This window comes from Astatotilapia calliptera, chromosome 11 (assembly GCF_964374335.1).
Source record: "Astatotilapia calliptera chromosome 11, fAstCal68.1, whole genome shotgun sequence".
NCBI lineage: Eukaryota > Metazoa > Chordata > Actinopteri > Cichliformes > Cichlidae > Astatotilapia > Astatotilapia calliptera.
This window is the reverse complement of record NC_137432.1, coordinates 30,497,391-30,740,760: the sequence shown is the minus strand read 5'-3', so window position 1 is coordinate 30,740,760 and position 243,370 is coordinate 30,497,391. Positions and strand designations below refer to the sequence as shown.

Below are 243,370 nucleotides of genomic sequence, written 5' to 3'. Positions count from 1 at the left end.
TTTGATGATGGACCACAGGTTCTCAATGGGGTTCAGATCAGGTGAACAAGGAGGCCATGTCATTAGTTTTTCTTCTTTTATACCCTTTCTTGCCAGCCACGCTGTGGAGTACTTGGACGCGTGTGATGGAGCATTGTCCTGCATGAAAATCATGTTTTTCTTGAAGGATGCAGACTTCTTCCTGTACCACTGCTTGAAGAAGGTGTCTTCCAGAAACTGGCAGTAGGACTGGGAGTTGAGCTTGACTCCATCCTCAACCCGAAAAGGCCCCACAAGCTCATCTTTGATGATTCCAGCCCAAACCAGTACTCCACCTCCACCTTGCTGGCGTCTGAGTCGGACTGGAGCTCTCTGCCCTTTACCAATCCAGCCACGGGCCCATCCATCTGGCCCATCAAGACTCACTCTCATTTCATCAGTCCATAAAACCTTAGAAAAACCAGTCTTGAGATATTTCTTGGCCCAGTCTTGACGTTTCAGCTTGTGTGTCTTGTTCAGTGGTGGTCGTCTTTCAGCCTTTCTTACCTTGGCCATGTCTCTGAGTATTGCACACCTTGTGCTTTTGCGCACTCCAGTGATGTTGCAGCTCTGAAATATGGCCAAACTGGTGGCAAGTGGCATCTTGGCAGCTGCACGCTTGACTTTTCTCAGTTCATGGGCAATTATTTGGCGCCTTGGTTTTTCCACACGCTTCTTGCGACCCTGTTGACTATTTTGAATGAAACGCTTGATTGTTCGATGATCACGCTTCAGAAGCTTTGCAATTTTGAGACTGCTGCATCCCTCTGCAAGATATCTCACTATTTTTGACTTTTCTGAGCCTGTCAAGTCCTTCTTTTGACCCATTTTGCCAAAGGAAAGGACGTTGCCTAATAATTATGCACACCTGATATAGGGTGTTGATGTCATTAGACCACACCCCTTCTCATTACAGAGATGCACATCACCTAATATGCTTAATTGGTGGTAGGCTTTCGAGCCTATACAGCTTGGAGTAAGACAACATGCATGAAGAGGATGATGTGGACAAAATACTCATTTGCCTAATAATTCTGCACTCCCTATATATAACTGTATACAACTTTCAACCAATCTGACGATTCTTTAAAAAAATAACTAAATAAAGAAATCAACACATAAGTCCACTAGATTAAGTTCAATTCCCTAATGAATCTACAAGGACACTTTCACATCAATTGATCACATCAATAACTGGCTTAAATACCAGTGGTCTTTTACTTAAATTTTAAAGAATAATACATGTCATTAGGAAATATGATTATAGAAAAAAAAAACCAAATAATTATAAATTTATTAATAAATTATGAATATTATCGCTTCTATCAAACTTTCCCTGCAAGATCATTGTCACTCTTGTGGTGGTAATCACTAGTGTAGAAAGTCTGCATTTTACTTTAGTTTTTATCAATTCAGTTTTGTTTTATTTATATAGTGTCAAATCGCAACAACAGTCGCATTATGACTTTTTTTTAGTGTAAGGTTAAGGAATAGGGTTGATCTTAGTCCTAGTTACCTTCTCCATGGAGTGTACTGCTCCTGCTCCTCCTTCTAATGATGGTTATCATACTGCATTCACATTTTCTTGTAGACTTTCAAGGGGATATTCAGTTCAATTTTATTTATTTAGTAAGTGTCGCAGTCTGGCTGAGAAGCTGACTATGTGGAGTGAGGAGGTGGACCCAAGTGCAGACACACAAAGAGACAAAACTTGACGTAATAAAACAACAGCCATTCAATAAGGCTGGCAAAAATAATACAAAGGCAAAGGGAGAAAACTAAAACCAAAACTAGTTGAATTTAGGCTAAACATATAAAACCATGGAACATGAACATTAACAAGAACATAAAAACCTGACATGAAGTCCTAGCATAAAATCAAAACCCTAGAAACATGGCATGACGTGGAAACAAGGCAGGATAACAGACAACTGGACGAGAAATGAATGGAAACACACAGACTAAATGCACAAAGGAGGTGATCAGGGGAAGTGGAAACACACGGGGAAGCAGCTGATATGAATCAACATAATGATGCTACAGAGGAAGTAAAAATAAACACAATGAACATGGAACACCAGACCTCTTCAAAATAAAACAGGAAACATAACCGGACGCAGACATGACACAAGCTTGACAACATGGAACACGCAGACATGAAACACGTGACAGACTGAGACAAGTGGACTTAACATGACGAAGTGACAAGGAACACGCGCACTATAAATACACACAGAAAAAAAAGGGAACTGGAGAGGCGACATAGACATAACCAAGCACAAACAGAATATGATGGCTGCTGAAAATCAACCATGAAAGAATTGAGACACAAGGGACACAAAATGTAAACAAGAGGAGAAGATGGGAGACAATGACATTACTGAAACACATGAAGGGTGCGGGAGACATAAACACAAGGGGAGAAGACACAAGGGGAGTCTAATAGATAATAAACTATAACTGGGTAGCCTAGACAAAATAGATGCGCTAAAAATAACTACATGAACTAAAACATAAACCATAAACATTCAAATATATTAAAACTCAAAACGCTGGGTCAAATGACACAAAGTTTTCTTTTTTTAATGTCAGCGTTTGTTGATCAGGTGCTTTGATACAGGACTCTCGCTAGCTTTTTCCCAGTAAATGTTTTAATGATGATCACAGGAAGAGTCCTGCTGTTTTGGACGCTGGAAACATGTTTGCTTTCACTCTTCCTGAGCTCACTGTCTCGGTAACAGCTTGGCCTCTTTGCTCTTCGCGGTGTGTCAACAATTTTCCTCCTGTTGCTGTTGTTTGTAGTCTGGAACCGATTCAGAGGAAATTTGAATTGATTTGTGGAGAGAGGTCGTGCTCTGAAGCAGGTAAAGCAGTGAAAAACATAACAAACTCCCAAAGATATTAGAGCTTATAAGAATTCAGAAGCTGAGGATAAGTGTTTCAAACAAGTACAATGGGGTGATTGTGTGAAAAGTTAATGTCTGGAGATACAAAAATGAAATGTTAGAGACAAAACAGTTTGGGTGAGAAGTAGGGGGCACTGCTAGGCAGCAGAAACTTGCCAGAATTAGGGGAAGGATCGATGCATATACAGAAAGGTCTAGAGGCAAACCAACTGCAGAGCGTAGCATCTTGGATAACAGCTGATCTTTTAGCACAACAATCAGTGACCAGACTATTTATTTGTTTCAATATGATTATGTCAAAAGATCAAATGCCCTGTAATAATAACTTTATTTATTTATGTAGCTCTTTTCAAAACAGTTCATGCTCTGTTCATGCCAGCCACAATGTTCTGCATAAGTTCATCCAAGGCATTGTCTGTCTCGTCTGCATACAGTGACGTATGGATAAAGTGAAACAAAAAATGAAAAAAACTTTAAAAGTAACTTATAACAACCCCAAACAGCACATTTAAGTACTTGACTTATGATGCAAAGATATTCACACATAATTACGTGATGTTCCACATTAAAACTTTCACAATTATTTTTTTCACTAGCTGGGACCACATCCTCATGGCAGATGATGTGAGCATGAATTGAGGCTGCGCTTTGGAAGCCTTGATGTATAAGCCTTCATACAATGTTGTTAGATACAACATTGAAAAGGTAAAGTTGCATGGGCAAGTTGAGGTGTCACTACCATTTCAAGGAACACATAATAACACATAGTTTAATTCATGAAAGTTGTAAACACAAATATGTAGTATAAGCACACTTAAATGCAAATGAACTGATATATCTGGCAAAAATGATCAGGAAGGCTGGCTCTGTGGTTGGCATGAAGCAGGACACTGTTGGGACAGTGGCAGAGAAAAGGACACTAAAGAAACTGCTGGACATTATGGACAATGCTGGGCATCCTCTCCACATGGCCATAAACAACCAGAGGAGTCTGTTCAGTGATAGGTTGCTTTTCCCAAAGACAAGAACCAGCAGACTTAAAAACTCCTTTGTCCCACACACCATCAAACTGTTTAACTCCTCTCTTGAGGGCATAGGGAGGGGAAACAGGACAAAGGGGGCTGGACAACTAAGCTGTAGTGCCTTTTCACTGTGCAATACTTTTTGTTAATATCCAACGGTGCAATAGACTCACAATACTTGAAATGTGCAATTCCCTTGTATTCTTATCCTATTTATTCTATTTATCCCTTTTGTATACTCTGTATTTATATATATCTCTGTATTTATATATGTGTACATATGATATATTTCTGCTCACATTCTGTAACTTCTGTCGGTGCTGTGCTATTGGAAACCGAATTTCCCGGAGGAACCCACCCGAGGGATCTAATCTAATCTAATCTAATCTAATCTAATCTAATCTAATCTCTATTGCAGTTACTCAAGACGGTGTCTAAATGAACAGAATGAACCTTTTTATCTGAAAGTGTATTGCAGTGTGATTAGAAATCAAATGAAATGACAACATGATCTGTGGTTAACAGGGTTGCCAGCATGATCCAGCAGTTCCTTCCTGTATTTACAAATGGTAGACGAAAAGTTACAATGAACAGTTTCCAGAAACTTTTCATCTTTGCCTGGAGTCCTGCAAGGGAGCAACAAATGTGAAGAGGAGGAAGCCACCACCTTCCAGTGCAAACGGTGACTCTGACTTGAGTCCATCAGAGTCAAAATCTCAAACTTCTGTGCTGCTCCATGATCTGCTACTGCTGTAAAAAAAAACAAAAAAACAACAACATTCCATTAAAGTGAATGGAAATGCTCTACTTTATGCATGTGGGTGCTAAGTTCTGTGCTTGCAGGTTGTTGAATTTGTTCTCAAGCTATTTAATTGTGCATGTGAGGTTAAATATTTTCCTTGGATTGTATTTTTTTTCCTCACATGCAAAAAAATAATAATTTGATAGTTTTCTCAATATTTGCAAACACAGTTGATCCCTACAGTTGATCCCAAAGCTTGCAGTTTCTCGGACTGTGCAATTAACATTAAGTCAAAGAAGTCCAAGAAGCTGGGAAAGAAAAGCGTCTGGACTTCTCTAAGTTTCTTGAAGACGTTTCACCTCTCATCCGAGAAGCTTCTTCAGTTCTAAGAGCACAAGATGTGAAAAAGGGGGTGGGTCACACACACACAAACACACACACATACCTTGGGGGACACTCCTGGCTTGAAAACCTAACAAAACATTTTCCAAAACTTTAAATCAGAGGATTTGGAGTTGAAAGAGATTTCCACCTTACCTCTCGCGTTCTGCCTGGCTGCCATGTTCCTCATTTGAGGGAGCAGTCCCTCATCTTTTTCCTCAGACTGACTCATAGGACAGTTGATACCTTTACAAAAAAACCAAACCCAACATGCTCCATTATTATCAGGACTTGCTCATAACAGGGTTGTTAAATAATTTAAGGAGATTCATAATGAAGTAATGTTTAAATGACATAGTCACACAACAGCCTGTTCTTCCAGCTTCAGCAGGAGATGCAGGATTCACACATCTCGTACCAACTGACAAATGAATTTTTTTTTCCGTTATAAGACAGTTCAATAAACATGCATGAACACATGACAAAACACATACATTAACTCTTAAATATGAAAGTGCTATTACATAATCACACATTTGTGCACTGCTTTTTATTAATTGTTTTCTTCTTGAACACCTTGTATTTGTTTTGTTACGCCTATGTGCCTTCAGTAATGAATAAACTCAGTAAACTGATCATCAGGGAATACAGTGAGTGGCGTTTGATGTGCTAAGCTAGTGTGAGTGTGTGTTTCCTGGACCACAATGAGATCATACCTGGCTTTAGGACTTTTTAGGAGAATACAGGAATTAATCTGACATTCTCTTTTTCATTTCATCACTTCCACTTTCCCACACTGTAAACCTCAATGCTGTAGTCCAGTCATCTTTCTGCCCACCTTCTTCAAACCAATTACCAGAGGTGGGACCAAGTCATTGTTTTGCAAGTCTCAAGTAAGTCTCAAGTCTTTATCCTCAAGTCTCAAGTCAAGTCTCAAGTAATGTCAGGCAAGTCAGAGTCGAGTCTCAAGTCACTGGTGTAAAAGTCCGAGTCAAGTCACAAGTCTGAAACTTTGAATTTCAAGTCCTTTCGAGTCTTTAAAAAACCCCCGAAAAAAAGCATGTTGCAGTTATGCTAAATGTAAATATTAGACCATGTAATTTTTTAATCTGTGTTTTTCTCAACACATGACAAAATAGTGAACTTAGAAAATATACACAAATTGTGAAATTGCACCTCTTTAAAATGCAGCTCAATTAAACCTAGCTCCAAGAATAATTTTCACAGTTCTGAGATAAGCTGCATGTTATTCTTGGATGCGGTTGTAGGACAGGCTTTAAAATCGCATGACAAAAATATCATACATATTAAAAAAAACTGAATCACCAACGTAGCCTGGAAAACATTTGCTAGTTAGATGAAGTCAGCTATCTCATCGTAGCATATTTATATGCATATTTATAATCATACGGTTCTTGGAGTGAGTGCATACACTCATGAAGTTTAGTAACTTCCGGTCACTGCAACAAGCCCAGGTACAGTTTACCGACGGATGGGTACAGGACCTTGAAATGCACCGTGTAGAACGAAAGACCATCGTACGTATCATAAGTTTACCAGTCTCACAAATCGTCGTCATAAATACACATTCGTTAACCGTTTATTAATAGGACCTTTGAGCTCAACGGTAATTAATTAGTAGTGGAAATAATTGCTGGTACCTGAAGGAAACGGTTTCCAGGGCCTAATCCGTGGATCGACTTCCTTCGAGGCGTGGACGTCTATCAGCAGAGAATGTACCTTCACCTATCAGCAGAGAATGTCCCTTAGTCTGTAACACAGTCAAATATATTCTCAAGTAATATTCAAGCATGCCATTCAGCGTGTTAGTACGAGCAGCTCGGGAGCAGCTTGGGAGAACAAGAAAACAGAGACTGCTTTAGATTGTCTTCCCAAAGTGACTCAACTTTATTCACAAGTACAACAGTTTATATAGAGGGTAAAATTCATGAGACAGCAGATTTATCAGTTTAAACCAGTACAGACCAAGATAAGGCAGCGTCTTCCTGCCCTTGGGTGAAGAAGCATCCTTTGTGTAGTGTATCAGTTCAGCTACAATTGTGATTATCTCAGCGACATATTTTCAAGGCACAAAACGAAGAGTTCTTTCATTAGTGAAATCTGAAACAAACCATTTGGCCTTCAACAGGCGTCTAAAAGATTAAGAAACTAATGTAGCTGAGGGAGTGATCTCTGTGGTATTTCAACCTTGTACCAGCCTGTGATTCTCACACATCAATTCTTGGGTCAAAGAGAAAAATAACTAAAACAAAGGGGCCTTATTGAATGACAGAGTTTTCCTGTATAATGTCACTATAAAACAATATCCAGTAAATGCTCCCATGGTACTAAAATACCTAACAGTACCCATCACAGAAATGTAGCAGTGACAACAATACTGTATGCTGTAATCGTACTGGGCAATTAGTGATACAAAAAACCTGTTTTATCCTGTGAATAAAAGTATATGTTTTTGTCAATGTACCATAATAACAGAAGCGAAACGCAATATTGTGTCAGGACAATTCACTATTCATGCACAATAAACAAAGGAGCATAGCGCGACAATTTCTGTTCAGCTTGTAACCTATATCACCAATTATGTTATGAAAATGACGTATTAACTACTAAAAGACACTGACCTTCGTGTAAATGCTTGGAGCAGACTAACCTGTGAGCTGGAGTGTTCTGGGATGTTATATTTGATCTTTGAATGGCTGCAATCCAGACCATCCGTCGCGTCTTTGTTACTTCGGAAACATGGCTCGAACAATTTCTCTTCAACGACGTAATCCGATAACAACCGATCTCTTTACCCGTCGGCTTCCCGTGGCTGTCATGCGACCGGCTATTGCAGTTAATAATACAACAGCTTCTTGACATTTTTGTGTTTCTTTTTATCGCTGTGTGACTGATTTCAATTGAAAGCCTGCGTGCGCTAGTACCGCTTGCCACGAGTTCCCAGAATCCTTTGCGGTTCTACCCGTGAATGACGTCACATTTTCAATCTCTATATAATATGCATGTTAAGTTTTATATTTGGGGTGAAATATCAAGTCTTTTCAAGTAAACCGGTTCAAGTCCAATTCAAGTCCCAAGTCATTGGTGTAAAAGTCCAAGTCAAGTCACAAGTCTTACAACATTTTTTCAAGTCAAGTCTAAAGTCATAAAATTAATGACTCGAGTCTGACTCGAGTCCAAGTCATGTGACTCGAGTCCACACCTCTGCCAATTACCCTCCACGCACCATACTTTAAAATCACACCGCTCATCTTTGATTTTCCCTTGCAGAAACCTATGTGCAACCCACCTCATGCAAGTCACTTCATCCAAGCCTCCATCTTATTTTCACCACCACCAGAGGGTACCAGAGGGACCTGCCTCGATTAACGAGCCAAAGAATTTCATTATGGGTAAATGTGGCTACACTGTTTATCTGTACATGACAATAAAACTTGAAACTTGATTCCTATCACCGCTGAGATTTCACTCTGTGATGAGCCATCGGAGTCTGATCAATTCTTTATTTAATTCCTTCTAATAATCTGGCTTTACTGAACTGCCAGCTGCTGGAATCAATATTATTTGCCAGTCAAAGTCGTCATTGTTGCGACTGTTTGAATACAGTTTGAATTAATACGTTTCATTCCACCATCATCTGATTAAGATAGACAACTATGACTGAGATATATATATGATTGCAAATAATCGTGATGCTCAAAAGAGGGAGGTGAAAAGAGAGCAGAATAAGTACAGTGCCAGGCCTTTGGGACTGAGCCGTTGTTACTGACTTTGCCAAGTGCAAGACCTGAAAGATGATGTTCTGATGGGTGAGTAGTTTGTGTTGTTGCTCAGTATTTCATACTCTATTTCAACATTTTATAGTTGTTAAAAGCTGAATTCGTGTAAACTTAGTCATCTAATCAATTTCGGCATCAACGAGAACGACTGGGCTTTGTATCAAAAGATATTCTGATAAAGCTTTACCCCAAAAATTCTGTTACAGCTTTACAAAAATACGTATTTATATGTTCATACATACTAATTATGATTGGCAGCGAAGGCAGCTTGATCATTGTCACTCTTGTGGTGGTAATCACCAGCATAGACTGTTTGCATTTTAACTTTAGCTTTTACCAGTTCAATTTTGTTTTATTTATAAAAAACAAAATTGAACTGATAAATTCAATATATATTTAATGTGTATATATATATATATATATACAGTGGGGCAAAAAAGTATTTAGTCAGCCACCGATTGTGCAAGTTCCCCCACTTAAAATGATGACAGAGGTCAGTAATTTGCACCAGAGGTACACTTCAACTGTGAGAGACAGAATGTGAAAAAAAAAAATCCATGAATCCACATGGTAGGATTTTTAAAGAATTTATTCGTAAATCAGGGTGGAAAATAAGTATTTGGTCAATAACAAAAATACAACTCAATACTTTGTAACATAACCTTTGTTGGCAATAACAGAGGTCAAACATTTACTATAGGTCTTTACCAGGTTTGCACACACAGTAGCTGGTATTTTGGCCCATTCCTCCATACAGATCTTCTCGAGAGCAGTGATGTTTTGGGGCTGTCGCCGAGCAACACGGACTTTAAACTCCCGCCACAGATTTTCTATGGGGTTGAGGTCTGGAGACTGGCTAGGCCACTCCAGGACTTTCAAATGCTTCTTACGGAGCCACTCCTTTGTTGCCCGGGCGGTGTGTTTTGGATCATTGTCATGTTGGAAGACCCAGCCTCGTTTCATCTTCAAAGTTCTCACTGATGGAAGGAGGTCTTGGCTCAAAATCTCACGATACATGGCCCCATTCATTCTGTCCTTAACTCGGATCAGTCGTCCTGTCCCCTTGGCAGAAAAACAGCCCCATAGCATGATGTTTCCACCCCCATGCTTCACAGTAGGTATGGTGTTCTTGGGATGCAACTCAGTATTCTTCTTCCTCCAAACACGACGAGTTGAGTTTATACCAAAAAGTTCTACTTTGGTTTCATCTGACCACATGACATTCTCCCAATCCTCTGCTGTATCATCCATGTGCTCTCTGGCAAACTTCAGACGGGCCTGGACATGCACTGGCTTCAGCAGCGGAACACGTCTGGCACTGCGGGATTTGATTCCCTGCCGTTGTAGTGTGTTATTGATGGTGACCTTTGTTACTTTGGTCCCAGCTCTCTGCAGGTCATTCACCAGGTCCCCCCGTGTGGTTCTGGGATCTTTGCTCACCGTTCTCATGATCATTTTGACCCCACGGGATGAGATCTAGCGTGGAGCCCCAGATCGAGGGAGATTATCAGTGGTCTTGTATGTCTTCCATTTTCTGATGATTGCTCCCACAGTTGATTTTTTCACACCAAGCTGCTTGCCTATTGTAGATTCACTCTTCCCAGTCTGGTGCAGGTCTACAATACTTTTCCTGGTGTCCTTCGAAAGCTCTTTGGTCTTGGCCATGGCAGAGTTTGGAGTCTGACTGTTTGAGGCTGTGGACAGGTGTCTTTTATACAGATATTGAGTTCAAACAGGTGCCATCCATACAGGTAACGAGTGGGGGACAGAAAAGCTTCTTACAGAAGACGTTACAGGTCTGTGAGAGCCAGAGATTTTCCTTGTTTGAGGTGACCAAATACTTATTTTCCACCCTAATTTACGAATAAATTCTTTACAAATCCTACCATGTGAATTCATGGATTTTTTTTTCACATTCTGTCTCTCACAGTTGAAGTGTATCTCTGGTGCAAATTACTGACCTCTGTCATCATTTTAAGTGGGGGAACTTGCACAATCGGTGGCTGACTAAATACTTTTTTGCCCCACTGTATATATATATACAGAGGATCGCAAGTTCGATTCCTGCCTGGGGCGTCTGTATCCAGTAAGGGTCCTAAGGCTAGACCCCCTATGCTAAGCAAGCCTACCGCAGACATGAGCGAGACAGATAAATATGAAGGCATGCCGGCTCGGACGTCGCCCGGATCAACAAGGTCCGCGTCAGGTGTTGAGGAACCAGGGCACCCTGACGAAAAGTGGGCTACTGGAACAAGAAGGCATCGGTGGGCAAGAGACGAAAACAGGGCGTTGTTGGAATGCTACTACGCAAGTAACCCCGGCGGAAGGGGCTACATGAATAGGATGAGGGACCTATGGATTCTTCGATACCCAACATCCACAATGACGGCGAAACAACTAGTAGCTCAATGTTCCAACATTCAAAAGAAGGGACTGCTCTCACAGCTAGAGATTGACGAGGTACAACACAAATGCTACGGCAAGGAGGAGTCAGGACACCAGGTCAGGGGGGAGATATCATCACCCCCACCCGAGATTGGGTACACAGCCCCAAGTGCGATAGGAGAAGGATCGTTGAGTGCGAAAGGAACTGACCTGAAAAATAGGATCATGGCCAAGCTTGAAACCTTGATCCCCCGTAGCCGGTTACCAAGATTACGTGAAGTACGTACGTGAAGAAGGTCTGCTAGATGATGTTAATGCAGCACTACGGGCAATACCTACAACCACGATTACCGACACTAACAAGCTGATCTACAATACGGCAGCAGTGATCAGTGAGATGCTTGGCTACAAGTTGAACAGCCACAAGGTGCAGTACCCCCCATGGAGAAGGAGGCTAGAGGGCAAGATCAAAGTAGCACGGAGGGAGGTTAGCCAACTAACGGAGTTGCAGAAAGGTGCGACAAATGAGGTGCCTAAGAAATACAGCAAGCTGTCCATACCTGAGGCCTTGGAAACTGCCAAGCAAAGACTCACAGCCTTGGCCAGCCGCTTGAGGAGGTACACCAGAGAGATAGAAGGCAGGAGAATAAACCAGCTGTTCTCCACAGAACCAGCAAAGGTGTACTCTCAGTGGCAAGGGAACAATAAGAGAACAGCACCACCAAGGCTGGAGATGGAGCAATACTGGAAGAGCATATGGGAGAAGGACGCAACCCATAACGGCAATGCTCAGTGGCTAGGGGATCTGAGGGCAGACCACAGCGACCTCCCTGAACAGGATCCAGTAACCATCACAGTGGCAGATATCCAAGAAAGGGTCTCCAGTATGAAGAGTTGGACAGCACCAGGGCCCGACATGGTTCACGCCTACTGGCTGAAGAAGCTGACTGCACTCCACGAGCGTCTGGCAGCACAAATGAACCAGCTGCTAGTTAACGAGAGACACCCGGAATGGCTAACCGAAGGCCGGACGGTCCTGATCCCCAAGGACCCCAAGAAGGGACCGGTCCCCTCCAACTACCGACCAATAACCTGCCTCAGTACTACATGGAAGCTCCTGTCAGGCATCATATCGGCTAAGATGAACAGGCACATGGGTCAATACATGAGCGGGACACAGAAAGGAATTGGCAAGAATACCAGAGGCGCAAAACACCAGCTACTGGTAGACAGAACAATCAGCCGAGACTGCAAGACCAGACTGACCAACCTGTGCACTGCCTGGATTGATTACAAGAAGGCCTATGACTCAATGCCCCACAGCTGGATACTGGAATGCCTAGAATTGTACAAGATCAATGGGACCCTAAGAGCCTTCATCAGGAACTCAATGGGGATGTGGCGTACAACACTAGAGGCCAACTCCAAGCCCATAGCACAAGTCACCATCAAGTGCGGGATCTACCAAGGAGATGCTCTGTCCCCACTGCTGTTCTGCATAGGCCTGAACCCCCTCAGTGAGATCATTAACAAGACTGGCTATGGATACCGACTACGGAACGGAGCAGTTGTCAGCCACCTCCTGTACATGGATGACATCAAGCTGTATGCCAAGAGTGAACGAGACATCGATTCACTGATCCACACTACCAGGCTATACAGCAATGACATTGGAATGTCGTTCGGACTGGAGAAGTGTAGTCGGATGGTAACAAAGAGAGGGAAGGTAGTCAGAACTGAGGGGATTGAACTACCAGAAGGCAACATTGCAGACATAGAGGACAGTTACAAGTACCTGGGGATCCCGCAGGCAAATGGGAACCATGAAGAGGCCGCTAGAAAAGCTGCAACCACCAAGTACCTGCAGAGGGTCAGGCAAGTCCTGAGGAGTCAGCTGAATGGTAAGAACAAGATCCGGGCCATCAACACGTACGCCCTGCCCGTGATCAGGTACCCTGCTGGGGTAATAGGCTGGCCAAAGGAGGAGATAGAAGCCACTGACATAAAGACAAGAAAGCTCCTTACCATGCATGGAGGGTTTCACCCCAAGTCCAGCACCCTGAGGCTGTACGCTAAGCGGAAGGAAGGGGGCCGGGGACTGGTGAGTGTCAGCACCACAGTCCAGGATGAGACAACGAACATCCAAGAATACATTGGGAAGATGGCCCCAACTGACAGAGTGCTCAGTGAATACCTCAGGCAGCAGAAACCCAAGAAAGAGGAGGGAGACGAGGAACCATCATGGAAGGACAGGCCCCTGCACGGTATGTACCACCGGCAGATAGAGGAGGTGGCTGATATCCAGAAATCCTACCAGTGGCTGGACAAAGCTGGACTGAAAGACAGCACAGAGGCACTAATCATGGCAGCACAAGAACAAGTTCTGAGCACAAGATCCATAGAGGCTGGGGTCTATCACACCAGGCAAGACCTCAGGTGTAGGCTGTGTAAAGATGCCCCAGAGACAATCCAGCACATAACAGCAGGGTGCAAGATGCTAGCAGGCAAGGCATACATGGAACGCCATAACCAAGTGGCCGGCATAGTGTACAGGAACATCTGTGCCGAGTATAACCTGGAAGTCCCGAGGTCAAAATGGGAGATGCCCCCAAGGGTGGTGGAGAATGACCGAGCTAAGATCCTGTGGGACTTCCAGATACAGACAGACAAAATGGTGGTGGCTAACCAACCGGACATAGTGGTGGTAGACAAACAGAAGAAGACGGCCGTAGTGATTGATGTAGCGGTTCCGAATGACAGCAATATCAGGAAGAAGGAACACGAGAAGCTGGAGAAATACCAAGGGCTCAGAGAAGAGCTCGAGAGGATGTGGAGGGTGAAGGTAACGGTGGTCCCCGTGGTAATCGGAGCACTAGGTGCGGTGACTCCCAAGCTAGGCGAGTGGCTCCAGCAGATCCCGGGAACAACATCGGAGATCTCTGTCCAGAAGAGCGCAGTCCTGGGAACAGCTAAGATACTGCGCAGGACCCTCAAGCTCCCAGGCCTCTGGTAGAGGACCCGAGCTTGAAGGATAAACCGCCCGCAGGGGCGTGCTGGGTGTAAAAGTATATATATATATATATATACACACACACACACATATGTGTGGGCAGATTATGATACAGCTGACAGTTTTGGAGATAGTAATTGTCATTAATGAGAACGATTTATGTGTAAAGAATAAAAATTTAAAACAAGTGCTTATAAACTGTTAACACACGACCTATTGAACCTGCCAGATTGTTTCATGTTGTAACCTTTTAAACTTACAGAGTTCTGCAAGAAAGTGAAACTGAAATCGCGACCGCATTTGCCAGTTCCTGTCATCTCACCACAAAGACATGTTCTGCAAGAACAGAATATGCTGAAGAAGTCACGTACTGCTTGAAAAAGATACTGTATAACCAGTCAAGTGTTTGCCTTATATGGGATTATTTTGAAGCTTCTGGAAACGTATGTGACCCCCTCTGCTTATTCTTTATTCTTAATTCTTTAATGTTACAAAAATGAGGAATTGTATCCTGGTTGCTTTGACATTTCACCTTCTGGTGGTCACAGTAGTAGAGATTAACGGTGATGTTACTTCTTACTTTTTTTATTTCTGTTTTGTATAATCTGAATTATATGTCACATAGAAACCATATTTATTTGTGTAAGACTGCCAGTGTAACATGTAAAATGCTTTTTTTTAAAGACTGACAGAAAACTTCTGATGGAACAAAAAAAAGTAATACTTTTGCAAGCTGCATGAGTAGAAAGTATTCACAGTTTTACTTTTATAAACTTCACTGTGTTTAGATTTCATTCAAAACAATTCCCTTCAGTGTGCATTCAGTGTCCCTTAAGGATGTTGTAAATCCACGATTTTAAAAATTAAGAGTAGCATCATCTGTTGAGGTGCGTTTGGCAGTAGGGATAATGGTGACATCTGACCTTGGATAACAATGCAAATGTCTAAATACTTTTAGAAGTTACTGTTTACATTTGAGAAGTCTTCATACTATGATTTTGTAAGTATGAAGAAAGTACCAGATCTGGACACCTGCCATTTTATCAGCGATGTTCCACAAAAGCTTTGTGGTACATCCTGACCCCTAATCTTTCAGTTTACTTTACTGGAATAACAACAAATAAATGTAAACCTAACCCACACTATTGTTGCAGTGCTGTTGTTATTGTATTTTACTGGATGTATAAAAAATGTATTATTATTAAAACATTCATTCAAATCTTTTATTATTTGTAGAGAAAATATTGCTATTTTTCTTGTTATGCAGTCAGTATCTGACTATTTTCAGTACACATTTGGAGATATAATTTCATTTCCAAAGGGATGTTCCAGAGTGAAAAAAGCTTACAAACACTTTGCTGTTTATGTGGGTACAAAGAATTTATTTGGCCAAGGAGAAGACAAGGACATATTTCACCACATATGTATATGTATTATTTGAGCTGAAACTATATGAGAAGTACAGTAATCAGTTGATACTGAAACACATAAATGTTAAGATATTGTAAAAATTCTTTGTGAATGCATGTCATCATATTCTAAATTATTAACTAATACGAATTACAACCAACCAACTACCTGATCATGTTTGGCTGGCTGATTTTGGATTTTTAGTTGACATAACGCGCTGAACACGAGCCTTCAGGGGCTAAATGCTGTGGTAAGCCAACTGTATTCACACATCAAACTGCTACTTTTCCAAAGACACCTCTCACAAACGCAGCCCAATACCACACATTTCCCATCACTGCAGGAAATAATGACCAGTTTTCCACAAACCAATATCAGTACACAAATGAGGAGGTATGTAGCAGACATCTCTTCTCTGGCTGAGGAGATCATGTTTTTTTCCTCTCCTTTGTCCGTGGACCCTGATGACACCGAGCATCGCAGTCGGAATACTCGTTGTTTATCCTGGTTGTTGGTTTAAAATTGAAAACACATCCATTTTTGTTTTTGATATCTGACTCAAAATAAAATAACATATTGTAGTTTTTTGAGGACTTTTGATGGTCAATTAAAAAACTAATAAACGAGTGATGTACGGATTTATATGGGCCATAATGTTTTGTACTTTTGAATAAGTTGACTCTTAATGTTATTTTCCTGTTCACGTGTTTTGAATTCAGATGTTTATTTTTTCTTCATTTTATGTGTTCTTCAAATACATGATTTTGGTGAAAACGTTTAATAATAAATCGATCATAATAAAAATTTGTGTTTGAAAAAAGGAAAAAAAATATTGTAAAATCTTTCATTTGCATTTAATGTTAATGGTTCAAAATATTTCAGGCTGAATGGTCGACCCCCACACATCTCACCTTCCCAATCTGGCCCTCTTTGCAAAAAGTTTGGACACCCCTGGTGTAGAAATACAGAAATAGCAGTTACATTTATGCTACAAATGGAAATATGAAGAAAAACAAAAAAGCTAATGAAACAAATAAGACATGGTAACAGGCTTGCTGTCAAATTATTATAACGTATTTCTAACAGTTTCTTCTAATCATTACAGATAAGCCCATTGACGGTAAATACTGTGCTTTCGATTCTCTCACAAATGAGGAAGAACATAAAAAACGAAAATGATCTGGATAACAAGTTGACACCATCACGTCAAGCTGACATAATTAAACACATGGAAGTCATGAAAGCTGAGGAAAACTGTGGAAAATATAAACTCCTGAAGATTACATGAAGTCTTCATTGGAAATAAAACAATGAGCAAGATTCTGTTTTGATTGTGTCAAATTGAAGCGCTTCCATGCAGTTCTTATTTGTCTCATAAACGTGGACCCAACACAGACTGTTACTTACTATGTGGTCCTTTGCTCTTTCCCCCAATGCCATATAGTTCACTACTGTAGACTAAAAGCTAAAATGTTATTTAAGGGGGGGGTTAAATAGCCTATACTCTGGGACTACTTTGTGGTTTTGTGCATAAGTTTAAGCAGACATGTTGCAATCATTTGTTTTTCTAGATACATATTTACAGTCACTAAAACTAGTTTACATATAAATGTTAAATGTTCAAATGAAATAAATCCCAATAAAATAACTCACAAGCTAATAATATAACAAACAGTGTAATTAACCTGACGCTTCACTGAATTTATAAGCACCTTTTTGTCCTTTAATTGCATGTCTTGCATGCATTTAAAGGACAGAAAAGATAGCTTTAAAAGGACAGAAACTTAAACCAAAGGTAACAGAAGTAAATAGAAGCAAAGTATAAGTAAATTCATATATTTCTTTATTAATTCCATTAAAGTTCACATGCCACTGACCAGCCTGCGGGTTTACATCGTTACTAGTGGTAAGAGCCCATGCATATGTAAGAGTGACACTAATAAGCTCCAGTATACAGGCACTCAAATGACACTAGCACACACCGAGGTTACTTGTTCTTAAGTTTAACACTATGCATTACTTTACAAAAGGTTTTTGGTAAAATGGAATGTTTCAGTGACATTTTGTACAATAATGTGTGTAAAAATACATATGAAGAAATGCCATTAATATAAGATTTTAAAAGGTGGTGGGTGTCCCTCTGTTTCGTGCTGTCCTCTTCAAATGCTCATGGTGACCTGGATAAACTACGGAGACAAAGATAATATGTTACTCTACAACTCTTACACAGTTCTCCAGCAATTCTTTTCTTTACTACATCACATTTTTATTAGGATGTGTAATAACTTTAATAATGTATCCAATTGTTTCAGTTTTCCAGGCAACTGTTTCTATTTGGTTAAGGCATGTTTGCAGCTTCCTGCTGCCACTGTAAGAAACAAGAAATCAATCAATTCATATTTGGTGTTAGTATCTTGCCCAAGGATATTTGGCATGCAGACTAGGGGAAGCCAGGAAATGAACCACCAACCCTCCGATCAGTAGATGACCTGCTCTACCACCTGAGCTACAGCTACCCCGTAGTCTTTGTAGTCTTTAGGAGATTTTTTTTTCTGTAGCAAATAAAACACTGTTGCTTACAGGTTTTCTTTATAACCTTAAAATGTGCCAAGATGTCTATATATTTCTAAAACATACTAAATATAAAGACAATCAGCATCACAAATCTGTAGAAAGGATGTCAAGACATCTCAGAAACAGGCACTGACATCCTGTTTTGGAACCAGATTATGCAGAACAGTTCTGTGGGATCGACACACGGTACTGAGGTCCCACGTCCAGCCCAGCCCCTCGAACCAAACTAGGAGCTAAACCCATCTGTAGTGAAGAAATAGCTGATATGTTGCTAAAACAACACAGCAAGAAGTTATTAATAATTTCCATTCAAGAAGGAAAGGCTGAGTGTATAACAAGTGTCAATAACAGTACAGTCAGGATTGTGGCAAGAGGGAATTCACATGGAATATTATTTCCAAGCACAGGGTGGCAGTGTTCATTTCCAACATACTTTAGTCTCACTTGTTCAACTTTAATGCAACTTCCAACTCGAGTGTTTCGGCTGGCAAACTAAAGTTCTGTGATGTCATCAAAACACAGTTTTACATTGTTTGAAAAAAATAGTTATCAGATTTTTGTAATTATTTCAAGTGTTTTTAAGTAATCTGTCTGAATAAAAGCTGTATTATGGTTAAAAAAAAAAGCATATTTAGGTTTAATGAACATATTTACTATATAATGAACATCTTATTCCTTAAACAGTGACCAAAGCCTTTATCTGAAATTAGTCTCGAGTCTCGGAGTCTTCATTTCTAATTCTCTTTGTATAATTGGGTACAACAGTTCATGAGTCTTGTTTCCAACCCAGGAGCTCTGTTTTTGTAAGAGGGCTTGTTTTTTGTCTGCCTTTCAAACTAACAGCATCACATCTGTTAATACAAACTCTACACAAATTTCAAATTAAATACCTTCCAGCATTTGGTGACAAAATTATAAACTGTGTTTATTTTGACACAAGAAAACACGGCATTAAAACAAACTCTTCAGACAAAGAAGAAACACGTCAGCTGTAAAAAACTTACATCGTCATACTGAAATGAGGCGTTGCCAGTTTGGGTTGTGTCCCTCCTTCGAAATTGATCTGAAAAACAAAGACACATTAAAAAAAAAGCCACATGAGTTTTATTACACAATTTATTTCTTTTGCTTTTCTGTCATTGTGGGTATTCTTTTCTTTTATTGTTTTAACAAAGCTGTATGACTATCTATAAAAACCTCATGAAAGAACATAATTTTATGTTGTCCTCTTAATCCTGTTTACAACTTAAATACACGTAAAAAAAAGGATCAAGCAATATTCAAGGAGCCTAAGAAAGGTCCTCTGTCAAGAATATTTACTGCTATGTCCAGTTTAATGCATTTCTTGACCGACTCACCGGTGAGGGCGCGGAGCCTCACAGCGCAGCTCACAAACTCATCAAAGGGGATTCTGCCGTTCAGACTGTAGCGCTTCATGATGCAGTTCATAGCCTGAGGGCTCAGACTGTAACCTGAATGAACACACATACATTATCTAATGGTCATAGCACTTGGCTAACATCTACTTTATTGCCACTCTAAAACCCAAGGCAGTCTGTGCATGTATAGTCCATATACACAGAAATATGCGGGACAAAGTTCAAAGTCCTTTTCCCTTAGAGACCTTCTAGGCAGTCTCTACTGTCCAGAGAAGGGTCAGTATGAACTTTTGGAGAATTTTGCACTAAAATATTTTAACTTTAGATAACATCCTTTCTATTTGATGTATAAGGTTTAGAAAAACTTTGACATGTATTTTTACATCGAACAAGGATGCTGGATTCTATCCCTCATCACAGCTAAACTGACTTGTACATATACAGCACCTCTTTGGGATTGGTAAGAAAAGTGGGAATAACTCAAGCAAGCAAAACATGCTGCAATGCTCCAGTGGACACCTGACTGTTGTCAAAGTCATAACTTAATTTTAATTTTCTCTTACCCATGGAGTTGATGGCCTGCTGCAACTCACGGCCCTCTATTGTCCCACTCTGGTCCCGGTCAAAGGATGCGAAGGTCCCCCTCCAGCCATTCAGAGCCTGCCACAGGTCCTTGAACTCATTAAAGCCCATAGTGCAGGACAGATCCCTCTGAGATAGCAGAGTCAGTCAAGGACCCTTAATACATCACCCAAGTTATGGTTTCCTTTCCTTCCTATAGCGCACTGTGTCACATAGTGTTTTTCCATTAGCAACTGTCATCATATCAGTTAATCCACTAAACATGTCTTTTGGATGATTAGCTGAAGGATACGTCCAACATATTGATCATCAGTCTGCATGTCTCAAGGCTAAAGGCTGTGGAAAGAAACAAAGCTCATAAAGATACAACTGATAACTATGTTTGGATTCATCTGGGCAAATGTACAAATAACATTAACTGTGTAATAAGGAGATCACCGTTATTAACAGGTATGACAGACCGATACAAACACTGATTTTAATCTGTATACAAGGTGGTTTAAAGATTGAACAAAAACAAACACTAACTGCTCTCATATGTAACCACAGTTGTGAAGTCACGCAGAAAGAAATGTGAACGAACGTTGACTAACTACAACAAACCACGTTCTCTTAACCCAACACCTGTCCCCCCATGTTTCCTGTCTGCATCAACTGTCACATACAAAAAGACTTCAAAAGCAGAACTATTATGGGCTGTTCTGTGTTTTTAAAGCTATCTCATTGAATTCATTAACAGTGCAAAACAGTTCTCGAGGTCTCGAGGCACTGAATACAATACCAGTGAAACTGGTTAGCACTTAAACTGCTGCTTGCCAACAAGAGAGTTCCCCTTAATGCTAAATGATTTTTAGAGCAAAGGTTTTTATAACTATGACCAAAAGTCACACCACAGTACTATTTAACAAGAGGTACAGATATAATTTAGATATAAAATGAAATGACCAAAATCAGTATTGTGTTTGAGGTGCTTTTTAAATTCTAAACAGCCTTTGCTCTTACGTTGGTATGAGCCAGAGATGCCAGATTGCGTGAGGCAGCGCTGCAGCTCATCTGCTGAGATCTGTCCATCCTGTCGGGGTTTATGAAAACACGGCAAAGTGGGATACACAACACGGTTAAGTAACTATCAGCTACTTTACAAAGGTTTAAAGAAGCATGAATGGTCATTACATCAACAGTTCATCAGGTCCAAAATCAGTGAAGTGATTTGAGACTTTGACTTTTGTCTCTTACCTGACCAGCAACAGCTGAAAAATAACCATAGAGAGGATCTTGTTGCTGAAAGTTAGAACGAAAGAAATCAAAATCAGCGAGATTTAGCTGATTCTTCATATTATTCTGTATTTGTAGATATACTTGAGTTCCATAGAACTCAATGTCCTGCTATGAAAATAACAAACTATACTTTATACAAACTTTATTATAAAAAAATCTCAATATAAATAAACATATTATTTTTGAATTTCTTAAATGCTTTTAAATGAAAACCTTTAAATGAAAATAGATGATTTAGATATTTCACAAAAACAACAGGATCTTGAAGGATATCAATATAATATACTAATAATAGTATACTATACTCGTGTATAATAATACACATATAATAGACATTATCTGTCTGTTCATGGGGGCTTTTTTACCACCCAACTCCTCCTAAACACTTATTTATTTTAAGTTATTAGTTACGGAACCAAATATGACACTTTTTAGCCTTTAGCATTTAGGTTATATATAAAGGGCTTTATCAATTAGTATGACATCATCATGTTGCCTAACAATGGACTAAAATGTTTTTAGCAAAGGAATTTTAGCATAAAGGCAGGTGTGGCTCAGGTGAAGTGGATGGTCTAACGATCGGAAGGTTGTAGGATTGTTCCTGGCTCCTCTAGTCCATGTGTTGAAAAATCTTGGGGTAATACCCCGAAATGCCCTCAATCCATTGTAGTGTGACTGTGTTAGATAAAAGCGCAATATGAATGTGTGTCTGTCAACCAACAGTTCAATCATCTAATTACTTCAGCTGTAAAAGTGACACACACTAACAATAGTTAGGTTATGTAGGTTACCAACCTCCAGTTTCAGTCATTTTAAATCAGCAGGCAAAATCAATCATGACTGGGTGAAAAACTTTCTATCAGGTCTCCTGAGAGAAACTAAAATGTAACCACAGGATTTATAAACCAAAACCCATCTTGCTGATCATTTCACAATCCTGTTTGCCACTTAAAAGGCTTGAAATGATTCAGTGTATTTTCTAATTTGCGTGGCTGCTTTCTGAGGCCTCATTGAAGAAGATGTGCCATCCTTCTCCAACACCATTATTTCTGTCATTAATGGACACTGTAATTTAAATAACAGATATATAGATAAATAAAAGCTGCACAACACATCTGGATACAATCATTACAAGAGACTGTCAAATGTTTGAAGTCCAAATTTGTTATATAATTAGTATAATTATTAGCATAAATCTAACTGCTTTAGACTACACTGTGAACAAACTGCTATCTGCTCTGATGAGGTGTGGCAGCTTCAGATGTGCTATGGTTAGGATTTTAGAAACAATTAGGTTAGAAATATGATCCACTATGAGCTTATTAAATCCTACTTGATGCTACTTAAAGTAAAATGTGATAATATAAGAATCATGGGTATTTGTGTGATTAAAATTGTTCCCTCACAACAAGAAGATCCTGAGTTTGACTCCACCACCTGGTGAGGGGCTTTCTGTGTGGGGTTTACATGTTCTCCCCGTGTTTGCATGGTTTCTTTCCGACTTCCTCCCCACAACCCAAAGACATCCAGTTAGTGGGGTTAAGTCAAATGGTTAATATAAATTTGCTAATAGGTGTGAATGTGAGTGCGAATGCCCTGCATCAGGCTGCCGACCTGTCCGGGTAGTAGCCCGCCTCTCGCCTTTGGTACCTGGGATAGGCCCCAGCCCCCCGCGACCCTCATAAGGATAAGCGGAAGAGAATAGATGGCTGTGTGTTTGCAACACAAATGCCTACATCATCTTATACTCTGAGTACCTTTTAAGTAAAAACACCACTTTTGCTCGATTGCGGAATGCATCCTTTATACAGTCATTAGTTAGTACGAATCTAAAACACACAAATACTGCTCGAGTTTCATTTTAAAGCCGAAAAATTCTTTAAGATACTTTGAAACCAAATATATTGTCAAAATGTTTGCATGTTATTTCAAATGGAAACCTGTATGTAACGGATCTAAACGCGGAATTTCTGTCAGACCGTCCAACTTCCGGACTGGTTGGAAAAGACGCCCATCCCGGGACGAAGGTCGGCTGATGGCTGTAAAACCGTTTCATCACAATTTAACGGTTTCTTACCATTCCTGGAAATCCACCGGGGCCAGCGCCGTATCCGGGAAAAGCCATCTTATTCCTGTTACAAAACGAAATAAACATAAGAATAGTAACGACTCAGAGCAAAACAAATCTAGCGACTGAGGGCGTGTCTGGTGATGTACGCAGGAAAACACCGAGAAGTGAGGTTATAAAGTGCCGTGAAGTACAATGACGCACAGATCTAAATGTGAACTTACCTGATATAAAAAGTACGACCTCAGAGAAGAAACAGACAACTGTGAAGCCTCAGAGGGGCAATGTCCACTTTCCTCAGTGCGAGCCACCACATTAAGTTCTGATTGGAAGGGAGAGGACATGTGACCTCTAATTGACCAATATGATCAAGAGGGCTGGCTGTAAAAGTGAAACCACTCTGCAGTAAATTAATGGATTAAAAATGTACATCATAAATATCAGTCAATACTTCAGTTTTAAAGTGGTTAACCACCACAGTCGAATTATTTCTAATCATAATTTTTACGGTAAAAGCCTTTAGTGACATTTTACTATCTATGAGCTGCTGTACAAAGCTTTTACGTACATACGTGTGATAACAAGATCATATTGCACATTTTATAATGCAAAGTGTCGTGATCTTTGTATTATTTCTGGTTATGTTGTTATTATTCTCTTTCTTCTTTTGTCTGTTTTTGAATATTGATTGCTGGGTTTTCGTTGTTATTCACACTTCCTGTTTTGCCAGTGGTTTTCTCTATGTGACTGACTCCTATGTTCGTCTCTGTCTGCAACTCTTTGTATGTGTTAGTTTCATTCTGGACCCTCATTCAGTTCACATATTGTTTCATTTTAAAGCTTAAATCGTCATGTGGTTTTTTGTGTTATTATTAATCCCATGTTTTGTTCCCACCCTCCCTAAGGGTTTTCTCGTTTCTCTTTTTTTGTCTCCTCTGGTCTCGTGCTCATGACCCAGAATCAATCATTGAGGTCTGTTCACCAAAATCTCGATTACTTAAATGCATCTCGAGGACAGAGGAGCAGGAAGAGATATTAAACGGGAAAAATGGGAATGAGAGAAATTAAGTTTAGTTTATCCCCCTGCCCTCCTAGTGTGTTTGCTTTCTTTGTTTTCTGGATTTATCTTTTAGCTTAGTTGACATGATTTGTTTTTGTCTGTTTGTTTTGCAGTACTTTGTTCATGAGATTGAAGTGTTTGCATCAGTAAGTATCCTCAAGACCAAAAAATGAATCAGGAGAAATGTATTGATAGAAAAAGTTGTCAGTGGTTTATAAAGTATAAAGCTACCATGATAATGCCCTGGAGATTTTAAATTCCACTTTAAATTGCTTAAGACATACAGAATGGTTTGTTTGTTTTTTTTACTTATAGTTTTTCTGTGATAAATCCTTATAATCTTTCCTTATGTTGGCCCTTCCTTAAAGATAACCACTTAAGTAAAAATAAATTCTCAGATGTTACTATTTAAAAAATGACTGGATTTGCCAAAAAGAAATAATTTTATTGCTGAAAGCTAGGTACAAAACTAAGAAGTTGATTTTATTTATTTATTTATTTATTTATGTTTTGTGATTAAAATACAGGACAGATCCTTTAATGTAAGACATTACATCAGAGGCAGAAACAAACAGCCCAATCAGCTTCTTCTCTCAAGTGGCTCATACAGTCATTTCCTCTGCTTCCACCTCCAGTCCAGAGAAAACCCAATCAGAGGCTCCATCGTTTGTTTAGGAGACAGAAAGGCAATCTGTTTCACCGCTTTAACCACACGCGTCAGTGGACGGTGCTGAAGTTGGCGCTGGGATGTACAGACTTAGTCATGAATGCTGGAATTGGTCACCCAGACCTTCTCTGTGTCTTCATCCTCAGCACTCAGGGAGCCTTGTTTCTGTCATGGTGAGCCACCGAGAAGAAGAGGAGGAGGGTGAAGAAACAGGAGAACTTCCAGCTGTATGTTGCTATAATACAGGTAGGTCTGAGATGTCAGGTTTTTGCAGCTGTAAATGCAGAAGGACAGGTTAAAAAATGGGAAACATAACAAAAAGTAGGCACTAAAAATGCATAAAAAGCATATCTAATTATTAAATGACATCATACAGAACCTTACTCATTGAGAGCAAATCTACATGGAACGTATGACAAACATAACATTTTTTTAAAGAAAAAAAAGAAAATGCATGTGTGTTCAGTTGATCACAATGTCATTTAAAAAACTGAACGATATCACACATACTATCTGGCCTAGACTAATAAAAAGGATGTGCTGTTGTATTTAGTTATATTAACTGATAATAAAATAATAGAAATATCAATAAGGATCCAAGTCATCATTGTGGATAAAATGAAAGTGTAGGTTGATTTCCCAAGAGGAGAGCTAAACAAGTACACATGCTCAATTTTTTCTCTCCTTAGCTGCCACATTGTGTAACAAAAGTCACATTCAAATCCAAGTATCTCTTATTGCTGAAGAATGAGTTTGCAAAGACTTACTGTTGGTAGCATGACTGCTTTCACCACTGGAGTAAATGGTATAAATTACAAATCTTAACAAATCTAATCCTATTTAATGTTGTTTTTTTTGTTTGTGAAACCCCACACTCCCTGCTATTTCTGTATATTTGTTGTGTGTGTATGTGTGCGTGGGAATGTGTACCAGTATACTGCTGACTGCTGACCACGGTTTTAGTCCAAACCCAGCAGGTCTAATCAGCAGGTGGAGGAAACAGATGGTTCAGACATATGATTCAGCCATGACGTGTAACTCTAAGCCACCCTCTGCATTAATAAGCCATGTATATTTTGGTTGTTGTTTAGTGTAATGTATAGCTCGACCTCAGCCACTGATTGGTCAAGTTAACTTTGTATCTCACATATCTTTCTTCAGGATGTGGTGACATTATCAGTCAGTCTGCTGATGGTCAGTGGTCCATCTATGAGCCTCAGGTCCACTCAGGGATTCCCAACAGCACAGGGCTGTGTCAGCATGACGCGGGTGCTCCTTTGCAGCAAATAACAGTGGTTGAAGCTGAGCAAGGAGATGTATTCCAGCATTTCATGGGTTGTCAGTGCTGTGGAGGTCCAGGGATGGAAACCCAGAGATGTGTTTATAGACAGAGGGAACAAGCTGTTTTGGGTCACTGCTCATCAGGATCTCCATTTATCTACTGTGGAGGTGAGATTACACCTAGTTTCTAGGGTCTTTTCCTTAATGATATCCTTTCCCTTTACCTTAGCAATTGTGATATTCAATGTACTGAACTAAGATGTTCCATCGGAGTGTTTAAAGCTGAGATTACTGTTGTCATTCAGCCAACACACACATATATTTATGCAGGCATCCATTTGAGACATATCAAAATGTTCTTGTATTTGATTTAAGCAGTGAGGAGGAACGTGATCATTGGAGTGGAGGTTGTAGAGGAGGTTGCAGTTGAAGACACTCTGGAAGTAATGTAAGTATTTAAGAATTATTATATCATATACCAAAATCATTACAGCAAATAAAGTAACTGTTTAAACATTATTTTGCACAACTAACACTTGTACACCTCATAACCTTTTTTTGTCGAACACATAAATACACCGCAGTTCATACAAACATACTACATATGGTTGAAAAAGTTTGTTGCTTGTGTATCTCTTCCCAGAACAGAGGATATTTATGCAGATGATCTGCTGGATCCAGATACATCACAAGAAAACCAGCCGTACCCCACATGAAGTGCCTTTCAGTGTTTCTCAGTTTCACTGTACGCTCTGTAAATAAAATTTAATTCACAGTCAGACGACAAATTTAAATGAAATGCATTTGTATGTATTATGAAGACGCAGGGCTGAAAAGCTTACCTGGTGTTAACATGTCTCCAAAGCTTAGGGAGTCAATGCCACTCTTCTAAGAAATGCCATCATTTGGTGTTATACGATGATAGTAAAAAATCCAATAGAAGATGTCCCATAGGTGTTTGATTTGGGTTAAAATTTCATCACTTTTCACCACTCACATCATATGACCGAAGTAATTCTTATGTTTATTAAACTGTACAGTGACAGAGTGACACCTCACACCCAATTAAAGTCCTACAAAGCACTAACCTGTTACAACGATCACCAATGGGACAGAAATATTATATCATACCGAAATGAGCACTTGGAGAACAATTTTCCATCAGTGTGAATTGAGTATACTCAAGGGGACAAGAAGAATCAAACTATGCTGCACAGTTCTAAAATCCACTGCGTTATGACTGTATGGTTTAGAGTTATGTATTTATCAGATATGTTTGTATTCTACATGAGTCCTTGTCTTTGATACTTATGTATACAAATAAAAAAGTTACAACTAATTTCTGAATTGCTATTATTTTTTATAATATAATATAATATAATATAATATAATATAATATAATATAATATAATATAATATAATATAGCAACTATTGGACTTCAACTACCAGCATGCATCGCTATTGTTCTTCCGTCATCACTGCGCGCAGGATGTTCCGCTCTCCAGTACAGTGAACGATCCTTGTGATGATTTCAAGGGAAAATCTTTGTTCATTTTGATATAAAAACCCATCATGTCGGATTCATTACCGCCGCTAACTCTCCAGGACCGCATGGAGCGTCTTCAGGAGCTGACGGAATTTACTGAAAAGTGCAAAAAACAGATAAACGACATATTTGAAACGCTGGGATGGTCGCTAGACTACAAGAACTCCAACCAGGTAGCTAGCGTTTGTTTGGCTAATGTTAGCATTTATTGTTCAGTCAAAACAGCAGAAAACCTTCTCGGAATGTTTTGTTTTCCGTAGCAGCAATAGAGCAGCATCAGATTTAAGCGTTTAACTAAGTTTGAGTCCAGAGAGATTTGCTTAAGTGACTATAATGGAGTTTTTCTCTGCTGCCTAAGCTAAGCTAAGTTTGGGGCGTTTTCAGTGAGTTTCTAATATTTTTTTTTCTGAAGTCACTCAAGCTTGGTGGTAGATTTGCTGGTTGCTCTCGCCCAATTGGCACTTTTATTTGCTGTAATGTGGTTCTATTTTGGCTTTTTTAGTGGTCTACGTCTGATGTAATAAAAAAAACTATAATTAATATGTCATGTGTCTTCTAATAGTGTTTTTATGCTTGCATCTTATAATATTTACCGGATTTTTTTAAGGCCGCTTTTCTTTTCCTGAGTTTTTTGTTATTTATTTCTTTAATGTGCTCTTCTCAAAAGTTTCAACGAGGATGCTTTTGAAGCTACACTTTGGTTTAAATGTCTTTGTTTACATGAAATAGTACAAGTTTTCCTTCTTTTGATTACCACATATACATTTGTATCTTCTTGGCGATCATTTTCTGGTACTGAAGATTCAAAATAGTGACATTTCAAGTCATAATTCCCGCTCTGAGCAGCATTTGTCAATGACTGAAAGGAAAAACTCCCTTTAAACTTTACATTAGGAACAGCATTCAATAGAACTTGGCAAGGAAAGAAGGACATACAAAAACAACGGCAAAACGCAAAGGGAGAGAGCAGACAAAAGTTAATGACATCTAAATCCAATTTTTACAAAGACATTTAATTCTCAGCTTGAATTAGACCTATTTTAACGAGTTTTGCTATGGGGTTAATTTGTGGTGCTAGTTGTTACATCATAGGAAAATATGCTTATTATTAGCTTTCATACATATTTACACAATTCAGATTGTATTGAATTCTGGCCATGAGGTTGTTTAGTCCTTATAAAACAGTTTTAATAAACACTGCAGAATAAAACCTTTCAGAAGGTACCGTATTTCCCGGACTACAAAGCGCACCTGAATATTAGCCGCACAAGCTAAAATCAGGGGAAAATCCTGTTTTCTACATACATTAGCCGCACCTGACCAAAAGCCGCAGGTGTTTCAATGTTGACTTATCATATGTAAAAGAATATGCACAAAGGGAATTGTCAGGAAAGAGATGGCTGTTTGGAGACACACCCCTTTTATTAATATTTTGAAAAACAAGTTATGGGTACATATTTGCATAACTTTTTAGGTATATGTACAAGTAGCGGTAATTACAAGTAGGACACATGTACTGTGCTTCATAAATGAGTAACAAATGTAGTACATAACAATAACCTACAGCACACCAGAAAAATAGATTCAGACTACCTTTTAGGCTCAGGTGCAGTGACACGGCTTTAACAAGAAGAAAAGTCAGTCATTCACCACCATCTTTCTCTTCTTCCTGCACACTAAAACCACCAAAGTACTCTTCTCCAGTGTCGGATACGAACAGGCTCAGGATGGCTTCGTCATCCACTCTCAGCTTCTTTCCTTCGTTGTCACTTTCAAAACCAAAGAAATCCTCGTTGTCAGTGTCAGAGTCGAACACCCTCAGAAGGGCCGTGGCGGTGTCCTCCTCTCCATCATGCAGCAGTCCAGCCCTTTGAAATCCGTTGGTGATCGTGGATGTTTTCACAATTTTCCACGCTGTCAGGTTCCACCGGTGGAGTTGAGCATAACTTGCTTTTCACAAGTTTATCGCCGCTCATCATCCACGCCTCCCGCTGAACACATAGCGCTACTTTGAAGTTTGTTTTTCGCGCTACTTGTACGGCACTATGTTGCGTGGCGGATGGACATGTGACCAACATACCACTCTTGAACCCCGATACTGTGTGTCTGATCACATGCCCTTCCGCCAGGCAACGTAGTGCCGTACAACAGCGGAACAAACAAAACAAATCGTCTTACGATATGACAAAAATCATGGACAATCCATAGAAAAGCCGCACCTGACTAAAAGCCGCAGGGTTCAAAGCTGGTGCAAAAAGTAGCGGCTTATAGCCCGACAATTACGGTAATTGTGTTACAGCAATGGTATATTAATAATGCTTCTGTGTAATTCATACCTGATGTTAATTTAAATTCATTATTTGCTAATGTAATATGCTTGCATTCTCAGGAACCAATGGAGCAGTGTCCCTATGACCCTCACCACAGGGTCCCGGTCAGGACCATGGAGAAGCACAAAGCCTCCTGCAAGCTAAAAAAGATGGGCTACTCTGCCGAGGAGCAGGTAACACAGTTAGTTACAGATTAATGTGTTGGTGCTGGAATCTGCTGCTGTAACCTGGCAATTGGACCAGAGACAGCAGGGCAAAAGCAGTAAAGTAGACTACAAAAGCTTCTTGTTATTGTGCAACAGACTACTGAAAACCTCCTAACCTCCAGTGTTAATGTAAAGTTGTGTTTAATAATTGAAAGAGCTGTAAAGCTTATCACTACTTTGCAGGCGGAGATGTACGACCCCTCCGTGAGCTATGAGAACACCAGCGTCAGAAACTTTACAATGGGTAAGTCATCACAGAGGACTTTCTCTGGAAATTATCACCTTTCTTTAGTATAACCAAAGTTCACCCTAGTGAGATTAGATCTTTTTAGAAGACCACCTGTTTTCTTTTGAAGTTTTGCAACTTGTGTTGCTAAAAGAAGGAAGAGACAATTCATTTTTGAAAAAAATGAAATAAAACAATCTCAACAAGAAACACTCAATTTAGTTTTCTTCGTTCTTTTTAAATGTACTTTAAAAAGTTTGTAGTGCAGTAAAAAAGATGTATATTGTTATGTGCCCTGTTGAAAGCCATTTTTATCTAGTTAATTATATAAATCATTTTGAATATTACTGTTTTTTTTATTTCTTGGAAAAAGAACATATGTCTCCTTCATTTCATTGTTTACTAAATGTTCTTTGAACGTTAAGTAATAATGCTTTTGTCTTGGCGCGTAGTGGAACTCATTTGTAGTAGAAAGGAAGGTAAGGATGGAATTTTTCGGTCAGGAATGTTTTAGTAATGTTTTTTCTGTTCTCATTCATCATGCAGACAAAACCACCCAGCATCAGGTGATCCTACAGGCGAGATCTGCTGCACCAATGATGAGGATGGAAGGAGTCTTCTGGCAAGGTAGCGGCTCATTTTATTCTGTGCGTTATTTTTCTAAGTACAACACACCAACGTACATTTACTAGAAGCAAAGGTACAAAGTTAACTCTGTCATCGCCAACTCATCATTGGCGATGACTCAACCCCGCCACCAGACCTACATTCAGAATCCAGACCTGTTGTTAGATGTTGGAAAAAGAAAAAAGTTTGTTTTTTTCCCCCCTTTGACATGGTCAGATAGAATGGTTAGGATTAGGGTCATGCCTCTCCAGTGATAAACATGCTTTACAGGGTTATTCTTGAATATTCAGATGTTTAATTTTATACACCAAGAAAAATGCCATTAGTTTTAAAGTCCTCACTAAACTCATTGTAAATTCATTGTTCACTTTTTTGGCTCTCACCCTCACCAAATAGTAACTAGTAATTAGTACTAGTAATTAGTAAAAGAGGAGCTTTTACAATATCAATTTAGGATCGGCACGTCTTTTCTAGTTTTGCTCCTAACATCCATGTGTTGTTTGTTCTGTTTGCAGCGATTGGGGTGAGTATTAGAGGAGATGGGCTCTAGAGAGGTCTGCCACTGGTTTCATGCCTCATATCCTTTACTGTCATATCCTTTCAAACCACAGGGGTTTGGGTGCGGGAAGCTTATCAGTCACATCTGCATCCTTGAACATACAAATACTTTTCCCTTTATGTGATGGGGAAAGTCCATACATGTAGACTCATCAGTCATATTTAGACTGAATGTTTAAAATACTTATGTAGTTTCTGCTTTCTGTCAAATCTTCATCTAAAAGTATTCCAGTAGAAGGCCACAGTTCCTTACTGATGCTAAGTTATCAGTCATTGATGTTAGGTAATAACTAGGGACTAAACTTTAAAGTAACTTCTGTCTTTGTTCCTCACCCTAACATTAGAGCTAACAGGTGAATTTCCTCTTATTAGTGCAGCTAGCAAAACAACCAATTACTGTTTATTCCTTGATTTTAACATAAAACTCATTGTTACAGCCGGGGGCAGCACAAACGTGACCCCCTTAAACCGATTTTTAGTTAAGTCCCCATGTTTTCCCCTCAGTTATTGGTCCTGTTACTAGTTAGCTAACATAAACTAATGTAAGTCTATTGACTGCAGCCAACCGACCCAATAATGTCATGCTCTGTGCTGGCACAAGATGGCGCTAAACATAAAAAAACCCCCAAAAAACTTTAAGCACTTATTTCCTGTCAGTGTTAAATCTATGTCACTTTTTGAGAACAGGGTCCATGGTGTAAATTCGCCTTTTATGATTTTCTACTTTAACACTTAAAACCAAATTACTTTTATGTAGAATCCAATTTTGGCTGAATACAGAGCTACTTTGAGAAGTGATCTTAGGAATAATTAACCATTTGACTTGCGTTATGTGGACGTGTTTTTGGTTTTTTTAACCTCATTAATGTCTTAAGAGCAAACAGGTTATTGGCGACTCATCTGGGGTTAGAGTTGGGTTTCCTGCAGAGAAAATTAGAAATTTAGAGAAACCAGAAAGATTGAATTTTTTGTTTTTCAGGATTCCAAACAAGCAAAACTTTAACTTATCCCAAACCTCTGACTCTGAGTGATCAGGTGGTTGTTTTGAGGTTGAAGTCCAGGATTTGAAATTAGATAAATTAACTAAAATCTTGTCAGTTTAGTTTGTGTTTTCTCACTTAGCTTGTAAAATTTGTCTGATCCTTTATCAGGTCAGTACTCCGGTGAGCCAGTCGACGTGCCTCAGAACCACAAGCGAGCCGTGTGTGATCTCACTGTTGCCGACCGATTGGCTCTGTACAATCATGTGGTCGGCGTCATCAATGAACAGAAGGAAGCATCGTCCTCCAACGACGATCTCTACGTAGATTTGGTGTCCAAACTCCAAAAAGGTGAGATTTAACTAAGTTTAACTCTACACTTAGAGTTGCTGTAATTTTAGTGAAGGAAAACCTTTTTTGGCTTTCTCTGGTGCAGTCCACATAAAAATTGTGTGTGTTTTTGTTCAGGTGAAGAACAAAATGAACCAAAGACTAAACTGGAGCTGATGGCAGAAATGAGGGACTACAAGAGGCGGCGTCAGTCCTACAGAGCCAAAAATGTTCACATCACCAAGAAATCCTACACTGAGGTAGATGAGTTGATAAAGAACAATAAGTGTTGTCCTGATTCTAATCATTTACTTCATTTATATATAATCCATGATGAAGGTGAAATAACTTTTTCTTTAAATTATGAAGGGTGTTGTGAATCACAAGAACCGCTTTTCCCATCTTTAGTTGGAAATGTCAAAAGTAACAGTACTTTAAAATGGTGAAAACGAAAGACAGCACAGTATAAATGACCAGTGGATTTGGTGAGCCTGATTTGGAAATCCAGTTACTGGAGCTATTATTGTGCTCTTGAGTTTCAACATATAGTGTTCATGAAGCTGGACACGCTTTTTTAAAATTTATATCATTTGACTTCCACAAAGCAGCAAAAGAACGGACTGTCTGATAAATTGTTGAGTAGTTCTTTTCCTCAGAAAACTCTCAGCCTCTGCTCCACTATCAGTTTTTCTGCTACATCACCCTACCCAACTCCAATTTGGACAGTTTCTCAAAAGGCCCAGAGACAAAACAGGCTTTATCTTGATGGACAAGAGGGCGAAGAATTCAGTTTCGATTCTACTGAGCAAGATGCTGGTCATCTGACTGTTGACTGACTGCCCAGATCTCAACAATACGTGTGTCTGTTTCACACAGGCAGAGAATTTTCGGTGGGAGCAGTATAGTTTTGAAAGACATGTTAGCTTATTCTGTTGGGCAGGGTAAACATTTATGGGAAGCAAGGCAAAGTTTGTTTTATAAGTAGTTTTCTTGTCTTCCTTCTCTCACCATAACCGGTCGCGGCAGATGAGATCTTGTTTAATGTGGCATTAATAGACACGTTTATTGAAACTCGGGATTTTAACTGCTTTCAGTGTGTTTTTCAATATAATATCTGCACTGATTTTCCAGAGTCTTGGCTCTAATATATTCCCTTCACACTGTAGCAATAACAAGACTGGAAGAAATAAAACGAAACATTTTTGAACATTAAAAACTAAACTGAAATAAGAGAGTCAACTGGAAACTACAGATTTTTATTTTTAATTTTTTAAGTCAAAATGAAATAAAAAAAGAAACTAATTAGAAAATGCTAAACTATGATAACTCTGACTGGAATACTAAATAAACTCTGCCTGGGAATCTCCGAACTGAAAATCTGATGCTAAGCTCAGCGTGTCGGTCCTCCTGTTTGAACCAAGGTTAGGAAACAGTAATGTGGTCTCTATGATCGCCCTGCAGGTGATCAGAGAGGTGATCAACGTCCATTCTGAGGAACTTGCCAGACAGTGGAAAGAGGAGGAAGATGAAGAGGAGTCGATGAGAGTGGAACAGTCTTCCCACGGGTACACGAAGCACTCCTCATGATCACTTTTATGCTTCATTGACGATTAAGATATTGCATCAGAGGAGTTTATAGGTTAAAGACAATTTTTTTTAAAATTGTTTTGTTTTTCAGGCGGCAGGTGGATGAAAGACGCTCACCATCCTCAGAGTCTCACCACTCCCACAGTAAACGCCACCGCAGCTGGGAGCGAAGCCACGAAAGGGAGAGCAAGAAGAAGAAGAGTAGGAGGGACAGGTGAGAAAGGACTTATCTAAGGGTTGTGGATGTGTATGGGAAGTTCTATCTTCTGTTCTAGCTCTTGTATACCACACACCAATTACAGAAACAACCACATGACATAATTTGCATCATCTTCACAGCTTAACCCTTTAAAGCCGGTCGGAGCGGGCACGCTCCATTTTGCGTAACTATTTTTAAATCCCGGTAGCTCTGCAACCACGTAAGCTAGCGCAATAATTTTTTTTGCATATGAAACCGGAGGAGTTGTACTTACATCTGATGCCATCAGCTTGTCCTAGGTCATAGTTTCCTTCCACATACAGCTTTGCAAAAACTGCATAAAAAGCACTTGCAGCAACAAAAACATAAAATTCCAGAAACACGCTTTGCCGATCAGATCAGCTGTTTGTAACACTTCCTACGTCCATCAGCGCGAACTATCACATGACCGCATGACCTGCCCGAAACCGGAACTGACGTCATTTTGCGGAAATGTAGTTTTTTACCATTGTGGCCTTATGAGCCTATACTTGTGTTTTTAAAAGTTATGTTTGACTTTATGACTTTCTGTGACGTTTCTGGGATGCTGAGGACTCATATTGCACTGCTGGAAATATTTTATTTTGATGCATATGCTGCTTTTTTGCAAATTTGCACTATAATATATTTTTTCGTTTTTCCTGCAGTATATGAAAATTGGTGTATCTCAAAAATAAAACTATGAAGACACTTAAAATAAATTTCCTTTGGTGGGAAACTAGTTTGTGCAACATTTTTGTATTTACAGTTTTGAGGGATAAGCCTCTTAAATTTCTCTAACTAGAAATATATGTCAAAAAATCAAAAACGATTTTCAATTTTTTTGTAGTTTATTGCACTTTTTTGCAATTTATGTAATTACTATGCACTTAATGCATGCATATTATTAAAATTTGGGCTATAATGGTTGTATTGATGTATAGCAACTTGAAATGCTCCCAAAAATGGCTCCACAGCATGTAAAAATATACTATAAGCTCTGGCGGACTTGGTTCTATGGTAGGTCTTAAAGGGTTAATGATTGAAAATATCTTGTTTTGTAACACCAAAATGTATTTTGCATACTGCAGAGTTAACTTGGACTTTTTGGATCTTCACAGGGATTCCCATTCCCCAGATGACCACCACCACCACCACGATAAAAAGAAGAAAAAGAAGAAGAAGAAAGATGAGAGAGACAGGGAGAAGGAGAAGTGAGAGTGCTGAATCTGCAGTGACTGAAGTCGACTCTGAAGTCGCAGTGTTCACAAGGCGAGACTAAAAATAGGTTTACACACTGATGCATTTTGTAAAGATTTAAACGCAATAAAGTCTTTAAACTGAACATTCACTGGTTGAGTTTTATTTTGCTTCACTGACACCATTTTCAATCAGCACTTTGGCGTTTTACAACACAGCCACATCTTACCTCCCTCTGCATGATTGGCTGGGTTTTTTTTTTTTTCTTTTTTAATGATAACTTGGAATCTCAGACAGGAGTGTCTTAACTGTCCTACTTTCACCATAAGTTCAAAGGTTATTTTTTGGCCTTTAGTCTTTGCTGTAAGTTTGGGTGTGTTTACCTGGAAAGTCATTAAGAAAATGGAGTAAAGGGGGTTTGTGCGGTCTGTTTATAAAAAAAACAAAAAACACTGCAAGTAAATGTAGGGTGATCATTTTACAGATATTTAAATTAATAGTCTGATAAAGAGTTCAGACTTTCAGGAAGAACATAAAAACTAAATCTGACTGTTCACTGAAGAATAGTTGCAAAACTATGCACCTGTGATTCTTGTTCCTAGGTTGAAGAATATAAAAATGACCAATTTATATAACAAATTATTATTATCATTATCATTAATTGTCTCTATAGTCACACAATCTATTTGTGTTGGCATAAATGACATCATTGTTTGAAATTGCAACACAGCAAAACATTCGGTCTTTTGATTTAAGAAATCTTGTTCTGAGGGTAAAATGTGTTCCTCACTAAACTAATTTGAAAAAGTTTCGCTGAAGCTTGAAAAATCGTTAAATGATAGTTTATTTTGAATGCATTTTTTATTTAGCTCATGAGAGGAAATACAAGGCATGATTATGGGTGCAAATTGTGGTCTAGATGATTACAATCCTCAAAACAGTTTTTTTTTTAATCAGATGTTAAAACTGTTTTGCAACTCCAGACAGCAGCACATGGAAATGTGATCTAGACATTAATGTGAAGACACAAAACCCCAAAATCTATTCATCTTCCTTCTGTCCTGGTTTTTCTCTGCTCATGCTGGATTCTGGATCTGGTATTTCTCACCCTTTTGAGAAGCACAGATAGAGGACGAGAAGAACAAAAAAAGTCTAACAGGATCCCGTCCGTGCCTGGGAACCTGACGGATCCTGGAGAGACGAGAGTACAGGGGAACCGTTGGGGTGATAATAGTGTAAGGGAAACTCCTCAGGGAACGTAAAATCTGGCTGTTTTTGTTCTCATCCATATATCCCCAAAGAATCCTTTAGCAGGTCTGGTCTAGAGGGAATCACTGTGCAGCACCATGGGGGCCTCCTGTGATAAGGTAAGATGAGATTATCATCATATGTGGATTTGGCCCTGCACATTTTGAGGGAACTGTTAAATGTTGCTTATGGTAAAATAATCAGGGGAAGGTTTTAGTTTATCCTTAGTCCACTGGACAGTCTATAAAGTGCCTCTCAGGCTGTTAGCAGGACCTTAAAATGTTGATATAGGCCTTAAAAATTTCAATATAATTAATTTAACTTCCATATTAAAAATGCAGATCTTCTCTTTTTGTTTGTGTTAGCGTCTAAATCTGCAAAATCTGCAGACAGAATTTATCTAAAAAACTTTTTTGTTGTTGTTTACTGCAGTATAACTTGTGGTAATTTATTTTCATTTTTAAAGTCATTTTGGTGCAATACATCATAAACTAATTCTGTATTCAGCTGTTCAGTAAGTCATCTGTGTGGGAGTCATTTTGCTGAGCAGACATTTCTGATGAATGTTTGTGGGTAATTTTTAGGTTCTGGGGAAGCTTTTTAATTCACAGAGCAGGCTTTGTTTAGATTCTTTGCTGACTTTGGATTTTTCTCTAGAATTCACAACAAAGCCAAAGGGAAATTTGTACATGGTGTAATGTTTGGCCATGTGACCAAATAGATTTTGCACACATTGGGAATGTTGGAGCAGCCTTTGTTTCTTTATAGCAATCCACAAATATGAACAAAAAAGTTAAATATGAAATGTGAGAGTATTCACTACCTCACTGCCCCAGAGGTCCAACAGGGCAGAGTTAATTGGGTTTGAATTTGCTTGTATGGTCTGTTACAGCTGTTCTCTTGGGTTGTTTAAATTCATGCACAAACTAGCCTCTAATAAAGGTTAACAAGGCAACATTTGTCTAGCAGAAATGTGGCAAATGTTCTTGTTAAATTATTGGATAATGAGCTCTTTTTGCTACTTTATTCAGGGCAATATTATATGAATAAATTGTTACTTGAATAAAGAAACAATATAAGAGTGAGGGATTCTTTAACACCAGAGAAGCTGAGCTCATTTGACCTTTTCAAGGTTTGAATCTTCCCAAAATTCTTTTTCAAAAGGTTTGATCTGAGGTTTCGGAAATGATTACAAAAATGTGGTTGTGGTCATTTTTATCCTCCTTTTATCCAGTTCAGTGACCTTGTGTTAAAATCTAATACACAGCCTTCCAGGTACAGAGCAGGTTTTTCCTGTGCTGGTCTGCAGCCTCACAGTGAGGCTTCAGGAATGTCAGATGAGTCTGAGAAGTGCTCAGCAGTCTTCCTCCTGACAAAGAAACCTCAGTCTGTTTAATTCTCAGGCAAACAGCATTCTCCTTTGTTGGTATAGCCCACCCAAACACTTCTCTGATCATATTTGATGCATCAAGTTCTGCTCTGAGGTCAGGAGGTTCATCAGTGAAAGCGGTTGCTTCACTTCTGATGTTTTTGATACTTGTCATTGGTTGTCCAACAAGTGACAGTGTAAGATCTATGACTGTGAGTTAGAACTTAAAGTAAACTTTTAAATTAAAAAAAAAAAGACTTTAAATACAAAATCACTTGTGCAAAAAATTTCTTATGCCAGTGCAGCTCTGCTAAAACTGGTTAACATGGTTATTAGTTTTAGTTATTCAAATTTCTGTTGAAAGGTTATTAAGCTGAAGCCAATGATGGTCCTTTTAGGAAGTCCTTCAAAAAGAGCATTTCAGGAATGCAGCCTAGAGGTGATTGAATGAAAAACCACTGTGAGTCAGGAAAGGCTTCACAGATAACCTGCCTATTATTCATTCAATCAGACTGACCGTGTGGGTTAAATCAATATTTGCACATAGCGTTTACAGTGCTGGAAAAAATAACATGGAAATAAACAAAGGCCTTTAGAATTAAGGAGTTTTGTTTTTCTATTAAAAATTTGTTTGGCTAATACAAAAACTGCCATAGGATTGTATTCTGTCAGTATCCTACCAGTAGTTTACTATGCTACCTCCAGAGGGCAGTATAACACCTGTCACTGGTCTAAGCAGAGCCATAAAACCTGACAGTAATCAGTCACCTGAGCTGAGGCAACAAGACTGAAGACTGGAATTAGAGCTGAATTATGCTGAATTTCTGTTGATCAATATACTTAACACTCCCTTTAGGCTGTTTATGCAGCTCATGATTACTTTAAACTTTTTCTTTTTCTGAAATAAAATAAAGTTGGTTGGATCCTATATAAAAGTTTACAATGTAAAAACACTTTACATGATGCACTGAGTAAATGGAAGAAAGAATCTGACTTATCAAGTCTCCTGGAACTAAAAAGCCCCTATAAAGCGGTCAAAATACTCCCAGTGTAAAAAAACGAGGTCAAACAAGTCTTTGCTAAGTCAAAGTGGTGCAAAACTACATCAGCATGATTGCAATCTTTTTTTTTTTTTTTTTAAACCTTGTTTGTTTACAGTTTCACTTCACAGAGAAAGAAGCACTGCTGCAGTCCCTGTAGAATAATTAGTTTGTGTTTAGCCTGTGAAATATGATGGATCACGAGATGGATGAGCTACCTCACAGACAGCTAATTGATACCCTTTTTGTGCATAACATTAAAAAAAAATACCAACAAGGGACTCAAATCTAAAAACATGAGGTTCAGCATGGGCACTCTTCAAAGTAGAATAGTTTGCAACAGTCTTTGTGTAGTTAGGGCTTGTCTACGATTTAAAACGGGGACCTATCCCTCAAAGGATAGACCAATGAGCACCTGCAATGACAGAAATGCAGAAGTCAAGCAGACGAGTGTTTCTTGCAGTTGTCAGTGGGGGGATCCGGTGCTTTCTCTGTGAATTTCACATTCCCATGGCAGAAGGCCAGGTGCTTGCTCAGATGTTGATTTACACATCTGTTGCTGCCACTGACGTCGCACGCGCTTACGTCATTGTCATCAGACACTCTCACACACAAATCACGGTTTAGTAACGCAGTAATGCAGCGTGCTTACGGGAAAGTAAGAGTAATCTAATTACTTTTTGTAGTAATCAGATTACAATAACACGTTACTGCCCATCTCTGGTGGTCATTAAATGCACTTAACTGTTTGTGAATACAGGAGCCCCACCCACCTGCCGTTCAAATTCTTAGTGTGCAAGAAGCAGCCAATCAAAAGTTAGTTGGTTTAATTATTTAATTAAACCTAATTTAATTTAATTAATTTAATTTAATTAATAGAGTCAAATGGAGGGATTTATTTAAATACAGCTGACAGCACTTGTAGTAGGAACAGTGGGTCAGAAAACAAACTCATCCAGCAGTGACATCTTAGTTTACAGTTTAATATTCATTCAGGTTGTGTGAAATGGTGAATTGTGTTGCATGAGTCTATCTGCTGTATTTGATGTGTCCCCTGCAGGCGTCGCTCCTCTCGGGGCTGCTCGTGTTCATGCTGTTTGCCGTCTCTTCTCACTGCCAGGAGGAATTTTCTGGATACCACTCAGGTCAGGGCTTCCTCATGCTGACACTGATTTAACTTTAACCTCAGGTGAAACAATAGCTGTTTAGCCTTGTTTTACTAAAGAACAACAGGTGACAGATAACACAATTATAGAATCCAGCTGAGGAATATTGTAAACTGGTTTCTTCTAGGTAACTAATCGACAGTTAATTATGATAAACACTGCTTAATTACTTTTAAAAAAGTACCTTCACAACTCATTAGTAACTTTCTTGTTTAATATCATAGTCAAGTAAAGGCTTATGTGGAGAAAAAAAGTAACAACTTTAAATGAATTGCATTGTTAGGCGAGCACAAAATTTATCACATATTCATTACAAACTCATATTTATTCAATTATTACCACAAATTATTGTTTGTTTCTTTGTTTTTTCAACAAAAAACCCTTCCGATTGTAACTTCACTTTATTCATAAACTTTAATGCACTGACTCAAATCACAGTTTTGCAAGAGAGGAGAGGTGTTTTTGGAAGTTGTTGATCTGTATGTACAGTATGATGCAACTTTTATCCTCCCACATTTGCTGTAAGTTAAGGGCTCATCAGGGAATTGAACCCGGGATCGTGCACACTCAAAACAGGAATCATACCCCTAAAACGAGTCACATTTCCCCATGTGTCTCATACTGAATTCTTACCTCATGTATTTTGCATGTCTATTCAGGTGAGGAACACACCTATGAAGAGTCTTCTGCAGTTGACCACTATGACAACTTAGCTGCTCCTCAGCCAGGTGAGATCAGTAACACAGTTAGTGTAAACTGTACCAGAGGACACTCTCTGACTGTTTGAAGTCCTCGGGGCTCCAGACCAGGACTGCTGACTGTAACAATGCACCACAAAGTCCAAACAAAACTAAACGTCTTAATATTTCCTTAGAATATCCACCAGAGCCGACTCATAGCTATGATGTGGACCAGATATTCGAGGAGGAGGATTATGACACTTATGGCCCAATCCCCACCCAAATCACCATGATCACTGAGGACACCTTTCCCTACATCACCACCACTGAGTCCCACTATGCCAAAGAGGACACTGAGATCGTGCAGGTGGGACAGCCGTGTGCTGGGAGTGTCAGGGGTAGCTCAACAACAATATTAAACTGCAGCAGGAAGAAATGCAGAGAGAGCTTTAAAAAACAACAAGCCTCTTTCAGTCTCTCTTTGTTCCAAGCCCCTCAACAATTTCATATCTGCTAAACATAACTAGGAACTGAGTTTTAGTTTCATATACCATTCATAAAAACCTGACCTCTCTCACGCATAAAAATCTTCCTATTAAAGGGCATTCAGCCCATTGTTAAGGGTCATTCAGTCCCTGTACAGCCAAGTGAAAGCTTGGTCTGCATTGTTGGCAATAAGTCGGATTTATTCCTTATGGGTAGGGATGGGTACCGGTATTGGTTCTGACATAAACGGTAGTAACCAGACCGAAAAGCAGCGCACATTTCGGTGCTTTATTTCGGTGCTTTTTTTCCCCTGAGCTGTGATACACTTTAGATTCTAGCCAATCATTTTATGTTTCTGAGGATAGTAAGCGGGTCCCGGTACGCACGTTCTTTTAGAGCAGAGCTAGATTAAAAATGCCCAAGGAGGACCGGTCAAATGTATGGCTGTACTTCACAGCAAAATATGCAAACTCAGCAGCCTGCAACAAGTGCTTTAAGCTGATACTGTGATACTGTCAAAGGAGGTAACACCTCAAATCCGATGAAACACCTGGCGACGCATAGCGTTTTTTTTAAAAGCCGAGAAATGCGCCGTATTTGATAGCTTGCTGCGAGACCTCACTCCGTGCACATCTACTGCGGGTGGGTTGCCAGTTATCGGACCCGGAGCAACATCCCCCAAAAACCCGAAGAATAGAGTCCTGGCCCCTAGCCCTGCCAGTGTAGCAGAAATGATGACGGATGATGATGGCAGCAGCAGCCGTTCTTCTCTGCGTGAGTAGCTTAATGTTGTTCGTGTGTAATTTACGTTGAGTAGGCTCACCACGTTATTACATTAATGCATGTAAGGTGAACTAGCAAACATCATCATAGCTACATGTGGCTGTCTTCTTGTTTGATGGCAGATACTCCCTTCACCCTGGCCAAAAAGGCTAAAATGACCAAAGAAAAAGTGGAAAACAGTTAAACATGAGAGGTTTTTGGACAAAGTTTGTGTTTTTTCCATTGTTTAAGCACTGCTTCCAGCCAAGAGTGATACCATATATGCCCCATAGCTGCAGAAAAGGCTAACTTTGTTATCTTTTTACAAAAAAACAGCTGAACATGAGAGGTTTTTGGACAAAGTTGGTGTTCTCCATTCTTTAAGCACCGGTTTGAGTACCGTTTAAGCACCGGCACCGTTTCAAAAGTACCGGTTTGGCACCGGTATCGGATAAAACCTAAACGATACCCATCCCTACTTATGGGTTTTGGACTTTGGCAAGTGGCAGAAGGTTTGGACTTTGGTGGTTTCAGGATCTCATCTATGCTTTTTTGCAGATGATGTGGTTCTGTTGGCTCCCTCAGGTGGGAGCCTCCAGCTTTAAGTGAGGTGATTGGCAGATGAATGTCCGCATTTCCAGGTCTGAGGTCATGGTTCTCAGCTAGAATCGGGTGGAGTGTCCACTTCAGGTCACAGGCGGGTGGCTGCCCCCTGGAGGCACTTAAGTATTATTACCGGCAGTCTTCTGTAATGGGCTAGATTTTCTACAATTTTTGTTTAGTGATGCTGAAAGCAAACTGCCTGCCAGAACTATCGGTCAGTAATTGCTCCAAAGTAAGGGCGCATCCAGGATTTGAACCTACAAGAATCATAACCCTACACCATCAAGCCTCTTCTGCAACTTGTGGTTCTTCATGATGAAAATGACATACTTGTTCCAGAGCATAGCTAATCTGAAGCACTGCACAAGGCCAATAAGCGATTAAAAAAAAAGATTGTTACGAGTAATATAAAATTAGTATTATTGAATATTCCTCACCAATAATGAGATTCAAAATTAATTTAATGTGTCCATTTTAGTTTAAGTCAAGCAAATCTTACTATGAGGTTGATTTGGTAACTGTTTCTTTAAAACAAGGAAAATGGAATCAGGAATGTCTACAAAACCATGTCTATGCGGGTGCAGGGCATTGGGTGTAGTGAAGCTAAATTTGAAGGACACCATAGGTGTGATAATATTTGTTAATGTTGTGTTTTAGGTGCCATATGAGCCTGACACTGGCTCCTCAGAAGAGTCAGGGGGCGATGCAGAGCTTGGGCAGGTGGGGCCAACAGAGTGTGACTGTGAGCCCGGAGAGCCTGGATTTGCTGGCTTCACAGGACCGAAGGTACAGCCACATTGCATCACATCACTGGCTAAATGCAGTCAATGGCCCCTTTGTTTCATTCTTACACTGCATGGCCTGATCCAAAACTAGGGTCAAATGTAGGTTTGTTTATGTTGTAGTTTTTGTTTTCCACAGTCTGATTCCTTTTCTCTTTCTCTCAGGGATCCAGAGGCCTGCAGGGTAAAACCGGTAAACCAGGGTCTCAAGGGAGAGAGGTAAAAGTCTTAAACATGAATAATGGATGTTTGTTTATGACAAGAATGCCTGATTAAAGTGATACTAAAGCAGCAGCTGCATATTCAAGTAGTTTAATTACTGGTTATTTATCCGTTTTGTGTTTTAGGGCTATAAAGGGACCAAAGGTGTTCAGGGAAGGAGAGGAGATACTGGACCAGTGGTGAGTAAATCATGCTACAGCAGTCACAGTTGATACTACCATGCAAAATAGCTTGTATTTACATTTGTAGCTCCCATAACACTGTGAAAGTAATGACAGCATTGGTGTTGTAACATAGAGTGAAAGTAAAAACTAAAGAAAAAATAAAATGAAACTGAAAATACTGAGTTTTAACGACCATAAAAGCCAGTCAGCTAAACAGAAAGTAAAAGAGGTATAAGCAGTGAAGGAAAGTTTGTTAAAAACCTGAAGCCAAACTGAAAGTGAAAGCTCTTCATTTGAAACTTAATTAAATTTAAAGTAATTTGGGTAATTTAAGTAATTAAAGACTAAAGCAGAAAAAAAATCTTGTCTATGACAGGAAAAGGGAAAAAAGTGTTTTCTGCTGTTTTAGTGTTATTTTACACAACACCTCGAGGTGCCCCAACTAAAGCAGGATTAAGATATAATCAGTCATTCCAATAATTTCATTATTTTTATTTTTTAAATTGATTTCACCATATATCAAAAATTCACTGTTTATAACTTTCAGCTGTTGCAATTTTTAAGACTATGAAACTGCTTTGTTGTGTAAGGAGAGTGAGTGTTGTGTATAAGCTTTGGAAATGTTTTTGCCCTTGTCTGTTGTAACCTTTGACCTCATTTTGCAGGGTGACCATGGTCCTGAGGGAGATGAAGGAGCTTCTGGTTTTTCTGGAGCCACAGTGAGTTAACCAGTCCATCCTGAAGTGAAAGTTAACTGGCTACGTTTACATTTTATTGTGACTATTAAAAGATATAAGTGCAGAGTGTGAGCTGTTAAGTTTCATTTAAAACCTTTTAAAGTAATAACTGAAATTTTTTTTTCACCAAAGAGTTAAGCTCCGTAAAGCTGCAGCTCCATCTGTGAGGATTTTTAAAACTTTCCTAAGCTTATTCATTGAATCTGTCAGGGAGAAACTGGACTTCCAGGAGAGCCAGGTGAGCCTGGAGATGTGGGTCTAAAGGTAAACACACACAAACACACACACACACACACACACACACGCACACTCTATCCCTCCCACCCCTCTCGCCTCAGTCATGTGGTTGGAGGGATGTTGATAGATGCATCACTGTTGAGTTAATGCACTGATTACAGTATACATTTAGTATTTCCACAATGTCATACCTGACATAATGTTTTCACAGTGTCAGGTATTTATCTACAAGTTACAGCATCTCTTCCCTTTGGAGCATTATTTTTTTCTGTGCATTATTTACAATATTTTTGTTTGTTTAAATGTCTTCTATGCTCCTGTCAATAAATAAGCAAAATATTTGCATAATGATAGACAGACAATACCTAAGCAGACTGCAATACCTGCAACAGCTACATTTAGAGAACTATATGAAGTGTAATTATCAATTGCATCAACCCCATCAGTAAGTTTAAAATTCACTGAAGTGACATGTAATATAATAATAATTTAAAGAAAGCTCATTTGACCTGAAATTATGTGATTTTATGCTGAAAGAATTACAGTTCAGGGCTTCATAATATTAGTTTGTGGTAGACGTCATAATTATTAGATCTATCTATTGCTGTTTATATGATTTATTATAAATATATAATTAATTTAAAAACATTATGGTTTTAAATTACAGATTTACATTGAACCATTGTATTTTTATACTGTTTTGCATTTGTTTAGCCCAGCAGTTATTATGTGTTATTAGCAGCTCAAGTAGCCAATAATTGCAGTGCCTCTTCTTGTTGACAGGGTGACATGGGATTGGAGGGACCCCGTGGAGGAGTCGGACCTCCTGGTGAGACTGTAAGGAACACAGCTACCTCTCAGCCTCTCTGTGGTGGAAAATTTAACATCTAAGCTAAACTTCAATAAGCTGAATAAGAACAGGTTTTTAGTGAAACATTTGCTTCAGCTCAACTAAATCAGACTAATTCTGATAAAAGTGAAAGTAAGGAAGTCGTGACTTCACACTATTTTTAAACTGGCAGATGTTATTTAGTCTACACTGAATCAATGGGTTTCCGTGTTGGAAAAAAAAAACAGTGCAAAAGTTACACAGAAAAGCTTTAATAATTGGATTTCAACTGTTGTAGATGCTATGTAAGCATAGCAAGCAAATTATGCAGGCACATTTTTAAAAAAAAGATTAAATTAGATTAATTTAAGGTATTTCACTGACATGCACTGACACATTCAGGAAATGAAACTGAAACCACCTCCCACTGCAGACTGAGACAACAGAGGTTGTGTCATTATCCTGGAAATCACCCAGAGTATCAACAAACAAATGACACATTTAAATAGCAGATTGGGGTTTGGGGGATTTTTCTGGCAGTTCCTGATAATAAACTTTATGACCCCTAACTGCAGTTACACACACACACACACACACACACACACACACACACACACACACACACACACACACACACACACACACACACACACACACACACACACACATTTATTCATGCACAAAAACAACCCATTCAATCCACACATGCTAAGAAAACAAACCATAGATGTTCAAAGTTATCTGTAATAATGAGAAATGGCACAGGAAAATAATATTGAACACGCTGACTGAAATGTATGTAATACTTCGTAAAGAAGCCTTTGTCGGTGACAAGATGTCTCCTGTGTGGAGAAACTAGTCACAAGCATTACTCAGGTGTGATTTTGGCCCTCTCCATTACATAGTTTTCAAATTCAGATGTTCTGTGAGTTCCTTCTATGAACTCTGAGCTTTAGTTCTTTACATAGATTTTCCATTGGGTTCAGGTCAGGTCTGAGCCATTCTAGCAGCTTTATTTTCTCTCTCTGACACCAACTGAGTTTCCTTGCCTGTGTGTTTGGGATCACTGTCTTGCTGAAATTTTCCACCCTTGTTCCATCCTGGTATATTTGAAACCATGAAATTCCCACCTCCAAACTTCAATGTTGCTCTGGTGTTTTAGGGTGATATGCAGTGCCTTTTGACTTCCAAACATTATGTGTATTATGAGATCCAAAGAGCCACTCCGTACTGGCTGAAGAATTGTAAAATATTATTACTACCATAGTTAAATAATATAGTTCCCTGCTCATGTATGAAAGGAGTTATTATCACTTTATCACAGCCCATCTCACATGATGGCCAAGATGATTACTTCATCTGTTATGATGCTTGTCGCTACCCGATCTGTACCACGCACGCGAGAATCTTTCGTCACTTCCTCTCTTTGCCAACATTGTGACAGTTAATGTATTTCAATGACATGGTTAGCGCCAAGTAAGCTCCTAGTATTTCTGGACATATTTCCTTTTCGACTGCCCGGGACATTTAAACAATGGATACCTCCGTATAGAAGCCTATTGTGTCTAAAAATAAACATTTGTAATGAGTCACGTGAAGATTCATTAGCCAAATTAAGTGTTTACTGACAATTGTCAGTGATAGCGGACATCATCGTCACAATTCCAATCAATCCTCTCCACATAGACAAACATAAACACACTCGACTATTACTAAATCAAATTTAACACGCATACACAACGAAACAGAAGAAGAAGAGAACATCTGCACGTAGGCGGTAAGATCGGGTAGACCGGATCTGTACGGTCTGACTTTTGAACATGTGAGTAAGGATTGGGGAGGCCTGATCCGTAACTTTTTTTTTTTTTGGTCTACATTGTATTGAAATGTTTCATTATTGCAAACATTTTAACAGATACTTATTATTGTTAACATCTTAACAGATACGCTGACCCGTAACTATAATAAAATGCTTCGAGTGGAAGTAGATGCCTTTCGCACATGCGTGGTACGGATCGGGTTTCCGGTACGGATCGGGTAGTGACATGGTAAATCACTGAAGAGTTTTTGCCTGCAAAAGAATCCTGCTCTTGTGAACACAACAATTTCTTTCAAACCTCTAGAGTCGTTCTTCATATTAGGCACAAAGTTTCACTTTGACTCAGGAAAGAACATAAATTTTGATGTTCAAATTAGGACAAAAAAATAAATGAATAAATGACACAATTAACTAAAATTATAAAGTGATGATGCAATTTTTAACGAATGGATGAGACAGCATTTTCCAGTTAATGTTTCAGTGCCACAATTCACCATAAATCACCACATTTTACCTTTGGCTAGACCCTGGATTGGGGAGATTAATATTATAGACATGGATTATATATTATAGACCCTAGAACTTGATGAGCTGATGGAGCCACACAACTGGAAAAGGTGGTAATTGAGTTTTTTGGTTATTTCAGGGTCGTCGTGGTGATGCTGGGCCTGCTGGAGGAAGAGGGACTAAAGGTATCAAGGTAAAAGAAAAAAAAAGAGTGATAACTATGTCCTCATGATAATTACACGACTGGAATACAACAACGCAGCTGTGTTTTATGTTCAGTAACATTTTGATGAGGCAAATGCTGAAATTATTTTATTAATCATTTATTAGTATCAGTATTTATAAACTCAAATATTAGTGGTTCTTTTCAATTTTTATCTTTATTTATTTATTTGGCCAAGTCAATAGGCCCATAAAGACATGGAAATAAACTGATTTTTATTGTTTTGTTTTTTTCTTAATAAATTATTGAATAAAATACTGGTTTAACAAGTAATAACAGTAACAATCAGTACTTGTTACTAAAGTGTATACAGTGTGTATATGATTTTTTTTTATTTTAAGTTTCTGTATTTTATGAATTTATTTACACTGAATAATATAATAAAGTTTTTAACCATGTGTTTTGAATGCTCTGGTTTGTTTATTAGTTTTTGGCACTTTGGATGGATGTGTTTTTTCTTTTTTAGGGCGCTCCTGGTGACAAAGGCAGACAAGGTCCTCAGGGAAGAGACGGACCAAAGGTATATAAGTATCACATACTTAAATTCTTCAAAAAAGAAAATGTTTGGTGATTTCCCCTGGCACACAACTGAAGGTGGTTTAAAATGTCTATGATCAAAAACTGACAGTTTCTTTGCTTAAAAGAAAATAATTATTTTTATTCTTCTGCATTATGTCTAGCTGTTTATTGCACAATTTTTTGATAACCAGCAGTGCCGGTTCAAGTCACAGCTGTCTTGGTGTCGATCTAAACATGTTTGTTCTTCGTCAACAGGGTCAAACAGGAGCACCTGGGTTTCCAGGTGATGTTGGCGAGAGAGGCTACACTGTAAGACACATCATTACTGGTCATGGAAACTACCAAAGCATCTTAACATTTACTCTATGTGTCATCATTTGATTTGAATTTTAATCTCATTTGACTTCCATAACCTTTCCTTTCTTGGCAATTTTTTTTAAAATCAAAAAACCGATTCAAAACATTGTATCAAAGGTTTTTAAGACATCTGATGATGCAGTTTCTCTGGTGTATTAATATATATCTGGGACTCTATTCAATTATGCATTAGTTATGTTATGCAATAGACAAAATATCTTCTAATATCTCGGCATGCTTGTTTTAATCAGCATAAAAGTGTATTAATAACTTCTCTGTCTGTGCAGTCCCAAGTTTGCTCAATCTGAGACGCACAGTAGTTAGTTTTACCTCTATTAGCAAATGAGCAGGAGGAAATTTCATTAGCTGTGAGCTGTGAATTTGATTAAATCTACACGAAAGGCAGAACGTACAACTTTTTTTTCCTAAGTCCTCCAAACACGCTTTTCAAACTGTCCCATTACACAGAACAGAGTCACAGATATAATTCCATAAACCTTTCCTGGGTTGAGGAGATTCACGTTTCTTTTTTCTTCGGGTTTCCATTACAACAAATACTGACGCATACTATAGCGGTACACATGTGACTCTGTCAAGGGTTGCCTTGTGGTTTAATCTTCCTTTATTTAATTGTGTTCCATCTACGTAGCAACAGATGATATCACTCAGACTCCTCCTTTTAAAGTGACACAAGCTCCTAAGCTTCAGGCTCTAGTACAAAGCGGCTTATTTAGTGTTTTCATTTCTAAAATTTCCCGAATTCACTGTTTTATATAATTTTCTTCTTCACGTCATATTTGAACTCATTTCTCTTTTTTCTCCTTTGATTTAAAAAAATCTGAGAACAATATTTCTTGTTTATCCTCCTCAGGGTTATCCTGGACAGCAAGGCCCAATCGGAAAGAGCGGTCCGAAGGTACACAAATAAACTGAGGCACTTTTATTCTGCTCAAATCTTTTTTTTCATGCCCAAGTGTCTGTATTTAAGTTCACCCAGTCATCCTTTCAGTTTCCAGATTATGGCCTTCATGATTCAGCCTGGGAAGAAAACTTTTGCATTTTATGAGTCTGAGAGTCACTCTGGCTCCTGGCCACATTTCACAGGAATCTCACATAAATATTATTACTGCCCGGGTACTTCTTTTGTTTTTCCAGTTTGGATATCTCATTTCTGCCCTTTTGCGAGACCCACATCACAAACTAATGAATCAGCCATAAAAATAGCAAAACTGTCTAAAGCCAAGGCACACTGTTAAGAGCTGGTAAAACTCCCTACAAATAAGCTAAAATAAAGGGAATGATGTAAATATGGGCAATTAAAGAATTTAGTATTAATGTAACACACAAACATATGCAGTGTTAGTTGACTCTAAGTACACACTTTATTAAGCTGAATAAATGACAAAAACACTTTTGTATAACAGTATACATCACTGGCTCTCAAACTTTTTCTAACCTATTTCAGCCTAGAAGCCAAAATAAGTTATAGCAACACACAATAAAAAAACAAAAAGAATAAAAATGGTTGAAGTTGAATTTTACTTAAATGTGCCAGCACAAGCACATGTATGTTTCCTTGCCTTCCCCCCCAAATATTGTATTGTAATTTATTCATTTGTTTAACTTTATATTTTTCACCTGTTTGCTGGCACCTCACCAGTGGTCCTACTGAGACTTCAGAGTAGTAGTCAGAAAAACTTCATGTTGACTGAAGGCTTTCAAAAGCCTCCTTCACGAAAACCTTTTAAATAAATGATTAACAAGAAACAGAAACATTTTTATCGTATTAAAAATAAAATTAAAATAAAATTAACCACAACAAGAATAAAACAAGATGATTTGTAGGAGATCTTAATAATCTTTTTGCTCAGTTTTATCAGAAAATCAAAAAAAAAACAAGATTTCTATCTTAATGCATGCTCAATCATCCAGGTAAGTAAATCTCCAAAAAGTTGATTCTGTTCATCTGGACGTAACGTTTTCAGTGGGAGAAACGTTTCGTCATTCATGCAGGTAAACAGCATATTTGCATAATGACTGAAACCAGCCCACTGAAGGAACAATGGCCTGGGAGGTCAGTTCCTTCATCATGATTATGCAAATTCTCATGACCATTGATCAACAACCACTGATCAAAGCCCATTGATCAATGGCCATGAGTACCATTCACAGAGAGTTGGGGAATGGCTGCAATCACAGCATTGTACGATGGCGAAAGATGTACCCTTAGGCCCCCTCCTCGATTCAGAGATGGTCTTTCCCTTTTCACGTAAATGGCCTCCTTGACTCAAACCAGCATTCCTCCCTGTCCAGGATGTGTACATCCTCATCATTGAAAGAGTGTCCACTGGCCTGTAGGTGTAAATGACAAAAGTCCAGCTGGGATAACCACATTTACTCAGGGCCTTCTTGATGTGATGATGTGATGTTCTTCTGCTTCCCTGGCTGCTGTGTCTGTGGGGATGGTGTTCGCTCTGTGTTGTAGTGTCCTGATGACACCCAGTTTATACTCCAGTGGATGATGAGAGTCGAACCTTAAATACTGATCCGTATGCGTAGGTTTATGGTACACATCAGCTTTTAGCTGTCCCCCATTACAGATGGAAATCTCACAGTCTAACAAGGCTAACCTGCCACTTTTCATATCCAGATGAACAGAATCAACTTTTGGAGATCTCTATCAATGGAAATCACTGACTGAAAAATGTGTGTGTATATTAAAAATTCTATCATATTGAGAAAAGTGTGGAAATATATAAGAAAATTTGGGAAAATACATAATAAAAGAAGAGGATGCACAGTTTCCAGTAACAAAATTCCAAATATTTAATGTGTGTCAGCTGTTAACTAAGTGGATCATGTGACAAGTTGGGTTATTAGGCAACACGGAGCCAGAAAATGTGCTATATAAAGCAATTACACTAATTAACTAAAGATGACACACACACACACGAGATGAAAGGATGAAGATACCTAAAAATCTGTTTAACGAGTAGAAATCAGGAGTGTGCTTAGCTTATCTTAGCATACAGACTGGAAATGGAGGGAAAAGAACTTGTGTGGTTTAGACAGCAAAACCACCTACTTACTAAATAAGAAACTCTTTGGCAACCCTTAGTTTTCACAATATTTTTTTATTGCAACAAACTAAACTTATGACAGACGATCATGTTTGTCAATCAGTCACAAGCAGAAAAAGATCATTTCTTCCTGTGCTTCATATGACCTTTGTAATCTAAATGTGACACTGAAAAACGGGAAATATATTTGATCTGATATAACTGATGATAAGAAGATTCAATAAATCAATGTAGATTCTCATTGGTGGCAGGCAAAATCCCCATAAGCTGTTTTTCTCTCAGTAGGAAAGAAAGTAATTTTCTTGTGAGTCATTTCTAGCTCTTATAACTTTAGGTCTCCCTGAAACTTTAAGTTCAGAGAGGAAAAAAAATACCATATATTACACTTATTGCTATAGGGTTTTAAAAAAGTATATGTTTACCTTTACCTTTTCTGTCTATATGTAAGTGAGCTATAGAAGCCAAAAAGAAAGTAGAAAAATGAAAAGTTTCAGTGATGTAATCAAAGTAAAGTAGAAACTAGAAGCACTGGATTAAATCACTGTATTAGCTGTTTTGGCAGAGAATCAAAAACACAGAGTAGTTTCTGAACTTTCCCAAAGAGTTCTCTATTACTTTGATCTCAGCCATCTGACTTTTTGTTGAATATTTTTACACTTACAGAGATGTTTACTGAAAAGTTTCTGTACAAAATTCTCACTAAAATACTGAGTCAAACTGAGAAATGCATGAACACCGGTGTCTAATAAGAGTGCCAGTATAACAAAACTGAGGCTAAGGTTCTTTGAAGAGCTGTAGTTGAAGGGTAGTAAGTAAAAGTGAAAGTAAAGAGTAAAAGTGAGTACAGGAGTTATCTTAATTTGACTTGGTTCCCAGAAAATCTATTTAACCTGTTTAACCAGTTCACAAACATTTAACAGTGTGCTGCTGCCAAAGTTATTTATAATGTGTAATGTAATGAACAACCCAAGTTTTTGTTTAACTAGTTTCACACACAGCAGCACGTCAGTGTGATTCACTGACAGGAACAAACAACTCAAAACTTCATTAATCGGTTTTCTCTTAGGATTTCCTGAAGCTGAAGCGGTTCTGATCATTATATGATTATCAGTTGATTCACTGAGTCGTTAAAAAGTAGATTAGCTAGTTACATTTTCTGGAGCCCGTTATTCTTACCACTCCTTTTTATTTTACTTTTTTCCTGAGTCATTTTACCTAATTTCTTTCTGATTGCATCTTGATCCTTGAATCCTAATCCTATCCTAAGATAAAGTGTAGAAGTAGATCAAAGATACATCTTTTACTCTTTGGGAACATTTTTGTAGCGTTTTGACTCACACATAGTTTCCTTGAAGTCTGTGTGTGAACAGAATGGGAATAAAACTGTGTTCAGACTGTTCAGATTCAATTAAGTTTGTTGCTCACAAAGTTTTTAAAAGCACATTATGTAATATTATTGCTGTTCATACACTTTGTGCTTTCAGTGATTTTTTTTATTTTATTGTGTGATGCAGGGAGTGCAGAATTATTAGGAAAGTTGTATTTTTGAGGAATAATTTTATTATTGAACAACAACCATGTTCTCAATGAACCCAAAAAACTCATTAATATCAAAGCTGAATGTTTTTGGAAGTAGTTTTTAGTTTGTTTTTAGTTTTAGCTATTTTAGGGGGATATCTGTGTGTGCAGGTGACTATTACTGTGCATAATTATTAGGCAACTTAACAAAAAACAAATATATACCCATTTCAATTATTTATTTTTACCAGTGAAACCAATATAACATCTCCACATTCACAAATATACATTTCTGACATTCAAAAACAAAACAAAAACAAATCAGCGACCAATATAGCCACCTTTCTTTGCAAGGACACTCAAAAGCCTGCCATCCATGGATTCTGTCAGTGTTTTGATCTGTTCACCATCAACATTGCGTGCAGCAGCAACCACAGCCTCCCAGACACTGTTCAGAGAGGTGTACTGTTTTCTCTCCTTGTAAATCTCACATTTGATGATGGACCACAGGTTCTCAATGGGGTTCAGATCAGGTGAACAAGGAGGCCATGTCATTAGTTTTTCTTCTTTTATACCCTTTCTTGCCAGCCACGCTGTGGAGTACTTGGACGCGTGTGATGGAGCATTGTCCTGCATGAAAATCATGTTTTTCTGAAGGATGCAGACTTCTTCCTGTACCACTGCTTGAAGAAGGTGTCCTCCAGAAACTGGCAGTAGGACTGGGAGTTGAGCTTGACTCCATCCTCAACCCGAACAGGCCCCACAAGCTCATCTTTGATGATACCAGCCCAAGCCAGTACTCCACCTCCACCTTGCTGGCGTCTGAGTCGGACTGGAGCTCTCTGCCCTTTACCAATCCAGCCACGGGCCCATCCATCTGGCCCATCAAGACTCACTCTCATTTCATCAGTCCATAAAACCTTAGAAAAACCAGTCTTGAGATATTTCTTGGCCCAGTCTTGACGTTTCAGCTTGTGTGTCTTGTTCAGTGGTGGTTGTCTTTCAGCCTTTCTTACCTTGGCCATGTCTCTGAGTATTGCACACCTTGTGCTTTTGCGCACTCCAGTGATGTTGCAGCTCTGAAATATGGCCAAACTGGTGGCAAGTGGCATCTTGGCAGCTGCACGCTTGACTTTTCTCAGTTCATGGGCAGTTATTTTGCGCCTTGGTTTTTCCACACGCTTCTTGCGACCCTGTTGACTATTTTGAATGAAACGCTTGATTGTTCGATGATCACGCTTCAGAAGCTTTGCAATTTTGTGACTGCTGCATCCCTCTGCAAGATATCTCACTATTTTTGACTTTTCTGAGCCTGTCAAGTCCTTCTTTTGACCCATTTTGCCAAAGGAAAGGACGTTGCCTAATAATTATGCACACCTGATATAGGGTGTTGATGTCATTAGACCACACCCCTTCTCATTACAGAGATGCACATCACCTAATATGCTTAATTGGTAGTAGGCTTTCGAGCCTATACAGCTTGGAGTAAGACAACATGCATGAAGAGGATGATGTGGACAAAATACTCATTTGCCTAATAATTCTGCACTCCCTGTATGTGCATCTTCACCAGTAGTGTTTCTTTGTTTTTCTTCTATGCTTCTTCTTATAAATAGTATAGTATAAAAAGTGCTATATAAGAACCAGTCCATTTCACATTTATCATCCTTTCAATATGCCTTTTGAGTTTTGTAGTTTTAGCAGTCATTAAAACTTTTCATTTTGGATGACGTTTTGCAATATATTCAAAAAAGTTATAGACAATCTTTGCTTTTTGTCTGATTATATCCTTCTCTCCTTCGGTCTCTTTCAGGGGACTAAAGGTTACAGTGGCTTGCCAGGACGAGGTGGTGACCCTGGAGAAGATGTGAGTAGATTAGAAGTAAAAGAAAAACTGTGCACCTGTTTCTATGTCTACAACCATTGACTCCTACCTTTTGTTTTCACAGGGTCCTATAGGAGTCCCAGGGTTTATGGGAGAACCGGGGCCATTTGGTGCCAAGGTAACCACAGGCAGAACAAGGCTTTGTTGTAAACATCCAGTTCATGTTTCTAAGAAATTGCATGAATCTCAGTAGTCATTTCATTTCAAAACACTTCTCATTTTGTCTGTGCCCCACTGTTTGGAGTAGACATCATAGTTATAAGTTAGTCTTTACTTCCTGGTATTTTCTGAGTCAGTGTCTCTTTGTTTTATACTAATTGCATAAATAGCAGAATTTTTTGTGAGTCATAAAACGAGTCTGGACTATTCAGTGTTGTCTAACTTACAAAACATGTTGCAGGGTCTCTGATTATTCCTCAAAATGACTCATGACATGACTCATTTTCCTGATGAAGTACTACGCAATTTCGTGAAAAACTAAACACATGTCAACAGATTTTAGAGCTACCTTTAGCACAAATAACCAGAATTAATGGTTTTCTGTATGACTAGAAGTCTCTCATATCGTTGTGTTTATGTACAGCATTCTTAAGGTCCACATCATTTCAGTCAGTTTCAAGTCCGGACTTTGACTGCACCATTGCAGCACCTCAATTCTTTTCTTTTTCGTTCATTGTGTTGTAGAGTTACTGCTGTGCTAGGCAGCATTGTCCTGTTTCATGATTGACATTTGACCAAGCTTTAGCTGCCAGACAGATGGTCTCACATGGTTGGGATTGAGGGTCTCCCAGACTACACAAGACAACAGACACCCAGGTTAAGTTTATTCTCTACCTCTCTTATGTCTCTCCCCCACCTGCAGAGCAATAAATTAATGACTAACCTCGCATTATGGATGGATTATCTCAGTTTTTCTCTTGACTGAAGTTTGGTCCGTTTACATCATCCTGCCATGCAATTGCATTTGTCCCTAACAATCAGGATCCCTCACTATTGAGTGGAAAAAAGTTAGCGTTCATCCTCCAGCTTCACTGTGTTTATATTATGCTAACATAGCTGTGTCGCTAGTGTCATAGCACATCATTATATACCAGCTAGCCCAACTTCAGCAACCCTACAAACATCACTGCTGTTTAGTATTTTGTCTTCATTTATGTTGGACGTGATAGCAGAGGTGTACGTCTTAATTTTTTTTTCAGAAATCTCTAAGTCAGAACATGGTATATTATATTTAGACGGAAACTAGCAAGCTAACTTCTAACGCTGTTGAATTTAATAAATTCTGTTTTCATGGATGCCTGGATGTTAAACTTAATTGTTACACCTTGTAAAGCAGCCACACGGATCATATTATTACAGATGAAAGAATTTAGACAGTTTTTCAACTCTCAGTGATGCCGCAGTGATCGTTTGACTTAGGGACCTGCGGCAGAGTTTGGGCACAGACACGGCTAATGATGTCAGACTTAAAGACCGGATAAACTGGTCCACAGGGCAAGTACCGTTGTGGGGATGGACTCTCTTGAGGTGGTTTCAGAGAGGCGGCTGTACAAGACAAGGACAATGCTGGACAGTACCGCCCATACACTCCATGAAATCTTGGCCAGTAACAAGAGAGACACGGAGATTACCCCAATGCACTACTGAACGATGCAGGAAATCATTCCTGCCTGTGCATCTCTGTACAACTCATCCATGTAAAGCACAAGTACACACTGCAATAATTGTACACCCATTGTACATTCTCTACAAAAAACAAAACAAAGTACAGTGTGATAAGATGGGCACCTAAATGTCAACCATATATGTTTAATTTGTGTAATATACTGGAATATTTATAATTAGGGCTATTTATATCTATTAGAGTCATTTTGTTGTATTTTACGACTTTCATATATGGTATTATTTATTTAGTTTATTTTATAAGAACAATAACTAATGTATTCTGGTTCTGACTCTAGAATACTTTGGCATACACAGGAAATCATGTTCAATTCAATAATTTTGAAGTGCCCAGGCTCGAAAACAAGCTCAAATCATCACCCCTTTTTTTTTTTCTTATTGGACTGTCGTCAACTTTGACAGTTTGCTGAGGACTTTAGGATCTCAGATGTAGCTCTTGGGTTTTTTGCAGTTTCTTTGAGCACTGCATGGTATTGTGTTAATGCACACCTAAATGCTCCAGAAAAAATTTATGCTTTTTATAAATGTTCACACTTGCTGATGATCAGCTAATCAAGTGGATTTGATTTGGATTTCCGTAGTTAATTCCTATGGAAGCAGTAAATGTGTACCTTTTTTCAAAGGACTGTAAAATTCCAGTGAAAACCTTCTTTTTTTTTCTTTTTTTTTTTTACTGTAGTTCTGCAATACTGTGGCCTTAACAGCAACACACAGCTGTAGCATATACCCTGGACCACCAATGTTTCTTTCACCATATGACTCCTTTTGTAAAAGTCATTGGAAAAATAGATCCTAAAGCCACCTAGTGTACCAGGAATTAGCCCCACTATACACTGAATGGTGCTTAAATGTCAGGACAGGTTGTTGTTAACATGATACTGAAATGTGAACTGTGGAAGTTACAGTCATAAAACTTTATAGGTTATTGTCATCCAGACACAAACTGGGCTCTAGTGTCTATTTTGTGTTTTCTTCCTTTAACCTGTTATTACCTGCTCTTCCTTGGCAGGGGAGTAAAGGCGATGGTGGCATCAGAGGACCTCAAGGCAGAGTGGGCGCTGGGGTGAGTGAGTGGCGTCACAGTTATAATACAATGTGGGAAAGACAAATTGCAAAATTTAGATACCCATAACCACTTAAATGTCTTGAAACACCAATCATGAAAAACACATAAATTTTCAATTGATCACACTTAGGAAAGCCCAGTCAATTAACTCAAAAACTCACTTTCAGTTTTTCCTTTTTTCTCCCACAGTCCATTTCCGTGTTTGGTTCTTTTCCTTATTTACAAACATACAACAGCTCTTGTGACAATTCCCACAATAAATCACGCCCATTCCAGTTCTTCTTTTGTTCCCTTAAACTGGAGGATTTTCCCATGAGCAAAAGAGTTACTTTTGCACATGTGTTTTACTTACAGGCCAGTCCAGTCTTTCTAGTCCAGTGATCTCAGGTCCCTGCCTGTCACAAGTGGTTCTCAGACTTTTTCTGGAATGCCCCGCTGCAGGAGCTGAAATACAGTTTATTCCCAATGCCCCACAATTTTTTATCAATCATTAAATGTAAGAAAGGATCCAAAATGTACGCTATATGGACAAAAAAGACCACCTCTGAATTCAGGTATTTTTAGCCCCATTTCCACAAGGTGCACAAAATGTAGCACCAAGCCATGCAGTAATGGTTAAAAAAGAAGCCATTTTGCGAAAATCTTACCTTCTTGATATTCAGTGATAAATTTTAAGTGTTGTTATTGCTTAAGAACGGCAGCAATTCAGACATGGAGTGGAAGATCACTGTTCAAATTACAGAGCAGGGTTTCTGAATACTGAGGTGCATTGTGCGATAAATTAAAGTAAGAGTTCCAAACCCCCTCTGGCTTAAACAGTAGCACAAAAACTGAGCTTCATGATACGGACTTCGATGGCCAAGCAGTTCCTGTACATCTATTATGCAGCTGCCCCAGTGCTTTTGTTCATGTAATGTTAGTGAAATACAACAGGTAAGAATTATAAGAACATTGGCAATATTGTCTTAAGAACAACTTATTATTTTTAGAATGTCATGTTGCCAGTGCCAAAGTTTTCATTTGGGAAGGTGGGTGACAATCACTTAACAGAGGTGATGACTTATGACACCAGCTGTCATTCACCTACAGTCCAGTCTCGAGATCCCTCCCCAGGTGTTTCAACCGCAACTCGTACCTTGTCTGGGTGACCTCAAGAGCTCAAACTATGAGCTCTTGAGCTCGATGATGGAGTTGGGCAACATCTTACAAAGATTTCACACTTTCACACAACTCAGTGACCGAATGACCCAATGCTTTTTTCACTCCTTGACTCATGTGACATCTCAGATGATTATTAATGTGTCAACAACCCTGAATACCACTTCCAGTTCCCACTGGAGGTTAATACTGCATACTGTGTTAATTCTAACCCGCTCCTGAATAACTTGGAAGTCGGGTTAGAATTGTGGAACAAAGTTCCCAATTGAAAAGATGGAGCATACCAACATGGCAGCACTGAATGTAAACAATAGTAAAACTGCAAACTTTTATTCTGTACTCCAACTCTTGTGTATTTTTCACTCATTAAATAAGTCCTATGCAGAGCAGTGATCAGGTTCTATCCACAAATGTGTTTTTTTAAGCATAAAGAATAAATATTATGCTTTATTTCTAGTGATACCTGAATGGCTCTAGCTTGCTGACAGTCAAAAGAAATTCTGTTTTTCTTGGAGCGCTCTAACTCTGGAGTGATGCCACTCCCGACTTCCAAGATATCTGGAATCTGGAATGCAGCATAAATCCCTGGAACTTTAAAACAGCCTCTTGGATGAGAGGAGAAACATCTTCACAAACCTAAAAAAGTCCACTTGGTTTCTTTTTAGGCACTCGAGACTACCATGTCCTGGATGACTAAGAACCTACACTGACAATCAGTAAACTAAATACATATAACCTTTCATCAAAAACAAAACACAAATCTTCATAGCCAGTTTGTAAAAGTAGTTTTCCCAATAACAGAAACAAATTACTGAGAAAGAACCCTATGACCACCTGGGTTATCTGGTCTGAGAAGCCAAAAAGTTACACATGGGTTTAAATTGAGTAATAGGGACAGACCCTTTGGTTATCGCGACATCTGCTGCTTCGTTGTTATTCATTGTCTTACCACTCTTTGGCCAGTCCCATGTAAATGTCAAACTAATGTTGTGTGAAATCTATGGTCTCTGTAGGCTTAGGGGAACTTTAGCAGTTGCATTTAGCCTTTATATGCCAGTGTTTTTTTTTCTTTTTAATTTTCTGGGAGATACCAAAGGGAAGTGAAACATATTGCTAGACATAAACAAATTCATATCTGTTTTTATCCATGAAGATAATATGAATAATAGGGCTGCATTTTATTTAAGAAATAGAAATTGAAAGCAGAAAACGTCAAACAGTTACAGATGAATGCGGTGAGATTATTTATAATCCTGGGAAATATCAAACCTAACAAATTATTTACAAAAATATATTGAATCTGAGTACATTCAAGCTATTTACTGGATGCACAGAATAGATACTTAGCAGTGGACTGATTTTTTTTTTTTTTTTTTTTTTTTTTTAATTCTTTCTCAGTTCAGCTGATCTAAGTTATGGAAACTGTCCATAGATCAGTGAATTGCAAGTCAGGGAAAATCCAGAAGTGGAAGTGAAGATAGCGGTTTTCATTAAAACATAACACTGTACAACTTTTAGCAGCTGTTCTACTGAATAAGTAAAGAATTTTCCCAAAGCTCAAATCAGCAGATTATTTTGGCATGAATCCAGTCAATGAAACCCATGTGACCTTAACAGTGAAACTATGAAAAGAGGATATCGCTAATAGTAAAAAAAAACAAATAACAAACACACTGTTAGTTTGGATTATAGCTAATAGATCCAACAGGCAAACTTAATGTATTTTTATGTGTCTCTAATATACTTTAATCCAGAGTTACATATCTGGAACATCTGGAGAAGAGGTTGACAGAGAGATGAGAAGCTCAGTAAACTGGTGACTGACCATACAGTGCTTTTACATTTTTTCATTACAGTGGATTCTATCAGTTAAATCCTGAGTAATTATTTCAAAGTTGGTGTTCAGAGAACTTTTCAAAACCAAACATTGCTTTAAGCGCAGCATACCTGATATATACTTTGGCATATAGAAATGTAAGTGGTTGATGGATTTCCTTCAAATTCAGAGAAAACAACAAGTAACCCCAGCATAGACCCTTGTGGCACTCCACAAGATATTTATTCAGAGAAATTCAGATTTTTTCCCCCATTACTTGTTTTAGTCTTGACATGAATGTGATTTCAAAATGACTGAGTCAGTTTCAGTAAGACTGTTGATTATTCTGATGAAAGTCTTTTGACTGATTATTGTAATGTAAATAATATCGTTAAGTGACCAATTGTTTGATTTTCATATCTCATCATCGTCTATTCAAAGTTACCGTATAGGCAATAGCTTAAGATTTCTTTAGCTGTTTTTAATATAATTGTAAAAACAGCAGAAATGAAAGATAAAATATTTGCTCAGCGCAAGCCTATTTAATTTTCAGTTGGTTTTTTTATTTGTTCAACAGGGAGCCCAAGGAGAACAAGGAGATGCTGGAATGCCAGGAAAACCAGGAGCAAAGGGCCTCCAAGGCCCAAAAGTGTGTGCACGCAATACTCTGTGTTCAACATCTTCAAGGATTTCTCTCTTCTATCTTTCAGTCTTTTAAGAAATATTAAACATTGCATTGTTTTTGCTGCACCAAAAACCTCCTTACACTTGATTTTGTCAGCAAATTACCACAGTTGCCAGTAGTTTGTTTTGAAGACACCAACCTGTCTGCAAACACTTGCCAACTACTCAAAAGAGCAGTAGTGAAACTTGAAAAAAGTGCCACCAAAAGTCAGCAAATAGTGAGTTTTTGCAGACAGTTCTGTGTCTTCCACGCAGTCTCCTAGTGACCAAAACAATGGGTGGTTACCAGGCGGTTTTGCAGTCAGGATTACTGTATTAGCAACTTGTAATAAACTAATAAAAGCAGTTATAGTTTAAATATTAACTTAAGTATTGTGCTAATCATTCTATTTGTGTTAGTTTAGTGTTTAGTCATTCTTCCAAATGTCTTCCACACATTTTGATAATTTTCAGAACTGACCAACAGACCTTTAATATCAAGATATATTATTTAGTTGTGTGTTTAATTGATTTTTTTTTAACAGGGGCCAAAAGGTGAGACGGGACCTGATGGGGAGAAGGTGAGTTCTTTAACTATACAGTCAAACTGCATTACAAAAGTAAAATAAAATAAAGGTATAGCGACTGTAACTTGTGACCTTTTGTATGCCTAAAAGACCAGACACACTTTCACTTGTAAACAAAACAAAACATAACACATTAGCTACCAGAGAGTGCTGACTCAAAATTCAAATTCAGTTCAGGCTTTGATGAAAACTCTGAGTCAGTGAAAACAGACAAACAATCTTTTGTCAGTTGTATGGTCAGAATAAGTAGCTAGTTAAATACTTTCCTATTTACAATCGCTTTCATGTGTCTGTGTGTGGACGGAGGTGCGGTTTGAATAGCTAAGTTGGGGAGTTCCCTTGTCTGTGTTGTCAGAGTTTTGTTGTGTTTGACATGAACTTTGTTGGGTATTATTTAGTGTCAAGGCTCAGGGGCTGCTAGTGTTTGTGTGTGTGCTTAAGGCTTAAGGCTTTCTTTTATCTCATGGGTGTAGCGGTCTCTCATTTATGTTGGAGTAGAATAAACGGAGGAAAAAACTACCATAGCAGTAAAACCACATGTCTTAATATTGTTGAGATCTAATTCAAAATGAAAGTTGGAAGGTTGTCGCTCCACTCGTAAATTTGGCTGAAAGTTAAAAATACTTTTCCTTTTCAACACATCTGCAAACTACTCAGTCCCCCACCAGATTAACACCCTCTTCCTATGAGGCAGCAACTATAGCACCACCATGATGTCCTCAGAGTAGAGCTGCTGCTCCTCCAGATTAAAAGGAGCCAGTTGAGGTGGTTCGGGCATCTGACTAGGATGCCTCCTGGGTGAGGTCTTCTGGGCATGTCCCACCGGGAGGATGCCCCGAGGCAGACCAAGGACACGCTGGAGAGATTATATCTCTCGGCTGGCCTGGGAACGCCTTGGTGTTCCCTCAGATAAGCTGGAGGAGGTGGCTGGGGAGAGGGAGGTCTGGGCTTCTCTGCTTAACTGCTGACATCTTGTGATGGTTGTAGAAACATGATCAAAATTTCTTAGTTGGCACTTTTTATTTCTTTATTTAATATTTGGTATTAAGTTGGCAGCAGCATAAAGAAGGTCGGGGAAGGGGGGCACAGACGTATCAGCATGGGGCCTATCAGTCCATCTTAATCATTTTTATCCTTCATGTTACCAGCATATTAAACATAAACAGAATACAGACTAAAGAGTAATTTACTGCAAGAAGCAAAAATAATAGCAAACTAATGCTATCATTTTTCTGTAAAGCAAATTTACCTACAGGTATAAATAAAGTAACCTTGAACCTTGATGTCCAAGATCTGTCCTGAGACCTCCTCCAGGACATGCCTTCAGAGACATCCAGTAGGCTTCCTGCCCTAACCACTTCAGCTGGCTTCTTTTGATGTGAAGGAATACCAGCTGTACTTTGAGTTCCTCCCGAATGGCCAAGCTCAGAACCCTCACTCTGAGCATGAGCATAAACATGCTTTGGACAAAGTTGTGCTGCAGTCTTATTCTTTCAGTTACTACACTGAGGTGGTGGCTCAGATGAGGGTGGAGATGTAGAATGAGCCATAAACTGAAAGCTTCACTTTCAACCCCAGCTCTCTCTTCACCACAGCAGAACAGTGCAGTATCTGTGTTACAGCAGATGCCTCACCAATCAGTCTCCCAGTCTCTTGCTCTTTTCTTCCCTCACTCATGAAGCAGATACATAAACTCTTTGGGCAGCAACTTATCCTTAAACCCAGACAAATTTCACTCCACACTTTTCTTGTGGAGAACCATGGCCTCAGACTTGGAGATGATAATTCTCAATGTTTTATAGTCAGATGCAAACCACCCCAGTGCAAGCTGAAGGTTACCACCTGCAGAAAGCAGAGATGATATCCTGACACCACTGAACTGGGTCTATAAAACATTAGTATTTTTAGAAAGTACTACTCAAAATAGAAAATAATGGTGTCACATCATTTGGAACAAATTGACTGAAGTCTTAAAAAAATGGGAACAACAGGAAAAAAGTTATTCTGCAGGAGTCTGCGAGGACCCCTGTCAGTAGGATGTGGGTAAAGACATTGTTTCTGAAAATGTCTCCTGACCTGATTAAACGCAGAAGGGAATTACCCACCATTGAGTGGTGTTTTGTTATTCCTGCTTGTCCTGTTAGTTCTGTTATTGGTGACTCAAGAAATAAAGCACCTGCTGCTGGTTATATTTTATATCCTCTGCCAATCATAACTTCCTCTTTCATCATAATTACTTTCCCCTGCAGGGTGCAGCAGGGAAGAAGGGCATGAAAGGCGAGAAAGGACAGAAGGTGATTTTACCTGTTTACAGTTAGATAAAGAAACATCTTCCTACAAACCGTACTCTCCATTTCATTTCCTCTTTCCACCCCCGCTGGGATTTACTCACTGAGTTTGTTCCTTTTTCGTTTTACCTTTCAGGGAAGCGTAGGAGACCGTGGAGACAGAGGACAGGTGCATACTTGATTTACATTTCTTGTTTTTACTCTAATGTCATAGAAATACATGCACATGATGCAGCGTGAGTTTCTGAATCCATAAAAAAACCATTTCATGCCTTTCCTTATTATACTGATTCCAAGTTGTTATCGGTTTTAGTAGAATATCCTACATATATCAGGCAAAAATCAGAACACATTACTCCATATGTAAAAGAAATATATAAATAATTTAAAACCATGAACATTAAACAGGGCTAATCGGTCTGGATAGCCTTCAGAGTTTTAAGGTCATCCTAAAGGAGTTGCATGTCATTGAACTCAGGTCAGGCCAGTCATTTCTTTCCCACACTAACATCAGAAAACCCACTTTTTAGGGAACAGGCTTTATACACAAGGGTATTGTCATGTTAAAGCTGAAAAAGGCAAAGTTATACAGGGACTGGTGTGGAGTACTGCACCAATAAGCTTAGAAGGAGATAAAGTTAATACTGAGTACAACTGAGTTAAGTTTGTTGGTTCAGTCATCCACAACAGCCCCAGTTAGTCACATGGCCCTTTGGGAAAACTGACAGTCCAGCCCTGCTCCAGTATTGTCCTTTGCTTCAGTGCAGCATGAAGTTTGTTCTAAACTATGAAACAACAACTTTCAGAATAAACATACAAACAGGCATCCAGTGTAACATTGTTTCAAAAGACATTCTGATGCTGCAGCTTTATCACTTGTCTCAAAGCAGAGGTATCTACATTAGCATCTGTTCTTCGTAGCTGGCAGAACTGTTTATGATTTCTCCACACTGTCTGCCAGGTTAACAGCTGACAGTTGACCCGAAGCTTATGTTATTATGATGGGATTTCAAGACAAAACATTCAAATTTTTTTATCATCATCACACATTTTCAAAATCCCTTCACTTCACTTCCCCGTTGCCCATGCTGTAATCTGTGTAAACATATAATTTGCAAAAACTCAGACAACTAACTAAAAATTAGTCATACTAATTACGCTTTTTGGGGTATAAACAGTAATCTGTTGTAGTGTAAAAGTACTCACATGCCTCTTTCTTCTTCATTTGAAACATCTTCTTTTGACAGCGTGGGCCTAAGGGAGCTGTTGGTCCCATTGGGGCTCCAGGCCCGGTTGGACCTCCTGGCATCCCAGGGGTCAGAGGACAACGTGGTCCAGCCGGGGACCCAGGTCTTAAGGGTCGAGCTGGACCTAAAGGAGTGCAAGGTCCATCTGTGAGTAACATCTGCATGGGAGAATGCATGGATTTTTGAATTAACCAAATTGAACATTGAAACAATATTCATTTGTAACCATTGTGAACACCAGTTCATCAGTGTTAATACTTGAAGGTTCATGTTTGCTGTTTTTCACCACTAAATAAATAAAATAAATTGTCCAAAATAAAGACAATGTTGGATAACACCTCCCACCCACTCCATGACATGCTGGTCTGTCTTGTTAATGTTGTTTATAATGGAGCACTGTAACAAAAAAATAATTTCCCCCAGGGATCAATAAAGTATTCTGATTCTGATTAAACTGAAAAATCCCTGTTTTCAACTTAAGTTAAACTTGAAACACACTCAGTGTGTTCTAAATAATATCTACTGCTTTATTTAAAAGAGGAACTAAAAGTATCGCTGAAACTTATTTCCCTGACGTCATTTCCTTCCTGGTTCCATTATTTTCACTTCAGTTAGTCATTTTGAAAAGTCCAAATGTTATATGAAAATATTATTGGCTTATATTATTTTAGCTTTTATACATCTCACAAACAGAAGGCTGATAATATCACAGAAAAAATTACTGTTGGATAAATCACAATAACGTGTCTTCTTAAGAGCTGGGCCTCAGTCTACTAAAATCATTAATAATTAGAATGAATTCCCATTATTAATTAATGTGCACAATATTTTCGTGACTAACTTATCATTCATTTTGTATCTTAGACGTCAGAGAAACTTCCAACACCTCTAGTGATCAGCATCAGATGTCTGATTTTGTCTGAACCTGACCAGTTTATTATTTCGTTCACACTTAAAGAGTAAGATGATAGCTTCTTACTGTAACGCTGGAGTTTTGCAGCATTGATGCAGAGAATTTGAATTGTTTGTTGTCCTGCAGGGTCCTGGGCTTACTGATGAGCAGGTCTTGCAGCTCTGCAGAGGTGTTGTTACAGCTCAGATCTCTCAGTATGCTTCCTCCATCAGAGCCAAGTGCTCTCAGGGCTGTCCCATCAACAACCGGACACTCATTGGGCCCCCAGGAGCTCAAGGGCCACCAGGGCCACCAGGCAAAGCTGCAAGTCCCTCTTCAGTCTTTTTATTATTTATTATTTATTTGTCATTTTAATAGCTGCTGTGAGATAAACTAGGGATGTGATATAAACTCTTGGATGTCCTGCCCTTATACCTATTAGTATATTAATATAATTTCTGCCTTCATCTACCAGGGTAAAGTAGGAAAACCCGGAGCAAAAGGAGCCAGAGGTGTTCAAGGTGACAGAGGACTGGAGGGACAAAAGGGAACACCCGGCGACAGAGGCAAGAGTTTCCTACTCCCTTGACCAATTAAATACCTATGTTATTTTTTTATATTTATGCTTTTTATTGAAGGTTTTAGAGTTTAAGAACTGTTGAAAGGTTAAGATGGACATATAAGGGCACATAGTGGGGAAAAAGTTGGATAGCTAAAGAACGGCACTAGTGTAAATTAAACAATTTAAAATCATTTAGAATAGTATTCTTGCCATGGTTTTTACTCACAGTGTCAGTATTTCATCAAAAGGGAAAAAAACGTTTGAAAACATAGTTGTGCAGCTTTGTGAGTTGCATCTTTTATCTTTTTTAAAAGGTCGAAAGGGACCCAAAGGCGTTGTAGGAGATCCGGGTATAGGGCTGCCAGGACTCAACGGACCACAGGGACTCAGAGGTAGGACACTGGTCGCATCCACACTGTCAAACATCCTGTAAACATTACTTCAGGACTGGGTTTTTTTTGTTTTTTATCTTGAATTAGATAACAGTGAAAGATAACAGTGTATCTGTAATAAACAAGTAGTAAAGCCTGAATTTTTTTAAAATAAAAAATAAAAAACATACCAATTTATTTATTTAGTCCGTAATTAGCCAAAAACTCAGTACTGTCTTGATATAGCGTAATGAATGTTTGCACCATGTTTTCTTTTTTCAAATTTTGCTTTTTACAGGTTCACCAGGTAACCCGGCAGAACCAAAAGATGGCATGGAGGGTCCCCGTGGGGCTCGTGGCTTCCCTGGTCCCGTGGGTCCACCCGGCATGGTTGGATTTGCAGGTGTACCGGGATTTTGCGAGGCACGAGACTGCAGCATTTATGCACCAGTGATGCGCAAAGAGCAGGGTCTGGTGAAAGGGCCAGTGAGTTAAAAAATCTGAAACTAAACATAAGATATTATGGTGCTTATAGGAATAACTTGGTGTTAACAATGAAATATTTTACATACAATATTGTGACAATAGTCTGTCAAAAGCTGTGATATAAATGTCAGTGGATAAAGTGTAGTGTCATGATGCACTTGACTTGTGCAGAAATCTCATGCCTCTAGTCAACATCTGATACCACACAGGGATTATATTTCATACGTGTTCAAACTCTGCAGCAGTTTTTACTGCTGTGTATGTTGTGATTTTAGAAAATGATAAATTATCCCAAGCTGATTCCTTATTTCTTCATTTTAGTTTTTTAATTTCTCTGGTACCCAAAGAATAAATAGATAAATCTATGTAAATATTTTGTAAAGACTCTAAAGTACATGTGCTGCGCTCTGAAACAAATAAACAGATGTTTCTTTAGTCAGTCTGAGTCTTCAGTTTTTCTGACTGGGTGCATTTTTATTTTATTTTACTTTTTGCAAAGTTTTTGCAGTCAATGACCCCAGAAATGGCCTGGTTTCAATTTCCTGGATCTTCCACGACGTCATAAACATCTTTTTTTCAGTGATTCAAAAAAAAATGAAAAAGAAAAATAGCATATTACACTCTTATTATCAGGTTTTTTTCACTGGATTTCTTTCAAGTATATGAAAAGTACACTTATGGTAATGTGTGGCTTAAAAATACACATTTACTAAATTCAAATTCAAATTCAAATTCGAATTTTATTTGTCACGTACACAGTCATACACAGTACGATATGCAGTGAAATGCTTGGACAACTGCTCGTGACCTAAAGAAAACAAAAAAGGAAAAGGCTATGAATAAGATAGGAAATAAATATGAAAAATTAAAAAGGGTAAATTTAACTAGGAAGGAATAAAATATAAATTAAGGTTAAAAATGAAATAACTGTACAACACAAATTAGAATGAAGGGTAAATTTAACTGGGAAGGAATAAGATAAAATATATAAATTAAAGTTGAAAATAAAATAACTGTACAACAAAATACACAATATAGAACTATATAAGAATGTATGAAGAAATCTAAATATAAATAAATATATACACAATAACAGCAGCTGTACAAGTATTAACCGGAAATGAAGAATATAGTGACCAGTGTTGTGCAAAAAAACAAAGTCCAGAAAGTCCAGTGTGTGTGTAAGAACCATATGTGTGGGTCAGTACTGTGTGGTGGTGTGATTGAGAGACCGTATCGCCTGCGGGAAGAAGCTCCTCCTCAGTCTCTCTGTGTTGGTCTTCAGGGAGCGGAATCGCTTTCCTGACCTCAACAGAGAGAACAGTCTGATGTTGGGATGGCTGAGGTCCTTCACGATCTTCCTGGCCTTGGTCCAGCACCGCCTGCTGTAGATTGAGTGCAGGTCAGGGAGCTCGGAGCGGATGGTGCGCTCAGCTGACCGCACAGTCCTCTGTAGAGCTCGTCTGTCCTGCATGGTGCTGTTCCCGAACCAGGTTAAGATGTTTCCCGCCAGGATGCTCTCTATGGTGCACGAGTAAAAGTTCCTGAGCACCTTGGAGGGCAGTTGGAAGTCTCTCAAGCGTCTGAGGTGGTAGAGACGCTGTCGGGCCTTTTTCACCACGGTGTTGATGTGACAGGACCATGACAGGTCCTGCGTGATGTGAACTCCGAGGTATTTGAAGCTGTCCACTCTCTCCACTGGGCACTCGTTGATGACGGGGGTCTGGTAGTTCCTCTCCTGCTTAGTGCTGAAGTCCACTATCAGCTCCTTTGTCTTACTGACGTTTAGAAGGAGGTTGTTCCTCTGGCACCAGTTCTCCAGATTCCTAATCTCCTTCAGGTAGGCCGTCTCGTTGTTATCAGAGATCAGGCCCACCACGACGGTGTCGTCAGCAAACTTGATGATGGTGGTGGAGCTGGTAGTGGCCACACAGTCATATGTGTACAAAGAGTACAGCAGGGGGCTCAGAACACACCCCTGGGGGGCTCCAGTGCTGAGAGTGGTGGAGGCTGAGACATGTCCGCTGTGTGACCTAAGCAATGTTATAGTTTCAAACTAACATTTCAACAAAATAAAATGGCAGAATGAGTAGTACAGGACAATTTTGTGCACAACAAAAACCCAACTTAAAAACTATGATTATCAGTGACATGGACTTTTTGTATAAAACCACATCTGTTACCTCTTCATTAAGAAAGCACTCAGCACACACGATAATTGTGTTTTGTTTTGTTTTATTTCATAGCTGTGCAATAATATTATACTACCAGCATGGACAGCACTGATGCATTGATTAACATATGATAGCAGCAACACAAGAAGGAAAGCACATAAGTACCCTACACCCTACTGCATGAAATGACACATGACTGTAAAAATATGGAATTTTACATTCTAATGTTTGGTGCTTCAATAGATCATATTACAACAGTGTGGTTAAAACAAACAAACAAACAAACAAATAAATAAACACCTATTCGGCAGTAGGATTTTCAAACACAGCAATTTTTTTTAATTTTTTTTTTATTACCGGTAATTCTATTTGGCTCAGTTTTTGTTTTTTGTTTTTGATTATTTCACATTTTTTTCCAGTCTCTAATGAAGTCTCTAATAAAAACAATAATACTAAAAGTCCCCCACCCCATATCTCTCTCTCACACACAGACACACAAACACACACAACAAACAAACAAAAGCACCACTTAATTGGCTGCATAGTTTTTAAATACTCAGCTGTTACGTTTGATATGTCCTTTTTGTATTTCAGTGGGACAGCTTTTTAGTGCTTTTATTGGAATGTTTCTATTATTAACTTAATGCCCAATTTTAATGAAATAATCATTTTCAAAAGATAAGAGATAATCGGGAAGCAAAAAAGAGCATGATTGTTTGTTAATTAAAACAAATGTATTGATTTTATTTTATTTAATCAAAAGCTAATGATATGATTAAGAAACTGATTAAAAAAATCACAATTAAAACACGTTGTATTGAAAGTACATGGACTGTCTTGATGATAAAAAAAATTAGAGAAAATCTAAAGTTTGTGTGTTTTTTCACATTTTTTTAATGCATTTTTTAATGGGCAGAAAGAGTTTAAAGTTGATGCCTTATATATAATGTAGCAGATGTGTAGGACAATTTATTACATATTCATCTGGTCCAAATGAAAACACTGTTAATATTTTATTTTTTAATACTTTACACTTTAAGTTGGTAATAAAATGTAAAATAGTTTCCCTAGTTGGAGTGGAAGTGTCGAATATTTGTAAAACACATGAGAGGTCAATAAAAAAAACAAAAGAAAATTATGTATTCCAGAAAGAAGACACATCTGGGTTTAATCTGGCTATTTTATGGCAACTGGCAAATGGTGCATCTGCCAAACATGGATAAAAGGCACAGAGTGGTCCTAACGTTGGTCACAGCTAGTGTTGGGTCAGATGTAGCCTGGTATTAAACTTACTCCACCAGTACCAGTACAGTACCATTAATCAAGGCCAAAGTGCCTGTAGAGAAAACTGCAGATATGGGCCACATTTGGGCGAAACAGTTATTGTAGGGAGGAGAGAAATGGAGTGGAAAACATTGGTAAAGAAATACTGGCAGTTTATCTCATTTCCACTCCATCTATACAGAGAATGGCTTTGATTCTGCTTTACTAGTTGTAGCTGTCATTTAAATGTAGTAAAACCGTTACAGTTACTATTCAAATACATATTGTAAACATTCATAGCTGCCATTGCACTAAGAGTTCTGGAGGAAGAGCTGTACATGAGAACTGTGTGTTTAGGGAATGTTACTCCTTCCACTGCTGGTGTTGTCCTTCAGCTATTTAACTATGTGCCACATAACTGTATTTATGTCATCTTTTAATAAGATGAGCCACACATAAATTTGGCATTTTGCAGAATAAGAATGGATCACAACATAAATAAAATTCTATAATCTATGAGTATTGTCTTGAATATTGACTGATTCTTTATTAAATCTCAGCTAAAAAGAGTTTACTTTAGCCTGTCAAAAAAGCTGTAAATACCTTATTGTTAGCCACTTAAAATGAATAAAAGCAGCAGATATTTTTTTGTAAAAAAAGAAATGTCAATTTCCCATTATGAAATTAAAAATAAAAGTTTTTAAAAACGCCTAATCTCAGTTTCCCAAGGCACCAATCACATAGTTTAAATAGCTTATTTTGTCATAACTTGAAATGTTTATATGGAGCATATTTATTCAAAAATGAAATGGTTTAAAGAAAGTAGCTTATTTATTAGCAGCTCAGTTAATGTCAGTAAGTGGTTTCAAAACAGATATTACCTGAATATTTGCTTTGTTACTTTGGATAGTGTCAGTGGTAATTGTTTTGACCAGTTTAGATTAGTTTAGTTAGTTTTGAGCAGTTTGTTTAGAGATGCTTGAAAATGTATGAAACACTAAAACAAGCTGTGTTCTGTGCTTGGTTTAGTCCTACAGTAGTAAAATACAGCTTTGAGGTCGCTGGTGCAATTCAAGTAAACCAAACAAACATAAGATGCTCTTTTCTGCTTCGACAATCTCTGACCTTCTTTCAAGTGCATTCAGGGTATTCTTTTAAATAAATAAATAATAAATTTGTCAGCACTTCACTGTATTTTTGTTTCCTGAGATTATAACAGTAAAGTGACAAGTGGGACCTGTTTATAGTTTCAGTTTGTTAAAATTAGTACCTGGATTTTTACCATCACTGGTTTGTAAACATCAAATTGGCATGTACACATTTTTTAAACCTCTTCCAGTCCTATGACACAACAGAAACCTTCTTCCCTTCATAATACACTAGTCACAATTTCTGAAAGGTTTCTGTGAGCAGCTTTGTTCAGTGAACTCTGGGAGTTGTATTTACCAAGTGTAGCAGCTAAGTACACCTCTGTACTGTAGTTTAGTGTGTTTCAAATAAATTGAATGTTTATCTTCATCAATAAATTTGTCATTTAAATAGCAGCAGGTCATGTCCATACACATTCAGTGTCAATAAATAAATGGTAGCAGCAAATTGTCTCATTAATAAGGAAAATGTTACACTTTTTAAATATTTTGTCATCATTTAACACTAAACTTAAAAATCTTACCAAAAGGGGCAAGGAGACAAAAGCGAAAAAATTGACTGGTGATCATTATTATTTTGGCTTGTGGAAGAAATCCATGAAATTTTTAAAAGGGTCTTTCTTGGTAAATACACCCCTGAGAGAAACACGACTCAAAAAAAAAAAAAAAGTGAGGTTTTTAGGTTGTAGGATATATTCCAATGCTCTCTAAATCACTTTCATTTTGTCATTTAACAGTAAAGGATGGAAACCGATGTGCCTGAAGAATGATAAAGTGTTTCAGTGCTGTAAGAAGAAGTGTAAATATAATATTTTTGAGCTTATAGCTGTATAAAGTATGAAAGTATAAAATTGCCTTCATGGTAAACACTGTCTGCACGGCACTGCATGGCGAGACAGTGCAAACTGATTCAAGCTGACAGGAAGCAAAAGCATAGCTGTTCCCTTAGCAGAAATACCTTCCACCCCTGATATTAAAAGCATCTTTTCTTTCTGGCAAAAGCAGACGACTCAGGAGATCATCTGCTTCACAATCCATCCAGCTGTCAGTAGTGCCAATCCAACGGTGCCTGCAGCAGAAAGAAAATTGGTTAGCAGGTTAGATTTTCATGCTTATAATAAACCACTATTCAGATAGGTGCTAATATAGCATTCACTAGTTTTAATGTGTGCATCCTTTGTCTCTATTGTGGAATTAAATATTTTTCAGCTTACTGAATAGATGCCATAACACAAAGTTTTGGATTCTCCATTGATTTGATTAAATGACTTGTACTGTGTGCTAATAAGCTGAGCACTGTTTGCAAGCAAACGGGAACATTTCCACCCTTATAACAAGATTGTTACCTGGGACATTCGTGTCTGGTTAGTAGCATTGCACTCCTATGTAAATATGTGTCATGTTAGACACATGATGGAGAGTTTAAAGAGTATTTTAAGACTGCCTCATTCTACTAGACCATCTACTTTAGTCCTGTATTGAACATGTGCTGTTCAACATCTTCAACAGCTGCTGATGTTTTGATATTGCTTGTGTTTTAACATCAATAACATCAAAACATTGCAGAAAACAAATAATTTTACTGTCACTCAGAAGACTGTGAGACTGTGATTCATGTCATGCACGGGAGTGGTTTTTTTTAATCCTTTTTTTGTTCACTGAAAAAAATCATGGCCTACTTTGACTACACCAATTCAAAATTGTATCATCTTCTTGAAGAGAGAAATAAAAATAAGCTTAAACATTGTTTGGAGAGTGGAATCTAGGTCTATGTTTATGTATCTCAAAAATGGAGTTTAAAAACACAGTCAAAAATTTGTCTGTCATTGTATAAAACAAGACTTACTCTGATGCCTACACGACCCATTAAAATCCTTAGGAACAGTCTGGGAGCAGGGCTGGCTCTGGTAGTGGATGCACTCCTCTTTAACAATACCAGAGCGCTGTAACAGATAAAGTGAAAATAAACCTGAAGAGTTCTTTCTTTATTGTGTTGACATGACTTTAAATGGATACTTTTGACTGCCATGCCTTTGGGTCACCACAGCACAGAGATCTATATATTTATATCTGGCACAGATTTGACACCAGATTCACCTCCTATGCTCCCATGTACCTGTGCATGGGACCAGCACTGGATATGTATCTCCTCTCAGCGTTGCTTTCCTCTAATCATTACAGGGTCAAAGTTATACATACAGCCCCACTAAAATTTGTTTAAACATCTCTAAACATCTCTCAAATGGCACCTCAAGCAGATGCTGTTGGTAGCCATCAGCAATCTGTTTATCTGGACATAGTGTTTTCAGAAGAGACCTGAGAGATGTTTCTCATCTAAGTCTCATCTAACTGCAGTTTTCCCTAACAGTACATTTGCATAATGGCCAAACCAGAGTTTCATGATTGTTAATATGTAAACTGCCATGACTACTTCTCAGTGGCCATAAGCACCAGTCATAGAGAGCTAAGGAATGGCTGCAATCACAATAATGCAAAATGGTGAAAGATGTACTATTAGGCTCCCTCCTCAGTTCATTTCCTTAAAGATTTATGGTCAGATGATGGCCACAGTGACAAAAGGTATGCTTGTAGAGGTAAAGGTGAGGCTTCCAAACCTAAGAGCTCTGTAACAACTGTAAAGCATGATGGTGGTAGCATCATGTTTTCATGGTACTGCTTTGCTGCCAGTGGTTCTTGTACACCCACAAAGTGAAGGCAGAAGTCATTTTGGTTGTCCATGTAGACAGATACAAGTTTTAGTTGAGCCTGAAGGTGCTAATTTTGGAGCACACACTTCTCTTGGTTGGCACCAAGAAAGAACCTTGAACATCTTAATCAATTTCCTCCTATTTGAGCATGACTGTTTGGGTATTCTTCCAGACCTTGGCAAAGTCATGATACATCCCAATAACTTGTAATTATGTACAGTTGTCTGAATTGACTTATGGAGTCTGTACTTAGTTAGAAATGACTCCAAGAAACCATGCTTTCAAACAAACCCCTTTTTAGGGGTTTTAACTGCATCATACATGACTTTACATAATGTTTTTCCCTCTAGAAAGGGCCTAAGTTAAAACAAATATGGTAAATGGTAAATGGCCTGTATTTATATAGCGCTTTTTACTAGTCCCTAAGGACCCCAAAGCGCTTTACATATCCAGTCATCCACCCATTCACACACACATTCACACACTGGTGATGGCAAGCTACAGTGTAGCCACAGCCACCCTGGGGCGCACTGACAGAGGCGAGTGGATAACGTACCATATGACAAACTGTGGTAACATTTAGATCCACGCATTCATCCATGACAATTGTTCCACCTTCAATTTTCTGGCATGGATGTACACAGCTTTTTTTCACACGTTTGGAGTGGGCAAAGGTCTGCAGAAAGGAACAAACCCAAAAGCAGAGTTAGTAGGTTGTTTTGGGGGTTTTATACCAGTTGCTCGCTTTAGAATTGTATTCTTGGGCTCTAAAGTGGCTTTACATGGCTTAATGTTCAAAAGAGTTCTTATTTCTTTTATATTGGACTCATTGATCCTCTGAAATAAGCTTGTTGACTGTACATTCTTGTCATAGTTGAAAAACTGCTTTCAACAATTGAAGTATCTCTAACCATGCCTTTTTAATTACTAGCCGACTTCAGCTGATGTGTGAAAGAACAGAACCAGGAGTTGACACTTTATTAGATTTTTGTAACACAAATTTTTGTGTGAACTTGCAGGAATATTTATACCTTGCCATTAACACTCCAGGTGTTCTCACAGTTTTGGTCAAACTCCAGTGCTTTACTTTGGCAGCAGGAGTAAGGAATGTTTTTCTGCATCACCTCTGAGCTGCTTATGGCCGACCCCACAGCAGCAACTTAATAAAAAAAAGAAGAAAAGAAATGCATTAGACTATGAACACTTCTGTGATTCACCGGTTTTGGTTTCATCTTCTTATCATTAATCAAAGACCTGGACAGTGATTGTTAATCTCTCTCCATTTCACCCATTATTAATCTCTAGGATATACAATATGTTTGTATCTTTATTTTTATTTAAACATTCTGACAATAGTAATGAACCCCAAAGCACAAATAAAAACATTAGCTTCGCATGTACACGACATAAAATCCAGCGCACATCAAAGAACAACCTGTTATATGGGACGTGTCTCTTGTTTTGTTTCTGATACTTCCACGTGTAATAGTGGTAGTAAAAAGAAATTACGTGACTCAAAGATGGGAATTTCCTACTTCAATGACATACTCTTTATTTCGCCATACGCACTGGAAAGCACCTCAGGGGAAAGGAAGGGGAATCCCTGGATGCTTGCGCTTTCGTTGCAGTGACCGAAAAATTAATCAGATGATTAAAAAAACAACATTACGTATTCAAAATGGTAAGAACTTTCTTGCAGAATACAATTACAAAAATACGTGTCAGCTATAGCCTAACGGGCTATTCTCGCAAACAAGGCATATAAACGGTAATGCATAACGTTGAATAAGCTTTCAGGGCAAGTGTTGTGCTATTTCTTCATGCAGTATTTACACTACAAAACATTTCAAACCATAAGTTATGAACAAAAAACACTTCAATTTTGCCAACTCTCAGAAAATAATACAAAACTCGATTCAAACTCCCATCGATTGATTTATCGCTGCCATTTTACACGAAAGACAAACGTGTGTTCGATCTATATAGGGTCTTTAAGTCTGCTGATGCTAAAATGACTTTCACAAACTTTCTCTACTTTTTCTCCGGTGAAGCGAAACATAAGATTTGGAGACATAGGATGTTGTTTACTTGGTTATGCTAATCGAAATCGAAGTTGTTGTTATGCCGATGTTGCAAAATCATCTGAATAAAAAGTCGCTTTATTAAAAAAATGATATTACATACCGGTACCTCACCGCAACGTACTGAGAGCTTGGGTTGGCTTAAACGTACAGTAAAATGCATTACAAGACCATTTCTAATATACTTACATAGCAGGACGATAAGAACAGCGTTCATTGTTTTTAGCTTTACACTAAGTGAGAGTAGCAGTTGAATGAGACCTCGCGCTCATCCGCCCCGCCCCTTCCCTTCCCCACTTCCTTCTCACTACAACCCCATTTAAGGCTGAGGGCACAGTTCTCCTCACTCTCGATTTCTAAACATTCAGTCAACAAGATGATATCTGCAGATTTCCTTGGCTGTCTTCTGCTCTTCTCGCAGGGTGAGTGTCTTTTCAGTTTACTTTAGTCGAACGTTATATTATTAGAGTTTGTACATTCGAATAGCTGTATGGTATAGTTTGTAACCAAGAGCTGCATGTTTATATGTATTGAAAGAAAAATAAATACGTGTACTGAGAAACATCTTATTCTTGTATTCCTCAGGCGTGTGCCTCGCTGTGGGTGCAGCTGTCAAGGAGGACACACCAGAAGTCGTGGTCCTTTCGGGTGAAGACTCTATCCTTCCGTGCAAAGCGAAATTCAAGCCCGGAGTCCAGTACCTTGCAGTGAGATGGTACAAGGTAAAAATAAATTAAATAACCAAATAAATACAAATACAATTTATTTTTATTGTCATGCTGCACATTTAAGAAGAAAAAAACATGTCAGGCTCTCCTTGGCAGATTACTGCAAAGTAATATCACTTTCGTTTCTTTCGAAAGTCAAAATATTTGTAGTCAATCACATAATGAAAAGGTTATAACAATGAAAACACAAAGTACAGCACGACAACTGGGTAACATTATGAGTATGCTGCAGTAATAACAAGAGCAGCCGTACTTACAACTTAATTCTTTAGTCTATAAAGTCTAATTAGGAATGTTAAAGTAGAATTACCTGCGACTCAAAATGTACTTTTTCTTCTATTTCAGTAATGTTAAAAGTAGTAGGGGTAAAGTAAAAAGCAGCAGTGAAAGTAACAGTAAAGGTTTATTCATTTATTTCTTATACTGTCATAAAGATTATTGCTGGTCACAAGACACTGCTCAGCCGTGGTGTATAAAGGTCAGAATGGCAGTATAAACATGTCTGGTGATTATTTTAATCCTTGTTTTTATGAACTGGTTAAATATTTAGGCTTTTGCTTAAAACTACAAGGTTCAACTCAAATATGGGGTGTGCAGTAACTGTGGTTAATGGGTTAAAAGTTAAAAAGAAGAAGTGCTATTTATAGTAGTGGCATTTTTTTCCATTAACAGAAGTGATAATGACACTGACATCAGGCGTGTTTGGTTTGGCTGTCTAGTCTCAGATCCTGTTTGGTCATTCATCAGGCACATGACTCTAACACTGGACTGATGCTTTTTCAGGTTTCAGAGAGCCCATCGTCTGCTCGTAATGGCCTTTTGACCAGAGACCTCCCAGATGGTACGACGAGATGGTACGATGGCGTGGAGAGAGATGTGGCGCTGGTCAACGAGACCCACGACATCCTCCTGGCCGACACAACGTGCAGTGACGCCGGCGTGTACATGTGTCACCTGGCAGCACCTGTGGGAGAGCAAAACCAGGACGGCTACGTTCACCTGGTGCTGGCAGGTAAACGTTTGTCCCAGTTGTCTCTGGGTTCTTTAGGTGCTCATGCAAATTCAACATACAGGTTTCCCAAACTTTCCCAAGTTCCCTGAGGCATCCGTGACTGAAATTTGACTCAGGGAGAACTTCCAAACTTGAATCAACTGTTATATTTTGAGCATCAGCTTTACAAAACTATCACTCTTTGGCCCAAGGCATAGAGTGTGGGAATCATCTGTCAAGCACATGATTTGGAAAACATCAAGAGCATTAGATTTCCATCAAAAGCTGGTTCAGAAGAAGCTTATTTTGGAAAAGCTTTTAAAGGCTTTTACGGTGGCTAATGCTGATGTTCAGCTTTTACCATGTTCTATATTTTAGCAAAGAAAGACAAAGAAAAACTCATTGGTAAAGTCTGAGCAGATTTATTGGGATACCAAACAAGAGGGGATGTTTCCTTAGATATCTACAGCAAAGTGCACCTCGAGTTTTCTGATATGAAAGTTTGAAAAATGTACAAAATCCAGCCACACAGGAGTTTCCTGTATGCAGAATAGCCTGACTAGGTTCACAACCTGAGCTAGCACAGTGTGGTACAGTTCAAGTGAGTTCAAACTTGAGTAACTTTAATTTGTGTTTTCATTTTCAGATTGTCCAGCTGCTCCCACAGAAAGTCTGGAGAGAGATGATTACTTGATTCTTTTCGCCTCCGTAGTGATAATGATAGCACTTCTGCTGTCTTTCATAAGCTACGTAAGTAATGGAGGATAATTATATATAAACACACTAATATTTAAACAGATTTTCCACAAGAGATTTCTATTATGTGCATCCACTTAGAACCCAACTTACCTAATAATCATTTTGTTGTACTACCAAAAGATTGTAATGATCATCTTTAAACATACTCAAACAATATGCATATGCTGGTCATTCTTAATCTAAATGTATTTCCCATATCTCCACCACAGGTTTGTTTGACGAATGGATTGAGAGAAAGAAACAAACAACAACAGCAAGAACAAATAACAAAAGAAGATTTTTTCCTGAACAAACCAGTGGAACCAAAAGACTTGAAGTTGATCTACACTTTGGGTCCAAAACCATCCACAAAAACTATACTCTGTGTGTAAAGATGAGGACTAACGTTGGCCAATAGAATAAGTACACTCTGCCCTGACATGTGGAAACTGATGGAAATCGGAAGATTATGCGACAACCTTTCAAAAATCATCAGAAAAGTCAGATATAGAGCTGGATCTCCACAGATGCCAAGATGCTGGAGAAACTGGTGATCTGGTTCAAAGAGCAGGTCCAGTAATCAGACGTCGGTTGGTCAGTCTGTGGGTTAAATATAAAAGAGCCACTGGTTAAGACAGAAAGACAGTGAGTTTGCATGAGCAGTCAGTCAAAGATTCACATTTATTTTGTAAAAACCTGAATTTTTCAGGTGATATTACTTTAATTGCGCCCCATAGCTAAAAGTTTTATTAAGAAAATGACGTTTTTCTGCAGGCAGACAAACACAAACATATAAAAACTGTACTGTCAAGTCAGGCAAACAGTGACTGTGCAGGATGGAGCCAAGAAGGTTCACAGTTGCGTTGTTTGTGCACATGTAGTCATGTAGTGGAAGATGTGTGAGTATCAGGAGTAAAAGGCACTGATGTTATTCATGAGACTGAAATGTCCCACCGTAGTAAGAGGATCTGTATTTTTATGTGTTTGTCAAGAATTCTAATGTTTACACAGAGGATGGATGCATTCCTACAAGTTTAAAGTGTCCACACTGAAAATTACTTTAAACTACCTGCTTTAATTGAGCCATGACAGAAACTACCATTCTGGATTCTGTTAATTGTTTTATGTTCTCATATTTTCTTGTTTTCTTTCTTTAAAGCAGACCTTTTAATAAGCTATTGTTATATAAGTGATTTTCTGGATTAAATCTATATTATTGACTTATTAATGTTGTAACTTGAAAAAAAATTATGTTCAGAGAATTATTCTCAGGAAGTACCACATCTGTAAATGACCTTCAAGAACAACAACACCAAAAAAAGGAGACTTTTGTCACTTGAAATGTTAAAAAACAAAGTGACCTTCTAAAGAAGAAGTGAAACATGATGACATATAGGAACACCCGTGATCTATTTGCATTTAGCGTGACATTTGTTTTGGGGAAAGTCCTAAGAGCGGGTCAGTGTAGTCTGGATTTATTTCTATCGGTCCACTTCTTATTTTTTATGTCCACATTTAGGTCTTCGCCTGTTCGTTCCAACGTGTTTGGTAACAGACATAAAAGTTCTTTTGTTGCTGCTCCACAGCAACATGTATATTGCCTAAATCTTCAACAGAAAAAGAATATATATATATATATATATATATATATATATATATATATATATATATATATATATATATATATATGTATATATATATATATATATATATGTATATATATATATATATATATATATGTATATATATATATATATATATATGTATATATATATATATATATATATATGTATATATATATATATATATATATATGTATATATATATATATATATGTATATATATATATATATATATATGTATATATATATATATATATATATATATATGTATATATATATATATATATATGTATATATATATATATATATATATATATGTATATATATATATATATATATATATATATATGTATATATATATATATATATATATATATATATATATGTATATATATATATATATATATATATGTATATATATATATATATATATATATGTATATATATATATATATATATATATATGTATATATATATATATATATATATGTATATATATATATATGTATATATATATATATGTATATATATATATATGTATATATATGTATATATATATATATATGTATATATATGTATATATATATATATATGTATATATATGTATATATATATATATGTATATATATGTATATATATATATATGTATATATATGTATATATATATATATGTATATATATGTATATATATGTATATATATATATATATATATATGTATATATATGTATATATATATATATGTATATATATATATATATATGTATATATATATATATATACTTTCTTATACTGAAAACAAAAGGAGACAGAAATGGGAACACTGATATTCTGCATTCAGTCAGCGTAACATGAGAAAATTATTGCTTTATTTTCTGTATCTCAATTAATGATTCATGGATACTTTTTTGATTCAATGATACACATAAGAAATACATTGGTATTTCTTATGTGTATGTGCTTCTCCTAATGTGTGTTGTTGATAGTTTAAAAATGCATAAAAAAACACTATATGGACACATCTGCAGTACCAGTGATCTCCCAAATACTGCCTGTATATTAAATAAATACATTTTTGAGTTTGGATCTGTGTCTCTGCAGCTTTTTGGGGTCTGTTCATCAACTAAAGTGCAGCACATTAGTGTCTAACAATTTATGTCTGATGGTGCAGAAACCGACTTTGGAAGTCAGAAATTACTCAGAAGCTTCTACCTCTCCTGGACAGACTCTGGGCATTCCTTGTTGCTTTCCAAACTCTGACATAAAATATAAGAGGTCATTAATAACTTGTGGGATCAGTTGTTCGATCTCCAGTTCCTTGAGTCTCCGTGCTAAAGTGTTGTTGGGCAACATGCTTGGTTTGGGATTGGTGTATGGAGTTTGTAGTGTAAAAGTGTTCTCAGAGTAGAAAACCACTCTACCAGTCAGTGCCAGTAAATTTACTACAAACTGAACTAGGTGATAATAGGAGTAGTTAGAAAAGCTAATCTATGAGTTATTACACTAACACTTCTAAGATGACAGCTGTTAAACTGCATCTTGGGCACCTGACAAACCTTCCTAACTTGAAAGTGTAGTTAGACAAGTTACATCATCATCATCATCAACTTTATTTATAAAGCACTTTAAAACAACCACAGCTGACACAAAGTGCTGTACATTGGAACTGTAAAATAAAATTACATGAGATATAAATAAAAAACAAATAAAAGAAGAGTGAAATCATTCATTAAATAACTACTTCAATTAAAAGAGAAACTAAGTCTCACTGAGGTTAAAAGCCAAGGAATAAAAGTGGGTTTTAAGATGTGATTTAAAAGTGGACAGTGAAGGGGCCTCTCTAACATGCATGGGCAAATTATTCCATAATTTTGGAGCCACAATAGAGAAGGCCCTGTCCCCTCTGAGCTTCCTCCTGGATCTCGGTACCTCCAGGAGCAGCTGGTCAGCTGACCTGAGAGACCGACAGAGTATGTGGGGATGAAGAAGCTCAGAGAGGTAAGGCGGGGCAAGACTGTGAAGGCATTTAAAAACAAACATAAGAATTTTAAAATTACCTCTAAAAGACACAGGCAGCCAGTGCAGAGAGGCCAGCACGGGGGTTATATGCTCTCTTTTTTCATATTCTGTATAGTTTTTCATATTTATATCCTGTTCATATCCTGTACATAGCTTGTACTCACTACAGCCTGTACATACTTATAGTTATAGAATATTCACAACATACTTCATACCGTGTACATTATAACATACCATAATAGACCCATTTCTGTAATATACTCACATATCTATATTATTGCTAATATATATAGTAATATATCTATATCACTAAAGCACTTCTGGATGGATGCAAACTGCATTTCGTTGCCCTGTACCTGTGCATGTGCAATGACAATAAAGTTGAATTCTAATTCTAATTCTTTTTCGAGTTCCTGTTAGGAGTCGTGCAGCCGCATTTTGAACCAGCTGCAGACGTGAGAGCAATGACTGACTGACCCCCACATTAAGTGAGTTACAGTAGTCCAGGCGGGAAGAAATAAAAGCATGGATCACTGTTTCAAGGTGCTGCCTCGAAAGAAAAGATTTTACTCTTGCCAGTCGCCTTAAATGATAAAAACTGGACTTCACCACTGCTCCGATTTGGTTGTCCAATTTAAAATCACTGTCCAACTTAAAACCAAGGTCAGTAACAACAGATTTAAAATAGACTTCCAGGGATCCTAAAACAACAGAGGAGGACTCACAGGGACCACTGGGTCCAAACACCAACACTTCTGTTTTCTTTTCATTAAAATTTAAAAAGTTTAGAGCCAACCAAGCTTTAATGTCATCTAGACATGTCAAGAGAGGTTTTATGGTGATGCCATCCTTGTGTTTTAGTGGCAAATAAATTTGGCAGTCATCGGCATAACAATGAAATGATATCCCATGCCTTCTACGGATAGAACCCAGAGGCAGTAGATACAGTGAAAAGAGCAGTGGCCCTAAAATTGAGCCCTGTGGGACGCTGCATGACAGAGGAGCAGAAGACGCTAATAAATGAAGTGAAGAGCTGGGCAGCATGGCACTGCTTCCTCTCAACAGGACGATGCTGGAGTCCAGTCCTTTCCAGTCACCTTTCTCACTCACTATGTATTAATAGACCTCTCTGCATTGAATCATATCTGTTATTAACCTCTGTCTCTCTTCAGCATGTCTTTTATCGTGTCTTCCTTCTCTCACACCAACCGGTCGCAGCAGATGGCTGCCCCTCCCTGAGCCTGGTTCTGTCGGAGGTTTCTTCCTGTTAAAAGGGAGTTTTTCCTTCCCACTGTCGCCAAAGTGCTTGCTCATAGGGGGTCATATGATTTTCTCTGTATCTATGAAGCGCCTTGAGGCGACTTTTGTTGTGATTTGGCGCTATATAAATAAAATTGAATTGAATTGAATTGGAGGTGAACCACCTCTGTCAGCTTGTCCTGGGAAAATGCCAAGTGTTAGCTGGAACAGGCTCATGTGAACCGGATAAGCATTTAAAAAGTGGATAGATAGATAAATGGCTGCATCTGAAGTGAAGGGAGGGCTGACACAATGGTTAAGGAAGCTTTATATAGATGAATACATACAATTCACTGTATATTATGGAATTAAGTTGCCGCTGGATGAATGCTAAGCTTCTAAATATATTTTATGTGTCATAATGGAAGCAGGGCAATCCCTCAACCTGAAGAGTATTGTATCAAGCTCTGTGAGTGTTCAGGGAGAGTAGTATTCTATTTTAGTATAATATTTGTTTTCATAAAACTGTGGAACTCCCTAAAGTCTTAATTGATTTCAGGAAATTTCGCGGAAAAGTGTTGCACCTGATGGGAAGGCACCTGAACTCATAATACGGGAATACGACTTGGGTTTTCTTTAATGTTGAATGAGCAGGAAGTCAGACTTGTTCCTTGACCCTAAATAACTCAACTACGAGGTTAACCAAGTTTCTTCCGCCGTCTTCACACTTCACCGTGTTTGAGTGGTTGGGACTTTTTCAAAGCAGCACTTCTTGTAAAACTCAGACCTCGCGCCTTTTTACAGCTCGATGCACAATATATGTTGGATATTTTCACATTCTAAGGAACACCGGTTTCAAATTAAACTGCAGTAACTACTGTAATGTGAGACTACAGCATGTGGGTGTGTAGAGCTGTTCAACTAAGGGAAGTAGGGAAATCGGTTGCAAATACTGTTGTAAATACAGAGTACACCACTGATATCTACAAATACACCTGTTCCTATAGCGTAGTTCTGCGGAACTGTACTTGTACTTTGTACAGTACAGTTCAGTAGAACTACGCTATGAACCAAAGGAACTCATTCTGTCGTTCGTATAAGACTAACTTGGCCTGTTAAAAACGTGCAATTTGAAGGTACTGCTCCATCCGGTTGTCGTGGCCGAGTGGTTAAGGCGATGGACTAGAAATCCATTGGGGTCTCCCCGCGCAGGTTCGAATCCTGCCGACAACGAATCTTTTTGGCTTATTTATTTATTTATTTTTAAAATGCAATTTGCAATTCTACATTCTCGGGTTTTCAAAGGACGGGACTATTTTATTGTTGACAAATTAGCCTACATTAGTTTAAAAACGGTTGTTCTAATGTTATAAGCAACGAAAGAACAACTAACAGTACATCCTGTCACATTTTCAAAATAAATTTATTAATAAAATAAGCGTTCTAATTAAACTTAATGAAACATCACAATATATTAAAGAGTTACAAAACAGAACAAAATCATGACTGAGATTTATAAACATTTAAAAACAACACAGATGACCAAAGTGCTGTACAACTAAATGAAATAAAACACAGCAAGAAAAATACAAATAGCTCTAATAAATACAAATAGCTCTATTTATAAATATCCCATTATAAATAAACATCCCAATATATAATAGAAGTTGCGCGCCCATGTTGTCAAATGTAATTATTTGATAGTTACCTGTAAGATATCAGTATACTTTAACCTGAAAAAAGGTTAGACAAAGTGTGTGTTCCTGTATGGGGTTTTTTGGGGGTCTCACTGCTATCTTGAGTATTTCTTTCTTCTACTGATTTTCATTCGCAATCTCTCTAGAGAACAATGACCCCACTTCTCCAGACCCTATTTTATCAGGTCCCTACTCTCACTATCGATAACACTGTTGTCTACAAACATCATAGTCCAGGAGATTCATGCCTGACCTACATATGTCAGGTAGACACAAACATCTGCAAACAAGCAGAGGCTCTGGGGCAAATCCCTAATGTAATACCTAATGTCAAGTATAAATTAAAGCTTTCTTTGAGCATGAGTCGATTTAGACTTTTATTTTGAAGACTCCGCAGTTCGGCTTCCGCTATGTTCCGCTGTTGCTTAGCAACGATAAACGCTCTCATGGTTTCGGCCGCTAGCTTGTGCTGATTAGCTGGGGTGGGGGTACAGCATTCTGTGGGAGGAACTCTTTACGATGGATGATGAAGATTTGGACGAGTTGCTGGATGAAGTCGAGAAAAAGTTTTGTCGCAACGTTTCAATCGCGTCCTCAGCGGCTCGCACCAACTCAAATGTGGCTGGAAAAGACGAGAAAGACAAAGACGGACAGAAAAAGCACGGGTAAACAAAGCTAACTTGGCTAGCACATGTCAGGTATAAGTTAGCTGAGCATTACTTCAGCTTCCATGCATTGCTACAATTTAATAAACTTAATGATCAGTTCAGTTTATATTCAATGACTTCAGCGTTTTCAAATTATACTAGAAACTGCCGAAATATGCAGAATATGGGTTATTGTAGATACAGAGGTTTGCTCTTAAAAACAGTCATTAATATCTGTCACCAGCACCTGCTACAACCCCAAGACACTAATCCATGTATTTGTTTCTGATTTAGTGCCACAAAGCCTAAACGGTCAGTGAACAGTGTCACTGAGGATATTGACGCCCTGCTGGAGGAATTACAGGAGGAAGACTGCAGTCCTTTCCCTCAGCCAAAGGTAAGATTGACTTGAACCCGTTCTGAATTCTGGAAAGAGAACTGTGAATTACAAGAAGTGAATTACACCTTAAAACATTTTTTAAGTCTTGCATATGATTGAGGGGCACACTGCTGTCATATACTTTAAGTTTTTAACTGATGCTGAGCTGGCACTGCTTGTATCTGAAATTGTTAGGAAGACTTAATCTTGCGTTGTGGTCCCATAATCTTATTTTGCACTGCTGTATCATGTCTGAAGTGATGAAGTGGATGAATGAAATGCAGAGTTGTTCTTTCTTCTTTGTCAGGCTCAGGATCCTCATAAAATCTTACCAAGAGCTGGTGTTGGCCCTCAGGCTGGCATGCCCCAGAGATTTTATCAAGCCTTAGCAATAAGCATATTTATTCAACTAGTTTCACTTCACATGTTTGTTTTCGTGTAGGACCACAGAGTAAGTTCAAAATGTCAAGATTTATTTATCTCAATATCTGCATTCAGGTTAAGCACTTACACAAAGGTAGTTATTACCCTCATAAGTCAACCCGGCATTTGTCAGCAGTGCCTGATAGGAATATGTGTGGTTTAGTGCTTTAGTCAGTAAGCCTTGGAAGGCCCTATATACATTCACCAGCCATTTCATTAGGTATACACCAGTCAAGTGGTTGTTAATGCAAATCCAATCTAAATAGCCAATCACACGGCATACAGTCAATGCATTTAAGCATGCTGATGGTCTAGACAAGCTCCTTAAGTTCAAGCAGAGAATCAGAAGAAAGATGATTTTAGTGATTTTTGAATGTGGCATAGTCATTGGTGACATGGTCTGGGTCTAGCTGGTCTACGTATATCATAAAACGCTGATCTGCTAGGATTTTCTTACACAACCATCTTTGCAGAGAATTTTCTGGAAAAGAGAAAATATCCAGAGAGCAGCAGTTTTCGGGGTCAAAATGCCTTGACCCAGAGAGGTAAGAGGATTAAGGCTGTGGGCTGAATGGAAGGCAACAGTTACTCAAAAAACCACTTGTGTGAGACCAGGAATGCAGATGAACATCTCTAAATGCACAAAACATCAAAGTTTGAAGCAGATGAGCTACAGCTGCAGAAGAGCACACCAGGTGCCACTTTTCTGTGGTCACTGCTTTTTAGGAAACTGATTGGTCAGCAAAAAGTGATTTTTATACGTGTTGATTTGCAGCACAAGTTACCATCGCAGTGTATTCTTATAAGAAGTGAACCGCTTTTTAGGGTAAAACTTTAAGTTACTTTGATAAATCTCTAATGTTGCTTGAAAGTACGGTACTCTGATTGTTCATGAGCCACAGTTTGAGAACCACAGTCTTACAGTGCCCAATGAATGAAGCAGGTAGTAGCCTTAACTTGGATAATTGAGCTGATAGACAGGTATACTGAGGGGAAAAAACAGAAAATTATTGTTTGAAACTATTCTCAAAGGAGTTGCATTAGCTAATCGTGTTAATTTTGCAGAAAGTGAGGGAAAATATATAATAAAAGTAGAGGATACACAGTTTCCAGTAACAAAATTCCAAATATTTAATGTGTGTCAGCTATTAACTAAATGGATGATGTGACAAGTTGACTTATTAGGCAAGACCAAGCCAAAAAATGTGCTATATGAAACAATTACACTAATTAAATAAATTGCTGCCACAAAGAACCCCAAACACACACACACACACACACACACACACACACACACACACACAGGAAATATCTGTTCCTAATACACTGTAGTTCCCTGCGAATGCAATTTGTTGAATTTTTTCCTCTGTTTTGCTTTTGTGCCTTAGAAATTGTTCAGTTCAGCATCAATTTAACAGAAAAGCTATGATCAACCAATTTGACCAATAAAAAGAAAGTTAGTGACCAGCAGGTAAACACATCGGAGCATTTCAAGCTGGAGAACCAGATACTCAAAGGATTTTTTTTTTCAAGTGGGGGCAAAATCTATTAATTTAGGTACGGCTCAAATTCTTATGTCCAAATTATTTTTCAGATCCTCTAAATAACACATGACTCAGCCGCTCTGGTCCTCTGACAGAGGGAAACTCGGTCTCTCTGACCCACAACACTAAAACTGGCTGTGACCAGCTACGTTTGGTACAAAGAGGATGCAGCTCAGGCACCAGGAGCGGGTTCTAAGAAGAGGCAGGTGGAAGAATACGATTATGTGAAACACTTAAAGTGCCGATATCTAGGTTCAGCTTCTGCCTTCACAGTCAGACATTATTATGATGCACCTGTCTCATCTCCAAGTCTTTACCTGCATTATGAATAAACAGTAAGAGCCATAAACATACACCTGGGTTTTCAAATGTCCTCTTTGTGACAGCTCTACTTGATTATAACTACACATACACAAGAGGGATGGGGAGGAGCAGGTGGCGATAAATGTAGGTTTTATTTGGTTGAATTCTATTCACAGTTTAAGAAAGAAATAACTCTTTTTTTCTTTTCTTTTTTTAACCTTTCATTTTAGGCTGAGCAGTTTCCTAAAGGGCCACATGTGGAAAAGAGGCTTCCATCTCAGTCAGGAGGAAGAAAGTAAGTCTTTTAGTTTATTCAAAATTAAAAACAAACAAACAACAAAAACATGCAGGCATGCAATAATCACAGGATGCAAGGAAGTTAAACTGCATTTGTCTCCGAGTTAGCATTTCTACATGTGCCATAAGTTTGGATATTTACTAAATCCGTGTATGAAGGATAGTTAACCAAGATAAAAGTCAGTAACATATTATGTGGAAGCGTATCAGTGGCCAGATAAAAGTCTTTATATTAAATATAAAAGCAACAACCAGGTTGTGTGTTTGTTCAGGCTGTGCATCCAGTTTATGCAGGATTTTGATTTTCTTGCTCTTTCTGTTTGTCTGGACACAATTTGCACTGCGTGTTCTGCATCCAGGTGCTGTCCTGTTTTTATTGGCGGGAGCTCTGTCGCAAATGGTGTCGGAACAGCCGCATCCAAGAGGTGTGAAAAAGTAATTTCATACTGAGAGCGTCTGTCAGGTCTCGTCTGGTCCTGGTTTATAAAGATGTAGAACTCTAGGATCCACAACATACTTTTTATTAGTTTAAATAAATTACACCACGGTGCATTTTCAAATGATTATAGACCAATGAGTGATTACCTATAGTGTGTATTCATTGCCTATTGCAAATAATAACTGACTGTATACCAATAGATCATGTGACCAGCTGAGGTGTATATCCTGCGACTTTCGGGTGCTGATGTTTGATGACTGTGAGTGGGATTCAACCTGTGATTACCTGTTCCTCAGGTGAGTCTGCAGGCTCGATGCCATGTTTTTCTCATCTTGACAAGAAAATGCGTGATTAAAGAAGTTTTAAAGAGGAACACGAGTAGCAGATTTAAATTGCTCCTTATGTATGGCGCTAGTGGTCACCTTTTGTGTTTTACATATGGTGTGTCTATGGGAATGTATTTAAGGTAGACACACGAACACCTCACTGGCTTCAAGCGCAAGCTTAGCCTCTACAGACTGTATATGCAGTTTAGTGTGCTCTGCTAGTACTTGTTAAAAACTTTGGTTTTTGGTCAGCCTATAACCTTCAAGTGATTGATCGGGATAATTTACGAGCCCAGCAGTGATTATTTTTAAATATTTGAACTCTATCTGCAACTTTTCATTGAAACTTTCGTAGTTTTTTACAGGAATTATGATGACTTAGAATAGTAGGATGTGCAGCTGCATAAGGCTTGTTGCTAAAGTTGATGATGAAAATGTTTTGATTACTTTTTACATAATTCTAGTTTTCAGTCACGTTTAAGTCTATTAGAACATTTTAGAATATCTGTCACATATAAATGAAACACTAGAGGTGAGATAAACACGAGTAAAGCCATCAGAAAAAGTATAATAAAATGACCCCACTCTGGCATTTTAGTCTCTAGAATAGCTTGGTCTCTTGAGACTCAAGCTATTCTGTTTTATCACTTTTCAGATAAAACAGATTTTTTTCTGCTTCATTTTTCCTCTTGAACACATAAAAACAAAATACAAAAACTTGCAAGGAAAAGGATATATTTGTCTATAAATTTGCCATACATATTTTTAAACCTGCTACCGGTTTTATCTTGTGACCCCCCTCCCCCAACGCGCACACACACACACACACACACACACACACACACACACACACACACACACACACACACACACACTTATTGTCGTCCTTATTGGGGATCCTAGGTTACAAACCAGTACCAGTGGGGCTGTACAGAAGTGAATTTGCACAGCATTTCATTGTTCTCACCACTTTTTCGACTTATGTGGCATCAATTTGATGATCCATAACACACACACACTGAGATCCCCTGTGTGAGTTTCAACTGTATTCACCCCACCTTCCCCGCAAAGCCAGGGAGCAGTGATAAAGTAGTCTGTTACACATAAGTGCAGATCAGTTGTTGTGGACTTTAGCTGTTTGATGTGCGCGTACTGAGTTGTGCGCCTTGTTCTGACAGGTAACAGTGTGAAACTGAATGAGGCCACTTTATTAATGCAGCAGAGGAACAAAAAAAAACAAACTCTGAACATGACATCATCATCTGGAATGAGGCTTTACTGGCCAATCAAGTATGAGCAAACACATTTGTACCCAAATAACATAAAAAAAAGAATGAGTCATGAAATCCTATTTTACAGTATTAAAAGCCTCTGTGCTGCCTTTTATTATTTTATAAGGAATTTCCTGGATGTTTATCTTAATACCAACCTTGTTAAGTGTGAGACTCCAAATTATCCACAACTCTTACTCACATATAATGTCAGGAAGGCTGGATTTTTTTGGGGATATTGAATGAATGTTCTAATTATTATAGTCTACTCACATTGTAAGTATGTAAGTGAATTATAAAAGTCTTTCATTGCTCTATTACAGAACCCTTTCAGTATCTCAGTATTTCAGTCTTAGTGCATGGAATGGCTACATCGACCAAAACAGTGTTTTTCACTTGTTCCCATATTTGGGACAGTGAACTTGTTGGTGTCATTACCTTTACCACATAAAGCACCTTAAGGTGACCGTTTTTGAATTGGCGCAATATAAAAACGAATCACATGGCATAAAAATTGAATTTAAATGTTTATGCGTTTTAAGAAAATTATATTATTATTTTTTCTCAAGATTTATTGGGTTTTTGTGCTTGACCAGACGGGGGCAGTAATGTTCTGTGGAGCTACTTTTAAATGTATATGTTTTTGTTTTTTTTCCTTCTAGACGAGCTGAACTCTGAGTAAAGTAGAACAGGGCACATTGTAAAACATGGTCAGCCCTCATTAATCCACCCACAGTCCTAATGACTGATAAGAGCAGTTATCTTTCCCCAATGGAAACAACTCAGCATCTGCAGATCTTTGTGACTAGAATATAAACAACCACACTATCCTACTCCCACACCCTTGTTAAGCCTCTCCAGAAAACTATAAACTAAGCAGACTGCTGGTACAAGCTTACAGACTGAGTATCACAGTTATATAAATGTGAGCATATTAGGTTTTCTTTCTGTAAACTTTCTCTTGACAGAATTCACATAATGTCTTAGTTATCTGTGAGTCGTGCTACTTGTCAGACAAGCACCAGTCTGTTTTTACTCTTGTTGCTTGTGTTTACATCCCAGTTCATAGATTTCTTTCTGTTGCTCAGAAAATATATGAAAACAAAGTTCATGAGGACATAAATAATTAGTAATATGTGATATTGTGAATGCAGTTTGAACTACACAAACAGGTTCATCCTCATGCTTTTATCTACTTATGATGATGTGATGGCAGCACGGTGGTTAGCACTGTTGCCGCACAGCAAGAAGGTCCTGAGTTCAATTCCACCATCAGGCCGGGGTCTTTCTGTGTGGAGTTTGCATGTTCTCCCCGTGTTTGCGTGGGTTCTCTCCGGGTACTCCGGCTTCCTCCCACCGTCCAAAGACATGCAGCTTGTAGGGATAGGTTAATTGGATAATCCAAATTGTCACTAGGTGTGAATGTGCGAGTGAATGTGAGTGCGAATGGTTGTCTGTCCCTGTGTGTTGGCCCTGCGACAGACTGGCAACCTGTCCAGGGTGTACCCCGCCTCTCGCCCTATGACAGCTGGGATAGGCTCCAGCGCCCCCCGCGACCCTGAAAAGGATAAGCGGAAGCGAATGGATGGATGGATGATGATGTGAGAAATGAGCTTTCCATAATTTTAATACTAAAGCAGTAGAATACCATTCAGATAACAGCACACAGGTGACGTCCATTAATGTTACAACGGGTAATGGTGTCATTTTGTCCGCACGTGCAGCTACAGGAGGGGCAAAGGTTGACTTCTGGTGACGCTGTCACTCGTTATAGCGGCGGTTCTTAGACTATGGCGGGTCACACTAATGGGCCACGGATAATCAGGTGAAAAGTATGAAGTGAGACTAAGGTGTCTGACCATTATTTAAGTAAAGTAAGTATTTGAGTAAAAGTTTGAGAGCTACTGTAAAGGCAAATAAATAAATAAATAAAGGAACTGAGGGTTTAACTGAACACTGAGGCTGATTAACGTCTGTGTCGAATGTATGGAGAGCCTACAGTGTGGATGATGTCGTTGCCAGCATTTGTATCTGCACATGGTGTGACTGCATTGTTCTACTGTTTGCAGGTGACTTTCTCTTTTCAAGTTGATCGATTCTCTTCCATTTCAATAGCTGGAAATACGTAGGTGTAAACTGATTGATTGATAATACTTTATTCATCCTGAGGGAAATTGGGTTAGGGCTGATGGTGCTAAGACACTGATTCATGATTGTTTCTACATTTCTTTTAATATTATTGGAGATTTGATTGAAGTCAAATTTGTTAGTAGATTAGCTGATGGTGAAATTCTGGTCCAGTACCATCCTTACAAAATTGCCTTAATTCCTCAAAAACGGAATTGATTTGCATCAGTTGGCAATGTGATCTTAAAGCATTCCATCTGATCCTTTCCGAATAAGGGAAACTCAATCTAGACATATTCTCACTTTGACAATGGAAACAAAATAACCTCATTAATGAAGAAAAATTGCTCCCCCATGTACCAGATGTCTATGGACATTATTTTGTGGATTAAGTCTCTTTTAAAAATAAATCTGAATTGAGTTGAAAAGAGAAAGGTTGGCATTTCAGGCCTTTACACTAACACGAATTCAACCTAATTTCAGCCAGTCATCCATATCCCACTGAGCAATTTTCTGTTGATTATGGGTCTGAAAGGGTGTGTAAATGGTACAGAGCTGTCGAGATTAAAATCATGTTCATTGTGGTTCAGAGGTGAAAGTTTAGTAGATGTCTAGATCACACATAAAGCTACTTTCAGGTGCTCCTTATTCACAATGGGTCACCACAGCAGTTATCTCCACACGCTTAATCTGGCAGATTTTTGCAGCAGATGCCCTTCCTGACACAGCTGCCCAAGAGATTGGTGTTTCATATGAGGGGTCTTTCACCTGTTAGGCAAATATGTAACTACAGTTTTAAATCCAGTCTTTGTCCAAAGCAAAGCATGTTTCCCATGGGGTTACGCCTATACTGCATGGTGAGCTTATTTGCATGGAAGTCTGGGAATTAAAAACTTGTGGTTCCCACAATAGTAAGCATGATGTGGCTGTGGTTAGATCTGCTGCCTTGTAGTCTTGAAGACTGCAGAGAAAATGTTTCCTTCAATTTTTTTTTTGATAAAAAGGCTTTTGTTTAGATGCCCATCAAAGTTGTCTTCTACATCTTTTCACCTAACTTCTGCTAAGTAGAAGGGAGATATTCTCAATCTCGTGACATAAAATATAAAGTTGTAATAGAGGAGCTGTTTGGTGCTTGGGTCTATATAGTTTCCTTCTGAAAGACAACACAGATATGCATGTAGGATAGATCGATCGATAGGTAGGTGGGTAGGTGGTGATTTATGAGTAATATCGGAATTAATATATAAGTACATACACAAAAGATCTAATACATCTAAATGAGTTGTTGTTAGTGTGCGGGTAAAACACCAGAAATCCTCTGATTATGAAAGGTTTCCAGAGTATATAGAAACAGTGAAGCTGGCTCTGTGAAGCTTAAGACGGTCTTAAAGTGTTTTTCACTGGAAAGTGCAGGAAACCTAAATGTATGTGTCCAGAAGGCTTTTAGTGCTTGGAAAGACATTATGAGATGTTAAGAAGGCTGTAAATGTGTCAAGTTTTCACACCAGGATATACCCAAAGATATACGTCCACACCAATGGCATGTCAGCACTTAGCAATGTTTTTACTCCACAAGTGTGCAATTTACTTTTAGTGTGATTTTAGGTTCAGAGCACTTTGAAGCACTCAGGAGCACTCAGGATGATGAGTTTGCCCTTCATGTCATCACGTCAGTGTTATCCTCAATAAAGCTTCAGTCCGTTAGGAGTAGAGTTTCGACCTTTCAGCTACAAAAGGTGAAGTTTAAAAAAAAAATTAATAGAAACATCACATCGGAGGCATGTACATATGCACTTCATAGCCTCTAAATGTAAATGTAGGGAAAACATATTCACATGCAAATTTACTTTTTTTTTTTTACAGACCTGGTGACAGATTAAAATAAAAGTTATGCTATAATCTATTCAAACACATTTTACTGGAGGGTTAAGCTACCGAGCTGTAATTTAATTTCACACTTGATCTGTGTTGAACGAATTAAATTCATTGTTTTTGTCTGAATAGTACATTAAGTAGTTTACCCATAATTTGTTAATGAGGAATATCGTGTTTTCTGTCCTCAGTGGTCTGAGTAGGTGATTTTCCTTTCACACTAATTTGACATTTGCCTGGTCATGTGTAGCTTATGCATCCATTACTACCCACACGGTTGTTGTTTCTTCTTAATTAAGAGGCTTACACCAGGACATTAACAGTGATAGAAGTGCATGTCTGCTGTGCCTATAATTTTAAAAGCAAAAGGGAGTGGCACAGTATGCAAATTTAGAATTGTTTGCATAATTTTCTACTCATAAATTATTATGGGGTGACCTGCATGACGCAGATTTTATTTCAAGCATAAAGCAGAAGTTAAAAAAACATCAACCTCAAACAGCACAAAGCTAGAGGAAAATACATGTTAAGTACACTTGAGCGTAATGTTAATGACTGTCTGTATTCATTTGTCACGCAGAAGCATGCATTTTTATTTAGCGAAGATCAGGGTACTGTTATAGATGAATCTAGGTCAGTGGGTCAGGATTATTCATATTGGACTATTACCGGTGTAAACTTTAAATATGTTTGATTTTACGTTTTCATGTCTAAATCAAATGTTTCATATTTAATTACAGTGTTTAACGCAGTGCTTAACACATATATTCGACCACCTGTCATAAAAACAAAGAAATACAAAAAATTCAGAAATCGGTCAAAGACTTGTTTAAACCTAAAAATGACATTTGCATTTATAAGCAAATAACAAACCAAATTCGTGTTTTTCTACCCAAATTAGAGCCGGCACTTTGGACCTCTCAGAAATATATCAACCCAGACATTTAACAACTAAAACTAACAAAGAACTGTAATTTAGCATCTTCATCAAAAAGTAATCATCCATGCATCCATCTATTCAAAAAATAATGATAATGTGCTTTACTATTTTCGGAAACATGAAAAGGTTTGATTAAAGAGTTTGTGGGCACTGGTGGTTGTTAATCACTGTATATTTAAAAGATAAAAAATAAGTCATTATATAGTTATTTCCGATGAATGACTTTGATTCCTTTATCTAGCCCATTCAATTTCATGATGTTATTCTATGTAAGGATATTAAAATTCACATTTTTTCTCTCCTCATGCTAAAGCCAGGACTTTAACTCAGTGTTTCCTAAGTTGCAGAGTTTCAGTACTGACGGATGTAAGATCCGCTGATGTAAAAGTGAAAAGACCTGGGGCCCGTTCTTCTTACGTCGCTTACTACATCCAAGATCAAATGACACATCCAAGACCAAATCATCGCGCTAACCGTGAGCTCGCTAATCCGGTTCTCCAAACACACCTGCTGTTGACGATTAGTACAGCTGGATGAAGTAATGTGAGATCACTGGGTGTCGTAAAAGGGGCTACGCATCGATAGTAGAAACATTGATTGGCAACCCTCTGATTGGTCGGCGAAAATGTCGAAGGAGCGCGCTCGGTATTTTTCGGCAGCAGAGCAAGAACTCTTGAGTGAGGGATTTCAGGAGTTTCAGAGTTTAATTAAAACGCAAGGGAACACTGCAAAGGCTGCAAAAGCAAGGAGAGAGGGCTGGCAGAAAGTTGCTGACAAATTAAACTCGTAAGTAATTTAATAATAACAATAATAATGGAGTGGATTGATATAGCGCTTTTCAAGGCACCCAAAGCGCTTTACAATGCCACTATTCAATCACTCTCACATTCACACACTGGTGGAGGCAGCTACGGTTGTAGCCACAGCTGCCCTGGGGCAGACTGACAGAAGCCAGGCTGCCATATTGCGCCATCGGCCCCTCTGGCCAACACCAGTAGGCGGTAGGGTAGATTTATCATATCACACCATATTATCCAATATTATATTACATTATATTATATTATAATATGTTATATTATATCCCCTTTCACATTAGAGCCACAACAGGACCCACTAGAACATGGGAACAAGTAAAAGTGAAATATAAGAATATTCTACAGAATGGTAATATTTATCACTTATATTGCTTTTAGTCTCTTGGAAAGAGACCCTGAAATAATCTGTTTGTTTATAACAGCAACCAAGAAAAGGGCAGAGCAAAAAAAAAGACAGGTGGTGGTCCTGCACCCCCTCGTCAACAAGTTGGTTAGGTAAATAATACCCTCACAGGAATATCGATATCTCTCTATGAGCACACTGTCGCGCTGAGCTAAAGGATCCTGTCTGTCCCGCAATATACGCTGAATTCTGAGGACTCTCCTTATCAATCTTGCACCTTCCGCAATGGGTGGCTCGCGTAAACGGACAGGATATGACTGCGACAGACTTCCCAAATCCACCTTCGCTTTTATAGCCGTGGTCTCTCATCTTGATTACATGAAGTAATTTGCAATTACTACTCTGAAATATGACTTACATCTATAATAATCACATACATGTAATAGAATGTTAATAGTACATTTCCCTTTTTTAGGAAATGACCTGTATGTATCTGTGTGACATCAATAAAAGGATCAAGTGCTGCATTATCTTTAGTTACACTGATGTTATTTATTTATGGTGAAACAGTGGTGGAATATCGCTGTTGCTTTCGTATGAATGAAGCGGACATACCTGCGTGGCCGCGATCTAATCCTGTTTACATAAAGTAAACCTGCTCCCGAGCAGGTTTACGCTTACTGTTGCTATGACAGCAAGTCCCGGATGAGCTTCGGGGAACCGAACGATCCAAGATCACGCGAAATCGTCAACAATCAAATCCAGCTAACTTACTTAGCGAGGTACGAAGAACGGGCCCCTACTTTAACCCAAACTGACACAGTATAGGTTGGTATTATTGTTTGTGTTTTTGGAAAGGTTACTATATGGATGATATTTGTCATGGAGGATACATCATTGTAACAGTGTATACATGATTGAAAACAAAGAAGTAGAAGTGTACTTTAACTTCTATCTACTTTTAATTAATTACTGGAATGCTGCAGCCTTTCTGTTTATTAATAATAATGGATTGGATTTATATAGCGCTTTTCGAGACCCTCAAAGCGCTTTACAATACCACTATTCATTCACTCTCACATTCACACACTGGTGGAGGCAGCTACAGTTGTAGCCACAGCTGCCCTGGGGCAGACTGACAGAAGCGAGGCTGCCATATCGCGCCATCGGCCCTTCTGGCCAACACCAGTAGGGTAAAGTGTCTTGCCCAGGGACACAACGACCAGGACAGAGAGCCCAGGGATCGAACCGGCGACCTTCCGGTTACAGATGCGATTCCCAACCCCCTGAGCCACGGTCGCCCTATTGTCATCCATCATGTTCATTCTTATAAGGAAATAATTTTCCATGTTTAGTGGCTGCTTCCAGCATGAGCAAAAGTCATGTCAGACTGGTTTCTTGAAACATAACAAAGAGCTCTGGTGATGCATTAAAACGGACGGTTGTATCAACTCTGAAGAAATTATATGATGGCATTGTGTCAAACTCAAAGGATTGTTTCCAACATCCTGTGGATTCCATGACTGCACAAATTGAGGTTGCTTTGTGAGCAAACTGAGGTACTGAGTGTACCCATCTACCAGTTACAGAGCAACACTGACATCAGTTTAAAGTGGTGTTTGTGTCCAAAGAACATTTTTTTTTAAATTACAAACTGTCTCTAAAGCTGCTAGATTTTCCCCTTGGTGAAGTCTGTCAGAGGCTGTGTGATGAAAACACTGCCTGAGCTGCTGGAAACACAGAAATGGAACCAGTCGGCCAGTGTGTTTCATATGATAAAGATTCCTTTATTGTCGCTATACTTTGGCATCATAGCTTAAAAGTTCCTTAAGGGCAAGAATCCTTTTTTTCTCTCACTTTCATCTGTGCATGTCAGATATTTTGTCCTTCCAGCAGACTGTCTGCAGGGCTGCAGCTGGAAGGGTAAGGTCTTATCCCTGTAACGATTAAAGTTCACTGTCTGTCTTTCTCTGCCGGCAGGAACAACATGCCGGAACGTCAGAAGCTTGGAACCAAGCTGAAGAAGAGGAGAGGCTTGCGGGCGTACGCCTGCCAGTGCAGCTGGATCTCCACGTTAGAGCCGACAGACCTCAGGGACCAACCTCAGCTCAGATGGGTCTGTGGCAAACACCAAGACTGATTTTCCCTAACCCCTAACCCTCAGTGCTAGAAAGACTGTTCAAGTAGTACAAAAGAACCCTCCAAAATTTCTGAAAATGTAGGAGTTTTTAAAAAAAAAAATTTAAATATTGTATAAATGGTAAATGGACTGATTCTTATATAGCGCTTTTCTACTCTCCCGGAGTACTCAAAGTGCTCTATACAACATGCCTCATTCACCCATTCTCACAAGCACTTTATCTATACATAGTGCTTTCTAAGTACATTCACACATTCATACTCCGATGGATGCATCGGAGAGCAAGTTAGGGTTAGTATCTTGCCCAAGGATACTTGACATGCAGACTGGAGGAGCCAGGGATCGAACCACCAACCTTCCGATCAGTAGGTGACCTGCTCTGCCTCCTACAGCCACCCAGGACAACAGGACAAAACTGCAAACGTGAACACATTTCTTTCTCACTCTTAACTGAAGTCTTTCATTGAACTACCTAATAAACAAATTGGTATTCTCTCTGGCCAGACACGTGGCAGCACATCTGCTATAATTTTGTTTGTATTTAACAAAATAAAAATGCAGACATAAGTGTACACATTAGTTTTTGACTGCCAGTGAAAACTGTTTTCTTTACAAATAACTTTTGCTGAGCTAACACAGCCAATCCCTCAGCATGTTTGTGCTCTCTGCTCATATTACCGTCATATTAAATCATTTTTGGGCTTTTTAAAGAAATTCTTTTAACATTGCACTCAACAACAAACAAATCCTCCCTAACAAAAAAGTAACTTCAAGGGCCAAATTGCATCATATCTCTTCACATCAATATATGAGCCACAAGTAGGGGTGACATGGGCTGCAAGTGGCCCCCCAGGCCGTGAGTTTGAGACTCCTGCTTTACACAGAGGGGCCCAGACTAGATTAGAATCCAGGTCCTTCTTTTCTCCAAATGTGTAGCTGTAAAATGATTGAAATTATCAATAAAATGAAAATTTTGATTGATAATTGATCTATGAAATGTATCTTTGTATTTAAAGAGTTTGTTAACTTCTAGTTTGACAGCTGGCATCAAAATTTACACCCAAGCGCAGAGTTTCGCTGTTTTTAAAAACAGTAATGTCAACATAATAATGTTTCTTTTTTTAAAAAATGTCAGATGGCCTTAAAAGGCTTTGACTGCCAGAAGGCAGAGGAGTTCAAAATGAAAGTTCTGCAGTAAAAGGAGGAAAAACATCTGCAGCACAACAGAGCAAATGGCACTTGTGATGTAACGGCTGTATTTATTTTTTGACCTGCTTGGTTGTTTTCTAATTCCCAGTGAATTAGAAAATCTGAGATAAACTCTGTAGCTCTGTTGCTCAGCTGCTGCGTTTTTTGGGGGGGATTACTTATTGGAACATTTTCAGAAAACATCTTCTTCCTTTATTTCTCCCAATTTCTGAGTTGTGCTCATCTGAATGTAAACATGTTTAGCATTAACCTCTTTTCAGAGTTATCACAACTCATTTGAGTGTGTGGATATAAAATCCAGAGGAAATTGGGATATGAAGCAAAAACAATTACAAAGAATATTAGGCATCTGAAAATGATGGGGACTAGGGACTACCAAATGAAGCGCCGAGTCAAGGTAAGTATTTACTTCCTGTCGACTCCTCTTTAGCTGCTAAATCCTCCACAGGCTGGGCTCACAGGCTTTTTTTTTCTTGCAGAGAGCTTCTGCTTGCAATCAAAGGCAACCGTAGGAGTTCTCAACAATGAGGCCAAAACCTGATAAAAACTTGCAAAACCAGGTGATGCTGCAGATTCAGCTCATAATTCTCTGTGGTATAATTTCCAAAGTGACTTTATACATGTTGGATGTTAATATTTGATTCTGGTAGGCCACAACAGATCCTTGCATTTTAGTGTGTAATAATTATGACATTATATCTGCTGTTAATCTTTACAGTTAATTAAATTATGGCATCGCTGTTTTTTCACCAGCAGTGAATTTTGCAAACTGCAAAGACAACACTTGTCACCTCCTCCTCTCAGCTGAGAGTAGCTGCATGTAAACTGTGACTTTAGAGCTGCTCTGTTGGACAAACAGTGTAATGGCACCATTTCCAAATCATCCCATGGGTCTTTTTATGCATTATGTTGTCCATAAAAAAACTGCAAAGAAAAAAAAAAGTTTGCATGTTGATAAATGTCCGGAAACATTTCCTGATGCCCGTTTGTCTTTCTGACAGCAGCATCTGGCTCCACACCAGTGTATTTGCTGTAATAAGCAAATGCATATTACAAGCTATTCAGTAATAGCAGTGTGTAAAAAGTGGGGTTAAGTATTAAAAACTTTTTAAATGTTAAAAGAAATGCTGTGTGAATGTGTGTGCACTCAAAGCGCTTTGACTGGAAAAGTGGTAAAACTGTTAGCAAAGGTTATTTAAATCAAGAAAAGTAAGCCAGAGAAACATGTAAGAATGAAGATATTGATGAGTTAAGACTCATCAATATCTTCATTCTATCTTTAAGATCTGACTGTAATTAGTTTTGTATTGCATCAAACGTGTGTTGCTTAGATGTTTTCTTTTAACATGCTCTATTCTTTCACCTGCAACGTTGGGGGTGTTAAACCATGTGAGGGTAAGAAAGTTGATTTACCCGTTTTAACAATTGTCAATATTAAGACTTATTGGGGTTTTTTAAGTTTTACAATTGTTTCTAAGGATCTGTATTTCTTGTGGATGTTCATCAAGAAAATACAAATTTGGTAGGTCAGTGATGATTTTGTGCATGTTGATCTTGAACGTAACCTGAGGGCTGCACTGCAAAGCAAGTGCAACATAGCCAAGCTCTCTTTACTTAAGCTGACTTGACAAAACCTAAAACCTTAGTGAAGATAAAGGGGTATCACAGTGGCGGTGGTTATCGCCTTTCTCCGTTAACCCAGGCATTAAAATGTGTAACGAACCTGAAACGTCTTACAGCAAATCGCAACACTGCTGTGACAAAAAAGAGAGAAACATTCATTCATTCCCAGCATCACAACAAAGCTTTAGAGCACGGCTTCACTGAGTCGTTTTTATAAAATGTGGAAAGACATGTTGATAAATACAGAACATATTTCCTGAGCAAACAATCTGTTCAACACTTAACGCATAATGTAAATTAAATGCTGAGTGAAAATATGACACCTCGAGATGGTTTTACACTGAAACTCTGACCTTAACCACTAATCTTAAAACTCAAAGTCCAACACAAATCATACCTGAACCATCATTGCAACCCTGAAAATGCAGAGTCACACCTGAATTTACTCCTAATAAGCTCCTAATCCTGCTTTATAGTGAAGACTTCAAATCAAAATGATAAAACAAATTAAAATTCTTTAAAAAAAAAACATATAACAATACAATAAGTATTTCTGTATTTTGTGCATAATATTAACCACTTAGACTTTTCTTAGTCTAAAATGAAAACCATCTCCGTCTTACAGCAGAACTTTATTTAAATGTAAATGTTCTCTGTTATATATCGTTTTTTAATCAGGACTTAAGCCAAGTCTTAGTCAATTTGGAGATTGTACACATCTTTTTTTCTTCTATCAACGTGACATTAATGCTGTAACGTTTTCCACAATACTGTTTCATATTATATAAATGAGTAACTGAACTAAAGCAGCAAAGAGCCCTGCTATGAAACAGCGTATTAGCTATCTCAGCTCGTCTCGTTTCGAGGAGGCTGCGTTTCCTCCATGTTGTGACTTGAAAATCTGCAGTTTTCTGCACCGTCGAGCTTCAGTAATGGCTTTTGAAGTGACGACAGTTTGATGCCTCCGAGATCATTTTTATGCAGCGCTTTAAAGTCGAGTCACAGTTTAATGAGATTAAGCTGTTTAGCTGTAAACACAGATAAAGCCACATGGAGTCACATCAGTGGTGTACTTAGTGAGCAAATGGGAGCAAGGTGAGTTTTCCTGACATGCGCTGAGAGTTGCTAACACGGTCGATTAAAAATCTCATAAATCAATTACTGATGATCTAAAAAAAAAATTAGATTTTGGTTCACAAAACCTGGTGATGGTTTGAAGTAAACAGTAGATCATCGGGTTTATTTAAAAAATTGCACCCACTGCAAAAGTATATTATTCTTTATTCATAGAAACCCTAATCTTATCTCAGATTAAAGCTTTAAATCTGGACCTATTTAGCAAATTCTTACTGCCAACAAATCCAGTAAAACAAAACACATCAACATTGGTTTTTCAGCATTGTGCCTTTTGCTTCCCCCTAAAGAAGCCAGCTCATTAAAACACTAAAATAGCTACACTATAGATTACAGCCACAGCTTCTCTAAAAGAAAACAAATCGTGCATTTCTCGGGGACTGGTCTCATGCACATTGGGTGCCTTGCAGGATGGTGTGGGTGAAAATGAGCCGAAGCTACTTTGTGTATGTTTTAGTAGTAATAAAGGTTGAGTGGGTACATTCAGTGTTGGTTTGGTTAAATGCAAGAACAATTTACAGTGTTCTGAAAAAGTTTTCTGCTCTCCTTCCTAAGTTATATTTCTTTATATTTTCCTATGAGTGGGTGCATGGATTTATTGAAACTATGGAAATATAGTTTATAGGCCAAGAAAAAGATTGTATAAATTTTAATGTGCTTGAAAGGTAAGCAGAGGCTTCAGTTTTCAGACCCCTCTTCTATGGAACCAGCTTCCAGTTTGGATTCAGGAGACAGACATCATTTGTCATATAATTGTTGGGTTTTTCTCAGTATGTATTTGTAGGGTCTACCTTACGATATAAAGCGGCTCGAGGCGACTGTTGCTGTGATTTGGTGCTGTACAAATAAAATTGAATTGAATAGAATTTAATTTAATTGCAAGTCAGTAATTAATATCATCACCTTTATTCTTCAACACAGCCGGTCTTATGTAAACGTTCTTGTAACAGCTGTCCAGGCTTCTTGAAGAACACTGAAAACTCTTCTTTGGATGTTGGCTGCCGTTTGTTGTGTTCTCTGTCAAGACAATCCCACACTGCATCAATAATATTAAGGTCGGGGCTTTGTGTGTTTTTCTATCCAGTTATGCTTTTATTGCATTGACTTTGTGTTTATTATCTCTGAAAAATTAAGCTGTTGCTTAATAAAAAAAAACACCCCAAAACATTCCTCCTAAAAAGATGGAGGTACGTGGGCTGGACTGAAAATGAGTGAAAAAGCAGCCATTTCCCCCCCAAAAATTTGAAAGACCTTCACAAAAACTTGAGAATTATGTCTCAAGACCACTTTGAAAAGTATGAAAGCAAAATGTGAAGAAATGCAGGGTAACTCTAGACTTTTGCACAGTACCCTAGTTGAATACTGCATTTTATAACATGCCTTTAGTGTTACATTAAAAAAAAAAAAAAAAGAGATAAAAGTTCATTCTTTTTCCTCCTCATATTGTTTTCCATGAAGTCCAATATACACGAAAGCTCAAATCAGCATGTACATATATATAAGGTGTTGAATAACACCATATATTATGGTGCCATCATGCCGCACAGCAAATATCAGGGTAGAGCGCATATCGGTGGTTATATAATACGAGTCATACATAAATAATCGTGGAGACTTTTGCAGGAAGATTTTGTGTTTTTCAGTAAACAACTAGACCGCCTCACATCTGCCACAGGTGGATGAGTGGTGGATAAATGTTCTTCAGTCTTCTCCAGCGCTCCATAATCACACATATTGTGTTTAATACCGGCAAAATCATTGCTGAGTTGTTCATAATGACAGTTTTTGCTTTCTTCCTTTAAATAATGATTTGATCATGACTCAAACATGAGTCCTCCTGAGCAGTGATGGGTAAGACAACGCCGCGTTACCCATTGCTACACCTGCGTCCATTGTTTTCTCTTGTATGTAAGTGTTCACACCAGCAGTGTATTGATGTGCATCATCTCATCAGGAGATGTCCTATTTCCAAGCATTAACATTCATTAGTAGGGATGGGTACCGGTGTCCGGTGCCATGATGGCACCGGTTCTGACATAAACGGTAGTAACCAGACCGAAAAGCAGCGCACATTTCGGTGCTTTATTTCGGTGCTTTTTTTTCCTGAGCTGTGATACACTTTAGATTCTAGCCAATCATTTTACGTTTCCGAGGATAGTAGGCAGGGCCAGGTACGTACGTTCTTTTATGCAGAGCTACAGATTAAAAATGGCCAAGGCGAAGTGGTCAAAAGTCTGGCTGTACTTCACAGCAAAATATGCAAACTCAGCAGCCTGCAACAAGTGCTTTAAGGTGATACTGTCAAAGGAGGTAACACCTGAAATCCGATGAAACACCTGGCGACGCATAGAGTTTTTTTTAAAAGCCCAGAAATGCGCCGTATTTGATAGCTTGCTGCGAGACCTCACACCGAGCACATCTACTGTGCGTGGGTTGCCTGTTATCGGACCCGGAGTTAGCAATATCCCCCAAAAACCCCGAAGAGGAGAGTCCTGGCCCCTAGCCCTGCCAGTGTAGCAGAAATGATGATGGCAGCAGCAGCCGTTCTTCTCTGCGTGAGTAGCTTAATGTTGTTCATGTGTAATTTACGTACCACGTTATTACATTAATGCATGTGAGGTGAACTAGCAAACACCATCATAGCTACATGCGGCTGTCTTCTTGTTTGATGGCAGATGCTCCCTTCACCCTGGCCAAAAAGGCTAAAATGACTAAAGAAAAAGAGGGAAACAGCTAAACATGAGAGGTTTTTGGACAAAGTTTGTGTTTTTTCCATTGTTTAAGCACTGCTTCCAGCTAAGAGTGATACCATATATGCCCCATAGCTGCAGAAAAGGCTAACTTTGTTATCTTTTTACAAAAAACCAGCTGACCATGAGAGGTTTTAGGACCAATTTTGTGTTCTCCATTCTTTAAGCACCGGTTTGAGCACCGGCACCGTTTCAAAAGTACCGATTTGGCACCGGTATCGGATAAAACCTAAACGATACCCATCCCTATTCATTAGCATGCGCTGCAGCTTTCAGCCCATGTCGGGCACTTTGCTTTGCTGTCAGTGAATCATTTTTCCTAGCTGAGATGTCAGTGAAATAGCTGCTGTGATTGCAAAGTCATCAGACAAAATAAGAAGTGATCACAGCAAAAGCTTTCCACTCAAAAATACAAAACCAATATTTTCAGAATTATTTTCTGTGGATTATTTTAAAAGGCTTCACTTTGGAGTGTAAAAAGCTTCTTTGAGCGAATGAAGAGTGAAAGTTTACTGTGACGTGATGCAACACAGACGCAACCAAACCCTGTAATTTTTCTTGAGCATGACAAACTTCTAAAAGCAAAGCAAGGACTGACGTGAAAACTTAGAAGGTTGTAAAGCTGCTGGATACTAAAAGACTGATAATGTACAACTGATTAGTCTGATGACTGTGATTAAATATCTTTACACGAGATCTTTGTTGTGGTTTATGCAATTAGAGCATGTTATGATCTTTCCACTCCTCAGAATAGCACTCTATCTGCCTCTTCATGCATCCAATCTGCAGTATGATCTGTTTCTTGTGAGTGAGACGATGGAACATCGGGTCCGTAGGCAGAAACAACTTGTTTGGTAGTTGAAGTTGTCACACAGTTAATCGCCAAAATGTTTCCAGTTGGTTAGTATCTTATTTTTCCATCCACACTTTGAAAAGATCACTGCATGCACTCTGAGCACAGATGTTGTGGTCCTACATTATTGCACATAGTTGGGCATTGAGGAGCTGTGGATAGAATTTGTGCCTGACAAGAACATAAGACATGTACTAGGCCATGAAATTGCAAGGTGTCTTAACTGACTGTGACACATTGGTTTGGGGCTCTGAATTTTGAAGCCTCAGCATTGCTGTTTTGGCTGCCACCAGAAATGAGTGCAAAGTTATCAGCTAAGGCCAAATCGAAACACAACACAAATCGAAATTGAAGCAATGAACCAAGGGAATTTGGTTGGTGCTAAATTTTCTCAAAGTAGGTATTTCTTTCAGAGGAGGAGATCCAGAGGGGATTCGTTCTTCAGGGAGCTGGCTGACAAATGGTTGACGCACCAAGAAGAGTCTAACAGAAGAGAGTAAGTTCACCCAGCAAAGCATGAACAAGACGCTAAACTGAAGTTGTACGAGTTGGTGAAGAGTGGGTGACTGAGACGGACCTTAAATAGACAGGTGGGTAATGAGCCGAGCGAGTGCAAAAGCCAGAGATCTAGTGGGAATCTGCAGGAAGAGCTCATGGGAGCAGTAAAACCCGCTGACTCACAACCCCACACAAACACTATCTTCTGGGAGAAAGAGAAAAATAAAAGTACAGAAAAAAATGAAGTAGGCCAACCAGTCGGCAACAAAAATAGCATTTGTCAGATTATTCCTTTTAAAAAAAACTGCTGAAGAGTTCCAATGTGATATATAACACATATAACACGCAGCTCTCTATGCTGGTATACCTGTCAGTCAAAAGGCCACACGCTTACGCGTCAGCCTTAATAGTGTCCATATGGATGGATTTAACAGAAAAACACCCACTATATAGTTGCAGTGAGGGGAGAAACTAACCATAGATACCTGGCTGTAAACATGGTTTTTAATGCTGTTAACTTGGGCTCGACTCAACCTTAAGCCATCATGGACTTGACTTGCAAACAAGAGCAATAAGACAGGATTGAGATACCTGCAACAGAGTCCTTCATGGTTTTACAAAGGCCTGTAGAAAGTAACAGAAAGGAGATCACTTTTATTTTGGAGTATTTCACAGTTCTTATATGGATCCCACCTCCACCAGACTAAAAAAGTTAAATAAGCTGGAAGAGTTCTTCACAAGCAGGAAGGGAAATGGAGCAAATCCCCCCTAAACTAAGGAATCACTGCATGTAAGATGGCATCAAATACAGAATACCATCTGAGACAGAGTTGGCTGGAAACTAAAATTGCCCCTTTTCTCATTCAAAATATTTTATCAAATAAGGACTTAAATCAATATCACAGAAGTAAATAAATAGTTTTATTTATTTGTGTAATGCATCATTCTTTTGTCAGAGGAACAATCACATCAGTAGACAACTGAAAAACACTTGTTCTTTGCTTTCTTGCACGCTGTCACTCAGTATTGCCAAACTTCTTTGTTTGTGAACCAATGTTGGTAAAGCAGTCTTCCTCACACCACAGTTTGTGAAGAAATTCTGCACACTGTTTATTGTCTTTGCTTATTGGCAGAAAGCATTAGGACCTGCTGGGATCCTTTTGACGCTCAGCCGGGGGCAGTTATCCGGCTCGTCTGATATATTGTCCAACAATTATCGTATCTGAGGAAAACCCAGGCTCTCCTGCTGCGAGTGTGAAACAACAGCTTTGGGACAGAGGCCATTCACATCTCTGTGGTGTGATAGACTCAGCAGTGACAGCTAATGTGAAACAGGCTGCTCTTTGTTGAAAGCATGTGGCTGCTGGTTTTGTAATATGTTAAATGTGTTTAGCGATGTGTGACTGTTTTACTGACTCATGAAACTCAGTGTTCAGTCGCCGCTGCTGAGTAAAATTTATAAGCTTAAAAAATGAAAAGAATCTCAGCAGGTGACGTCAGATATACACCCAAGACTATTTGTTTCCCGCAGCTTCCCGCTGTCCAATCAATACATTTTATCAGATGCCCTTTTAATGATTCCTGGAGTCAGGATTTACACAACCCCATCTCCAGTAGCCTTGGGTGCCTTTCTTCTAAATAAACAATTGGATATGCAAAGGAGGATTCCTGAGTACTGCTCCACAAAATATCAACAGGGAGGTGCAAAAAACCTTTAAAGCCACTCAGGCTGAAAATTGCCAATTAAAAGAGGGAAGAAAGGAAGCCATGCAGCACATCAAAGAGATGTTGGCCAGAAAGTTCACAATGTGCAGCAGCCTGCGTGAATGTGAACTGAAAACAGAAAAACAGCGAGATGGTATCATTGTACAAAGAGGAGTGTGACGCTGACCACATTGCTGGAGGTGGATGGAAAGAAAAAAGTTGCTGGACAACCAGCAGGAGGGCCAGTTCAGAGGCTGATAATCCCATTTAGCGATTGCCAGGAGGAGGTAAAAAGTGGCAGTGAAATACTGGACATGGACACGTGGGATTATTATAAAAGTTCAAAAAAGACAAAACCTTGATCCAGCGAAATCCAGGACACCACAGAAGAGCCTGAGTGGGGGTGACAGAAAGAGAAAAGAAAAGAAATGCTCGCATAGAAACTATAAGAAACATGACCAGGATAAAGAAAGTCAGGAAAAGAAATAACCTAAAGGAAAGCAGCTGAGAAAAAGAAAGAATGGAAGAAGGTCGAGAAACAACTGACAAAAGTCAAAGTAAGCAGTAAAGGAATGAAAAGAAACAGCTGAAAAAACAAGAAAGAGAGGCAAATAAGGCAAAAAGGGCAGGGGGAGAAAGGGAAGACAAAGAGTGGCATCTGGATTTGAAAGCATGCGATGTCTACAGAAAGCTGCTGATTCAGCTCAGGCTGAACAGGGGGTTTCTCTTCCTTTTCCTTTCTCCATTCTCCCAGCTTCATCTTCCCCTCTGTAACTTTAATGCACTGCCACCTCTGTCTTTCCTCACTTTCTGTCAGCAACATCTTGTTTGATAAAAAACACATTTTATCATATCTAAAGCACTGACAGACTATTTTAGTGGCTTACTAAATGAGGATTCAGACATGATAACCTGAAGTATTTGAACTAACTCTCACTGATTATTTTGTTAGAGCAAACAGTTCCTGCAGCTCTGTATGCAAGCACGCACGTCTTTACTGTCCTGTACAGACTCTGGTTTGGACTCCCTTGTTTCTCAAGGAGTGACGGGAGAAATGGAAGGTCGAAATGTGACTCAGATTCTCTGCTGTGAGACAGTCGGAGGAACAGAATGACAGCACTGCTGCTGAGGAGGAGGAGGAGGAGAAACGGCAAACAACAGCCGGAGAGATGAAGCTTTGAGCATGGTGGGATTGATGAGGTTTCAGCTGCTGTCCTGGAGAAAATTGAGGACAAATATAAGCTGCACTCAGGGCTTGAATATTTGATCATTTAACTAGAAACGCCCAGCATCCCAAACATAACATCTGTTTTTGGTTCGTTTTCCTTCTGGCAGCTTCATTTAATCACATTATCAAAATAAACTTTTGCTCTGTTGCTCTGATAAAGGGGGAAGTATTCCCTCAGTACACCACGCTTTATTTACAAAATTCAAAATCTGTTAATCGCTCTCAACTATTTTGCATTCGTTAGTCTGATAGAGACAACCGGAAGCACAGCTTAAAGGCTGGAGGAGGGCAAACATCCCAAAAGTTGTCTTGAAAATATTCTTCTGAGACTCTTGGTAATTTCCTGTGCTTCCTTGTTACGCACTGTTGGCATTTTTATGACTTCCAATTCTTTTATCTGTATGGTATTTTATAATAAAGGCAGCTACAACAGGGCGTCTGTTGATGACAGCTGCTTTGTACTGTTTGGAAAAAATGCTGGGTCTTCAGTTCATTAAGCCTCTGTGGCCATCTGAAGGCAGCAAACAATAGATGTGCTGTCAGAGTGCCTCGATATGAAGCACGACCGTCCACTGCGTTTGTCTTCAAACACTTTTTTGGGCCTCCTTGAGATGACTGTTACCATACACGCATTAGACCAGTGGCTCGAAATCCTTTTTGTTATGCTGGAGACTTTGAGTTTTGTTCTTCTTTTGCCGCCCCACACAGAACCTGGTTCCTCCAAGTGCTTACCCACAGGAGATCGATTGTTGTGGTTTTCTCACTAACACTGTAGGGTCTTTACCTCACAACATCAGCCACCTTGTTGTGAACTGGCACTATACAAATACAAGTGATTTGCTGGGATGCAAAACTTACTGTACGTTCATCTTCAAATATCTAAAATTACTGTTTTCTATTGAATCAGTTTAACAAGCGAATATCAGGTGATTCAAATTTATTCCTGTGTGCTGTTTTATCTTTTAATTGTATGCATGTAGATGCCATCTGCTGTAAAGCCTGAAACCAATAAGGAGAGTCTTGATATTTAAGGATGCCTCTGGCTGCGTTGGCCTAAAATATCAAATTAAAAGTTAAAGAAGCTGTGCTGTGTTAGCTGTGCCAGGGATATCAAGAGGACCAAGAGGTTCTTCAGGCTGTAGAAAGCTGCATATGGAATCAAGCAAATTAGTGCTTTGAATATCAGCTCAGTTAGATATTTGTTTATTGCTTATTTTTGTCTGGGGATCGAGTACAAAAACAGCTCATATGGAGCCCATGCCAGCATCTGAACAGGGACTCAAACCAGCAACCTTTAGGCTACTAGTCAGCTGCACAGGCCTCTGTACTTGATTATCTGCTTCTTGCATCTGTTTGTTTAACGGATTAAGCTAGAACAGACCCTGCTGTTTTGTTTCTATCTAAACTTTACTTTTGATTGAGGCTCGCTTCCTCCAGACCAGCAGGTGGCGGTGTAGTTTTCATGAAGAAAAGAAGCAGTAGAATAAAAAGCAGAGGGAACTAAACAGGAAGTGGTGGATGAGCAGCAGCACCCATGCCTGCAGGAGCTGTTGGGAGAGATGGAAGATGCAGAGTTTGAGGATATTTTAGATGACTGGTTTATCGAGTCACTGAAAACGTGAGTAAGCTTTTTACTTTGTTTGAAACGTCAAATTTATATTTTTATTACTACTTGCTAACCAACATTACCAGCTTTGCAAAGCAAACTCTTAATTTTAGGCATTTTACCCTCCAGCAGCTTTCGATTGTTAATAAACACCACAACAAAACATTATTTAAATATATTTATGTTTATATTTAATTTATTTAAATTCGGCTTAAGGATATCTCTCCTAAAATTTAAATAAGCTCCAAATTGTCACATTGTATTAGTTCATCTCTACACTTATTACTCGTGGTTTAAGAGGTGTTATATGCGTGATTCATTTTCAAAATAAATTTAGTGAATTCGAGTTTTATAATCTAGACGAATTATATGATATGATGGCTCCACTGTAGGAATCAAGTTGTAGGTAAAAAGAAAAATGTTCGCGTTGATTCTGTAGACAGAAAATATTACATATCATAAATTGTGAATGAAGTCTGGTGTCGCGGTTAAAAGGCCTATATTTTAAACAATATGATTCTGTATCCCATGTATTGTCATTGTACATGTTCAACGACATGCTGGGTGCTCCACAGGGACTAAATAGTTAGACAACAGGAATAAATACCAAACAGCACTACATACAAAGGAGAAGGCGCACAAAATGGACATTTGCAAGGAGACACCAAACAACTTGGAATAAACATCAGGAATGCAGCTGTAGGGCTGTTTTTGAAAGGTTTGCAAAACTAAGGCAGAGTGAATTTATATTTTTCTGAATTCCTTAAAAAAATTAAATTTTACAGAGTCACTATAACAAACATAAGGCGGGCTCACCTTCACTTTTGACTGTAGCGCTCAAAACCACGTCACGTCAAAATTGAGTTTCACTGTATTTTATGTTAAACTCTATACAGAAATTCACAAACCTTTTTCCTTCAGGTACAAAGACCTTCATGTGTATCAGCTTGAACATCCCACCCAGGTCCTCGAGTGGACGTCAGGGAATAGTAAGTTGATCTAATAATTTAAAATATGATGATGTGGCTTGAAGATATGGAAGCCCGTTTCCGCCACTAAAAAAAAAAAAAAAAAAAAAAGCTAGTATCCATATTATCTCGAAATTTCGAGAAATATAACTCGAAATTTCGAGTTACTTTTCTCAAAATTTCGAGTTAGCTCTGCCAATCAAAAATATACGTGAATGAGGTCGCTTTCTTGTTACCCGGAAGCATATGGCGCAGGACCGCGCACGCAAAAACGGATCCCAACAAATTAAAGTATGTTTGCTGATAGTAACACCATGTGATTCAGCTAATAACACAGGGATTTCATCATTTGTGAAGCCAGGCTGAAAACACTCAGCAATCTGTGCATTCACGACTGGATGTAATACCGGTAGCTTAGCTGTAGCATTTGTAGCTGAGGGCTTCAGCTTCCGGGTAACATGGAAATGACGTCATTCACGTAGATTACTGATTGGCAGCGCTAACTCGAAATTTCGAGTTGCTTTTCTCAAAATTTTGAGTTAATATGTCGAAATTTCGAGATAATAACTCGAAATTTCGAGAAAATAACTCGAAATTTTGAGTTATGGATCCTTTTTTTTTTTTTCTGATTTTGCTGTTATAGAAGACAGCTTTTCAGCTCTTTCTTCATTAGCCAAATCATTTGTATTAATCATTTTTTTTGGTGTTTGTAGGCGTCTGTGTCGCAGGCTATAGTCAGTCCAAAAATGAAATTTTAGAACTTCGCTTGCCGCTGAAACTTCTTGCTGATGAAAATAAGGTAAAAATCAGAACATTAGTCCAAACTTTGAGTTTATTTTTCTCTAGGAGGCGTTTCAGATGTTACTCTGAACTTTTCCTGTTTGCTTTTGTGTTCAGAGTCTCTGCGCAGAACGGGATTTTAAAGTTTCCCATGGTGGTTTCACAGATGGTCCGGTTCGCTGCCTCACACACATCCCTGGAACAAGGTGAGTTCAGACCAGTGCTGGATAAATTACCCTTATAAGTAACATGTTACATTAAAGGTACGGCCAGTCTTTTTTGAGGTTATTTAATAGAAACAACTTCCAACAGAGTGTTTTGCAGCTTGTGGAGACCGCCATGTTCCTCCCCTGTATTTGTAGTAGCAGCCACTAAGGACTTCACTTCTGACTAAAACTGCTTTATGCATGTGACAAAGGCAGAGGAGAAGAGAAGTCATAGGCATTCCTACGGTGCAGTGGAGCGACACTAAAATTCGTACCTGCACCTTCATACTCAAGATATGTTTGATCACTTGAGAAAAGGTCAACTTGACAAAAGAAATGAAAACGGGAAGGAAAGAGACACACGACTTAATTAAAAATAATCCTCTTCCTCCTCACCTCAAGCCTCATCTCCTGAACTGAAGTCTGGGCTTTAACACAACAACAACAGCTGGTTATAAGTTAATATATTAGCGGGAAAAACAGCAGTGCAACCAACAGTTAAGTATATCCTCAACTTCTCTCCTCAGTTTAGCTGTCATCAATCAGAAGTGAGCTTCTGACTTATTGGCCTGTACTGGACTAAGAAGCATCCACATCCATTTCCTCTGGAGGAGACTGTAAAACTTGTAACTGGTGAATGTTTATCAGCCAGCATTGACAGCTGAGGTAAACAGAGGACTGACAGCCTTCCTAACAGAGGCAAAAACTCTTCTGCAGAGCCAGTCCAAACATGGCGTACAGTCTGTATCCAACGTTTTTGATCTCTCTGCTGACTAAAACATGTCTGTTCTACAGCGGCTACCATAGGTAGGATTATACACTTTTAACAACTATATAATTTGGAGGGTTAAGGAAACAACTCAGTTGACTACAGTCTACAATTTACTTCCATTATAAAGTAATCTGTGAGATTACAGCCTTATCTGCTGAGAAAATTAACTCCTTAACAATAATAAATACAACATTTCCCAAGCTCACGGCTGTATCCCAAGAAATCGGGGAGAGACAGAAACTTTGCAGATCCTTCAGGCTTTTATTCAGGAGCAGAAAAATGTAACATTTGAACAGTTGTTGATTAATTCTTTGAAAAGTACTTACCTGCTTATTTAAACTGCAAACCAGGCAGTAATTGGAGTACTGTTACTTTGTTTCATCAAACACTGGTTGTGACCCACTTCAGGGAGAGAAACTTGCTTCACTCTTTCCAAGGTTTTCTAATCCACACGATGCCTTTTCCTGCACCAAACTTTGGTTTCAAAGCTTCTTTTTGGGGAATAATGAATGAAAAGAGGTCTTCTTCAAAAAAGGCACACTGAAAAGCACCCAGCAAGGCTGGAGCACAGAAATTATTTTATTCGGGTACTCTTTATATTTTCTACAGTTCAGTTTATTATTCTTACCTATCACGTATTTAACACATTAACAGATTTATAAAAGTACAGAAGGTCAGTCAAGAGCAATTCAGAGTATTGATGAACTGTTTAAAGGTTTTAAGCCTAAATGCTAAACGTACAATTCTTCAGTTGTCTAAAAATCATCATAATTGTATTAAACTTGTTTAGACTAAGAAATTACTTACAAAAACCTTTACTAGATGAGCTGATAATGACAATAATTAACTTTTAACAAATCATTGCACCAGAAGATATATCGTGCCTCACGGTGCGATGCACAGTGTGGAGGGTCTGTGTTTTGTAGTTGTTATAGGTGGTGTGAGTCAGTGCTTGTGTAGATCTTTAGATCTGATGGTAAATGTGAGGGGACGATATAATCAGTAGCTTCGCAGCCTTTTAATTAACGTTCTGTTATTTCGGCAGGTGTGCTGTGACCAACGACGGGCTGAGCTCCGACCTGCAGGTGTGGGACCTTGGAGGAGAAGAGAGCGGTGAGTGTGATTTCCCTAAAATTTCAAAGTACAAAAGTTAGGCACTTGCCTAAAAAAATTTATATAAGAGAAAAATAATGACAAAGAGAAATTTTGTAAGACAGGTCAGATAACCAACAATAAACCAGAACAAAGCATAAAAAAACATGAAATTAAAACCAAGAAAAAGAATAGGAATCTGATAAAATTAAACTTAACAGCAGTCCAGTAAAATTAATTAAGACCAAGAACTAATTATGAATAAAATCTCACTTAAAACCTACAGAGTAGAATTTACTATCAGTCAAAAACTTGCAAATCATCGCTGTGATTAACGGTGATTTTCAGTGATATGAATTTAAAGTGACATGATCTCAGTACAAAAAGCACCAGATTTTCTGGGCATTATGAGCTGAATGTATTCATCTAAATGCAAAAAGGTTCTCACTTCTGATAGTGTTTCACAGAGTGCAATAAAAAATATTCAAGGCCTTTTTAAATGTAACTCTTATCTACAGAAGCTGTTTTGAGACGACTCACTGAATGGATGAACCTTTTTTATTCAAGGTTAATGACTTAACTAGTAAAAATCACTGAATCATAACAGACTAGATCATAAAAGAAACTTTTCCTGTTGAATTCAATATTTATTTATACAATTCTTTTTTATTTTTTTGGGGGGGGGGGGGAGATTTTGCTGAAATAGATTGAAGTTAAAATTGTTTCTGTTGTAGCCCAAAGAAGACAAATATAGGAGGGAACCTAACCTGAGAGAAGAGTATTTGTATCATATCGTGCACATTTCCTGTGTTGAATTGTTCACCAATAATAATTGAGAGAAATCAGAAAGGTGGTCAGACGTTGACTGCCCAACCACTATTACAGGGTTCAAATTGATTCCTGACACCTGATACTTCGCGTGTCTGACTGTCTTAATTTAAATGAAAGTGACGTTTAGACATAGACATCTCCACCAATTAATGCAAGTTAAAAAAGATTTTTGACAAGATTAGAGCAGTGAAGCCTGGTCTTGTGGGGTTTCACTTCACGTACGCTTTCAATTTCTGACCTTTAACCGTGTTTAATATGAGAGTTTGCTATTGTAATAGCATATATAGGAAGAAAATACAGAAGGGAATAATAGGTCCCCTTTCCTGGTTTACAGCAAACAAGGTAAAGGGAATAATTATAAAATGTGGTGAGGCACTTCTGACAGTGTGACTGGTTTTCTTTTCCTTGTCATCCATGACAGATGTGATCAGGAGAACAGGAAGTATTAAAGGGAAAAGGAGTGCTTCAGAGAGAGGCAGCAGGATCGCAGCTCGACCCTCGTCAGCACCACAAGTTCTTCACGGAGCTCAGATCAGCGACGTCCAGCTGACTGAACTCGCATCAGGAGAGACTCTCTATAAACTGGGTAACCCCACATTTACAGTTATCAGTTTATGTTCACGCTCGCCTGTGAGCATGGAGACTATAAGATTGGTTTAGTTTGTGTCTTATTTAAGTAGAGGTGAAAACTTAAGTCGAAGTGGTGCTTTATGCAGTTTTGTGAGACTGTTCATCTCACTGTTGTGAGATGTCGAAATTTGAGAAATGTCATAAATGCTTAAAAAAAATTGGAACAAAAAAAATTGGGAGACATAGTCTTACTCTTTCTCAAGAAAATATAATCTAGATTCAGATTTCCATCAGCATCGAGACTAATCATGAATGGCAGCGTGAAAGAATTAAAGTGACTTTGTGTGGTTTGTTTTATGCTCAAAATCTAACTGTATTCTTACTTTTGGTAAACTGGTTGTCTCTCCTACTAATACTATAGTAATGTAAATCATATTTGTAGTAAAGTTTTTATAATGAAAAGATAAACTGTTCTTTAAGTATAGTTTTTCTTAAAACCGTGTAATTATTGAGCTTACAGTTGGACTGGGATACAATCACTGTTTGTGAAGGACATCTAAGATTTAGTGTCACATGAAGATGAAAAAAAAAAACTGCATGTGTTCCTGAGGAGAGCGAGGACAAAAGCTTTCTGTGCAGCCAGGAGATGTTTTCCTGCTATTCTTTTGTGGCTCGCTTAAGTAAGTTTGATCTAGAAAGAAAGGCTGAGCTGTGTTATGATGCAGTATTATGTTGTAGGCCACCCACTGTAACCCCTAGGAAGATCTGTAACTTTCCATTTCTTTTCCCTGCTTTATTTTATTTATTTTTCCACACAAAAATAGTTTGCTGAAGCTCTGAGTGGAGGTGAGACTGTGGCTTTAAGGCCTGGAAGTAATACAAGTAAAGTGAGCAAACAATAAATATCATTGTTCCATGGTTCCCAAAAATTAAAAAAATAGTTGGCATCAAAGAGAGCGTCCATCCATCCACCTGTCTGCTCCTGCAGTAGAGCATCAGAAGTCCATCCCAGCTTTCGGAGGGAGATAGGCAGAGTGCATGCTGGGCAGGTTGCCAGTCTATCACAGAAAGAGGACCTTTCATACTCATCTATGGCCAATTTAGAATCACCAGTCACCCTAACATGTATGTCTTGGACTGTGGGATGAAGCTGCAGTATGTGGAGAGGCAGAGAGAACATGCAAAGGCCAGTGGATTCAAACCCAGGACCTCGTCACTGTGAGGCTACAAGGCGTGGAACAGTTCACAAAACAGAAATTCTTTTTATCGTTTAAATTTGTTTCCTTAAACTTGTGCCAAGTACATAAATAGTTATTCTCCGTCACATCTTAACTAAAGGAATATTTTTCTCTATGCTAAAATACAATGATTCTGGCATCTTTAAGACATGTTGTGTATGATCAGAACATAAAGACTGAAATGACTGAAGTTTATACGCTACTGAACAGGGCCGATTTCTTTTTCTTTTTTTTTCTTTCCCCATGAACCATTTGATCTATAGATGCTCCAAAGTAGTAACCACTGCTTCGCTGCACGCTGCATATTATCAAATGTTAGTAGTTTCCTCACCACAGTCCTTTCTCTGCTTGTTTCTGATCATTATGCACAGCCAGTGCACCAAAACAAGGCCAACAAACGACCAGCCTGATGTTTTTGTTTCTGAGCACTTTGCCTGTAATTGTTGCAGCAGGAGGGCCATTAAATGCTCTTTCAGCTGGGGGTTTCCTCAGCTGTTCAGTTTCAAAACACTGATGTTCTAGTCATAAAACCATCTCTGCAGCAGACTGCAGTATGTAATCTCTCTGTAATGTGTGTTTTGAGACATTTTGCGTTGTTTTGTCCCAACAGAGACCGACTCAGCAGATCCTCTGAGTTCCTTACAGTTCGTGAGTGACACGGTTTTCCTCGCCGGCTGCTGTAACGGGAGTGTTTACGTTGCCGATACTCGGACGTCTGCTCCTCCTCAGCTTTCACATTCACCATCTTCAGCCGAGTCTGTCATCTGGTGGACGGATGCTGCTGCAGGTCCACATCCGTCCAGCCGCAGGGTCATCAGAGTCTCCTCGTCTGGACAGGCGGTGGTTTCAGACTTGAGAAATCTGGGAGGGGCGGGGTGTCAGGCTCAGCTAGACGTCCAAACACCAGGCCGCTGCAGCCAGGTCAAAGTGTCGTGGGCTCCAACACTGGATGACTGTATCTCAGTGTCAGGTCAGTTTATACAAACAGTTTTTTTTTCAGATGTTGATGTTTTCTGTAAATGATCACACTGAAAAACCCTGTTTTATCTGCACACTGATTAACTAAATAATACTAAGTAATCTGTCACACTTGCACAGATGTATATTATATGATGTTTCTGTACTAATCTCGGAATCTGCAGAAACTTCAATCTTTAGGAAAACTACATTGGCTTAGCTCAGCTAAACAGTGATGAGCAGCATACTTGGCTCTGTTCAAACTGACACAAATTTAATTAGTGAGCTTTAGATTTGATAAATTTGATAAATTAAAAAAATGACAACTTACAATTTAATTTCTTGACATCCTATTAATCAGGGTGTTTTTCATTGCTGTGAGAAGTCTCACCTTGGGCTGCTGAATCAGCTTCTCCTTTTCTTATTTTTTTTTGTTCACCCCTCAGCTGTAAAAGGCTGATGGGGTATTTGTGGTTGTTGTTGTGGTTGTTGTTACCTTTTATCTCAAAAAGATTTGAAAGAGTAGTAAAACTGCTAACTTATCATCCTCAGAGGAATGGCTAATTTGAAGAGTCAGGCTTCAGAGTTCATAATAGCACAGAAAAGGTTACAAATGATCTTCTTATGGTCTCTGACAGTGGACTCATCTCTGTGCTTGCCCTGTTAGAACCTGAGTGCAGCATTTGATACTGTTGACCATAATATTTTGTTACAGCGATAGAGTTCCACAGGGTTCCGTGCTAGGACCAATTCTTTTTTTGCATTATACATGCTTCCTTTAGGCAGTGTCACTAGAAGGTATAGCATACATTTTCACTGCTATGCAGATGACACACAACATTATAGAACACACCAATTAGTTAAACTGTAGGATTGTCTTAAAGACATAAAGACCTGGATGACATCTAATTTTCTGCTCTTTAATTCAGAAAAAAACTGAGGTTATTGTAATATAGTATCTAACCTGACACTTACTCTAGATTGCATTACCTTGGCCTGCAGTACCTTGGCCTGCAGTAACACTGAAGAAGCTTGGAGTTGTTTTCGACCAGGCTATGTCCTTCAACACACATATTAAACAAATAAATAGAACTGCTTTCTTCTATTTGCACAATATCTCTAAAATTAGAAATATTCTGTCTCAGAGTGATGTTATGAAACTAGTTACTTATTACTTCTAGGCTGGACTACTGTAATTTGTTATCAGGATGCCTGGGCTTACTCGTGGTTCCTAGGGTAGAATGGGAGGCAGAGCCTTCAGCTTTCAGGACCCTCTTCTGTGGAACCAGCTCAGAGTTTGGATTTACTTTTAAGAGAAGGACCGATATGAAGAACTCTGGTTAGAGTAGTGGTGCTGTGACAAAGACCTGGATTAAGCTGCAGAAAATAGATAGCTGTCCAATTGTTTTGTGGAATGAGTTTAATTTGGACCTCTGGCTAGATGTAATTTGATGTTAACATTATAAAGACCCAACAGTAACCCTGCGAAGCTGTGATGTCAAATACCCATCTTACAATTCAGCTGATGTTGATATTCATTATGCGCTCTTCTTTTAGTGGGGCTAAATAGAAGAGCGTCAAGTTTGAGGAACGGGCTTAGGGCAAAGAATTCAATTAAAATGTAAATACATCTTGCAGACTGAACTGACTAACTTAAAACAAAAGATGAAGAAAACTCTAATTTTGTACTTTTTTTTTCCCTTTTTCTTTTAATGAACAGCTTTGGCTGATTTTTCTGCAAGTATTCGTAGAGAAGGAACCTTTTTGATATTAAAGAGACCGTGTGACCTTTACTGTAATGCCACCTTCAGGACAAACTTGACATTTTCAGCCTCACTTGTGGGGAAAATGAATCACCGTAGCCTTTCAAGGCCACTAGTTGGCCTTTGTAATATTAAAAGTACTATAGTGATGGGTGGAAATAAACCAGGCGTGTACACTGGCTCGTGCAGAAAATAATAGGGGGGGAAAAAAAGTGTCATGCTTCAAAGAACAGAAAATAACCAACATGTGTCACAATGTGTTGTGTAGGATAACATAGCCTTACCTCATTTAAGAAAGAAACAGCCAAAGCAGCATCTATTTCTAGACTGTTGCTGCTAATGTAAACATTGTCTGATATGAGGAAGTTCGATTTCAATGAGATCTCCCTTGTGAATTGCTCATTTAATGTTTGGATAAAGATTTTTAAAATTGTCTGTTACGGTTCTCAGTCATCTAGGTCATCGTAGTCTAAGGAGCTTGGAAAGTGAAGCGTGTGGACTTCTTTAAGTTTTCTTGAAGACGTTTCACCTCACATCCGAGAAGCTTCTTCAGTTCTAAGCACAAATGGTGGAGAGTCCCAGATTTTAAGCCTTATGGGAGTGTCCGCAAGAGGGTAACGGACCCCCTATTGATCCTCTATCTAATCACTTTAGCCAAGGTGTGAAAATGGGTGTGGGTCACAATCAGCCAAGGTTTCGGGTGGACCCATAGTGATACCTTGGCCATGTGAAATCATGTGATTTCAAATGGTTAAATGGCCCAGGTTGTGAGTGGGCGTTAAGGCGTCTGGGCAGGGATCTCAAAACTGGATTATAGATGGAAGACTGTGTCGTAAACCCCCGCCTCTGTTCAAAGATGGTCACTCACAGTGGACATAAATGGCTTCGTTCACTCCTTTCAAACCATCGGTCTTCTCTGTCCAAAATGTGAAGATTGGCGTCCTCGAAAGAGTGACCTTTAGATGCAGATGGACCGCCGAGTCTTGCCCGTGGAGGTGGCTCTTCTATGCTGTGCCATGCGTTTATGAAGTGGCTGTTCAGTCTCTGCAATGTAGAGTTCTGAGCTTTCCTCTCTGTACAGTGCAGCGAGGAAAACTCAGACCTCATTATTTGCATCACGTCACAGTGGAGCCCCCAGCATGACTCAGGATTGAGTTACGGTTCTGTGTAGGTGCATGGAGGTGCATGTGCGTACAGTCTTCCATGTGCGTAGGTTAGATGCTGACTGGTTGAAATGATTTAAACAGTCATATAAAAGAAGACACGGAGGAAGTGAAGTGTTTTACAAACATGGCCTCTGAAATTACTAACAGAAACATCCAAAGATTGAAAGGATGTACTGGCAGATTTAATTACTCATAAATTTCAATCAGGGTAGCGTTATTGAATTCTTCCAGCAGCAAAGCGCCGTGAAATGTTTTCATCACTGAGCATCAACGAGAGAATGAGAAATCTGTCATCACTCTTTTGTAAAGGCTTCTGCTTGTGAAGGTCTTGTTTTCATACTTTTGGAGACGTTGCCACAGTGACCTCAGTCTTATAACAAATTAATTATGGGCCTTTTTAGCATTTCTGATCCTGCATGAGAGCCAGTGACATGAATATTGGTTTACAGCTCTCTTTAAAAATACAAATTAAATCTGTGAATCTGACGTGCAGCACAGTCTTGCAGACTATATGATTACCAATAGAAAAACATTTCATTAGGTAAGCGACTGCAGTAGAGGCCTTCATTTGTGTGCTAATTGTAATTATCAACTCTGTTTATAGCAATCAGATGTAAGTATAGTAATTTGTCACAAAAAGGCAAAAAGACAAGATGATCAAGGGGCTTAAAGTCTACAGTCAACATGTGGGTGTCTGCAGAAATGAAATTTCAGTTTGTTAACAGACTAATGCTACCATTTCAAAGTAAGTGGATAAGTTAGTTATCAGTTTCTTGACTTCATAGTTGTTGAATGATTTGAACTTTTAGCACAATATTATCCTAACGAATATAAATGTGGGTCAGAAAGAAGCCTTTTAAAGTTTCTGCCTTCGTCCTCATCAGGTTTCAGTGGCGTTGTTCAGATCTACAACACCCGTCTCTGGGGGGCGGAGCCGCAGGAGGCTCGACCGCTGTTTGAGCATCGCGGTCACGCAGTTTCATCACAGCAGACTGATGACAGTGTTCCCACCTTCGTCACCTCCCACATCTGGCACCCCGAGCGGCCGCGGACGCTTCTGTCTGCAGCCTCGGATGGCTCCGTCCACGTCTGGGACTGGGTGGACCCGGATCGACAGGGTGGGAGCCCAACACCATGAACAAAGTGAAGGATCGCCTGGGACGAGTAAGATGATAGAGCCATGTTATAAATTACTGAGGCACTGCTCCACAAACTGATGTGTCTCAGTAAAAAGGATCAATCGCCTTTTTATGATCAAACTGGAATATGGTTAAAGAAACAATTTAGAAGGAAAACAAACTGATGGAAATGTGGAACTTGTTTCATGAGAATCAAACTGATCTTTGCCTTTAAATTACAGAAAAATTGCTGGAATGAATTCACAGCTGTTGGCGGTGACTGCTCTCATTTAGGAACAAATTAAAGCAGATGACTGTCGGGTTCGATTACACAACATATTTGTACTGCAGTTTTTATAAGGTGATAAATGTTTGTACCTCGGATGGCTGGGCCAGAACTACAAAACATGAATTATGTTTTCATTAACTGTGTTGATGCTGTAAAAGTGGCATTTTGTTTACTTCTCAGTGCAAACGTGACCAACAATCTGCTGTTTAGAGTCTGTCTTTTGGCCTTGCTTTAACCCTGGTACTGAGCAGCAGGACCCCTGCTTTTAAGCACTTAGAGCCCAGCACATGAGTACCACGGGCCACCGATAGCTCTCGAGATGGACGACTGAAACAGTTGAAAGCTTTCTCCATAGATGTCTAAAGGTTGGCACTGACTCAGGACCACATCCAGATTTGGATGGCTATTTTTAAACCACTTTTCCACTTAATTAGCTCTTGCAAATAAACAAAGATCATGGAAAAAAAACTGCAAACCTCGTCCTCATTTTGGTTAGACGATTTTACAGTCTGATTATTTCAGATTTTAGTGAACTGACACTTGAAACGCGAGGTGGAGACCATTTCCTCTGTTCAAGTTTCACTTCTGTCTTGCATTTTGTTTAGTCTCTCTAAATGACATTTATCTCAGCTACAACTTTCTGCATTTGCTGGAAAATACTGAGACTACATGGGGGGAAAAAATAAAAAATTAGGAAAGTGCATCTCCCTTTTTATAAAGAGTTCCAAAATCTGAAAACATCTGTGAGACGCCACATCTGCGACGCAGCGATGTAGCAATAACAGTGAGTGTGAACTGTTGAGCACAGATGAGGATCCTGAGGCCAGATTTTAGTTGAGTGAAGTAACTGCAGCTCAAGTCAGGAGAGTTTTTCAGAGTTACTCCTGACTCATGTTTGTTTTCATTTGCAGAAAAATCGCAATTTCCTGTTCAGAATCAAGGCCAACCTTTTTAATTAATACATTTTGTTAAAATTATAATATCATTACAGCAGGACAAATGCTCTTTAAACCTTTACACAGGAGGCCTTTCAGTATTTACCGAATATGAATGTGATGAAGGTAATATATAAAGGCAGAAACAACTATTTGACTAGAAGTATCAGACAAATTGAGGTTACAGTTGCTGAACTATAAATTAGTTTCTAAATTTAGATGAATTCCTAAAACCTTTTTCCTCCTGACTGCTCTAAAACCCACATACCTGCTGAGCTCTCATCATTTGTTCCCCACTGAACCGAGTCCACTGTCTTTGTCTCTTTGTCCACAGAGTCAGTGGCCAAGGTGCCAAATTACAAAAGATCTGGACTGAGAATCAGTGGCAACAGGAAGTTTTTGGTTCAAATGCTTATCAATATGTACAGAGGTGGTCAGGAGAGTAAGTGTCTGCAGCTATCTGTAAAACACAGTTAAGGCTCTGTCGTGACTCGGGTCTGCTTTTTAGCCACTGTAAATATTGATGGAATTAAAACACCAGATTCTAATGCACCATCAAATAAAATCAATTTTTTGGCATGAAAATGACCCCAAACACACTGCTAGTGCAGTAAAAGCATAACTGGATAGAGAACACAGCGGATTCACGTCCTCAGCATTATTGAAGCAGTGTGGGAAAAGAAAAAAAGGCAGCTAACATCTACAGAAGAGCTGGCCCAGGGAGATTCAGATACTATTCATTTCAAAAGCCTGCTGAGAGAAAATGCACAAATATTTTTCCAGATCGTTGGAAAACGTTTTCTCTTGCAGCGTTACAAACAGATTAATGAGAAAACCTCAGAGTAATCAACATGCCCTGAGCCAATAGTCATGGGAGTCAGTCTTTTTTAAGAACTTCTGACTTTAGAAATTTGCCTAAAGATACCTTTTGAGCATTAGATTATTTTTATGACTATAGATTATTTATCTAAGGCAACGATCCTAGAAAATGTTCCCCATCTGAGTCCTCAGAGCCCCAATTCCCTGATGCTCTCCCACAGGCAATAAAATGATTTTTCCCCTTTCCTTTTCCTTCTTTTCACCAGTGAACATCAAAGAAATGGATACAAAAGCAGGCAAAACTTAATTTCATACTTTACTGCCTTCTTTCTTGCCCGTTGAACGCATCATTAGACTCCCCTCGGACACTAACGTCACCAAATAATGAAAAATTGCAGCTCTGCCCCGAAGCGAACTCCACTTTCCTCCTAAACCTTCGTGCCTTCCATCAGTGCACTACTCGCCTCAGTCCCAGGTGAACAAAAATCCTGTTTTTAAAAACGCTACCACTCTTTCTGTTCAATCTTAAGCATTAGTCAAACTATTTTTTTTGTCCAGCTAGTTTCTTTGCCCTTTACAACAACTTAGAAACTCCCTCTTACCCAACAGATGGCTCATTCAAAGACAGCCGGCATCAAAATAAACCACGGAGCTGGCAGATGATTCATTAAGGATTCATCTCCACTTTGCTTTCTGCCTCCAAAGTTGTACCATACACTTGTCTCTTCTGGTATCTTAGTGCCCCTGCTAAAGGTTTCATTTCATGACTTTCTCTACTCGACAACGTGTGAGAGTAAAGCGTTTGTCTCTCTCTGTAAGCGGCAGATCTCAGTGTCTCTGCTGCTTGACATCCGAATTCTTGTTAATACTTTTCCCAGCAGCTCTTGAGCATATCGCAGTTTCATAACCCAGAGGCATGCTCTTTTTTTAAACTTCTATCACTCCTCTGATAATAACAGCACTACCCACCCGAGGCTTTGGAGTGTGAAGACTCACAATTAACGCTGAGGGACTGATAGCAACAGGCTGAAGAGAAGCTGCAATTTCATCTATTTGATATTGCTGGGACTTTTTTTTTTTTTTTTAATTCTCCATTGATGTATCTACTGAATATATGACAGTCCTAATTGATCATTTGTCATTCATCAAGAAAAAAAACAAACAAATTCTTGTTTCAGCTTTTAAAATATGGTAATTGCTTCTGGATCAAGATGTCATCTTGAGAGCTGGGATGTGCGATTGGTGTTTTTCTGACATTTGAAGTGAGTAATTCACTTATTTGTCACAAATATGGAATAGCTTTATCAAAATCGAAGTGACTCATTTCTTGCAGCCCTAAAATTATTCTCAAATGGTGCTTGAAGGATATGTCAGGAGATTTAAAGCTTTCCCTTTAACAAACTCCAAATGCCTTATAAATATAAATATAGTTGTAGATGCCTTGGCCGAACTAAATCTCTTAAAATTACAGGTATAAACAGAATAACACATAACGAAAATTTTGTCAGAAGATTTGAGAAATGCAGTTCTGAAATTCTAAGTGAATGAATCTGCATTACAGCCATGTTCATCCTTGTTTCCAAGGATACAATGAATAAATAATGCTGCACAGATGCTCTAAAAACTGTTCATTTTCATTTCTTTCATGTTTAAAAAACAAAACAAAACAAAAAAAACTAATACATTGGGCAATAATATTATACTGAGATAATAATATACTGAATAACACTGGTAGCAACAGCTACTCTGATTCTATGGCTTAGTTCACCTGCGTGTGGTATTTATGCTGGCTATTCATCATATAGCTGTTCATTATATAGCACCAAACTATACAACAACAGCTGCCTCAGGGCACTAAAAAAAACCCTGAAAATCAAACTATCCTCTTAGAGCAAGCACTTGGCAACAGTGGGAAGGAAAAACCCCGTTTAACTGGAAGAAACCTCCGGCAGAATCAGGCCCAGAGAGGAGCAGCCGTCTGCTGCAACCAGTTGAGGGTGAAGCTAGGAAGACAGGACAAGACAAAAACACAATTAAGCGCACAGTGGCGTGTGAACACACAGAGAGCAAACGAGTGCATCATGGGAAACCCTCAGCAGCCTAAGCCTATTGCAGTGGAGCTAAGGGTTGTAAACTAGATGCTTTATCAAAAAGGACATTTTTATGGCTAATCTTAAAAGCAGAGCTACAGACGGGGCCTGAAAGCTAAACGTTCTGCATCCAGTTTTACTTTTTCTATGTTGGTATATTTCATGTAAATCCATCCATTTTCTTACCTGCTTATCGAATTCAAGGTCACAGGTGGCTTGAGCCAATCCCACCTGAGAACACAGGTCTACGTTAGACAGGCTGCCCACTCATCACAGAGCTAACATGATCAACATCATCCAACCCTAGTTAACCTAACATGCATGTCTTTGGACTGTGTGGAGAGCTCGATTGTCTAAAGTGATCCATGCAGCCATAGGGAGAACATGCAATTTGTAAAATGATGATAATAGTAATAATAAAATGATCATTATCCCAAATATTCCGAATGTAATGCTCCAGTTTGGTGACAAGTGTGATTAATGTTTGAGATTTCTGCTCAAAACATGGATATCTACTATAAAAGCCCATTTACCCCAGACTCGTGTTTTTTTTTCCCCCCAATAAAAACCCAAACACAGCCAGCTGACACACAACAGATGCACACGCTTGGGATATGAAGTATTTCTTAAGTAAAGAGTGAATTTATTCTAGTCCAGCAGATGCTGAGGATCTGTGGGGAGAAAGCTGGAGACTCAAAAATAACAGCGTGGAAGAGAGACGAGCACAGACATAGGAAAATATAAATATATAAGAGTAGAAACAGACCAGCCGTAAGACTGAGCACGCTCTGTTCAACCATTTAATTAAAGCTGAACATGTTTGTTTGGCGGCAGCCCACTGAAAGCTTCTCTTCATTACATCATCAGACAACTCAGTTTTTCTGAAAACACAGAGGTTAAAAAGGTACACAAAAGGTTCAACAAGGTGTTGTAGGTATATTTGCTTCTATTGCTTCATATAGTTACATTTTCATTCAAGGCTTCCTCGGAGAAAACGTGTTTATTGAACCTTCTGACAAAAATAGGAGTTTGAATTTGCTACGGCCAACGTTTTTCTAGATCACACTGATGTAGAAGCCTTGAAACCCCTTGAAAATTTGGGTATCAAATATGATAAACTTGATGTTACAGGATTAATAACAGATCACAGATTTTTTTTCCCCCATTTACATACACTCACCAGCCACTTTATTAGGTACATGTTGCTGAAGTGGACTGCCTTAATTCTTCAACAAAGGTGCTGGAAACATTACTCAGAGATGTTGGTCCATATTGAAAAAAATAGCGCCACGCAGTTGCTGCGGATTTGTTAGCTGCACATCCATGATGTGTAGCTCTCATTCCACTGCATCCCAAAAGTGCTCTATTGAGTACAATGAACTCATTGTCATGTTTAAGACACCAGTTTGAGATGATGTGAGCTTTGCGACATGGTGCACAAGATATGGTCATACCTTGTGTGCCTAATGGTCAACAGCAATACTCAGGCAGGCTGTGGTGGTTAAATACTGAACTTTGACCATTGCATCTGAATGTCACAGCAGGAACTGAAACTTATGAGACCAGGCAATCTGCCACCGTCCAGTTTTGCTAAGCTTGTAGATTCAGTTTCCTGTTCTTAGCTGAGAGAAGTGACACCCCAACTGATTGTTCTGCTGCCAAAGTGCTTCAGGGTTTGACATGTTGTGCTTTCAGAGGTGCTCTTCTGCATACCTGTTAGTTCAATACCCTCTGACATCAACAGAACTGCTGTTTACTGGGACCATTAATCCCAGAGATGGCTGTGTGGGGAAAAAAATCCCAGCAGTTTGTGAAACAGCCTCACCATTTACAGAGTCACGTAAACATGTAGTAATGCTACAAAGTTTTTCCAAAAGGTTACATACATTTATTATTGTCCTGACAGCAAGATTTAATGAAGAGACAAAAACAATGTATGTAGGAAAAACTAACCAGTTTTCTGAGTGACCTTAAACTTAATTTGAAATTTTTGTACCCTTCAGCCGTTGCTCTCTTGCACTGATCTGCTGACCGGGCTGCTGGGAATGAAGTGTCAGGGATGGGCCCTCAGTGTCCACCCACTCAGAAACTGCCACTAAGAAAACATCAAAATGAGGGGTGCTGTCATGGCCTTCATTTTGTCAATTACAATTTAGACAAATGAAAATAGTGACCTCCCACACAGCCTCTTTGCATTTCCATAAATGGAACCAAGTTTACATTCACTGAGTCTACAAGCTCGTTGTTTCCATGACTTCCTTGTTCTATACACCTGTCAGCCAGATGTGTTTCAGACAGTCTCTCTGAATGACAGTTTTGACTACATGGGTACCACAGAGAGTCTCTCTTTCAGTCAAAATAAACCCCGGTTTCTATTAATGGCAAAAAAAAGTATAATGAAAACTTCTGAAAGAAATTTTGACTCTTGACTCTGTGTTTGTGTTTGTGAAGGCTAAACTATACAGGCAGACGGTGAGGAGGCTTTTGAAAGGACCCGGGAGACGGTAATTATACTGACTGACAGAAGAGTGTGCCGTGAGCCTGAACTCTCTCATGGCCTAATGACACCACAGCCATTATAACATCTTCACCAAGAGATCCCAATGAGTCACGCCTATTCTCTGACACTGGAACATCGCAACGCCTGTGTGCGAAATTGAGCTTAAATGGAAATCTGCCTACATTTAAGAGGACACTTGTGGCCCCCTGAGAATGACTGACAACTGGCAATTTAGATTTAATGGACCATAAAGCTGCTACCTACCTGTGTTTAGACCTCATGTCACTGTTGAACATAATCTGAATGATTTCAGCTGTTAGTTTATTCCCCTGACAAAGGCCCAGAAAAATAAACCAGCACAATTTAAACAATTTTAATCATTTTCCTGCAACAAGAATGTGTTTCGAGTAATGTGAGCAAAATCTCATCTTAATTAAATCTGTAATTATCTCATTAAAGGATAAACAATTTGCTGTCCCGCCAGTCAGCAAACACTATGATGATATTTTACACCAAAGACAGTGTATACCCGCTGCAATTAAAAAAAAATATTTATTCAAATACGCCTGCAGCCAGCAGAGAACTCTACATTAAGTACAGGGGCCTTCACGGAAGTGCACACATTTTGGACTGAGACCTGACTAAACAGCATCTTCAATACACATGTTCTTTATAGCCTAGGACAGCTAATCAAAAGGCATCCAGAAAGACCATAAAGCTGCAGGTGCAAAACAGGAAGTTCTCACAGGACTCTATTCTTGAGCTGTCGAAGAAATGGCCGGAGATATGAATCTAGAATGCTTTTAGTTGACCACGAACTCCTCTTCATACCAAAGGCTACGATGTTCCCAGGTCCTGTGGCTGCAACAACCCAAATCTTCACCCCTCTGGTACCATGCTTGTCAATTAGCATGAAGCATTTGTCTTGATATGCTGTGTTTAGTTTTTGCATAATGATGAAACATCTGTCCAAAGCAGATCTCTAGTCAGACCAAGTCTTGTCTTTGCACCACTTCCAAGCACTTTGCAACTTGTTCTGTAATGTGCGCTTTTCGCTTATTTTTGTATACATTTCTCTTGTTTCGACATATCCCTCTTGATTGTGTACATTTATTCCTGCTGTACAGTGACAATAAAGGGCTATCCTATCTTCTATTCTGTTATATCAATTTAGTGGTCTGCCATGTTATATTAGGGTTCCAACTTTTTTCACAGCAATGCTTTCAAACAAGCTGTACTTGTTTACGGAGCCCCCCAGGGGACATGGGAGAAAAAAAAAATTACGGAGGAAAAAAAAAAAATTAGGGAGGAAAAAAAAAATTAAGACGGACTTTTGCGAGATCTCGCAATAAGTATTGCGAGCGCTCGCAAAAGTATTGCGAGATCTCGCAAAAGTTTTAGCCGCATTCTTCGGAGGCCGCCAGCTCGAAGCCGACCGGGAGGTCGAGGCACGATGTGCCGGGAAAGCGGTGTTCCTCCCGGCTGTAGTAGGTCTCGACCTCCCGTTAGCTTCGAGCTAGTGGGTGTCAGATCTCCAAAAACTTCGGAGCTCTTTTGCAAATATGTGATGTCTTGTAAACCGAGCAGGTATCTGACGTTTACACAACTGCATTCACGCCTCAAAATATCTTAAAAAAGTGTATTTTGTGACCCAGAAAGAGTAATATTACAACTAAGTAGCTGCCGCCATTGTTGGAGTTTTGCGAGCGCTCGCAATACTTTTTGCGAGCGCTCGCAAAAGTCCGTCTTAATTTTTTTTTTCCTCCCTAATTTTTTTTTTTCTCCTCCCTAATTTTTTTTTCTCCCATGTCCCCTGGGGGGCTCCGTACTTGTTCAATCTTTATCTAATTGTATTATCATAAAAGTCTGAGCTATAGCTCTTGGGATTTTTTTTGCAGTTCCTCAGAGCATTGCATGGTCTGACTTTGGTCCAATCCTTAACAGACACCTGAACGAAACCAGCAAACCATGAAAACTTCTGGTTTTATAGAAGTGATCACACTTGCTGATCAAGTATACTTGCTTAGCAGGTTAGCTGATACTTATCTCTTTCAAAAGGCGTTAAAAGAGTCCTGTTAAAACCTTTTTTTCTCCCCTCCACCACAGGACTGTATAGCTCAGAAAGAAAGATAAAGGAGAACTACTTCAACGGTGCCACATGGTGCCAGCAAGTTTCTGTGACCGTGCCAAGTTTTACTTTTTTTCCTTTTCTTAACATGAAAGTCATGTTTAGCTAGTGTTATAATACACTGACAGAGATCAGTGTGCACTGCAGAATAATTAGCAAGTGCACCGTGAACTAAAAAGTACTTCACATTCAGCTCCATATGATAATTTTTACAGAATAGTTCAACCGCTCAGCCTTACCAGGACACAGAGAAAGCCTTTAACACAGTCAAAACCATAACAAAAGAACATTTTCTGTGTCGGTGTGAATCCGGCCCGTCTGTGAATGAGCTCCTGATTGGACTCTGTTCTGCAGAGTGTGCCGTGGAGAGCTAAGCCGTGTGGGTAATAAGTGGTTATCAAACAGCCATTATACTAGAAGTAATTTCAGCCCAGCGTCATCAAGCTTTAATATGAAAATGCTGCTTAAAGAAATCACAGCCAACCACCAGTAACGACTCATTAATCACCCATCAGCCTCAGTGTTCTCCAACAAGGATGATCTCCATTTAAAATAACATTCACAACGATTTTTTTTTCTTAAAAAACAAACAAACCCAAAAACGTTTGTTGGCAGGAGTGGGCGCCAATTTACATTCAAATTTTAGATGAATGTTGTGTTTTATTCAATGGAGAGTTAAACATTACTTTAAATTCCAGTTTTCTATTCATATTTATTTTTCTTGGCGAGGTAAAAGTCTTTCAGTTTTGCTTCTCCACTTGACCTTTGCAAAGTTTCAACTCATACCTCAGAAAAAAACAAAATGAAATGCAATGACCTCAGTGTGGAGTACAGAAAAAGGACAATCTTAAAACTTTTAAACAAACGCAAATCAATAGTCATCAAATAGTTAAGATCGCCAATCTATTGATGCGTGCTTCTGAATATGAAATATTCTTCACTTCTCATATCTACTGCTTCCTCCAGCCGGCACCAATAAAGGGCCAGTACGTCTTTTTCAACCACATTTGCTGAACAGTCATCACGAATGTTAAGCAGGATGGTGCACACGATAACGTTAGGCGGAGCTTCCCAGAGGACTGGAGACTGCAACGGCTTTATATTGATGTTAATGATTTCTGACAGGCCTGAATTTATTGAAAGTCCTTCAGACTTTAAACCAAACTTCATGATAAATTACCACTTGTTCTGGTTTTATATTACATCTATAAAGAAACAGAAACTCTTCTATTTAATATTTGATTGTTATGAACTGAGCATCTCTGGTGGGACATTGTGATGATCATTTAGTTAAAGTACCAATAAAAAGAAAAAAGACGCTCAGATGAGCTTAGAGCATTTCATTTCCAATTTTCATTCGAGCTGCAGTTCTGGTTTTCAATTTCAAAAACTGTGTCAACATTTAATTAAATCATTTCCAAGCCAATTTAATTTAAGGCCTCGCACTAGAGACATCTGTACAGCTCTGGGAACATGTCTACTCTAACAGAAGGTCTTATTTATAAAACTGATGATCAATATTGACTTGAGTAGAACCCATGTACAAGTTACTTAGAAAACCTTATTTTGAAATGGAAACGATCTTATCTCCTAGAAAAGTCATCTTCGCACTCTTGCAGTTTCCACTGCGAGACTGAAAGCTTTATGAACAATGTGATAGGAATGATAAACCACATAGAAATGAGCAGAAAAAGGTCTGTCTTCCCATTTTTTTTATTCATGGACTCCACTAGAGTAGTTCTGCGTGACTTACAAGTCAAAATAATCCCTGTATAGGTCAAACAAGGACTCAGTTCCCCCAGTTTGTGAAACAAGTTGCTTAACAAACTTTCTTCTGATTGGCTGTCCCTGAGAAGAGCATGTGAGCGGGGTTTGTTTTGCTCAAAACTCAAGCTGTATGCCTGAGATGGCAGCAACTCAATGCATTTATGCATGTAGACATGGTGAAAGCATCAGTCAGAGTGGGGTAAAAAAAAGCAATTTAAATGACTGAGTGAGGCATGGTTGTTGGAGCTAGACTAGCTGATCTGAGTATATTTAGAAACTGCTCACATACTGGAATTTTTCCCCCCATACAACCATCTCTACAGTTTTCAGGTAATGGACCAAAACGCAGAAAATATCCAGTTTTTCAAATGTGAGAGGAGAATGGTCAGACTGTTTTGAGTGGAGGAAGGAAGAAAAAAAAAAAAGCTTCATCCTGTTTAAAGGGGTTTTTCCTTCCCACTGTTGCCAAGGCCTCAAAGGGTTTTAGATTGTTAGTTTTCCATTTAACTTTGTAGACTCCTCACTCTGCAGTAGGTGCCTTGAGATTACTGTTGTTGTGAATTGGCGCTACACAAATGAAACTGAAATCACCAGATTCATTTATTCAACATGTTTTGCATCAAGAGTTCAGGCTGCTGGTGTTTGTGTAGTGGTCTGGTGGACCCTTCACTATCACACTTTGAGCCCTTCAAAATAAATTTTTTTTATATATATATATATATATATGGAAAAGTAGGTCTCCTTATATATATTTTTAATACAAAACTTTATGAAGACTTCCACCATGAGGCGGCAGTATTTTACCAAAACGTATCCACCTCAACCAACATTAACTTCTTCGGTGTACTTGTGAAGTTTTCGTGTTGCCATCTTGAAACTAATTCCTAAACTTCTGACTAATCTGATGTTTCTGTGTTCAAGATTTCAGAAAGTGTCTCATTTGTGCTTTTCTACTTATCAAAATAGGTCAGCTAATCTTTGCTGCCATTGTATTCATGTTGAGCTAACACTAGCTTCAGTAAGGTTGCTATGCCTCATGTTAGACTCATTGGATGCTATACTAAAAATGTACATTTAAACGTGCAAGAGGTGACTGGCAGAAAAATGAGTATTGGGGTGTGCGTGTGTCTGCGTGTGTGTGTGTCTGGGGTTGGGTCATAACTCATTATTTGTACATCAAGTTAGAGCTTGAGCTAAATAATTTGCTGCCTAGCTTCAATTACCTCGACCATCACCGTGATCTTGTCTTTCTGAATCTTTGCTTTACTGTTTTGGTCCCTAATTATGCATAAAACCTCATTTGTGCCGGGAAGGGAAACAAGAAACACAGATCACAGCTCTGTAAGATTTCTGGCCCAAGTTTGTGTTTTTTTTATTTAATGCTCAGCATCATTCCCAATAAACACAAGCATACTGTTTGGAAGGATTAATGTAGGAATATTTTTGTAAATGAGGTCTTTGAAGATTTAATTCCTCAGAGGTATTTAAATTAAATACTGTAATCATGCTGCTCATGCTGCCATTTTACCCAAAGCTTCAAATTCTCCCTTTGTGGCGCTTTGTTTAGTTAACAGTTACACAGATATTAAAGTGTAGCACCATTTTAATTCATTTGAGGAATACTGAGTAAGCAAAAAGCAGGAAAAGCAGACAAAACTACAGTGTTTCAGCGATTATTGTCAAATAACAGAAACAAAAATCCTCAAAATGGCCATAAAAAAAACAAATCACACTATCACTATGAATAAAGTCAATATGATGATTTCTTTCATCATCTCAAGCTGCGTCCATAAACAGGCAAGATACCTGCAAATTAGTGCTCAGTAACAAACTAATCAAATGCAATTATTTCCCCTCTCAAAACTGATGCACAGACTTATTGGATGGTATGGAATCACACAGCAGACCATATCATTTGTCTGACAATCCATTAAAAATGCTCCAAATGGCACAAACAGCATGAAAACAGTGTAGAGGTCCAGTTCAGTTACTCCAATTAGCAGAGGTGACGCCAGCAGTGATTGGCTACAGTCCAGAAACCTGCCAATCAAAGCAGCCACACTGCGAACTCCACTGTCCAGGTGTATGAGTAAGAAAATATCAGCTCCCTATACAGTGGTTACGAAGGGAGGAAACTATCATTACAGGCCTAATATGCATTGGACCTGGCTTTTTTTATGCCCCAAGGTTGGTCATTTTAACCAGGAAGTCTCTGGGGATGGATTTGCTTTTGGAGTCAGCCTCGAGCAGCCACTGAGTGCAGTTTTTGGCTCTTTTGCTTTTGCTCCATTTTTCAGTTTTAGGGGGTTTTCACTTGGTCAGATCAGACCCATCTCTGAAGCCTTCATTTTGATTTCAACAACATGCCTGTGAACTTATCTTCCGCAGCTGTGATGCTATCACTGTACAAGATTTTTAAGGTGCTATAATGTCTCAGAATATCATCATCTACAATGACCCTTAAGAAAGGAAAACAAATTGGATATTTGCTGCAGAGGTGCAAAAAAGGAGGGCAGATAATGATGAAGCAAATTTCCAGATGCATTATTTATTATAACCACTGTGTTCAAAAATGGCAAGGTTGAGAAATGCGTCCAGTTTCAGACTCCATCCAGTGTTAAGTGAATCGTTACTGGCAGAGCCCGGGGCCTCAGTCTGACCTGGAGTTATATCACCCAGCACCGGTGTAACACAGGATTGATATCTCTTTAAAAATAACCATCATGATTACTGCTATTACACTCCATTATCAGCTTACTAATAGCAACTGCTTGCTTTGATTACTTGTCACTCACAGGGACGCTGCAGACAGTGCAGTCTTTAAGGCAGACCTAGGCTCAGTGTAAGGTGATCAACTCTCTCATGACTTTCATCTGGAGAGAAATAAATATCACACCGCGAGGGATCATCCGAGGGTGCAGTGTTTGTCTCGTAGATGAGGTGAGAGGAAGAGAGAGAAACCAGACACTCATGTCTGCCTTCAGTCTGATACTCATCCATCACCTCTTCTTTAAATAATCCTACTCACACAATGTTAAATTAGCTCTTTCTCTTCAGAACTTTCAAAAATAAAAAGCACCTTTATGGCCTCATGCAGCTCTCCTCACTGTTAGAGGAGTTTGTAAAACAATATTTCTATTTTGTGGAAAGTTTCTACTCCACCACATCTCTGTAGTGCATCCCAGCTGTCCGAAAGTTTTAGATACTTCATGTACAAAGACATGCTTAAAAAAACCCAAAACATAGTGTTGGTTATCATTGTATATATGGTACTAAAAACGGTGTGCTAATGCACCTGCTATCATTTGATAGCTACAGCAACCAGGAAACATGGGCAACACACGGGCACAGCCGGGCCTACTGTATTTATATGATCACTTTTAAAAGATGGCTCTGAAGCAAGAAGGTGTTTTCTTCTTTAATACCTCGACTCCTCGGTCCTCATGCCAATCAATTTCTTTACCACCACTAGCTGTCCAGTTTCCTCAGATTCTTTAAGTTCACACGACACATCATGCTGCAGCAAATTAGCCAATAATTGCCAATCAAGCCTTGTTTTCCCACTCATGCTTATGCTTTCAGAGTAATGAAATGATAAAAAAAATTACTGTTTGTATTAGGGATGTATAAATATTGGTAAGATATTAATGTTCCCTTTCTGTTCCTTATTTTATTTTATTTTAAATCAGAGTCTGGGCTCATATAGAGTTTAAAATGCTTTAGATGTGACTTGGAGAGTGTCAGGAAAAAAAGAAAGAAAAAAGTCACAAGTAATAGAGTGGACCACTTGGGCGGGGTTCTTGATTTTCATATACTTTGTACATTAATGCTGTCATTTCAGAAACCTGTTTAGTCTCTGGACACTAAATAGTTAAAAAAAAAAAAATCAGAATCCCGTCACAAGTGCAGCTCATATGAAATCTTAGATAAATATCAAATATGCCCCTATAACCTCCTTGTGCCATTTCTTTTATGCATGGTGGACATTCTAAAATCTTCCTGTGTCTGTATTTATGGTTTTAAATCATTTTTAATGCAAAGCAGGAGTTCTGGCACAATTTTTCCAGGACTTTATGTCACACTTGGATTGGTTTAGAAGAGAGACACTGCATGAAACTGTAGCTGGCACTGAAAGCTACCAGCTGTTAATCTACACAGAGATAAAATAGCAGGAAGGTAATAGGAGATAGTATTTAGATAACCTGGCTACAAACCAATTGCAAAAAAAAAAATCTCTGACAGCAGCAGGTTTGTTCATATCCTGTGTGAACCATAGTTCCCTACAAAACAATATATTACAGAAAATTACAATAAAATCTGTCTATAAGCCAAAATTGTTTAAAACACATGAAACTGTGTAGTAGCCACTGACAAATTCAGAGCATGAAACTGCCATTTAAAAAAATGTTGCAATGGCACATAAAAAAAAGAAGAAATGACAGGTGGCACTTAAGAAAATGTTAAACCCCATCCTGTCCATTTGAAACTTTTCTTCATCCACACAAAACAGCCCCCTTACCTTAGGCCAGGTTAATGCTGCTTTCACATGAGCAAGCTAATCCATGAAGGAGAATCCATGGCAGGTGTCATTTAACTGCAGTAATTGTTTACCTGGCGCCAGGCCTGGTGACGTAGAGCTTTGTTGAACAGGTGAGTGGACTGAGGCTTCTGCCAGCTCTGCTTTGCGATCACACTCCACGATGTGACCTTAAAATCCACCTTTTCAATGCTGCCGCTGTCGATTTCTGCATTTTATTGCGTTAAATCTGTCGTGTAGTATATCATATACTGTCTATAGTCAAGCCGTCTACAGCCCCCTGTGGTGGCCCGTGTAAACGCAAGTGAAACGAACGTTGCATTCAATGCAGCACGTAAATTGGGGAACGAGTAGCAGAGCGTTTTTGATCATTTACATCACAGTTTTTTTTTTATGACTTTTAACTTGTAATGTAACTTTCTTCAGAGGCTGAACTGCATGAAATGAATCAAGAAAAATGTGAAATTTAAAAAATCTTTCACTTTTTCCACATCAGTGTAATCTGCTTTTGTAAATTACAGATGCACGGCAGGCTCAGCGCTTTGATTCAGACAGCTGCAAAAGTGACAGTTGTTCAAACTTCTGCCTCAGAAAAAATGAGCAGTTTGGACAACCACTCTGACATGATCCATTAATAATGACTTGCTGCAGAGTGCTCTCCAGGTGCAAAGTACAGTCCAAAATTATGCCCTCTTTCTCTGTAATTTTCACTCTTTGCAAAGGCATCCAATGGACCATAATGGACACTTTGGCAGACAGGCTCTGGCACCCCTGCTGCATGAGCATTAGATTCCTTTTGATCCTCAGTTTAATCATGTTTTAGATGAGATATGAATATGACCATGTTTGATTCTAAAAATATCTTGTGTCTCATCCTTGGCTCTACCTTTCACATAGTGCATGTCATTTCTATACAGAGGTCCAGTTGCCATTTAATATAATAATGTTGGTTCTGATAAAATAATTATTTTTTGCTACATTATATATCTTACGGTGCATAGTTTACATAAAGAATGTATTGGTGTAGTATTTTTGAGTGTGCACATCAGTAAAAATCATTGTCATGGTGATTAAAGTTGGGCAGGTTCCTTTTTCAGAAACAGTCAGAGCATTTTCTGTCACCTTTTGCTGTTTCATTTTCATTTTTGTATGTAAAGTGTGCTTGATGCACAAACATGCTTTTCATGCAGGGCTTTGTGAAAATTTAAATACTGGAATACCTTCAATTTTGTTTAGTGCAGTTCTAGCAACACTGAGTTCTTATAATTTTCACATTATGCACATTTTATTTTACTGTAGTGAGTACTTTATTCTAAGAAATCAACAACTAAATTATACTTAAATCTATTAAATGTGAATTATTAACTTTTTTATTTTTAAATAATGTAAATAGTATTACTTAAACACAGATAAGGTTTATCATTTTTAAAAACCTAAACTCTTAAGGGTATTTAATAGGAATGTAATCCAAAAAAGAGCATTATACTCATGAGTATACAAAACTGAAATCAGGGGACTAATGCTTGAAAACATGCTCACTTATTCCTGATATTGTGGCAGTTGCATATTGTCAGCAGATTAAATGTGCAACCCTTTCTTTTTTCGGACAGCAGGGAAGAGAGTATAAATTAATATTATGGGAGTTAATGTCCGGCTCATGTGTCCTAAAAACAACACCTTTGATAAACAGTTTTATTACTTTCTCACGTCATATGACACACAAATATTGTAGCCACTACAAAGAATGTTTCAGTAATGCTGTCTAACAGCAGCTAACAGAGGCTAACAGCAGCTAACAGAGGCTAACAGCAGCTAACAGAGGCTAACAGCAGCTAACAGCAGCAAAAACTGCAGCAATTAAAGACAGAAAATTTCAGAATATTCTCAACAACTCACCTCAGTACCGCTGCAATCGAGCACATGTTAGCGTCACTGACTCATTGACTCGTACTGAACTCTTTTCTCAGTTTTACAGCCTCCTTCAGAGTAAAAAGAAAAGGACACCGACTTAGGTAAACAGAGTGATAGCTTACACTCAATACAGATAAACATCAGCCAGAGTTGTGTATCCTACAGAAGCCACCATAACTAGACTTATGCTCAAATTGGGAGGAGTAAGAAAACAGTACTCAGTTGATTGTAATCTGCAACTTACATCTAGTGATGATATTTTACACACTACTTTTGACTTTTTTCTGCTGATCAAACTTTTTCATATAGATAAAACATGTTTCTTTGAGTAATCTCATCCTGTGCTTTACTTTTCAGCTGTGTGCCATCTCCATTAACATATTACACATCCAGCAGTGGCAGTGCTGAAAACATCTGATAACTTTGACTGTATTTAATAAATATTAAACACCTGAACTCCTTGTTATGGTACTTCTGAGATTTGCTTTGATAAAGAAGTTGTGTTTGACAGATATTTTAACATATCATAATTTATTCATTATTCCTTCACACACTTACATCTCCTATAGCATAATGGGATTAAAGACTTTTTTAACTGTATGAAGCCTGCAAACTACGTTCCTTTAAAATTTAACATAAAGCTGCTGATTGGCTCCTGCTGTGGCTTTAGTTTATATGAAGACTGTAAAACAGACAACCCTAATAAGAAAGCTTTGAAAAGGATATTCTACATGTTCAATATTTGAAATATCATCAGTATATCCATGCCTTTTTTAATCACTTATCTAATATGGGTAACAGAGTGCTGGTGCCTATCACAGCCAATTTAGGAAGAGAGGTGAGGTACACCCTGGACAATCACAGTCACATCACTGGGCTAACACAGAGGGAGAAATAATCAGTCCCACACTAAAATAATATCAGATATATAGGTCTTTACAGTGTACAGGGAATTTAAAATGCCTGTTGTGAAATAGCATTGCATAAATAAAAATGAACTGAAACTAGCTGGCAAGACAACTCTTTAATTTACACTCAGAAGAGCAATGGAAACTGTGGAAAGCTACAGTTTTGGCTGAATAATCTGCTGACTGACTCCTGCCCCACTGTTTTCACATGATCCTTTCATAGTTTGTAAAGGCAGTCGACAGAAGCAGTGAGAGCGATGGATGGCCCGTGAGGATAAATCGGATCAGTAATTTTAAATGCTTTATCTAACTGGAACCAAATTTGGACTAAGTGTACAAACTGAGGCCACAAATAAGAACTGTGCTATAATTAAACATTAAAAAACTAAAAAGTCTGCATACAAATCGCTAAAACTAAAGGACGGAAACATGTCAGGCATTGTTAGATCATTATAACTTATAAACAGCTTGTTGTTACTGTCACAATTTGTGAGAGGACTCCTGAAATCAGGAATCTCGGCAAGTTACACTTAAAAGCCACTGCCAACTGTGATTTAGACGTCGAACAATCAATCTTTACTTTTAAGCACAGGCCACCTCCAGAGCTGAGAGATGAAGTCTGTGCAAAGTGACAACAACTGCAGTTCCTCTATCGGCCACTAGAGGAAAGCCCCAAAAGGGAGTCTATCATAATAGGCTCTTATGTTAAAATGTCCAACTGTACAGCATTAAAAGGTTAAGCAAAAAGTCAAATGTGTTTTGACTTCTATGGATTACAACTCTGCCTGGGGTGATTACTTTTCACAGCTCATTCAGTGGGTAATTGCATCAGGGGTGTGGACCGACAGGCATCCAAACAGACATCTGGAGTCAATCAGCTTCTGCTAGGCTTCATCCACGACCGTCAGTCATTAAACTGTATGATGTGTGTGCTGCTGGGAGCCTTTCAGTGCAATTTTGAATGTATTATCTGACTTATACTACAGCACACTGTATAGTAAACACCATCCAGGATCTAGTGAGTTAAAAACTAGCATTTTATTAGTCTGTCAGCTACTCAGCTGATTAAACTCTGCTGCACTGATGCAATTTGTGAATGCAGCTTGTCAACCGAGGCAGTGGCCAAATATGGTGTCCAAAGCCAGTAGGTGACATCACAATGGCTGTGGCCATTTTTATGTTACCCATGCTTTTAAATTAGACTAAAAGTAACAAGAGTGTCCACACGTTACCGGTTTGTTTCCAGTACTGACCCACAGAAATATATTTATTTTTAGATTACCGCATGACATTTGTACTAAACACTATAGTTATAAGGCATTTTACATACATATTGATGTAATATTTCTACAGTATCTACTGAATAATCTATAAATTTAACATCAAATTTCATCTGACTACGTTAAAGTATTATAGTGTAATTAAAATTTCATACCAATTTACTTAGTCTATAGTGTTTATATGTTGGTATAAGAGCTAATTTATAGGGGTTAACACAATGAAGCTACTTTGGGTGCTCCTTTATACACAAGGTGTCGCCACGGTGACTCCAGATGTTTTGTTTGGCAGATTTTTTTTAACCCCTTCCTGACAAAACCACTAATGGAAAAAGCGTGTAAAAATTAATAAATACGAGTCATAGAATATGAGATAAATGTGTCTTCAGCTCTTTTTTCTGACTTCTTTTGGGCACTTTTACTGTGCCCTTTAGTCTCCAGGAGTGTATAGGGTGTTTGATTTCTCCGTGCAGCTTTTGATCTTAATCAGGAACTCAGTTAACCACAGTACACTTAGTTCGAGCTGTTTACGTTTCTTTGGTTTTCCTGTTTGTCATGGCTGTGAAGACAAGCTTTTATTTCTTACTGCTGGGATTTTCATACCAAGTTTTCTTTAATAACTACATAACTAAAAAAAAAAAAAAAAAGGACACACTCAACAGTAACACACTTTTAAAGATGAAATCAACCTCAGTTGCATTTGTTAGTGCAAAAATCACGTTTAATAATCATGAAATCTATTTTCACAAGATGACCCTCTTATTTTTTCCCAGAAAGAGGCCAAATAAAGACAACACAGGACAATATTTGAATTTTAACCATTACATCATTTATATAAGAGATACTAAAGCAATTCTTAAAGAATTAGTATGAAGATGATATGCCGGGTTACATTCTGATTTAAGCCCTTTTTAGAGAATTAAGATTACCCGCAAAACTAGGAAATAAAACCAACAATGAAATCAAACAGCAACAGAAAACATTTGTACAACAAAACCTGAATCACAAGAAGCAATGAGATCTTTTTCAGCTGTCCCAAGTTGGCTCCTAAGGAAAATGTGTGAATCTCAAGATCTGCAGCTCTTCTCCGATTCACTTGTGGATATTATCCCACATCTGAAAACATCACCACCCTCAACCAAGTGGTTCATACTGTGAGCGACATGAGCTGAACTGAGCAGCATTCAACCACCATGTGTTAGTTTACTGGCTGAATATAAAAATTACTGGCCCATATTTTCAAAATAAAAACATTCACTTTTCTCCTATTTATATCTTTATAGCCTTAGTATTTTACCTCTGGACTCAAAGACTGTCTTTCTGTCACATTTGGCGCTTAAGTTTGGACATGTGTAGAGAGTGAGTCCACACTATCCTGATAGACCCGTATGTGTCAGACTCACAGCAAATTGTCCAAAAAAAATAAAATAAATAAAAAGTAGATTTTGAGCTTTAATTATCCCTGCAGCGTTGTGGCTGGCTCAGCTGTTCTTACAGCCACTGAAAGATGAAATGTGTGCTGGAAAAAGCCGAGAAAAATCATGATAATGAATCAATTTTCTGCACAGCTTCCAGCTGCAAATCCATGCTACTAACAAGAACAAATACTAGATGTTAGGTTTAGATTATTTACAGCCTCCGGTGACTTTTCCACTGCTTTGCCATTTCACGACCTATAAACACAACATAAAGGTCACATGCTTGAGATAATGTTAGAGTTTTGAATACAAGCGCATCGCCTGAATGCAGCAGAGGAGTGATCAGCTTTAAAAAAAAAAGTCACAAGTAACACACATTATATTCACTCTTTCAGTTGAAGGTTTTATTTTTATTTTATTTATTTGTTATTAACGTGCCCTTCCTGCATTAGTTTCACTATTGGGCCATTTAAGAAAAAGAAAAAAAAATCCTCTAAAAATCAAAACAATTACATGTGTGATTTGTTTACATGTGACATTTTCTTAATCAATGCTTGGAGAAGTAATCAGAACCCCTCAATCTACAATCAACACAAACAGTGCCAACTGTCAGACATGTTGCTCACAGTGTGAACACACAAACAGCTGGACACTGTAATTTACAGCACAAAAGTTCTGGCCAAATGGAAAAGTGGGGGAAAAAAAAAAAAAAAAAAAAAGGCAGTTAAGTGTAACATTCTCAATCAGCCAAGATTTAGATGATGTTTTTTTATGTTCATGGTTCACTCTGCAGCAGGATCACACTGTACAGACAATCTTGTGGGGGGAGTAATGACTCATCGGGTTTTTGTACGTCTGCATCAGACTGTGTCATTTCTCTTGGTCAATATGTTTGGGAGGTTGGGAGGTGAAAAAAAAAAATCTAATTTGGCTGGAGTTTGATTCAATTTTAGTCAAACTGTGGAATGAGACATTTAAAAACAAATACATATTGCAATCCTTAGTTTTGTACTGTATACTAGAAGTTTTACTACCAAGAAATCAGCATTGTGACCCGTTTAAGTGCATATAACCCCCCCAAAAACACAGGAACTAGGTGTCTTTGAACCGTGCATTTAATATTTGCCGGCTGCTGTTGCCTGTCCTGAGGAGCAGGATCTCTTAAAACACACGTGGCTGCATGGCGGCCATCAAAACGTTCCCATCTGTTTTTTAACCGTATTACAAAGCTGCAGATGCTGATGACATGTGACAGACAGGACGAAGAGGAGGGCTGAGCACAAAGAGACTTGAGACAGCGTCATTTCAGAAACTTATGAGAACTGTACAACAAAAACATTACAACCCAAACAACCCAAATCTGTACAAATGTACAAAAATCAACAGGCTTAAAACAACATGAGGATTCATTTGAAAATGTCCAGTCGCTGTGGATCTGACAGTATATGGTAACAACCTGGATCAGAGTCCATGTGCCGACTTTGTTGAGTGCAATCCACAGCAAACCTGAGGCCGGACTTTGTGCTTCTGGATTCGACTGTGACGTCATCGTCTCTCCGTGAGCACCACCGCCACAGTGAGTATAAAGGACAGCTGGTTAGTGATCATTAACATGGTCATTTCTCTTATCGCTATAACATTACCAGAAAGTTTAACCTATAAGATCATAACAAGAAAATGATCCCTTTCTTCTTCCTGTTCTGCTGGTTTACTGAGATGCTTAATGCTGCACTGTTACCGTATATCTGTGTAGAAAGAAAGTCAAAATGAAGGAAATCATCTGTAGACACTCACAGAGGTGTTGGACATAAAGGTAAAGGTTCGGCTTTTGTTAGAAGCAACGCAAACTTGTTTTCCCAATCCCGTTTGATCTCAGATAAAAGCAAAATCACTTCTGTGGTTTCGGTTTCTAGTCCTGACTGCAGTGTGCTCATGTACATCTTATCCCATGCCTTTTGTTTTAAACAAACACCTGTGAGTTTCATTCCAAAAAACCTGATGCAGTTAATGTGCTCTATTTAACAAGAAGAAAACTTCCAAAATACAAGTTCACACTTTCACCCGTCTGTGAAAATGAAGTTTCACGTGAGTGAGAGTCTGCTTGGATGGAGCTGGGTGTGACAGGCTGTCCCGTAGGAGGTGTTTTGACTTTTTCAGTCAGCCGATCAAACAGATGCACTTTAGTGAAATCAATGCAGCAGTCCACGCTGACTTTATGGTGACCTTTACACTCTGTAGCTCATTTAAAACAAACAAAAAAAGTCTCATCCAAGCTGCTGATGTCCTGCTTTCACACTTCGATAGGTTCATACAATATGTTAAGATTACTCGTTCAGTCGAGTTGTCAATAGGTAAAATGCCTGGCATTCTAATGCATTCCTGGCAGATGACATGACTGTCATGTACTGCATGTCTTGCGTTTCTAGTGTGACTGAAAAAAATTCGCGTCAATATTCCAGAGTTTCAAAATCTTTTCTTAAGAATACTGTAAACGCCCGTCAATGTGACGCGTGATGCGTCAATCTGATAAAAATGTTGGATTTTCTAAGCAGACATGCAGTGACGCAGGGAAACAGGACAGACGAGAATCCTAACTCAGTCTTGGTTTAGATGCTACAAGTGCACTTTTACAAATAGTGACAATCCTGAGACCTCCAACAGCACAGAATGAGCCAGCAGAGAAGCAGACTGACGAGTATCTGAGTACAAGCTTGGGTCATAAATACCGAGAAATTAATGATCCTGCAGAGTTCAGAGTCAACTTTGAGTGCTGTTTATTTGAAAATGTTGGTCTGAGGAATGAAACTCTTCACAGGACTCACCGAGAACAGAAACTCGCACTGAAACTGATAACATGAACATCTGGTAAGCGAACTGAACCTGAGTTCTCTGCAGGCTGTAGAAGGTAGTCAATTCCCCAAAGGAGTATTTTTTTTCAGTTCCTTGTTCAGTACCCAATCACATGACTTAATTCACACACACACTGTGTCACATGATCTACAAGCTGTGGTTTCCATGGAGAAGTGATGGTACTGAAAAAGGAAGCAAGTACACAAGGAAGGAAGGAAGGAAAGAAAGATGGACAGACTGTTATGGTCGCTTGTGTTGGCAGAGTTCAAAAGAGGTGTGTTTGTTTTATGACACAGTATTTCCCTCTGACGTAAAAGAGCAGCACAGTAAAGGGCAAGTGACAGGAAGACAACATGCCGATTTCCTGATGTTCATTCCAGAAAACCTGCTAAGCTGCTGAGCAGGTAGGAATTTCACAACCTATGGTTCACACACAGTTGTGCAAGAAAAGAAAAACACACACCAGGCCCTAAAACTTCCTTATTACTGCATTTCATTTCATTCAGTCATTCACTGGAGGCATTAGCTGAGTGTTAAACAATCGTATTGCAAACAGAATCCAAACTACTGCTTGCTGCTACCTCTCTGTGAGGTATTACATTAATCGGATCCGTTTGTATAACACAAAGATAAAAATAACCTACAGCTAACAAAACCCAACCAGGTGCAAAAAACTTCAATTCTTTGTCTTTACCCACTCTAGCAACTTCATGTTTTACCAATTTTTGTCTTTTGTTATAATGTGACATTAAAGTTATAGCAAAGACTTAACAGCCCCACAAGAATATTTTGCAACTTGGTTTAGCAGATTTTATTTTTGCAGTCTGTTTGAAGGAACACCACGATCCATGACTGATTTGGTAGCTGATAACACCATGACCTTATTTTAAAAGTTCAGTCCCAAAGGCCTTCTAATCTCACGTTACTCAAGACGCTATTTTGGCCATCTTGGCATTGTGTTGGACTTGGAGGTCATTACTTTGCTTGAGTTCTTGGATTCTAGCACCACCGCCCTGTACTCCATCTGACAACTGGAGATCTTCTGCTGCAAACCCTAGAACTACGGTTGTTTGAAGCTGTAATGCTTTTTGTGTCTCAAACTCTGAGCTCAGCTGCAGAGCAGAACAGGGCCTAGCAGCTAAAGAGGATGAAAGACTCATTGGAGATGCAGGTGAGTGTAACGCTCAATTACTTATGTATCACAGGGTACTTGCTGATTAAAATATTTCAGAAAGGGCCCTTTATGAAGGGTATTGTTTATCATGGATGGACAATGGAGCCAAAATGGAATTAAAATATGTGGGAAATGCTGTATAATTACTCACAGGCGGGGTCAGTGCAACAGCTTTTTGGGAACAAATGAACATATCAGCCCAGCACTGCAAAGTAATGTGTGCTTTATTTAATCAATATTCAGAATCAGAGTATATTTGGCTGGCTAGTTATTTATTTCTGAAGGTAAACTTTAGATTATTTGATAAGCAATGGGGTGTTTGATAGAAGTCTAACTAGATTTCCCAGCCATGGTCGGCTACAAAAGATTTTCACAAGGTCTAAAGCAACCTCTCAACTAGCGTTCAATCAGCCTCGTCTGGAACACAGGTCCACACAAGCCATCTGTTGAAAGGTGTGTGTGTGAGAGAGAGAATGTTGATCACCAATACTTTCCATTCATCCTCTGGTTTTTAACACAATGTGGAAACAAGGCAATTAGGTTCCTCTAGGTAAAAATTGCCCACTAGCAGCTAAATGGAAAAGCCGGTGACTGCCCTTACAAGATTGGATGGCTGGTTTAAGTGACTTTCAAGTGTTTCTAGGAACAAATTGAACCGTTCTCATCTGATCCCTGGTCTATAATCGCCCTGGTCTTCACACAAAACCAAACAACAACCCTACCCTCTATAATGTGTTTCAGAGTCAACCTATCATGAAGTCGCTGTTTTTTGCAGTCTTGTTTTATTATCTAATAACCTTTCTGCTTGCTGAAGGCTAAGCTGAGTTTTCTACAAGGCACTATGTGAGGGTATAGAAGAAGGCAGAGTAAGCTTGGGGGCAGCCTCTAAGAAAACTCATACGTGGTTGTTAAAAGAGAAACAATCGCTCATCGTGAGACAAGCTTTAGTTGATTTGTCAAAAGCAGCTATAGTAGATTAGAAAAAGCTCTGCGTTTAGCACAATAGATATTTATAAAAGGGAAACTTTTCATTTTGCTGGAGTCCAATTTACAAAAATAGTGCAGAATTCTGTTATAATAAAGTCCTGTTTGGTGAAATACCTGAAAGAAAACCAAAGACAGGCTACAGCCCAAACATTTGCTTTTCCCTGCAGAAATTACAAGCAGTTACCTTGTTTAGGTCCATGGAGAGAGCACGGACAAAAATAAGAAAGAAAGAAGAAGAAATTAACTTAAGCTGAGTATAGAGCAGAGGGCAAGTCTCTCATTAGCACCTTTGTTTTCTGTAGTGACTAACTGAAGCTAATTAAGAGGGAAGGGAGAAGGGCTGTGATGAACAGTCAAAACTTTATCTCAAAGTGCTGCTGGTCACCCAGGCAGTTTCTCAAGTGACTGATTAATCACTGCGTTCAGGAAAGTATTTATCCCTGCTGGATTCATAGAAAAGGGTAAAACATTTTGGTTTGTTGATGAGACCAGAACTCCAAAGTGAATTAATGAATTAATCCAGAATTCCTCTCTTGGTGGATCATGATTCAATCACAAGGATGAAAAACACAAAAAATGTAATCAGCAGAGTACTTCCTCCACGGCAGAGAGATGGACAGACCGTTGGGAGGATCGGACCTTCCTCAGTCACTGCTGTCGTCATCGTCGTCATCATCCGAGAGGTTGTTGCTGTGGAACTTTGACCCCGGCCGAGTGATGGAGTCTGAGCGTGCCTGGTTTACGGATGTCAGCTGCTCGTAGCAGTGCTCGCAGACACGAACTGGTTTGGACGACTGGCTAGGAAGGAGGTACTTCTTCTCTGAGCACGGCCCACAGACCACAAATCCACATTTCCTGCAGTGGTGGCGGCGGCTGACTGGCGTGAACTTCACCTTCTTGCAGCGCATGCACACAGAGGCCTCTGAGTCGGGCACCCATACAGCCGCGTGCTCTCCTGTAGGGGACTTGCCACTCTTCTGCAGCAAGTCTCCGACACATTTCCCTATGTGGTTCATCCATTCGGACTTCTCGGTGGCAGTAGCAGCATACACAGCGAAAGACTTGGTGGGCGTCTTGATGAGCCAGCCATTGCGCAGGTCGCCTTCATCTGGCACTGTGTCGATGGTGACGCTCTCCAGAGGGATGATGTGCTGCTTATTGTACTTCTTCTTCTGAATGACGATGTTACCATAAACCAAGATGTCGTTGAAGAGGAAGAACTGCCGTGCCTTTGGCTTCTTTCGGCAGAGTTTAGTGAGAACACCCTCACCAATCAGCACACGGCCTGGGATGGCCAGTGGCTGACCTGCAGCGCCGAAGCAGCTCTCAACCACCGCAATCCGCTTGGAGTTGGCCTCGCTGTTCGCAAGCCGGTCCACCATCTTCACCTCACCTGGAGGAAGACAAACAGAAGAAAGTTGAGAACAAACATTGGGGATTTTTTTGTTTTGTTTTTTTAAATTGAGCAACACAGCCAAATAAGCAATTCTAAAAGTTTCTAGTTTGAAAACGAGACCAGCGAGCCTTGACTAATTAAATTTTTATCAACATCTTATTAAAATATAGCAGACTTGCAGGAAAAGTAATATTTTCAGGACTTATTCTTATGCCCATCTGAGTCACCGCAGAGCAAATAAAGCCAGACAGAGAACACTCTACCAAGAGTGACCCTGACAATTTAAAAAAATAAATAAATTTTAACAAAATCGTGCCAAGTCCATCACTGTGAGCAGTACTTTACGTAGTTCTTTTAGAGTAACTTTACATATTTAACTCTTGGTCACATGTATGCTTTTGTTTTCTTGCAAATGTTTTTACTCATTCTAGTTGATTCTTTGTGAGTTCTTGTGAGTTCCCACTTGATATCAGTTTAACATTTTGAAGAAAGAAAAAAAAAGCAAAAAAAAAGCAGAGTAATTGGGGTTCTTCCGGCGTTTAACTTTCACTTTGTTATGCCATAAACTGATTATACTGATTCCTGTTTACTGACAGCATAATACTGTAAATACAGAGGGGAGTAGAAACCATTAAAACAATCTCTCTGACCCTGTTCTTAAGTTATACTGGCATAACTGTGTTTGTAGTAGCGGATTTCCTGCCAGTGCCTGTATTTCTTTCTAATGAAGAACCACAGTGCAATGAATCACTGTTCCACTTTCCCTGGTAACTTCACTGATCTCATCTGTCACGTGTTGGTTTAGTGCCACATGATCTGATTTTACACTTAAGCTGTCTGTGCTTAAGACTGGCGTCTATATTGTAAAATGTGACTTCGAGTAGCAATGCGATAATCACATTGGCTGACAAACGTATGGTCTTTAGCACATGTTATATTTAATTGACAGTGACATTTGCCAAATACAAAAATCATATAAAACCCAATTTTCCATATTGCCAAACTCCCATGGCTTCATCTCGTACAGCAAGAGATAGCACCTCATTCATTAACAAATTAAACAGATTGATCAGTCACACTTCATCTGTCAGCAATAAATACTAAATATCCAATTTATTTGTTACGACTGCTGGTGATTGTGGCATAAAAAAAATAATTAGCCACTAGCAGGGCTGGGCTATATATCGAGTTTTAAAAAAAAATATCGATATATTTTCATACGAGATATAAGATGTGACAATATCCTTTATATCGATATAGTCTATGTTACGTTATAATTATACTTGTGGAGCCACAAGTTTGCCTCTCTTTCGTCCACTTTTGTCTCTGCGCAACGTTACTCGGCCTCGCCTCTCCTTCACTGAACACAACTCCTCCTCCCCCATAGCTTCACCTGCAGGCAGCGACAAGATGGACACGGCAAATCTCCGTTAGCGAGTTGTGGGGCTGGACGGCGTCAACGTGTTAGCGAGCTAACCACGCTAACGACATGCAGCCCACAAGGGCTGCGCGGCCTAAAATCCTTTCATTTTCTCAAAAGTTGATAGCGCGCCTTATGTATGAATTCTGGTTGTGCTTACTGACCGCGAACCGATTTTATGTGGTACACGGCGCTCAGCAATCTGTCAAAAAAATGTTTAGTACGACTTTGGTAAGCTACAGAGCTGCAGCGCTTGATGGATTGTTGGAGCATTACGGCTACCGTAGTCTGGAGCCTCGCGGAGTGATACGTACTGTGCTTCGATGTAATATTACCGTATTGTGTGTGTATAAGGACCATAAATGGCACCTGCTAAGAGACATGGTTACGAAGCAGATTGCAAACTCAAGGCTATCAGTCACGCAGTAGAAGTTGGGAACAGAGCAGCTGTGAAATCTGTCTTTGTTATTATGCTCAGCATCTGTTAGTTTACATTTTGACTGCACAATTATGAGCTTTTTCTTATGCACAAAAACAACATTGTTTTCTTTTATTTATGGAGCATGATTATTTAATAAATGCTGATAATTTATTTTTGAGAAATTTATTCATGTAAATCTATGCTGTATGTAAATAAAAATGCCTGTGTGACATCTGGGACACAGTGTGACTAAGAACTCTCTTTTTGTTCTTAACTTATGGCTTTAAAAAAAATATTGAGATATATATCTTATATCGCCACCCAGCTAAAAAATATCGAGATATGAATTTTGGGTCGTATTGCCCTAGCGACTAGGTGTAGCAAACAACCCACTGGACATTAACATTACAAAAATAAAGAAATAAATGAAGAAAAGAAAGAAAAGCTGTTAAGTCCCAAACTACAAACTGAAACAACACTGAATAACTGAATGTGCGGGAAATGTCTTCACATAAAATACATTTAGCCTACATAATATTATCCCACAATCCAAATGTAGGTAAAAACGAGCCATCTCTCCCGCAGGGTGACACATAAATAAATAGTTTACCCGATGTGCACCTTTTTTGTCTCTTCTTTTTAACTCTTCAATTCCTGAACATGAACCAGCATTTTTGAACACTATTTTATCTCAGTTTTATTTTTTCTTGTGTGTCCTTTGTAAGTAAAGGTTACAGTCTGAATGGATCCATTCCTCAAGCTTTTAAAAGAGAATTCAATTGAGACTCAATACCAAACACAAGCAGGTGTCTCCTCTCTGATGTGACCCAGATAACAGCACAGCTTATGGGTCTCCCTTTGGCTGAAAGCGCAGTGAAAGAGGTCAAAGGTCACTGGTGATAGATACAAAAGGATGCTGGCACTCTCTAGGCGAGCCCTAGGGTTTGAGAGCAGAGTCGTGCCCTCAAAAAAGATAAGATGAAGTACACACTATAGTACAGACATGAAGCCATGCACAAGCAGCATGGATACTGTGAAATCAGAGAGATAAACTTCTGAAGTCTTATTTACTTAGACAAAGCCTGCTGAGATTCATTCATCTTAAGATCTTGACTTGTGGATGCAGTTTCCTTTTTAATCCTTCCCACTGCTGTGACCACCCATACATGTATATTTTGTTCTGCTTTTTTTTTTTCTTTTCCCGGTGCTTTCCAATCAGCCTTATTAAACCTGACTAAAAATTTAAACACAATTATTTGCTCCACCCCTCTGGTTATTCTTACTATTTCTTTAATAATGTTTTGTTTTTAAACTGGAGATATTAGCAAGTTTCTCAGAGACTAATGATTCAGTGATGAAATGGTCAGTAATATCACATTAACATTCATACAAAACAAAAGTGTAAAAAAAAAAAAAAAAAAAAAAAGGAAACACACCACATTTTTAAAAATTATTTTGGGCCTTTCTAGTTTTTTTTGGGTAGATATAGCGAAGACTGACAAGAAAGCGGAACAAAAGAGAGACAGGAGAAGACATGCGGCAAAGGGGCTGCAGGTCGGACAGGAACCCGCTCTCAGACATGTGGCATATGGTCGCCTGCTCGTCCCAATGAGCTAAACCGGCACCCAACTTCACCACATTTGAGGGTCTAGAACCAACATTTCTTAAAATATTCCTGAAATTTGATCATTTTTAAACACAGGCAAAGCTACACAATGTCCCTTCTAAACTTCCCAAACTTCATTATTTGAAAGTTTCTGTAACTCTGCAACAAATAAGCTCCTAGCCACTTGTTTGTTGGTAAGTGGGTGGACTGAACTTGAACAAACTGCATAACTAAACTAACTGTAACATATAGAAACCAAAGTTTAGGTGTGACTGCACTCTTGATTTCAGACTTTAAAGAAAAAAAAAATACAAACAACCAAACAAAACCGCAGTGCAAGAATCGATGCTAATTAGCCAGCAGATGCCAGTGCAGCTTGGGCCGGGCTCCCTAGTGATCTGCACACTAATAACCCTGAGTGAGGGAGTGAACTGCGACAGAAAAGCCCCGTAGAGGACAGAGGGGTTGCTGAAACGCCAACCCTGTTAGCGAGGGCTCATTTCCCACTGCCGAGGCAGCCCGGGGACCAACTCCTATCAGCAGACAGTTGAAGGCACAAAGAGCAAAAGGTTCTGGTGAGAGATAGCGGCATAAATACAGGCTGCAGGCTCCCAACCCAGTAATCAAAGTGAGACAGAGTGGGATGAAACAGACTGAAAAATGCACAGAAAATGCTACAAGAAGAAAGAGCTTTCTTTGCTCTGCAGTGATAAATGACAGCTTTCATGAGCAAAGACAGGAACACAGCCGGGAGCAAACAAAAGAACTCTGAGGGCATAATCAGTCATGACGGTTTAATGGTATGGTCAATATAATGATTTAATATGGTGAGACATTTCAGTTTCAGTTATTTGTCATTTAAGTGAAATGTCATCTTGCAAACAGGTCAAGTTTCTTATAATGATTTTTCTCTTTTCTTTACCTTAAGCTCAAATATGGAACGCCAGGACTGCCATAATGAATTAATTAAATACACCATTAAATAATTAATTAAATGTGGCAATAATTAATTAAAATTGGAATTAATTAATTAAATAAATAGTTATGATATATGTAATTAATTAATTATTGACACATTTAATTAATTATTTATGTATTTCACATTTTAATTAATTATTGACACATTTAATTAATTAATTATTGACATATTTAATTAATTATTTATGTATTTCACATTTTAATTAATTATTGACACATTTAATTAATTATTGACACATTTAATTAATTATTTAATGCTATATTTATTTATTTCATTTTGGCAGTCCTGGCGCCTGGCTCTCATCATGAAATAATTTTATCTGTCAGCCTCACCCATCAAACTCAGGGGGCGGGGTTAACGCTGATCGAGTCAAAACCATTGCTTTGGCCTGGTGGCCATTGTTTCTAGCACACAACCGGCATGTGGAAGCTAACAGAACTGAGCTTTGAAAAACCCTGTTTGTGTGTTACCAAATACCGTTTTAATATTTTTTTTAGCCGAGAATGTAGTGGTTTAATCTTCATGTGTCTGGTCGGTTTGTCAAGATACAGCCTCTTTGCAAAAGTGTTTCGATGATTTCGGAGATGTCGTCCCAGTCTCACGGCAAAGCGTGGGATAGACCCGCTCGCCTCGCAAGCAATCCCACCGACAAAGCGCAGGCCCCGGTACACAGCTGTAGTAACCCCCGCTGACTTCTTTTACTGAGGTTATATTTATCGGTGTTTTATTTCCTGATGTTCTTATGTGTCCTACGTGTTTCAGTCGCCAATTCTGAATTATAACTAACATTAAAAACATGTTTAAGGAGGAGAGAGAGCAAATAAATCTGTTTAACATCTGATCTTTGGGTTTTTGTTCAGTAATCAGCATGACCTGTGTATAAACACATAAAAGAGATAACGTTGGTGTTTCCGTCATGTAGTAACTGCTGGCTTTAACTGTACAAAGGTTGTTCGACACTATGAAACACATACAGACTTCATGATGTTCGGCTAATATTTTTATTGTGAATATTAATCATGCTGACCTCGCTCTGTACACCACGCAGCGAGGTCAGCATATCCACGATATCCTCAGCTCCATGAGTTAACACAAAGTTTCCCAGCTGACTATCTAACTGCCAACTATTCCAGAGAAGTGTAAGAGACTCAGCAGCAGATTAGAATAACAGTTTGTGGCGTGAATAAGACACGGCGGGACCACGAAGCAACGTTCAGAGTCATCTTTATTTACATCTCACCACACCACAACACCCCCAAACCCCTCAGTCCGTGTTTTTAACTAGGCGGGCGTGATTAAGGATGCCGTGCAGGTGCGTCCGCCCTCCCTGCACGGCACCGCAGACCACGCCCCACCACATACCCCCATCGCCCGATTGAGGCCGGGGAGCCATCCGGCCGAACCTACTCCCCCACCGCCAGTGGGAGAGGGAGTCAGCCCGGACAGCTGGCACCCCCAGGCCCCGGCCAAGCGACGGGGAGGTGCGAGTTCAGGCGGCCGCCCGCGAATCCAGCGGCGCAGGCAAAGCTGGTTCGGAAGTCGGACACGTGACAGGTGCACCCGGCGCGGCCGGCACAAGCGTGAGCCCCAGCTCACAGGTGGCTGGGCAGAGGTGTGGCGTGTACAGGCCTCTGGTGGTGGTGAGGCCGTTCTGGCGAGCACGGCGATCTCAAGCGTGGCGCCCGCCTCGCTCGCCAGTTCCACTCGAGCAAGCTCCCCTGGCACTGGGACCTCCAGCTCCTTGCGCGGCCCCTCCGTCACCGCTGTCGCTCCCTGCTGGAGCAGCCCATAGCGCGACTCCTCCGTCACTACTGCTCCCTCCGCCGCCACTCCCGGCTCGAGCAGCCCCTCGTGCAGCTCCTCTTTCTCCAACCGGCGCAGACCCTCGCGCACCTCGTCTGCCGCCTCCGGTTGGAGCGGCTCATCCACCACTCCCGGCAGGAGCAGCCCTTCACCTGGCTGTTCCCCCTCCTCCGGCAGGCGCAGATCCCCGCGCGCCTCGTCTGCCACCTCCGGCTGCTGAGGTGCCTCACGCGGCTCCTCCACCGCTTCACTGTCCTCGGGACACACCTGTGGGGGTGGCGCCCAGGCCCAGAGCAGCGCCGCCAGCTCCCCAATCCTTTCCAGGTGCCGCTCGGACTGGTCCTGCAGCTCTTCCTGCTGGCGACGCACCTCCGCCGCCTGCTCCCGCTGGGCGGCCGCCATTTCGGCCACCCTCTGGGCCAGCTCCTCCATTCCCTGGCTCCGATATGGACCCGCCGTGCTGCCTCCTGGGTTTCGGCACCAATGTGGCGTGAATAAGACACGGCGGGACCACGGAGCAACGTTCAGAGTCATCTTTATTTACATCTCACCACACCACAACACCCCCAAACCCCTCAGTCCCCGTGTTTTTAACTAGGCGGGCGTGATTAAGGATGCCGTGCAGGTGCGTCCGCCCTCCCTGCACGGCACCGCAGACCACGCCCCACCACACAGTTATACATTTAATAAATCACCAAATGAATCCAAGAAACGAGCAAACCTGTTCCGACAATTTGAATTTGTATTCCCTCAGCTGCAGACTCGCTGCTGTTTAAATGTTTGAAAAGGAAGATTAGATATAAACAAACGTCAAACATAGACTCAGTCTGCCTTCACATTTGATATGAGGCCAGCACGTATAGTGGCCTCAGCAGGCTATTACTGAAATACACGTGCTATATCATAAACTATGATATAAACAGGGAGGTCCTATTAACATGTTTAGTTTTAAAGGACACCTTCCTGCCTTTAGTCTCATTCATGAGCAGTATTCGTTTTCTTCTAACATCCAGAAGTCTGCACAATGTGTTTCATAGTTTGTAACAAGCCTTTGACAGGTAAACATAACATGACCGAAAAAGCAAAAAAAAAAAGAGAGAGAGAGAGAGAGAGAGAGAGTGTTGACATAAGAAGAGAAAATGCTCTCAATTATGGAGACAGGCAAATGGTTCATTTATGTTTGATGTGTGTTTATTCCTCCCTAAATATCGTCGGTGAAGTTCGCCATGCACGTCAGATTTTCCTGCGCATTTTTATACCTCTGCCAACAGAGAGAGAAAAAAAATCACATTCTAACAGACAGCTGGTGCTTAGAATACAGTTGAATAACTATTAAAAAACAGATGATATTTAGATGATAGTTCAGTCTAACACATGTGCCAGTGGTTCATTAAACGTCTGTGAAACTATGCAGTTATGAAACGTAACTTTAACCTCAGCCAAACCGATTTGCTCAGTTGTAAATAAAACAGCGAAGTAAACGTGACCCGACAGACAGAACCTGAGTGAATGAAGTCCAGCGTTTAACCACTGAGAGCTAAAACTCAGCTGAGGTTTGAAAGCTGTGTGCTGGTGATTGGACATCAGCCGCTGATGAAGCTGTTCGCCTATAAAGTGCTCTGTAAGGAAACAAGCTCCAGCAGCTCTGCGCTCGGGGAAAATACTATATTTACTTATCTTGTGCAGTTAAACTGTGACTATCATCAGGTAATGTAGGCGTGTTTCTTGAATTAGCAGCAGGTGTTAAACAGCTGGCAGATGAGGAGGAGGATGCATGCAGGTAAACTGAGGGTCTGCTGAGCTGATCGCTGGTTTCGTGAGAAAAATGTCAGCTCGTTCTTTATGTTACAGAAGCACAGAGACACAAGACCAGGCGGAAAGAGACGATCGTTCGGTGAAAATGAGAATCTGCGAATGCAACATGTGGAACACGGAGAGTGGAATATGTAAACAAACCGGTTAATGTACCCCCTCGGTGCGCTCTGCATGCTAACTGTTAGCAGAGCTAGTGAAATCTCTGAAAACATCTGAGCACTTTTGCAAACATGTTCTATGTTGACAACCTGACCAGACATACGGCGCGACATTCGCGGCTAAAACACTGTTAAAAGTGTAGCTGGTGACAGAAAAACGACCTGTGATTTGATCTGCATTCTGGGATAACTGGCTGCCCCAAGTCTACACAAGCAATCGATTATCTAGGATCGACCTGTTTTGACTTACTTTGCACGGCAACCAATCAAATGTTAGAGAAGCTGCATGGGCAGCGTTAACCCCGCCCCCTGAGTTTGATGGGTGAGGCTGACAGATAAAATTATTTCATGACGAGAGCCAGGCGTCAGGACTGCCAAAATGAAATAAATAAATATATCATTAAATAATTAATTAAATGTGTCAATAATTAATTAAATGTGTCAATAATTAATTAAAATGTGAAATACATAAATAATTAATTAAATGTGTCAATAATTAATTAATTAAATGTGTCAATAATTAATTAAAATGTGAAATACATAAATAATTAATTAAATGTGTCAATAATTAATTAATTACATGTGTCATAACTATTTATTTAATTAATTAATTCCAATTTTAATTAATTATTGCCACATTTAATTAATTATTTAATGGTGTATTTAATTAATTCATTATGGCAGTCCTGGCGCTCCATACTCAAAATGCTATCATTTGTAAATGCTTCAATTTAAAAATAATTAAAACAAATATAATTATCCTTTTAAAAGTGGTTAAAGTACAGCAAAACAGTTATGTATGATCTCTGTGGGAAACAGAAATGCCTTTGTGTAAATCTAATAATTTCATAAATTAAAATCTGTTTTATTGATGAAAGTAAAGTAACATTGTAATTGATTAAGTAGACTTTGGTGAAAATTTTTTTAAATCAATAAAAAAAACAAATGATACTGGGATTATTAGTGAAGGATAAAAAGTAAATGCAGTCCATTACATTCATTTGCCAATGTGGCTCATAAAAGAAATAAACGTCACAGCCAGAACCAATTATCCATCTCTGTTATGTTGGTATTTAGTGTCCGTTTCCCTTAGGGATAGATTGGGTTCGTCAGCCAGCTGGAGATTGGCGAACTGAACTCTTTGTGCCAGCGTTGCCCTCTGTGGAGCTCAACTTTACCAGCTGCTGATTCTCATTTGTGAAAATGAATACATCAATCATCCATCTGTGCTCCCCTGGACAGAGAGAGGTAGACGAAACTGAGCCAGGTTGGAGCAAATTATTTAATGCATCAACCACCCTGACACCAGATTACAGCTGCCTGACTAAGGTGTGAATACTGCCAAGGTTACAGGTTTGAATATCCCTAGAGACCCTTGCAGCAGTGCACCCACAGAAAATTTGTTTTATGAGTTTGCATTTCCTATGTAAATTGCTGCTAATTATAGGGAAAACAGACGATAGTTCAGAGGTGGTAATTTTAGCACAGTTAGTTGTGATGTATATAAATGCAGTTGCTGATTTCTAGAAGACTCTGAAGAATACCAAGTTTTTTTCCACCTCTCACCAACTCAACATCTTTGTTATCTTTAATTTTCATTTAATTATATTATGGGCAATATATTAGATAATTTTCCCTCTTCTTCGGTAATAAAACAGTAATAGTTTGCAATGAAGTTGAAATAAAGGGGTAGTAACCACACTGAATGATGTAATTTACATTAGGGCTGGGCTATATACCGTTCACGGTAATACCGGTGTAATTTTGGGCAACGATAAGAAAATGAAATATCGCGATAGAATATGGGTAAAACACGCATGTGCAGTGCCTATGTTTACATACGCACATGGCGGCGACGCAGAATGAGAAGAGCGAAAGTGGATCGTTGAATGAAACGGATGAACCAGAATTGGTTTGTAAAAATGCTGCAACTTCAGTGGTGTGGAACTTTCGTCCGTCAGATACAAAACAAAGCACTATTTTTGCTAGCGCATGCTAGCGGGCCGTCGTTATTACAGTGTTGTTTGGAAAATACAGCACACTTAAAATCAATCCTTTGATTTTTCTGAAAATCGACAGTGCCCCTTATAATCCTGTGCGCCTTATGTATGAATTCTGGTTGTGTTTACTGACCTCGAAACGATTTTATGTGGTACATGGCGCTCTAAAATCTGTCAAATGTTTTAGTACGACTTTGCTAAGCTACGAACCCGCACCACTTGATGGATTGTCGGAGCATTACGGCTATCGTAGGCAGGTGCAGAGTGATACGTACTGCGTATATATCATGATAAATATTTTTGGTCATAACCCAGTTATAGCTTGTAACAATCTTGATTTTTATCTGAAATGAATATAATGTGGTATCAATTCGGGTTAAGAATGTGAAAACAAATGTAACAATACCTATGATGAAAAAAATGGCTTAGTAAACTTTTAGTAACAATGTTAATATGTGAGAAATGTTACATTTTGTACATTGGCCTTACCTAATTACATGTTATTTAAAGTGCTTTAATTGGTTATTACTTCTCTAGATCCCACATTACGCCACTATTTCCATGTTATTACCAAGCTGTAATAAAAGTAACTTTTCCATAAAACCCAGAGGTGTTTTGCAAATTGTTTAATCATTTGCCCGCATGGTCTTTCATTAGCTTTGCCTAAAGAAACTAGTGCAAATCACATACCATCTCAACTTTTCAAACAGGGCTGTTCATGGGTAGTTTTGGTTTCTTAGCTGGAGTCTGGTGTTTTGAATGTCAATGACGACTGGCTGTGCTACCTAGGGTTACGGGAACAGCAGTGGCTTTAGATAAGCCCAATGATTAATTCATTACGAGCTGCTGACCTCTCTCTCAGTTTACAAGAGGTGTTCATTTATTGCCAACACCCAAAAACATTAAACCTCCATGAAAAAGCAATAAATAAATAATATAAATAAATAAATAAATATTAAAATTATAAATAATTAAAAAGCAGGGCACTTTGTTCTCTTTAACAAGTGGGGAAGAACGACACGACAAGTAAGGCAGAGATTATGGTTTTGTCATGGCTATTACCCTTTATGAGAGATGCAAGATGTTCTAACCCCAACAAAACCCTGAAAAGGAAAAAACAACAACAAAAAACCCCCACCTTATCTTCCTTTTTAAGTCCCATCTTATTGTGCTCAATACAAAAGAACTTGCCCGTTTTCCATCTTAAGTTCAGTTATTCTATGCTTTATAAGGTGAAATCTGTGTGTGCTCTCAAACTGTGGTAAGTAGAGTTAAAATAAGTTGAATAAATATGATTCTTGTAGGAAAAATACTGCTGTTGATACTGTACTTAGCGATATTTCACTAAAATTCATCTCCAATCCTTCATTACTCTGACAGTTGCTAAAGTTTGGGGAGTTGTGGTGTGAACTGTTTTGCTTTCTAAAGTGGGCCATCTAATAAAAATTTTGCAAACAAATAAGCAAAAACAAGGTTTTACTTTCGAGTTGCCAAGGTGATGCCAGTGTAAAACAATCTCACACTTAATTATAAATAACCACCTATGTTAAGTGTTTCTACTGCAGGCGGACCTCTTGGTTACAGTCATTATTACATGGCACTTGTTAACTTTGAACTTCAGAATTAGATGCAATTTTTCATTTAACAATTTTCAAGCAGTGTAAAATGGCCTTAAAACTCTTGAGATTTTCTTGAGTATAGCACGTACTCTCAAAATTACATAGATAATAGCATGAATATGCCAACTCGTGGGAATTGTCAGAGAAACTGCCTTTTCTGTAATTTGGTTGTGGTTTGCAAACAAGATGTTTGAGATATTTGTGAAAGAAGACTTCTCTGGAATATACGAAAAGATGACGTGGGTGATTCAAGACTTTAGTATGACCAGCAATTAAACCACCAGTGGACACCGCACTGGGAAGTCTGGGAAGTAAGAAGCAGTGACAGCAATGAGTCAGACGCTAAAGGGAGAGAGTAAAGATGGTGAAAGCAGGGCAGGGAAGAGAGAAAGAGCCATTCTGTAGACTGTAAACAGCAAACACGGACACAAGGGCACCCATTTATCCAGAGGAGAGAATGTGAGGGTGGAGGCCATCAATGATGAGGCAGTGTCTTTGTTCTTGCCTTTTCCATTCTACATCTCTTTAAGCTGCTGCTCTTATTACAAATGATAAAGCATTAAAACATATTCTTTAGAACCGATCAGTACAAAGGTGTCTTCATTTTAAAAGCAGCAAATCTGATCTAAAAGCAAATGGTACAGACAGTGTTTTGACACTGAATGTAAAGGGAAGATTTATATTAACATTATAATTAATAAGGCAGAAACTAAAATTTCCCCACCCAATTTTCTCCTTTGTAATAGAGCTGGGCGATATATCGAGTTTTTAAAACATATCGATATATTTTTATACGAGATATAAGATGTGACAATATCCTTTATATCGATATAGTCTATGTTACGTTATAATTATAGTTGTGGAGCCGCAAGTTTGCCTCTCTTTCGTCCACTTTTGTCTCTACGCAACGTTACTCCGCCTCGCCTTCACTGAAGACAACTCCCCCTCCTCCCCCATCGCTTCACGTGCAGGCAGCGACAAGATGGACACGGCAAATCTCCGTTAACGAGTTACTGCGCATCGCCCCATGCGTGGGGCTGGACGGCGTCAACGTGCTAACGAGCTAAACATGCTAACGAGCTAACCGCGCTAACGAGCTAACCGCGCTAACCCTAAAATCCTTTCATTCTCTCAAAAGTTGATAGCGCGCCTTATGTATGAATTCTGGTTGTGCTTGGTGGCCGCGAACCGATTTTATGTGGTACACGGCGTTCAGCAATCTGTCAAAAATGTTTGAGTACGACTTTGGTAAGCTACGGAGCTGCACCGCTTGATAGATTGTCGGCGCATTACGGCTACCGAGGAGCTTCGCGGAGTGATACGTACTGTGCATCAACGTAATATTACCGTATTGTGTGTGTATAAGGACCATAAATGGCACCTGTAAGAGACGTGGTTATGAAGCGGATTTCAAACTCCAGGCTATCAGTCACACATGTTACACCCCGGCCTAGGCAACCGGAGTGCAACACGAAAAAAAGTAAAAATAAAGAAAAAAAAACACACACAAAAAACCCCACTAAAGCTCACCACCAAAATCCCAAAACGAAAGTATCGACAAATCTATTTACAGCTATTTACAACAAACTATTTATTTACAACAAAACACCAAACTATTTACAACACGGGGGAGATCGCAAACCATGACACACTGAAACACAGGGTTTAAATACCTAGAGGGAGCAATCAGGAAAATGGACAACAAGAGGGAAACACAGCTGGGGCAACTCAGAACTGACGAGACAGGGAAACGTAAACTGAAAAGACTAAGATAACACAGACTTTCAAAGTAAAACAGGAAACACATAACAGTCACGCCAAAAACAACACACTGACAACACCGAAACGTAACAGTTCCCCCCACCCAAAAATCAAACATTTAACACCAAGTGAAAAGTTTGATCCAGACAGACGAAGCCGATGAAGGCTGGAGCGGTCCCACTGACCCTCCAGCAGACGACGAAGGCTGGAGCGGTCCCACGGACCCTCCAGCGAAGGCGGATGAAGGCTGGGGCGGTCCCACGGACCCTCCCCTCAGCGAAGGCAGACGAAGCTGATGAAGGCTGGAGCGGTCCCACTGACCCTCCAGCAGACGACGAAGGCTGGAGCGGTCCCTCGGACCCTCCAGCGAAGGCGGATGAAGGCTGGAGCGGTCCCACCGACCCTCCAGCGAAGGCGGATGAAGGCTGGGGCGGTCCCACGGACCCTCCAGCAGACGACGAAGGCTGGAGCGGTCCCTCGGACCCTCCAGCGAAGGCGGATCAAGGCTGGAGCGGTCCCTCGGACCCTCCAGCGGAGACGGACAGCTGAAGCGAAGGCAGACGAAGATGATGAAGGCTGGAGCGGTCCCACTGACCCTCCAGCAGACGACGAAGGCTGGAGCGGTCCCTCGGACCCTCCAGCGAAGGCGGATGAAGGCTGGAGCGGTCCCACGGACCCTCCAGCGACGACAAAGGCTGGGGCGGTCCCCGGACCCCCCAGCGAAGGCAATCCCGGACGAGCCCCCATATGTTACACCCCGGCCTAGGCAACCGGAGTGCAACACGAAAAAAAGTAAAAATAAAGAAAAAAAAACACACACAAAAAACCCCACTAAAGCTCACCACCAAAATCCCAAAACGAAAGTATCGACAAATCTATTTACAGCTATTTACAACAAACTATTTATTTACAACAAAACACCAAACTATTTACAACACGGGGGAGATCGCAAACCATGACACACTGAAACACAGGGTTTAAATACCTAGAGGGAGCAATCAGGAAAATGGACAACAAGAGGGAAACACAGCTGGGGCAACTCAGAACTGACGAGACAGGGAAACGTAAACTGAAAAGACTAAGATAACACAGACTTTCAAAGTAAAACAGGAAACACATAACAGTCACGCCAAAAACAACACACTGACAACACCGAAACGTAACACACAGTAAAACTTGGGAACAGAGCAGCTGTAAAATCTGTCTGTCTTTGTTATTACGCTCAGCGTCTTTTAGTTTACATTTTGACTGCACAATTGTGAGCTCTTTGTTTAGCACAAAAACAACCTTGTTTTCTTTTATTTATGGAGCATTATTATTTAATGAATGCTCATAATTTAATTTTGAGTAATTTTTCATGTACATCTGTGCTGTATGTTAATAAAAGTGCCTGTGTGACATCTGGGACACAGCTTTGACTAAGAACTCTTTTTGTTCTTACTTTATGGCTTAAAAAAAATATCGAGATATATATCTTATATCGCCATCCAGCTAAAAAATATCGAGATATGAATTTTGGGTCATATCGCCCAGCCCTACTTTGTAAAGTTTAAATTCTGTCCATGTATACGAGGAGTTCAACAGGTCTGACATGTTGGCCCACATATCATCAGTAGGAAAACCACACAAACTTAGCATGCATAAATTTAATTATGCATGATGATAAACTTCATCCAAAGTGAGACAAAAACCAAATCATTCCCAGTTTGAATAGATCTCAGGTAGAGCTGTGCGATATGACAAAATATATCGGATGATGATATGAAAACATCTATCATTTCAAATTATACGCCATCCTTTGTTTCATGGTGTCGCAAAATACACTGTTTAGGCATCGGGGCACAGAGAATACCAGCATAGCCAGTGAAAATGAAGCAGGAACAGGCAGCTCCAAATAAAAGGACCAGTCAAAACAAATCAAGGACCTTATTCCTAAACGAGGGGCTACCTCTGTAGCATGGACATGGTTTGGTTATGAAAAGTCTGACACAGCAGAAAACGGAAAACTATGCCGCAAACCTGTCCCCACCACAGACTCAAACACGACAAACCTCTTCTACCACCTACGCAAGAATCAGGTGAAAGAGTATGGAGACTCAAACTTTAGAAGAGGCTTTTCCCAGCAGCACACCATGTAATAAATACCTCCAAAAGTTGATTCTGTTCATCTGGATGTAGCGTTTTCAGTGGGAGAAATGTTTTGCCACTCATCCAAGTGACTTCTTCAGTCTTAGCTGACTGCAGGTTTCCCCAATCTTATAAACAGGATATTTGCATAATGACTGAAACCAGCCCACTGAAGGAACAATGGGCTGGGAGGTCAGTTCCTTAATCATAATTATGCAAATTCTCATGACCATTGATCAACAACCACTGATCAATGGCCATGAGTACTAGGGCTGGGCCATATTATACCGTTCACGGTAATACCGGTATAATGTTAGGCAACGATAGGAAAATGAAATATCGCGATAGAATGGGAGTAAAACGCGCATGCGCAGTGCCTTTGTTTTCATACGCACATGGCCGATTGTTGAGTGAAACAGATGAACCAGAATTGGTTTGTAAAAATGGTGCAACTTCCGTGATGTGGAACTGGTTTGGTGTTTGTCCGTCAGATACACAACAAAGCACATTTTTTTGCAGAACATGCAAGCGGCCGTTGTTATTGTCATATTTGTCGGACTAAGATGCTCTTAAATCTGGGAGTAATCTGGGTCCTAAACTCCGTATTCTTCAGGTCAAACAACACTGCAGCATCACTTAGAGTTAAAAACTGTCTAAATTCTTTCATCTTTAATAAAACGATCAGCATTGCTGCTTTACCAGGTGTAACTATAAAGTTTAACTTCCAGGCATCCATGAAAACAAAAGTTATTACATTTAACGGAGTTAGAAGTTAGCAGGAAGCTAGCGGAAGTTAGGTAACTAGCGAAACTAGCGAGCTAAGCATGATATTGCATGTTCTGACTGAGAGATTTCTGAAAAAAATCAAACGTACAGCTCTGCTATCACTTCCAACATAAATGAAGACAGGAAACTAAACAGCAGTGACGTTTGTAGGGTTACTGAAGTTGGGCTAGCTGGTATATAATGATGTGCTACGTGATCACTAGCGACACAGCTATGTTAGCATAACATAAACAGTGAAGCTGGAGGACGAACACTAACACTTTTCCACTTATAAAAGTTAACGTGAAGGTTCTTCATGGTTAGAGACAAATGCAATCGCATGGCAGGATGCTGTAAACGGACCAAACTTCAGTCAGGAGAACAACTGAGATAATCCATCCACAATACGAGGTTAGTCATTAATATACTGCAACAACATGGGAATAGAGCAGCTGCAGAGAATTCAACATTAATGAATCAATGGTACAGAAGTGGAGGAAGCAAGAAGAATGAGTTTAATAAAGTTTGATTTATCTGACTGCTTTGTTTCGCTTAATGTGCCTTATAATCCCGTGCACCTTATGGTCCGAAAAATGCGTACTGCACACTGCAGTTTAATGTTGCAAAGCACCTCTTTTTAACTTCAGTGGATATTATACATGGTTATGCTCAGGATATGTCAGCCCATTTCTACTGGAAATGCCTTTTGGTTAAACTTTCAGCAAGGAATTTGCATTTGCACTGTTACATTTTTATAAAGCTTTAATGTACATAAAAACCAGCTTCTTGTTTAAGTGAAAATAAATGGAAGGTTGTCTTTTTGCGCTAGTAATGTTGTGGAGTTGTATTTTGTCTCGCATCAATTATATCGTCGGTTATATCGTTATCGCAAATTTTCAAATATATATCGTGATAAATATTTTTGGCCATATCGCCCTGCTCTAATGAGTACCATTCACAGAGAGTTGGGGAATGGCTGCAATCACAGCATTGTATGATGGCGAAAGATGTACCCCTAGGCCCCCTCCTCGATTCAGAGATGGTCTTTCCCCTTTCACGTTAATGGCCTCCTTGACTCCCCGCTCAAACCAGCATTCCTCCCTGTCCAGGATGTGTACATCCTCATCAATGAAAGAGTGTCCACAGGCCTGTAGGTGTAAATAGACTGCGGAGTCCTGGCCTGACGAGGTAGCTCTTCTGTGTTGTGCCATCCGCTTCATCAGAGGTTGTTTGGTTTCCCCGATGTATACATCCTGGCAATGTTACTCTGTTTGTGTCAGGGGACACGATCCTTGGGGTGGACCAATTTTTGGTGAAGAGTGTTTTGGGGTTTGAAAGCCACAGAGACACTGTTTAGAAAAAATGCGTCTCAACTGCTCTGATACTCCTGACACATACAGGATCACTACAGGTTTTCGCTTAGGCAGTGGTTGTAATAAATAATCGCAAAGAAAATGGCGGCCGTTACAGCTTATATATCATAATATATCGTTTAATGCATTGGTCAAAACACTCGCCAAGCTGAAAACACTTCACACAAGTCGAGATGCCGGAGATTCAAAGAATTTACAGAAAAAGCACTATTTTGTGATATACATAGTTATCGGGATGACAAATATCCTGTATCAGGATATGAGATTTTGGTCATATCGCACAGCCCTACTCTCAGGACAATCAGAAGCAGACTACCACTGTATCGCTAGACTGCTGCGGGGAATCTTTGTAGAGCCAACGTAACCTCAGGCTACGTCCACACTAGTTCGGATAGATTTGAAAACGGCATTTTCGTCTGAAAACACTCTGCGTCCACACTAGCATTTTCAGTCGTTTTCACAGAGTTGCGCGTCCACATTGAAACGGACGAAAACGCTTACGTTCCAGTACTGCGCATGCGTGAAACACAATAAGATTCGACCTGCCTCATTTCTGTCTGCTGCTTATTTACTTTCGGGCTCTTTGAAACGTCGTGGCAAAATGTTGAGGAAAAGCCCCGAGTTTTTTAAGTGGACTAACAATGAGGTGGAGTTATTGCTGCGAGTAACACAAAAGTACAAAGTTACAAAAGCGAGTGAGAGTTAAAGAATTTGAAGAAAAGCTATCTGAAGCATGTACAGACTGATTAATCTTTAATAGGGCTGTCAAAACAGAGCAAAATAAACAACTGCTGTATAATGCCCTCCGCTATCTTAGTTAAATTGGTCACATGTCTGCATCATATGACCAACATGCATCATCATTTTAGAAAGTCTCCATTTTTGCTGTCCACACTACAACACGAAAGCACCGTTTCCAAATGTATGCGTTTTCCTTCAGCAAAAACGCCGTCTCAGTGTGAACGGGAGGCCAAAACGGAGAGAAAACGCATTAGTGTGGACGTAGTCTCAGAAAGTTGCTGATGTCTTATGCTTGTGTGTAGTGCATTATGTGTTAATTACCATGTGGTTGTGTCCCAGTGTTTTATTAGTCTCAATTTCTCGAATCTGAAAATTCATTGTACTACTTTTGTCTATTATGAAAAAAAGTGCACAGAGGAGTTATTATTCCACTGTAAGAGATCATTTTTTTCCTTGTAGTTCCTGATGAAATACTAAACACATGTATTGCATTCAGATATACCCAGTCTTTCTTAGAGAAAATTTTCTCTAAGAATTATGGAATAAATATCAGTTAAACAACGTGTACCAGTTTTTCTCCCTCATTGTTTCACTTTGCTGTTATTTTCTTTCTTGAAAAGTTTCTCGAGTGTTCCTTGAGACTTTAGCTCATTGAAATTTAAAATTTAAAGTACTTTTCTAATCTCTCGATAAAGTCTTTGTCTGAAACAATACACTCTTTATAACAATATTCAGTAAAATCCAAATAAGGGACACTGTTTATTTCTAATGGGACAAAGACCACGTTGAGGAGAAAAAGTCCTGCCTCTTGTACCTCAGCATTTGTGTAAATTAGTCTATTGTAAATTAGAGACAGCAGAAAGCATGTCATCCTCACTCCTAATCCTGTTCTTTATCACATCAAATTTGTGAAAGAAACTCTGGCCAGTGTTTCCTCAAACCTACTGAGCTAACTAGAAACTAGTTCAGCCCTAACTCATCCTCCCAAGATTAATTACCACAGCTTTCCTTTTCAAAACACTTCCTATATATTAACACACTGTGTATTTGAGTATGATAAAGAGCTGTAATGCTTATTCTTATCGTTAACGTTAAAAAAAAAAAAAAAATGTAGAAGCGATCATCTACATTACATTACCATTACCATCCCACCGTGACAGTATCGATCTTTATCCTATCCCAATTTCTGATGTTGTCAGCATAGTAAACATAATCCTCACTTGCTGAATTACTGTTAAGAACTATATTGCACCTCCAAGAGGAACTGCCTCATGTCATATCTAAGAGCAAATTCTCACACTTCATGCAAATGATAGTGACACAGGGCTTCCCCTTAAGACTACTCAAACCAGAGAAGACTAATATTTCCATCCTACCCTAGTTCACTTGTGTGCAAGAACAGTGGAAACAGTTTACTGAGGTAATGACAACTGCCACCAGTCCTATAAACACTCTGTTCTTCAGAGGCCATCAAGTGGGGGGAAAACCCACTTTTCTAAATGAGATACGTCCAGGGTTAAAATCACACTAATAACAGGCCAAAAACTCTTGACAAATAACAGGTCGGCTACTCTAAGACATCGGTTTCTGCCAAACAGTCAACGCTCCTTTACCTGTAAATGTCACGCTAATAATCACCACCGTTTTAATGGGCCCAATCATGATTTAAAGTTTCTCTTCCCAAGGAAAAAATGCTCAAAAGAAGTTCCACGAGAACATTACACAAATATTTGTAGAACAAACTACAATAAAATTTCCCAGAGGCCACAAGCAATTATCACTAATTACATAATGAAGCTTAATAGTCTTCATCTTAGCCCCCAGAACTTAAAAAAGTGAATCATCTAAACAGTCATTTCCCATTCTGACTTTAGCTGTCTTCAAACATTGATCAGCAGAGTGATTAAATCCCTTCCCAAATGAAACCGTTTCCCTTTTAGGGTCACTGAGATCAGGAGATATTTAACTTCCAGGAGCCACAAAGAAACTTTCAGAGTAAAAGTTAAAACTGAGATATCCTTTACCACAGATTATAAAACTATGGTGTCACCATTTCAATATTATTAAGTTGTTTATTGCTTTATTACTGCGCAGTAACCTCTTAGGAAATGTTCTAAATTACAATCACACATTCCTTCAGAGAGTCTTTTTTTTTTATTTACAAAAAAAGCAGATCCCAAAGCAAGCCCTTTACTAAAAATTAAATAACATCCATTTTAATAAACTCACCCTTTCACCTCAATTTATAATATCACACATTTAAAAACAAATCAACATGTGCTTCAATATTTCTTTTGTTTGGTACACAAGCAACTTTACTTTTCTACATTCACAAGGGTCTTTATTATTTATTATGTTCAACTGCTTGTTAATGAAAATGTCTAAACAGCCAATCATATGATAGCAACTCATGACGAGCTGCTGACAGCAACGCATGAAGACGGTCCAGACAGCAAGCTGAAATTTAAACCCAGCATCAGAATAGTGAGCAGCAGTTCTCGCTGAAAATACCGTGTATGTCAGAGGTCACAGGAAAAGAGTCAGGTTGCCCTGAACTGAAAGGAGGGCAACAGTAACTTCAACAGCCGCTTGCTGCGAGGCATGCAGAAGAGCATCTCTGAATAAACAACACATTATTATAACACAGTATTCCTGTTGACCATCCACAGCATCCACAGTGTACCCATCTTCTAATGGCTGCTTCCAGCAGGATAACATTCTCAGACCAATTTTTATAACATAACATTAAGTTCACTGTCCTCAAATAGCCTCCACAGTCTCCAGATCCCAATCCACTTTTGCAATGTGTTGGAACGGGAGATGTGCAGCTGAAGAACAACTGTTTGATACTATCGTATCAATGTGAACAAAATCTCTGAGGTATGTTTATGTAACCTTGTTGAAACTATGCAATGAAGATTTCAGGTAGTTTTGAGAGGAAAAGGGTGTCTATGCCAGTACTACTAGCAATAATAATGATAATAATAATAATAATAATGTTATTTTCTGTCAAACATTTTGTCTAAGTGACACTGGTGTCACTGAAAGAATACCACATGAAGATATTAAAAAAAAACGCACAAAAATCTAACAGAAAATACTCAAAAGATATGGGAAAAAAATCCTTTAAAAAAGAAATTACAGTTAAAAAAAAAAAAAAAACTAAGTTAAGCTGTCAAACTCATTTGAGTACTGAAAGACTGAACACTGCACATGTTTCAGTTACACAAAAGGGAAAAATAATCAGAAAAATATATAATGGTATCAACTATTGACTGGATTTCACAATGGGTGCATCACCATTAAGCTTGTTGACAGGGAATTACAAACATCGGAATTGGGCCACTTCAGTGAGTAATAGTCTGGGATGCCAAAGTACATACTCTCTGGACATCTTATCACTATAAAACCTTTACTACAGAGCAAGCACGGGGAACTTCAGCGTGTAACAGAGTGGTAGTATCACGGTTTTGATTTGCTGAGATCTTTACTTTGCCTGGGAAAGCCTCAACACGGGAAGGAAATCGTTTCATCGCACCTCCCTTCTGACATTACAGTCAGCAGCAATGTAAGTTTAATCTGTCACACATACAGGTTCAAACAGATTTAATGCACAACCAGGCAATCTAGCAAGCTGTTGCGTCAAATACATGCTGAAACGTGCTGCGGATTCCCAACAAGAGCCACTGGCTGAAATTTATCAAAAGGCTAGCGCTCATAAAACTTTACATTGATTGTTTGTGTTCTTTCTTGCACTTAAGTCTTTAGAATAGAAAACCAGTGCTGCAGACCAAATCGTCACACTTTTAGAATCAAGTTTTTGTAACATGACAGAAATCATAAAGATGTTTTAAATTCCTAAACCACAGATAGGTACATTAGATAAAATGTAACTGGACAATCAAGCAAAACACTGTCTACTGTGAAGCATAGAGTAAAACTCAAAAACCCTCAGTAAACATACACATCACTTGAAATACACAGTAGGCATAGAATGCAAAGGAAGAGAGGGGCAAAAAGGCACCTAAAAGTTATCCCTGCCCATGTTTGCTTTAGATTTTGCGCAAGACTTAAGTCATCCACACCCATATACTGTGGAACAGAGTCATCCTAGTCATTTAATTTCCATAGGTTATCCATAAAGACATTTTGTGAATATTTAAGTTTAAAAAAATAAAATAAAAATTTTTATATATATATATATATATATATATATATATATATATATATATATATATATATATATATATATATATATATATAAAAATTACCAGAAGGCAACATTGCAGACATAGAGGACAGTTACAAGTACCTGGGGATCCCGCAGGCAAATGGGAACCATGAAGAGGCCGCTAGAAAGGCTGCAACCACCAAGTACCTGCAGAGGGTCAGGCAAGTCCTGAGGAGTCAGCTGAATGGTAAGAACAAGATCCGGGCCATCAACACATACGCCCTGCCCGTGATCAGGTACCCTGCTGGGGTAATAAGCTGGCCAAAGGAGGAGATAGAAGCCACTGACATAAAGACAAGAAAGCTCCTGACCATGCATGGAGGGTTTCACCCCAAGTCCAGCACCCTGAGGCTGTACGCTAAGCGGAAGGAAGGGGGCCGGGGACTGGTGAGTGTCAGCACCACAGTCCAGGATGAGACAACGAACATCCAAGAATACATTGGGAAGATGGCCCCAACTGACCGAGTGCTCAGTGAATACCTCAGGCAGCAGAAACCCAAGAAAGAGGAGGGAGACGAGGAACCATCATGGAAGGACAGGCCCCTGCACGGTATGTACCACCGGCAGATAGAGGAGGTGGCTGATATCCAGAAATCCTACCAGTGGCTGGACAAAGCTGGACTGAAAGACAGCACAGAGGCACTAATCATGGCAGCACAAGAACAAGCTCTGAGTACAAGATCCATAGAGGCTGGGGTCTATCACACCAGGCAAGACCCCAGGTGCAGGCTGTGTAAAGATGCCCCAGAAACAATCCAGCACATAACAGCAGGGTGCAAGATGCTAGCAGGCAAGGCATACATGGAACGCCATAACCAACTGGCCGGCATAGTGTACAGGAACATCTGTGCCGAGTATAACCTGGAAGTCCCGAGGTCAAAATGGGAGATGCCCCCAAGGGTGGTGGAGAATGACCAAGCTAAGATCCTGTGGGACTTCCAGATACAGACGGACAAAATGGTGGTGGCTAACCAACCGGACATAGTGGTGGTAGACAAACAGAAGAAGACGGCCGTAGTGATCGATGTAGCGGTTCCGAATGACAGCAATATCAGGAAGAAGGAACACGAGAAGCTGGAGAAATACCAAGGGCTCAGAGAAGAGCTCGAGAGGATGTGGAGGGTGAAGGTAACGGTGGTCCCCGTGGTAATCGGAGCACTAGGTGCGGTGACTCCCAAGCTAGGCGAGTGGCTCCAGCAGATCCCGGGAACAACATCGGAGATCTCTGTCCAGAAGAGCGCAGTCCTGGGAACAGCTAAGATACTGCGCAGGACCCTCAAGCTCCCAGGCCTCTGGTAGAGGACCCGAGCTTGAAGGATAAACCGCCCGCAGGGGCGTGCTGGGTGTTTTTTTATATATATATATATATATATATATACTAGCAAGTTGTGACCCAAGTGTTGGCTTGGCTGTACGGTTTCCATTTCTTTCTGGTTAATTCAGGGTGTTTCTATATGCACCATGAAAAGAATTTGTTATATCTCTTCCCCCAAATCTCTCCGGCCCATTCACTCCCACTCTATCCAAATAACAGAAAACAACTGGAGGCTGCCAATTCAATCCTAAGGGTAAAGTAAAACTGGAAAGAAGCTACTACCACAGTCCTGGATATTATAATATAAACTTTTACAAATATCTGTGTTTTGTAATGGCTATAATTAAGAATGGTACTGTTCTTTTTAGTAGTATTAGCATTAAATACCAATACTACTAATACTAGTAAATAGTATTTATCTATTTGTTACTTAATAGCAAGTAATTATTTTATTTTCTAGTATCTACTGTGTACACGTGAACAACTATGCATAACAAAACACCAGTGGTGTTTGAATCACAAGTCTTATCACTATATCTACCTCTGATTTTAGTACCCTGAAAGTGAAACTAAACTAAACCCATCCTCCATCCTAAACACACACAGCCTACTCAACTGATTTTAGCTGTCACTAACTGTTCATGTTTGCAATACTGTCCATATCCGACTAACTTCTCTGTGCTAAAGTGAGGACAAGCAAAATAAATTTTTCATTTAATCTATTATTAAACTCAATTGGCTTCTCTCAAAATGTAAAAGAACCCACCCACCATTTTAATCACACTCTAGATCTTGTTCTAACCTATGGAATAGAAACTGAACATTTAACAGTATTTCTGAAAACCCTCTTTTGTCTGATCATTTCCTAATAACATCTAAATTTACAATAATATATTATACAGCAGTGGGGAATATATTCCATCACAGTAGATGTATTTATGAAAGTGCTATAACAAAGTTTAGGGATATAATTCATCCACTGTTATCTTCTTGTGCCACCACAGAGCAGAGCAGCTACCTGAATGCTACATCCACAGAGGTCGATTATCTTGTTAATAATTTTACTTCTTCACTATGTATGAAAAAGAAAGCTTCAAATCAGAAGTACTTGACTCCCTCGTATAACTCTCAAATGCACACCTTAAAGGAGATAACTTGTAAGCTGGAGAGGAAATGGCGTCTCACTATTTTATAAGATCGTCATTTACGTGGAAATAGAGTTTGCTGCTTTAAAAAAAGCCTTCTGTAAAGCTCAAACATCTTACTATTAAATAAAACAAATAAAATTTTAATCAATAGAGAAAAAATTTACTCATAATCATCTCACAGACGTAACATTATGTACAGTTACCACTGATATTTATTTAGAGTTTTTTTCTACAATTGATCTTTCTGAGTAACTAGGGTAATTACTTCCTCCAAACCATCAATGTGTCTCTTAGACTCCATTCCAACAAGACTGCTCAAAGAAGTCCTACCATTAATTAATACTTCAATCTTAAATATGATCAGCCTATCTCAATTAAGCTGTGTACCACAGGCCTTCAAGCTGGCAGTAGTTAAACTGTTATTTAAAAAGCCATCACTGACCCAGCTGTCTTAGGTAATTATTGGCCAATCTCAAAAAATCTTTAAAGTCTAGTTGTCAAACAGCTAACAGATCATCTGCAGAAAAATGGCTTATTTGAACATTTCCAGTCAGGTTTCAGAGCTCATCACATTATGGAAACAGCTTTAGTGAAGGTCGCAAATAATCGTCTTATGGCCTCTGACAGTGGACTTACCTCTGTTACCTAGACCTCAGTGCAGCATTTGATACTACTGACCATAATATTTCATTACAGCGATTACAGTATGCTGTAGGCATTAAAGGTACTGCGGTGCAGTAGTTTGAATCGTATCTACCTAATAGACTCCAATTTGTTTATATAAATGGAGAGTCCTCTTCGCACACTAAGGTTAATTATGGAGTTCCACAGGGTTCCCTCGAGAACCAGCTTCAAATTGTGACCCCAACTGGTCACAGCAAATGGCCGCTCCTCCCTGAGCCTGGTTCTGTTGGAGGTTTCTTCCTGTTAGAAGGGAGTTTTTCCTTCCCACTGTCGCCAAAGCACTTGTTTATAGGGGGGGGGTCACATGATTATTGAGGTTTACTCTGTTTTCTTTGTACTATTGTAAGTAGTGCATTGAGGAAACTTTTGTTGCGATTTGGTGCTGTATGAATAAAAATGAAAGAAAATGAATTGAATTAATGCCTCATAATTTACATCAAATATCTGGGTGGTTAACCAACTATATTTCAAGCCAGTTAACTATCTGATTTATTACAGTACTTTGAGGTACTCAAGTTCTCTAATGTGTTTTATTAGCTGAAGGATCCCCTTAATTTCAGAGAGCTATGGAAACACCATAAAGTGTACTTATAGACAAATGTGCTACTTTAGCAGAAGATTAATATAGTCATCTTGTTTTTCTTGGAAAAACAAAGGTGTGAAAAAAGTTTCGATGTTAAGGCAACCCTATAGTAACATGAGGTTACTATTTTTTAGTATGCAGCATATAAACAGACAAATATGTACACTGTGAAATTATTATTGTAAATCTAGCTGTCTTGAATGTCTTGAGTTGAGCTTTGGAGCTTTGTAGTAATCTATAGTGGCAGCTGCAGCAAAGACTCACAACAAAAATCACCACACAGGTTCGAGACATTGCTTCATGAGGAACTGCAACAGAAATGACAGCACAATAATTGTCTTTGAAAGAAATTTACAAGGAGCAAAAGCTCTAATACTTTTTCCCTCCCACTGTGCACCACGCTTACTGTCACACTCTGAAGCCTCGCTGCTCACTCAACCAATGAACACAGCAGAGAATAAGAGCTGTCCCTATGCCAGGAAAACAAGATATTGTTGTGAAGCACTTGGATACTGTACATAGTTTTTTTTTTGTTTTTTTTTTGGGGGGGGGGGATTTCCTTCTGTGCAAACAATGAAAAAATTTCTGGTATGACAGTATGAAATCTACCAGCAAGTTTGAGCCAGCAACAATGATGTGAATTGAAGTATAACTACTGCTGTGACTGATGTCAGTTGGACACGAAGAGACGGTATATATTTACATGTTTTTTTTTTTAAATAAAACATGAATCCCCTAAACAGAAACCAGATATCTACACAACAAATGAATATCTGATAACATGCTGGATGACATCATGACAATGATACCTTATAGAATAGTTACCTAAGAAATGGAAATATTCAAATGATCAATTTGACAACTGAAAATTATCCCAACAACAAAATAATTTCTCTTACTAAATTTCTGATTATTTATTAAGTATTTATTAATTTCTCTCTCTCTCTCAGGTCAAATACAAACTTGATGACAGACAACCAAAACAAACACACTGAGATGCACCAGTGATAAGATTAAAAAACGTAAAAAGAGTTAAGTAAGATTAATGGGTTAGTAAAATGCCAATCGCCCCTTTTAAGTGAGCGTTCACTTGAAGCACAGCGCCTGGGTTTCCGGAGAAACTAATCTTCATTGTGATACTCATTATTTCTGACTGTGATTGTAAGTTATGTCAAGCAGGTTAATACAAGAAAGCCTGGCTTTGTTTTACACCCCTGAGCATCTGTAGGAAGGAAAAATGATATTCTGAGAAATATAAAGATTATAACCATGTTACTTCATGTCACTGCACAGGCTCAGTAGACTGTTTGCCTAACACTAAAAAGCTTTCCAGTGTAGGATAATAATACTTTAAATCTAACAAGAATAAGCACCGACATGAAATCTGAAAAACTGGACATGGTTCATGAGCACAAATGACACAGACAAGCCAAATTAGAGTAACAAAAGTAAAACATGCTCTGCTGGGGCCACATTAAAAAAAAAAAACCCGAAGTGAAACTGTGACTTACTATGGAAGACCTTTAAGTGTTGAGTAATGGTGTGGCCTGAAATGAAAATGAGAAGTACTAATGCTGAAAGTAGATGCTTACAGGACATGCTCTTCTTCTTAGTTTTGTACTGTTACTTTAGTCCCCTATTAGTCTCATAGAAAAGCTGTTGTATGTGACTTATGCAAATATTTAATGCTTTTTATAATTGAAAAGATATTCAAAGTACTGACCTACATGATCAAAAGGCTTGTTCAATGTCCAAAAACAGAAAGACAGCATGATTTATTCAATTGTACAACACTTCTGCTCTGTAAAATGATAAATAAAAAGTTATAAAAAAAAAAAAAGAATTGTCACCTGTAAGTGCATTAAGTCCAATCTCCTGTATTCTAGAACGAGTTCAAATAAACTACTGAGGTGCAGCATTTTCCCCACACAGCGTATATTTTACAATTCACTTTTTCACCTGTCTGAAACAAAAGCTTGAGAGATTTACTATTGGACAATGCACTCAATTTAGCACAGGACTTTCAAGTCTAGTGTTTCCCTATGAGCAAACTGGTCAGATTACTCTTGGTGTGACAGTCTTTGATGATTCAGCTGTCTCCAGTTTTCTTTAATAATTTATACAATATAATAAATGCAGCATCAAGTTAGATTTCCTGTTAGCCAAATATAGCTTACTAATGTTGGGTTGCTAGTGATAATTTTAACAATTGCTGAATGTTAGGACAACGTGACGGGTCAGTTGAGCCTTGACCATCACTGTTATGATAATACAGAACACCACCAACACGGGGATATCACATTGCGCACTGCAATCCAGGCGGTGGAGCTGGAGAAAAGATGGGTGTGCCTCCACACATGCTTACATATGCACCTTCTTCCTCGCTTTCACCACAAAGACACTATTTTTGTGGGACACACTCTCGTAACAAATGTTACAAGAGGCCTATAAATAATTAAAAAACATGCACCACTAGAATAATTACGCATAGTTCTTATTACTATTGAATGCAGTGTCATCTACTAGTTGAAACAAGGTGCTACTAAGTACAAACATCTACTCTAAAACAGGACTAAATTTGAAAGTCCACTCACAATTAAGCTGCTCTGTTCAACCTTATATTAGCACAGTCTAGCTAATGTTAGCTATACAGCAGAGAGAGACTAAAAGAAGTAGGACACACAGTGTCCATTCATTTTTAATGGCTTCATATCTTGTATCAATAGATAATGACTTGATAACAAACACAAATAGTTCTCAGATCACTGTAGAGCATCTTTGTTCAGTTCCACCCTCTCATGAATGTTATCTCTAAAATAACATCCACATCCTGAGTCACAACAATCCCTTAAACTGAGGTTTATAGGCAGACAATGCCTAGAGAGGCAGTTGGAGAGCCATAAAGTATAATGCCCTATTTTGTAGATTTAAAGGGTATCAATTTTGCTTTTCCCCCCTCTTTTTTCCCGTGCGTGCGTGCGTGCGTGCGTGCGTGCGTGCGTGCATGTATGTATGTATATATATATATATATATATATATATATATATATATATATATATATATATATATATATATATATATATATATATATATATATATATAGTGTACAGGCATAGTGTACAGGAACATCTGTGCCGAGTATAACCTGGAAGTCCCGAGGTCAAAATGGGAGATGCCCCCAAGGGTGGTGGAGAATGACCGAGCTAAGATCCTGTGGGACTTCCAGATACAGACAGACAAAATGGTGGTGGCTAACCAACCGGACATAGTGGTGGTAGACAAACAGAAGACGGCCGTAGTGATCGATGTAGCGGTTCCGAATGACAGCAATATCAGGAAGAAGGAACACGAGAAGCTGGAGAAATACCAAGGGCTCAGAGAAGAGCTCGAGAGGATGTGGAGGGTGAAGGTAACGGTGGTCCCCGTGGTAATCGGAGCACTAGGTGCGGTGACTCCCAAGCTAGGCGAGTGGCTCCAGCAGATCCCGGGAATAACATCGGAGATCTCTGTCCAGAAGAGCGCAGTCCTGGGAACAGCTAAGATACTGCGCAGGACCCTCAAGCTCCCAGGCCTCTGGTAGAGGACCCGAGCTTGAAGGATAAACCGCCCGCAGGGGCGTGCTGGGTGTTTTTTTTTGGTTTTATATATATATATATATATATATATATATATATATATATATATATATATATATATATATATATATATATATATATATATATATATATATATATATATATATATATATATATATATATATATATATATATATATATTTCACAATAATGAGATCTGTGTATGCTTACATAATATCTATGACCCAAAAGCTTGGGTTTCAGACAGTTGTGATGTCATGATTTAATGAGAGCAGATATATATTTAATGAGAGCAGATATATAGAGAAACAACTCTAGCGCTGAGCATAGAACCCCCTCCTCTAAAGAAAGTTTTACATAATTTGGCCTATTAGTTTTTGCAGGAGGACAAAAAGCCAAGGAGCTGTAATTAAAAAGCCAAGGAGCTGTAATTAAAAAGCTTCGTTCTGTCTTGGCAGAGGAACTATTCCCAGCAACTTTTCAACTTATAGCATATTTGTTATTCGATTTCAACAAAACTCACATTTCACACATCATACAACTCAAACTAAACCACTTACAAGAAGCGGTCTAACATATTACTAATATTAGTAAGCCCTCCTAAATATGCAATTAAACATCCTCCATAACTAAAGAAAATTAGGGTTGTGCTGGTGATTGCCAACAGTCTGCCAGTCATGACAATATTTAGGGGGTTTTTTCTTCCCACTAATGCATAATAGCAATATTACATTCTTTAAATTCATATTAAACTTAACTTCCCTCACTATCTTGCCATATCACCATCCCTGCATATATCACACACAACAAGCGTGAGACTGTGCATACAGAAACCTCTGGACTCCTTAAAATGAACAGGGCTGTGGCGAGCAGCTAAAATGGCCTAGCGTAAACAAAACCACACAGAGAGTATTTTTGTCTTTTTTAATTTAAAGCTTGCTAATTTATCTCATTTCTTCATTTTTGTTCTTGTTTTAGTGGGATAAATAGAGAGACCATGGTGCAGAAAAGATGAGGTAGGTGCACCAATTTTACACATTAACAGCCTGAAAGACAAAACGTTATGATGAAATGTTAGGACTTAACAACATGCTGGCTGTGCACTTCTGTCTGCAAATCACATAAATGATACGCTTCCCTACTATCTTTGCACCATTTTGTCTGTGTGCTACAAAGTATACAGGAGGAAAGTGCTTAAAAATGTATATTTTTAAAACTGTGCTTTGCATGTGCAGATTTCTACAGATTCCAAAGGATACTCATCCTCACAAACAGTAAACGAAGCACTCACTGTTTAGATAATCTGTTTTTGTTTATCTGTGACCTCCTTGATGTGTCAGTCAGGAAATGACCCGCTGTCCTTATCTGCATCCATTTATAACTGACACGTTGGATTATGTGCAGGATATTGGATTACTCAGAGCCAGATCTGACTACTTCGAAAGTGAGATGAGGGGTAAAGGGGTTCCTGGTTCCTCGGGTAGTTGAGTGTACTTTACATTGCCCAGGAGTTCTGGAAGAACTAGTTTGAACCACATTCAAACACGAAAAGGAAGAAGATATCTTGGCTGACTGATTCGCTACTTGCAAACTTAGAAGATCATCCAAAAGCTGCAGCGTTGGATAAATCACAATAAATGGATGATTACCACCTAAGAGGAGGGTGCTGCAATTTACCAGGTGCATTGTTTGGGGAATAGAAACGGAAAGTCACAATTTCTCTTCCAGGGAGTCATTAATTAGGTCCCATTTTTCTCATTACATAAAGACTGATGGTAATTTCCCACCCAGCATTCTACTTTCAGCCATCTAAGGAAGTAGTCAGTAACAGACTCCCAAAATCACATGACACTTCAGAAGCATGCCGGGTTCTTTTATTTCCCTAGTTTTGGTATTAAAACTGAATAAGCTGCCCAGTTTCAAAAGGTTAGGTACAAGTTAAGAGTTTCTTGTATAGAGACTTTATTTAGAAGATTACTACTGGATTACTAGTTGATACTAGAGTTGATCTCCTCACTCTTATAGTGAAAGTGCTGCTTATAGATCAGTCCAGTATATTCCTGTCTTGTTCTTTCCCTACAGCTGGTCTTCTGTACAGGTTGCTTGTGTGATGCTCAACATTCACCTGCTTGTGTCTCTTGTCCCATGGTCCAATAGATCCCAAATGCCTTAAATCTGTGTCATGGTAGGTACGTATTTTTATAATGTCTATGGTTTCAAGGGGGCTGCAGGTGGAGAAATACTTCATGTTCTAAACCTAAGGACTGTGATTCACTGGAGAGGCAGCTGACTATAAAGATTTAAGGTTAATTACTATTTTTAACCTGTTTTTTGGACAAGCTCTTAAGGAACTTTTATATACTTGACACAATATAGTTGGTATTTTAAATATTTAGAAGGGAGAATGTTAAAAACTGTATTTTTGGGGCAGTAAGTGTAATTTTTATCCTAGAAATATAACTTAAATCTATGGAAATACAAAAATCTCTTCAAAGTGAAGATCTGTTGCTTTCTTCTACTTTACATCAGTCTACATTGTAGGCCCTTAGGCTTTTGGGTGCCATTTGGCTAAAGCATGACAAGTGAAAATATACCTTGAGCTCATTTAATGTATGAAATACTAGTGAACTTAAAAAAGTTCACTCAGCTGTGGGTGACATTTCAGTTTTATTATGAAAAAAAGATCTCACACATTATCACCAATAATTAGGCAAAGAGGCAGTCAACTCTAGAACCGTGAAACACAGTTTTAAGCAAAAATGTAACTTTATCCAAATGCAACCATTAGACTACAAGACATGTCATGTTGGAACATAAGATAACTACCAACCTACGCAGCTATAAGTGTTAATGAAACGTCTGATTAAAAGAAAACACATTTTTATAACAAGATCTTCTCTCGCCCACAGTTTCCTTTAACCTTTTGTTCCCACAGAGATACTCAGTCTATCAATGCAATACAGCAGAGTTTTTCCTATATTAGAACAGGATTATTAGAGTGTGAGGGTGCTTTTTTTGTTTAACCTTCTTCCTACAGAAATTCCAAAAGTGATCGCTACAAAAACGCTCCATATAGGTAAGTTTATTAAGCCCAGCTGTGCCTGTCACCGCAAAGTAGTTCAGAAAGCATCCTTATCAATATGTAAATCTCTTCCTGCTCTTTACACTCAGTCATAACAGATGTTTGCTTACAGACTGTATTTGTTTCCCCAGAGCTATTTAGTTAGATTTAGAGAATCACTGTTTTATTTCAAGTTGAACAATTGTAGCTAAATACTTTTTTTAATAAAAATTAATATATGTCCAAAAAAACAAAAATATTTTGTTAACCATGACATAGTACTTTGCTTAAGAGTTGAAAAGATTTGTTAATTACTACATTTAAACCACCAGCTGTTCCAGCATTATTTTTGTAAGTGTGGGAGACAAATGAGAAAAGGTGAAGACAGTGGGGGTGGTTTAATACTACTTAATAATACTTTCTTTAAAAATTTAAACAATAGCCTTTGCCAAAGGTAAATGTAATCCTGTTTGCTAACAGGGCGATGACAGCCACCAAAGTCAACACTGACAGCTATCTAGTCACAATGTAACACCCACAATGCAAGAGGGAACAAGGGGATACTCTTTACTCTTTTGTTCAAGTGTACATGTGGGAGTTTGATCAAATAGGCTAAAGGATTTTGAGAAGGCATTTGAATGCATGTCTCGGTGTGTCACGTACAGTACATCCCTTGGGTGCTTCAGAATTAAGAAGTACCAGGCATGTTGTTACAGGCTAATCAGTCCATGCAGATGCAAAGTGAGAGCTTAGTCAGCATTGGCAGCAATAAGTCACATTCATTCCCAGTGGGTGTTGCACTCTGCCAGAGGTGCCCTTTGTCACAGATTCTGTTCATAATTTTTAAAGACAGAATTTCACATTCAGCCAAGAGGCGGAGGGTTTCACGCTTGGTAGTCTAAGAATCATGTCTCTGCTTTTTGCAGATGATCCTGTCAGATACATCAAGTGATTACCACTGTCTCACACTGGAGTGATTTGTTGAAGCACCAGTATTGCAGCCATATCCAAATCCGGAGTGCCCACCCCAACATGGTAACAAGTTTCTGCCTCAAATGGAGGACTATTCCAACGCAGTTTTGTTCACTAGTGAGAGGAGAATGGAGTGAGAGCTTGACAGACGCAGTGGTAGTGTTATAAACATTGTACCACTCAATTGTGATGAAAAGAGAGTTAAGTGTTAAGGCACAGCTGTCAACATCTGGGAAGTGATAGGAAGAATGAGTCTGTGGGTATAAACAGTGGAAATTAATTTCCTCCATAGGGTCCTCTGGGCTCTCCCTTACAGGAGGGGTGAGGGGCCTACAACCACTGCTCCTCTATATCAAAAGGAGTCAGCTGAGGTTACTGGGATGCCTCCTAGATACCTCCTATGTGTGGTGCTTTGGGAACATCCAACTGGGAGGGGACCCAAGGACAAGTCTAGTACATGCTGTAGAGATTATGTCATTCAGCTGGTTTGGGAACGTCTCCATGTCACACCAGAAGAGCTACGGGCAGTTGATGTGGATAGTGAGGTCTGGTTATCTCTGCCGCCCCTCCGATTCGTACCCAGATAAGCAGCAGAAAGTGGATGTCATTTATTTAATTATTTTGTTTGAGTTATTCTAATTATTTGGGGTAGCTTAAAACTGTAAAGTGGACAAAGAAGAAAAACTTAAAACCACGAATTAGGGATTTTATAATTAAAAATAGTACAAATCTTCTTCTAACTGAAAATTAATCAGTTGCAGGAGAGAACGCGAATACTGGCCAGGGAAGACACGTGATCGTCCTCTAACCTTAAGTTCAAAGACTCAGTGTAGTGGAAGAAGAAGTCAAGTGAAAATAATGGGCAACCTGACTAAGGCAGAGGCAAGGCGTTGCAGACTTCCCATTTTGAGGTAGACAGGTTTCACCAGCAATCAGATTCGCACATTCGCTTCCACAAAAGCTGTAATAACAGAGCCTGGACCTCTAACTGATTGTAGGTTACCTGCACAGTGAGGCAAAGGTGGGTGAAGTTAGTCCAAATAAATATTAAACTTTACACTAGGTGGAAAAGTCAGTTTCTTTAACCACGCATCAGGCTAATATTACCCTACGCTGATAAATTGTCCCTTTTCAGCTTGTCCTGACTTGCTAAAAATAAATAAACCGCAATGACTTTTCCTCCCAGTCCTCAAAAAGCCACCGCTGGTGAGGCAAACTGAAACCATCACGCTCAGTTTATTCTTTCTTTACATTGAAACACCTTAAACACGATACGACACGAAGTTTCTGTGACTTTTCAAGTTATTGCCCCGTAAGTTTTCCAAGCTGGTGTCAGTTGGCAGCGTTAGCCAGCTAGCTCCCAAGTTAGCTTCCCAAACAATGTTCACCTGTTACTGCTTGTGTCAAACAAAAATCAACTCCGCTTTTTCGACTTTAAGACTACAAAAAAACTTATCGATTTTAACTCCCTGTGTGGAACTCCGGGGAAAGAAAGATAGCTGCTCAACTGCGCTAAGCTACCGCCTGTTAGCATGAATGGGAAAAAGTAGAAGCAAACCACAGAGCAAGCCGTAGCTCCCCTTAGCAAAGAGTGACAGGACACCAACGGAGACAAGTTTAAAAACGTGGAAAACTACATACCCGACGGCAGCTCCTGTTGTCCGGCAACTTTTGCTGTTACTTGAAGCTCGGTTGTAATCCAAATAGAGTGATTAAAGCAGTGCCTCCCCCACCGAAACTACCCACCGCGTCCGCAGACAGCTACAGCAGCTGGAAACTCCGCCGCTGCCCAGAAAATACAACAACAACATGGCAGCGCCGCGCCGCGTTCAGGGCGCGCTGGACAGCCGGTAAATACAAAACTAACGTGCGGTCTCTGACCTGCGAACATGTAAGAAACTTCAAACAAAGCTGAAATGTGAATGACATATTTTATTCTGGCACAACTTTAATGCCAAAATGCCCATCATCATTAGCGGAATCCAGGTTTATAACTTCACATGTTTTGTCTCGTCCGGCAAACAACTGACAATTATTTAAATAATAAGTTTTTACACTTATATTACTTAGTAAAGTAACCCCCAAAACCACAGGGTGCAAGACAGGAATCAGTGAAACAATCGAACAAAAGATGAAATGTAACTAAGAAAAGAGGTGAAATATGAATCAGGTTAAAGCAAGGATATAAAACTTCAATTCCCTTCAGTTCAATTCAATTTTATTTATACAGCGCCAAATCACAACAACAGTTGCCTCAAGACGCTTTATGTTGTAAGGTAGACCCTACAATTATACATACAGAGAAAAATCCAACAATCATATAACCGTCTCTGAGCAAGCACTTTAGCGACAGTGGGATCTTGAAAATTGTTATTTGTATGTCCAAACCCAATGACTACTTTGGTGCTTCCCCCAGAGCTTTTAGCTGTTTGCTCGTATGGTATTTTAGGCTAACACAAGCTTGATGGTCTAAAATATCTCTGGAGAAAGCTGCTAAGCTCACATGTCAACTATTTATCACTGTCATCTTTAAATAAATTCATCAGTCATGGTGGAAAACTGCAGGGGGAAAAGCAATGAGAAAGATGGGTAACAAAGTGTTTACTTCAATGTTTTGAACTTTAAGTTATACTAACTGAGTCTGAATCTATTTTTACTAGCACTAATTAACTTCCAGCTAAAAAAGATGAATTCTAATAAATAATTCCAAAGGTTATGCGTCTGAGTTTGTGTTGCTGAGTGGAAAGTTTACAAAGACTTGGACCTTTGGAGATTATTTTTCCCTACAAACAGACAAAATATGGATGGAATGAGCAAGTTCAGATCAGCAAGTGCAAAGCTGATTTTGGTTTTTATTCTAGTGGAGTTTGCATCAGTAAGATGGATTTTGTTGGGGCTGATGTTAGGAGGTGAAAGAAGGGAAAACAAGGAGGAAAAGTAAATGAAAATCAACACAATCAATAAGGGGAAATACACGGAAGAGAGATGAATGTTTCCCTGATGAAAATAATGGCGGTTATCTATGTTTTTAATAAGAAACCAGAAAATTATGAAAGTTATTTTAGTATTTGAAGAGCCAGAAAATGAAATGCTATGGACTGAGATTTCACCCCTGGTACTACACGGTGGCCAATCTGCTACAAGGCCATTTTGCATCACCCTAAGAAAAAATATAAAAGAGAAAAAAGCACAAACTTAAAAGCCAAATAAAAAATGATAAAATAGTAATTGAGGTGCTTGACTTGGTGACTTGGCCTCCAAATTCCCCAGATCTTAATCCAATCAAGCATCTGTGGGATGTGCTGGACAAAAAAGTCCGATCCATGGAGGCCCCACATCACAACTTACAGGACTTCCAGGATCTGTTGCTAATATCTTGATGCCAGATACCACAGCACACCTTCAGGATTTTAGTGGAGTCCATGCCTTCGAGGGTCAGGGCCTGTTGTGGCAGCAAAAGCGGCACCAACACAGTATTAGGCAGGTGGTCATAATGTTGTGCCCGGTCAGTGTATAATGTATATTTGTCCTAAATAATCTTTTTCCTAGTTTACATTAGAAGGCGTTAAGTGGAACAGGAAACTCACTGATCACAGTCACTTCTTGAGTCTATCTATAGAGCTCTGACTGAGGTGATTACAAACCTTTATAGATCGTGATGCTCAGTGAGGCACTAGAACAGACGAGATTAGTGAACAACAGTTACAGCAACGCTAATCACCCGTGACCTAACCGGGTTGTTCTCAGTTTGAATCATGTGACTGCTGAGTGAAAAAAAGAAATTCATTATCCAGTTAGGTTCACCTAACGAAATGAGCTTTCAAAGCTTTCATAACACCAGCTTTAAGATTATGTCCACTGTCATTCAACACTAGATTACCAGCCAGGTGAGGTGGCCCAGGGGTCACAGACTTTAAGAAGCTTTTCCACTACTTAATTGTCCGTAACCTGGAGCTTCCAATTACCTCACCCTTATGAGAACTTGTAGGGCAAAGGTGGCCAGTTTAACTTGGCTTTTCTTCTCCATCTTATCATCAAAGGATTTAACTTTTCTCTTTGGGTCTAGTTTTTTATTCATTACACATCAGCGCGTGTGTGTATGTGTGTGTGTGTGTGTGTGTGGGGGGGGGGGGGGGATATGTGTGTATTCACATCATTTATGTTAATGAGAGTGTGGGGAGTGAGTTGGAGGGTGGGGTGGGCTGCTTTTAACTATGTAAAGCACTTTGTGCTACATTTTTTTTTGTATGAAAAGTGCTTTATAAATAAAGATTGATTGATTGATTGATTGATTGATTGATTGATTGATTGATCGATCAACTTGTGTCACTTTTCCTTCCTTCCAGCTGATTGTTTAATGCGTCTCACCCTTCTCTGTAGGTAGTTTTCAATCTAAATGTGGCAAAAATGAAAGAAACTGTGAAACACTGCATATGCTTTAAAACAAATGCCTGTGGCATGTACTTCTGTCCCGCAGTAGGCTTTTTTGGAATCTATTGAAACAAAAGTTTGATTATTCATGACCACCTACGCCTGTTGGCTAGACGTTTGACCCCAGTTTCACCTGCAGGTAAATGGAATGAATAATGTAAATGTCCTTAAAGATTGTCTTTAATGGCTGCTGTTAGAGAGTGTCTGTGAACCCAATCTCATCATCACTGGGATCCTAATGATCCAAACGTGGTCTGCTTTAGCTTAGCTTTAGCTTCACATAAGATTAATTATACTGTAATTAACTGTCCCCCTCATTCCCAGTCTCTCACAGTATTGCATTTGCATTTGCTATACCATGTAGCATACAGCTGTTTTTACATTTCATTTTAGATTAGTACATGACATCTAGCTCTCCATAACTTTTAAATCAATTTTAATGACATTTCTCTATATACCTAACTTTATTTTCATCTTAGGCCAGGGGTGTCCAACTCCAGGCCTCAAGGACCGGTGTCCTGCAGGTTTTAAATGTGTCCTTGATCCAACACATCAACAAGTCTTGAAGTTCTCCAGAGGCCTGGTAATGAACTAATCATTTGATTCAGGTTTGTTGACCCAGGGTGACATCTAAAACCTGCAGGACACCGGCCCTTGAAGCCTGGAGTTGGACACCTCTGTCTTAGGCTACTTTAGCTAAACAATTGCAGCATGGAAACTGTGGCTGTATCTGTGCTATTATATACTACTCTTCAGTATTATTCATGGGGAATTAACACATATTGCACATATTTCACATTGGCTCATGTGCAAATTTTTCATAGTCTATTAGTAGTCTACTAATGTTACAGTCTGGACTGAGCATTTCTATAAACAGACATTTATTATTATCTTTTGCTGTTCAGGCTCAGAACGAGATATCTAATTTCCCTTTTTGTCATTCAAACAGCACAATTGTTTAGGCTGACATATTTAATGCACAGCCTTTGTATGCTGCTTACTGGTGTGTAGCAAGCTTTGTTGTGCACTGTACCACTGAAACTGCTATTTACAGGACTAAATAGTGAAGCTGGCCAATTCAAACATAACCATAATTTCTTAATTTCAATGCATTCTGCTGTAAGTGTTTCCCTCATTGCAACTGCCTTTATGTAAAACCATGTTTTCCTTCAATTTTGAGTAACAACAACACCAACATACTAAAGCAGTGCCCTGGTGTGGATGTGCTCATACAAAAGTCTGATCACAAGCTCTCTAAACTCATCTTTAAATGTGAGAAAATTGGGAATATTTTCGTGACAAAATTAGTTTCACTCACTTCACTTAACATGATTATTTGTATAATTTAACCGACTTTATCACTTCATCTTTTCATTAAATCACCCAGAGGTATATTAGAGTCTACATGCATACCTTATTAGGTACACCTGTTTGGCTGCTCACCAATGCAATATCTAATCAGCCAATAATATGGCGGCAACTCAACACATCAGAATGAAGTGACTTAAGCGGAACAGGTGATTGAAAAGTTGATTTAAGTGAATAAATCCAAGTAGATGTCTGAGAATGATGTGGGGAAAAAAAGAGAAAATATCCAGTGAGCCGTAGTTCTTTGGGCAAATATGACTTGTTGAGTTCAGAGGTGAATCACCAGACTGCTGTGAGCTGCTAGGAAGGCAACACTAACTCACACTGTCGCAACGAAAATATGAAGAGCCTCTCTGAATACACAGCACATAAACCTAAAGCAGCAGAAGACCACACTGGGTGCCACGTCTGTCAGCCATGAACAGGAAACTGAAGCTATAATTCACACAACCTCACTACAATTGGACAACAGAAGATTGGAAAAACATGATTTGGACTGATGACTTTCAATTTTTGCAATGACATGCAATGCAGCCCTTACCTGATTAAACTGTATGTGAGAACATGGATATGTGGCTCACTAAGACAGGAAATTAGATAGGCTTGTTGTACCAGGTCCTTTGTAAAAAGTGTGTGTATTGTCTGATAGCACCTACGTGAGAATAAAGCAAGTAATTGAATTCACATTGGGTGAGTGGCCATCATGTGTCCTATCTTCTTCGTGTTCTTCCCATGCAGCATCCTTACTGAAACCAAACAAACTATTTCCAGTAGTGAGAAGGGACAAGCCTGTCTCAACCTGATTTTCCAAACAATGACATTTAATCTCAGGTGTGAAGGCAATTTGAGTGTGTCATCTTGTTTCTTGCAGTCACATAAGTTCAGTCCAGGTTTCAAGCCGACTGATATGTTAGACGAGAAAGAGGAAAATACAAAAAGAACCAGTTTCTTCAGGGAGAGCAGCGAATGTCGATGTAGTGTTGTGTGAAGGACCCTTTTTCTCCAAATCAGCTACAGATATGTTTTGTTTTTATTTTTGTTTTGTTTTCTGTAATTTCACATTCTATTCAAACTGCAGATGCAAACTACCTCAATTTCTCTGCATGTTATATATATATATATATATATATATATATATATATATATATTTGTGTAAAATCTTTCAGCAGCATGACCCTTTACAGGTATAAAATAAGCCATAACTGGCAGCTCTGAGGGCTTTGGTCAGTTTTTATGGGGTCAGTAAGGACAGCCAGCAGTAAGAGAGCCAATAACAGGAACTGGTTGAAAATAAGTCAGAGAGGCTGGTGTGGTGAAGGGAGATATTCACTTCAATGAGAGCACAGCAAAAAAAAAAAAAAAAACACCCAAAAAAAAAACAAACCCAAAAAAACCCCATAAAAACAACAACAGGCACTTTAAAAATTTAGGGTGAGGAAATGAGAGGTGGAACATCAAAAAGGATGAGAAAATGTTTTTGTTTACTTAAAGCTCTCCAACCATCATCATGTTGCTCTGTGTAGGAATTTTATCTTGATAATGAACACAATAGAACTATCACAGTTGTTCCTTTGAGCTTCTTTCTTGGTTTGGTATCACTTTGACCGGGGATGTCAAACTCGTTTTACATCGTAGTCACATACAGGCCACTTTGATCTCACTTTGGGCCAAACCAGATAAGATAAAGTGCACTTTCAACAGCGTGTCTAAGTTTTTTCACGTGATCACGAAATGCTGTTGTAATAAATGAACAAAATGACTGCATGACTCTTCTCAACCATACAATTTTTTTTTCTGTCATTTAGTCATTTATCTATTAGTGTTTTGTTGTAGTATGGCTGGTCATGGGGGAGCTTTTTTTCTTTTAAATTAAAAAAAAAGCTGTAAAAATTATGAAAATAGAGTTAAAAGTCAAAAATGTATGCAGTCATTCACATTTTCCAAAGTTGATCCAGTGGGATGGATTAGAGTCTTTGCCAGGCAGTTCTGTACCTTGGGCCTTGTGTTTGACACCCATGACTTTGGCTAATTCTGACTAATCATAAATTGTTAAAACCTTCCATTTGGAAAAGATCAAGAGTACTTAAAATGTTGTTTAAGTGTAGTTAAAAGATGAGATGAGCAATGTTTACATTCTTTGCCTCCCAAATTTGCTCCACTTCTCCATCATTTCTGTCATTTCTGCATGTCTCTACATGTACCCGTCTTGTTTTCAGTTACTCGCTATAATTTAGAGGAGGCAGTACACTTTTGATTATACCTTTTTGAGCTTTTGACACTGTTTGTTCAGTAAAAGCTGAAAGACTGTAAATTATACTGACTCCAGTGCATTGCTTTTTTCAATGTATATAGAAATAGTTTGTGTCCTCCATGATTTAGTTGCCATTTCTTCATGGTATTGGGAGGTAGGAGCAGTTCTTTTGAAAAACAAGAGCTGCAGAGAGCTGAGCCAGGATCTTATCTGTAGAGGCAGATTTAATTGGGGGCAGGATGGCCTGGTGATCTGAGAAGCATTTGCTATAGCACCAAGGTTACAGGTTCAACCACCATGGCAGCTGATGTGTCTATCAGCGACTCTATGACCATGAGTAGGGCTACGATTTCATATCTGCTCACCCTAATATGGATGTCATGTCATCTAAATGCAAATTAAGTTTCGGTGAACTGGAAATGAACACAGCATGTCCTTAAATTAATGGATCAGCACAGCAGTTCTGTGTTTCAGAGAAAATTGTTCCTTTACTTTGTGACCCAGAGCCTCACTTGAGACATCTGACATCTCTGGTGTTGCTAAGTGGAGCATCGTTTACCGTGGTCCCCGTAAAATGGGAATGAACTGCTGATTATCTGGTTCATGACTCTGAAAATGAAAACTTGAGTTCATTAGTTGGAGTGATGTCTCGAAAGAACTGACAACTGGTTAGAAATTATGAAGAAATTTGTTTCTTATTTTTCACTACCGAGGAGCGCGAGGAGTCCATCAGCTTCTTCTTTTCAACATTAACCTCCCACACCTACACATAATATTTATCATTTCATATCAGTCATCTATATTTTTGCTATTCCCAAACATTTCAATTCTATTTTATCAGTTAGTGAAGTGAGTAAATAAAATATAGGCATTATGTCATATTTAACTATGCTGACTTGAAAGGCATGCAGCTGAAACGGCTGTCAGGCCGTTTCATTTTAAAATGTTTTTGTCCTTTGTTAGCTCAAAAATGAAGGTCTGAGTCAAATAAATCCAATAAAGTCATCTTTCAGCTTTCCCTGTTTCATTAAAGAACAGAAAAAGAGATAATGGCACACTTTTCTTTTGGGGAAATATACAGAACATTAATAATTGTAACTTTTTTCAAGTTCACGAAGAAGAAGTTTCTTTCCATTACAAAGATTTTATAGTTAATATCATAAAAATCATCTTTAGTTTGGATGTCTAATGCAACCAAACCTCCAACTTCTCAGTCAGGTTTTCTGAGATCAGTTACCTTTCTGCTTGTTGCAGTTTAATTGCATCTTCAGGAGTCAGATTAGTAAAGCATTCTGCAAACATATGAAACTAGCTGACAAGTTGATAACGCGATAATATGAGGATACGTGGACAAGGAAGAGCTTTTAACAACATTGAAGAGGAAGCAAAAGTATGCTAACAAGTGTGAGGGTTCACTGCAATGTGACAGATCACTGGGGTTTTTTTTCACTTCTTGCTTTGTGCTACACATTCAACCCCCTTTGCTCCCTGCGACAGTTTCATAGCTCTTCAGCAAAATAAGCAGCAGCTTTGTCTATCACTTACAACACACGTGTGAGTACGCACACAAGCACGCTAAAAATACCTTGTGGAAGCTGCAGTTGTCGACCTCATTGCTTCATCTTGGCCAAGATGACACTTTGCTCATTGTTTACCCAGATTTTATCTGCATACATATCACACATTATATTTGGAAATATAATTTGAATCATGTAGGATTATTCAAACTTGGGAAGATAGACTAAGGACAATTTTGACCTCATTGAGGCCTTACTCAGTTGTAACCTTCCAGAGTATATTTAAGATTGGTAGGTGGCTTTGCTTTCTCTGTGGAATATGTAGTTTCACCTGCTGAGAATCTTTACACTTGATGTTGCAGCTCCTGGCAGGAGGTGTCTGTGTGGAAGCAGCTCTCGGCTTCCTCTGTCATTTCTGGAAACAATCACTGTGTGATTACACTGACACACAGTCTGTTTCCATTAGTTCCTTGAACGTCACACAATCATGATGCCAGCTATCATACTCAGGTGCCATCTGATAGCAAATGGGTAAGATTGACGTAATTCTATATTTTTGTCTTGATGAACAAATGCCTTAAAAAAAAAAAAAAATGAAAACAAGTACGTGTTAGTCCACATCACAATACTCCTGATTAAACTCCAAGAGCTTATATTTCTACTGATTTAGTTTTGTTTATCGCAATCCAGCTATTTTTCCTGGAGTCAATCAAACTTTACATTTTGACAGTGCACTATAGAACATACACACCTATACAACAAAACACATATAGAAGCAACAAAGACATCTCTTTACAACACAAACTATGCCTCACATCAGGGTAAGCACTGATAATATAACAGAAAATTTCATTACAGCAGACAAACAAAAATCCACGTTCATGGTTCAACAATTTCAACTGTGATCAAAAGTCAGACCAAAAGAATATTGTTTTAAATATTTTACAAACACAGTGTTACTGGTTTCTGTTGTTATCTGTATTGGTGGTAAACTCCATGTTTATAAAACTGTTCTTTTAATTGAATTGGTTGTTGCTTTGTTTAATAAAAAATGTCCTCCTGTAGCCTGTCGGGAAGACCATTCATGTCTATCTGCACTGAAGTGCAAATTTTTATACAGAATGGACTCGTTGTAATAATAATAATTCTAACAGATAAAGTAAAGAATGAAGTAATCAATATATAACCAATAAAGACATTTATGGTTTTGTTACAGTTTTTTGTTACAAACTTGTTCTATACACACAACAAAGAACAATTCCTGCTGCTCTGTTTTGTACCATTTAAAGACTCTTAATCTAATCCACTGTACCACCAGACCATACTATTGAGCAATATCGATGCCTGGATTAATCGCCTAATCAATTCCGGTGTCAAAGCTTGGCATTTTAACGACTTTTATTAATATGTTCTGTTTAGGATAGATGGCTGTCTAAGATTACACCCAGGAGCTTTGTCTCATTGATCTGATCAACAGCCATAGTTGATATAAATAAATAAGTATATATAACATATAAATAACTGTTTGTGGGACAGATCATCATTACCATGAATACATATACTAACCTTTCATCTCATGTGGGGGTCAGTAGCCTTTAGCACCAAAAAAGCTATTTTGATTTATATATTGTTACGAAGTTTTGCTATTAGGTGAGAAATACAGGCATACAAAGTAGAACTAAAATAACAAACCTTTTAAAAATAATTTATTATTACTTAGTAAACTGAACAATTCTTAACAAGTTGAGGGAAAGTTCATCCTATAGCAGCAAGGCATCTCTGCAGCTTTGGGAGCTTTTTCTCTCTATTTTTGTTTTTTTCCCCTCGGTTTACAGTGCATCTGGAAAGTATTCACAGCGCTTCACTTGTTCCACATTTTCTCATGTTACAGCTTCATTCCTAGATTCATTTTTTTCGCCTCAAAATTCTACACACAATACTCCACAATGGAAAAGTAAAGTTTGCTTGGAATTATCGCATATTGATTAAAAACAAGAAACAGAAATATAGCAGGTACATAATTATAAGGTCCCACAGTTGACAGTCAGACCACAAACCAAGCAAAGAAATCAGAGGTATTGTCTGTAGACCTCTGAGACGGGATTTATAGGACTGTGTGCAGAATTCTGAGGTGAAAAATGTAACAGGGTAAAATGTGGAACAAGTGAAGCGCTGTGAATACTTTCTGGATGCACTTTACTGTTAGTAAATAAAGAGGAACATAAAAAGCTTATCTTGGAAATTGGTGAAGCCTGAATCTCAGCTGAAAGAACTGTGAGTATTTGACAAATGTGATGTGGCATTCTGCAACCAGTCAGAAAAATAGATGCAGCTTTAAGCTTTAAACAAATTAAAAATTACACCAGTTGTAGTCAGAGATTTTCAGATGGCAAGTATCTGAAACTTGAGTTAAATCTTGAGTTTAAGAACTGTATGACCCTTTACCTTTGCTCTCTTTATCTTACAGTAGACTGCTGGACAGGCCAATGGCAGCTCCTCCTCTTTGTGCTCTGCTTTTTTCTCTGTCACCGGAGATTAGAGCTGACTCAGTACCAACAGATCCACCATGCATCAGTGCAGCTGTCACTCACTCTTGTTTGAGTGATGGGCGGAAGGCCATGTGTACTGCTGACGGAGGAAAACGGGCATCTCTGGCTGTTTATGTGGCAGCTGAATTTTGCCGAATGTGATTCCTCACAAGAAAAAAACAAAACAAAACATGCCACTACATCTCATTATTACATTTGAAATATATTTGATTAAATTTGGCTGAAAGGAACATCTCATAGAGCACCGGCTGCATATGTGCAGAGTGAAAATTATCAAAAATGGACGGTTTGTGCAATTTTCTGAAGGCCAGGTGAATCAGTTATATCTACAACATAGAATAAACATGACAAAGTGGTTGGCTCAATGGCACTCAAGCTCACCAAAGTGATTTTTAGCAGTTTCCAAGCACTGAAATCTAATAACGGCAATATTATCAGAATCTATCACCCAGCAGGAAATCAATTTCACATCATCAGCATAAAAAAATGTAAAAACTGCTCTCCAAATACTTTCGGTAGAGAAAAACTTTCAACCTCATGAAGGAAAAATGATGTGGAAGAAGACGCTAAGCTTGATATAAACGTATGGAAAAAGATTTGGCTTTGTCAGGAGGTTCCCTAAGTCCTCGTCATTTTCACTCAGTATTTCTGGTGTTTAACCTTTATAATGACCAAGTCAGGATCAAAGAGGCAGGTATCTGAGCAGAAGCTGCAGAGGAACCAGGTGAGACGGAAGGTTCAACGACCAAGGTTAAATTGCCTGTGGAAACTGTAGGAAAAGATAAACACTAATTAAACTAGGAGGAGAGGAGACAGAGTCAAGTATTTGATCTGAGTGTAGGAGTGACCGCGTGGTTGGGCTCCATTCGCAAACTGTCTCTCGCCCTATAATCAAGCACACAACATTTAAAAATATAAGAAAGCCGATGCCAAGGAGGAGACAGAACATGACACCACATGTCTGGATCGGCGGCTGGAGACCATGCGGAGCAAAGGAGAGGAACCAAATGCAGATGTGTGGACACAAGGGATAACTGAAGGTGAGCTGTTTAGATAGATAAATATAATACAAATGTGAGAAAAACAAATTAGTAAGTAAAAAAGAAACCTAAACTGGGGAACTAAACAGTAGAAAAACCACTGGGAAACCTGTAACATAGGGACGAGTAAATAGATGCTCTAGGGATTGAGGAAAACTAAGACAATAAATACACTCAAGTGGAAACACAGCGGGAACAAATTTGCACATAGCGACAGGGGAAGCAAAACTGAACACAATGCACATGAGACGAGGGACTGACAAAAAAAAGAAAAGAAAAGGAAGCATCACGCACACCAAGACTCAGACAAGGACACGCAAGCTTCACACCAGGATGGTGGCGACAGAACACCGAGATATGACTGGGGTGAGAGAGAGGGTGACACACTGGGAGAGGGAGGAACACAGAGAGAGAGAGGCAGAATAGGCGAGAGACACAGAAAGTAAAAAAACATGGAAACAGGACAGACCTAACATGGAAGATGCCAAGGACAAAACATAAAGGTGAGTGTTAGAAAACTAGAAGAGAACACTAAAGAACAAAACACAGAGACAAGATGAAGGGAAACTAAATTAATGACCCTAAAGTAAGTAAACAAGAAAGGGCAACATAATCCTTCAACATCTGTCGGACAATGCTCAGGATTTTCTATGAGTCTGTTGTGGCCACTGCTGTCCTCTATGCTGTTGCATGCTGGATCAGCAGGTTGAGGGTTGCTGAGGCCAACAGACTCAATAGACTAGGCCAGTAATTTTGTGGGTATGGAGCTGGACTCTCTTAGGGTGGTGTTGGAGAGGTGGTGCTGGAACGACACAGGAACTCATTCCTGCCAGTAGCCATCTCCCTGTACAACTCCTCCATCTAATACACTGTAAACACTGCGATAGTTGCATCCTTTTACACACGCTCTTTTCTTACTCATTAACGTTGCTGTCTATTTTCTTTATTGTTTTTTTTTATAACCACATCTGTCAACCCTGGATATTGATTATTTGGTGATTTGTATATATTGTGTTATTCCTTATATCTTAACATATTGTGTTGCTAATAGTCTAGTCTGTTTTTGTTTTTGTTTCACTTAATGTTACTGTACCGGAGCAACCGTAACCCACATTATTTCCCTAGGGAGTAATAAAGTATTCTGATTCTATTCTGAATAACATCCAGAAATGTGCTCAGTTACAGTTTCTGTCTCCACCTTCAGGTTTTCCTGGCACCCACATCTCCACCAATCTCACTTGGACCCACAACACCAACACCCTGGAAAACAAGGTTGCAGCAGTGGCTGCACTTCCTGCGTGTCCTGAGGAAGAATAACCTGGACCAAAAAGCAGCGCCTTTGCTCTTGTCACATCTCATTTAGATTATTTTAATTCTCCTCTCTATGGTTTACCTCATAAATTTCTCCATAAACTGCAGGAAGCTGCTGATGTTATATCCAGAATCATATACACTGAACGTATAACACGTAACAATTGAAAGTCCTGCTTCTCACTTTCAAAGCTCTTCATAAACTTGCTCCTCAGTATTTATCTGATCTTTTCCATACATACTCACTCTCTCGTTCCCTTCTGTCTGTTCCATCTGCTCACATGACTACCATGGGACTCTGAGCCTTTACTTGTTCTGAGACTTTGGAATGCACTCCCATCAAAACCCATCTGTTCAGAACTGCATGCCCTTCATTATAACTTGGTCCTAGTCTATTGTTACCTATATTAGTTTTATAGTTGTGCTTTTATTTGTTTACCTTATGTTTTTATTTTGTTGTACTATTGCAAGGTGACCTTGAGGTTCTTTAGGACCCCTATAAATAAAATGTATTATTATTATTATTATTATTATTATTCCTGCTGTGTGTCTGTGAGTATCTGTGTGCACATCTCTGTGAACACTTGTGTGCACGGGCGCTGGTGTTCATAAGGTTTCTCCATGCAAGTGTCTAATAGTGGGCGTGGGGAGCCACAGCCCCAGACCTCCAGGACCTGAAGCAGGCATGGAGGAGACCTGGGCCCCAGACATCCAACTCCCCCCAGAGCATGGGAGCCCCAGGAGGACCACCAAAGGGCCAACAGGAGCGAGCCAGTACACACCCGAGCCCCAGCCCCGGACACTGAAAACCACCACTGCACTGGCAGTTGGGGTACCAGCAACAAGCAACGAGTGTGGTGGGGGGAAATAGGCCCCACACCAGGAAGGAGCCTGAAATGTTCTAAGACAGAGGGAGAGTCTAAGACCCGGCCTGTTGCATAGACACAAACAGGCATGCACAGGCATAAGCATACTTTTTAAGGTATCAACTATGAACTGTGAACTATGAGACTAAACCAGAAACGAGAAACCTAATCTTTAAATTATTGTTAAATTCAAAAGTCCATGAACTGATCCAAGGGGGGAAAGAAGGTGCGGTGGTGCCGGAGGAGGAGCGCAGAGTCAACTTCACTTCTCTGATTGGTGATATTATGGAAATTCCATAGTGTGCAGCTTTACTCCAGTTTCAGCAAGTCTAATCAACCACACAGTGTGGTTGTGGGTGTGTGGGACCTTTAATCTACAATTATGCATCATTTTTATGAGCCGATAATATGTTTTATGTGCAGAATCAAAGTAACTATTATTTAAATTCAGCAGATAAATAAATCCAAAATGTTTCCCTCTTGGATGTAATAGATCAAGATTCAACATACTTTAAAGGAGTATTCTGTAAGTAGAATTTCTAGAAGTTGTACTTTAATCTTCAGGTGGACATATTCTTTATATATGCTGTATTTTATCTTTATATTTCAATGTTTTTTTTTCCTTTTGTTCGCTCCTGGCACATACAGTACACTCAACAAAAATATAAACGCAACACCTTTGTTACTGCTCCCATTCCCCATGGGATGGTCGTAGAGACCTAAAATTCATTCCAGATACACAATATAACCATCCCTCCCAAACAGTGGTCACAAATCAGTCCAAATGTGTGGTAGTGGGCACATCTGCTATATTGAGATAATCCATCCCACCTCACAGGTGTGCCACATCAGGATGCTGATCTGACATCATGAGTAGTGCACAGGTGTACCTCAGACTGCCCACAACAAAAGGCCACCCTGGAATGTGCAGTTTTGTCTCACAGCAAAATGCCACAGATGCCACAAGCAATGAGGGAGCGTGCAATTGACATGCTGACAGCAGGAATGTCAACCAGATCTGTCGCCCGTGCATTGAATGTTCATTTCTCAACCATAAGCCGTCTCCACAGGCGTTTCAGAGAATATGGCAGCACATCCAACCGGCCTCACAACCGCAGACCTCGTGTAACCACACCAGCCCAGGACCTCCACATCCAGCAGGTTCACCTCCAAGATCGTCTGAGACCAGCCACCCAGACAGCTGCTGGAACAATTGGTTTGCACAACCAAACAATTTCTGCACAAACTGTCAGAAACCGTCTCAGGGACGCTCAACTGCATGCCCGTCGTCCTCATCGGGGTCTTGACCTGACTCCAGCTCGTCGCCGTAACAGACTTGTGTGGGCAAATGCTCACATTCGATGGCGTCTGGCACGTTGGAGAGGTGTGCGCTTCACGGATGAATCATGGTTCACATTGTTCAGGGCAGATGGCAGCTGAGAATGTCCCAGTTCTTGCATGGCCAGCATACTCACCGGACATGTCACCCATTGAGCATGTTCGGGATGTGCTTGACCGGCGTATACGACAGCGTGTACCAGTTCCCACGAATATCCAACAACCTCGCACAGCCATTGAAGTGGAGTGGCCCAACATTTCACAGGCCACAATTGACAATCTGATAGACTCCATGCGACGATGTGTTGCACTGCATGAGGCAAATGGTGGTCACACCAGATACTGACCGGTTCTGGGTCCCCAGACCCCCAATAGCGCAAAAAACTGCACATTCCAGGGTGGCCTTTTGTTGTGGGCAGTCTGAGGTACACCTGTGCACTACTCATGATGTCAGATCAGCATCCTGATGTGGCACACCTGTGAGGTGGGATGGATTATCTCAATATGGCAGATGTGCCCACTACCACACATTTGGACTGATTTGTGACCACTGTTTGGGAGGGATGGTTATATTGTGTATCTGGAATGAATTTTAGGTCTCTACGTCCATCCCATGGGGAATGGGAGCAGTAACAAAGGTGTTGCGTTTATATTTTTGTTGAGTGTAGCTTACTACAGCGGCCATCGTTTATGTACTGCATATAAAAAGGGGTCATAGTTTCCTAAAGCTAAAGAGCCTTAAATATGCATTCAGTCTAATAGTGAATAGGAAGTGAATCGTCTGGCTGAAAAAAGGAGTACACATGGAAACAAGAAAGCAAAAGTACCTTGTGGCTTCCTTGTTTTATGGTCTCAGTAAACACGTTAATTATTTTATGATCTCAGTCTCTGTTCATGCAGAAAGCTGCAGACTCACATTCAAGATGCAAGAGGGAGAAGTAAAATAAAGCAAGCATTTAATGCTGAAGTCCAGAGATAAGAAATGTACGAACTCCAGAGAATAACCATGAGTGAAGCATGGGAAAATACAGAAAAACGCTAGGAATACAAAACTGTTAAAACAGAGCTAGGGAATGATGTAGATGATGAGATGAAGGACAGGGGAAGATGGAGTTATGTTTCACTAGCTACACCCAGACCTGATTCCTGCCAGACCTGCTGAATTGAGAAATTGCTTAAACACAACCTGTTTGGCAAAGAAAACTTGGAACAGTGATAAACCTTCCCAAAAGTGGCCAGCCTAACAGAATCACCCCAAGAGCACATCAACAACTTACCCAGGAGGTCACAAAAGAACTACAGCATCTAAAGAACAGCAGGCCTCACCTGCCTGAGTCAAAATTAAGTTTGGAGTGACCTTAAATCAGATAAAAATGTTTTGGCAGGACCTTAAACAGGTCATTCATGCTCAAAAACAATCCAGTCTGTCTGAATTAAAACAATTCTATAAAGAGTGGGCCAAAACTCCTCCACAGCAAAGAGAAAGACTCATTCAATCAACTCCTCACACAGGGACGGGTATTTTCAAACTTTTTTCCCCATAATAAAATCATAATGTTGTATTTATTTGGGTTATCTTTGTCAAATATTAAAATATGTTTGATGATCTGAACCATTACAGTCTGACAAATATGCAAAAAAAAACAAACTAAGATCTTTAAGATTTCGGATCCATATGTACTTCCCGATATGAAGAACCATCTCTTATATAAACACAATATTCTGATCGACTCTGCTTAAGGTTGCTGTCATTGCATCTATCAATATAAAGTCTATTCTTTGTCATAAAACATCACATCGCTGCAAAAATTCAGACCCGAGTATGTTGAGACTCAGCTGTGTCTGCTGAAAAGATGCTTTAGCAGCAGCTGAGGAGGTTTCTCTCAAAACTCGCTCCTTTACTCCACCTCCTTCAATTCACTTTGACATGCGAGTCCAAACATCACAGCACGCACATGCATGACTCAGATTGGCCGGCCAAGCCAGCGGGCCACGAAGCTCAGCTGCCTTCAAACTCTCCCATCTGTCACCTCAAATCCACGGCATCAGCCCCCAGCCGAGCTTCATCAGCGCTCCAGAGATTGACCCAGCAGGAGTGGGGAGGGAAGGCCGAGCCCTGAGTAAGGGGAGCCATGATATAAAGGGAGAGGGAAGGGAGAGAGGGGGTGCTCATCTTTCCCCACAGACAAGAGAGCGCGTCACAGTGAATTAATCCAACCCTTGGTGGTGGCGTGCAGGCTGCCGGCTGCAGCCGTGGGATTGGACGCCCTTGTCTTGTTAGCTGCTGTGTCACCCTGCCCCTCCCCAACTCCACAGCAATGATCTCCATCTCTCTTTATACTGTATAATTCCCTTCCTGGCTTGCTCTCTTCTGCTGTTGTTCCGCCGCTGTGACTCCAGCTATTTGAACTCATGTGACAACAGAGAAATGCAGTTAATGAATCAGAAACCTAAGTGAACTCACTGTTTTTAATGCTTTAATGCTAAGTATACAACCTTTACCTTAACAAAAGAAAATAACGTCCCAGTTGGAAAAACGTACCTTTATATAGGAGGATGGTTAGCATATGTACATCACATATAGTGGGGAATATGTGTATTTGATCTCATACAACCCAGCCAGAATTACATGTTATTGTCACAGTCACCAGACCACTCTGCCACAAAGTGCTTAAACCGTTCATCTCACATCAATCTAGAAACAATCAGTGTGCTGTGCCATACCGGGTACAAAACATTAGCCATGCAAAGAAGTGTGGGCTTACTCCTGTCTTATTTGGCAAACAACTCTTACTGTGAACTCATGAATGTCCAGCTTCCCCTCGACCAGTTTTCACTCCGGAGGTTTGGGCCAGCTCATGCAATCCATCAGTTTTGAGTTGTGGTTCCGCAGCTCAGACAGTTTAATGTTTCGTTGGTGAGACAGAAAATATAATAAGAAATGAGAATAAAATAAAAATGTGTATTTGCAATATTGTATTAAAATATACAAACATAGTTCTCCGTTATATAAAGCTCTATGTAGTAATTGCTAGCACAGAAAGCATGGGCTAAAAAACATAAAAAGATTTATAGAATCTGGAAATTTTATCATTTTAGGCAAAAATTCACAGTGGTCCCTGCAACGTATTACTATTATATGATAAATAATGTGACACCACCAACAACAACAATAACAGTCCAATAAAATGGCAACATTACAAGGTATCGTGCTAATTTTGGTAACAATGCTAAAGATCAAGCTGACTTTCGGTATGAACTTTTAGTGCCTTTCAGGCTGTGTTAGGAAGGGCATCCATGTGGGGCTACCTGCTGTGAGGACCCCTTTTGAATAAGGGAGCAGCCAAAGCACCTCTTTATTTTCACTGTGTACTCATTATTGTCATTAGGTCTGTTTAAACAGACTCATTTATGCCACTTGCAACAGGAATGAGTGGAGTCATGTTTCTCTCCACCAGTCACACTCACATGTATGAGCAATTTAGCCTCACTGATTAACCTAACCCTGCTAACTGCATGTCTTTGGACTGTGGGAGGAAGCTGGAGTACCTGGAGAGAACCCACACAGATACAGGGAAAACACGCAAACTCCACACTCCTGGCCAGATGGTGGATTAAACAAAAAAAAAAGGACATTTATAACATGCTGCCCGTGTTATAAATGTCCATTTAACATTTCATTGTCTGGCTTTCCATGTCCAAGTGACTCGACCTCCCACTTTGCTCTTCTCAGAGACTTGACTAACCAACAATACACCAATTACTGTTTGACGTTCCTTAAATTAGAAACAAAATCAAAGCGCTGCAGGTATGATGGTCATACTTCACAGCACACAAGATTTCTTCACCAGATCCCCCACTCCTCCACCACTGGAGTATATTTACATGAGGGCAGTGAATGGAACCTGCAGTATCAGATTTTATTTTGCCAGATTTTGCACATTAAGATTAAACTGTCAAGCTTAGTTCCAGAAATGTGCTTTAAAACTTATTTGGAGTGGAGCAGGCCCTGTGAGTGTCTCTCTGTCTGTCTGACAGTGAATGACGTGGCTTTAGATAAATAATAAATATATTGCACAATTTGACAGCATATGACAGACTGATCTAAAATCCTACATCAAACTTTCCACTGTCAGGCCTCAAGAATGAATCCTCTTTGACTGTAGTTAGGATACCTTATCCTTTCATCCAGATAACTCAAATTTCACCCAAATGTGAAACTAATATATTCGATTTTATTTGTCAAATTTTCAACATTCCCATTTGCTATATATAAAAGCCAAAAAAAAAAAAAAGAATTAAACGACTATGTTTGAGGACAAAGGGATTCCCCTCTGCTGAGTGGCCTTTATTTCTGAGTGGTACAAAATCCCATAATCCCTCCCCCAGAGGGTGACAGCTGCTAAAACATGACGGCCTCTGGCTTTGCAGATGTATGTACAAGGTGTCCTTGAAGCATCAGTTACAGACAAATTGTACTCCGTGAGCAAAAGGTTCTCTCTGTAAACCAGAAAAAAAATCTGCATGCAAAGAGGGGTGACATCTTGTCACGGCGACGGATGGCCGGTACTGAATAGGACTCAGGTGCAGAAACCCAGAGCGGAGACAGTAGATGATTTAACAGTTTATTACGGTTAAGTGCAAGGGGGGAAAAAAGGGAAACGTGGCAAAGACAGAAAATGACGAGACGTGGAGCCTTGGTGTGGCGTGCCCAGGGGAACGTGGCTAGGGCGAGGGAACGAGGCCTGAGAAGTGGAACGGAGCTGAGTGGGGAACAGTCACACTGAGGGGAGAGGATATAGGAGTTAGGCAGGTAGTGAAGGCAGCTCAGAAGTGGCCAGTATAAGAGCAGCAATTCTTACTTGCAGTTAGGGACCTGGAGTGTTTGAGAGGGGGATGATGAAGATCCAGGGGAGGCTGAGTGGTGTGGAAAGGCTGACCTGAGATCCGGGGCTCCAGATGGAGTGTGATGGCAGGAGGGCAGGCAGGTGAGGCACAGAGGGATTTCCAAAATGATCACTAGGTATCCCGAGTCCGGAGGTGGAGTGAGCCAGGGTGGGTACAGCAACTGTAGCACAAAAGAGTCTTTGTTAGTAAGATGAAGCACAGCGAGAATTTGAAACACAAGACCTGTTACCAACATGGGTTGATGACGAACTGGCAGTGAGTGAACATCGATGTGTGGTTTAAATCCCTCTGGCTTGATAGCCTGCAATAGGCTCCAGGTGTGCAGGAGCTGGAGTTGGCCCTGCCCAGGGGCGGATCCCAGGTCAGTTCAGGAGCCTAATGGAAACTCCAGCCACCCACCGTAGACCATGACACATCTGCTACTGAACTCACTGCCTAAAAAATCGAAGGCAGACTGGTTTGATTTTTTAGATGTTGCTTACCTTTTGCTTTCAGTAACTTCTTTGTTAGGCACCAAAATTCAGGTTAGATTCAGTGAAAATGAAGAGTGAGTGCAACTGTGGCCCTGTATAGCATAAGCATAAGTTGAGTGCTGAAACATGACTATTAAGGATACCCAGTGCACTCCAAGGACACCTTGTACATACCTCTGAAATGCCTTTGAGAAACAATGTAACTGCCAAGGACTCTTTACAATCATGTCCTAGAATTTTATTTAACAACTCCATGATGCTAGTTTCCTTTTCAACTTTCTGTCACACCTGTATCCCATCAGCAAATGACTCACCCAGTACACACACAGCAATGCTTCCCTCTGTCCCCTGCTAGACTCTCTCAGCACTTTTGTCACAAGTGACATACATAGTTTGGCCTGACTTCATTCATTCATTCATCTTCATTACAATAGGATGGCATTTGAGCTGAAATTACACAAATTTGTCAGCCAACTATAGGAAAATATGTTTTATTCCCATTCCAGACAAAACCATATAAACTGAATGAACAAACAAATCTGAAAAATTTGTCTTTTCCTATTATTGTTATTGTTGTTATTTTTGAGCTGTTGAATAGAAGCAATACTTAGGTTGTTCTCTGATACTGAATATCCATCCAGCTGTGCCAATTTTATATATTTCGCTGTCACTCTATTCAGTCTGGACTGTGTACTAAACAGAGAAAAACACAAAACACCTGTTAAAATGCGCATAAAGACAATGTTAATTAGAACTAGACACAATGAGGGAAATAGAAAAACTTTTGCATGTATTTAGTCTAGTGCTGTCAGCGTTAATCTCGTTAAAATTACGTTAACGCCATAACCGCATTAACGCGGCAAACCTCCGTTAGCGAGTTAACGCGGATCGTTCCATGCATGGAGCTGCACGGCGTCAACGCCTCAGCGCTGTCAGCTTGTTAATACGTTAGCGCCGTGCAGCCCCTAGCACGGGCGATCCGGTGTTCTGACAAACCATCCTACTTTGGCAAAACGTTCTACTGTAAGTAGTTTATGCACATTTCTGCTGTCACAGAGTAATTCCAGCACCAATTTAAGTAGGTATGACGGTTTGCCACTTAACTTTGCCCATCAGAGTATACTTGTAGCTCATATGCATACAGCCAGGATGGTTTGCCACTTCATTTTACCCGTTAAAGTATGCTTGTAGGTAACATTCACAAAGGTAGCATGGTTTAACACTTAATTTTACCCGTCAGAGTATGTGTGTAGCTGTTAATAACAAAGGTAGGATGATTTGCCACTGAATTTTAGCTCTTAAAGTATGCTTCTAGCTCAGATTAACAAAAGTAGGACGATTTGCCACAAAATTTTAGCAGTTTAAGTATGCTTGTAGGTGACATTCACAAAGGTAGGATGGTTTGGCAGTTAATTTTACCGGCCAGAGTATTTTTCTAGCTAATATTCACAAAGGTAGGACAATTTGCCACAAAATTTTAGCAGTTTAAGTATGCTTGTAGGTGACATTCACAAAGGTAGGATGGTTTGGCAGTTAATTTTACCGGCCAGAGTATTTTTCTAGCTAATATTCACAAAGGTAGGACAATTTGCCACTTTCATGTTGTGCGTATGAGCAGAAACAACGGGTAGAATGGTTTGCCAGGTAGGATGGATTCCCAGAACACCGGGTTAACTCGCTAACGGAGATTTGCCACATTAATGCAATTGTGGTGTTAAGTAAGTTGAACTAGATTCATGCTGACAGCACTAATTTAGTCACAAACGATGTTGTTGAAATTAAAGCCAAGACCTCATGATGCCACACATTAAACTCTTATTAGTCAACCTGAAGAAGACAAAACCTGAAAACATTTTTTTAGGAATTTCTAACTGGAACCAGGTGGAGGACAACAGTTTAATAAACACTAACAGTTGCTCTGCCAGCTTGGCTAAAATGGCTGTTAATTCTGAGTCAGGTGCATTGTGGCTTCACCCTCTATGCTTTGTTTTGCTCTGGAACTGCATCAGTGAAAACAAATTAACCCTGGTTTGGTTTTGTCCTCTTTTTTTTTTTTTTAAACTGATATCTGTGATGAGTGACATTTACAGCGTTTCATGCCCTCTCTTTGTCCTGAAACACTGAGATACACAGAGTGAGAAGAGAATGTGCTGCTCCAAGGACAAAATGAAAATGAGACAAAGGAAGCTGACTGAAATGACTTTTAGTGCACTGTATCTGTGTATTTGAATATATGCAAATGTAAAGAAAGACTTTTTTCTGATCAAAGTGACAAATGTTATTTTTATATAACATCTGGTACTGTTGTTTATAGACATAAATACTTTACCCTGCATGACCTCTTCTTTCACTTAGCCCAAGGCTGAATCCTCTGCTCCGTGCACCTAACAGAATGCAGAATGATTTTCATTTGTTTGCAAGATTTCTTAGTCAAACCACACCTGAGACAAAAAAAGGTGGGGAGTGGAGCCAGTATACAGACAGAAATGATGAGAGGAAATGTGTTTTTATTGATCTGTCTAAGGAAAATTGGACACCAGCAATACAAGCTTACAAATAATATGAAGCCAATACACAACACTAAGAGTTATTGAAGAGGTGCTCTGAAATATAATGATCATAATCCTCTCAGGACACTTGTGTTTAAATTACAGTTGTGATCCATTTAGTTCTGCTGTGTTGGCACTCTTGTTACTGGGGTGATACCCTCAAAGGCACTGCTGCATTTATTCATAACCAATTAATTGCTACCAGTCTGAACCTCTGCTGACAGTTTTGAAGACAAAAATGGATCTATTTGACACTAAATGCACAAAACTGGATACCTATATCTTTTTATTAACCATTCCTTAAAGGTAGCTGGCATTTGTAGAGCATATTTCTAGTCTTGCTGGCCACTGAGAACTCTATCGATATCACATCTGCACCAGTTAAAGCCAGTTTAGAAACACCTGTTATTATATCCTGCGCGCTATTTTGGACTTTTTATCGTGGTCTGATAAAGAGAACATATCCAGTGAGCTGCAGGGGTCAGAGGAGAATAGCCTTTGCTTCCAGCAAACACAAAGCAACAGCAACTTATGTAACCATAACTAATAAAGTGACTCAAAGAGAAACATATAGTACATCCTTGTACGCTGCGCCTGTAGAGACAGTAATGCACTTTTGCTGTGCCCGTTTTTCTTGAGAGTGCTTGATGTTCCACATGTGAATGATATTTTTTGTTTTCTTTTACCATCAGAAGTAACATGTGAGCACATTGAGCCAACATTTCAGAGTACAGATCAGCAAGACAACAAACATTTTTCAAACAGACAAGAGTTCAAGTCTTGTTTTGGCCGTTTTTGAAGTTCCACAGAAAGTGGTCAAGGTCATCAAGGTGAGCTGTGTGGCGGGCAGGCGTTGGACCCAAATGCAGAACTCAAACATAAAGGGATTGAAAAAAGGAGCAGCTTTATTTGGCTGTAAACACTAGAACACTACAAACAAGAAAACAAAATCGAAACTGGAAGACTTGAAAACAGGAATGACGGGAAAAACCACACCACTACAAAGGACGATGCAACAACAAGCAGAGGGCAACAAAGGGCTTAAATACGCAGAGGGGTAATGAGGGAAATAGAAACACACGGGGAACACAGCTGGGAGAGATCGAACATAATGAGAAGGAAGGAAAAAAAATCTGAACACACTAAAGCTGTGTCCCAAAACGTAGACCGCATCCTTCGGAGGACCCGGCCTTCGCGGTCTTCGAAGACCGAGAAGGCCGGAAGTGCGAGGCTGTGAAATGGGATAGTCTAGCCTTCAGATTTGCGTCACCGCTGTCTCGGTGGAATTTAATAAAGTCAGCTGTCTGCTCCTTGCTATCTAAAATATAACAGGACACTGGCATAAATTCTCAACCATCTCACACTTCTGTTTAATCAGTTTTCTGTTTGACGTTTATTCAGCTATGTGAAAATCCCAGAGTTCCACCTGATGGATTAATACATTTTTATTTAATCTAATCTAATAACTTTGATCTCAGCCAAAACGATTTACTCTGGAACAAATAAAAGACAGAAAAAAGCCAAACAATAACATTTTTAAGTTATCCGAGTGACTTATATATCATGTTTAACTTGAGTAGCGAAAGACATCGAGTCTGAAAACGATGAAGCAGGGAGTCCGCTGCTCTCGCCGGCTCGAGTGACCATTGAAACCTCCGGCTAGCTATCGAGCGGATGGGTAACAGCTACTTTCTCGCCTGAAAATATGTTAAAAGTTTATTTTGTGACTTAGAAAGATTAAAAAGAGTAATATTAAAACTTAGTAGTGGCTGCCATTGTTGGAAACTGGAATTGGCTGGGCCGCACTCTGTGACATTACAAGATGGTACTACAGTGTCACTCAGAGAGACGTAGCTTGATCAGAAGGACTTTGAAGGAATATGAATTCTGGGATATGGTGGGCCATGAAGGACACACCTGACCCATCCTTCAAATTCGGAGAAATTAAGGACGCATTTGTCGGCCACATTTGAAGGAGTCGACAAATTGAGACAGCCTTCGTCGCCTGGTTGTGACGTAATCGGCCTTCAAATGCGGCTTCCAAAGGACGCAGCCTACGTTTTCGGAAAACAGGAAACATGATCGCACACTGAAGATGTGGGCTTGACGCTAGGACTGGGGAAGACACAGGAGACACAGACATGGGCAAGACTAGACATGAAACTTGGAATTTGGGGAGGCACAGTAACAGAAACCTTAGAAATGACCAAATAAAACACAAAACCAGAACCATGACTAACAATGAATCAGCTTTCACAAACAATCTATGCGATCACTTAGAAATTAATGACCATAAATATAGAAATAAAAATGCGGCATTGAAATGAAATGGCACTTATTTAAGTGTCACTGAGAAATTCAATATAAAGGAGAAATTCATCCCATCCAGTGTTATTTTATGCCTGTTTTTCAGATAAAAAATGGTTTTAAAATGTGATAAGTTTGAGTAAGTGGTAAGGTCACAGCAATAAAACTGGTGTTGCATTGATTCCTTGGCCTCACAAAAGAAAACATGCAGTACATTTTTGGAAAAACAGGCAAAATTATGTTGCATTATTGCTTCACAGTTGGAGCTTGCAGTCCAGTTTTCTTTCAGGAGACAATACAAAACATCACACCAGTTTGCCTGGAGACCTGCACCTTCAGGGTGTTAGCGTAAATATACAGTTTGCTCTTAGTCATCCAGACTGGCTACATAAAGCTTGTATAAGCCCTCTATCTTTGGATGTTGTGTTCCTGCTCTGCTGCTATTCAGTGCGATCTATTCACTGAGGGACATTGGCGAAGGCTCGTCATTTCTCAGCTTTTTCACCCACTTCGTAGGGGGTAGTGTCATAATTACTTGTTTCTTTTCAACTTGCAAAATGAAGCTTGGCGAGAAAATATTGACGCCCATAATTGCTTGTTTTCTTCTTAAAAGTGTTTTCGTCTCTCCTGCTGATTATCCAAGGGAGGAAGTTAGCTTATAGCATTCTTATTTTAGACTCCTTCCTGTGTCTTCTAATGGATTTTACAATTTATTCAAACGTACTGTTTTATTTGCTTATAATTTTCTATTATAGTACAAGTTTGTCTTACATTTGTTGACTGATTCCCAACCTCTTACTTTTCATATTACATAATATACCATCTTTCTCATTTTCCAACTTTGAAAAACTTTTGTAACACTCAAATCACTGAAGAAGATATCATCATAGCAATGAAGGAAGGTTTGAAGCTTGTGCTTGCACCACAAGATCTGCTCTTGGCATATTTTCATTGCTTTAGGAGTAAAGCTGTGCTACGAAACACTGAAAACACCTAACTTCTCACAGTTAGTATAAAGTTGTAACAACGTCGGTGAATTCAAAAGAGATTTCTGCATTTGCTTGGGGGCAGCACGCCGGTAGATAGAGAAGCAAAGCCTTAAAAATCTATTTTTAGGGTTTTGTTTGATGTTCAGCATCAAACAACTTATAAACATAGACTGTGACCTAATGTGTCCAACCACACTGAAACACAAAACACATGAAAGAATTCAGAAAAGACAGCTGTTATATAATGATATAATTTATGACATACACGCACTGGCCAATTCAATAGGTATACCTTACGAAGTACCAGGTTGGATCACTGCTTGCCTTTACATCTCTGCTAACCGCTTAACGCCTGATGTATCATATTTGGCATACATAATTTTTCTGAGTTTTGGAGACGTGCTAATGTTCAAGAAACAACTTTGAGTTGATTGTGACATGGTGTGTTATCTTGCTGGAGAAAGGTGGGTACAGGGTCCAAGAAAATATCCACAATATACCCTTGACCTTGATAAAGGGGTGATGGATCCACATTTTCATCTAAATGAAGCAGCAGAAATAAAGACTCAAGAAGAAGAAGTCATCATTGCTAGTTTACTTTCACACATGTGAATCCTTCTGAGCCAGCAGAAAGATTATACACATGACAGCTTGAGCAGCGGGCACCATGGTGGAGTGAAATGGGCTTCATAAATCATTCCTTGGAATCTGTCACTTTCAGTTTAATTTACCTTAATTTAGCAATTTGTCTCTTCAGCTTCCTTCAGTTTAACCACCTAAATTAAAAGGAAGCACTGCTAATTTAATGCAACGAGGGTCTATTTGCTGGTCACAGGAAAAGTTCAGGCTGTGAACACCATCTTTTTCTCTGAAACGAGTTTATTAGGGAAGTCTCAGAACATAGCCTTGTGGTATCAGGGTTACTATTGCTTAAGCTTTGAAATTTAAATCCAAAACTCTGTGTTATCAGCTGACTGTGGAGCGTTACCAGGCAGGGTGTGTGTAATGATAAGATGCTGCTGAGTTGTATCACAGAAAATGAAAGACCCAATGTTTTTGAATGGTAAGTGTCAAAAGCCTAGAAATCTTGAGCTCTTCCAGTTCAGTTATTATCTTCTTGTTGTCTGCTGAGCATACTCAAAGCTTACAGAAGTGAAATTCTGTACTGCATTTAAAATTTTGAATTATCTTCAATCATAGTGTTAAGATAAAGTGTGTAAAATCTGAAAATCAACTTTACAAATCTAAAGTATTTTCTTGTAACCAAGCTTTAAATGCTGTCTGTTTATTTCTCTTCTAAGCTTGAACACTTTAACATGCGACTCTTTATGGACTGAGCAATTGGGACTCAGCCACCAAGGCAGCCTCAAGTGGCCATTAGAGGAACTGCAGTTTCTGTTGGCTCCATTTTTTAGCCTCACAGGTGCCCCATGCTCTCTGTGTTTATCCTGAAATAAATGAGTCGGTATGTAAAGTGAAGCTGCTGAGAGCAAATTAGCATAACAATAATTTTTGTGCCTACAAATTGAATTCTTTACTGTAAAACCCCTTAGCAAAGCTAAAAATGTTGGCACTTCCACTTAGACCTAATAAGCTCTCCATTTGGAAGCCACAGTAATGAAATTCAAACTGACATTTCAGTCCAACACCAGTATTAATAAAACTGCTGTTATTTTAGTGTGCCTACTTGACTTTTAAATTAAGCGTCTAATAACCTGACAGAGCAGCGTTTCAGCTCTGGGTTTGATGAGACAGAGTGGATATGCACAGATTTTATCTGCTGTGAATTTGACAGAAATCGTCGGAGAGAAATGATCACGGGATGCATCAGATTCAATATTAAGAAAGAGGCAGTGACTGGAAAACAAACACGGCATGTTTTTGTCAAATTGTGCTGTTCTCGTCTTTCAAGGGGAATGAAACTATTAAGGTTTTAATGTTATCTTTGATTGCTGAGCTCCGGCTGGTTTGATTGCACGTGTACCGTTTTCCTTGAATCTGTGTTTCCGCTGAGATGTAAAAATGGCTGCTGCTCTACAGATAATAGCTTTCATGTAGAATTTAAGAAAACATGGGATGTTTTGGCCAACACATCAAAATCGGTTCTATATGCAGTGTGGTGACAAAATAGATGGAGAAGAAATGCTGAAGTCAGACTAATTACTGTTAAAAAAAAAAAAAAAAACGTAATAAAAATTAGACTTTAGACAAAACATGAAAAGAAACTAAAATAAAAACATGTAGGACATGTATTTAACTTTAGTCTGCAACAATTTGTTACTTTCACAGAAATCACACTATAATACAAACCGCATGAAAACTATCCATCCGTCTTCTTTCACTTCTTCAATTTAGGGATACAGACAGGTTGGAGGCTATCCCACAACTCTGGGATAAATGTGACAGACAATTTAGTCACTTTGCTAAGTACACCTCGGTCGTACCAGGTTGGAGCCCCTTTCCCCTCCAGAACAACCTTCATTCTTTGTGGCGCAGATTCAAGAAGGAAATAATTGCTGAAAGATTATGGTCCATACTGACATGATAGGATCACACAGTAGCTGCAGATTTGTCAGGTGCACATCCATGATATGAATCTCAAAGACTGTGGAGGCAGTTGGATAATTAGAGATTTGAGTGAATAAGCCATTGAACAGGTGTGCCTAAATAAGTGGCTGGTGAGTGTCCACGTGACTAATCAGACATACACAACAGGTGGAGCTGTTAGAAAGAACTTTAAACTCCTCTGAAATGCTTTTTAAGGAACTTGAACAAACTTGATGATAGCCAACCTTTATCGGGTTTCAGGGTCTTGAGGTAAAAGGAGCTGTGAAACAATCTTAGGTTTTTAATGCTGGATAAGGGGAAGAGAATCCATCAAAGGTTGAGAAAGTATTTTTGTGCATTTATATATGTTATTGTCCTGGCCATCAAAGCAAAGTTTGAAAAAAATCACATGTATATCTGAAAAACTTTCCTTTATGGCAGGTCTAATGAACTTGTTGGGCACTGTATATATACATTCCCAAGCAGTAAACAGTACTTAGTTAAACATTTGTGTCACTAGAAAGTCTGTGTTCAGATCAAACACTGATTTTATTGTAATACTTTCAAATATACGACTGCTTTATTTAAGTTTAATGAAAACCTTTTTTTACTCTGTATCTTGTCTTGTGTCTTGGCAGCACAGTGGTGTAGTTGTTAGCTCTGCAGGCTCACAGCAAGAAGACTGTAGCTTGAAGTCTTCCTGGGGCCTTTGTTCTCACTAGTCTTAGTGGGTTTCCTACCACAGTCATGAGTGTGAGGTTAATTTGTGATTCTAAGTTGGCTGCAGGTGCTGATATGTTATGTATAAAACCTTGAGTGGTCAGTGAGATCAGAAAAGTGCGAAACAATTTTAAACCTATGAATGTATAACAGTATAAATTATTGGGCACCTGATTCTGTGCCTTAAAAAAGAAATCAAATACTTAAAGTACTCTTGTCCTGTCCGCTGTGTGATTAATTTCTGAAACTACAAATCGGGGACAACAAAGGAAAAAAGGTTTATTTGATTTTACCGCTGCTTCTCGACTGTAATTTTGTTTTGTTATCATCTGTTAATTCTTCACTTTGAACTGTTATCGCTGCACATTTTCATTAAGTGCAGGTCATTTCTTATGTGTCATATTAAAATATGTATAACGCATATATTTCATGTCACTGCCCGGCTGCAGAAACAAATGCTCCAAACTGTGAGGCAGTTGAAGCATCAGACTGAAGTCGCCTGCTGTGGATTAAGGATTACCCAACCCACACAGACAAACACGGGATTATGTTTTTGTCTTGTTTTGCCCACCGCAGAACTGGAGCCCAGCCTGCAGATAAATGATACTTTCACAACACACAGGAAGAGTTTTATGCACTTCAGAGGAGTCATAGTGTTTATAAAGCCTCCTAAAATGGGTGCTTTGAAGAATTAAAGAAATAAAAAAGTGCTGTCTAGTTTGAGTGACAGGGTTTTACTACACTTATCCGATTTTTGGGACAGTTGTGTGCAACAGCTCAGGGGTCACCACAGCGAATCATCTGCCTCCATCTCACCCTAAGCCTGATAACCTCCTTTTTCACACCAACCCTCTGCATGTCCTCCTTCATTACATGCATGAATCTTCTTTGTGATCTTCTTCTTTTCCTCCTGCCTGGCAGCTCCATCTTCAAAATCATGTCCAAACCATCTCAGCCTTGCCTTCGTAACTTTGTCTCCAAACGGCTCAACCCGAGATGTCCCGCTGATCTGCTCATATCTAATCCTGTCCCTGCTGCAAATTCCCCACCAAAATCTCAATATCTTCGACTCTGCCACCTCCAGTTCCAGCTTTGGATGGTTAAACTCATCTGCCTTGACTACTTCTGCTCCTTGCATCTTCACCCTTCCACCTGCCTCCCTCTCATTCACACACATGCATTGTCTTTCTTGTGACTGCTTTTCATTTCTCTTTTCTCCAGCGCATACCTCCACCTCTCTTTCACCGTGTAACAAAATGAGATTAAAATCATGAGAGAAAAGTCCACAGTGAAATATTTCCATCTTCTAGTTGTTAATACCTAGTTAAATCATGCTAATGTGCTGAAAACATCACATTTAGGTAATGATTGAACTGTAAATACATCCGAATAATAGAGTTTATTGTTCATGATCTGATTTTAATCATGTGATTTAGTCTTTTCGCTACTTTTTTCCTTATTCATCCCCATTAAAAAAAATGTAGAATGGACCAATCCACGGTTTTGGAGAATTGTTACACTCCTGTTGAAAAACAGTCTATCCTGATTTTTTTTTAAATGCTTCCATACCTTATGTGCCTCATGGTGCTTTAATCCACTGCCTACCATTCTTTACTTGTTTGTGTTCTCTATATATATCACACACATAAAAAACATAATACATTTTTTATTCAAACCAGACTGAATCCTGTTACCTCACGGTTGAATCTTGTGCTTCAAAGCCGCTGCCTTATTGTTATGGGACATCAACATCTCGTAATTCAGTGGTTCCCAATGGGCACACTGGTATGGCTTGAGGCAATCAATGAATTAATTTGCAGTATCAGTTCTTTGCATGCACTGTTGCAAAAGCTGCCATCTTCTGGCGTCAGCTTTCCCACAGACAACAGTTGGGAGGGGAATGCTAATGCTATCGTGGTGCTACAAAGCCAAAAAGCAATTAGAAAGCAAACAACTCTTCTGAGAGAGATTTGGCCAAATCCTCAAGAGCGGATCTGAGCCCGCAGGCACCAATACTGGCTTGTTGGTTTGTGTAGAAGGTGATGAATATATTACAACAGTAGCAACCGGAATCATCGGATTTATAAAACTTTATTAATCCCTGAGGAAATTATGTAGCCACAGTTGCTCCAAGAAAGTAACAATAATTAAAGTAGTTAAAGTACCATTTAGATCAAACAATTTATTACAAATTAGCTCTACTATACAAACATCCCAGTATATTACACGGAATTGAATATAGATAAAGTTGAAATTGAGGTGCCCCTCTTGTCATATTAACATTGTTATTTTCTCTGTAGACAATGTGCAAATAGTAAGGGTCTGTAACTATTGCAATGTGGACTTGTACTTTAGATTTAGGAGTTATGCAGAGAGACAGCCACAGGCTGTGGTGATAATCTCAGTGTATCAATGAATGTGAATTCTGCAGAGGGCTTACCCTGCAGTGTGCTTGGAGTTTTTAGTATTCAGTTTCTGAGAAACTGTTCTAGTATATTTTAAATAGGATTTCTATGGGACCCTCTGTACTGGTTCAGTTTGCCTGTGAGGCTCAGCTTTAAAAAAAAACAATCTGGAAACGTCTCATCTATACTAGAAATTCAACCCCAGATTATCTGAGCTGTACTGTCACTTTTAACACATAAAAGACCCTGAAATTAGATTCTAATGAAAGAACCGTTCCTCAGGTATGGCTGCAGGATAAGGTGGTAAAGGAGGATGTCCCTTTGCCATGCTATCAGAGGCTATGTATTTATGTTCCCAAATGTTCAATTTCCCGGGACCTTGCACTATTGTGGAAAGTACCCTATATTGCTTGACTGGTAATTCAGCCATGCAACTGTGAGCTGTCAGATAAAAGGTTAAAACATATCATGAATATGATTTTCATAATTTTAAACCTGCTGGAAGAGTCAGATGAGACCTGATTTTCATACTGCTGCATTAATTCACAGATAAAGCCTTGGCAAAGTGGTGAGGTTGGTTTTATTAAACAGGTGCAGAACAATAATAATTATAGAAGAAGAATGCTTTGTGAAACTGAAGGGCTCTCTGTAAGTAATAAAAAAATAGACAAGAACTCAGTCCCGATAAATGAACCACTTGGATACAGCAACAGGATTCACCACCCTCCTCATCCTCAGCACACATGCGTTCATGTGCAGCCAGCGTCATATTATAGGAGGTGGACTCTGCCATCATCATCATCATCATCATCATCATCATCCCCAGCCAATGGAGAAACCAGTGGAGGACACACTTAAACAGTGTCTACGGAGCAGTGCGGACCAGAGCGCAGCGCCCGGCACCACAAATCCAACTTCCCGCACACGTACTCTCGCACAACATCTGAACAACAGAAAGTGAGTTTTGTGATTCTCCTCGTGGACTCTTTCCCCTCATAATTTTCATGGAAAGGGCTGTGGGATGCTTTAAACAGCAGTCAGCTGGGAGGATAATCAGCTGGGAGATGCTTTTTTTACGGACTGCTTCCCACTGCGTCTTGAGATGAATGTAAAGCTGAAAGTGAGTAGACTTGACTTGAACCTGTAATATTTATAAACCTTGATTAGCTCGTTTATAAGAACTGACACTATTATGTGTGGTAATATGTAGAAACGGGTCTTAGAGGTCTGCACTGTGATTTTAGAAGTGCGCTAAAAAAAAAAAACAGCAGCAGAACAGGTTTGTTCATTCTTCTTAAATACAAAGTAACTGAGTTAAAAACTTTCATGTAAGTCCATCCAACCATCCATCTTCCGCATATTACATGTAAGTAATAAGAGCATTTCATTTGTTGTGGAATCTTGCAAGGAGCACATACTCATGCAGGGCAGCGCTAATCTGTGCGTGCTGGAACAAACTTATTTATTTATAATTTTGTTATTTTCTTCTCCTTTCGATTTTTTAAAAATGATTTTACCTAAACAATTATCGGCAGGATATTCGTGAGCTGTCTGCATGCCTGCGCTCAGAAGATGATGGCCACAGAGGGAAACAAAACCCTTCTGGGTAACGCATCTTACACTGAAAGGCAACATGAAGACAGGGACGCCTGTAGCTGCGCATTGGTTCTGTTTCTGAAGTTGAATGTCCAAGAAAACAGCGCGGAAGATTAGAAACGCTTTAAATTTTTCATTCAACTTTGATCTAACTCTGGATACATTATGTCTCCACGGCGTTTTTTTTTCTTTTCAATTTCTTAACTGTGCTCTCCGTGCGCATTGGGCTCCCGTGATAACCATGTATGGATTTCCATGCAGGGATGGAGGTTTCAGCTGGTGCGTGTCTGAAAAGCGACTCGGTGGCCTTAAAAAGAAGAAAACTGTCTCGTTGTTTACATTTACATTTAATCGCCTAATTGATTTCTACTTTTTTACACAAAACGAAATCCCAGTAATGCATCTGTTTAGTTTATTCCAATGTAAAATGTTGGTGCTCCACGAGAAGGCTGTCCAGGAACCTGCCAGACTGTAGATTAAAACAGGCTGTGAGCGTCAGCTGGGTTTTGTTTACTACTACAGTTGTTGTCCGGACAGATTATTACGTCATCTAACCTCGTGCTGGAGTTAGTTGTAGGCCATCCCTCCTTCTATCTATCCATCCATCCTTCCTTACAGCCTAACCTCCCTCCCTCCAACCCATCCAGATGGCCCGCACGCGAGGGCGCAGAGCAGAGAAGAGCAGGGCGCATGCGCCAATTGTGCAGCCCACATCTGTTTATTGCATAAGACCACACACCACAGGGCTACCTGAAGGCAAACTGTTCGACAAAGAGAGAAAATAATTGTTTGTTATCATTAAAAAAAATCTTTTATTTTGTGTGAGCTTTTTTCTTTTTTTTTCTTTTCTTTAATTAAATCACACTTCACCAAATATTTCTTTAAAATCTTTATTAGGCATACCTGGATCGTATCTGTGTGTGTATGTGTGTGTATTTTAAATGCACATGGCCTTGTTTTGAGTCAAATCACATGTATATTGCCGGTCCTTTGGTGTATTCGGCTGCGTTTTCTTACTTTGCAATTGATAATTAGTCTGCCCTGTTCTGTTCATGTGGTGTTTATTTCTTATGTTATAGTGTATTGAGCACTTAAGTCCACTTTAAAGGTCTTTGTTTGAGCTGAGAGGTAGCTCTACAGGAGCAGGGGCAGGTGAGAGGAACAGGTTGGCGGGCAGATAAAGGCTCAAGTGGAGGTTGAAAATCACAAAGGCATAAAAGAAAAAAATGTATATTTCTTTTGGGGACATTTTGCCACCGACTGACAAAACGAATGGGGGAGAGAGAGGAGGGGGGTGTAACATGCACCAAAGGTCTCCTGACAATGAATCAAATTGTGGACACTGTGATCATGTAGCATGCACTATGGGGTGCCATGGATACCACTAGCCCTTGCATGTGCAGAACTAGTCTAATCTTCATGTCTTTTGAAAATCAGCCAATATTTTAGACAGAATCAGTTCGCTGTTTATAGCTTTTGTGTCATTCCACGGGGGAAAGAATCAGTGGGTTGCAACGGTAAACCATGAGAGAATCATTGTGGTAGTCCCTCCCATAGGAACAAATGCCAGTGATTTCAGGTTGAGGACTAGGCAGTGATTGAGCAAGGGCTTATTCTTTTTGGGGTGGGGTAAAGCAATATTTATTGGACTGGTATTTATATTGAGTTTTTTTTTTTTTTTTTAAAGTTCTTTTAGAAGAGAATAGCACTTAAGGCACTGTTGGGATTTGAACCCAGGATCTCCTGTTTACTAGACAGGCGCTTTAACCAGCTAAGCCACGGCACCACTATGATGAGCAGGAGTCAGGTGATGGAGGGAGGAGTACAGCTTTAGGCCATGTGGGACAATGTGTGGCTGATGCTCTAAATACTACAAAACCCATAATCCTCCTCCAAGGTTCATTTAGTCATGGGGAGCAAGCCAAGTAGACATGCAAATCAGATATTCTGCAAATAAATGAAACAATACACTCATAATCCAGGCAAGTTCTTTGTACAAATTACGTCTACATTGGCTAATTCTACTTCACACAATTAATGTCCTCTGGAAAGATTCAGTGCTAACACAGTAAGTGTGACACTGTGGTGTACTGGTCATGAAAAATGTAACACATACGAGGCTAATTTTCAGTGCACGGCCCAAGTTTCAGGGAGTTACATCAGATATTTGCCAGATGTAGTGAAACTTTGACATGAAAAAGTAGACTGAATGGAGCAATCATGATGTCTTCTTCAAGAAGTGAATATGTTTACATTTCCTTACTTTTGAAGATGTGGGACGGTGGTTAATTCCAAGAAGTTAAAGCACAATACTGCCCCACAAATAAGCTGCAGTTGTGTTGATTTAAATACAGTTTCTGTACTACTATGTCCAAAGTGTTGCTGAATGCCATTCCTGGTTTTATTAGGCTGCTCCACTGTTGTTACTGTTGTTACTCTTTTATAAGGGCTTGGCTGAACAGGTTTCAGCTTTCTACTTCCTGCTGTTTAGTTATTTGAATCATTTGGTCTGTAAATATAACTACTTACCAACAAACAGATACTGTGGACATACTTTAGAGCCATGCTGAGTTGATATTTAGTCTCCAGATTTGTGTCTTTTTTCTTCCCTGATTTCAGCACAAACAGCTCACACCTAACACCATTTTTGTTATGTGTTCATTCTAGGTCATGATGTGAATGCCCAGCATCGTTTTATCCAATGATTGAGTCCAGCAAGCCGACCATGTTGGACAGAACTGAACAGGCACACTGCACTGTGTGCTGCTGCACTCTGGCCAACAAAATCCTCATGGTGCTCTTCATGGTGCTGCTGATCTTTGCCACCCTCTTTGGAAATCTGGTGACTCTTGCTGTGGTTCTGGGAACCAAACACTTCCACACACCGCAGGGATACCTGAAGGCATCCCTCGCCGTGGCTGATCTGGCAGTGGGAATATTTGTGGTCCCGCTTTCCGTTTACGCTGAGGTTTATCTCATGGTCACTGACTCGGCACCGGAGTGGACCTCGTACAACTCACAATCGGTGAGTTTTCACCCATGCAACATCATCGGCCCCATCTTTGCTGGGTGCACTTTGGTCTCCATCACGACTATTTTCTTTCTGACGATCGAGCGAAGCATTGCCGTGCTCAGGCCTTTGCACAAGGACTCGGTGATTACTCGTAAAAGGACCACGATCCTAATTGTCCTCTCCTGGGTGGGAAGTTTCTTCTTGGCTGTGTGTCCGATAGTTTTCAGCAGTGAAATTGCTTTGGAGTATAACTCCTGCAGTCGGATGTGTAACTACGCTCTGGGTACAATCGGCAAGTTCCCAAGCCAGGCCTGGAACATCCTCCTCCTCTTCCCCACGTTTGACTTCACCCTCCTTGGTGGCACAGTGGTCATTAACATCATTTCTCTTTCCAGCATCAGGCAGCACTCAAGACGCAGGAAACACTTGGCTGAGAGTGAAAGCCAAAGCACGACCAAACCCACATTCTCAGACATTAAAGCAGCCAAAACCATAGGGACTCTAACTGTGGCTTTCACTGTATCGTTCACTCCAATCGCTGTCTTTGTGGTCGGGAACGTTTTGGGGAATAAATGGTGCAACTTTTCCTTTTTCGCCTTCTGGATTTTGGCTACCAACAGTTGCTGGAATGTCATTATTTACAGCGTGAGGGATCAGAAGTTCAGGCTGCGGGCACAGAAACTGCTGATGCCGTTTCATAGAAAAAACACCACCAAAACTTAAAATCGACCAGGACCAAAGACTACTCGTACACGAGGAGGGCCGCGTCATTTAGATGGTTGTTTTTTGCACAAACTCTTTGTTCAAACACATTGTGAGCCTCTTAAGAGACATACCTGCATGTCTTGTGCATTGCTGTTGTGAAATTACAGTTTATTTTTACATCGATAAAAAGCATGGAGCTTTTTTAGATCACAACTGTTTCTCTCTGTGGGTATTTGTCTTGTTTTGTGAAACATTTAAAAACTGAAGCCTGTTTCAGTTATTGGAATGATTGTTTGCTTGAGTGTAATTAATTAAAACCCGATGAAAACCAAAACAGTTTGTGCATGTTATCTTTGGATACCACAGCATCAGAGTTGTTAGTAAGATTGATGATGTTGATTCCCAGTGAGATACTTCAACATTAAGTGATCAAGACTGAGAGTATACAGGGGTCCCAATTTAGTTCCTCCAAAGGCCCCACTGAGAATCACATCAAAGGCCAGACATGTAGTATTTAGTTTGTTGACATGCTTTACTATAATCAAAAATAAATAGATCACATAGCCCTTCCTAACTTTTTTAGCCTATATGACATTTGGTCAACAAAGAAGACCTTTGATCATGTGAGATGGAGCTGAGCCTTCTGCTATGAAACCGACTGCTTCTGCAGCACTGTTGCTCTGAGAGTACTCTGCTATAATTTCATGCCTCTTTTTACTTCAGCAACTTAAAAAAGGCCACAGGCTCTTCCCTGTGTATGGCTCTCTATATTATCCGGTGTGTGGATTGAAACATCAAAGTAACAAAGAAAATGCTCTTCTAGAAAACAGAAATTGTTGCCATGGCAAAAGGATACCAAACACTTTTACATTTGGCAAAAACATGGACTACTCAGTGGTTCACCTCAAATAAGGCTGTCTGCCTTCTGCATCAGTGTTAGTTTTTTTTTTTTTTTGTATTCTGAATTATGTGAGGCTATTGTGCAGATGTGCCTGTTTAGTTTGGCGAGTTCATATCACAGTGCAGAGTTTGGCTCCAAATGTGTTGGCAACATTTTATTAAATGTAAAATGAGCTTAAGTGAAAGGAAGAGACAGAGATCTGTTTTTTCCTGTTTTCCATACGCTGGTCAACTACAAGGATGCAGCTTTATTAGCATCACACCCCAAGCAGCACAGTGATCAGAGGTCATTAACTGGTACAGCAGTCTCAGTCATGGTGGCCATGCTAGCCACACTCAATACAGAACAAACAGCAATGAGGTTATAAATTAACAATAACAACAACAGATCAACACAACATAACTGGAATAACTGTTATAACCTCTTAAGTTAACACATGAATGCCAGCATGAACAGTCCCACCAGTCTTTGGGTTAGTGGCTCCTCCCCTTGGACTGCTACAACATTAAATATCGCAAATGAAATAGAGGCTGGATACAAAACATGACTCAAAACAGATACTACACTTTCACAAAAAATAAGAATATGCTATAAGCCACCATCAATATAAGGTAAGATACATTACCATACTGAGTCTCTTCATGGTGTCTAAGAGGTTACAAGACGTTCTATGACCTTTCCAGAGGTGAGTATTATTAAAGCTACACAAGCTTGTTTCCACCAGTGAAAACATTTTAGCCAACCAGATGTCAAAATGTACACTTCCTAACTTAAACTTAGCAGTAAGGTGAAAATTTGATATAATGGTCCAGAATTTTGATTTATGAATAGCACTGTTTCTTTGTTTTTTCAGTGGCAGAAATAGGTTTCCATATAAAGCAGGGACTGCTTCATAGATGGAGGCTCAGATCCCAGAATGCCACACAGCAAAACTCCATGCTGTCATTATTTTAATGAAGAAACCCTGAGGTCAAAACTCGACTAAGCTGTAGTAGTTTAATAGCAGCCTTTGGACTGTGTGCAGCCATGTGGTCTTTGGGGAGAAAATATATATGTTTGTCACACACACACACACACACACACACACACACACACACACACACACACACACACACACACACACACACACACACACACACATTTCCTACTTTTATTTGTTATTCAAGCAGTTTTGCTGGACCACAACCCAACAAGACGTAATCATAAACTTTTCATTCTCTGTGAACTGGACCAAAAATTTAAATATAAAAAAGGGATGGGGTGGCTGAAATCAGCAAGTGAAGCAAGTTTAAAAAAGAAAAGAAATGAAAAGGCCTAAAGGTGCACGATTTGCATTTAATAGATAGTGTCGGAGAGAGAAAAGGAATGAGAGCGAGGTAACGCGGTAACAAATTATATCGTTTTCCCCTCTGGTGAAACTAAGCATTGTTTCTAGTTGTTCTGGTTCTAAAACTGCAGACATAAGCAGAGGAATGAAAACGAGAAACACGTTTTTGCTTATTTATGCATATTTAGGAACAGCTGCATTAAAAATCTGGTTAACACAAATGTTCATTCAGAATCATCAACTACGGAACCGACCAGTAAAAAAAAGGATAAAATCTTTATTTGTTAAAAGACTAAAATCGAAAGTCAAGCTTTTCTTTTAAATAGTTTGATTCAAACAGATATTCTTTGACTCTGTGATGTGTGCTTACTTTAAAAGCTTTTACCTCTAAACGGCATCTATTGCACAGAAGGTGAAATTGAAACATGAAAGAAAACAATTACTGTGGAAGTTATCATTTCCAGCAACAGAAACCGCTGAGTCACAGTGTGGAGGAATAAAAAAAAAACAAAAGTAAAAAGAAGGTCACAATAAAAAAAGAGAGAGAATAAAGAAAAGAGACGTTGGCATCACTGTCCTTGACTAACATTAATAAGGCTCATTGACTGGCGCTGAAGTGGTTTTGGAAAGAAAAAGAGGAGGAGGAAGAAAGCTGAGGATACAAAGACGACTGAAACAGATGGAGGCAAAAGAAAGAAAGCTGTCACTGATCATCAGGTCAGCACAGCACTCCAGAAACATGTCACTGTTGGCCTGTTCCTTCAGACTCAGTCTCAGGGGTGCCAAAAACAAAAACAATTTTTGTCATATTTTTGGACAAACCTGAGTAGAGTAGGCATTTCTTTATGGTCTCATTTACTCCTTGTCAACACTGTTGTGCTGTTTTATCATCTGTCATCATCACTTTGATGATGCTATTATTTTTTTTGCAAAATGTAACCCACTGTGCATTTTCATATTCCTACCCATATGTGAGGAAAGATTAGGTTTTTGTGGGAAAGGCAGGCTGTGATTAAACACATAGCTCTCGACATACCACCTGCACGTTTGCCCCTGCAACAAAGCAATCAGTTATCTCCCTGATTTTTTTTCTATGGCCTTTACTGTCAGTTAGACCCTTTGATGTGTCACACTCTCACTATTCCCCTCAGTCCACAAACAGCTACCAGCTCTGGGTTTCATTTAATTAGAGAAAGAAAAAAAGATTAAAGAGCTTTCAGAGTGCGGCATTTACGTCTGTATGAAGGTATACATTGTGCTGTACACAACGTCGCTCAGCACACATTAATTACAGATGGATGTTATGACTAATGACTTTATTTGATCTTTGCATTTGTGTTTTGCTGTCACCCAACACACTATGTTTGTGGGTCCAGTACACAAATGATGTCTACTTGACTTTATCTTGACACAAACAAGCTTTAGGTTGAGGCAGAGCCGGATTTACTAATAAAAATAATAAATAATCTAAGCTTACAACACACACACAGCTCTTGCCAGACAACAGTGAGCAGCCTAAACTAAATTAAACAGTCATGCTACTTAGTGTGAGGAGCTTAAAATAAACAAACCACTACGGTTCAGGCCCACCACGTTGCAGTCAGGAAACCACAGAACTTCCTGCAGCATTTCCACTGTCTAACACCAAAAGGGGAAAAAGGAAAACCAAGGTTAGGCCATTTTAAAACATACAGTTCATATGTACAGTGCGAAATATACTTAACATAAGTGCTTTGTATGATTACTAAAAGAAACAATACATTTTTTATCTTGTAATAGAAGACAAATTAAAACTATTTAAAATTGTGTACACTGAGCAGCATGTGTGCAGTAGCCTATCAGCCTGGGATACACGCAGGCAAAGCAGCAGTCTAACCTGGACATCTAAAAAGTGCATAATAGATCCCTCCTACTTTACCATGTGCCTTTACCTGTCCCAAGATAAGGTCTCCAATCTAAAAGGTCACACAGGAAGAAGCGGCTAGGTCTGCTGTGAGCTTGAGATAGGAATGAAAAGTAGGTCCTTCTCCTAAAGATTAAACACAACCCTCAGTGCCAAGCACCACATCGACCCAATACAAGACACTGTTTTCTGTGACCTCTCTCTTCAACTACAAAACCCAAGTTAGTCTGGAAAACCTCCAGACTAACTGACAGAATCCAATTATTTTTACCTGAGAGAAAAAAGACTAACAAACCCTTCTGGCACATCAGGCTCCACGTCTCACACGGGACAATCTCTGACATGGTGTATTTTGTGTCAATGAATTTCATCTCATATAAGATACCTGCATGCGAGGCTAAATTGAATAAATAATGGAATAAATCAGAAGCAAAACTGAAAAAATGTTTTGTGTGAGATTTTGATTCCTTTTTTTGTCAAGACTCCGAGTCAGTTAGCTCCTGTGGATCATGCTGACAGCGGGCGCTCACTGAAAATCATCTCCAGAGGTTGGAAACACCTGGGACCGCAGGTGGGTGAGGGATAAATGAGCCAAATCCCAGGGGAGAAACTTTCATGACAAGTAGAATATACTTTTCTTCAACACACCAGACTGTTATCACCTCGACGTGGGCAGTCTTGTTTTTCAGTTTCACCTGAATTTAGGCAGGAACCGGTATCTCATTCACACACAAAAAAAATTACTGATAAGATACCAGACTGATCTGAGCATCTGAAAATGAACTGAAACCAATGAAAATATGGTATTTTGATGAGGTGTATAGATTTGATGGAAAATGCTAAAATAAAATAAGCTGGAGCATCAAATACTCTGGAAGAAACTTTTAGAGTAAATAAAGATGCTGGTAGTGGATAATACTTTTTGTGAACATCAACATGTAACTCCTGTGTGAACATTTTGATGAATGAAAAGTGGAAAAAATGCTGCCAGGCATCATGAATCTCGATGCGTTATGAAACGAGTATCACAGGAGCATCCAAGGCTGCATGTAAACATTACCAACCACTCCTGCAAGTGGAACCCTTTCTCGTCCTTGCTCCTGACTTCAGAGATAATATGCATGTATTTTCCATCTTCTTTCTCCTTAGTCAATTTTAACACAATATAATTACACATTTAATTATTGTTCTTATTTCCGTCATAGCACTTTTATGTTTCTCTAGTGGCAAAATCAAATGTCAGCCGTCTCAAAAACCACCCACCACTTCCAAAGTCTGACTGGAAGTCACTTCACTTGACTTAGATAAAAATAAAAATTGCGCCAGTCTTGGTGTTACTTTCTGAGAGTTTCCCACCTAGAATTAATATCAGAAAATGCTTAGAAACTTGATTTACATCTTAAATGTTTTCACACTGTACTGTCAGTCATTCAGAAAGTAAATGTGTAGATAACTTATGTTTGGTTCAAACTCCATTCCTGCAGATGCAGATTTCCCAGCGTTTGCAGAAGAAAACAGCAGGAGTGCCTTTGTCGGAGCTTTTCTGTCAGAATACAAGGCTACAGCCGGTGTGACTCACTGATGTTTTTCTTGAATGGCTTAATAACATATATGTCTGTGAAGGTTCTCAGTCATCCAGGTCATCGTAGTCAAAGGAGCTTGCAAAGAAAAGCGTCTGGACTTCTTTAAGTTACTTGAAGATGTTTCACCTCTCATCCGAGAAGCTTCTTCAGTTCTAAGGTCAAATGGTGGAGAGTCCCAGATATAAACCTAGTGGGAGTGACCCCCCACAGAGGGACAAAAGGACCCCCTGATGATCCTCTAATCGCCTGAGCCAAGGTGTGAAACTGGGTGTGGGTCCCAATCAGCAAGAGTTTCGGGTGAGTTCATTGTGAAACCTGGCCCCACCTTATCATGCGAATTCCTGAGGTCAGATGGCCCAGGATGTGAGTGGGCGTTAAGGCGTCTGGGAAGGGATCTCAAAATTGGATTATAGATGGCAGAGAGTTGGTGTCGTAAACCACCGCCTCTGTTCAAAGATGGTCGCTCACAGTGGACATAGATGGCTTCTTTCACTCCTCTTTCAAACCATCTGTCCTCTCTGTCCAAAATGTGAACATTGGCATCCTCGAAAGAGTGTCCTTTATCCTTAAGATGCAGATGGACTGCTGAGTCTTGTCCTGTGGAGGTGGCTCTTCTGTGTTGTGCCATGCGCTTGTGAAGTGGCTGTTTGGTCTCTCCAATGTAGAGGTCTGGGCATTCCTCGCTGCACTGTACAGCATACACCACATTGTTAAGTTTGTGTTTTGGCGTTTTGTCTTTCGGGTGAACCAGTTTTTGTCTGAGCGTGTTGCTGGGTCTGAAATTCACCGGGATGTCATGTTTGGAGAAAACTCTCCTGAGTTTTTCTGATACACCGGCTACATAGGGGGTGACAATGTTGTTGCGTCTGTCCTTCTTATCCTCCCTCGCTGGTGTCTGGTCTTCTTTTCTGTGCCTCTTTGCTGACAATAATAACATATAGTATATAGTACTATGCAAAAGTCATCTATCATTTCTTTATATTTTGCTATTAAAATTGCTTGAATGCTTTCTTTAAGTTCTTTAAGTAGTCTTCAGGAATATTTCTCCAGGATTTTTGAAGGACATTCAAAGATTTTCTTTGCCTTTTGCTTTTTTCTCTCTCAAGATTATCCCACATTGCTTTAGTAATGTTAAACTTCGGACTCTGGGACGACCAATCCTTGACTGATTGTGTTTAATTGTGTGTTTTTTGTATGCAGGTATGCTTTTACTTCACTGGCAGTGTCTTGGGGATCATTATCAGGCTAAAAAATAAAGGTGTTGCCAATCAGTTCCTTTCTAAACTGGATTGCATGGTGGATCAAAATCTGATGGCACTTTTCTGCATTCAATCAAACATCTACAATTTGGATTAATAAAACTTGTTGCTAATGAGTTTCAGTCCAGTTCTTGTGTAATTCGGCATACATCAGCCATTTCTCCCTATTTTCCTTCCTTAAGAATGGCTTCTTGACACCCACCCTTCCACTGAAACCATTTCTAATGAGGCTTCAGTGAAAAGTAGGTGAATGAACTGAAGCCAGATACAGCTCTCAGGCCCTGTGTCAGGCTCGTTTTTTGTTTTTTTTTTGTCCTTTTTCTTAAAGACATAACTTTAAGATATTTGCCATCCGCTGTTGATAGTTTTTAGGCCTGTCACTTTTATCCTCCACATGTCCAGTTCCATCAATGTTTTTAAAGGACACTGCAGACCATACTGAGATATACCAGGTTTTTGGCTAATGTGTCCATTTTCTTTTTTTACTCTTTCCTTTTATCCTTTTTTTGTTGATACTGTTAACAAAATGGAATCAAAATTTGAGTTTTTGCTACAGGCTGCTATTAACAATGTACCTTGAGATACAATTTAAAATGCTTTGCTAAGTTGTCAGTTATAGGAAGACAACACTCATTTACTCCTTCAGTTTTTAATGCTTGAATGACTCGTAGGTCAGTCCTAAATAGCTTAACAAACTAAATACATTCCTTTGACATGCCTGGCCAAGTCTGGTTCCTTGGAAGCCAAATATGAAGAAATGAGAGGAAGCTCAAGACTTTTGCACATTATTTTATTTACTTTGATCTCTTCTTGCTAATTATGACATATGGGTATCATAGACCAAGCCCAACTCAGTGTGCACACATATATAATTATTGAGAACTGAGAACCTTCACAGACATATATAATTATTATAAACATGCAAATACTTGATTGTTTTTGCTCACAAAGAGATGTGGTGGTTGCTGCCTGGACTGTCAACTGTAACTCCTCTTGGACTTTAGATTTAAATTTAACTTTCTTGGCACAGCAATGTAGGCTATCAAAAATGTGAGCGGATGGGAGCTTTCTCTAAGAAAAGTACATCATGCTGAGGCTACAAAAGTTTCTGAGAAAGACCCCATGCAGAGAGCAATAACTGTACAGCAGGGGCTCTTTGTGTTTTATTGAACAGACTGCTGATGATGATGGAGATGGCTGCTAAAGACCAGTTCAGTAATCGTTCACAAAAAAGAAATATAATGCTCCAACCTTCACAAATAATTTTGGCTTGCAAAGATCCGATAAATCTTTAAATCCTACAGAGCTCTCATATGCTGCAACACATTACAGTTCACACCTTTATTATCAGTCTCAAAAATCTACAGTAAGAAATTTTTACAGCCACAAGATGAATAATTAGCAGAAGAATAATGTTTGACAGAAGCTAGACTTTCCCAGTTTGCAGGTTTAAAAATAGGTTGTAAGACACTGGTGAGGACTTAATCAATAAACAATGAGGCATTTTTAATGGGTAATTTTTAATGGGTAAATGGCTATTAAAACACAATACAGCCAATACTGCCTTAATCCTTCATGACAGAGATTCAACAAGGTGCTGGGGAAATTGGCATGCAGTTGACACACAGTTGCTGCTCATTTGTTGGTTGAACATCCATGATGTGAATCTCCCGTTCTGTCACATCCCAAAGGTGGCCTGTGGGATTTGAGATCTGGTTTCTGTGGAGGTCTATGTCGAGTACAGTGAGCTCATTGTTATGTTCAAGAAGCCGGTTTGAGATTATTTGAGCTTAGGGACATTCTGCGTTATCCTGCTGGAAACAATAATCAGATGATGGACCCACTGTGGTTATAAAGGGACGGATATTGTGTCATAGTGGTACTGGTATTAAGGGGCTTAAAGTATGTTAGGTGAAGTCCTCCCACACCATTACCCCACTAACAGCAGCCTGAGCCACTGATACAAGGCACGAAGGGTTGCTGCTTTTTTGTTGTTTAAATCAAATTCTGCTACTATCATCTGTATCATCTGAATAAGCAGAAATTGAGAGTCATCAGACCGGGAAACGTTCATGTCCAGTTCTGATGAATTGTAGCCTCAGTTTTCTGTTTTTAGTTGACAAAAGTAGCACCCAGATGTGCTATAGCCCACCTGCTTCAAGTTTTGAGGTGCTGTGCATTCTGTTCTGCATACCTTGGTTGTAACAAGTGGATATTTGAGGTAGTGTCACTTTCCTATCAGTTTCAAAACAGTGTAACCATTCTTCTTTGACCCCAACAAGGCATTTATGTCCAGAGAACTGCCACTCACTGGATATGTGATCTTTTTCAGACTATTCTCTGTAAACCCAAGAGATGTTTGAATAGGAAAATCCCAGTAGATTAGCTGTTTCTGAAATAATCCGACCTGTTCGTCTAACACCAACAACCGTGCCACATTCAAAATGACATTTTTTCCCCATTCCATCTTGACCATGTCTACATTATGTGCTGTGAGGTAATTGGCTGGTCAGATATTTGCATTAACAAGCAGTTGAACGTGTACTTGATGTGAAATTACATATAGAAAAAATGTAAAACTGAAATGTAAGTCAGTTTTCATGTCAGAGGCATCGTTAATCCATGAAGCAATGACAGATGAAGTGTTAACCTTCATAATTTCATTATAATATCCTGCTAGCTGGGAGACCTTGGGTCTTGGCTGTTACTTTAACTTGTACAATCCACATCAAGATTTAACAGAAAAAACACGCAGCCGTTACAATCATTCAGCATCCAGACTCCCCGGATCCATGGGTTTAATGATAATGTATATTTAAATATTTTGATACAAAATTACAAATATGATATTTTGCTGTGCTACCACAGGCTATTGCCAAAAATATTACAACACTGAATTTCTGCAAGAGGTTTTATATACCGGTATCAACCCATGCCGATGTGCCACGAGTGAGTATACTCAGTGGCAAACCCTGAACTCTCTCTCCCCTTTTCAGTAATTAAAAATGTATCCGAAAGTGGAAAAGTCGAGCAGAGCTACAGTCCACCTGCTGCCTGACTGCTGTAAAGTTAGGATGCATTAATGCCACTCTTATTTTTATGCATGTGTAATGACAGTTAATATCAGCCACTGCATACTCGAAAAGGTAATATTGATGTAGATGGGTTATTTTCCACTGCCACTGTGACAACATTATGCAGCTTAAAAGCAAGAGTAATTGTGTGCAGAGCTTGAGTTGAACACAGGCTAATTTGCGAGCGCTAATCAAGCCACCAGACCCCCTAACACACAGACGAGGCCTATTTGGTCCCCTGCCAGTGATGACTCCCAGTCTAATCAAATATGTAGGAAAAGGCACAGTTCACAAAGGTACCACCCTGCAATAAACAAAACCCCAAAGAATTAGATGCTAATGCCACATGTACACACCACAGGACTCCCCCAGAGAAGATCTATACATGCTCCGACATATAACAGCTCTTTTAGTGGCACGAGGGAGGGTTACAAAATATTAGACAGGGGGATTTAATGTTGTGGTATCGCTGTGTGGGATTGGTTTCTTAGTCTTGGGCAATTTCACAAGAGAATTACTGGCTCTATAAGTATTGAACAAGTGTTATTTAGAGCCCTGTGGCGTGCTTTGTGCCCCTGTACAATGACTTGTATTACTTCATTGAATTCTGTGATTGACTGTTAATTAGTTTGGTTAAGCTCAGTTCGTTCTCTGTGTCATTCTCAGCGATTCAAGACTCTTTTGAGGTTTCTGTTACAGCAGGGTTACACTCACACAGACCTCCACACTTTGCTTAAAGTAGATTTATTACCATGTTTCATCAGCGGGGCTTTGTTTTTCATTCCCCTTGGAGCGAGAGGAGGGGTGGGAAGCACACGTTTTTCACCCTGAAGGAAGACAAGGATGGAAAAAAAGGCTATTTTTCTGCAACCGAGATGGAAGGGGAGAACAAACACTTCTATGAATCTCATGCAGCGTTTAATGACATCTTATGTGAATATGCTTCTTGTTGTTTTCGACAAATATTTTTAACTCATCCATTGAACTCTGTTCCCTCTAAAGTATCACAGTTAAATAGTAAGAAAGTCACCTTTGTGAACAACAATTTTTTTTTTTTTTTTGTTGAATTCAAATGTTTAGTTGTTTGAATGAAAAAAAAGGAGGAGGGGGGATTGATTTGTGCGTCACTCTGAAAAAATCATTCTGTTTTAAAGGGGTAGAAATAAGCTATTGTTTTGGTCAATGTGGCAAAGACCAAGGAATTAATTGTGGACTTTAGGAGGATCAGGAAAACCTTGACCCCTGTTTCAATACAGGGGTCCTCCACAATGTCCACATTGTGGAGGACTATAAATACCTTGGAGTACACATAGACAATAAACTGGACTGGGTTAAAAACACCACTGCACTCTACAGGAAGGGCCAGAGTCATCTCTATTTTCTGAGGCAGCTGAGGTCCTTCAACATCTGTCGGACAATGCTCAGGATTTTCTATGAGTCTGTTGTGGCCAGTGCTGTCTTCTATGCTGTTGCATGCTGGGGCAGCAGGTTGAGGGTCACAGATGCCAACAGAGTAAACAAACTGATCCACAAGACTAGTAATGTTGTGGGGACGGAGGTGGACTCCCTTAGAGTGGTGTCGGAGAGGCGGTTGTTGTCCAAGATGAGGACAGTGCTGGATAATACCTCCCACCCACTCCAAGAGGTGCTGGCTACACACAGGAACACGTTCAGTGAGAGACTGAGATTACCAAAAAGCAGCACTGAACGACACAGGAAATCATTCCTGCCCGTCGCCATCTCCCTGTACAACTCCTCCGTCTAGTACACTGTAAACAATGCAATAGTTACACCTTTTTTGCATACCCTCTACAGTAAAATAGCAAATGACAAAATTCACAGGTAACAGTCAAATGTCAATCATATTGTCAATACTCTTGACATTTATAATCACCTCTGTAATATTCTTGATATTTATAATTGAGCAATTTGTCAATTCGCTAACATATTGTATTATTTAATTAGTTTAGTCTGTTACTGTTACTTTCTTGGAGCAACTGTAAGCCACGTAGTTTCCTTAGGGATTAATAAAATATTCTGATTACCATTTTACCATTGTCCATGAGCAGTGTTGGGTGTAATACATTAAGAAGCATTACTGTAGACACAATACATTATTAAGTAATATCATAATGTAACTAATGTAACATGTTACTGTACAAAATTCTGTAGTAACATTAGAGTTACAATTGGGCTGCTACTTCCAGCAAACTTCCACTACAGTCAGTTGATTTTAGTTCATGGGGAGGGGGGAACGGTGGTGTGGTCTACAGCTTTGGATCAGTGGAGACATGGACATCACTTTTATTTTTATTGCACGAACAAGAGCACAATGGTGAAGTGGAAACGGCATCCAAGACAGAAACATCCGCCTTGTGCTGCTATCGCAATTTTAGCTTTTTGCTAGAATCTTGACAAACATCAAGCTAACACAAAGCTAAGAACCCAGAGTGATGATGAAGGTGAGTGTATCTTGAACCCAGAGCTGTAGTTTCTTCAGTCGAATCTCTGTGGCGGTGTCTGTTAAGTCTCTTTATGCTGTCAGTTCATTGATCACATGTAAACACTAAAAGAAAGATTGAATGTGTGGCCCCATCAGGATTGGGATTCTCCTGCTTCCAGTGTTTGGCTCCAAGAGGAATGATGCTGATGACAAATGTCATGGTTCTGTGCCTGTGACCCAGTGTTTATGCATTTGGACTTTTTAGATTCTGGTTTATTTAATATTCTAAGTATGGTTTGTGTTCCAGGTTTCTGTGGTTGTTTGTTTACTATTTGTATTTTCTGGTCTTGTCAAGTTCATGTATCTTAGTCCTGTGTCTCGGTGGTAGTTCCTGTTTTACTTTGACTTTATGTTCGTTTTTGCTTCCCCTGTCTCTGTGTTCTCACCACCATCCACTGTGTGTATATATTGTCTCCGATCCCCTCATTGTAGCTAAGTTCTGTGGTTCTGTCTCACTTTTTGCCTTGCTGTCAGTGAGTCAGTTTATTTTATGTCTCTGGTTGATCTGGATCTTTTGCTGATGCTTTTTCTGGGATTAAAGCTGCGATTTTTAGTTCAGTTCTGTGTTGCACAGTCCTGCATTTTTGGGTCCACAACCCCGCCTGCAGCACACTTACACTGCAGCCATGATAACAAAGCCATGCTCTCCTTTAGTTCCCCTCCACTGCAAAACTCCATTTTGCTTGAAGTGTCATTTGGAGGCATGGCACCAGTCACAGCTTTATTAGAGTTTAAGTGGCAGGTTTATCAGGCAGGAAACTATGGTTTGTTTTCCATTTGTACTTTTCAGTTTTGCAATTGGTTTTGCTTTACTTCCACTCACTGGTAAGCTTAACTGTCTCTGTCTTTTTTACTTCACTTTTCACCCACACCACCTGTGACACAGTGCATGCCTGAAACATCCCTGCAACTCTGACGAAACAGAATATTTTCATGGTAGTGTGAACAGCCGGAACAGAGTAGTTGAAGTCATTAATAAAAATGTATTGGGAGATAAAATGTGCATTAAGACTTGCTTATCATAACTTTGATATGTACTGATTTCAATAAGTCCTGTGTGATGTTTGATTTGAGCTGGCAGGTCATGGTTTGTATTAAATATAAAATGAAGATTATTTCCAATCAATTCGCTCCACATTTCCATCTGCTTGCTGCATGTCTGGAGGGTTTCTTTCTTTGGAGGGGAATGAGCACGGCTGCTCAATAATCTAATTATACTACCAGTCAATCAAATGAGTTTGTCTAATTGAGACTCGAGTGCCTCTCCTGTCAGCAGGAGCTCTGACTTTTTGCATCAGGTCATGTCAGTCTGAGGACCCAAAAGCAGAGCACTGGTTCAGATGTCAGTTTTTTTTATAACAAGTTTGAAACTGAATCATAAGTGGGCTTAGGCTGACAGGAAATGGTGGCAGTCACGATAAGAGGCAGGCAGATGGGTGCTGTGAGCAACGCAGGCTCTCCATGAGATGTCTGAGAGAGACACTGGAAAGCTGTGGTAACTCAAGTGGTGCAGAGTTGGCCTGCAGCCTAGTTGGTTAGAAACAGCCCCAAAACACAGAGAAACCTTTTCTCTCCAACAGTCAGTAAATACTCCAAATATTGTTTTTTAGTATATGAGTTGAGTCCAGTATACTGTGAGTGTTTCCCAGATTTGATCTGTATACAGTAGATCAATTTAATTCAACTCTACTACAGCTGTTGCATCTACAAAAAGATATAAAATTATTTAACAAATTATTAAATCTTAAAGCTTAAATGTAACTAAGGCTTAGCTGGTGTCTCAAAACTAAAACTAAATAAATGAATATCTATTGTTATTGCTTTTATTTCAGTAGCTGTGCAATCATTGGGTTCTTATATGTAGGAAAAAACAATCTCATATAATCACACATTTTGAAAAGCAGCAATATCTTCACTTTTGCTACATCTATATTGTTATACTAACAGGTACACTTTTGTCTTTGGTACTAAGTGGAAGACAAACGCAGTAAAATTAGAAGCTTTTTTTTATCATATAGAAAAGTAACCTTTCATTGTGTCATCGGTTGCACTCCTCTTCCTCCTCAGTGTCTGTATTTTCAGTCAGGAAGAGCTGATCGTCAGGGGAGATGACGAAGCGGAGAAATTCCTCTTTGTCACTTTCCTCATTAAAGAAATCTACAGGGCGCTTCCTTGACATTACATAAATTTCTTGTGCCGTGGGGAAGAGCAGCTTACACCACCTCCCTTTCTTCTCCATCATGTTATGAGTAAAGGCTCCCACCTGTGCAACAGCCCTTTATGAACCGAGCCACTCGGGAGCCGGTATCTCTGCTTGGGCCAAATGATAGGATTGGAAATATAATCTTTATTCTTGGAACTGTTGATCTGGATGAACTCTTATCTTTTTGCGGTTTAAAGCCCTGTTACCCCCAGAGCACAAGAAACCGATGTAATGTAGAAGACGCCTCCTAGAAATGTTCTAGGTTTTTACTTCATTATTGAATTTTCTTATGAACATTTTTAGAAATTTTTTTAGTTTTGTTAGAAAAAAATTTAACACCTTCTTAATGTTTTTTCTTTATTTTCATGGCTATTTACATTGTAGATTTTCACTGAAGACATCAAATGCTTCACGGTGGGAACCATGCATGTAGAGACCATCTGTTCTGCATCGCACAAAGATTCGGCAGGTCGAACCAAAGATCTCAAGTTTGGACTCCTCAGACCAAAGCACAGATTTCCACTGGTCCAGTGTTCATTCCGTGTTTCCTGGCCCAAACAAATCTCTTCTGCTTGTTGCTTTTCCTTAGTAGTGGTTTCTTAGCAGCTATTTGACCATAAAGGCCTGATTCGCTCAGTCTCCTCGGAATAGTTGCTGTAGAGATGTGTCTGCTACTGGAGCTCTGTGTGGCATTTATCTAGGCTCTAATCTGAGGTGCTGTTAACTTGTTGTTTCTGAGGCTGGTAACTCAGAGGAATTTATCCTCAGCAGCAGAGGTAACTCTTGGTCTTCCTTTCCTGCAACGTTCCTCATGTGAGGTAGTCTCATTGTAGTGCTCGATGTTTTTTGCAACTGCACTTGGGGACTAGGGATGGGTATCATTTAGGCTTTATCGGATACCCGTGCCAAAGCGGTACTTTTGAAATGGTGCCGGTGCTTAAAAAGTGCTCGAACCGGTGCTTAAAGAATGGAGAACACAAACTTTGTCCTAAAACCTCATGTTTAGCTGTTTTTTTGTAAAAAGATAAGAATTTAGCCTTTTCTGCAGCTATAGGGCATATATGGTATCACTCTTGGCTGGAAGCAGTGCTTAAACAATGGAAAAAACACAAACTTTGTCCAAAAACCTCTCATGTTTAGCTGTTTTCCACTTTTTCTTTGGTCATTTCAGCCTTTTTGGCCAGGGTGAAGGGAGCATCTGCCATCAAACAAGAAGACAGCCGCATGTAACTACGACGATGATTGCTAGTTCACCTTACATGCATTAATTTAATAACGTGGTTAGCCTACTCAACGTAAATTACACACGAACAACATTAACCTACTCACCCAGAGAAGAACGGCTGCTGCTGCATCATCATCTGTCATCATTTCTGCTACACTGACAGGGCTAGGGGTCAGGACTCTCCTCTTCGGGTTCTTGGGATATGTTGCTAACTCCGGGTCCGATAACAGGCACCACACCCGCAGTAGATGTGCTCGGCGTGAGGTATTGCAGCAAGCTATCAAATACGGCGCATTTCTCGGCTTTTAAAAAAACGCTATGCGTCGCCAGGTGTTTCATCAGATTTGAGGTGTTACCTCCTTTGCACAGTATCACCTTAAAGCACTTGTTGCAGGCTGCTGAGAAGTACAGTGAAGTACAGCCAGACTTTTGACCGCTTAGCCTTGGGCATTTTTAATCTGTAGCGTATGTACCTGGTCCCCCCTACTATCCTCGGAAAGGTAAAATGATTGGCTAGAATCCAAAGTGTATGACATCTCAGGGAAATAAAGCACCGAAATGTGCGCTGCTTTTCGGTCTGGTTACTACCGTTTATGTCAGAAGATACCGGTACCCATCCCTATTGGGGACACATTCAAAGTTTTTGCAGTTTTTCTAAATTGACTGATCTTCAGTTCTTAAAGTAATGATGGACTGTCATTTCTCTTTACTTAGCTGATTGGTTCTTGCATAATATTAATTCTAACAGTTGTCAAATAGGGCAGTGTACCAACCTGACTTCTGGACAACACAACTGATGGTCCCAACCCCATTAAGACAGCAGGAAATTGCACAAATGTGTATGTTGTGCATGTTGAACAGACCCTGAACACACAGAGCAAACCAAACTGGAGTCAACTCTGCGACATAAAACTTCATAGGAAGGAGTTAAAGAGAGACAAACTTCATTATTTGGGTGTCAGCAAGATGGGTAATAGGCAAAAAATGGTGAAAAACCTATTATATGTATATATCCATTTCGTAGGAACTGGAGTGTGACTGATAAATTCTGAAAAACATCCCTAGTTTGTCCACCACTTCTTTCTGCTTCAGGATCGGTTTAAGTACTTTCTGTTGCTGGTGGGGTTTTTTGTTTGTGTGTTTTTAACAAGAAGAAGAACTCATTTGCTCTCTTCCTTTGCTTTTCCTGATAATGTTAGCAGCAATGAGAGGGTGTCTGGCTCCAAATTGAGCTGCACTTAGAGGTACCGTAAGTGATGAAAAAAAAGAAGCTTATTTACGATGTCTAGGAATTTAAGTGCAGGTTGCATGTTTTGCTCAGAAATACTGGAAAAGGTCAGACATTCTCTTTCAGGCTTTAGTTTTCTTTTTCTTTTTTTTGGATTATAACAGATGATTGACGGTCTGCATGCTGTTGCCAGAAATTGTTTGTCTGGTGGTGTGTGAAGCTGAGATCTTTGGTCTTTTTTTTTTAGCATTTGCTCTTTACATAGAACAACAAAAGTTGTGAAAACACAAACACTGTGTTTATGCCACAGCTGTCTATGGACGAACCTTTTTTCTTATATCATGATGCATATACC

At 39.2% G+C, this 243,370-nt stretch overlaps 10 protein-coding genes, 3 long non-coding RNA genes and 2 other non-coding genes across 18 annotated transcripts; 8 read left to right on the top strand and 7 right to left on the bottom strand.

The window, feature by feature from the left end:
• Positions 1–17,500: 17,500 nt before the first annotated feature.
• Positions 17,501–23,921, bottom strand: sri (sorcin). The gene is made up of 9 exons (XM_026185269.2): positions 23,780–23,921; positions 23,565–23,619; positions 21,446–21,490; positions 21,212–21,281; positions 20,502–20,545; positions 20,191–20,338; positions 19,607–19,720; positions 19,253–19,311; positions 17,501–17,860 (listed from the first exon to the last, which is right to left on the bottom strand). Exons 2-9 carry the CDS (start codon positions 23,610–23,612, stop codon positions 17,834–17,836), a joined length of 555 nt encoding a protein of 184 aa, XP_026041054.1. The 5' UTR covers positions 23,613–23,619; positions 23,780–23,921; the 3' UTR covers positions 17,501–17,833.
• Positions 23,922–25,226: 1,305 nt separating this feature from the next.
• LOC145431846 (uncharacterized) lies at positions 25,227–27,902 on the top strand. 2 transcript variants are annotated; one of them, XM_080308087.1, is made up of 4 exons: positions 25,227–25,528; positions 26,444–26,731; positions 26,939–27,011; positions 27,207–27,351. In XM_080308087.1, exons 1-4 carry the CDS (start codon positions 25,363–25,365, stop codon positions 27,277–27,279), a joined length of 600 nt encoding a protein of 199 aa, XP_080164213.1. In that variant the 5' UTR covers positions 25,227–25,362; the 3' UTR covers positions 27,280–27,351. The 2 variants fall into 2 exon arrangements, with proteins under 2 accessions (XP_080164213.1, XP_080164214.1); XM_080308088.1 differs by having other exon boundaries at positions 25,257–25,528; positions 26,942–27,011; positions 27,207–27,902.
• A 121-nt stretch (positions 27,903–28,023) lies between these two features.
• Positions 28,024–36,516, top strand: snrnp48 (small nuclear ribonucleoprotein 48 (U11/U12)). Its single transcript, XM_026185638.2, has 9 exons — positions 28,024–28,283; positions 30,500–30,613; positions 30,830–30,890; positions 31,419–31,499; positions 33,209–33,388; positions 33,506–33,627; positions 34,829–34,932; positions 35,046–35,168; positions 36,293–36,516. Exons 1-9 carry the CDS (start codon positions 28,137–28,139, stop codon positions 36,387–36,389), a joined length of 1,029 nt encoding a protein of 342 aa, XP_026041423.2. The 5' UTR covers positions 28,024–28,136; the 3' UTR covers positions 36,390–36,516.
• A 1,009-nt stretch (positions 36,517–37,525) lies between these two features.
• LOC113031335 (uncharacterized) lies at positions 37,526–69,858 on the top strand. Its single transcript, XM_026183315.2, has 26 exons — positions 37,526–37,738; positions 41,089–41,173; positions 41,854–41,922; positions 42,069–42,241; positions 44,383–44,511; positions 44,673–44,726; positions 44,855–44,908; positions 45,559–45,612; positions 45,841–45,894; positions 46,651–46,704; positions 49,162–49,215; positions 49,712–49,765; positions 50,020–50,073; positions 50,993–51,037; positions 56,533–56,586; positions 56,669–56,722; positions 59,297–59,350; positions 62,905–62,976; positions 63,536–63,571; positions 65,827–65,871; positions 66,002–66,034; positions 67,113–67,259; positions 68,152–68,328; positions 68,480–68,570; positions 68,881–68,958; positions 69,236–69,858. The coding sequence occupies exons 1-26, from the start codon at positions 37,718–37,720 to the stop codon at positions 69,430–69,432; spliced, it is 1,992 nt and encodes a 663-aa protein (XP_026039100.2). The 5' UTR covers positions 37,526–37,717; the 3' UTR covers positions 69,433–69,858.
• Positions 69,859–74,678: 4,820 nt separating this feature from the next.
• On the bottom strand, positions 74,679–79,087 carry LOC145431847 (uncharacterized). 2 transcript variants are annotated; one of them, XM_080308089.1, is made up of 5 exons: positions 78,987–79,087; positions 77,748–77,875; positions 77,273–77,392; positions 75,855–75,951; positions 74,679–75,077 (listed from the first exon to the last, which is right to left on the bottom strand). In XM_080308089.1, exons 1-5 carry the CDS (start codon positions 79,012–79,014, stop codon positions 75,019–75,021), a joined length of 432 nt encoding a protein of 143 aa, XP_080164215.1. In that variant the 5' UTR covers positions 79,015–79,087; the 3' UTR covers positions 74,679–75,018. The 2 variants fall into 2 exon arrangements, with proteins under 2 accessions (XP_080164215.1, XP_080164216.1); XM_080308090.1 differs by lacking the exon at positions 77,273–77,392 and having other exon boundaries at positions 74,874–75,077.
• On the top strand, positions 79,076–82,478 carry cd83 (CD83 molecule). The gene is made up of 5 exons (XM_026185723.2): positions 79,076–79,219; positions 79,383–79,519; positions 80,309–80,537; positions 81,163–81,266; positions 81,485–82,478. The coding sequence occupies exons 1-5, from the start codon at positions 79,174–79,176 to the stop codon at positions 81,644–81,646; spliced, it is 678 nt and encodes a 225-aa protein (XP_026041508.1). The 5' UTR covers positions 79,076–79,173; the 3' UTR covers positions 81,647–82,478.
• A 4,805-nt stretch (positions 82,479–87,283) lies between these two features.
• trnas-aga (transfer RNA serine (anticodon AGA)) lies at positions 87,284–87,365 on the top strand. Its single transcript has one exon. It is a non-coding gene; the product is annotated as a tRNA-Ser (tRNA).
• An 894-nt stretch (positions 87,366–88,259) lies between these two features.
• cfap418 (cilia and flagella associated protein 418) lies at positions 88,260–102,679 on the top strand. The gene is made up of 6 exons (XM_026186013.2): positions 88,260–88,494; positions 88,771–88,873; positions 91,356–91,420; positions 91,782–91,847; positions 92,062–92,157; positions 101,536–102,679. Exons 1-6 carry the CDS (start codon positions 88,349–88,351, stop codon positions 101,693–101,695), a joined length of 636 nt encoding a protein of 211 aa, XP_026041798.1. The 5' UTR covers positions 88,260–88,348; the 3' UTR covers positions 101,696–102,679.
• A 6,995-nt stretch (positions 102,680–109,674) lies between these two features.
• On the top strand, positions 109,675–126,518 carry wdr73 (WD repeat domain 73). Its single transcript, XM_026184217.2, has 9 exons — positions 109,675–109,760; positions 114,132–114,312; positions 115,222–115,289; positions 115,982–116,067; positions 116,166–116,254; positions 118,072–118,139; positions 119,371–119,535; positions 121,368–121,727; positions 125,528–126,518. The coding sequence occupies exons 2-9, from the start codon at positions 114,254–114,256 to the stop codon at positions 125,779–125,781; spliced, it is 1,149 nt and encodes a 382-aa protein (XP_026040002.2). The 5' UTR covers positions 109,675–109,760; positions 114,132–114,253; the 3' UTR covers positions 125,782–126,518.
• LOC145431849 (uncharacterized) lies at positions 113,882–115,703 on the bottom strand. Its single transcript, XR_013912155.1, has 2 exons — positions 115,209–115,703; positions 113,882–114,241 (listed from the first exon to the last, which is right to left on the bottom strand). It is a non-coding gene; the product is annotated as an uncharacterized LOC145431849 (long non-coding RNA).
• LOC145431848 (uncharacterized) lies at positions 124,804–140,934 on the bottom strand. 2 transcript variants are annotated; one of them, XR_013912154.1, is made up of 2 exons: positions 127,254–127,357; positions 124,804–125,798 (listed from the first exon to the last, which is right to left on the bottom strand). It is a non-coding gene; the product is annotated as an uncharacterized LOC145431848 (long non-coding RNA). The 2 variants fall into 2 exon arrangements; XR_013912153.1 differs by lacking the exon at positions 127,254–127,357 and adding an exon at positions 140,809–140,934 and having other exon boundaries at positions 125,731–125,798.
• Positions 140,935–151,357: 10,423 nt separating this feature from the next.
• Positions 151,358–188,729, bottom strand: plekhf2 (pleckstrin homology domain containing, family F (with FYVE domain) member 2). Its single transcript, XM_026183634.2, has 2 exons — positions 188,568–188,729; positions 151,358–152,744 (listed from the first exon to the last, which is right to left on the bottom strand). The coding sequence occupies exon 2, from the start codon at positions 152,731–152,733 to the stop codon at positions 151,996–151,998; it is 738 nt and encodes a 245-aa protein (XP_026039419.1). The 5' UTR covers positions 152,734–152,744; positions 188,568–188,729; the 3' UTR covers positions 151,358–151,995.
• Positions 188,730–208,209: 19,480 nt separating this feature from the next.
• On the bottom strand, positions 208,210–208,911 carry LOC113032647 (uncharacterized). The gene is made up of 3 exons (XR_003273916.2): positions 208,739–208,911; positions 208,460–208,665; positions 208,210–208,380 (listed from the first exon to the last, which is right to left on the bottom strand). It is a non-coding gene; the product is annotated as an uncharacterized LOC113032647 (long non-coding RNA).
• A 12,434-nt stretch (positions 208,912–221,345) lies between these two features.
• Positions 221,346–226,143, top strand: LOC113032309 (lysophosphatidic acid receptor 3). The gene is made up of 2 exons (XM_026185153.2): positions 221,346–221,615; positions 224,759–226,143. Exon 2 carries the CDS (start codon positions 224,793–224,795, stop codon positions 225,825–225,827), a length of 1,035 nt encoding a protein of 344 aa, XP_026040938.1. The 5' UTR covers positions 221,346–221,615; positions 224,759–224,792; the 3' UTR covers positions 225,828–226,143.
• Positions 223,804–223,877, bottom strand: trnat-agu (transfer RNA threonine (anticodon AGU)). Its single transcript has one exon. It is a non-coding gene; the product is annotated as a tRNA-Thr (tRNA).
• Positions 226,144–243,370: the final 17,227 nt, after the last annotated feature.

Excerpts from the sequence above, each read along its gene's own strand:
- sri (XM_026185269.2), bottom strand. The coding sequence starts at position 23,612 with ATGGCTTTTCCCGGATACGGCGCTGGCCCCGGTGGATTTCCAGGAATG. Across the intron at positions 21,282-21,445 it reads TTTCAGCTGTTGCTGGTCAG|GATGGACAGATCTCAGCAGA; the intron begins GTAAGAGACAAA and ends AAACCCCGACAG. Across the intron at positions 20,339-20,501 it reads TGATGATCAATATGTTGGAC|AGGGATCTGTCCTGCACTAT; the intron begins GTATCCTTCAGC and ends CTGCTATCTCAG.
- LOC145431846 (XM_080308087.1), top strand. The coding sequence starts at position 25,363 with ATGTACAGACTTAGTCATGAATGCTGGAATTGGTCACCCAGACCTTCT. Across the intron at positions 25,529-26,443 it reads TGTATGTTGCTATAATACAG|GATGTGGTGACATTATCAGT; the intron begins GTAGGTCTGAGA and ends ATCTTTCTTCAG. Across the intron at positions 26,732-26,938 it reads TCCATTTATCTACTGTGGAG|CAGTGAGGAGGAACGTGATC; the intron begins GTGAGATTACAC and ends ATTTGATTTAAG.
- snrnp48 (XM_026185638.2), top strand. The coding sequence starts at position 28,137 with ATGTCGGATTCATTACCGCCGCTAACTCTCCAGGACCGCATGGAGCGT. Across the intron at positions 33,628-34,828 it reads CCAAGAAATCCTACACTGAG|GTGATCAGAGAGGTGATCAA; the intron begins GTAGATGAGTTG and ends ATCGCCCTGCAG. Across the intron at positions 35,169-36,292 it reads AAGAAGAGTAGGAGGGACAG|GGATTCCCATTCCCCAGATG; the intron begins GTGAGAAAGGAC and ends GGATCTTCACAG.
- LOC113031335 (XM_026183315.2), top strand. The coding sequence starts at position 37,718 with ATGGGGGCCTCCTGTGATAAG. Across the intron at positions 42,242-44,382 it reads AGGACACTGAGATCGTGCAG|GTGCCATATGAGCCTGACAC; the intron begins GTGGGACAGCCG and ends GTTGTGTTTTAG. Across the intron at positions 45,895-46,650 it reads CTGGAGATGTGGGTCTAAAG|GGTGACATGGGATTGGAGGG; the intron begins GTAAACACACAC and ends TCTTGTTGACAG.
- LOC145431847 (XM_080308089.1), bottom strand. The coding sequence starts at position 79,014 with ATGAACGCTGTTCTTATCGTCCTGCTAT. Across the intron at positions 77,393-77,747 it reads CCTGGAGTGTTAATGGCAAG|ACCTTTGCCCACTCCAAACG; the intron begins GTATAAATATTC and ends TCCTTTCTGCAG. Across the intron at positions 75,952-77,272 it reads TTACCACAGTTTGTCATATG|CGCTCTGGTATTGTTAAAGA; the intron begins GTACGTTATCCA and ends TATCTGTTACAG.
- cd83 (XM_026185723.2), top strand. The coding sequence starts at position 79,174 with ATGATATCTGCAGATTTCCTTGGCTGTCTTCTGCTCTTCTCGCAGG. Across the intron at positions 79,220-79,382 it reads TCTTCTGCTCTTCTCGCAGG|GCGTGTGCCTCGCTGTGGGT; the intron begins GTGAGTGTCTTT and ends TGTATTCCTCAG. Across the intron at positions 80,538-81,162 it reads CGTTCACCTGGTGCTGGCAG|ATTGTCCAGCTGCTCCCACA; the intron begins GTAAACGTTTGT and ends TTTCATTTTCAG.
- cfap418 (XM_026186013.2), top strand. The coding sequence starts at position 88,349 with ATGGATGATGAAGATTTGGACGAGTTGCTGGATGAAGTCGAGAAAAAG. Across the intron at positions 88,874-91,355 it reads GTCCTTTCCCTCAGCCAAAG|GCTGAGCAGTTTCCTAAAGG; the intron begins GTAAGATTGACT and ends CTTTCATTTTAG. Across the intron at positions 92,158-101,535 it reads TGTGATTACCTGTTCCTCAG|GAACAACATGCCGGAACGTC; the intron begins GTGAGTCTGCAG and ends CTCTGCCGGCAG.
- wdr73 (XM_026184217.2), top strand. The coding sequence starts at position 114,254 with ATGGAAGATGCAGAGTTTGAGGATATTTTAGATGACTGGTTTATCGAG. Across the intron at positions 116,068-116,165 it reads TTCTTGCTGATGAAAATAAG|AGTCTCTGCGCAGAACGGGA; the intron begins GTAAAAATCAGA and ends TTTTGTGTTCAG. Across the intron at positions 118,140-119,370 it reads CCTTGGAGGAGAAGAGAGCG|ATGTGATCAGGAGAACAGGA; the intron begins GTGAGTGTGATT and ends CATCCATGACAG.
- plekhf2 (XM_026183634.2), bottom strand. The coding sequence starts at position 152,733 with ATGGTGGACCGGCTTGCGAACAGCGAGGCCAACTCCAAGCGGATTGCG.
- LOC113032309 (XM_026185153.2), top strand. The coding sequence starts at position 224,793 with ATGATTGAGTCCAGCAAGCCGACCATGTTGGACAGAACTGAACAGGCA.